Raw genomic sequence first — 274,120 nt, 5'->3', positions numbered from 1 at the left:
AAACTCCTCTGGTGGTGCGCCTTAGGTGTTGCTGAATGATGTTGCTTGGCTATGTGATGCCAGGATGATAGATTCATGTCGCTAATTCTGTTACGCCACTGTTATGCCACTGTTACTCTTTTCTGGGCTTCTGTTAAGTGTTTTAATGTTGCAGATACCTTTTGCCTGTGTATCTAATATTATAGCCATCTACCAAGACTCCCCCTGCCGCAGTGGACAATAACTAATTGAAACATTCTCTCACCTTGCCACCAAACCACAGTATCTTTCGCTGCAGTTCGCCTGAACTTTTGTGAACTCCCTATTTCCATTTGCATTTGCATTTGCATTTCCCTGGAAAACACCATGCCACATACGATGATGGTTCGTTCGTTTATGGCGGCTCATGTGCAACGTTTGCCGCTGCCGCTGCCCCCGCCCCTGCCTCTGCCTCTGTGGCTCCATTTGGTCGAAACGAATTTCCATCTGCATGGCCATAACTCAGTTCATTGTCAGCGGCATGCATGGAAGACCCACACACACACACACACACACACACACACACACTGACCCCCATGCAACTGGCAAGTTGCAACCACAGTGAGGCAGGAACCTCTTGGTTAGGCGTCGTCACAGGGTCACACGGCAAAGGTCAAGCGGCTGCTGTGGCAATTTGTCAATTTCATAACTCCGGCGAAAACTCCGAGTCCGTCGCTGTGGCACCTAGTCCGAGTCCCAGTCCCAGTCCCAGTCCGAGTCTGTGGCTCAAACCCCCATATATGGCCAGCAGAGTCAGCGATTTTATTGCCACTTTGTGCAGCAGCCACAGCGAGAGGCAGAGGTGCCTGTGTGTGCCACATTGTGCTGCATTAGAATAGGGCAACAAATCATCTCCATTAACCCGAAAACAAAACTGCGCACACAATCGCGGAACGTGCATCTGCAGCACGCTCGCGACTGACTCTGGGGCGGCCCTGATGGTGGTCTCCCCCCCAAAACAGCAACAGGGCCAACATGCAACATGCAACATAACAGACTAGCGGCAGAGGTGGCAAAAGGTGGTAAAATCGGTGTCACTTGTCACGTAGAACGTTAATTGTGAAACGGAAATGCCTGCCCTGCCACCTGCCATCTGCCGTGTGCCCCTCCCCCCCCCGGCCCGTCCCGCTCCACCTCCAGCTACGTGGCTGTTGCTGGTTGCTGGTTGCTGGTTGCTAGTTGCGCCTTGTCAACATGTTGCCGGGACGACAAGCCATATAATTTGCGTCTATCGCGGACCCCCTGGCCCTGGCCCTAGCCCTGGCCCTGGCCCTGCGCTGTCTCCATCGGCTGCTGGGTGCTCCTCTCCTTTGCCTCTGCTTCTCCTTTCAGTTTAGTTGTTGGAAAATTGAATAAAATGAAATCAAGATACACGCCCGAATATGTCACGAGTGCAATTCCTGCCCTCCGCTGGCGGATTTCTCAAGGCATTCCTTCGAGACACCATTTGGCATTTGCATTTTCTGATAATTGAATTGTTTTTCGGCTCTGGCTCTGGCTGAATGCAACATTTATGTGGCATGAGTAGCCGCAGAATCACAATTCCCGCCAATAAAAATAAAAAGGAGCGCAAAAGTGTCTCCCAGGGACAGAGGCAGGGGCAGGGGCAGGGGTAGGGGCATGTGGCAGGCCAGACAGTTAGCCAACATGCAAAACACATCCAAAACTATCCACAAATGGTGTATATCCCTGTGTACAGACTGACGGGATACCCTGGAATGCAGTGGGGAAGAGTGGCTGTTGGATCTTTGAGGCAAGGCTGTGGATACCCTGTGTACCTCTCTCTCTCTCTCTGTGGCACTGTCAACTTGCAACAGAAAACCAATCAAAACACAGAGGCAACAGCAGCGACAGCGGCAGCAACAGCCAGAAAATGTGCCACAGACGTAACTGCAGTTGGCGTTGCACAGTTGCGCGATTAGTCGCGTGGGCGCAGAGCGACTCAGATACGGGATGCAAATGCAGTTGCAGTTGCAAGGCGCAGGCGCAACATGACGGCCAACACACAAGAGACAGATGCCCGTTTGAGATGCAAAGACCAAGGCGGACAGGCAGACAGATCCGATCCGATCCGATCCGTAGCGATCCCCAGTCCCCCCCCCCCCCCCCACTTGCCACACAGCTTAAACGATCGCCGTCCTACGGCTTTCCCCCCCGCCCCCCCCCGCGCTGGCGGCTAACGTGCTACGTGTGTGCGCGGGCTTTTGTGATTGGATTTATGTTAATTTCTGACGAGATTTGTGCAATGCCTTAGTGCGGCTGCTGTTGCCGCAAGTTACTGCTGCCTTGCCACTGCTGTCACTGTGACGGCCGCTGCTGCTGCTGCCACAAGTTGCAGCAACTTTAAACTGTTTTCTGTGCGTAATTAAATGGTGACATTTTGCGATTGTTAAGTCCAATGATGCAACGATTCCCATGGTCTAAACGTGAATTATCGATGGATTAAGCCCAATATATGGGGGGGGGGCTACTCTGATTAAAGACAAAGGTTTGCCATGCCCCCAAAAGTAGTTTGCGTGGGTTTCCCTCTTCAGAGCCTCTTTGGGGATTCCCAAGCCTCAACTCACCTTTCCTTGGAGCCTGCTCCTCTTCTTGTACATTTCTCCCATGGAAAACCTTTTGCCTATGATCCCCCCTTCCCTGCCTCCCTGCCGGCTCTGGCCATAGAATTCGCTGCAGCATGTCAGTGTCATGCGGGCCCCCAGCAGCTGCCTCCACATGAAATGGAACTGCCCCAAATCTCAGACTACCGTAGATCCCTCCCCGCAAACAAAAACTACAGAAATTCCTTGGACATAATTGAACCGGAATGGAGCTGCGGCTATATATAGAAATACGTGGGGTACGAGAGGGTTATGTGCCCAGATACCGAGTGTTTTGTGCTCCGAATTAATTATCGTCTCAGCTGCAGAACAACAACAGCAAAAACAACAAAAAAAACATTAAGTGACTGCCGAAAGCCCAACAGCCTCGGAGCGAGAAAAAAAAAAGAGTCTCAGAAAAGTATTTTCCGTGCACCTGGCAAAAGTCGCGACAGGTCAGGCTGTGGCTGTGCCCCGAAACCCGCTTCTCTCGTTTGTTGCACAAATCTGGCAGTCACTTGTGAAAAATTAACTACAAGCAGCGATCATTGTTGCTGTTTTTTGTTTGTCTTGCCACACAGCTGCTGCTGCATGCTGCAAGTGTTTGGCAGGCGAACAGGCTCCTTCTCCAGGCTGGAAAATTATATGAAAATTTATGATACATTTGCCTGCACTTTTGGTTGTCAACATTTCGTTTCATTTCATTTCGTTTCGTTTCGTTTCGTTTTGGCGGCCTGTGGCCCCCGTGGGCTGAAGATTGTTTCTGTTTTTTTTCCAAAGCCAACGACTCGCCTAATGATCGCACTGGGGCCTGGGGGCCTGGGGGCCTGGTGGCCCGGTGGCCTGCGGGTTTGTGCCACTTTGACCCAGTTGGCTGCCCCCAAAGCGGGCTAATAGGGAAAGGTGTAGAGCAAACAAGCGACTGGCAGTGCCACCGATGCGGCTGCTGTTGCTACTTATTGTGGATGCCTCCGGCAGCCAGTGGCAGCAGTCCCCCTCCCCCCCCCCAGGCAGGCACGGCCTTTTGTGTTTGTGTGGCACCAATTGAAAGTGAATTTTCAGCTAAAAGTTGATCTATTCCGCAGCAAAAGACACACCAATATTTATATTAAAAATTCGCTTTTTATATAAAAACTTACTAAAATAGAAACCACTAAATTTTATTTAAAAAAAATAACAAATTCTTGGCAAATCGATAAATATATAAAAAAGAAATAAAATTAAAAAAAAAAATAAAAAATAGATAAATAAAATAAAAAAATACATAAATAATTTTAAGAATAAATAAATAAAACACAAAAAATAAGTAAATAAGTAAATAAGTAAATAAAACAAAAATTAATAAATTTAAACTAGATAAAAAAATAAAAATACATAAAAAAAATAAAATTAAAAAAAATAAATAAAACAAAAATTAATAAATAAAATACAACAAAAAATAAGTAAATAAAAAAGGTATACAAAAATAAAAAATAAGTTGAAATTACAATTTTAAAATAATAGCTAACACTTTTCTAAAAATGTTAATTGATATTTTTTAGATTTAAGTAAATAAAATTCTACACAAATTTTAATATTAATTGGACTAACGCTAGGAAAGAGCTTTAAATTAATTAAATTTAAATTTAAAACAAATACTGGAATTAAGGGGAGCTTTACTTTAGATTTAAATATAAATTTCTTCAAAATTTGTAGAAAATATATTTAATCTAAAAAAAAGGTTACATTAGGTCAGATTAGATCGGCAGCTGGAGAGAGGGGTTTAGTTCGGGACCCCAAATACATTTTTATTTATTATATTAAAAAATTTAAAATTCATTATAGGGAGATCGAAAACTCAGGAGCAATCGATTTACGGGCATAGAAAAAAATCTTAGTAAATAAATATTCGCTATAAGGAAATTTGTTATAAGAAAAACAAAACGTAGTGAAAATTGAACGAAATTGCAGGTGTTCTGGAAAACATAGAAATATATACAGAAATTATAGATATTATATAGAAATTATTACCATATCCCAGGCATGAAATAAATAAATAATATTTAATTTAAACCTTTTCTTTGTGCAATTTCCATTCTCGGAACAAATCTATTGATATCTTAGAGCAAATATTGAATTCTCAGTGGATTTTAGTTTCGAATTTCCTGGAAATCAGAAGAAACAAACTGCAGATTGGAGTTTAATCGGAATGACAGGCCCCGCAAGTGCATCGCAAATTGCTCAACGAGTGGGGGATGGGGGGGATTTCCTGTGTTTCCTCACTCTGTTCGGATCGACAGGAAATGCACATTAATTGAAATTCGAATTTGAATTTGAGTTCGAAGTTTCGAGCGGAAATTATGAATGATGTGCCATATATTATTGTTAACACACACACACACACACACACAGGCATCGGTATGTGTGTGTGTTGCAATCCAATGGCAAGCTTTTGTGCCAATCTACAGACAGAGAGAGAGGGAGAGAACCAAAGCCAAAAGCTTCAACTTGCAGCGGCTTTCAAGGTTGCCTTTCCAATAAGAACGACGGTCAATGATTGATTTATATTGTCGGTCCATAGCGAGGGGGAGTGGGAGGGGGGGGTAGCGGTGGCGGGGAGAGTGAGCGAGCATAAATGTGCAATTTGCTAATTGTAACACGAACACACACTCACACACACACACACACACACACACACACACACACACACACACACACACACACACACACACACAGATAGCCCCGTACCATAGAAGTTCGTTCTCTAACTGTTCATGTGTGTCTATCCATCCCTTTCCTGCACACAGCTCTCCCTTCTCTATTCCATCCATCTATCCCTTTCCCGCTCTGCACCATTCCATTAATCGTTTTCGTTTTGTGTGTTTTTTTTTTGTCATTGTGTTTCTTTTGTTGGTGTCGTTTGGCCTTCAGCAACATGTTGCTGGATGCATGTTCTTGTTGTTGCTCGTTCTTTCGCTCGTTTTTCACATTGGATGTTTCAAGGTCTCTCGTCTCCCAATTAAAAGTGACATTTTGCAACATAATGCGGCCTGCACTTAACATGTTTTCATGTTCTCTCTAACACAATCTCCCAGTTGCTCTAACAATCTATCTATCGATTCAATGCTGTTTGCTAATTCACGCTTAAATTATATAATTGAAGTGGATCTTAGCCTTTGAGCCGCACAAAATGTTGCCTCATTAAGTTGGCAATTTCCAAGAAACCAAGAAACGTTTGACCCTGGCAAAATGGGCAACGCGAATACCCTACAACCTGTACGCCAAAGGGGTATATTTTGTTCGAATTTAATTTGTATCCCCAACATCGCTATGATTGTGGCTATGGCTATGGCTATCATGATCATATAATATCTGCCTTGAGGCATGGAATTGTCGTTGGCCATTTGTCGAATGCCCATCTCTGGCAGCAATAAACTGCTGCAGCAGCCGCTGACAACCCACCATTTGGCCGTGGTCTGTGGGCCTGGTCGTCGGGTGTTGAATTCCAAATTGCACCAGCGAGGTGCTCTCTCTCTCTCTGCCTCTCTCTATAATCTTGTTGCATATATCATTGGCTGCACTGTGTACCGCTTCGAGTGTCCGAGTGTTGATTAAAAACGAATTAAAAATGCAAGCGCAAATGCACCCGGAGGGCTTTTTCAACGGCTCCACACGATTCCATGCCACCCATAAACTATAGAATTACTTCGGGGCGCTTTAAATGGAAATCGAAACTGGACTACCAGTCCGTCCCCCCCCCCCCCCCACAGTCCCCTCTGTAGTCCCCTTTTTTTCGACACATTAAATACGCATTTGTTAAATATGTTGCAAGTCCGTAAGAGATATCTTAAGCCCAGAGCTAAAACAGAGTCCAATTGGGTAATTTTTCAAAAGATTTTGCTGCTAGAATTTCCTTATGCCTCTTGGGGGTAAATTGTGCCGAAAATTGTTCAATTGTAATTGCTGTTGTTATTGCAAAATGGGTTCAAGTCTTGGCCAAGTCTAGTTCAGCTACCGTTGTGGCCCAAACAGAGACTATCTCGTCTGTGGAGTGACGCACACGACAGACAGACCCAACCCAACCCCCCCACCCACCCATCATGTGTCCTCGGACTAAAGTTTTTCATTCATTCTACTATTTGGGCGCACGTGCCACACGAACCAAATTGATTTTGCCAGTAGGTGGAAAATAAAATAAAATTAACTTTGCGGTTAGATTTAGTTTTGTTTTTTTTTTTGCTGTATTTTTCGTGTATTTGTTGCTCCATTTGAAGCCCCGACTTTGGACAGAGTTAAATGAGTTTTGGGGTTCGGGTTTCGGGGCTTTGGAAATTAGCTAGATTTTGAATTTGTATTTGATTTGCCAAGACCTGGCGTGGGTCTGCCTGTCTATCCGTCTGTTGGTCAAGATCTCGGTTCGTACGGCTGTCAGTCACAGTCACAGTTACAGTTACAGTCACTGGGGGGGACTGCAACTGCGGGGGGGGGGGGGGGGAGGGGTAGGGGAGACTCGCTTACAAGGCGCCTGCGGTCATTTCTATGGCTTTGATTTATGGCAAGAGATTGGCCAAAGCCAGCAACCAAACTTCATTGCATTCGGAATTGTAGAAACATTTTTCAAATGCATTTCAAATGCTAGATATATTTTTGAGCCACTCTATCAATATATTTTCATAAATCTATTTGGGGATTTGTTTTTTTTCTCCTTCTATTTTTTTTTTTTGTGTTTGGGTTTATGGTCAATGCTTTCGGCTAATTCAATTTGCATTTGTAATTGGTTTTTTTTGCCTCTCAAACGAAAAAGAACCAAAAACTTAGGCAACGAACTTGCAGCCCAGAGAGAGAGAGAGAGAGAGAGAGGGAGAGGAGATGAGGAGCAGTCTTCCGTGTGGTGTCCGTGTCCTCTGCACCGCACCCCGTAATTGGGGGATCGTTTCGTGTCTCTGCACAATTATCAATTACTCCAATCACTTTTATGTCACATGCAAATGCCACAGCAGCACCAACAGCACCACCAGCAGCACCACCAGCACCAGCAGCAGCAATAATAGTAATAATAACAGTCTATAATAAGTGGCATGCCGTAAAAGCCGGCTGTTGCGCCCACATTTGGTGTCTCAGCCGCCTGTTCTCTCTCTCTCTCTCTCTGTCTCCCCCCTCTGTTTGCCTTTGGGCCAATTGGCATTAATTAGCCAGCAATTTTGCTGTTGGCAGCTTCTAATTTGACCAAAACCGAACTCCGGCAAAGCCGCCCGATAGCCACCCCCGACGGACAGACGGACAAGCAGGGGAGGTGTTGAAAACAGAAACAAACACAAAACGAATGCCACGCCACACAGATTTATTTCCCATACATATGTGCCCCATTGGTGCACCGGATTCTAGGGGAAGGGAAGGGGCATGCCGCACACTCTCTGGCACACTCTCTTTGGCAGGTATTATTTGTAGAATCCATTGAAATTTTACAATTCTTGGAGGAGCCCCCCCCCCCCCCCCCCACATCTACAACCGACAGAAAAAGCTTGAAAAAATTTTCAAATCATTGGCCGAAGGTGGCAGGGAAATGCCTGCCTGCCTCCCCTCTGCCCCTCTCTAATGGTTCTAATAATTTTTGATTTTTGCCGTTTGTAGGGCCCCCTTTTTGTTTGTGTTTTGTGTGTTTTGTGGGTCTCTCGCGCTGACAGTACATAAATTTGTCTTTGAAGTGGCACCGACTGTTGTTGTTGCACTGCAACGTGCCAATTGTTGCAATTGTGTATTGTTGCTGGCAACATTGTTGTTTTGTCGCCATTGTCTATGTGTCTGTGTGTGTGTGTTTTTATGTATTTTTGATGCCTTGTGTCACCGCTTGATTAGTTTTTAATTGTATGATTTATGGCATTGCACAAATCGCGTTTCGCGTTTTGCTTTTCGCGATTTCGCGTTATGTTAATGTTAATTGAGAAATTAACATTTTAAATTTTTACCTTTTTTTTTTTATATGTGTACAATTTAGTGATCCCCCTCCCCCCTACCCCATTACTCGTGCCGTCCGTCTGCTGCAGCGGAATCGACGAGACAACTTGTCAAATGGTTAATGCTCATCAATCTATCGGCCATTGGATAATTCCACTGATTTATTAGCCAACTTTGAGGCCGACACGGCACGAAGCGACATTTTGCTTTTAGCCAATATTTGCATAAGCCGGAATATTTCATACATCTTATCTCTCCCAGTTGGAGCGCCCCCTCGGGGTACCCAACCGATGCTGTTGCAGCTGCCGCTGCCCCCACAGACAGACCGACAGACAGACAGACAGAGCATTTTCTTGGCATTTTCGGGCAAAGATTTTTCTCACAACGCCCACAGAGCGGCCACAATCTGTATAAACCCCCATTCGTGGCGGCTCAATCCATATCCACCGAAAGGCCACAAAAATGCTCGGGCGGCCTCTGACTTTCGGTAATTTGAAAATTAATAAAGTCGTTTGTTATGCAAAGTGGCAGGGGGGGTGCTGGGCGGATGTGGGCGGGTTCTGTTTGAGGTGCGGGGTGCGGGCTTGGCCCGGAATTCGCATGGCAACTGTTTTTTTTGTTTTTTACTATTTGATTGTTTTTTTTTTGTTTTATTTCTGTTTGTGGTGTGAATTGACCTAGGAAAATGGGGGCCATGGCATCTACAAAACTGTGGCACGCACCCGCATAGCTAGATTTTAACATTCGCCAGACCCGAGAATATTTGAGAATAACTAAAAAAAAAAAAACCACGGCGAACCCCCGCAGATCGAAAGAAAAAATAAAAGCCCACCTTTTCATCCAAAAAATCTCCGTTTCATTCTGCATTTTTTTTTCGCGCGCGAATTTTCGCCTTGTTCTCGATTTTTACCGCCGCGCACACATACACATTAAACGATTCGGAGAGAGGATTTCCAATAAGAGCATAAATGAGGAGTGCATTGAAATAAGGTGAGGCGAGGTCCCTCGTGAGAGGGACACCTCCCACTTAGCTTGCCTATTTTGTGCACATACTAAAAAAAAAAGAGAGCGACGTGTTCCAATATTTGGAAAGCCTCACCTTTTGCCATATCGGCACTTGCATGGAGAGCGCTCGTTCCTCATTTCTGCTTCCTATTTGTCTTCATTGCGCCTATTACTGCTGCAGTGAGAAAGAGAAAAAACTTCGCGCCTTTTTGCAGACCGAAAAAAAAGACGAATTTATACCGACGGGTGCTCCGCAGATTTTGCACGTAAGAAAAATTGAATAAACCCATAAAATAATATGCTTATATACACAAATATCACTTGTTGCCTTCACTTAACAATATTTCCCTAGTTTTTTTTTCTGCATTCTGCCTTTTGTATGCCATTTTGCTGCATGGCTCACGCCCGCATTTGATTTCTCACATTATTTTACACTTAAACAAAAATTGTTGGACATATCTAATTTGTATTGACTTTTACACTTATCCGATCTGCTGCGCGACCATTTTCCGGTTGGATTTTTCGCCATTTTCGGCTTTTAACGGCCTGAGACGCGGAGCTGACTTTGAAACGCACGCCAAGAGCGGGTGAAAAAACGAAAGTGTGAGAGAGTGACAGATGCGTACGTGACCAATGCTTTCCTGCTCTTCTTTTAGTCTTATTCCCAAATGCTGGCCGTTCTATGCTCTCCGGCTGCTATTCATCTTAATCGCTCTCCTAATGCAGAAGTCGATCGAGGGGGGAGTGAAAGGGTTAAAGTGCGTGGGCAGAGCCGGCATAGGTGCTCTCTCTCTACTCTGCTCTATTTCGAACAAGTGCATGTGCAAATACTAAAAAAAAGAAGAGGGCGCCAACTTCCAATATTTGGAAATCCTCATGGAGAGCGCTCGTTGTTCATTTCTGCTTCCTATTTGTCTTCCTTGCGCCTATTACTGCTGCAGTGAGAAAGAGAAAAAACTTCGCGCCTTTTTGCAGACCGAAAAAAAAGACGAATTTATACCGACGGGTGCTCCGCAGATTTTGCACGTAAGAAAAATTGAATAAACCCATAAAATAATATGCTTATATACACAAATATCACTTGTTGCCTTCACTTAACAATATTTCCCTAGTTCTTTTTCTGCATTCTGCCTTTTCTATGCCATTTTGCTGCATGGCTCACGCCCGCATTTGATTTCTCACATTATTTTACACTTAAACAAAAATTGTTGGATATATTTAATTTGTATTGACTTTTACACTTATCCGATCTGCTGCGCGACCATTTTCCGGTTGGATTTTTCGCCATTTTCGGCTTTTCACGGCCTGAGACGCGGAGCTGACTTTGAAACAGAGAGAGTGACAGATGCGTACGTGACCAATGCTTTCCTGCTCTCCTTTTAGTCTTATTCCCAAATGCTGGCCGTTCTATGCTCTCGTAATGCCGAAGGTGATCGTGGGAGGAGTGAAAGGGTTAAAGTGCATAGGCAGAGCCGGCATACATACATAGGTGCTCTCTCTCTTTTTGGCGTTGCTCTTCTTCCGCCTATTCCACTGCAAAAGTAGAGTAAAGACGAGACTTGCGGGATTTGCGTCCGCTGATGTTTCTCTCTCCCTCCCTCTTGTAATGCGAAACGATGTCGAATGTTTGCGGTTATGGCCACCTGTTGGTGGGAGTGAGAGGGTATTTGTGGATATTTCCGACTGGTCTTTTACTTAAAGCTACCCTCTCCACCCTCTGCACCCCTCTAGCCAACGGCCAACCACACAACAATCACTGCCGAAATACCTGAGAAACAGCCAACTATTTAGTGTGATTTGCAATATGTATTTTAATTATGGGCCACAAGTGTGCGGCATGGAACCACAGAGCACAGAGCACAGGGCAGCAGCAGCAGCAGCTGGCCGGAGGAGAATGGTCTGTGGTGTGTCCGCAGCTGGACGGACTTGAGGTGGTTGAGTGGTGCTGCTGGTGGTTCTGGCTTCTCTCTTGTCATAAAAAATGCGCGAAATGCAACAATTTAAAAATGCTAAATATGCGCGTATGTAAGGAATGATTACTGCCTGGCTCTGAGACCTGGAGCTGGAGTCGAAGTTGGAGCTGGAACTGTAGCCGGCACAGAGCCCGAGATCTGAGAACATTGCTGGGTATGGACTGTGGGCTGCTGCTCGCTGAATGACTGCGTTTGGTAATTATGCGCGCAACACGTTCAAGGCGGCGGCAAAAGCAACGGCAACCACAGCAGCAACAAAAACAACAACAGCAGCGGTAGCGGCAGCGGCAGCGGTAGGTAGGTTGCAACATGTTGCCATTGTTGTTGCTGCTCTGGTGCACTGTGGCGGTGCATTGCGTAAGCTCTTTTGGAAAATTGCATTAGAAAATCCACTTGGCTGCAGCCAGAGCCACAGACGGGGCAACAACAATTAAAGCCGCAACTCTCGCATGTTTCGCTCCAAGTCGCCTGGGAACCACAAAAGCCAAAAGACTTGTGGCCAAGACTGTGCCGCTGCACTCTTGCCACCATTTGGCTGCCACATAAAGGCATCCCATCAACTGGAAGTATGCCCAGTTTATTGGTCTCGTCTCGCTTTTGGGGGTTTTCTAGGCAGCCAGCGAAGAGGGAAAATGAAGAGCCGGCGGAAAGTGGAAGCTTTGAGAGAGTGACAGATGCGTGCGTGACTTAGGGCTCTCTCTCTCTCTCTCATTAAGCATGGCGTCAAAGCGCTCTCCGCAGTGCGGAGCGTGAGAAAAGAACCGAAAGAGAGCGGACCACCTACCGTTCCAATGCTGCCTTTCATGCTCTCTTTTGCTCAATACTTCCTGGCTGCTCGCACATTCCGTGCTCTCCTTCGGCCGCTCTCCTAATGCAAAATCAGATCGAAAGACCGCCTGTTGGTGGGAGTGTGTATTCTTTTATTCTCATTTGAAGTGCATAGAAGTACAGTGGCTTCTAAATTTTCACTAAAGTAAAAGTATGCCACGCATTAGTGATGCCACTCGGTGCTCAACCTTTAAACTTGCAGGACAAGACCCCTGGAACGGCCCTAGCACCGCTCCCGTCCCATAAGATGTACGAATTTATTAGCATTACGAATCTTTGGGGCGATGTAAATCGCGTACAAGTCGCGCACAAGTCCCGACCAAGTCGCTCTGGCCATTAAGAGTGCGATTTATACATGGTCGAAGAGGGGGCGCGCGGGCAGGAGGCGGCGGCGGCGGCGAAAGGTGGCGGCAGAGACATGGCCATGAAGGTGAGTCCGGTTTTGGCTACTTGGCAAACAGCCAACCCTTTGGGGCATCGGCGTTGAAAATTTTAGCTATTTTTCACCAATTAAAAACGGATTCTCTGCGATTCTCCATGGCACGGTGAGACCCCTCTGGCCATAAGGCCGCCCCTGGTTCATGTGCAACATGTTGTTGCACTTGTAGCTAAGTGAAAAATTCCATGCTGCCACTGGCCGCTCCTCTAACAGAGATTTTTGCGTAGGTCTTTATTTGTGTGTTGCAAGTGGCACCAAAAAAAAAAAAAAAAGACAAAAAAAAGAACCGCTTGGATATTTATCACATTTAAAATGCAATAAAAAGTATTTGCCCCATGGGCGAGGGGAGGGTGACTGAAGGAGCGAGGGAGGGGCAGTGCATAAATTACGTTTATGCGATTTTAGTTATGCATTTGCACAGGCCCTAAGTGTCAAAATAATTCATTATAATTGCCCACAGATCATTTTTGTCAACGTTTGTTTTGATACCCCTTGCCACGCGGCGGAGCCGAAAGGGTATGATGTATCGAACGAAAATTAAAGGACAAACCTCCCTAAAACCAAAAAAAAATTAAAAAATATACTATGGTATTTTTTAGACGCATAAAAAATAGAATTAACTAAATTAAATTAATTTTTTGTTTTTTGTTTTGAGGGGGATATTATTTGGTTCAATTATCTGTCCAGGTTTCTAGGGCAGAGGTCCTCTTAGATCATCCTGTTGGGCAGGTCGACTGGGTGTATTTTGGCCAGCCCACGGCGGTATCTCGCCAGCATATTAGGGTGTCTTCTGGAAATAAATTCGTTATATAGAAAACTTTATAGTAATATAGAAATTTGACTTTTTTTTCCAGATTCCTAGCAATCGGATGAATATTACACACAAAATAATGAAGACAAATGAGTACCAGGTGAGTCCGTGCAGCTCTGCTTTCTTTTCATCCACATAGCCCTACGCCTAAGCTCTCATTTCGGGTACAGGGTATCCCCATTGTCGACTCACAGCAGTTTTGTTTGTTTTTTCTTGGCTGTCACTGTAAACATTGCGTGCGTTTCCCTAGCGTTTCTTTTTATTTTTTGTTTTTGGTTTTTTTGTTTTGTTTTGTGGCCTGTCGCCGCTTTTTTTGGGCTCTGGGAGCGGTACGGTGCGCCACGGTACTGACTGACTGACTGAGTGAGTGAGTGAGTGAGTGAATAATTGCAGGCATGCCATGTTGTTTATACTAAATTTAATTAACGATGACTTTTATTTATGAATGCGTGGCCAGGCGTCAGCCGTTCGGTCACATAAATCGCTGGGCCCTACCCACAGGAGAGGGTCGGATCTCAGGGCTGAAAAGTCCCGAGTCCAGGCCTGGAATTGATTGGCTTTGCATGGGATCTAAATTCTAGTTGGAGCAGGTTGAAGATTATCCCTTAGAGTCCCCGAAAACAGCTGTTATATTGGTCCTTCGATGAAAAGAGGATAGAGGTATCTTTTATTGTCTTGGGGGGGGTTCCGTTTTCTTTCTCTTTTGTAAATATAAGAAAAATAATAAGGCTTAAATGATTCTCTAGAAATCTTCTTTAAAATGAAAACGACCTTAAAGATTCTACATCACACCTCAGGTGTTCCCATTCGGCATTGGCGGTGCCTCATGGATCTCTTGTTGCAACCTACACAAAACGAAAAACGAAAGAGAAAAAAAAAGAAACAACAACCATATAATATTTATTTAATTTTCCAGTAATTTGGCCATAATTGTTTACGACGTTCAGCGATTTTAATTAGTTTTGTTGAGGCCTGTATGAGCGTATCTGTATCTGTGACTTGGCTCTTGGCCCCTGGAGCGTTCCACTTAGCCGAAAGGCAGCCGCGCGCCAGCAGCAGCAACGGCAACGGCAACGGCAACGGCAATTGCCTGTGCCCCCATATATGGGGGCAAAGAGAAGCTTAAACCGCAAAAATATTATTGCGCTGAACAAATTTTTAAGTTTATTTTGTTGTGGGCCATAAAAATGTTAACATCATTATAAAGCCTTAACACCTGCAACAGCCACAGTTGGCCAACGACAAAGGCAGCAGCATTTTTCGCATCTCGCATTTATCGCTAATCGAATCGCGTATGGGATATGGGTGGGGGGCAGGGGGTAGGGGGTAGGGGCTATGGGGCTCTGGGGCAAAGCGCAGCGACAAAATGCAACTTCTAGCATCTATAAAATGTTGTTGCAGTCGCAGTCGCAGTCGCAGTCGGAGTCGCAGCCTCAGAGCCGAGCCGTTGCTGCTTCCAACTCACTTTGCATTCATGCGGCAGGTTCTCACGCTCCTTATTGGATGTGGAACGCAAGTGCACGCGAACTGCTGTTGCTGCTGTGGCTGCCCCATCCAGATGGGGACGACAACTACAACGGCAAAAGCTTTTGCGTGCTCCACCGCAGGGCGAATGTGCATTGGACTCTGCCACCGACGCAGATGCCGCATTCAGTTGCAATCAATTCAAAGTGAGCGGCGGCGACACAGCATGGCTGTGCAACAATATTGTTGCCCCACAGCTGATGATGCCCATGCCGCCAAGCCCCCCCCTTCTACAAATTTATGATTTATGCTCTGGCTGGGGACTGGCGCTCCCAGCAGTCGATCAAGGGATTATTTCTTCCTAAACGAAAGAAGATAAACCCTAAATAATACAGAACGCGGTCCAAAGACATTTTCATACTCGAAAAATATGGTTTCCTTTGCATTTTACATGTACATATATTTATATATATTTAATACATATTTATATAGCATTATATTATTTATTTTTATGGTTTTCATAACAAAAATATTTTTTTTTTCTTATTAAACATTTTTATTGAAATATAAATGGGAGAAAAACACAAAAACCTCTGCCTGGCACCAACTTATGAGCCTACTCTCTTTCACTAGCCCTTGCCACAAAAAGTCATCATAAATGCGGAGACTTGGCCCCACTAAGCTCTCCAACGCCCACTAAATGGTCAAAACAATCCGCCATAGACATGCGACCCACCCTCGCCCCACAACATAGACCTCATATCGCTAACACAAGTACCAAAAGAGTTCTCAAATTCCTAAAAATATCCTCTTAAATATCCCTCTTACCCCAACGAGCTTAAGGCCTCAGTGGCCATAGCTCCATCTCATGCAAATATGTGGCTTTAAATAATAATCATTTCAGTTGGGATTACAAGGGAGCGGGCAACGTTGTGGCAAGGGCCGCGGCTTGACGGCTCCCAGCTAAATGATAGAGAAAAGAATGTTATAACTTCTAAGCCATCCAACCTACCACTAAATATCAAATGTATTATGATAGACATATATTTAAACTTAATCGAAACCAACCTCATATATTTTTAAACATTTTCCCAACACACATTTCTAACAATTAAAACCATAAAGGCAGGCAAAGAGCAGTCCTTCTTCCCGCAGTTTATTGTTTATTGTTTATATTTTACTTTTAAACTCAAAATTAATATTTGGTAGGCCCTCCTTATTGTTTATATGTGAGCTTATACAATGCTCTGTCTCTCTCTCACTCATCTGTCAAGGAAAAACAGAGAGAGAAAGAGATGAACCACGACCGCTAGCTAGCCCTCTTTCCATCTGCTGAAATATTGAAATAATAGAATTTGAAAATATTTCATCTGTTCCATTTCTCCGCTACTATTCTGTATGCAGTTACATCTATCTCTCTCTCTCTCACGCTGGTCACCACGTTCCCTTCCCCTCCTCCAGAGCGCGCACACTGCACGAGGAAGAGTGTATGAGAGAGAGAGAGACTGAGTAAGCGCGTGGCTGGGAACAGCTTAGCCACTGAAAATTATACAAGTTGGTCCGACCACTCTCTTTCGGGCCTTAGTTTACGCTCCGCACTACACACTGAGAGCTCTTTGAGATAGAGAGAGAGAAAATAATAGTCGAAAAGAGAGCGCGTTGCGGGAGCGAACACATCTTGCATAATTTCATCAAGTTCCGGCTATAATAACGATCCGATCTGATCCATAGCTATAGATTTTCGTTCTTTGTGGGGGCAGAAGAGGGCTTGGCGAAGCAAACTTGATATCAGAGGAGTCTGGATACAACATTGGGTTGCTCCTAACTCTTATAGTCTGAGATATAGGTTCTACCTTCTACAGCAAAAAAAAAAAGAAGAATTTAAAGAATTCATAAATATTACAAAACATTGTTTTTGTATTGCAAAATTTTATTGAAAAATAATTAATAATTGGGTGAAAAAGAAAATGACTTCAAGATATTTGTTCATGGCTCTTCAAATTTAGTATTTTTTTTTCTGGTGAATCGTGAAAATATATATATAACCCTTTCCATGGTTCTTTAAATGGTTTAAGTAAATTTAAGGTTATAATTAGTCTCTAATTAATGTTGATTCAATCGGGTTTTCCTGTACAATCGGTTCCGCCTGTACAATCGGTTTCGCATTTAGTTCATAACAAAAACTTAACTTTCTCATTGTCTTTCACTTCGATACTCATTCGTGTATCACTAGGACGTATGCAAGTATAATTCTATTGATATACGATATATTATATGTAATCACATAGCCTTTAAACGGTTGTACTTGTCTATAACTATGGGTTCTAGTATTCCAATACCAGTTTAATATATATATATTTTTGTTAAGGTTTTTATGGAGTATATTATGTGTATATCGGTTAATTCTTGTTATACATTGCAAAAAATTTAAATTTCATTTCATTACCGTTTCAAAAAGTGTTCAAGTGTGGGTAACATTTCGAAAAATGTATATAAAGAGGGAGAGAAAGACTGATGCAGCCTCTGGGAACTTGTCCGTTTTCAGTTTGTTTCTATTTAGCGAGAGATTGTTTAATATTAATGACTGACTCTCCGTCCGACCAGTCTTCGGAAGGAGAATGGTTGGTTGTGCTTGTTTAGTCCTCTTCGTCCTGGAACTGGGCCATGTGATTGGCCACGTGGTTGGCAATTATCAGATACTGCCTGTTGAAGGTCTCCTCCCAGAGTTTTTTGGCCCGGTTCATTTGGGCAACATCCGGTTGTACTGACTCTCGATCCTCGGGGGCACTGCTTTCATCAGTCTCTGCGGCAATGCTTTCATCAGTCTCTTCGGCAATGCTTTCATCAGTCTTTGGGGCACTGCAGGCATCGTTGGCATTGGTTCGATCTGGAGAAATGTGGCCTCTACCAGCATTGCTTTCGTTGCTAGAACTGCTGGCAGTTCTGTCACTTGCTGCCCGTTTAGTAGGTCGATGGCGTACGTTTCTCATCACAAAGCTATTGTCAGTGCTCTCAGTATTGCTAAATGCATTATTCTCCTCCTCCTCGTCCTCGACCTCTTCATCGTCATAGTCTTCCTCATTGTCATAGTCTTCCTCATCATCATCATCATCATTGTCCTGGGCATTTGAGGAACCAGAAGGATCGTAGACAGACGTCTCAATGCCCGAAGAGGCACTCTCCTCTGTATTCTCCCCAAAGCCGCTCGATGGGGAACTCATTTCTTCAAAAACCTCCTCGTCCCCTGATGTCAAGGCTGATTCGGATGTGTCCGCCTCATCGTCGGCTTCGTTTTCGGCTTCAACGACAACAGCTGCCGGCGGAGCAGCCGCGGCTGGAATGTCCATCTGATGGGCAACATGAACGCTCAGCTTTCCCAGAACTGGCGGCAGCTGCTGCCGCCTCTGCCTCTCCGATTTGTCCTGCTCTGCGGCAGGGCCATAATTCGTATAGTAAACTTCCATTGCCGTCCTGTAGAGTGCGTCCAGCCAGTCCGACTCATTCTTGACCTTGAATATCGTTTTGTAGGCATTCAAGCGTTTGATTATGCTCTCCCTGTTCTCAAACTTCGTCAGCAACTGATGGTGGGCCAGAACTGGCAGAAGAGAATCGATGCCGGGTTTCTGAAACGAATGACGTATAGTTTTGCTTAGCTTCTCGATCTTTGAGTGTGATCCAGGCCACACTTACCCTTCCACTCCTGAATGCTGGCTTCACTCGTACAAATCTTGAGAATTTTTCATTCCAGCGATGAGCCTTGCGGTTTCGACGGCGCCTCTTGAGCAGTCGCTGACGGGCCCTGAAGCGCTGCCAAATAATCTGGCCATCGTTCTCCGTGTAGTGGCTGACATAGGAGGCATCACTGGCATAGCCGCACTCCAGGCTATCCGAGACAATGCTGCTGGCATCGTCCACCGTGTTCGACAGGACATGCGGCTGCAGTGTGGTCGAGCTGTTCTCCGTGGCAGGCACCACCAGGCAGTAGGTCTTCGTATTGATCGAATTCACTGGCGGTCCCGGGTGTGTTTCAACCGAACAGCCTGTGGACTGAGTGGGTTCCTGTGACGCCTCCGTTGGTGTCTGTGATGTCTGCGGTGAGTCCTCTTCCAAGCCCATCTGCTGGGACTCTGGAGGCTTTGCTGTGCCATCCGATATGGTTTTTGATGTTTGAGGAGAGCCATCCACTGCCATCACTGTCTGGTTGGACCCTGGCCGGCTTTCTGTGGCGGTTTCTACTCCATTCAATGGTCGATTCTCCTTGTTGTCTGCGAAGCATGGTTGCGGCTCTTCGGGGCAAGGGCTTTTGGGGGCTTTCGCAGCCTTTTGCGTTTCGGATGTGCGCCTTTGTTTCTCTTTCTTTTTGGCTGCAGAGCTGGTGCTGGGCTTTTCCTCATTCAGAGCGGGAATCTCTCCAACGGGTTCCGGCAACGAGAGCACCTCAAATGCTCGGTTGGTGTCTTCCGGAGGATTGTTGTTGGCCTCGTCCATGGGGGGATATGTGAGAATCTCAAATTGTAGATTGGTCGGCCTTTCCTCCGCCACTTGAGCGGGAGAGAGAACTTCTGGTTTGACGAACTCCTCTTTAGCCTGAGGAGAAGTCTCTTCTATTTTGGGCTCATCGATTTGCTCCATAGGATCCTGTGTCTTTTCCTCAACAGGAGTCCCATCCGTGGCGTGTTCAGCATTTTCTTCGGCTATTTTGATGGCCAGCATGGTGGACTTCGGTTTTTTGATTCGATTCAGCTCGTTATTGTCCTGCTCACAGGCTTCGGTCTTAAAATAGTATGGAAATTGATAGGCATCAAACTCAAAGTAGTTAAAGTCCTTTGCCGGCGGCCCTTCTGTGGGGAACTGCAGGACGGACATGCCGGTGCCGGCCTTGGCCAGAATGTTCTTAAAGTTCTCGCTTTGTTTCGCCGACGAGATGAATGTGATGGCTATGGCCTTGGAGCCGAAGCGTCCGGCACGCCCGGTGCGATGCAGATAGGTTATGTGATCAGTGGGCGGGTCCAGATTGATCACTAAGTTGGCGTGATGCGAGTCCACGCCTCGAGCGATCAGATCCGTGGCCACTATGGTGCGCACCGAAAAGTTGCGATAGCCCTCGAAGACTTCGGAGCGATTCTGCTGAGCGAGGTCGCCCGAGAGTAGCGTGCACGGTATTTTGCCGGCGTTCAGGTAGCTGCAGTACGAGTCCGCGCGCATTTTCGAGTTGGAAAATAGCACTGCCTGCTCGTAGTTCAGCTGGGCGAAGATCTTCTTCAGGGCCTCCAGCTTCAGACGCATCTCGAGCAGGTTGTTGACCTGTTCGGGCAACTCGTAGACGAACTGTCGGATGCCCAGGAGCACGGTGGCGCGCTCGCTATTCGATATCAGGATGGGCTTTTCCATAATTTTGGCTATCTTCTCGTCCAGATTCTGATCGAAGGTGGCACTGCAGGCAATGATCTGGCGCTGCAGCGGCAGCACCGCAATCAGGGCGTTCACCGTCTTCTGAAGGCTCGCCGTCACGTAGAGCTGATCGGCCTCGTCGAGCACCAGCAACTTCACCATGGACAGATTAAGAACGCCCTTTTCGTGCAGTTGCAGCAGGCGACCCGGTGTACCAATGGCCACATGGCAGTTGCGTAGTTTCTCTCGATCCTTGGTCACATCGGTGCCGCCGATAAAGGAACTGACCTTGAAGGGCCGCAGTTTCTCACCCAAAAAACGGAATGTGTCGTGCACCTGAAGTGCCAGCTCCCGTGTTGGCAAAATCACCAAAACCTCTGGATGCTTTGTCGAAAGTCTGCACATCTGCAGCGCGGTCACCACATAGATCAGCGTCTTGCCTGTGCCGCTCTTGGACTGCACTAACAAATCTACTCTCACACACGAAACCAAATGTTAATGGGGTTTTATTTCTTATTAGCTATGAGCCAAATACTTACCCATTCCAGTCAGAGCCATGGGTATGGCTGCAGCCTGAATTTTCGTTGGCGTCCTAAAGTTTTCGGCAGCCAAACCGCTCAGAACCTGGCGGCGCAGATGCAGGGCCGAGAAGTGTTTCATCTGGCCGGCCTCCACGTCGCTGGTGCGATTTTGGCCATTCGCTAAGTTATGCGCAATTGCGCCCTCCATTTCAGTGCAATTCTTATCTTTTAAGCAAATAAAAACAAACGGTGCATTGAAAAAGTCACAATCTAGCCGGAAAAGAGATGGAAGCGGTGTGACCATCGGATTTATCGATAACATATACCGTCCTCAGAAATATACCAAAACGTTATACAAATATCTTAAACGGTAGCCCTGGATGGAAGATCAACAATAAGCAGCAGAGCGAAATCAAAATAAAAAAGACGAAGAAAATACATGGTAACTACACATTTGCTACATAATGGAAAGAAAAAGAAGGTGTGGACAACAGGCAGAACGGGCCAGAAAATGCAACGCAAGCAAGGTAAAATCCACCCCATTTTCTCAATACACCTTGACCTAACATACGAGGTGAGGCTTGTACGAATCTTTCCCATTCAAAATTACGACTAATTTTTTCGTCGCACTTATCGATAAGATATACGGTCTGACCATCAGAAATACCGCGAAAATACCGATGAAAAACGAGCTTAACCCACGTAAGCCCCATTTATTTAAACAGAAAAACAACTCGAGTTAAACCACGGGAAATAATACTGTATGTAAATTCTTCTTGTAAATTCACCCTGTCCTACATCGTTATTTTAAAAAAGGCCACGATATCCTTCACCTGAAGTGCGCCAACATTCTTCTAGTTTCATTATTTTCGTGGGAATATTTAAGTACCCCCGTGCTCGACAATGGGTTAATCGCTCTCTGTCGATGATTAGAAATCATATTCATAATCGTCTGAGAAATCAAAAATTCGAAAAACATGCATATTAACGTTTCCTTACCCTATTTTCATTAATATATGTAAATATTACATACCGTAAGTATTTTATTTAATATATTTGTTGGTTGAACATTAACATTGGTTTTCAAAGCAGTTCCCTCGTCAGCGATTAGCTATCGAAACTATTCAGTTAGTATTTTTAAAATATTTCTACACATATCACCTTTTGCTATCGGATGTAAAACTGTGAGTGACTCTCCAACTGTTTTTTTTTTGTTGTTGGCGGGCATATAAATATTTGAATTGTGTTGGGGCCGCATTAGTTTTGATTTTCCGAGCAATGCTGTCAGTACTTAAAGTTAATTCATGTACAACACGATACTAAGCCTTACAAATTTATTTTTGTATTTCTTCTTGTTTGGATTCACGCTAAAGTTCGAAATTCGCCATGTTCAAGTTCAGAGACATTATATATTTTGTTCTTCTCATGGGACTGCACGTCTGCGCGGTGATCCAGCCCACGGTGGAGGCCCATGCCAAAATTAATTGGAACAGTTTGAATGTGGACCGTAGCCTGTGCCTGAACGTGAGCTATCAGTACAGGACGTTGATGCTGGCCAGGGCCTTGTTATACTCGTTGCTGGCGATGATTGGTCTGTGGTATGGGCGCCATCGGGATTCAGTGGAGCGGGCCGAGAATCGTCGGGCACTGCTCGACGAACGGGTGCGAAGCACGAGCATGAGGATGAAATCCTCCAGCCAGCTGGTAACGGCGCATGAGGTGATTGCCGATTGGGTGCGCCGTCGAACGGCGACCAAAGAGGAGCTTGAGATGGACGAGGCGACGCTCGACGCTGAGCTGGAGCAGACGGAGGGCTCCTATTTTCCTTGGAGGACATTCTTCTACTTTGCCCTGCCCTGGACGCTCACATTTGTCGTCTCCGGAGTGCTCAATTACGGCCGGCTCTATTTCGTCATCCAGCACTTTTGCCTCACCTACTGGCAGACGGTATCGCTGTATGTAAACATCCAGATGCTCTTCCTACGCCACATGACAGCGGCCCTTGTGGATGCCTGCTGGCGGCAGTTCTTCGGATCTGTGGATGATCCCAGCTTCAAAAACATCAACCACATCACTTTCGAGACGCATCTGCTGGCCACGGAATGAGCTCCGTCCCCCCACACCTCCTGTTAGCAATCAAAGAACGATTCCATATTTTTTGCTAGGTCTCTCCTAGCCGTCCCGCCCACCACAAAGAGCAAAAGAAAAAACCACCTCTTGGCCATAAATAAAAGGCGTTTCGTATCAACAAACGAGTCAACTTTTCCCATGAACTCTGGCCCCACAACCGAAGGCAGTTGACGGCTGGGACAAACTTTTCTCTGACCACGTGGGAAATATGCAGAATTCATTTTTATTTTGTTAAAGTTTCGTCTTTTCTCTTCATTTTTTTCCTTTTGCCAACTTTTTATGTGTTGACTGTTGGCAAAAGCCAAACGGCCACAGAATAGTAGTTTGCGGCTCTACCAGGGGAAATCGGTGGTCAGGTCGTCCTAGCCAGATCTCCTACTGGTTTCCGATTGGTACAAATAGATCATTAAGAGTACGGGAGATAGATAAATGTTAAGATTGATGTGGATTATACGAATTATAAGAATTGAAGAGTTTATACCTCAATTTTGTATATTCTTTCAATGTCTTCCCCCCCCAAGGATGGTTTGAGACCATTTTTTACTTGGGCTAAAGCTGAAATTTACGAGTACAGGGCATAACTATCGGACATGGTTATTTTTTAATGGATTTCCATGGATTTCATACCCACTGGGGGGTACCCCCCAAAAGTAGACATATTCCACACATCTGGATGGTCTATTATTAGTTTATAATAAGTGTCTCAAGCCTCGAATCTTGTATCCGTTTATAAGACTCATAATTCTACTTCAGTATGGACATATCCTGCAGATATGCCCTCTTACCTTGCATATTTCCTGTCTCTTTTGACCCCCCCTATTGATTTCAGACCGAATATTAAACACAGTTTCAAGCAAGTGGACTTTGCTGGCCCGGCCCTGCGATTAGGGCCAGGGGTCGGGGTCAAGCCGAGATTGGTTGGATGCACTTTTCAGTCACCGCCAGACAGGCACAAATCAATGACCCCATTATCCTACCCTCTCCTCCCTCTTTTGACCTTCCCTGCAATGGAGCTTTCGGCATACCCATGAAGGAGAAGGAGCAGGGGCGAGAGAGAGAGGAGACTATGGTTAAAGGGTGATGGGGTTATCCACACAGAGTTTGTGGCAAAGTTTTTAGCACGTTATTGATGCCCCCAGCGCCGCTTGGCCTGAACGTGCTCTTGACTTTTTGGCCAATTGAAATGTTGTGCATTCAATTTCGGGCTAATTCAATTGTCAAGCCCAACAAAAAGCAAAAACTCTTTCAATTTACAGCCACACAGTATGCAGCACTTTTGCAACAATCCATCCATAAAGTTGGCCTCGGCTGCTGGCGACAGCCAATCATTTGTCACTATTCGATACACAGAGAGAGAGAGAGAGAGAGAGAGAGGGAGAGAGGCTTTTGTTAATTGAGTTAGTTCCAGAGAGAGAGAGGGAGAGTATGAGAACTATATTCAAAGAGAAACTTTAATTAATGTTCTTTAAGAGGCTTGTTGTACTTAATATATATGGAAAATTATGTGTACCCGTTCCGCCCATTCCACTGGCTGGCCCTGTCAACTTTTCGTAATGATAAAGTGTTTCATTATATTATGCAAAACTGCTACCATCAGCGGAACAGAAGCACCTCTGCCCCTGCCCCTGCCCCTGTCCCTGCCCCTGTCCATGCCACCTGTTCTCTGCTCACCGTATGAGAAGTGTAAAAACTTTTATGGCTTAATTTTTTCGACTGTCATCAAGTTCTGGTGGCCTGCCAGAAGCGTCAGCGGTTTTTTTTTTTGTAGGCTTAAAACTATTAAAGTGTCACTGTTTTGGCCTGCCAGGGCATTTTTGGTTAAAGCCTTGCCACCACGCCTTTTTTTTTTTTTGTCATTTAATTAGCCAAAGGTCAAACTGGCAACGAGCTGTCCTTGGCTGTCATTTGTCTGTCACTTTGATACGATCTGTTGGGCCATCTCCATTTCGTACCTAGCCCGATGCTCTCCCTCTCTGTTGTTATTTATGACGGGAAACGGATATGCGGATACTGTCCCGCCCCGCCCCGCCCATTCCGGACAGCTGCCGATGGTGTCCTGCCATTTCGCAGGACAATAGGGGCGAAGGCAATGGCCCTGCCAGTTGGTCGTCCGACAAATCGTTTTGACCATGACTACACAGCCCACCCAAAAGAAACCCCCCCCACACACACACACACACACAAACACACACACACAGATTTGTGATGGATGCAGTTTTCCTGCTGTGACAGGCGACTGTCAGGAAGGGTCAGGAGGCGAGGCAGGATAGCAAATTGCAATGCTGTCGATATGGGTCCAAAAAGGTGCAAGTGATACAAAAGGCTGCTATAATATAAGGCCATATGTAAATGTTCCTTAAAGAGTGGCCGGAGAGTGGTTTTTTGAGGCACGAATATCTATTGTAAGCCACACACAAAAGAACGAAATGAATGGCAATTACTTGCAGCAGTTGCGGCCACAGTCAGTGGCAAAAGTACACATCCATAACGAGTCCATTTAAAGAGCATATTAAGCAGTGTTTTGTGTGTGGCCTGCCCTCTCTGTAGGTGTGTCTGTGTGGGTTCGTGTTGCATGCAGCATGCGTAATGCCCATAAATGTTGTGGTCAGGGTCCTCTCGAACAGCCAGCCATTCCGCCCACTAATACAGCCACAAAATGGCCGAGCGGCGAGTGGGAGTCGCTTTTAATTAATGCCACAGCACATTCATGCCGCATAAAATTTGTGCCTAGTCCTCGTAGTCTATGGAAAATTAGATTTTTTTCCGTTAATTTTGTTGTTTTTGTCAAAGGCAAATATAGCAGACCAGATCCGATATGAATGGAGCTCGAACAGAAGGAAGTATAACAAGCTTAAGCCTAAGATGATGTAAATCAGGTTGGGGCAGGGGCAGGGACAGCGGAGAAGGAAGCATATTGCAATTCATGGCATACTTTACAGCGCGCACACACAGATACTCGTGCTCGTACACACCAAAACACACTCAGATAGCTGTCACAGCAAATCCACTTAAAATGACTGCCAGCTGTCAAAGTGTCACCTGTTTTTGGGCCTCGCGGCACACACACAGACACACCCATCCATACAGGAAAGGAGCCCGATGTAGGACCAGGGACCAGGGACCAGGAACCAAGCACCGACAAAAAATGAGCAACAATCCACAAAATGGCTGCTGCCCTAGAACACAATTGTCACTTCTCCTTCACTGCCTCCACCTTGCCTCCACCTCGCCTCCACCTCGCCTTCACCTCGCCTCCACCTCGCCCCCAGCTCGCCTTCACCTCCTCTTTTTGCAGTCCACAATATTCCTTGATTTTTTTTTGTGTGTGCGGCTTTTATGCAGCCTTTTTTGTGCGCACAATTGAAAATTTATAAAAAGCGGATGTTGTGTTTTCCGGCGGAAAAAAAAACTTGGCTGCTGCCTGCTCGAGCTCTTGGCAACCAGAACGAAGCACGAAAAAAAAAAAATAGAAGAAGAGGGCTTCAACGCTCACCGGAAACGAGCCAAACTTGATTCAATTCAAAAAGACGTAAATGAAAAACAGAACGACGGCGACGGCGACTGCGACGGTGTCCAAAATGGCCAAAAGTCAAGACGGGCCACAGGCCCCACTGCAAAAGGGCGGTAATCAGACTGCAATACGAAGGCCAAATCATCTATAGACAGATTAGGCGGGTCCACAGCTGTACAGAGAAACTTTAAGCTAAATTTAAGCAAAAAATAAGTACAGAAGTACTTCTGTACTTCCAAATAGGTCTCGCTTCCCGCTGTATATCTGCATATATCAGATATATATGGTGTCGAGCACTAACATCTTTTAAACTGAATCAAATACCACTTAAAAGTGTGGTAGAATATAATACCTATCAGCCAATAAGGCATCCCTAGCTTAGCATAATAATCCATAAATGTACGGCCACTCTAGGAAAATACCGAAGATACGGCCACATGAAAAGTAGGTAGATCAATGCTCGATCATCAGGAGAACAAAGTCGTGTTCAGAGAAGTAAAACATCCAAAAAGTATTTCCATTTCACTCTCACAAAAGAGATCGGCTTTGTTAAGGGTTTTTATTATTCTGAATACGTTTGGGCATAATCTTGACTAAATTTTGTGTGTGCTCTTGAGGTATCACGAGAAGCCAGGCGGTGCCAAAACCCTCGATTTTTAATGGAATTTAGATCTGGGTTATTCTGATTATTGAGACTAATTTTTCACGATTTTGTGTGTGCTTCGGGTCCCCGTCTCCGTCTCCCCGTCCCCGTCGTTGGTAAGCCCATTTCTCTTCCAAAAGATAAAGATAATCTTCCTTCTTCAATAAACCATAGATTTTAGCCAATGAGCCAACATTCCATAAGTGGAAAACCGAAAGAGCTCTGCCCAGGATTGGCATGACAGCGGCAGGACCAGGATACCATGATAAATCCATGATCCATGATAAATCGCGGTCCATACAGGGTATTTTTGTTGTTGCTTAAGCAAGTAGGATTGGCAGGGGCCTGCTGATCACACCTCAAGTTTTACTTCACCCAAATAAATCGAAGAAACAATCGAAACACCTAAAATATCGATATAAATGGTTACAGACCGATGTTGTCTGATTCATGAATATTTCGTTTTCTTTTCATTTAATATTTCAAACAAATATTTAATTATAATATTTCAATTTCCCAATGAAGGAAAAATATCCCCAAACAAAATATATCGCTAGCAAAAAGTAGCGAAAACCGAAGCATGGCTGTGTGTGATATAATTCTGATATATGATCCTAATGATCTACCTACACACCTACCAAAAACAAGGCCAAACAACAGCCCATCAGGCAGCTGAATGTATCTCATTTATGCAGCTATTTGCCGCTAAATTTTGTATCTGCTGAAATTAGAAACAGCCACAACAGCAGATATCCATAATGAATAGTGAAATATTCAGTTGGAATGTTGTTGTCTGGTTTTGCTGAAATTAAATTTCCAATTATGCCCCATGGCTGCTGTAATTTCACACAATTCCACTTTCCAATTCCACTTTGGATACTCGTATTTGAATAGTGCCAGCCCACAAAATGTCATTTGTTTTTATAGATAAAGTGCGGCCAGCATTTTTGAATGCAAATTGATATTTTGACAGAGAGGCGAAATCTGGACCGGGACATAATTGATTTTGATTGCGACTGAAACGCATTCGGCCCCGCAATAAGCAAATAAAAGTAAATATTCACGCCTGGAATGGTGTGTGCCAAACAAAGCCAACACAAACACGTTGATAAGCTCGCTTTCTTATCCGCCGGAAAACCCAAATCAGAAGCATTGTAAAAGCAACGACAACTTGATCCAATTCTGAAACAGGAAAATGCCAGGATAAATATCCCCCCCCCCCGTGGAGTGGAGGAAAAAAAGCCAAGCCCTAAGCACGCACACATGGGCTATCAAAATATCCTTAGCTGCAAAGTCCTTTCGCAATCCAATTGAATTATGTTGCCAGGCCATTGTGAGCCGGGCCCAAAAGCTGTCAGCCAGCCAGTTGAGCCAGGTAGGCAGCCCCAATGTGTTCGTTGACCCAATCTCCATCTGGTCGGAACTTCCGTTTCGAAAAATAATAGCCAGGCCCTTCTGCTCCATTTGCAATTACCATTAAAAATTCAATATTTTCTTTGCCGAAACTTTATCAATAAATCTGTCTAATTAGTCGGGACATTGGAGGCTGGACCGGGCTGTACCGGGCCTAATGAATTTCCAATCACAAATTTCCATGCAGAGTTGAATTTTCAACAGTTTTCCGACAACTCTTCCTCCCTCTCTCTCTCTCTCTTTGGGAAAGAGAGAAACTGTTATACGCCTTGGCCACATTTTGGGGGGGCCATGTATCCACAGCATCTCCCCTTTGGGGCGGAGTGTTACTTGCGTTAAATTTTATTGCTATTTTTGTGCCTTTATGGGCCCCGTAGGCGGCTGCTTCGGAAGTGACTTTGCCAAAAGTATATTTTCGTATTTTTTTTTTTCTCCCCCAAAAGAAGAATTAAAATTGATTTTATACACTTGAATGGTTTTTGGTAGTTGGAATTTTTTCACTTTGCCAAAAGTGTGATTTTTCTTTTTCTCTGGGAAACTATCTTTGACTGGACTAGAGTTTTCCGCCCTGGGGATCCAGTCAGTCGGAATACTTAACTCTCCGAATTTCAATCAAGAGATCCGCAGAACTGAAAAGGTTATACTCCATAATTTGTCCAACAAAATTGTATTTATTTTGGCACTTTTTGAGTCTAAGAAATTTCAAATTTTTGATAGATCAAACACTCTTAAGGACCTTGGGTGCTCATGCATTTTTAAGGCACAGATCTCTCTATTTTTAAAGCTTAAGAAATATTAATTATGGTTTTTCTTTCGACGGATTTGAACATCTATCCAAGCCCCTTAAGTTCTTGCTTTTTCTTAAATTTTCTTAAAGAAAAATTGTTTAATTTCTAGGGCCTCGAAAGACTCTTCAAAGCCTAGCTTTTTCTTAAATTTTTTTAAGCAAAATTCTCTCATTTCTAGGGCCTTAAAAGCCTTGCTTTTTCTTAAATTAAAGCAAAATTCTCTCATTTCTAGGGCCTTAAAAGACTCTTGAAAGCCTTGCTTTTTCTTAAATTTTTTAAAGCAAAATTCTCCCATTTCTAGGGTCTTAAAATACTCTTAAAAACCTTGCTTTTTCTTAAATTTTTTTAATCAAAATTCTCTCATTTCTAGGGCCTTAAAAGCCTTGCTTTTTCTTAAATTTTTTAAAGCAATATTCTCTAATTTCTAGGGTCTTAAAAGACTCTTAAAACCCTTGCTTTTTCTAAAAATTTTTAAAGCAAAATTCTCTCATTTCTAGGGCCTTAAAAGACTCTTGAAAGCCTTGCTTTTTCTTTAATTTTTTTAAGCAAAATTCTGTCATTTCTAGGGCCTTAAAAGCCTTGCTTTTTCTTAAATTTTTTAAAGCAAAATTCTCTCCCCAAAAGCCTTGCATTTTCTTAAACTTCTTAAAGCAAAATTGTCTGCTCTTTAAGGCACAATATATTTAACCATAAATTGCTTATCATTTGTGGGTTTTCGCCCGCAACGCACAAGTTTTCCCACTCGAATCAGTTGTGCGGCTACGGAATTTCGGCCATCAACTTTAAGCAGAGTGACGGACGGACGCAAGAGTCCCAAAAGATAAGCAAAAATCTGCAGTGCATACATTTGCCAAAAAACCAAACAAAAAATAAAATAAGAAAGATATATGTATGTATGTATGTATTATGTAGAAGAGAGGATGGAAAATTGAGATGGCTGAATAATAAAGGAAGAATGAAAGGAACTTTTTGGCAGGAGTTGCCACGCCGCAGACGCAGACACACACACACACACACACACACACACACGCACACAAGTCATGGAGCAGAAATTTCTATTTAATAACGGCCAAAAGAGAAATTACACTGCAGCATTTCAGTTTCAGTGCCGCCGAAAAACATGTGAGTGAGTGCGAGTGCGAGTATCTATGTGTGTGTGTGTGTGGGGATGCAGGCTTTCGAGTGAGTGTGTGTCTGTGTATCCTTAGCCTTCTCCCTGTGTGTACGTGTATTGTATTACGACTGCATTAATTTATGTACGAAATGCCATGGCAATGGCAATGGCATCACACAACGATGCACAGCACGTACCGAATAGAAGGCAGCGATCTCTCTCTCTCTCTACCCCACTGGATCCTGCGGCCAAAAGTCAGACAGGCATAAAGCAGAGAGGAACAACGGAAAAAGATGCAAATCCAGTTGGGGCAGCTGGAGCATGCAGCTGACGATTGCAAGCCAAGGACATGGCAATTGTGGCCGAATGCTGATTGCGGGCTCATTATCCGCTGCATCCCGCCCTGCACCACAGATAGGGCATATCCCAAAAGAGCATATCAGAGGGGTATCGGCATCGGCATCTGCCGAATGGCTATCCGTCCTTAAAGTTTTCGTGCCAAAAGCATTTCCTTTGCCCCGTAATGTATGCAAAAGTTGTTTTGCCTGTTCTCTGTTGTAGGCCAAGCCCTGTGCTAATATGGGTTAAAGTGTCCTGGCCACGTCCTAAGCAAATAGACCAAGTCCTCTGCGCTCTCTCGCTATCCATGTATCCATCTTTGTTTGCTTGTTGCTTATTTCCTTTTATTTCCTGCTTTGCCAGCTCCGAGTTCGCGTTTTCCAACTTTGTAATTTACATCTAAATGGTATGGATGGGCGTTGAAGCGGCTGCTCTTTAAACACACATGACCATCATGACCATGGGCTAAGAGCAGCACTGGAGCACCACTGGAGCATCACTGGAGCATCACTGGAGCAGAGTGGAGAAGAATGCACAATGGCTGGATGCCTTTCCTAATGTTCTGTTTCCTTTCTGTCTGTTCTCCTTCTCTCTCTCTCTCTGTCTCTCAAAATTTATGCGAAAGGGAAAAGAAACTATTTCAAGATATATATCCATGAAGGATTTAAGACAGTTTTCTCTGCATTTAGTTACACTGCGTTTCAGTGCCATGAATCTGTCTAAGCTTTGAAATGCAACTTTCCTTTTATATACAACAAATATTACACTTTTGTGGAATGGAAGATGAACGAATTTATTCTAGGATACAAAATGAAAAGGAGGACCAAACCATACAAAGAAAAAGTAGTCTGAAGTTAAAGAAAACTTCAACTTTGGTCCGCCATATCTTCAGGTATATTCCACTCTATCAACACGACTAAAAATCCTGTTAAAGGTCCAAAAATAAAGTCAGAGAATCAACGTTTTGTTATGTTTAAAAAATATGTCGGGTGTATATAGAAAATTTACCAAATTTACCTTCTAAATCTTCTATTTTGAAGCACATTTAAGGCAAAAACTTGGGCTAAAAAAACATATTTCAAAGAGTCCTCAATTGGTGTTTTGGTTAATTTTTGGCCCATGAAATTATATTCAATCTAAACCAGATTCAAACCCGATTTTAGTCGGGTTAATTTAGGCACTTGCAAATCCCTAAGTTCATTTGTTGGACGACTGATTTATTATTGACCGAATTATTGTTAATTATGGCCAAGAGGAGTAAAGTACAGTTTCCGGCTTGGTCTTCATCTAATCTCGTACTTGCACCTGCAACCTGCAACCTGACATTTCCATTTGTCCTTTGGTGGCAATACGAGTGTGTGTGTGTGTGTGTGTGTGTGTGTGCAGCAGGAATTTGCATTTGAATGACTTGGCAGCAACCCCGGCAACCCCCCCATCGCCACAGGAGTCAGCAGCCAAGTTATGCAACTAAATTTGCATGAGGTGTGGGGAGGGGGGGGGGAGGGTTGGTTGCATGCCACGTACAGTGGCTTACAGTTAACTGTTTATAATGCACTGGCACCCAAGTGCTGTTGCCGGCTAATTACCAATGCGAATGCAACAAACTGACGAGAATACATAATTGAAATATAAAATATGCTAATGGAAAGTGCAGTTTGTTTACTCAAAACAACAACAAAGAAAATTTAAACGACACCCACCACCAAAAATAAAGGCTATACATACATATATACGAGAATTTATTAAGTGATTCATGCAACTTTTTCAATTGTTTGTTGGAATTTATCTTATTTTGTGACACGAAATTGGATAACTTTTCCATAACAATTCGTTTATTTCCCACAGATACACACCCACACACCCATATAGAGAAACAGATTGGTGCTATCTTGCTCCAAAAAGCGTACAAATATCCCACACACTCTCTCTCTCTCTCTGAACAATGGAAAACAATTAAGTTTTGTCACATAATTTTAATGAAATTAAAATAAAATCAGTGCGAATAAATACACGCATGATAAATGGTTACCCCGGGGGGGGGTGACAAAAAAAGAGGCACACCGCAGAACAGAACAAAACAGAACTGGCTTTTGTCTCAAGGTTCATGAAGGCTATTTGAAAATTCAGAGCATGCCTGACGGCGTCTGACTGACTGACTGACTGACTGACTGAGTGACTGACAGACTGACAGACGGAGTACATGAAGAAGGTGCTGGCTGCCTGTTTGCTTGCGGCTGCTGTGCAACATGAATCCTTAAGTGACTACAACAGACCACACGAACAAAAAAAAAAAAATACACACAAATACAAACGATGGATGGTATTCCGACTATGGGGATACCGACTATTCGGGCAGCGATAAAGAAGGATCGTTGCGATCGAAGAGTGATCAAAACCCCTTCGGTTGGCTGTTTGAACACCTGGCTTTCGAACGAATGGGCAGAAAAGTGGTTTATTCTGGGAATTGAATGGCCCTAGAGATGCTCTTCTCTTCTCTCTTCGAAAGCCTTACTATTCGATGGCCTTCTGTTAGCTGTTCAAAACCCTTCTATCCTACCATATTTTCCTACATTTACAGGGTGAACAATAGTATAAGAAATAAGGGTAAAAGAAACGGAAACAGAACAATACTAGACAAAACGCTTAGACGACTATTCAGCAGAGGAGCAGGGCAGGGCAGGGCAGGGCAGAGATAGTCTAGATTGTGGGCCAAAAAAGCACGCCCCTTTCTTGTTTGCATTTTCCACTGACCCGTGTGTGAGATGTGTGTGAAGGTCGTGGGCGTGGCGCCAACGTCGCGACGTGGGTCTAAAAATATTGCCAGCTAAGTGTTGAGCATAATAATGAGACCCACTCACAGATGCATGCATATACGAGTATGGATGTAAATAAAAACACACACTTATATAGATAGATAGGACACCCCACTGGGGAGTTGCTGCGTGTGACTTTTGTTGGCTTCATCCTTGTCCAACTTTTACTTTTCTTTTGCCTTTCTGTTTGTTTTAAATAAATTATGCTACGGCCACGAGCTATGCTGCCACACTATGGGTTTTCCACCGACACTTTTGAGCCATTTCTCTGGTTCAATCTTGACAGTGAAATACCACCCTTCTCCCCTCATATGACACACATTGAGAGTGCGTTGGCCAAAATGCAAATTCAAGTCCCCAAGCAATTAGTTGGCCACTTGCCTGGCAATTGCCTGAATTACTAGAGACTCGATTTAATGTTAACGAGTGTATCTATGTCTGTGTGTGTGTGGCACGTGCCTGTGGCAACCGAGTCTCGTTTACAGGAAGTCAATCTCATTGTAATTTTTTTTCCTGGTTTTTTTTTTGTGGTCGTCTGCCGGTTGCATGGGAGTCAAGTGAATTAGCATAAATTATTGGAGTTTGCAACGAGGGAATTGGCAACGCTGCGTGGCAGCCACGGCTGGCCTAAATGGATCTTTAATCTTTAAGCGCTGCAGATTTGTGAGCCTTTTCAAAAGGACATTCTGACTTGAATAAATTAGGAATAAATCCTATTTGACCTTAATTTTTGAACAGAGTAATCCATTTGGTTTGGGAATGAAGATAATCTCTGCGAATAATTATGGAAATAAATAATAAAGAATAATTATAGAAAAAAAAGAGTAAATAAGATACTAAATATTATAAAATTAATATATATTTATTAAGAAATTAAGTGATTAAAAACCATTTTCCCACACATTTTTCCTGTGGATAGTGCCAATCAAGTTTCACTTTCCGTAGTGCCAGTGGCTTTGGTCATAAAATTTTGGCAAATTTATTGTCTTCCCCTCGGCTCTGTGATTATCTCCGATCTGCGATAATTTTCCCGGCAATAATCGCAGCAATTAAATTTACGACCTTCTTAGCAGAAGCTCAACAAAACGCTTCGAGTGAGCTTCAACATTTTTATGACCCTCGGCGAGGCAATAAAAACTGGGCGTGGCACAAGCATAAATCAAATCTTAGACATAAACTATATACTTGGAGCGGGGGGAAGCGGGGTACAGCACAGCACAGCCGCACAGCTGCTATTAAATATTACACATACGCAATGTTAACACTTTATAAACGCATTAGGGCTTCCAGCCCCAAAAGGGGCAAATCCCATATCAAAATACAATTTGCAAGCCAGAAACAAATATGCGAAAATACACATATATATATATATATATATATGTAAAAAAAAAAACAAATTTTGTGTAGATAAAATATTTATGAGCAAAGAGGAAAATGTGTTCCCTGACCGATGTCGGACATAAATCATGCGATTATTGGGGGGGAAAAAAAGCACGTGGCCATATACAGGCAAAGTACAGTGCGTTACGCAAGTATAAAACAATTGTGTATCCCCAAACTCTCCAAATTATACATTTTGTATATGCCTATAGTTTTAGAACGCACTGTAGGCAAACACCAGTCCATAAAAGAAACAAATGAAGCTCCACAAAATGGCTGGGGACACGCCCAGAAGGCACAGGACATTAAACTCAATGAGTTGAAATTATTTCCAGCTGAAGGTCAACTAAATGCGGACGGGCAGGATGTTGGCCGGGCCCCCGTTCTGGGCGTGGACCAAAAAAAGTTGTCGAGGAAAAACTGTTGCAGTTTTGAGAGAATTCGAATGGGGAGTACCCCGCTAAGCAGAAATTTAGGTATTTATATGAAAAATTATTCAATTTTGAGCACTCTTTATTGAATAAGAAATTCAGTTAAAAGCTGAAGAAATGTGAAAGCAGTAAAAGAGGAAACTGGAAATGGATCCTTAGGGTTTCTGGTAGATCAAAGTCTTCGGCAGTCTTCAAAAATCGATCAATCTAAGCGTGCTGTACATTCGCGGCTTCCGGCTCGGATCTGGCTTTAGTTTTTCCCCTGAGTTTTGGGGTCTGGGTGGAGTTTTGGCTGGCTAAAACGTGTACGGCTGCGTTAATTTGTATGGGATATTTATGAGCCCAACTGCAACCGCTGGCTGCCATAGGGCCAGAAAGGCTTGCTGGTCCAAGCCGGATGAGCTGAAAGTCCCCCCCCCCCGCCCAGTCTCTGAGGCGTCACAAGTGCAAACAGAAATTTATGGCCACAGAATTCTTAGATTGTTGCTCGTTTGTGTGGCTCGTAGAGCTTCTCATACATTTTATTTCTTTTGGGGCGAAACGAATCAATTTCCAGGAAAAAACAGCAGCCATAGAACCGGTCAACCTGATATCAGTTCTGTACCAACTCTGGGCCAAAGATGTGGCTGGTTCTGCTGCTGCTGGGCTTCAGCCAGGGCCAGAGACGGTTCTCCGAATGCGCGAGCAACCTGCATATGGAGGATGCCAATGTGACGGAGATCGTCGAGTGCCTGGCGCGCTCCACCAATCTGACGGCCTACTGGGAGGCCACCCTTTGGCGAATGGATCTGCTCGAACGTGTGCTGGATGGGCTGCCTGCCACCAGGCCCACAGGAATATACAATCATACGCCCTACGAGAACATCGACGATGCGATGGCCATCGCGGACAAGATGTCCGACCAGGACTGCCAGCGGCAGCGTCATGTAGTGCAGGCCGTGCGCCGCAAGCTCTTCTGGCACAGCCTGCGGAGCGGCACGAGCAACACCCTCTTTGCCTGGCCCTGGCCAGCCGATTCTTTCAAGACCGATGAGTATGACACTGGACCGCCGCTGGTCTTCAATCCGGAGGCAGTGGCTCACCTGCGCTGCGCTCTCTTGGATGCCATTCAAAAGCCCCGACCATACGCATAGAGTGTGTGTGTGTGGGGCGGTGGAGTACCCGCAATTGTTTAAGCATTTAACCTTTTGTTGGCTCAATTGATTGCCCCAATTAAAACGACACAAAGGCGGCGACAGGTGGGGCTGGGCTGTCTGTGGCCTGCCGCTTCTGCCTCGGCTTCTGCATTTAAATTGTAAATAAATATGTGAGAGCATCTCTGGACAATGGCCCGCAATCAGGAGGCCAAGGCGACAACTCCATCAACGCCGTCACAGAGGCGGGGTCTGCCATCCAGCCATTCAGCCATCCAGCCAGTTTGGGGGATGGATGTCCTGCTGGCACAGAAAAGTTGTGGCACGGTCGGGGATGGTGCTCCTTTCATGTTTTTAAATTGAAATCTCGGCAGCAAACGTGAGGCATTCCCCATAGGACCCACAAAGAGAAGGTCCATGCTTGCTGCATGCAAATGTGTGCCACTTGTATCTCTTTGCTCTCTCTCTCTCGCTCCTCTCACCCTCTCTGTCTGTCTCTACGAGCGCTTTAAATAATTGCTTAGCACCCGAGGCACACACTAATAACAATAATAACAGTCCAGGCTCCCAGGTCCAGCCAGGATAATAATAGCAGATAGAAGCTGCCCCAAAGATGCGTCCCTCCCGCACTCTCTCTGTGTGTGTGTGTGTGTGTGTGTGTGTGTGGCCTTTGACCCTCACTGCAAATGCATTTTCACGTGAATATACACGTACATATCTGTGTGTGTGTGTGTGTGTGCTTTTAATGTGCCATATAAAATAATTTAATGACCAGCCAGGGAAAGTGGTTCTGTGGCTCAGCACTGAGTAGGGGGATGGATGGGGGTGGAGGGCATCTCTTGGTAATGAGCAAAACGTTTGGGGGGGCCGTAAAGCGGGGTGACCGTAAATGATAATAGTTGCACATATTACAGGGCGGGGGCGGGGGGGGCAGATAGCCCATGACAAAGTGTTGGCCAGGTCCTGCTTTAATTGGCCGTGGTGGGGGCAAGGTATCAGAGCGATAGAGCAATTAGATATATGATAGATAAAATTACATAATGATAGACAACAAGAGGGTGTTTAGAAGGCACACAAACGTTAAGGCCGTATCATATTGATGGATTGGGACAGCCCATTGCAATCGGAAGCGATTAGTGGATCCGTGGAGCAGCAGCAGGAAGAGGGGTGCGGCTCCGTCGCGTCGTCTACTGGAAAGCTCGAAGACCCCAGCAGGAGCTGGTAGCGATCAAGAAAGAGGCCAACAGCAGCGATGGCGCAACGACTCGGATGGCTGTGAGGAGCTGCTGCCAAGCTGTGTCCACAGGACCAGCAGCCAGAGCACGGCAAGGCCTCAGGAGGCCTAAGCCTGTGTAGATGGACGCTTGAGCATCGACAGAAGAGAGTGGTGTCCGAAGAAAAAAGATCTTGCACTCTCACACTGGCCTTCAAAGACTTTTAATGCTAGAGAAACCCAACGAGCAATAAAGATGCATTAATTTCGAGTAGAATTAACCAAATTGCCCTTAGAACGAACCTGATTAAGCGGAGATCATTGCGGGGCCCCGTCAAGCCATTCGCCATTCGCCATTTTTATAGAGCCATTCGTGGCACCATCCACACCCAAAAGACCTGCCACGCCACAAGCCAGCCCATTTGGAAAACCTCTTAAGAAAAAGAAACCAAATTAAAATCCAGTATTCTCATTTCCCTGGGATTTTCTCAAGTTTTTGGTTTCTCCCTCTCTTGCCTCTCTCCTCCCTGCCGTTTACTGGCCCCATTCTAGTGTCCCCTCTCTGTCTGTCTGTCCTGGCCATTTCTGCAAAATAGTTGCGCTTTATTTTCAGGCAACTCTGTCATTCAGCTCCCACTCGTTGCCCCAAGAAATGTCAATAAAAATTCAATTACGCTTTCCGCCAAAAGAAAAAGTTGTGCTGGAAATTATTTTTTTCCTTGTGGCCCATCTCTCATCGCCATTTGAAATGGCCCAGGGATTCTGGTTGTCAAGAGTGAAATTTGTTTATCATCTTCTTTGATTTGTTGCTGCGAATGAATGGAAATCCGAGGCCGAAGGATGGCACTTCACTTGTATATTTAATGGCCTAATTATGGCCCCCCACACACACACTCGCAGGACATGCTGGGTAAATAATCATAATCATAATCATCATCGTTTCGAGGGGGCCAAGGTGCTGGTGGGCATCCATAAAGTTCTCTGCTCAATAAAACGAAATTGGCGGAACTGATTTGGGGTTTTTCTGTTCTGGCCATAACACATATGTTTTCGGTAGTACCAGTAGTTGTTGGCCAAGTTTATGCTGATGCTGGGTAGGAGAATCAAGGTCGCGCCACCATCATTTAACGCAATTTTACTTCGCCTTTCGGCAGGTAATCTCGTGCCCCATGCCCCACACACGGGGGGAGGGGGCACTCTGCCCGAAGGAAAACCCTCTCTGTCTCTGCGAAACTGTTATACCCAGCCCAAAAGTGTTATACGGCCGTGCTGGTGCATACTTGCTGGCGCTCGGCGAAACAATTCAGTCTCCCGTTGCCAGTGCTGCCGTCTAGACGGAAACACTCTCCTGCCCATCGCATCGCCTAGCATCGCATCGCATCGCATATCCGCTTTGCCTCTCGTTGCTCCGTGCTGGCCAAGTCGCGTAAGGTTCCCAGACCCACAGAGAAATCTCGACTATATATATTTCGAGCCCTTTCCATATAAATCAACTGAACTGAGGCCCGGGTGGGCCTTCGTAGCTGTGTCTGTATTTGTTTGGTGTGTGTGTTTAGGTTTGTGTCGTTGTGCCGGCTTCATTAGCACCTTCCGCTTCCGGTCTTACACTCTCTATCTGTGCCTCTCTCTCTCCCTCTATCTTTATCTCTCTCTCTCGCTATCTATCCCTTTCTGTAGATTAATGAGGCAAAAGTGTTTTATCGTGTCGTGCGTTAAATATTTAATACAATATCAAATAAATGTTGCATAAGCCGGCTGTCATTTAGCATCTTGCGTGAGTGTTTGAGACGTTTTTTTTCTGTGTTTACTCTGGAATATTATTCAAGATTCTGTGGACAAAGCCTAGACAAAGATTCTCTATATATACCCCTATATGTACACGCCGCTCTACATAAGAACTGATCGAGTAAGTGACAAATATTTGCCCAATATTTTATGCATCATTAAACATCATTTTATTTGCTCATTTCAAGCCATTTGTATTTGTAAATTTTTCTCTTTTACTTCCTTTTGAAATAACGGATATCTTGTCACATTTCAAACATTTTTATGGGCCATTTCCAAAAAAGGGGAGCCGGGGACCCAAAGGTAAGGGTACATAAAATTTTGATTTGATTTGAATATTTTGGACATTTTTTAATGGCCTACTTTCGCTGTTATTGGATAAATTCTTGTGTTTATGGGAATTTCCATGTAATTTTATCTGTAATTTTTCCTCTGAGCTGTGTACCGGGGAGGGGGAGGGAGGGAAATAAAACGACGGCACGTTGGACTCCTTCATTTCGAATTGCAGCCATTAAGGGGCCCGGTGCACGGTATCCCGAATGAAATAGAAGGCCATTAGCCACATTACCACATTTTCATCAGTGCCAGAGCCAGAGTCTCCCCTACCGTGTCCAATCCTCCCTTCATTCATTCGTAGCCATCCACAGAGTACACAATTAATTGGAAGCAAACGTTTTGCTGCCTGCCACAAAACTTACTTTCAAGCTAGTTCATTTGCCACGCCCCTATCCCTAGCCCTATCCATACACACACACATACACTCACACTGGCACAGACACGTGCACACGTAGATGGTGGGGCATGTGGCAGCATCCCAACGTAAGTAAATAATGCGTAAAACAAGTCAAGCGTTTTACGAACACTCCCATTTCTCATCAGCATCCCCTAAGCTCTCCCTCACCTTTGGTGGGTCGCCTCTCTTCCCCCCCCACCCCACCCCCGGCCCCTTTTTGGGGCAGAAAACAGTCAATTGTAAAATTGTAGCAGCCAACAAAGCGTGGCAGAGGAAGCTAAGCGGACGATGAGCCGCTTCTAATGATGACGGCAAAATGGAGCTGGAACTGGAGCTCCAGGATTGCCAGGAGCCAGGAGCCTGGAGCCAGGCACTAGGTCCCCCTCCTATCATTACGATGCTTGCTAACTAAGGGATGGGGGGGGGGAGCACATACAAAAATATTTACACACATGTGGCTAAAGTTTCCAACGCTTTCAGGCTCCGGTTTCTACCTCACTTTGCTGTTATTCTTGTTAACGCAAAAATTGTCTGTCACTTTGAGACTTCCGTCATCATCCTCCTCCGCATTCAGATGGGATACATGATGAGATGTGGGGGGGTTCCAGCAGTAGCAGTAGTTGCAAGAAGATGCGAGGGGAATAAGTGCAGGGGGGTGGCGACTAAGTGAGAGCGTAGCAAGTGGGGCAAAAGGAAAAAAGCGTCTGCTCTGGCCTGGGTCTGGTCCCCCACTTGAGGCACTTTAGTCATGGCAACATTTGTGTGTGTTTGCCAACTCCTTCTCATCAGCAACAAAAATATATCTTTTAGAAATTATAGCACTTAAGCCTGATCTACCCACTCCCTGCCTGTTGCCTTTTGCCTTTGCCTGCAGGGCCCTGCTTTGAGCACTTTTAATCAGCGAATCAAAGGCTGGCTTATTTGTTCATAAGTATTTGCAAACAGTTGCTCAAAAGAAGCCACCGAAAGGGGTTTCGATGGAGAATGGAGCATGATAATAAATATAATGATAATCCTCATTTAATTCGACACAAAGACTCACATATATCCTCCTCTGTACTTGATCTGACAGCATCAATGGGGCTTTAATTCCTCCTTTGTCTTCAATGGCCAAACACCTGCTCTAATCTAATATAATAATAATATGCTGGTGGTCCTTCTATGGTCTGTCACAATTAAAAACCCAACGAATGCATTCATTCACCTGCGTTATTCATGGTGTCAAAGTGAATGAAGAAAAATTGGAAAATTTAAGTTAAAAAGCAAGGAAAAACCATGGAATACACCCTGAAATCCCCCACTAGCACTCCCATACCATACCCAAATGAGCAACAACAATGGGACAATGAACAAATGGCATTCCAAAGGAAAAAGTTTTTTTTCTCGTTCTATTTTGACCCTGCGAAAAGTTTTGTGGTGGTGGTGTTTTTTTTTTTTGTCCACTTTTTGACAACGAGCTTTTGAAAAATTGTATGCCATAAATCAAGGCGGGGGCGTGTGTACGTGATGCACACAATCGCGCACACAAAAGTACCACACATAATCGCATGTATAGAGGTCCAACAAAATGGAAAACTTGCACAAATAATTTGGCATAAACAGCAATTACTTAGAAAAATTCACAAACCGAATCCCCAACAAAAGAACCTACAACTTTATGCTCAACTATTTTTCAACAGCTCCATTTGCATTTATTTACACACACACACACACACACACACACGTATTTCTGATGGTTTTTTTTGGGTTAAGCAGATGCTTCTGGGGGGGAGAGGGGGGGACATGACTTGTAAAGTACATATATTTCGGACAATATACCATAAAACATGATGCTGTGCTGTGAACAATTTTCCATAAAATAGAAAAATGAATGTTTTATGTGTACAAAAAAGCAAGAAATGTTGCTGAGATTTTTGTATACTATTCTGTGCTATTTCGAATTTACATAGGATATAAAAGACTTGTACTGTCTTTGAGTATTTCCATGTTTTTTCAACAGAAATCATTTGAAACCATTTTCATAATTAATTCGAAAACATTTAAAAGGGACCCTTCAATATATAATTCCTCCCAAAAATGTTTATTAATTGCGACCCACAAACTGATTCATTAAAATTCATTAAAAATTCCTAGAAATTCCATTTCGAACCCTTTTCATAACATTTTGTGCTTCTATATGACCCTACCTCTGGGCATTTTCATGCATCATCCATCTTAATCTCATTGACTTCTTTGGCTGCTGATTTGCTTCCCATTTTCCTTCACTTCTAATAAGCCTAATGGCATTCCCGGATCCCCAAGAATACATATATATATAATTTATTTCACGTAAAGTTGATTAAATGTTTCTTTCTCTCTTTTGCATGGAAGGGAAAAGCATTTCTGCTTAAGTTTCTTGTGCCATGAACGAACGAGAAAAAAAAACACACACACACACACAAAATCCCTCGGCACACGCAGACCACATGGAAAAACAAAAACTCCTTTTGTTTCGGCTGCTGCTGGCGGAAATCCGCTTAACTGTGCGTGTGTGTGTGTGTTTTTTTTTGGTTGTATTTCTTGTGGGGGTATATTTTCGTCCTGACAACGAGGTGCTCCAACGAATGCTGGCGGCGGCTCTGGCCGACAGACAACAATCCATCAAACACTTCGGCCCAAACCCAATTCAATCAGACGGATCATCAATCATGTTCAGCATATTTCCATCGATGCCAAAACACATCGTAAATGTCGCATAAATGGCTGGCCACACATGAACACATATGGAAAAGTGCTGAAACTTTGAATCGATTGTACGCAAATGATTTGTGCACGAGTGGAAATATTATTTGAATGTGCTCAAAATGAAAGCAGTTTTCCTCAAGATGGCACATATCGATTCAGATTCAGTTCAGAATCTTCCTTGTTAGGGCCTGAATATTATGCTCTTTGCAAGGATATTTCTGGATTATTTCTATCCCCATATTTTGCCAGGATCAGGGTTAACAAACTCATTAGGTGTGCTACCAGCCCACCTCCTGCCAAACCCACACACACACACACACACACACACTCTACAAGCCATCCATGCACGTGAACATTAAGTATACGCCGCATGGGCCCAACTTCCGCGTATCAATGCCTTCAATGACGTGGTGGCCGTGCCTCGCTTGGCTGCTGCCGCTGCTGCTGCGGCTTCTGCTGCTCCATTTAGCGTAAAAGCATTTAAGCCAAACAAAAGCTGGGGCCAAAACACACACACACACACACACACACACACACACGGGCAGCTGCTCTCGGGATAAAATAGAAAAAGAGTACTGCTGCGGTAATGGTGAAGGTCAGGCTGCTGTTACGTTTTTTTGGCCTAAACTTTTGGTCTTTGTGCCTGTGCCTCTGCCAGTGCCTGTGCTGCTGCTGTTGTTGCCGCCTCAGGCTGCCAGTGCATCCGCCCTGCCCTGCCCTGCTCTGTCTCTATCTCTCTCTCTCCCCCACCTCTGGCTCTCTCTCTTTCAGTTTGGTCATGCGCTCTCCGGCCCCAAATGGTAGCACAGTTTTAGTGATGCTGTCTTGGATTTGTTGCCCTTATAACAGTTTAACAAATGCAGACTTGTGGGCGCTGCTGCTACTGCCACACGGGCTCTGTATCTGTGTGCGTGTATGCGATATTTTCATAACTTTTGTGGCCACAAACAGTAGCAGGCACAGCCAACAGAAAATAAACCATTGTTGTACCTTCATTTACCCTTTCTTTCCACAAAAGATTGCCACGAAGAGGCACAAATAATGCCCTACTGTTTGTTTTTTTTTCTCAGCGATCTACCAAAAAGAAGCCAAACCTTCTGTAAGGGCATCTCCGCTTTCGGTTTTTTTAGCCCTGGGTTTTTGTTGTTTATTTTAGTTATGTGCACGTCAAATTGCCACTGCCGCCAAATGGTTAAACAACACAAAAACATAAAAGAAATGTACATATGAGTTATGTTTGGTGGTTCAGCATGCACCTGCATGGGATTAGGTGCCACCGACCGCTGAGCCCTAGGGACTAAAAAACAACAACAACAATCTCAATAAGTCTCTGCAAAAATACATGGAATAAACGGACACGAAAGCGTTAAAAAAACCAAATAAATGTCGTAAAAATAAAAGCATGTTTTCCATAAAAAAATAAATTTATGAGGAATGGAACTCCATTTCGAGGGGATACGCAACTCAACTGATTTTGGGATAGCAAAAAACGTCCTTTATGCCCTTTCTAGAGTATCAAATCGTTGATCAACGAAAGTTAGAGTTGTTTCACAATGAATTTCTGTTTGCGGTTTAACTGGAAGAAATATAAACCAAATAATTGGCGAGTTTGTTTTAAAAACTTTGAAATGAGTGCATTTTTTCGCTTGGTTTGAGGGGAACTGTTTCCGTTTTATTGGGTAATTGGTATACTAGTATTTTCCGTTAAGCTACCCGCCACTTGCCATCCAATTATAAGCATTCTTGTGTTACACTGAAGTCCTTAGTCGTTAACCAGAAAATAGCTTCAAGTTTCATTCGCTTGCATATTTTCGACCTTCTTTAGCTCAGTGTAGAGCGAAAATACGGGAAAATACGGGAAAATGATTGCCATTTGCTGGCACTTCATCGAGAGAGAGAGATAGGGAGGAAGGGAGGAAGGGAGGGAGGGAGGGAGTGGTGTCCCGAACTAAATCCTCGGTTAGATAGATGGGCATAAGCTTTAATAACTGACTGACAGGCGCTGAAGATGGTCTCGTCTCTCTCTCTCTTTACCCCTCTTTACCCGAGATCCTGTGCCACTTAAATGTCATTTTCATAATATGCCCAGGCACCTTAACATTTTTATTATCTCCTGGGTGGCGGCGAGGGGCTCTCAAGTAAAGCCTCTCTAACCCCGAGGACTCCTTGGCAAAAAACTTTTATGGAGCCGCTCTTCAGGAACAAAGGCCGTGGATGGGGGGTGCCATGGCTGAAGCGGAAGCCAAAGTGGTTGTGGATCTGGATGGTAAAGTGAAAGCTGACAGAGCAAATGCGTATTTAATTCCACTTCTATAGCTCTTTGCCACGCCCCCATCGCCATGGTTGGGGGCGATTGTTGTTGATGCGTTAACATTAATAAATGTCAGAGTATACCATTGCACTGCCGACAGGAAGGAGATGGCTGTTGTATTGTTGCCCTCTCGCTCTCACTAAGTTTTACATATTGCATACATTTCAGCATTCACAAAGAGACTGGGAGAGTGGGAGAGAGAGGGAGAGAGAGAGAGAGCGAGCAGAGGGAGAGACAAACAGACGCTGATTGTCAGAGCTTTTTAAATTAATTAGTCTCATTTTTTGTCTCTCTTCAATCTCTGGTTTCTGTGCTCTGTCGCTGTTCCACACACTCCCCCTCTCTCTCTCTCTCTCTCTCTCTGTCTGTCTCTGGGCACGCTTGATAAGTTGCTGACAAGCTGATTTTCGACATGAGCCATTTCTCTTCAGGCCATTCCACAATTTTTGGAGCCAAACCAAAAGACTTTAGGCCATGCTTAGGCCTGTACTTCGGTCTGTTCCATAATCGGCTTATGCCCAGGACAGTGCTAATTGATACATTTCCTACAGGGGAATATTACACCGACAGAAAGAAGAGAGAACTCGTTGGGCATATTGTGCGATGTGAATACCAGAAGGGACTGTACGGATCAGAGCCCTATATCATATATTCCATTACATTTCTTGTAAGGAATCTAAGGCAACATGGAATGCCTACCCACCTACGTTTCCATCAATCAATCAGCTAAATGATGATTTTCAATTAAGTTTGATGCCCAATTAGAAAACCTGGATGGAATGCAGGGGCTGCAGGGCTGACTTTCTGATTGCTCTTTCTAGAGCAGGAAAACATCATTCGAACGTAAAAGGAAATCAAACACATGCCAATGCATCGACATCCACATCCACTCTCCACCGGCAGCTAAGCTGCAGCTTACTTTGGCCAACACACACACACATGTATGTGTTAGCCTGGTTTTTGCCTTGGCTTCTGCCAGCCAATTTCCTTCTCTTTCCTATTCTATTTTTTTTCTCATTTTTGTATGGACCTTTTGCAAATTTGTTCAAGGGAGCTAAACTTTTCAATTTGTACTCGTTCTCGTATCTGGAGCAAAATCAGATTCGTCCACATATTTGCCTTCAATTTAAATGATGAGAACATCATTTCCCCTCTCCCAGATAACTCAATTATTTATATATTTACATGAAACTCGTCCGAGGAAAACTGCAACTAAGCGTAAAAACTAATGGGGGAAGACCTTGGCTAACTTTTTGGGCTAAACAGCTCAGTGCCAGGCTTGCTTGTTTATTTTATTTGGCAATTAGTTGGAACTGTTAGAGGAGACTCTGCTGGAATTAAAAACTGTTTCGAGTACAGTCAAGAGAATCTACGACGGCGATCTAACGCAGGGACTGTGCATAGGAGAGTGTTCTGTATTTTCTAGTATCTAGTATTTTCATAGAAGTACCACCGTTTACAGAGGCATGTTAATTCAGCAGCGAGCTAACAGCAAAAGATCAAATTCTTTTGAGGCGTTACAGAGAAGAGCCATGTTAATTCAGCAGCGAGCTAACAGCGAAATAAAACGAGAGCGAGATCCACATTAACTTCGAGATCTATGTATGCTCTTGCTCGGCTTTCGCTTTCGTTCTTTGCTGTGCGAAAGGGAGAGGAAGACGAGAAGGAACGAAGGCCGATCTGCAAGCCGAGCTTTTGACTAGCCAAGGCGGCGCTGCTGCTCCGCTCTCACCACCACCGATGAGAACAACACATACGCACTGCGATCTTGGTTAGACTCCCGTATTTCGCCCTCGCTCTTCGAGGAAGCTTTGAGTCAACCACGCTGCAGTTTCCGCCGTCCCTCATTCAAGGCGTGACACTCACGGTACAAATGCCATGTGATTTTTCAATCTTAGCAGCAGCTAATGAATCCTTGAGACCTCATAGAAGCTTTGCGAAATGGTTGATTTATTAATACGACTTTAAAACGGTAAATATTTTCCCATTTTCATTAATGTACACTTTCTGGTTGCACTGAAATTTATTTAAAATGTCATAATATTTACATACGAGTATTTCCAATGAATGACAAAAGTTTAATTAATTTGCACTTTATTTAAAAAAAGTTGAAAAGTTGGGAAAAGAAAAATACTGCAGCAATGTCAATTGCAGTTCATGAAATTGTCAAAATTCGATCAATTATGAAATGCACAAAAATATTGCAACCAAATTTCAGGGCAACTGTCGTATTCATCTGCCAAAAAGTGCACCAAATTGGGTGATTTCTCATTCACCAAATAACAAAATATATATCAAAAGCCAAATAAAATTGGGGTCAACCAAAACGAAACGAAACGAAACTGGACTGGACCGGACCGACAGACACACCACCCACCAGCCAGCCACCCACCGAAATGAAAATGCCTTTACATCCAATAGAACACAAAATCAATGCAAAGTTTTCAATATGTACATATGTACATACAAATACCCGATGTTCACTATTCAAATGCCACTCGAAGAGTAGTGTAGTCCTTCAATGACTTTTGGTCCCCTATCAGATTCACTCTCATTGATATACGAATGCGTTCGCAAAGAAAAGTTGGAATTAAAAACACTCCAACTGTGTGTTATCCAGTCGGGCACTAGAGAATGGAGATTGCAGATGGAAATACGTGTACGAGTGCTCGAAAGGGGATAAGCCCTGGCCATGCACAAAAAAACAAAAAAAAGGAAAGGAATGAAACCAAGTTGAGGAAATCAATATTATGCAGACAGGCAGACAACGAGCCATCATATCATCATGCCTCTCATTGTGACGAGTGGACTGACTGCCAGCTCAACTGTTGCACGGATCCATGGCCTCTTCGACTGGCTAAAATTGCCACTTGACAAATTTTCACAGCTCTCTCCATTTCTCTTTGGCCAAAAGTTTTGTGTGTGTGAAAACATCCATATGGGTGGCTGGGTTGGAAAAGTTTTTCCTTCGAAAGTCCAACAACTTGACCGAACCATTTCAAATGGCTAATCGTCAAATGCTCTGGCAATGGCTTACCAGGGATATGCGATCTCGATATCTCGACATGTCTCTCTCATTAAAAAGTAAAATAAACAAGAAGGGCTCAAAAACTTTGCCCCGAAAAGGAAAAGCAACAGCCAAAAAGTGCCAGCCAGTACTGTAAAACCCACTTGAGAACGCAGCAAAAGTTTTCCATTTATAACGAGCTCAGGTTCTCTCGAGTGGGGTGCAAAGGGAGAAGGGGAAGGGGAAGGGGAAGAAGAAGGGCTATGACTGCTGTACAAATAGAAATAGCATCCAATGCCGTTGGTTGTGTGGTGTATACGAGTATGTATGCATGTACATATCTTTGCTGTCTCATTTTCAATGTGTGTGTGTGTGCGTTGGTTGGGTGGACCAAAACTTTAAAAGCGCCGTAATGAAATTGTTGGCAGTATCCATCCTCACACAGGGGCACAGGGGGCACAGGGGGCACAGGGAGCGACATGGGGACACACTCAGACAGTCAGCATCAACACCATTTTATGGCAGGGTTCCGGCAAAGAGCTGCTTCCCGCAGCTTTTGGCATAAGCCAAAAAGTTGCCTGCCCCCTAAAATGTTTCGCAGGGGTTACCCGGGCACCCGGATAGTCTCAGGGATAGCAACAGCCGCCACTATAACTGAAAAGTGTGCTAAGTTTTTGGTTGTTTTCAACAGACAGAGAGAGCGTCGTGTTCGGGTTTATGGCCATTTGAAGAGCTTAAGATCTGAATGAATTATATTCGATTAAATGAAAAGTTTTTACCCTTAGCCGGTTAATGTATGTTTTCCGAAGTACTTTGAAGATGCACGGATTTAAAGCAAAACATTTAAGCATCCTGTACAATAATTTAGTTGCTTGTTAGGGCAATAGTCATTTCTATTTATTTGATTCGATTGTACGGAAAGTTTTCAAGCACTGTCCGAGCTGTTTCGTTTGTGTTGTCTTCCGAGAACTTTTCAAATTAAAGAAACCGATTTAAGCACACATTCAAAAAGAAAAACTCATTTGTTGTTTGGGTCAGAATCATTTGGGAGGTCCTCGGAGGATTTTGTGGAGCCTTAAGTTGAAACATTAAAGATTACATAGAGACAGAGATACGTTTTTCTAAGCAAGCATCAAATGTGCTTTGAGAATTACATTTTTTCTTAAATTCGAAAGTACTCTCCAAAACTATTTAGACTTTCATCACTGCAAAGTCCTTTCATAATATGTAACTCTGAGCTGGGGAGTTCCCTCATCAAATATTTACATTTCGGGCACACGCCGCACTTTATTGTTTAACCCAATAAACTTTTCGATTGAATAATTCAACAAAAATCAACTACATGCAACAAAAAAATATTCTGTACAATACCGTACCGTACCGTTTCGGGCAGCATTGTTTCCATCATTATTTGTGCATGTTAATTGGCCATTTTCATCGGTTATTTGTTCGAACTAATTACGGAAATAGAGTGGAAAATGCCGCATTTCAACGATACTCGTGTACATGAATTAATCAAGTTGCCAGCTCCAATAATGATGGCCATCTGCTTCTGCTTGAATCTCAAAAAGGATCATTTAATCAACCAGATAATTACGACCCCACCGGCATTTGCATAAATTATCAAACTACAAAATAAATCGAATCGAATCAGTCTGAGATTCGGTGTCGATTCGGTGTTAGTTTTGGCTCGAATTATGCCATAATTGTGGCCATTATTCATGAAAGAGTTAATGGGCTTAATGGTCTTTGGTGCTACAAATATCTGTTGTTTAAATAAAGGCCAACTGTTTTTGTTACAATGTTCTAAAAAATGTACTTCTTTTGTGTAAAAACGAAGCAGTCGTTGAACATATGGGCTGTTATGCCCCGAAATCCACTAATGTTTTATTCAGTCTGTTCTGTTCGTTGCTCGGATCTTACGTGTTATTTTTTCAAAAATTTTGTGTAAAAAATTTCTTGTTTGTTTTCAAAATTTTTGTTGTTTCCTGTTGTGTTGTACTTTTTTTTTACTATTAGTAATTAGTATCGTGACGCTTTGGTTTATTACTCAGAAAATTCTTAGGCCGCATCTTAAAAATGAATCGCCTTCGTAGGACCTTCCTGAAGTCAATCATCCGGGCTCGTAGTCCGCTGGTCTCGAACATCCGCCACGCATGCGGAGAGGTGCCGAGCGTCAAGGGCCTCGTGGTGGGCATCTACCAGAAGGAGGGCGACAAAGGCCCGAAGCTGACGACCAGCGGCGAGAAGCTGAACGAACGCCTGCACGGCGGGCTCGAGGAGCTCATCTGCCAGACGAAAATCGATGGGCGGCTGGGACGGGGCAAAGTTTTCAACAACATCGATCCGGAATACACCGCCATTGCCGTGGTGGGGGCCGGACTGGAGGGCATCGGCTTCAACGAGCTGGAGATGCTCGACGAGGGCATGGAGAATGTCCGCACGGCAGCCGGCATTGGGGCGCGCTCCCTTCAGGAGGTTGGCTGCCAAGAGGTGTGGGTCGATAGCATGGAATACGCCGAGCAGGCGGCCGAGGGCGCTGGCCTGGCCACATGGCGCTTCACCCAGCAGCTGTCCAAGAAGAACACCCCGTTGATACCCAAACTGCAGCTGTACGATTCCCCCGAGCTGGACAACTGGACGAGGGGGATCTTCAAGGCGGATGCCCAGAATCTGGCGAGGCGGCTCAGCGATGCAGCCGCCAACTGCATGACCCCCACCACATTTGCCCAGAACGCCGTGGATGCCCTCTGTCCGTGCGGCATCACTGTGGAGGTGCGCACCATGGACTGGATAGAGACCCAGAGGCTGCACTCGTTTCTGATGATCGCCAAGGGCAGCTGCGAGCCCCCCGTCCTCATGGAGCTGAGCTACTGCGGCGCCGAGCCCGAGGATAAGCCCATCATGTTCGTGGGCAAGGGCATCACCTTCAACACTGGCGGCATCAATTTACGCAGATGCAAGGCCATGGACGAGTACCGCGCCTGCATGTCCGGGGCCGCCGCCTGCGTGGCGATGATGCGCTGCTGTGCGGCTCTCTCGCTGCCGATTAATATCGTGTGCATCCTGCCGCTGTGTGAGAACATGCCCTCGGGCATGTCCTGCAAGCCGGGCGACGTGGTCACCCTGCTCAACAACAAGACAATGGCCGTGCGGAATCTGGATAAGGCCGGTGTGGTGGTGATGGCCGATCCATTGCTCTATGGCCAGGCCACCTACAAGCCGCGCCTCGTCGTCGACGTGGCCACTCTGGGGAGGGGCACGCAGAAGGCCTTTGGCGGCGGCGCCACCGGCATCTTCTCCAACTCTCACTACATTTGGAAGCAGTTCCAAGGAGCTGGCGCCCTGACCGGCGATCGGGTCTGGCGGCTGCCCCTCTGGAATTACTACAAGAACCAGGTCACAGACGAGCTTGGCTACGATCTCAGCAACGATGGTCGTGGCCGGGCCTCCTCATGCCTGGCCGCCGCTGTTCTGAGCGAGATGGTCCCCTGCTCCGATTGGGCGCATCTCGATACCCGGGGCACTGCGATGCTCACCAAATACGGCATCATACCGTATCTGACGAAGGGCCGCATGACTGGGCGACCCACCAGGACATTGGTGCAGTTCATCTACCAATTGGCCTGTCCGAATCACAAGTAATTGTCCAAAAGATCACTCGGAACTAGTTCCATTCGTAGCAGTTAAATTTCAAAAAAAATCAAGACACTAATAAAAAATTTGGAGCAAAGGCAAAAACCTATGTGAAATTTTACCCCGGAACTAGTTCACTGTTAGATCGGAACTAGTTCACTTTGAGACCAGGACTAGTTCCAGGTTTTTTGGAATTCCATTGAGTAGCTGTTGCATTTGTGCTCATTTCTTATATTTCAAATGGGGATTACCTCAATGGACTAGTTCCGGCTTTAGTTGAAAGCCCTACCTATGTGGCGGAGCCCGAACCAGCTGCCGTTTCGTACACACACGCCCCTCTCCAATTAGGCAAACAAATTTCGGGCAATTTTCACACATTTGACACGTTTTAGCCATTTTCAGGCCCATCCGCAAGGACACCTCAATGGGCACGACGGCGGCTACTACCCCCGAAGACCTTGCCGGGTAAAAGGATATTTGCATTTACACATGAGCTGCCATACACAGGCTCCCCAACCAACCTCCCGCCTACTACACTCTGGGCTGGGCTGCCTTCCCGCCTTGAGTCGTGTCTTTGCTGATGAAATTGCTGTAGGATATTACTTTGAATTATCATAAATAACAGAGCAATGCGAGGATGTGTGCGCAAGTAACCTTCGGCGGGTTGCGAGGGGGGGGGAGGGGGGATATAGGATCAGGTGGCCTTAATGTTCTGCCCTAGTGATGAGGCTGTGTGCTGTGCGTGTTTGTGGCTTCCCAATATGTTTATCAGGCCATCCTGTTGCCACCGGTATCCTTTCATTTTCCGCAGCACAACTTTAATGGATTGTCATGTTATCAAGTAAAAATCCTTTAAGCCTTGTCGCTGCTCAATGGATTTCTGGCGTTCTGGTTAATGTTCGTAATGCCAAGTGAAGTGCAAATGGATTGCCACTTAAAGAACGTACAAATACTTAACAAGAACCAAAAGCGAGAGACGGTAGTTCCGGCCATGCCTTTTACTCCGATTTTCCACTGATTGGTATTTAAAATTTCATTAAAAGTCTTTTCCGCTTACACAAGAGCATTTTTGTACACAATAAATCGACAAGGACACTCTCCAGCAGGCAACGGACACGAAATGTTTCTTGGGTTTCCTCTCTTTTCGTTCGGATATTAACCATTTTCATCATTATCCTTGCTGCTGCTGCTGCTGTACAGCTCCTGCTGTTGCCCTTACACGTGCCTGATGCCATTTATCTATGGATATACGAGTGTATATATGTAGGGAAACAGTTTCACAGTTGGTCTTTGGTCCCTGACACGTACTTGGCCGTGCGGCATTTTCAATTTATTTTATTTTTCATGTGGACCACACCATTACATTACAGATATTGGACTGTACGTTTAACGAATTAAATTATCCCCCTTTGGCAGCCGCAAAAGTGCTCGAAAAACATTGAAGAAAATTAACATAATTCCCATCTTGAATGGGGCTAACCAGCAACGCCCCCCCCCCCCACCCCCTGGTTAAGTCAACAATAATTTGTTTGTTAACAAAGCCAAAATTCAATTACAGTTCAGCATGAGGCCACAAAAGGCACCACAGTCAAGGCAGTACAATAAGCTTTGGCCATACAAGATGTAGGATGTAGGATGTAGGATGTACACCCCCACCCCCAGTCCCAGTCCCAGTCCCAGCCTATAGAATACTGCAACAATAGAGGGTTATAATGGGGGCTAGACGTTCGAGTATGGGTGGGTGTATTCATAGAAGTTTTTCAATTTGATTTTCTTCTTCTTTACCACAGATTTTTCTACGAAGGCGGGAATCCTTTTTGTTTAATAAAACACAAATATGCAAATAGTTCTACAAATTGATATATTTCCCATTAATTGGAGCAAAAAAGATTCACTGAAGATCCGTCTATCCGTTTCCTCTGCCAGCATAAATTCATAGAACTATTACTTATTTGAAAACATCCAATTTTGTTAAAATCTGCGTTAGAGAGTTTCGGCCATCTGGGTGGGCTCCCCGCGTACCATCACAAGCTTCGTCGAGTTCCAGACCCGATTTTTTCACTATCGGCAGCATGAACAGCACAATGCGATACATTCTTAAAATTTTAGACTAGAATTGTGTGTTTGAAAACAGAATTGAAACTGTTTTTTTTTTGTTTTGTCTTTTTGGTTTGTGCTCCACAGCCCACTGCTCACTCGCCCGGTGGCACTATTCAAAATGGATGACTGTGTGTGTCCTTTCGGTGTGTCCATTCGGTTGACTGCTTTGGAAGCTGGCAGCCAAACTTAGTTTGCTGCCAATAAATCAAATTCGCAATCACATCCCAGCATCAGAACCAATTTTCAGTCCTCTTTCTCCACTTTGGCCATTAATCAATCACAAAAGTGTGAGAGTTTGGGGGGGAACGAAAACGAGGCCAAACGGAAGTTGTCAGAGTTGGGTCCATGCATATGACAAGAGTTTAAAGCTTTGGGTTAATATTTGACTCAATTAAAGTGAATCTTAATTAAGCTCCAGCGGGCATCGAGAGTCCGACCGACTAGAGGGGATGTGGCATTGCCAAAGCACACACAAAAGCTGTCAGACCTTGCCAGCATCGGAGTCAGAGACGACAGCAGCCACGACAAGGACAACGGCGAGGACGACGACGACGACGAGGACACATTGCCAAAGGCAATAATCGCAATTTAATATTCATGGCGTTCTCACAGTCAATGTATTTTCGAAAATGTTGCAGCTGTAGACACGAGCCAACTAGAGTCCCCTCAATACGAGTACGAACAGTTCCCCCCCCCCCCCCCCTTTCAGTTCCTGCTCTTCTTGTTTTCTGCTGTCAGGCGACCAAACTGTTTGGTGTTGAGATATTTCCCGTACCTTCAGGGCCTCTTTGGTTAGGGATTTGTCGCCTGTGCAGCTGTTTTCCTTTGGGTTCTCCGGGCATGGTATTTGCATCGTTGTCATACATTCAATAAGCGACGAACCTCAGGCAGGACCTCCCCAGACCCCTAGCTGGCGACACCCTTTTGCTCATCAGTTATTTATCGTATCGTGAACTCCTCCCTACCATGCTGCTACCATGCTGCCTTCTATTCTTCTCTATGCTTTTCTAGTTTCTTTAACTTCCCTTCTCGCCCTTTTTTGTATGTGTCTGTGTGCAGTCCGAGTTTTTTCCGAGGACTTCCGCTGGTTTTCTTGGCTAGTTCTTCCTCTGACTCGGCGGCCAACTAGTTTCTCCAAAGCTGATTTGCTTTCAGCGATAAGTGAGAGCCACTCTCCATGGCATGGGGTGGGTCTATTTGCCTCCTCCGTGTGTCTGTGTGCCTTTCCTTCTGGCCAAATTTATGACTACTGAATGGGCAGACGTCTACTCTCCTCCTATATATACAAATACATATATATATTTTGGTTTTCTCTTCCTCCCTGGGGCATTATCATCACATCAGCTGCTTATGCTGATTGGGGGGTATTAATAACAGGGTGCTGGCTGGGGCTCCGGTCTCCGGCCACCCAAAACTGATTTCATCGCCATATGCCCCCAAGGAGAAATGTTCTTCGATGGAAAATACTATAGTTTGGGCACGTGCTCTATGGCTATTGTTGCTGGATAAACGTGGCTTTTAATCAATTTGTTGGCCACAATTTATGTACCATTCAAGTGGAAAGAACGATTTTTCTTTTAACCAAAAATGTGTTCCGATTCCCATTGTTTTCATTCATGCAAATGATTAATGATTTTTGGCCACCTAAATATCTCATTGTCTCGAAAGTCCTCCGTCTCCATCTTGGCCTCCGGTGGTATTCTAAACTGTTTGGCTTATTGACATAATTGGACCTGCAAAAATATGCCATAAACTAGTCAGTCAGTGCCCCAAGACGGCCATAATGAGCAAACATCTGGCCTAGAATCAACATTTGCCTTGGCCATGAATAATTGCATAATTAATAATGAAAATTAAATGTAAATTTGCCCAAGAAAATGCCGATCCTGTCCTCTATCCCCAACCTAGTACCTACTGTCCCCCTCTCTCTCTCTCTCTGGCAAGTCTCTTTGCATAATTGAAAGACCCGGCCAGGATGTTCCGTTTTATGGATGTCGCATTCGCATCCGCCCAGGATGCAGAAATGCTTTTTGGCCAGGACACCAGACAGCAGACGATGGGATGGCCCGGGACGGAACGAAACGGAACGGAAAAGCCAAAGCAGAAAAAAACTTTCAAGTCATCTCTCGGCATGCTAAATTTGACAAGAAAAAGTTACGCTCTCCCGGCGACCAAATTGAAGTTGAAGTCCAGTCATTTGAATAGATGCTGGCGAGCACCAAAGGACGCGATATGCAGAAGGAGACTTTAATGTTTCCAAATTTAAGCAAACTTCAGCATAGAGCGAATTTGCATAGATACCAAGAATGGAATGCACTTCAAGCTCTTTAGTAAATGATTCCGATGATGTCTGTAGATACCATATCCCACATCGATCGATCTACTTTGCCTCCCCCTTTGCTTGCCTTCTCCACTGCGTTTTTCTTCTATCCATTTTCTCTTTTTTTTCTTTCTTTAGTTTTCTCTAGTTTCATAGAATATTTGAGCTCGACTCCCCCCTCTCGTTCAGTTTCTCCGCATTTTTCTTTAGCTTTCCATTGGCTTTCCTTGGTGCGAGGTGCGACGACTGGTGACGCACACAGAACAGAGCCTTTGTTCATCTTTTCCATAACATTTTACCCGCCGCATTGCTGTGGTATTTTGTGTTGTGGAAATTAGCCGCATCTCTCTCTCTCTCTCGCCCTTTCTGTGAAAAACAGAAAACGCGAATTGCCAGAGGGAGCGGAGCTTTTCCTTGTCGCAGTTTTTCCCGTTGCTCGTGGCTCGTTGCTTCTGTGCCATTTATGACACTTGAAAGTGCTTCGCCTCCCATGCCACCACGCAGTCATTGTTGGAAAAGTCGTTAGCCTGATGTTGTGCCTCATTATGTGGCTGGGAGATAAAAAGCACAGGAGACACCCTGTATACCGGCTCGTTGCCTTTTGTTGCCCGTTGATCCAATTAAAATTTCGGCGCTTGCGGGGCGCCATCAACATTGTCCAAAAATTCTGTTACTAAATATTGTGTCAACTCAACTCTTGCCCATATACGGGGTATATTGTGCTCGTCAGAGTACGTGTAACAGCCATTAGAACAGCCCTATTAATACCAAGATCTCGGATACCATAAGAGATACCCACCTGAACGAGCGGGCAGTCAGTATTTGCCTTAATATCTCGCTCCCCTCCGTCAGATGGCACACACTGCACGAGGAAAAGTGTGTGAGAGAGAGGGAGAAAGAGAGGGTTGTTCATTTGTTCTCTGTGGCTACAATAATGATTCGATCCAAGCCAGATTCGGTTATCTGGTAGATATGATCGTCCTCTAAGATTCTGCGCCTTTGTTTTTCTCGTAAACACTTAAATATACCATAATCTTCAAGAAAAATCACTAAATTGGGAAAACGAGTCTCCAGCTGTACTCTCTCTTATTATATCTCTCTCCATCTTCAATACTTAAGATATGTACACATAATTCTCTGTGTTGCAGGGCATCCTATTGCCGTGGCACTCCGATTGCTGTAAGGTCTCTCCGTTCTCTATCTGTGAAATGTCAGAAATATGAAACCAAATCTCTGCCACACAAAACAATAATTTGAATTTCCCTCTCCTGCTGGCTGGCTGGCTGGCTGTCTGGCTGTCTGGCTGCCTGGCGTCCTTATGCCTCCTTCCAAGGCATATTCAAATATTTGTTTAGAAACAAGAATGATATTGGAATAACGAAAAGTGGTTGCCTTTTGTACACATTTCTAGGCAATTTTATTATCAACAAGAATTTTGCAAATGATTCCTGGCCAAACAATCCTCGGACGAAGGAAGCAGGGAATCGTATGATTTTTTGTGGTGGTTTGGGGTGTCAATGGTAGAGCCAATTAAATGTTTATTGTCCAAATGGCAATTACTTAAGGTATTTCCAGCATTTAAATATCATTTGATAGCAGTTAGATGTTTGCATTTATGGTGCAATCATTTGCACATCGATTAGGAAGTGGCTGTCTTGATAGATGTGAAAACCTTTGGCATTTGGCCTTTGGTCTATGCCCCTTGTAGTCTGCCTTTCTTTGCAGGACCCATCCATCCAGATCCATCATTATGGCATTAATTAATTCAATTAAATCTGGAATGGCAAAGGAATTTTCTCTTCAACCCAACAAGAGCCGTGCTTCCGAGTCTCCTTTTAATTTCCGCTTGAGTTGGGTGACCAGAGGGCCGAAGAAAAGCAAAATATCTATGGCATATCCACTTAATCCAGCTAAAAAACGGTTTTCTCCCCCTCTTAGAGAGTCCTCCTTTCTCTCTCTCGCTCTCTCTCTCTTTCTGTATTTATCGTTCGGTCTCTGTCGCTCCAATGATTGAATATCACAGAAGCTGCAGACTGCAGCTCAATTAAAATGGAAATTCGAGTGGATTTTCCTATAATTACGCGTTGCGGTTTCGCATTTCCCTATCGATCGATTACCGTTTTAGAGGTTTTAGAGTTTGTTGACTTTGCAATTTTCCACGAAACGGAGGAAAATCTAAACAACAAAAGGAAAAACAGCAGCGCCAGCAGGACGAGGAACAAAACCAGGAGGGGGAGCAGGAGCAGCAAGGGGGGGGGGGGGGGTAAATGCAAATTTTAAATTCAAATACGTCCGGCAGCATCAGATATACATAAATACATACATACATATGTACATGGCTATGTATACGGGTGTACATATGTACATATATTCTAAAAGTTGCTTGTTATTCCCACTCATGTCTGGCAAATTGTCGTCACTTACTCCCGTATGTGCCCCCACCCCAACCCACCCCACCCCACCGCACTCCTCCCACGTCGTTGTTGCTGGTTTATGTAAATGGATATTTGCATATTTTTAAGGCCAACACTATTGTCCTTGTGTATGCAAAATGAAAGCCTTGTATGACATCCAGCCATGTTTTTCCCTGGGTTTTTCCCAAAAATTGTTGCCCAAAGTGCCGCTTGGACATTTTCAAGAAGTTTTTTACACACAAATTCTGACACGTGTTGGTCCTCCTGGAACAGGCTGCCTTGTTCTTTCTATGGGTTTTTTGTGCCATGTGGTGCAGCTTGCTTAGTGAAATATTAACATTTTTGCGGCTTATTTTGAAAGTTTCTTGAACGGCAAACGGTAAATAGAAATTTATGGAAAATATACGAAATAGCAGACTTTATTTTATCTAAAATCAACCCCTTAGCCTTTAATCAACGTAAACCGCCAACAGACTGGCGATGAAAGCATTCCCTAGCCTTATCCTCAAAGACGCACAAAAGTATGCAACGAAATCCTTTCAGACAGTCCACTGGCCCATTGTTCCATACAATATAAATCTCTATCCGAAGGGGGTGTCCAATGCAACAATCTCTGAAACAGAGACTAATTGCTTAAGCCCCAGCCGCGCCCCAGCTACCAATGCAGAATGGAACTGCAGTCCTCAATCTCCATCAAAGAGCAAGAGCTGCAGACAGCTGAATGGATTGTAAGGTGGGAGGTGAGAGAGAGGTGCCCCCCCGTTAATTGTTTCAATGTCAGGCAGCAGAGCAGAGCAATTAATTGAAGGTCAAGCAATTGCCACAGCAGCAGCAAAGGGGGACCAGAATCCAACGATTTATGCGCCAAGCGATAAACCTTTCAGAGCCAAAAACAACAACAACAGCAAAACACAAGAAGAAGTGCAACAAATGAAACTGAGAAAACAAGGAGACCCCCCCAAATCGTACAGCTAACAGGGTATATTGGGTTGATGGAGATGTATGTGACAGGCAAAGGCAGTCATAAGTCCTATATATAGAAGTTTCACTGTACTAAGGTGAGGTGCTGGTGTAGAACTCATAGATGGGTAGTAGAGGGTATCTTCCAGTCGCCAGAGCAGGGATTCTTGCCGTTTTATGTTTCAATCCTGCGCAGCAATTTGTAAATGTAAACAAAGCCAACGGCAGAGAGAGCCGAGCCGAGAGCCGAGCCGAGAGCCAAGCCGAGCGCCGAGCCGAAGAGAGGGCTCGCCGCCCACTGAGCGAAAGAGAGCTAGAGCGAAACTGCGGTAAACTGTTATACGCGCTAAGCTTTAGACGCAGGCCTGCTGTGGACTGGGGCTCAGAACGCCCGCAAACGTGCACGGTCCACGGTGCGAGTAGCAGGACCCAACTCTCAATTATACGAATAAAGACAAACCGAAACCGAAACCGAAACCCTTCGCCGCGGCCTGACAAAACGCGTTTAATTTGATGCGCAAACAAATGTTTTTTTCTGCTTTTAATGGAAGGATTCTCCACGCAGTCGGACGCCCCACGAGCTTGAGTAAATATTTGCCACAAAATTAGTATAAAGAATAAGTATTACCCGCCAAGTGTGAGCACTGCTCTTCCATTTTGCTTTAGTTTTGTTTTTAAATTGCATTCAAATATCCCTCAAGGATAATTTAAGTTCGTTTATTTGTGTGCAATCGTTTGCTGTTCGATTTCCGCCGCTTCGGTCGGTCCCCGATAAACAACAGAAAATCAGAAAAACAAACCTCGCACAGAACCAATCAGCCAGCGAATCCCATGGGTAATTCGCCCTAACCATTGCCCCGCCCCCCTCTAATCAAGTCGGAAAATCCCAAGCCAGGCACCGCAATGAGACAGACAGAGAGAGAGAGAGAGGCAATCCTGCAGCATCAGCTGCGTTGAAATAAAAGATTCATTTCGTTTATAGCCAAATTTGAGGATGTGCGAAAGCACAGGGAAAAAATGTCAACAGTTTTATAAGGAAACTTTCATGGCATTTTGCATTTTGATTGAAATAAGGAAAAGGCGAGAGGGGCGGGAAAATGTGAGTATTAAAAATAGCAAGGAGCAAGCCTGGGGAATATAGAAATTCCAAGCAAATCTTAGGCAGGTATTTAGACACAGGCAATCTACCATTCTTGGACATTTTCGGGATATACAGCCACAATAAAGTAAATTAATAATCCCATACAAAGAGGACGGTATAGAGGTATCGGAAAGTAGATCTCTTTTCGGATTAAAGACAGTCCTTTTTGGCGTCCATTCCTCCATCTTACTTTGCCCCAATTTAAATTTTATTTTCCCAGGGCAACTTTTTACTGTTTAAGCGGTCATAAAAGTACCCAGAATTTCGTCACACTTTTGGGCTACCATTTTCTTTGAAAATCTTCTCAATATTTGCTCTCAAATCACACATAAAAGCGTCTGTGGGGGAATACCCCACAAAGCTGTCGAAAGTTATCATTTTTCGCTTTTCGCTGTGAAGAGCTAAGCAAACTTTTTAAGCGATCGCAGCCGTAACAGTAACAGCAGCAACAAAAAGGACCCAACAATGTTCAACAATTTCCCCCTCCCCCCCAGCTTCAGTAGCCAAAAGGCAAAAATTGTCATAAAGTGTGGCGAAAATGCTGAATGGGGAAATGGAAGCCACACCGCCCCTCCCGCTTCGCGACTTCATGGGGTGTCACCGGTTAGCTGTCAATTGCACCCCCAGCCACCCCCCTCCAAGTAGTCTGGCACTCTCTCTATCTCTATCTCTATCTCTCTCGCTTTCGTTTCGTTTTAGACACTTTTGCTGCGTAATTTACGAGCACCACAGTTGCCATATTAAAAGACATAAAACAAACCAAACCGCAAGCAAACAAAAAATATATAAAATATTTTTAGAAAGATGAAAATAAATGACTAAAAGATATCCCTTCTCAAAAATTGGGCATTTCTTAAACAAACAAAAATACACAGAACTATGAGGAATATTACAAAAAATAATTGTAATAATAATTCATAATGAATCTGGAGTAATTGATCCCTCGTATTTTAGACCTTCGGCGCAAATTCTTTGGTACATCCTAGTCAATCCGTAGAAGGGTTCAGAAGTCTATGGTACATAGGCTAGAAGCTACGATCAACCCTTATATTGTTTCAAATCAATAATATAGCAAACAAAAACGACTCCCTTTTCCACCAATCCCTAAACTCCCGTTTCGCCTTAAAAGTCCAGGGTACAGCAACAAAACTTGTTGCCCAAAAAAATGCCTTTGTTGATAGATAAACATGCGAGTGCTGGTAGTATATTTTGCTTCCTTAAGTCACGTTGCATGCAACGAGTGGGAGGATGAAATTCGCTAAAAAAAAAATTTTGAAAATATTTTACGCGTGACAGTGGAACGTTTTGTTCCTGCGTTGATGCGTTGTCGTTGCCTTTGAGGATGGTGGCGGGGGGCGGGGGGTCTGCCCGGCACTTCGACCGGGAATTTCCTGGCAAAACAAACAGCACAGAACAGAGAGCAGAGCAGAGCAGAGCAGAGAAAATACAAACAACAAACAACAAGCAAACAGAGAACAGAAAACTTTTACGCTGCCAACAACCAGACCAGCGGCAGGCCCCCAGTCGAAAGTTCATCATAAAGGCACAAAAATTGTACTGTGCAACTCTGCCACCAAAGGCGAAATCCTTCAAAAAGTTTCCACATTTCATTTGCTGCCTTGCAATGCAATGCAATGCAATTCTGGGACATTTAAGGCCTCCACAGATATCCTTTAAGAAATGACTGTCAAATGGGTAAAAGAAGATGCTTGCCACCGCGAAAACTTTTGGGTTCGCTTCAGATTTCTATCCTAAATAATTATTTTAAAAAAACACTCAATCTTGGAAAGTTTTCCTATTAAATAATGGAATCTAAGATGGGAAACGATACCCAGAAATAAGAGAACGCATAGGCTGAGAAGTAGAAGTGTGCTCTGAGGCAAAACAATGGCCAAGTATTCCTAATGGTCCGCCAAGTACTACACCTGTGTACATTCCCTGGGTAACAATTTCACTTTGAAGTTTTTTGCCCAACAATCCTCTGCGAAGCCAAGCGATAAGCAAACCGTAACTGTAAAACACCATCCGCAACAACTTCAATTTGTTAAACCTATGCAAATCACATTCACTTTCTCCACACACACACACACACACACACACACCCATGTGGCGCCCTTGTTGAACAGGAAAATATATGTGGAGAGAGAGAGAGAGAGGGAGAGAGAGGGCTTGTAAGGCAACAGGAGCAGCCGCAGGAGTCAGTTGTGCATACACTCAGAAAAACAGAGGGCATACATTTATTTGTAGCACGTAAACAAACTGATTGCCAGTCACGCGTTCACGCAAACAAACTGATTGCCAGTCACGCGTCAACGTTGATTGATGAAAACTCTGGGCAAGAAAGAGGGGAGACAGTGTAGAGATTCTCCTTCATATATTTCTAACATTTAGCAACCATTTTTCGCCAAGTGTACAAGTATATGCGAAAGGCACAACATAACTTTGTCTGCCTCGAATGGCCATCAGAAGTGCATTTCTATTCAGCAGGGAATAAAGGAAGAAGGACCGATGCACTGAGAGTGAGAGCTGACCCACTGCCCACCCCTCCCTTAATGGCTATTGAAAGCGACTGATGGGAACTTTTACTGGCTTGCACCTTCGCTGGCACTTGCACTGCACATCCTGTGTTAACCAAATGCCATGCCCTCCGCACTCATTCATTTATGTATGAAGGCAATACAGTTAACTGTATTTTGCATTCGGCTAACAACATTCGTACCTCATTGGTTACTCCTCCCCTCCCAGCCTGCCACTCAGCCACTCTCCATGCCATTCCTTGCCTTGTGGAAAATGGCAAACGGAAATTGTCCATATTTCACTTAACATCAGCGCTGAAATGGCAGAATGGAAGGACCAAATCACAGGATAGGGCTCGGGGTGGGGGTGGGGGTGCCAGAGTTGACACAGGAAGCAAGATAGCAAACAGAAATTGGACTCAAACGAAGATCTAATACTCTACCATCTACGCTTTTATCTCTCATCATTCGCATTCGAATATATGTACATGAAGGGATTTACCGACTCTCCAATTGATATCTTCATACATTTTGGACAGCCCTTAAGCCTCATTGTAATCCTTTTTCAAATGTTACAACATCCTTGCCAGTTTCAGCATACCCCTCAGCCCCTCAGTAGGGAAGCGGTAGAAAGCTACCTGCAAATATTTGCAAAATCAAATGGCGGGGACTGGGTCGATGTTTGTGTGTGTGTGTGTGTGTGTGTGTGTGTGTGCCCTGGGCTTATAAAATGTTAACTGTAAATAAATTATTAGCAAACGGTCTTCCCAGGGAAATACACGTAGTAGGGGTGATGGTGGTGCCATTTTACTTCCGTTTGCCCTGGGTACAGTGGAGCCTGGCTACAGAGTGTGTGTGTGTGTGTGTGTGTGTGTTGGTGTGTGTGCTTTCAGCGGGTAACAAGACAATTACCACTGCGTTGGGGTTTCTGTTTTGCTCCCTGTGTCTGCCTCTGGGGTCCAAGTCTGGTGTGTGCCGCCGCTCCATGCAACTTTGAATGGCTTTACACACACACACACACACACGCGCGAATGGAGTGCTCGAATGTGTGCCAGCGCACACACACACACACACACACATGGCGGGGCAAAAACTATAGAAAAAATTTCAGGACTGCCTCTGCCTGTTCCTCCCTGGCTTATTCTTCTACTGTCGCTGTCGCTGCCGCTACCGCTGCCGCTGCCACAGAGAGGCATTGCTGCGAGTAGGGAGTAGTCGGATGCCACAAAGAGGCCCTGCTGCCAGTTGGGGCGTGGCTGCGTAGACAACGTGTTAAGCTTCAGTGGTTTGCCATTGCAAATGGGACACATTAGCAATGTAGCATGTTCCGAGGATGGCGCAGGGCAAAGGGTAGCATTCGTGCGGGTCTACGCCATCATTCACCCTCCCGGAGTACCCCCCGACAGCCTCCCGGCATGTGCCAAATGTGTCAGCAGCAGTTTGATGGCGCTTAGTTAGCCAAGGGGCGGGGGAGTGGGGTGGGGGGTGGCGAAGGTGGGTGCAAGGTGCTCTTAGTGATTGCGACGTCTAATTTGACATGATTTTAGACAGTTGCCAGCTTTGCCGCAGATCCCTTGCGATACAAAAAGTTTATTAGTATTTTCTAGTATTTTTGGTATTTTATTTTTGTATTTTTCTGTATCTATTTCCCGTAGATTTATGCTAGTTTTTCTACCATTTTTTAAGAAAATGGATCCAGAGAATGGTCAGGCATATCCCACTGAGCCCGAGGAGTGAGCCGCAGTCCGAATCAGCAGCAAACCATCCTCGTTCAGAGTATAGGGCCGATCTAGGCCCACTTAAGAGCGATCGCCGGTCTGCCGGCTCTTCCCAAATCTCAAGTGCAGTGACGGCGAAGACCTGATCCGCCCCGTATAAATTCAGACAGAAGGGAGGAATTCATTTATGAAAATGCCGAGATTCAGCTCAATAAATCGTCATCAAATGACAAACTTAGGCAGTGGTTCATAAAGAATAGGCCAGGCCAACGCGTGAATGTGCACTTGATTTAGTAGGTATTTGGAAAGGGGGAAAATATAGATGTTTGTCCGTTTTATAAATCAAAACGCCAGCACAGAACCAGGCCTGGCTTTGGCAGCTGGAACGACTTTTTCGGTATATATGTAGATATAATAGAAGAACTCAATATTGATATATGTAAATGTTGATGGACTTCGATTATTCGGTCAGTTCAAGGGCACAGCTATGGCAAATATTAATTAGAGCTAACAATTATCCAAAAGTTCCAGTATCTCCAGTAGGTATATTTTTAGGACAAAGTAAGCCCCGTAGCTGTGAAGAGTTTTTGGAAAACTTTGTCTAGAATTTAAAGCGTTAAGGAATGGCGTTAACTAAATATAGTTATTATAGCTCCGCACGCCAGAGGTAGACCGAATTTTGACTATAGTACTACCGCAGGAGCTTTAATTACTAATGAAGATTTTGCGCTTAGAAGATATCCTTGTCACAATATTTAAATTGTAAGTCAATATTAGAGGAAATGGATATTTCCATGGTGACACAGATTCCTAGAGCTAGGAGTGATGCGTAAGATTTTGTTAAGGTTTGTAGTAAAAATTTCAACAGAATCAAAGAAATGAATTTCAGATAAGCTAGGGTTCCTAAAAAAGTTCATTCCGTAAGCATAGATCTTTAGATGAATTGTGTATGTATAACCCTATGAATTGCTTTTACTACATGGATCGTTTACAATGGTTTGTGAATACAAAGAAAGAAAATGATCAGCTAATTTTAGATCTCTTTGTTCCAATTGTATTCGGTTAAAACAGATAAAAGCCGTAGTACAAATCGGAGATCCGATATCCGCTGCATGGTATGACTCATATGCATTTACAATCAAGAACAAATTTGATTTTTCCAGTTCTCTTTACGAAACGTATGGCTTATCTTGGTTATGACTAGCCAGGGTATGAATAAACATAGAAAATAAAGTGCGAAAAAACAACGAGCCGGAAAAAAGAGGAACCGATAGCCAGACAGCGACAGAGAGAGACGCCAATGCAAATAGTTTGTCTGCCAGCCTCATATGGAGATTGGTTTGATGAACTTGAGGTTCTCTGTTGCCCCTTAAAGTGGGCCATCCGAAACAGCAGGTGGGGGGTATCGGTGCGATATGGGAAATGAATGAAAGAGGTAGGGGTGTACCCAGGGGGAGGGCTAGTGCCAGTGACTTTATCGGAATGCAAGTAATACATAAATTTGATTTTATATACTTGCGTTTGAAAGAACTTTGTTCTTCTGTAAACGTTTCCCGGTTATTGTTCCCGGGACGCCGCGACTCCACAATTACTCAATTAGTATGGCTCGCCTCCGCCAGAGGGCGCATACTGCACCATTCAGAGTGTGTGAAAGAGAGGGAATGTGACTCGCTACATGGCCTGACTGATTTTTTGATAGGCTATATCGACTCGACTATTGATCAGGTGATGATGACTACTATGGGGTCGGAAACGTTTCCTTATGCCAGAGCGCGATACCGTCCACTCTTACAATCCTCTTCAACACACAATGTACACTGCAAACATTTAATTTCCCGTTATACTTTCCTAGTATATAATAAGACGGCACCATCTTTCCAGTGAAACAGTTGCAGAGATATTCTAAAAATAATTTCGCAATAATAATGCTATTTTCTTTCCTTCTGTCTACTGTGCTTTCAGCTAAAGGGAACACAATCAAGAAACAAGAAACTAAGCCGCATCAGAACCCCTTAATAAACTGTTAGAATCCACTCCTCAGTGCTATTCTCTGTTAGGATATAACGCGCGTACACGTACACTAGCCGGCATTTGTATTGGTGACACGTTCCACTGCCACCAAAGCAGCAAGCAGTAAGCAGCAAGCAGTGACAGCGACAGCTACACAAATAACTGTGCTTCCCGTGATCTGAAAATCTCGCGGATACAATTTGGGTGCTAAAAACTAAGGCGGAATATGGAATGGAATGACACATCACACATGTATAATATAAGAGTGTGCTGATTGTGTATAATTTTTTGTATATGTATATTTGGTGCGTAATAGAAAGAGCAAGAGCAAAAATATAAATACACTTAAGAGAAAACCCACAAGCAAAACGAAAAAAAAAACAATTACAACAAAATGTCTGCGCCGGCAGTTGAAGTAAATGGAAGTGTTCCGGCCGTGGAATTTCACCAAAGACAGGTAAGCAAATCAGTAATAATGCATTTTTATACATTTTAAGCATTCTAATACATATCTACCTTCTACCTCCAATACAAATCGATCCAGTAGTAACTAACTAGAAAATAAACCTTCTCAGTTTTTACACACACACACACGATGGCGGGATCCCGGTTAGCAACAGTATTTTTTGGCTTTTGGCTTACAGTTGGATTTTCCCTAATTTCAAATTTCAAAATCAAAACAAATCGACCGCGGCAACTGTATGTCCTGACCGCTTGACACCACACAAATAAAAGTCAAAGAGAAACAAAAGAAAAAGTGATTTCGTTCAAACAGTCGTGGTCGACCCATAACATACCCTTCCAGATGACAAGTACATATATATGTGTATATGACACTCCTATGATGATCCGATTCTAATGTTTCAGCAACGAAACTAAAACGCTCCAATTGCCTTTAGCCCAATAAATATCTGGAATATCATAAAAAAAACATTTGCTATAAAGTTCCCCTGTCGGTGTGGCAAGTAAATGGCAAAATAGGGCGACTCTCCGTCAGGGCTTGCTCATGCTCCAGGCTTCCCTTTTCACCGCGTTCGCTTGCTGGATTTTTCGCTATTGACACCCACACTTGCAGAGACTTCGGGTCGCAGAGCTCGCGTCTTTAGTCGGCGCAAACGGTTCTGTAGCTGCGCAAGCGACAGTCGTCAGTAATTTTTTGTCTTTGGTGGAATCAACATGTTTTTGTTCTTTTAATCTATCTATACCGTTTAGTATTCTGTTTTCATTGTGTTGTGCGTGTCTATTTATTGCTAAAACTGTTTTTTAAAATAACTGTGCAATGGAAAGTGACTGGCCAGAGGAATTTTTAGTGAAGACGCCGGGAATCGCGATTGTGGGAAATTGGAGTGGTTTCTACCGCCGTTGCGAGCTCAACACCGAGCTGAACGATGAGTGGATATCTCTGAACCAGGAAATTTGGGTGCGTGTTATAATTTCTTTATTATTTACTTGAATTTGCTTTTTATTTGCTCATTTCGTTTGCATTTACTGGTTTTTTGTTTTGTGCAATATCACCTGTTGCATTATTAGCAGAGCTTTTAAGCTGTTGCAACTTAACTTTCATCCCGTTGCTAGAAAGCGCCGGCAGATGGCGTTATTTGAGCCCGCCATCGTTGCTCCTTCCGACCGCCAGTTGGCGCCGATTAAAGGACCAAAGCTGTTGTCCTGCTTTTGCGGTGAAAAGCTTTCGTGTGGTGGAAATTAAAAGAAACGACTAATTCAGTTTGAATTATTTCAAATTCTTCACGAATTCACTACTTTTGAATGAGCGAGTCCTCCTCCTCTCCACTCCAAACACTAAGCCATTTAATCACTTCACTTCACGGACTAGGCCAACTTTTATTGACCCCGCCGCAGTGCCCCAACTGGATGCCAGGGGCAAAGTGCAAACCTTTGTCGACAACGTGGCCCCCGCATCTATCCAAAACAGTAGTGATGGGGTGGGGGGGTGGCATTACAGACAGCGAGGCACAACCAAAAACAAACATTGCACAGCAGCAGCCGCAGTTTTCGGTTGTTCCCAGCAACACACACACACACACACACACACACGAACATGCACGCCGAAATGGGAAAAAGTGAATTTTGTTGGCCATTAATGAGTGAAGTTTTGAGCTAATGCCGCCAACTGAAACTGCCAACAAAAACGCACGCACACACACACGAAAACTAGCAACAAAAAGCTCTTAAAAAGGGATAAAAAAAAACAACAAAAATTGTGTGGATAATTGGATAAGCAGGCAGACCATCGGACCAGGCGACTACCATGCCTCCTTTCTCCACCAAAAGCACAACAACGATGCAGGAGGGTTCTCCTCCCTCTTTTTTTGGTGGGGGGTAGGGGGGGGTCCGAAAATTCAATTAGCGTTGCCAGAATTTTCACACTTTTACCCTCTGTGTCGTGTGCGTGTGTGTGTGTGTGTGTGGGTGGGTGCATTGATTATGTATGTATATGGATTGTATGTGCTTTGCGAATAAAGTTTTGATCCTGGCTATGATTTAGACAGGTTTCTGTGGAGTAGAGAGCTTTACGCCAATTAGGGCACAAGGCTATAAAACTTTGTTAATAGACGTGGGAATAACGGAACTCTGAAAGAATCATCGAATATGAATACAAAAATTATGAAACAGAGCACAAAATCAGGCCCAACCCATCGAAGTAGCAGTGGCCAAACCTCATCAAACCAAAGTACTCTCCAAAAAAAAAAAGAAGGATTTTAAACTATTTTTGTATAGACCATCATGGTTATTGGCCCGGACCCACCCCTTATATAAGCCACCGTGTCCTGTATTTAGTAGACTCCAACTCGGTCTTTGGCCGTTGGCCAAAATGTCAATTCCATTTCGCTCATCAGCATCATCCACTCGTTTTTGAGTTGTTTTCTTTTTGCTTTTTGTATGTGTGTCTGATTCGAAATGGCAGTTGTTTCTATGGCAAAAAAAAGGCACAGCGAAACTGCGGAAATTATCATAGGAAAAAGAGTGCAATATATAGATGGAAGGATGGATATGTTTGGTGGGTCAAAAGGATTGAAGGAGCAAAAGACAGAGAGAGAGACAGACAGACAACCAATGGAAATCTCTTGGAAATGGTTGGGAAAACTTATAAATTTTCTTTGGCTTGCAGCAAAAGGCAATCAAGATTTTACTCTTACTCTGTGTACGGGCCATGGGTGTATGTGTGTGTGTGTGTGTGTGTGGGGAAGGAGAAACGATGCAGGACGATATACAGCCTCTGAAATGGAGGCAGACATGCATGGCGGCATTTCCGGTTGCTTGGCACCATTAGTGCAGCTTTCCACGCCCCCTACTGGTGGCGTCCTCCTCCTCCCCGTTCGCCTGCCACTTCTTGTGGTGGTTCTGGTCTGTTCTGTGCTCCCTTTTTCCATCTTTGGCTTTTTGTTGAGATAAGCAGTTTTGCCATTTGTCCGTGCAACTTTTTCCGAAAACCTCTAGAAGTAAAAACTTGTAACCCCCCAACCCTGCAGGGAAAGTGGATGGGGCGGGGGGGAGAGGCGCATTTGACATGTGTTTGCTGCAAGAAGCTGCTGCGTCTTCCCCTCCCTTCTACCCTTGGGGCTTTACTTGCCAAGTTTTTCGGCGTCTCTAAGCCCTGTCCGTGCCCGCACCCGCCCCCTCGCCCCCACCCCTGTCCGAGTGTCTTATTATTTTGTTTTCATTTTCTGCGGCAGAGCCGAGCAAAGTTTCCAATTGAATTTTATTGCATCTCTTTGGAATTAAGTCAAAAAATTGTATAGTTTTTTTCTATAAATAGATGTTTATGTGGCCACCGGCAAAACAAATCCATTTCGGGTAGAAATTCCTCTTAGTGGCTGTCCTTCAGTGAGTGCCGCATCTCCATTTGACGGAGTGCCAGGCACTCGAATGTAAACGTATAAACAATGATAATTGTTTCGAATACTATTGGGGCTTTGTTTTCGAATGGGGCTACCATGCAGACCTTAGAGGGTAACCGAGGCATTCCACGGGGCATGCAAAGCCCCGCTCCACCACATGCCCCACATTCATGTTGCCTCTTTGGTCTCTGATTCATGTTTCATCTCTGTTGCTCCTTTGGTCTTTGTGTGATTTACACAAATCAAGAAATATTACATTACTCAAATCCGGGGGGGAGAGAGGAGACCACACACACACACAAACACACACACACACAGTTGAGTGAAAAGAAGTTTGTGTCAAAGAGTGTATGATGAAAAAGCTCAAATCTGGTAAATCCTTTTAGCATATTTTTTTGTGGTCCTACCAGGTCTGCCCACCGATCTTTCCGTCTCTCTTTCCGTTCCTCCCTGTCCCTGTCCGCCGCACTCCTGCTCTCCTGCTGTTTCGCTCTCAAGGTCTACGCCACGTAACGTGCTCAGCCTTTCTCCCACTCCGTCCCCGTCTCCCTCCCACTAACACACATTTGTCTGGGCTGCTCTTTGCTAATGGCCCTGCCTGATGACGCATCATCGCCGGGGCGTCCGTCCCCTGGGCGGTCCTGTCTGAGCGCCGCTCACAAATTATAATTGAGTGCATGGCGAGCGCATTGAACTCCTCCTCCTACTACCGGCTCTCCCTCCCACTCCCTCCCAACTCCCTTCTACCTACAACAAAATGTGCATACCATACAGAGGTACCCTTTAAATTCTTAGAGAGAAAGAGAGGGAGAGAGTTAAGGCCCAGTGAAGGCGCCGGTTTTCACTTTCGCAAAACACATTCCGACCAAATTGATGCTCCCGTTTTCGCAAAACGTAAAACGGCGACATTTCCCTCGCCGAAATGAAGAGTAAACGGCTTTCTATCCAACAAGACATATTTTAATTACAAAGGCATTACAATTACAAATTTGAGACCATTACCAGGTCAATCAAGCTTTTACCTCCAATTTATCGATAAATATCGGATGTTACCCATAACAGAGGCTTTTGTGCGCGCAATATACCAAATTATGCGCCTAACAGCACCAAATTATGCGCCTAACAGCACTTAATTGGGCACCTAACAGGCCATGAGCACCTGTTAACTGCTTGCCTTCTTTCCTCTCCACACATCATGCCGTCTTCTTCACAGCAAAACGGGGTATGCAACATTTTACCTATGGGATCTGCCGTTCTTGTTCCTTCCTTTTTTTGTTTGGCGTGCGGCAAGGGGCATGGCCGGAGACGACTCCGTTTAAATATTTTGATGCTGGCAGCAAACTGAATGGCGGAGCCAGGCCTGGCCTGCTGTGGCCTTTGTTTATGTTGCCGCTGCCGCTGCCGCTGCCTCTGTCTCTGCCGCTGTTTCTGTTTCTGTTGCTTCTCTGTAGCTTGTTGCCACTTGAGACGACGCCATGGTGGCAGCCACAGCGCCTACCCGTTGCCTCCTTTTGGGGCCATAAAAATTGTACGCCACATTTTGCCATTTTAATGAATGGTTTTTTTAATGCAATGTTTTTGGCTCGTTAGGGAGGGAAAATCAGCAGCAAACGGTCGGAAATATTCCGGCCCCTTTGCACGCCTTTAATTTATTGAGTAATTTAATGGGAGGCTGCAACAGGGCGTGGATACCCTCTACCCTCTACCCCGTATCCTGTATCCTGTATCCTGTATCCTGTATCCGTACTTGTGCCCGGGTAATAGATACTTTTAGGCCCCTGCCTGCCGAATGGCCAAAAGCTGTGCCTTTTTCATTAGACGCTTTCTCACTTCTCTTTGCGGGGAAACCTGCTCTTGGTAGAGGAATTTAATTAATGCAAATTTGATGGGAGCCGCACTCAAGGTCAATGGATGGAGCTGTTCCATAAACCTCCGATTAATTTTGGGTGGGGGGGGGGGGGGAGATGGTTGTGCCCCGAGGGTTAACAATTTGTGCTACAAATGAATGAGCACATGTGTTGCACGTTCCCGGAAACCTTTATCCTTTCGCCCACGCCCACACCGCGCCCGCCCTCTGCCCAGGCCCCAAAGGTGGGGTCGCTCCCTGGGGAATCCCAAAAAAGTATGCTACACATTTTTTTCGTACACATTTTTGTTTGTTGCGTGCGAGATTTTATCTCCATTCCACGCCATTTGCTTCTGCCCACTAGCAACCGCCCCCCCCCTACCCCCCGCACCCGGGCTGCCACCTTTTGTCATCGTTTCGGCCGCCCCTTTTCAGGGGGGGTGGTGGCGGGGCCCTTGGGCGCGATAACAAGGATCATAAATCCTTTGCTTCTTGTAAATGGCACCCGAACAGAGATCCTTAGCACGCCCCCCCCACCCCCAGCCACGCCACCCACTCCGCCCACTCGTAGTGGCGGTTTCTGTTTTGCTTTTGGCCATCGTTTGTTATTGTTTGCGGTTAGTTGCACGCCACAGCCATCGCCATCGCCACCGCCACCGCCACTGCCACTGCCACTACCAGCTACTCCCCACACACACACACACACACACACACACATACATCAAGTCAGGGCCAGGTCAGCCCCTGAGGGACGGGGGTGGTCCCTTCGGTTTACTCAAGTCGCGTCTTGAAGGTTGGGAGCGAAAGTTGAGAGAGAGAAACAACCGCAAGAAGCCACTAAACGGACCGTTTTCGCTTCATTTGCAGCAACTCAAAACAAACAAAAGTCCCTGAAATGCCTGGAGCCCTGAATAGATACCTCTATATGCACATACATACCTATAGATATTGCCACAGTCGATGCGAAAATGTGTCCATTCGCTGATGGGAAATTCCCACAGAGAATCGACGGTAGAAAGGCTGGGAATTTTGTTGGCTTTTCAGGTACTTTTTTAAGTGATATTTTATCTGCTTCCCTCTCTCGCTGGGAAAATCATAAACTCTCTGATATCTCCCTCTCCATTTATAACACTTTTCCAAAACTAATCGGCTGCTGTTCAAACTCTTCAACCCCAATGCAGCCCCGCCATGCCCCGCCATGCCCCCGCCATGCCCCCGCCATGCCCCCGCCATGCCCCCGCCATGCCCCCGCCATAACTGTTTTACTGCGACCATTGGAAAATGGAAAAGCGGTGGCAAAAACTCGCCACTGCTCTGCCACATTGCTCATTTTTCGGTTTTCGGTTTTCGGCTTTGGGTTTTGGGTTTTCGGGTGTGTTGGTGTTGTCGTTGGCGGCGACAATTTGCTGGCCAAAAAGGGATTAAAAAGTTGCCAGTGCGCTGGGATTTGCATTTATGCTGAGGCGGGGATGGGGGTGGGGCGGGGGCTGGGGGTAAAACCCCAGAAACATGGTAGAGACGTGTTGCGAGGAGTAGATCGAGCGGAGTGGAGTGGGAGGGGGAGTACATATAATGCCTTGGGGGTGGCCTTGGGGTGGACAGTGTGAAAATTTCTCACTTTCTCTGGTGACTCTTTCCCGCTGGCACTACCTTTCTCCCTCTTCGTGTCTCTCTCTCTGCCGTTTCTCTTTCGCACTTGTGGTTAGGCCATTTGCATTTCAAATCTCGCTTTTGCCCCACCCACACACAGCTTTTCCCCCTCGTCGCTGGACGAGGACTGCTGCCGCCTCCGCCCCCCGCCCCCCGCCTGCTGCAGGCCGTCATGTTAATAAGCCCCCACCAAAAGCCACATTGGCCTTCTGCACAGCCCCGCCCCCCCACATCCACCTCCTGCTACTCCGCCAGGCTCCATTTCCGTGCCTGTGTCTGGGCCCGGCTCTGTGGTCCTCGGTCCTCGGTCTCGTCCTGGTCCTGGTCCTGGTCCCGGTCCTGGCAACATGCGGCTAATGCAATCTTGACAAGCGATGTCCTGCACAACCGAAAATGAGGCTTGACACTTTTGATTTGGTTTTACGGGCACTCACAGGGGACCCCTTGCACCCCTTGCACGCAAAACGAAAGAAAAAAAAACCCAAAAGGATCAGACTGGACGGGCGATGACGAATTTTGGATACCTCCTTCTGTTTGATGAGGCCTACAAGAGCGGAATGGGATGCGATGGATGGATGGTTGGTTGGCTGGACAAAAGAGAGCTGATAAAAGCTGGCGGAAAGGAGACAGACAAAGTCGTGATGGCCAAAATGTGGCAGAAATGTGGACAAACGGGTGAAGAGAGGGTGGGGAGGGGAGGGTAGAGGATGAACGATGGGCAATAAAGGCAGTGAGTGATAGGCCAACATGAAATGCAGTGCACAGATGGAGGGAAAGTCTCATTAAAGGGTCTCGTGCCATCAATAATAAGGCAAAAACTTCAACTGTTCGTCAAGCTTGCTGATTTACGTAGAAAATTTTGGCAAAGACAGTGCAGATGCTCGAAAAAATTAACCAAAGCATTTAATATTTCCAATTAAATAAACAAATTTCGATAGTTTTACCGCCAAAATAGTCTACAGGCTGATTTAACATATTGCGTCTAGCAGCACGCTGTTAAAGTTTCGTATCGATAGAAGTATCGCAATATCGCGTGAAATAGCTAAACACTCTCACTCACTCTTTGGTGCGAACCGCATAGCATGTTGAGTAAAAAGGTGAGCTGAACCTGGGCCGTTGTCCATACCTTTTTTTTTCCTGAGGGCCAGCAACATTTGAAAAGCGGTCTTTCCGCCCCCATGTAAATCGAAATTTGTTCTGCCACGAAAAACAAAAAAAAAGAAACTTTTAAAAACAATCGGTCTCACAGATGAGCGATGCCAATATGAAAACGCTGACAAATTTTGAATTTGGCGCCTAGCTTGCACGTAACAGAGGGCCTAACATAGGGCCCTAAAACTTAACATAAGTACGCAAAAATGAGCTCTTTCGCTCTCTAGTGAGTGGATTCCAACTGGATTTTGGTTGCGATGATTTAAGTGAGTTTTTTCACTTTTCACGAAATGCCACCAAAGTATCTCCAGCAACATGAGGCACGGCATGAGCAGCAACATTCTCAAGCAACATGATGCACAATGCTCAAAGTATCTCACAGAAGTATCTCGCAAAAATATCTCACAAATTTTTCGGACGCGGACAAGGAAACAACAGAGATATTTTTTTTGTCGCATTTTGCGCCGAGTTTTCCCACAAAAATATCGAATATTATTGCAATAATTCATATAAATTCAGCATCCACGGTCGGCTGTTTTTTTTTAATCGAGCGCGGTTCGTCAAGAAGTAAATAAATTAAATAAATGAAATAATTCTCTCGTGCTTTGCAACAAGTCGTAGGTGCCGGGTCAGCGGGGATATTTCGGGTTTTTGCGGGCCACGCTTGAAAGTGAAAACATACGCACACGCACACATGTAACGACGGTACTAAAACAGCATCAAAACATACGCAAGAAATTCAGACTTCCCCCTCTCCCCCACCCAGCCCGTCTTCTTACTTTTCTTTGCTGTGAGACTGTGAAAAAGTGCAGTGCGAAAATGGATTTAGAAACCGCCAAGAAAAAGAGATAAACGAAATGAAAAGTTATAAATAAATATATATGCCATGAGGCGGCGGCAACAGCAACAACAACGGCAAAAACAACAACAAGAACAAAAAAGAAGAAGAGCAGCGGCCGCAGCAGCAGCAGCATCGGCAGCGGGACGGCAGACAGTCGCAGGGGACGTGATTTCTCTTGTGTTCTGCCTGTTCTTCATTCCCCCCCCCTTCCACCACAGCAGCCACGCCACCCCTTGCTGTTTGTCTCCCTCCCGCTCTCACTCTCTTCGCAACAGCATCCCGCATTTCATTCAACGGCGCACATGTTTTTGTTGCCGCCTCTGTCTTTCACTGAATTGAATTTTGCGCCTGCTGCTGCTTCTCCGCTGCTTTATCCTGTAATCCTTTTTGCTCGCTGCCTTCGTACTCAGTTCATTCGATTTTTCTCACTCGCTCTCACGTTTACTTCTGCTGCGGCTGCTGCCGCTGCCGTCCCGCAGCATCCCAGCACCCAGCAGCCAGCATCCAGCAGAGCACCCAGCGCCAGCAGAATTCTCTCTCACCCACACACCGACAGAGCAGAGGCGTGCACTCAGCTGTGGCGGCTATCTGCGTGTCTGCTTTGCTCTGCTCCCTCTTGCTCTTCTTGCTGTTGTTTTTCGTCCTCTTCTTCCTCCTTGGAAATACAATAAAATCAAGGAGTATCAAATAAATGTGCGCGCCAGATGAGGAGCAGGAGGCTGTCTGTCGGCTGTGATTTATGAGAGAGCGACTGAGAGAGAGAGAAACAATACTCTCCTCTGTCGCCTCTGTCGTCCGCCAAATATTCGACTGCTTCGAATTCCAATACGAATCTAAAGAAAGAACTGATGAAAAGCGCAATGATAAAATACAATGAATAAAGAGCGATCCTAAACGGAATAGTTTCTGGCCCACTGTACCGCCGCTGCTGGCAGAGGCATCTCTTTTTTGTCTCGCGTTTGCGCCGTGTTTTCATTTTCGTTTTCCGTTCTCTTTTTTTTTTGCGCATTTCGCTTTGGCAATCAGCTTCTGTTTTCCTTTAAACATCCTGCTGGCTGCGGGCTGCGGGTGGGTGCGGAGGACAGGACGGCCAGAATAGTCCCCAGAGCAACCCCTAACAAAACAACAAAATTTTGAAACACAATTTTTGTATTCCTTTCGTGTGCCGTGTGTTGAGTGTGTGCCTGTGTTGTCCGTCCCGCTTGCACGCACGTGTGCGACATTCAAATTCAAATTCGAAAAAAAACTAGTGGCAAAGCGGAAATAAAACAGCAACACCAAAGTTGTGTAAAATTGTGTAAAAATAAGAATATTTTTTTTATACATTTTTTTCCCTTCCTCCTTTCCCCAAAAAAAGTAAATAGAAACTACAGAAATAAGGCTTGAAAAAGAGCTACAAATTGTGCCAAAAATACAAGGAAAAACCAATGAAATTGATGCAAATTTTAAAGGAAAAAAAAGCATAAGTGAACAACCAGTAAAGTAATCAAGGAAAAGAGAAAAGAAAAAAAACAAAGCACGGCATTTGTTGAGCAGTGTAAAAGCGCGTATAGAAACCGAAAATAGAAGGAGAGGCAACAACATAATTCGCGACGCCAGTGTTCACATAAAAAGCCGTCAAGCTGTGGGGCTCAGGGCCATTTTTTCTTCCTCCGCAAGGAATGTATTATCCGGTAAGACAAATAGAAACAAACAACAAGAAACATTTCCCAGTCGTAAATATCCCCCCAGACACAAAAACAGAGAGAAACATCAACAAAAAACAGAAGCAGAAGCAGAAGCAAAAGAGAGGAGCAACAATGGCATTAAAAAACTAAACGCGGCTCAATTTGCTATTTGCGGCTATTGTTTGTTGTGTCCACTGTGCACTGCTAATACCCTGTAATCGACCCTCAGAAGAAGGGGGAGGGTTGGTTTGCCGGCGACTGTAGAAAATCAAAGCAGATGCTTTATTCTGGAATAAACAATGTTTCTCCGTTATTTGAAGAGTCTCCTCTGTTTAGAGGGGGTATATGCTCGTCGGGAATCATTCACTCTTTCACTCTTTCACTGTTTACTTTTTCTTTCGTTTCGTTGGCCGCGGAGTGTGCCAGAGAAGAGAGAGAGAGAGTGAGTGTCTTTTGTGTTTGCTTTACTCTCAATGGAAGGCAAATCTTGGCTCGCGCTAAAATCCTTATTAGACGAACATCTCTCACTCTCTCTCACTGTCCATCTCCCTATGCACGATGTTTGCTCACCTATTTGCTCAGACAACAACAAATAATGTCAAATTGTGTATATTCACACGTGTGAGAGTAAAACAGAAAAAAAAACAAACACCAAATCCACTTCACTTCCAAGCTCTCGCCTCAGACAATTGTTGACTTTGTCGAATATATGTTCATATATATACGGGTTATAAGGTAAGAAAGAAGGGGAGAGACGACAGACAATCCCCAATTTCTGCTGCTGGTAATTTGATAGCAAAAAAAAACCGAAAAGAAAAAAAGTGCGGGTCGAATTTGCGGCTTTCTGGATTGGAATTGTTATACCATTGGTATGCCCTTGAAAGACCAGGGTACTGCAAATCTCTGTTAAATGTTGGTATTAATTTCAATAATTTGACATGCCTTTAGAGGGTGATAATCAAGTCCGCAAGCTGAAAAGAGTACACTCATTTCGACTCCACTTGACTCTGGGTCTGTCTCTGTTGCGGTTCAAAAAGGTATTATATTTTTCTCATTAAAATCGGATATATATAGAATTCCATTCCCCCACAACATTATATAATTATCGCTTGCCTTTGCCTTTTCTCGCTTTGGATAATGAGACCCAATTTATTGCCAGATCATTTGATACCCTCAATGTGTTAACACAAGACCTGATTTTCGGATTCTCTGATTCTCCGATTCTCTGATTCTTTCGTTCTTTGACTCTTTGGTTCTTTGAATTTAATTCCCACGTCTAGCCGTACTAATTGATGGCTTTCTTCTTTTCGTTGCAGGTACGTTTGTTCGATATGCTAATATCAATGGGTAACAAAGCTGCTCAAGTGTCGTATGATTGATCAAAAAGTTGGCCTAGGGCCTGGATTTTGATGAATGGCTAGCTGGCTGGCTGGTGGAAGCGACCATCAAATGTTCAGGCTTAGGCAAGAACAAGTCTCTTAACTGGTTCTAGAAACTGGGTCTGACTAACGAGCCGAAAGGGCTCAAGCAGGTCTTCAAATGCAAGCATAATCCATGGCTTATGCCGGTCAATTTCATCATAGATAATACCTCTACCTCTACCTCTACCTCTACCATAGTTCGAAGCATACTGTACTGTATTTATATGTTATGCTTAAATCGCAAGCCAAAAAACACTTTGCGGTTAACTGGGCACGCACAATAGACTTCCTCTGATCTCTCTCTGTGTGTCCCCCGCAGTGCTGCCATTTTAGCTTGTTTTAGGCCATATATTCGGCACTTATCGAGCTGGAATTTCTCATTAAATAGTCAAAATTCATGGCATATTTTTTGGATTTTGTTGTGGCATAAAAATAATCAAAACTAGGTTTTTGCCTCAGCTATCAATTTATTTAAAAAAAAAACCCTAATCATTTTTAGCTTATTTATTTTCGGTCTTTAGCCATTATTTGGATGTAATCTAGCTTTTATTGAGCCTTAAATTCGGGCAGCACTGGCATCTCAGGTCCCCTCCCCTCTCCAGCCGCATGTAGCAAGTAGCAATTTATGCCAGCAAATGTCGACGTATAACAGTTTTATGCAATTTATGTGCAATTTTTCAATTGAGCCACAGACCGACCGACGACCGACGACCGACCAGAGGAAGGTTTCACTTAATGCGAGAGACTCTCAGGTTGCGTTGCGTTTCAGTTTTTTGTTTTATTTAATGCGAAATTGAAATGTTTGAGAATTGAGTTGTTGTGCTTAGAGCTCTGATGACAGCACTCCAGTCCAGTCCAATCCAGTCCAGTCCAGGGAACTTTTAATTGCAATTTATTTGAGCGACATTTGCGAAAGGCAATGCCGACACTGAACGATAGGAAAACTAGTATAGTTCCAGGAAATGTTGTACGACTGAAACTTGTGGAATTCTGTAAAGAATTCAGAAGCTAGCAGATAGTACATCTCTCAACTCTCATCTCTTGCTGTCTCCCTCTTTATGGCTGCCCTTTGGGGGCTATTAATTATGTTTATTTTGACGATGAAACCCCAACAACGTTCGTTTGAAGGTTGCTTGGCATCTCCAAATGAATTTCATGAACGAAATTACTTTCACTCAATTAGGTCTTGTTTATGGGCTTACATTATCCGAATCCGGCGCATGTGTCCGTCCGACTTTTACTTTGGGTAGATTTTCCATTTTTTCCATTACCCAAAAGTGCCCATCAATCCCTGCCCCTGCCCCTGCCCCGACCCTGGGCCAGGGCCTGTCCGATGATTGGGCCAGGTTCTAGTCATATTTCAATTTTCAATTTTTTCTGCCTTGATTGATGATGCTTTTCGGAATTTAGGCGGCTGCTTCGGAAGCCTTAGAAAGTTCTGGTGGTATGGAGGATGATGCAAAGTGTGTGTGTGTGTGTAAGTCCGAGGCCCGCATCTAATTGAGTCCGAGTCCGTATTTCCAGGGCAAATGATATGACAATTTATTTCAATTAAAGTTGATTTAAAAAATTGCCATCCATTCCACACAGTCTCTCTCTCTCTTGCTCTCTCTCTCTCTCTCTCTCCCACTCTCTGTCTGCCCGAAAAGCCTTATTCAAATGTCCGCCACTCTCTCTCCTTAGTTATGTAAAATGATGAGGATTTCTCTTACTTTCAAAGTCGATAAAGATTTCATCGGCCGATATTCGTATTGAATAATTGAAAAAATCCACTTGTAAAAGGAGAAAAGTTACATATTGGAATGCAATCCAAACCCCAGTCTCCCCCCCCCCCCCCCCCCCAACCCATTAATTGGGGAATTTTTCACATATATTGTGAGGCGCTGCCGAAAGGCAATTAACCCAAAGCCCGTTAATCGTTAAGGTGATCTCCAAAGTGCATGTACCAGTGCCAGTGCCAGTGCCAGCGCGAGTCCAAGTACCAGTTTTGTACATTTCAAATCGCAAAGCAGTTCAAATAAAATTAGCAAACGACTAAATTTAAATGTATTTTTAAAAGGTAGACAGATTAAATATGCTTGAAACACGAAGGATACCCAGTAGGGTATCTAGAACTAAGGCACATGGAATATTGCCACAAACCACATACCACCTTACATTACATTACCACCCTTTTTATGGGACTTGTACACCCTTCTTCTAATGAGGCCTAGCCTTTGATCCACACTTTCTATGGGACTTATACGCCCTTCTTCTAGTGAGGCCTAGCCTTTGATCCACCCTTTCTATGGGACTTATACGCCCTAGTGAGGCTTACAGGGTATGGATAAGATGCTAAACGGCTGTAACCGACACAAGTTCACAGCTCCAGAGAAAGAGAGAGAGAGAGAGAGAGCAAAATATAAACAAAACAAACACCTACGGACAACCTACGGCCATGTCGGATGTGAATGACCGAAACTTTATTGAGCACCGCACCACCGCGTAACGACGCTTAGGCAGAGCCACCGGCCCCCGCCCCCCTCACATGCAAATTATTCGGTTCAACGACGACGGCGCGACGCTAATCGCAGGTGTCAGTCACACGAGTCCCGCCCTGCCTCTCTCTCTCTGTCTCTGTCTCTTGGCTTCGGCTTCTGGCAATTAGTAGGAGCGTCGCACGCCTGCGCCATGAGTCAGCGGCAGCCCCCCCGCAGTCGCAGCAGCCGCAGCAGCGCTAGAGGTTGGTCAAACTGTAACAGGTTTTTGTCGCCCGCCCGTCTGTCTGTCTGTCTGTCTGTCTGTCTGTCTGTCTGTCTGTCTGTCCCTCTTTGTCATCGTGTGGCTGCAGTGCGAAAGTAACGGTGGCAACCAGATCAATGCGACTGCTCTAGGCGGCTAGATCGGTTTGGCTACCCTCGGAGACCCAAAACTAGCTGATGGACATGCTCTAATTGAATCGAAACGCGTTTCAAGGGGTTCCACCTATTCGATACACCGCCGACGTCGACGCCTCGCTGGCCTCTCTCTCTCTCTCTCTCTAGTCGAGCGCGACAGCTCAAGTTCAACGAGAATTCTGCTCTACATAACGGTAACTGTAGCACCAATGCAAAAAAAAAAGAGAACTCAATTCTCAGGCCGTTCCATTCCATTGACCGTTAAGGGCACAGCTACAAAGAGCAGAAGCTTTTCTAAAGCCGCCGCTATCTACGGCTTGATCTTTCTCTCTCTCTCCCTCTCCCTCTCTCTCTTGTAAGTACTCCATTAACAGTTGCAGTTCATTCTTTACAGCAGCAGAGGCTCTTTGGTTCCACTTAACTGCCATTTCGTTTTCATTCAACCGCTCAGTCGTACACAGTAACGGGAACTGTAGCAGCAGCAGCAGCGGCATCTAAATTAGTTCCATTCCATTCTGTTTTTGCTCTCCCTCTCTCTCTCTCTCTCTCTTTGAGCAACGCCCCCACGTGCTCTCGCTGCGGATCGACGACACCCTCGACAAATTTTTATTGTCGCCTCGATCGCCCCTGTCTGCATTTGTTTTGCTTTTTTATTTATCGCACGCCGGCTTTTGTTTTTATTTATCCCAGTGTTGGGTCGCTCGGCGCTAGTTTAAACGAATTTTTTTGTTCTTTTCTTTCACCGCCACCGCCCCATGGATGATATTATTGTTGCGGTGCTGCTGCTGGTTTTTGACTACTAAAATTTACATTTTATTTGGCCCGTCATAAACGGGATTTTATTGGCGGCCTGTTGTATATGTACATTTTTGTTCTTTTGTCTTTGGTTGTTTTTTGTTTTTTATAGAAAAATCCAAATATTTTGCGATTGAGTAATCGAAAAGAAGGTTGAAAAATTTTAGATGAAAGAAATTTAATTTTTCCTATTTTTTGTTTGATTTCACACAATTTTTAGTGGAATTCCTACCATTTTGTTACGCACTGTATCTCTATATGCATTTGATTGGCTGCCGTTCTGTTTTTGGTTTTGATTCTTTGACCAAACAAAAAAGTGGCCTAAACAACTTTTGAATGGGTTTTTATTATTTTATTTGTAATACAAATAATTGCTGTAATACAAGTTTTTCGCTGGAGTTTCAAGTGAATAGATTTAAGCTTATTTATTGGGTTATTTTCTTTATTTTATCCACTGATTCATTAGCCCCTTTCCAGCCATATCTGAATCATTCCCACAACCGGAAATATTTAGAGACAGGCAGTCTATGTTTATTTATAGATTGCTGCATTCATTCGGATAATATCGCTGTAAATATCTTTCATAATTGAAAACTATGCATAATTTATGTAAATCCAATTAATCAACAATTAATGGGGTGGGGTGGGGTGTGGGCCCCCCCAGCTACTCCGGCAACAATGTGTCTCCTCATGCATATTTACACGATTTTTAGCCATAAATTCTCGGCTACTGCCAAAGGCGGACGACGCTTTTGTGACGTTGTTTTTGGGGAATGTAAAATTTTGCATTTTTTTTTTTCTGTATTTTGTATTTTTGTTCATTTCGTTTGCATTTCATTTAATGGCGCCGCCGGGGCTTCGCCTCTTCGTTGCATTTAATTTATTGGCCGGTTAAAAATGTGCAAAATGTTGGGGCTACTTGTTGTGGAAAAGTGTAGATTTTCCTCAGCCGCCTTTATTGTTGCCAATTAGCATAAAGCGACACTCAGTCACCAGCCACAAGCCGCAAGCCGCAAGCCGCCAGCCTCCAGGGCAACAACAAGGTGAACAAGTGGGGTTGCATTCGAAGATGCGCTAAACACGTAGATGGAATACATGGGTATGGTGGTGGTGGTGGTGGTGGAGGCGCCATTGTTTCGTTTCGTCTGACTTGACCATAAACGAGTCTCTCTCTGACATCATCATCATCATCATCAATGGAGCAACCCGACTGACCAACTTCTGACCTTTACAGCTGTCCGTTGGCGACCTTGATAGAGATGATTCTCCTCCTCCTCGTCCTCCCTTTATGGCCTTTTAATTATTCGCAATGGCCAATCGAAGCTGCATTTGTGGCCAAGCCAAAGCCTTGGATGAATCATATACGAAGAGGTTTTATTAAGAGATTCTTGCGGTTGCAGTAAAATAATTGCAATAGTCTTCAATAAATGAAGACGAATTGCAGTTGTGTTTCCTTGGGAATTTTCTCCATTTCCCTGCATTTCTGCTTCGGTCTCCATGCCATGCCATGGCATTGACGTACGAAATTCCTCGTGAATATTCTAGAAATGTTCTTACTCTCTAGGGCCATTCCCCCTCCACTGGCGATCGTCTCGTGCTCGTCTCTGACCTCCTGGAGTGCATCTGTGGCATTAACCCTTATATATGTACATGCTCGAACATATGCCAATCCGCCTTGCCGATCACCCCTTTAATTTTCATTAAAATGTTGATGTTAATTGCAATTTAATATGCACATGTGAGAATTTTTTTTTGCTTTTCTTCAATTGAAATTGATGTCAAAATCGTGCTGCAGTTGAAGGCCAGCCAGCAACAGGCCTCGCCAAAAGGCAAAACGAACAAAAAAAATTTTTAACTTTTAATAAACAAACAAATTAAAACTAAATAAATAAAGTGAACAAAAAGGCAGATGGCCATAAAAGTCAACAACAACAACAACACAAAGTGAGAAAAAAAAAATAAATACATTATGAAAACTTTAATGTAAATTATGGAAATCCATGAGACCACGATTGTTGCATATGACAGCGCTGCTTAATAATATTTAATGCAATTAAAAGTGCACAAAGAAAAAGAAGCCCTCAATAATGTAACTGAAGATTATTAACAAAAAAAATATTAAGAATAATTTAAAATTGTGATTATAGTTACTTAAAATTATACACGCATATAAAAATTGTGCCAGCAGTTTTTAATAATATTTTTGAAGGCTCTTTTGGTTTATTTATAAGTTATTTTCCTCGAAATGCCGAAATATATTTCCTCGAGGGCGCTCCAATTCCAATGAATAACGACTCCCATGCCCATTAATTCCCCAAGAGAGTGACGCAAAGAGGAGAGACTTGGTGCCTTTTTTTCCCATATCCTTCCCCTCCTTCCTCACGCCTTCAGCAACATCTTGTTCATTAAGTCATTTCGAACACTTGGCAATTGGAAAATCCAATTCCTGTTCTATTCCTTATCCTTTCCAGCCAACTTTTGTATCGTTTCCTGGCTACCACCTCGCCCCACCTCCCCCCGTCAACTAATTCCCTTTGAATGCGAATGGAGTGGGTGGAGGAACTGAAGTCCAATCGTAGTGTTTCCTGCCTGCCGAAATAGACAATTTCCTTTTCTTATTAAATGTTATTTGTATTTCACTCACAGGCCAAAATGAACGACGCGTCGTCGTTGAAAATGCCTGCCGCCGCTTGACTATTTATTTGTTTTTAGCTGTTTCGCTCCTCGCTCCTCGCTCTTCCCCTCAACCCTCTCCACCCTCCCTGGCAGTGCCAGTGCCAGAGTGGTCCCTTTTGGTCCCTTGAAGCGCCCACCCCACCTTCCACTGACGGGATCTGTGTCTGTCCTTTGAACATCATCCAATTACACAGCGAACCGCACCCGAGACACGTGTGCAGCATCTGTTACCAAGTTGTGTGCCGCCGTTCCGTGCCGCACTTGGAATCGATTGATGGCGTCCGTCGTCGTGGTGAGCGGCAGAGCAGCGGGCAGAGCGGCGGGCAGAGCAGCGGGCAGAGTGGCGGGCAGAGCTACGGGCAGAGCGGAGAGTGAAGTGGAGGACAGAGAACGGATGAACGGACGGCACACTAAATCGGTTTGGTCCATTCCCTCGTTCCGTGCCTGAACGCAGTGAAGTTTGGCAACGTTGCCACGAACTCTCCTTTTGATACCCTGCATCGACAGAGGGTACTTTGGGCTTTGAGCAGATGTTTGCAGTCCACAAAAAGGGTATTTTTTGTCAGGGCTATCGAATGTTCTACCCCTCTGAAACGTTTTCTCTTTTATGTTTAAAACAAATCAAATTGCGAGTCACTTGATGAAAGGGGAAGCCGGCAAAAAGGAACCAAAACGAACCAAAACGAAGCTGACGGGGCAGCCATGGGTTAACTGCGTAACTGGGGGTCAGGGTCGTTCTACCAAGTGCAAAATAATGGCCAAGGAGGAACGACAGCAGCAGCAGCAGCAACAGCAGTGAAAGAAAACTCATACATATTATATGTTGTACCTCTAGAAAAAATATGTATAAAAAGTGTTGGGGGCGAGGGGAGGGGTTGGAGGGTGGATGCCAAGTGGCAAGCAAGCCGAAAGCCAACCCCAGCATTCACCATTGTGACATTTAAGAGGCTCACACGAGTGGCAGCAACAGCAGCAAAGCTTGGCAGAGAAGCTAAAAACAAAACCCACGCACACACCCACACAGCCACAACACCACCCTGAAGCTCTTTGCCACACCATCCCCCCCCTGCCCCGCCCCTAGCCTGCTCCACCGCTATGGACCACCCATATTCGCAATTCCCAGAGCAACCCTCAGGGGCAGGCCGCCGCCGCACCACCACCGCTGAGGCCGTCGCCAGAAAGGTGTGAGGTGCAGGAGTCGCAAGAGCCCCCAGACGGAGCGTCCTGCTGCTGCTGCTCAGTGTGTGGCCCCTCAGGACCAATCTCTCTCTCTGTTTGTGATTCTCGCATCAATGTGTATGTATCCTTGTGCCTCCTCCTCTCTGGAGGAGCACTGCATACTTTGTGGCGTGTGCTGTACGGCAGGGGGGCGGCTTCCGCTGTTGCTGCTGCTTAAAATAATTAAAAATCAATATTTAAACTATGCAGTGGGAGAGGGAGATGGCGAGAGCAATGGGATAAGTAGAGGCCCTTCTGGGAGACCCCACAGATGGCCAGTCAATCGGAGGAACATTCCCATGAATGGACTGCTCCAATACATACATATATCCCCGTCTAGAGGCAGGAAAATGTTGGCCCCCAGAAGATGTCCAACTTTTGCGGCACTTTTATCGCACTTCAAAAAGTCTTCCCCCCCGTCCATCGTTCCGCGCCCCTAGCATATCGTTATAATTTTCTCTTTTGAGGACAATTTGAATAATTTTTAATGTACAAAAAGAAGAATTTAATTATACCTTCCTTGGCATTACATAAATTTCTTGTAATTTGCATACATTTTCGTCCTAGAAAGAGCGCCTATCGCTGGCCCCCCCTCCCCCCCACCTATTCCATAAATTCTCTTGGTTTTGAAATGATAAAAAAAATTTATTTACGAATCAAATTTCAATTAAACTGATTTTCAGGCAATTTGCCAAAATTGATTCGAAAAACCAGTCAAAGTCTTGGCCGCAAATCCGTTTCGAATAAAATATGAACAAAATAAAGCTTGAGTGCGGGTGGTGGCGGTGGCGGTCCGGAGTCTGGAGTGTATAAATCACAGAAAATATCACAAATTAAATACTTGTATAATTCACAGAAAGTGAAAGAAATATGCTGCCCGAATTATGCCCGATGACAGGTTCAATTGATTTATAAACTGAAGTGAAATTCCGAATTGAATTGCAATTTTATGGAAATTTCTCTCGGCAATGAAAAATGCCTTCTCATATATCATCCAGGGATCAATATGAGAGTTGAACGTTAAGCGCTGCAGAGAATACGATATATTACAGGGGAGCCCCGAAAACTGCCAAACCCACACAAAAAAACAAAACAAAGTTTTAACGCACAAAAGTGTTTCCATAAGCAATTTATCCTATCTCTTGCTCAAACTTTTCCCCCTGTGGCCACATTAATTAACGCCATTTTTCCCAACGAACCCCCAGCCAGTCAGCCAGTCAGCTCCCGCATTAACATTGTCATTCATTGGTCTGATAGCCGAAAAATGTCCCACATCAGGTGGAAGCCAGTGAGGTTCATTAAATGCTCGTCACAGTGTGTGCCACCAGTCTGTGCTGCCATTAGATATAAAGCCCAATAAGGCCGCATATAAAGAAAGATTAGCACTGAGCGAAAAGCACTTGAAAAAATACAAGATCTCATTCGATTAACCCTTAAGTAGAGAGAATACTGAATAAAGCCAGGAAAAGACTTCTTCCAAAGGCGAGAACAATCTTGAAAAATCGAGGAACAAAGTTCTCAAATCAAGAACAATTTTAGGACAGCAAGAATCACTGGACAAAATGTAGAATAATCTATAAACATCTGGGGTCAAAACTTATCAATTCCTATTTCTTTCTTCCTTTATCTATTTCCTATTTTATTTTTTAAGAAAATCCATAGTTTTTTTTATTTTAATATATCCCATAATATTAATATTAATCCCATTTAATATTCCATAATATTGGTATATTTTATTAATTATTAATTTAATTTTATTTTTCCCATTTAATATTCCATAATAATGGTATATTTTATGAATTATTAATTTAATTTTAAATAATTTATTTTAATAATTACTGAAATTATGTTCCATTTTTATGTTTTAAAGGAAATATCCACATTGTCTGTATTTTATTTTTGTCCATATTGAAATATTTGATTTATTTTATATTTTTATTAATTTTTTTTGTAAGAAAATACTTTTATTTCCTGATTATATTTAGTTTTTTTGGGCCATTAATTAATTAAAATTATTAAATTTTTTAATCTTTTTCCTAATTTTTAATCAATTTGCCATTAAATCCGTAACTCTCTTTGGCGATCCGTCTCGTTCGTGATTGGTGGCCACTCGCTTAGGGGAAATGTGCAAAGCGAATGCCTTCCAGTGCAACAGAGGCCACTATTTTGGCTTAGTGTATAACTTTATGTCAACTCTCAGATTGTTTCTGTTTCTGCTGGCGTTGTTGTTGCTGCTGCTGCCACATCGTTGTTGCCGTTTCGGGCCAATGACAATTAGGCTGGTGATAAGATAAGCCCAACAGAAAGCCGCCTGCCTGCCTAAACCAATTTCGGTTCGTTGGTTGCTTGTTTCGATGGTTTTCTGTTGTTGTTCTTGGGGTTGGGGTTGGGGCTGAGTAGAACCCCTTTTTATCTCAAAATTAAATGGCGGCAGCTGTCACAAAACACACACGCACACGCGCACACACACACACACACACAGAAAAAGTTCGAACTTTGACTTTGCGTTTGCCATTTATGTTGGCGAGGCTGCTGTCAGGGGGTGGAGGAGACTCCGCCTCAATCACAAAACTTTTGCCACACGCAAAATTAGTCTCTTTTTTGTGAAGCGGCGTCTGCTGTTGTTGTTTGTTGCATGTTACTGTCATAGCAGCACACTTCTATTCTTCTATCTTCTATCTATCTATCTATCTATCTATCTAAAGCATTCAGAAAAGATACAAAGATATGTGCATAAATGTATCTATTAGTTGGGCTGCCAATCAGCGTTCGACAGTGAAAGGAATGTGCGATAGAGAGGTGTGCCGCCGCCGTCAAATGGATACAAAAACCCATGACAAGGCACACAAAAAGTATCTTTCGGATACATGCAGCAACAGCAGCACAAGCCGCCGCCTGACAACTTAATTTTTTGGGGCTTTTGCAATTGTCGTCTCTGCTTCATTTTTTGGGGGGTGCCCCACCTAATACCTGCATCCCCGCACCCGCCCCCTCCCTAATGCCCTTTCCCACCCACTGAAAGATGATTTCAATTTCCAGTCTTGTCAGAGAATTTTCAACATAAATTTACATTATCCCCCGAGTGTCGGCTCAGAGATCCCATCAGCCTGTGTGTGCCGCATGCCGCACGCCGCATTCCTCTCTGGCTCATGCCTCTTCATGCGTTGATTGCTTTAGGGCGTTCCCCCATGCGTCATATGTGCTGCTGCTGCGCCCTCTACTATATCCCCCATATCTACCCGCCACCCCCTTTTTTTTTTTTGCCCTTTTCTCTTCCGAAAATTGCTGTCAATTACATCGCTGCATTGTGGCCGCACAGAGGCAGAGGCCAGGAAAAATGGGGCTTTTCCTACCATGAATAAAATATTAATTAAAGACTTTTTGCTTGGACATCCGCAAAAAACAGCAAACCATTAAAAAAACAACAAATTTCGGGACTGAGGGATGAGCCAGCCGCCTCCGCCCCAACTTTTCCCCATGAAAAGTGCCCGAAATGTCACGTGGAAAAGTGATAATTAAAAGGCCATATAAAAACCCTTTTGTTTTTTGTTTGGGGAAATTAATTTAAATTTTCCAGGCTACAAAAAAGTCCACATAGAGCCCCATAAAATATGACACACCCTGTATTTACGAGTATTTTTGCCTCAGAATTTGCTTCCTCCATTTTGGCTTTTGGCAAAATGTATATTGATTGGGGTCTATTCTGTGGCTAGAGAAATATCTCTGGATATGTTAAGATTCTGCCAGATTTTGGGAACAATCTGCAGTGAAATTTGACCTACATTTCGGCAGAGAAACAGCTGCTTCTGATGGACAGCTAGTTGTAGCCATGAGAAGGCTCATCCTCCAGATACAGATACAGATGCAGATGTTGCAGCTGCAACATCACCATGTGGAAACACTTGAAAGACAGAGAGGGCGAACGAGAGGCAGATAATTTATATAGTGTACGATGTACTGTTTGTCGAGTTCTGTGTCGTAATAAATTTTCAAATGTCTCTTCGCCCCTAAGGCTCGCCGCCAAGTAAACTTTTGTGCTGTTTGTGCATTTGGGAACCTTGGAAATTGTCTGTCATGTTGAATGCAAATCCAAAACGAACCCCCCCACCCCCACTTCCGTCCTTTCTGCTGCTCTCGAGAGGAGGTGTCGAGAAGCATTGTCTGAGCGGGAGATGCAGAGGGAGAGGGAGAAGGAGAGAGGGCATTTTACACACATATGTTTTGGGTTTCTCTCCAAATTAATTAACTTCACAGCTGTGGCAGCTATAGTTCTCTCATAATCATAATAAATCAACACCAGAATACGTGAAGCCATCGTTCTACCATCATATAAATATGTATATTTTCCAAAGACTTTTGCCCTTCCAAATGCTGCCCCTCTTGAGCCACAACTCCCCTCGTTCATTGGCTTAATTAAAAGTACAACGATTTCGACAAATTCTAACTCATTTCGCGGGTTTCCTGCTGTCATCGAAGCCCATCATTAGGCCGAAAGCCGATAGCCGAAAGCCAAACGCCAAAAGCAATTAAAGCCTATGGAAAAAAAACGTTTGTGAAATCTTTAAATTTTTAAACAATTCAATCAACAAAAAGCGAAACGCACAACAAATTATGAGTCGATACACACAGAGAAAAAATAAAATAGAGAAACAAAGATTTAAAAAAAAAAAAAAATGTATTATGAAAATATTTCATTTAAATTTACATATATAATTTTTCATTATAATATATTTATATTTAAAGTAAATATATTTAATTTTTAAACTTCAAGTTTTTAAATTTAAATAATTATATTTAAATAAATATATTTCATATTTAAACTACAAGTTTTTATATTTAAAATAAATATTTTTCCTACAAATTAAAGATAATATATTTATTTTAAAGTAATTTATAATTAAATTGAATATGGGCCCTACTACAAAGACTTTTTAATACATTCTTGCTTAAATCAAAGTAAATTCTATTTAATTTTAATTATTATTTTAAATATTTGTTGCTTTATTTTTACCTATGCCATTTTTTCTCTGAGTGTATTTTTGTGTATAGAATAATTAATCAAGAAACAAATTTAAAAGAGAACTGCGCGAAACGCAGAGAACGATTTCGTTTTCTCATTGAATTTCAGAGTCTTTGAGACTCTTTTTTTTTTTATTGTTTGTTATGTATTTATTTGTTGTTTTTTTTTTGCACGCTTCAAACTTCAAGCTTCAAATGCGATCTCCGTCTTTGTCCTTGAGTCGAGGCTGTCCAGTCATCCAGTCATCCACTCGGCTCAAAGCCCTGTCTCTTGGATGGGCTTTTGGCTTTTGCTGGTGCTGGTGATGGTGGTTGAATGTCTGGTCTGATTATGACACTGCCTCTGGGAAGCCTTGCCGCCCCTCCATGCCACCATTCCACCACCATCCACATCGTAGTGGCTGTAGTAGTCGTCACAGATCGTCGCGCATTAGAAGAACCGGAATAACCAGTGGAAAATTGCGCCAACATCCACCAGCAGCAGCCAGCAGCAGGCAGCAGGCGGCAGCAGGCAGAAAACGCGATTTTGCGAGTGCATTAAACTCCAGTTAGTGACAGTGAAAGTGGTTGGCCCGCAGTTGCTAACTGGGCCTGTCTGTCTGTCTCTCTGTCCCTCTGTCTCTGTGTCTCTCCACTGGGTCTAGTGCCGTTCGGGTGGGTCTGCATCCAGTTACATGACCAATTTTCATTTTATTTGAAAGGATTGCTTGGCTTTGCTTTGCTTTTGTTTGCTTTAGAGCTTTAGCCACCGCAGAAAAAAAAGGGCCAGCAAAATGTTGCAATTTCGATAAAAGTTTGTTGTTCCGGAGAAAAGAATGATGGATTGAAACAGAGTTTATGAGTTTAGAGAACAGAAAGAACCATTGAATACCCTATATTTTTGTACACAAATTCCCTTTATTGGATCTTTCGCTGGAAATATGTAAATAAAAACGAATCAAATATCTTTTGTGGGGAGTAGAGAAATTACACACACAAAAATCAGCTTCCCTTTCAAAATGTTTAAGAATTTCTAAAAATACATTTTCTGTGGAAATTTCTACTTCGAAAACTAACAAAAATTCATGACAAGAGCATACAAAAAAAAAAAAAAAAAAAGAAGAACCAAAATGCACTCAGAAAACATTCCCTGAAACTCTTAATGTTTTTTATTTTTGTTTTTCTTCAAATGGGAATAAATATTTCTGTATTTCTGTATTGCTGTATTGCTGTGGTGTTCGGTTAGTGCAGCATGCCACCTGAATGGTTGTTGCAACACAAATATGGCGACGATGCGCGCATAATTTGCCATTTCCGGTTACCCAAAAAAAAGAAAGAGACAGAGGCAGAGGCAGCGTGTGGCAGGGGGCAGGGGCAGCGGGGGCTGTGACGTGTTGAGGTGACAATAATTTTTCATATATTCATTTATATATTTTTTATTATTATTATTTTCTTTGAATATGCACGCGCGAGTGGCAATAATTTATTCAATCAACGCGCCACACACACACACAGCAAATGAGGCACTCTCAGGAAGGGTACCGGTACTCGCACGTTCTGTGGGGCACTCAGACACCACACACAGATACACTTTAGGCGCACAGAAACAGCTACAAACAGCGGCACTTGGCATGCAAAGAGAGAGCGAGTGAGAGCGGGAGAGCGGCAGAGGGAGAGAGAGAGAGAGGAGCCGCCGCCTAAATTGTCTAATGATGCCATCATTTGAGGCGGACACACAGCAGCAGGCACACAGCACCGTTTACGATGGTCTGGCGCGGTCCCCGGGCTTTGGGGCTAATAAAAATTTACGCATTGTTGCTTGGGCCATGAGGCAAGACGCGCGGGGAGTCTCTGTCTCTGGCTCTCTGTGGCACGTGGGGGGAGGCAGGAAATGCTGCTGCCAAACACAGGAAGCAACACTTGATGCGCAGTTATGAAATGGAAAAAGCTGCAAAACAAAAAGAGATACAATATGGAATGTGGAGTGGCCGGGGGGGGGAGCGCGGCCTCCTGAGGAGGATTGATGGCCGCAACAATAGGGGACGGGGGGGTATCTATGGCCATCTACGGGGCAAGCACTTTGGTGTGTGAGCAGCGTTTAGCATTTAGCTGGAGATAAACATTGAAGTATCTGTAAAATGGAATAGCTCTCATGGCTCTTTCTCCCTCTCCCTCTCTATTTGCGGAGAAAGATACAATCTCTTTCTTTGCAGCCATCAAGAGATCTCTGTTTCCTTTTGCTTTTTGCTTTCTGCTCAACGGCTAATTGCAAATTGTTGCGCCTCGCTTTTGGCACCTGATGGGCCATATTAAAACCGCCAGAAGGAAAAACTGACAGCCGTACAGTGTCCCCCGTACTCTATATATGTATGCCTGCATATATATAGATAGTATATCTGAAATTGAAACAAATTTGTAATGACAGATGGACAGACACAAAGAGCACAAGGCGGGCACCAGCCACGGCATCATGTGCCACATGGGGCAGGGCTTTTGCTTGCGTAAATCTTTTCAAGGAAGGTATAAATAGATCTTAAAGATCTTTATGTTTGGGGAAAGATCATAAAACATCCCGAAAAACAAATCCACAATACACCCTTTTGTGATTTGTGTATCTGTGGGTGTGTGTGTGTGTGTGTGTGCGCGTGGCCATAAGCTCTGGGAAACCCTGTAACAAATTCCCTCCACGCTGTCCCATACTTAAAGCTCTGCTAACGCCCTGGGAAATCCACACCATCTGTCCAGCTTCAATGAACTGACAAGCTCCCATCATTAGCCCCTTTCCCCCCACCGAAAGAAAGGGGGAGGCTCCTTCGCCTCGCCTTTGCTCGCCTCTTCGCTGTCAAAGAACTTATGTGCTCGCATTATTTTTTGTTGGGGGCTGGGGGGACGGCGGAGTAAAAGAACCGCATCGAAATCGATGAATCTCCTGCAATGTTTTTATGCTCGCCGCATCGCTAATTCGAAATCATCCATCAAGTTGGCAGAAAAGCGCACAAAAAAAAGGGCAAGCCGCAAGTCTCTCCAGCCGAGAGCCAAGAGCCAACGAGGAGTCATTCAGTCACTCAGCCAAAAAGGGAGTTCATTGTCATTCCACCCACAAAAACAACTAAAAGGGCAAACAATTAAGGCTACAGACGGCACAGATACCCTCTAAACAGATTCGTTTCGGTTTTAAGTTATGCCTAGAATATGGAAAGGATTTTAAAATAATTTATTTTAATTTTTAAATTTAATTTATTCGAAAAAATATTTTTTCGTATTTTTTGGCTCTTTGAACACCTGGTTCAAAGGTGCTTTCGCTTCCGCTCTTCTGCTGTTTTGGGCTTAATGCATCTGCAAACACCCTTAGTACATCCGAAGAGTACAGGGTATCTAGCAAAGGGAGAGGCGAAGACAAATGCAATCTCCTTCTGGTGTCTCCTGGGCGTGTCTCGCTCTCCCTGGTGGCAACCAGTCCCGAAACTTTTCAACTCTTTTGTCTCCTGATGACAAAAGTTTGTTGTAGGCTCTGCTGCCGGTGCTGCTGCTGCTGCTGCTGCTGCCACAGACTCTGCCACCGCTGCGCTGCGACTTTGACAATGAATTTCGCCTTAAGGCAAAGGCACAACAAAACGAGGCACAAAAAAAACTGGCGAAAAAATCCTGTTTTGTGTTAAGGAATGAGGGAGAACTGGTTTCTTGGATGGTGCGGGAGTGGATTGTGGATAGTGGAGTGGATAGTGGATAGTGGGTGTGGCAGAGACTGGGGCACAGTCTCAGTCGGCTACGTCATCAAGGCAACAACCGCCTTTTGTGGCATCGCGCAACAACAACAATGAGGGGCAGCCAACTTGACTGGGGCGCTGACAAAAGCGACAAAGCGACGAGATTGATGCTCCAACTAGGGCATGTCTTGGTCTTGTCTCCTCTACGAGGGGGGTGTGGGTTATGTACGAGCATATTGATGGGCGGCCCTTTAAGGGCGGAAAAGGTACAACAAATGAATGGAATCTGAAGGAAGAGTGGAATCCACAGGAATGCCTGGAAAATGTGCAATAATATTAATAAAAATAATAATAATAAATACATAATATTATGAATAAATAACACATAATATTATGAATAAATAACACATAATATTATAAATAAATAATAAAATTAAATAATAATAAAAATAAATAATAATAAAAATAAATAATAATAAAAAGAAATGATAATACAAATAAATAATAATAAAATTAAATAATAATAAAAATAAACAATAATACAAATAAATAATAATAGAAATAAATAATAATAGAAATAAATAATAATAGAAATAAATAATAATAAAAATAAATAATAATAGAAATAAATAATAATAAAAATAACTAATAATACAAATAAATAAAATGAATTAATAATCATTAAAAATAAATATAAATTGCAAATAAAATCGTGGAATAATATTCCCCCAATGAATCCCAGGGGTTCACAGGTTTTTCATCTTTTTTTTCGGATGCTTTTAGCCTCATCTCAAGTGCAAATCTGAACTTTTTTCAAAATGTATCTTTTCCCATAACCTGGCATAATGTTGCTCTTAGTTCTTGGTATACATACATTTAGTTTCTTTCATCTAATTTGTTGCTAATTACTTATTTTTCTCTCTGCTCTCTTGCTTTTTGGGCAACTTTTTCATTACAGGTAAGTTGAAGCTCAACGTTGAAGTTGAAGCTGAAGTTGAAGAACTCATAAAATTGCACAACGAACCCCCGAATACGAATCCACGGCGTAAGTTTAATTAGTGCCCCCCGAAAAAAAAAAAAAAACTTTACTTCACGCCTTTGGAGGAAACTTCAGAACCTGGAGATTTGGTCATAAATCTTAGCCGAAAACAGGTGCTCCAATGGCCGAAAATCCTCCACCCCCCCTCACTCCACCCCACAAAAGTAAATTGAATTAATGCCCAGAGCTAAGATGAAAGCCGAGGCCTAGAAAGAGATGGCGCGAGCAAGACAACTTTTTAATGGTTTTTTTTTTATATATATATTTTGGCAATTTTATGCTTAATATTTTCGTTACCTGACGGACGCCCCAAAAAGTTGGACCAGCAAAAGTCAAGATTCAGGGAACAGATGCCATGCCCTCGAAGAAGATTTTCCCCAAAAGATAAACAAACAAAAAAAGAAGAGAAACAGCCAGAGACAGAGGGACGGCAGGAGACGGAGGGACAGAGAGACAGAGGGACCGAAAGATGGACAGTTTCATGTTTAATAAGATCAAAATCTCTGCGGATTATTTCATACCCAAAAAAAAGAAGAAGAACTTTTTCTTGAGCTCCTCCCTCACTTCTTGGCCCTGTCTCACAATCCTTTGCCCCTTCCTTCTTTACTTGATTCTCCTTTCCTTTCCTCTGCTTCCTTCCTTCTTTGCCTGCCGCTTTCCTTCTTTTCCTTGCCCCCACCCCCCCGCCTTTTTGCGGTTGTTGGTCAAAAACGCACGATTTTTATATTTTTTCAATTTTATTTTTGCAGTTTTTTCTTTTCTTGTTTACTGTTTTCTTATCCTTATTTTCCTGTTTCCATTTTTTTATTTGTTTTTTTTTTTGTGCTTTCGCTCAAGTCAGAAGTTTGTTCTGTGTAAATTATTCGTAAAGCAAACAACTCCAAAAAGGAGGAAAGCGGAGGGGCAGCGGAGGAGGAAATCCTCTCCCAGACAGTGGAGAAATGTCCTCAGAAAGAGGAGAAAGCGGAGGAGAAGGGGAAAACTGTTATGCGACATGTTTTGGCAGCTTTTTTTATTTTGTTTTTTGTTTTTTAGCAGAGAGATTAGAACCCGTCGTACAAGTTGTAACTTTTTAAGCAGCACAAAACGAAAAACATTTGCCCCGTAACGGAAAAGTTTAGCATTTTGCACTTTAGCCACCGATTTCCACAAGAAGAATGAATATTTAATGGACCCCAAGGATGTGGGGGGGGGGGCCCTGCACTCGCACTCGCTCTCGCACTCGATGGAAATGTAATAAAAGTAATGCAAATGACAGGTTCTTATATGCATATCAGATTGAAAGAAAGAAAGATACTTCTCTCGTATGAGATGATGATAATGATGATCATAACATATCTGCATATCTATACGCCCTGCCCCTGCCCTGCCCCTGCCCTGCCCCTGCCCTGCCCCTCGCCCTCTCTGTTATGAAGTCTGTGGCAGGAACTACCGTCAGTGCGACGTAACCCCTGGAAACGTTTATCTTTTGGCTCTTTTGAAACCCCTCGAAGCGTGCCACACGGGTGGAAAGCAACCAAGGAAAAAAGACAAAAAAAACTGTCATTGTAACTGCATAAAAATGAAAATGCAATAAAAATACTAGCAGAAAACATTGGAAAAACAAAACCAGAAGGCAACCCGGCAACACATAAAAATAATTTCAAATGAGCAGCCAGCCAGAGACGGATAGAGCGAGAGGGGCAGAGAGAGAGAGATACAGAGAGGGAGGGAGACAAAGACAGTGATAGTCAGAGGATTTGGGGCAACGGGAAGGAAGTGTGTGTGTGTTTGTGTGTGTGTGTGTGCGAGCGATGGAAAATATAAATGAAAATTGTTCGCTTTTGCTCCGATTTTGTTGTTGTTTTTGTTTGGTTTTGCCACAGAAATGAAAACTATTGAATGTCAAACAAAACGTGCAATCGCTATTCATACAAACACAGAGAGAGAGAGGGAGACAGACAGACACACAGAGAGGCAGAGAGGGGGAGAAACAAGATTCCAACACACACACACACGGGGCGTATACTTAACCAAAATATTTACTCGCTCAAAAATTGTTGTACGTATTGTTATGCACCGGTGTAGGTACCTCGTATTCGTAACTGGATTCTTTTTAGGGGCATGTGCGACATACGGCCAAATATCCTGCAGGCTTATCCATAGCCAAAGGGATCCAAAGTGCGAATACTTCAGTGCATTTCTGTCTCAAGGAACGCAGTTCCATTCGTTCCAGGATTCGCGCGTGAATAGCGTTTTTCCTTTCAGGTGTTATGGGTATCAGATCAGATTTCCTCCAAAAAGCCGCACAGATACATTAATATTTATCTATTGTGTTATAATTTATTTAAAAAAAATTTATTTATTTTATATTTGTTTTGTTTATTCTTTATTTATTTTATATTTATTTATTTTTTCAACTATTTATTATATTTATTTAGTTATTATTTGTATTTATTGTATTTATTTATTTTATATTTATTTAGTTATTATTTATTTATTATTTATTAATTTTTTTTTTATATTTATTTAGCTATTATTTCATCTTATTTAGTTACTATTTATATTTATTTATGTATTTAATGTTTTTTCTTTTTTTTTTAATATTTTTTTCGTCTATTTATTTTATATTTATTTATTTTACATTTATTTATTTTATATTTATTTCTTTTATATTTAGCTCTTTTATATTTATTTATTTTTTATTTCGGGATGTTTTTTGCCTTTTGGATGGTTCTCTAATTTTCTGTTTTTTTTGTTTTTTGTCAATACAAATGGCCCCTTCGCTTAGGTGCAATTTTTTACCGAGAATTAACGTCATTCGAATGGAATATTGTGTTTATTTCAAATTCTTTAATTTCTCTCGGCACATCCTTGTCAAATTGAAATGAAACCCTTGCCACATTAACGACCGTCCCGTCCGTTATGCCTGATAGCTGGAGGGGGTATTCCCTAGTCGCAAGTCTGGCCATAAAGCCCCTTCCTTAATGTTTTTTGTGTGGCATCCACTCCAAACCGTACACCGTACACATACACATTGAAGATTAAATGGTTTTTTATGTTTATTGCACAAATACTTTTGTTGTTATTGAGGTTTTCCTCTGTGGCGAGCTGCGGGGTGGGGGGATGTGCGGTAGAGGGAAAAATGAGTTGAACAAATATCGCATATTCCCATTTATGGCAGATGAAATTTCGTTTTGTGCATTGAGCAAAGGATTTGGTGGCTGCCAATGGGAATCGGACAGGACGGCGAGGGGTGGGGAGGGAGCAGAATCAGAGAATCAGAGAGGCATGGGGCCATGGGGGCATGCGGGCATGTGGCAGTGGCAGAGTTTCATTTGTGGAATGGAATATTGAGATTGGGAGCTCAGTGAACAATTAATTTCAAAAAGGAATTGAGTTTTTCCGAAAGGTAATTGTGGATAGAATGCCATGGAATCGAATGGAATAACAACATTTGATTCGAAAATTAAAGAAACACAATTTTCTCTTTAAAGTTGAAGCCCTCTGGCCTTTAAGCCTTATTCTATTCTCTTACCAAAACTCATTTCGCGCACAATTAAATTCCAATTGCAATTTTGGGGGTTTCCCTGTAGATAAATCAGTTTGCGATTTATTTTTAAACCAAATGCGCCTTCAGATTGAGAAATTGCCAATCGATCAATGGGCAAAATGGCTTTCGAGGCAGCACCTCCCGCCCCCTCCCTCCTCGTGACCTTGGCGGTGATAGTTTTTGGTTTTTTTTGGCAGACCTTACAAGAGGGAGACTGCGTTTCAGTGGCAGACCAGAAATCTGCTCTACAGATTCCTCCCAGACACTCGACATTGAATATCCATCGATGTCTCGTCTGTCTGTCTTCTGGCAATGTCATTCTTTAATTAACAAAAGACAAAACTATATATATATATATATATACTAGAAATCTAGGTATGTCTGTTGGCAAAAAGAAGAAATTTTCCTACCAAGAGAGAAAGAGCGAAGAACGCTTCTGGCTTTTCTTCTACTTGTATTCCATCGTTCCCTAATTAATGACAGATATCCTACTGAAATTTTCCATTCCAGCAAAGAAGGAAGAAGTTTTCCACTTCGCTTCTGGCTTCTGGCTCCTGACTTGAAACGGAAGTGAAATTTCTCAGCCCTTGGCCACACCATGCTTCAAAATCCACTTTAGCATAATTTTGGCCCCGCAAAAAATTGCCTCTATTAAATGCTTATCGTTCGCTTAGCTTATCCTCAGGGGCCGAAGGGACCTCCCCGCCCCGTCACTCCTCGCCCCCCTCTACCCCATACAAAAAACGTATTGATTAAACGCGAAACCCTGCCAAGATGTTGGGTAGTTGGTGCTTCGAATGCGGACTGTGGGGCAGGGGCGGTGGCTGGGGCGGGGGCTGGGGCGGGGGCCCTTGGCTGAACGCGACACGCGAGCCAGCAATTTTCCAGTTTAGTTTTAACACCCAGCGCCAGAGCCAGCGCCAGAGCCAGCCCCCAAGGCAGCTGCTGTCTTGGCGCGCGAGGGGGGGAGGAGTAGGGGGGGGGGAATATGGCCACGCTAATAAGCCAGTAAGCCAATTGTTTTTATTGTTGTTGTTGCTACACAACAAATTTTGTGCTGGCTAATGGCCCAATACAAACAATTTACAAATTTAGCGCTGAATTTTTTTTCTTTCTTTTTTTTTTGCCTTTTGTTTTGTATTGTTTACGTCTCTATTACAATAGTGGGAAAGGAAAGGGAACAGAGAGAAGGGCAAAGGTGGAAAGGGCAGGGAGGGGGGGGTTAACAAATCTATGTTTTATGATAAATAAAGTAATTAGTTTTAATTCAAACGAAATTTGCTTCGGTAATGAAATGACATTGTAACAGAAATTATTTATTTAGATAACGAAAACGGCACGGATTTCCATGGAAATTGAATTTTAATTTCTTGAATGAATTTGAAGAGTGTTTGGTCAAAATAATTGCACAGGCAATTGTATATTTTTCTGAAAAACATAATCGTACTGTTGTGACGTAAAATTTCCATATGAACGCATTAATATGGAATATTTTAATTAATTTTTCGCACAGCCAAGCAAAGTATTACACATAAAAATAAATAAGGATAAACCAGGAGAAACTTCCTTTGACTGAAAAAAAATAAAATTAAATCTGTAAGCCGTCGCCGATGGGGGAGGGGGGGGGGGGGGGGGGGGGGGGGGGGGGGGGGGGGGGGGGGGCGAATGAGTTTTCGTGAATCCAACTGTGATTTATTTTCACGCTTTTTAAATATTATTTTCATTTGTGCTTGAAGCTGCATAATAAATACAACAACAATTGTTGTTGTTGTTGTTGTTGTTGTTGTTGGTGGCAAAACTAGTCGAACAAAAAACCAAATTATGATCTAATTATTGGTCTTAATTGGTGTGTCGTAAACAGAAATTGGAATTGAGTTTTGCATTAAATTTCATTTTCCACAAAATTTGCATAGGCCATCAAAAACACAAACGAACACAGAAAAAATTAGAATAAGAACAAGCAGAAATTAAATTTTGTTGTCAAATTGTAAATGATAATAACATGACATAACATTTATTGCACCATCATTTAATTATAAATTGTTTTTGGTTTTATTTTTTATTTATTTTTTATTGGTTTGTTTTGGGTGGGCTTGTTGTACATATATGTACTCCTGCTCTTACTTCTCCTGCAGCAAAAACTGTCTCCGAACTGTGTGTGTTTTGCACTTTATTTTGATCTTCGCTTTGTGCCACAAACATTTTCTTCTGTGGCACCTTTTCCCATCAAAGATTGATATACTTTCCTTTTAAGCTTGAATTTCCATGGCCTATTTTCGTTTTTAATAGGTTTTTTTCTCTCTTATGCTCAATCATTTTTTGGCATTTTCTGTTAACCCGTTGACAGTCACAAATTATGTTTTGAAGATATATTGACAAAGCAATTTCCACATCCTGCTGCCGGGGGTCTCAAATTTCTCCTTCGACAGGCCACACATAAAGGTGCACACTCATCCGCTATATACATATATCTTTGGATCTGTGTGTGTGTGTGTCTCTCTATCGATATGCGAGGCTGTCAATGATGTAGGCTGGCAGGCAGGCGAGCCATTCTGGCAGTCTGGATGATGAGTTCCATTTTCCATGGTCTTTTTTGTTTTTTTTTTTTTGTTTCCGGACATCGTCGGCGAAATGCTTAAACTCTTTGACAATTCCGACGATAAAAATGTGTCAGAAAATATTCCAATTTAGCCTCTCCGTGTGTCCATTTTCCACCGCACTTGTCTTTGCCGTCGAAGCTCTTACACTTTTCAATTTTCATAAATTCTTTCGTGTTCTTTTGGCCAAATGCCAGGCAACTGATTTACGGCGGAATTGCGAGGGGGTTGCATCAGCGTTGGATGGGGAGATGGAGAGATGGAGAGATGGGGAGATGGAGATGGGTGACTCAATGGAGGGGATGGCAGAGGGGGCTCCTGGTGCTGCTGCTGCTTTCCGATTGATGGATAGCTGATGGAACGCCAACGCCAATGCCAGCGACTGCTACGTAAGCGGAAGTTGGCAGTTTCCAATTATTTATTTAGCATTTTCTCCCTCTCCCCCCGTCTCCTGCTCTCTTTATCGTTTTCTATCTTTTTGCAGATATTATTTTTGGACACGAAATTAGTTTCGTAGCAAAGAACTTTCGTCTATTGTTATTCTTTTGTTCGATGGGAGGGCCAACAATTTCTCTTTCTGCCGGACAATTGCAATTGTTGCGCTGACTTCCCCTTTGACCCCATGTGCGATCCTTTTCGTTTTGGGTCTATTGTTTGCATGTCAATCCCATGCTTATGGGAAGAGAGCCCGGACTTGTATGTTGTGTCATTTAAGTGCCTCATAAAAGTGTCAACTTGTTGTAGCGCTGCCACCAGGCCCACATCCACATCCACATCCACCATGCTCCATGGGGCACAGGGCACGGGGCACGGGGCACCCTTGGTTGGTCTGCTCACCCTCTCACCTTTCGCACCCGCCTCTGCGCGCCTTCCCATTCAAGTTGTCCTTTGTCTGATTCGCTTACAGCTACATAAGCATACACACACGGTGTCCTATATGATGGTCAGTGTGTGTGAAAGGATTTCATTTCATTTCTTTCAGGATTGCCTGTGTGTTTTTTTCTTCTCTCTCTGCTGCTTGCTCCTGCTTGCTGCTTGCTGTTGTTGTTGGGGCGTTCTCGTATTTGTTCGCTTTTATACCTCTTGCTGGCCAAATGTCCTGGCCCGTCCCCCTCTCCCCGCCGTCTCTCCACCACTCTGCCTGTCTTCTCACGTCTCGCCCTGTCTGTTCTTCGCTTGTGTGTCTCTTCATGCACTTAATACATATTTTTGTCACCCTTATCTGGTCATGGACGTCATATGCTTCCTCGCTCCCCTTCCCGCCCCTACCCCACCCCACATATATCTGGCCCCGATAACATTGTCTCTGACTTTGGGGCTCAGTGTGAAGTGGGATTCCATGATGAGTGGACAGAGAGAGAGAGAGAGAGTGAGACTGCCACTGACAGCGGTAGAGGAGACCAGGAGTCCACTCTTCTTTTAGAGCGAGCAGCTCTGGCCTGGTGTCCTGGAGGCCTGTTATGATTGTGATTGTCCTGTGAATGAGTTGACAGAGTGTTAGTTGTTGCCTGTGGGGGCGGTGGGCAGGGTTGGCACCGTTCTGGCTCTTTAAAGAGGACGGGTTTGCTGAAGACGGATGTCGAAATTAATCCAGAAAAAGCAAAGAAGCGCCACAACAATAATACAAAGCAAACACGCAGCAAAGACGAAGTTTGCCGAAGAGAAACAATCGATACACGAAGCTAGAGAGGCTTCGAAGCAAAGCCGGCTAGCTTGTCGGCTTCGCTCGTGCCCGATCAACCGTTTTGCGCCGAATTCGAGTTCGCGTTGCATTTGTTGCGCCGATGTTGATGCTCGATGTTGAGCTCGGTTTATGAGCGCGATCAAACGTTGCAGCTCTCATACACGAAGCTAGAGACTTTGAAGCCAGCAAGCTTGTTGCCAGCTCATGCCCGATCGAACATGTTGCTGCTTGAGCGACGAATTGCATTTGTTGCGCCGTGTTTGAGCTCGATGCTGAGGTTCGGCTCTTACAAAGAAAAGGGTTTCTCCTTCACCTTTCAATGGGTCTCCTCAAGCGTATTGTATTTCCTTTAAAGTTCTTGTAATTTCGCATTGAATTGAACATCCTTTGCATCCCTAATGGCCTTTTCGCACTTGCAGGTTTTTTTTTTCATGGCGCGGCGTGGCATTGAGTTTCGGCAAACTTTTGCCTATTTCCGCTCAACCCTTCACCCTTCGCCCTCTCTCTCATTTCCAATTATAATTTACACATTCAGACCATTTGTCTTCTCGTCCTTTTCGGTTTGGGTGCGGGTTTGGGTTCTTACGCGACATTGCCATAATTTAGCCACTTGGCCATAATTTAAAGGGCGGGAAGAGAGAGAGAGAGAGAGAGAGCTATGTGACATTTCGTTTTTACGACTTTTTACCAAGTTAATAAAGTGTGCACCCTGCCACCCAAGCCGCCCACCCACACACACACATACACACATACACACATACAAGCATATGCATAAGTGGAGTCTCCCCCCGCCGCCCCCGCCCTCTGCAGACAGTACGTGACTTCCGGCCAAAACAAAACGGTTCTTTTCTGCCTGGTTTTCTTGTTTTTTGTTGGTCGCCCAGACGTTTTATGATAATTTATTTGATTATTTTCTTGTTAAAGTGCAAACTTTGTCATATTCTCTCTTTCTCTCTCCCGCCCCCGCTCTCCCCCACTCTCTCTTCGCGATTTTTCTTCGCGCTAGTACTCGTATTTTCTTTGTTTGGGGAAAAGTTTTATGCTGCATATGTGGGCGGGTGCGGCAGCGGGTGCGGGAGCGGGTGCCTGGTGTTTGGATATGAAAAATCGTCGCCGGAAACGGAAATGTTGCTCAACATATGTGCGCCAGGGCAGAGTTTGTGCCTGTGTTTGTGCTGTGTGTGTCCTCTGTCCTCTGTCTATCTGCACTCCTTTCGGCTGCAAATAAATTTTATTGCATATTTTTCGGCGCCACATGACGGGGCACCAAACGGACTGGCAAGTGCTGTGTTTATATGGTGTCGCCACGCCGCACCATCCTATGCCACACAGTGATTTTAAAAATCACTTTTTCCACACCATGCTTTGCATTTATTTTGTTCTACCCTACCGCCACGCCACGCCACGCCACCGCCTTTCCTGCTCCTGCCCCGGCTGCTGCTGCTGCTTCTACTCTGCCGCTTTTCAATCATCAGGCAACCAAACGGAGTGCAACGCAAATGAAATGAAAACTCCCAGGCAAAGTTATACACTTTTCGATACCCTTTTGATGGGGGGTGGGAGGGGGCCGGCCCACATTTAGCTTTGAAATCGAAGCCTCTGGAATCAAGCCTATAGACTTCTGTGGAACATATTTCTCCCTGTTTTCCCTTTGAAACAGGATGCAAATCAAGTGGTTAAAGTCCTCTGCCCACCAGGAGATACCTATTCATGTATCTCACGGCCTTTAACGGGGGGAACGCTGTGAGTTGCTGTGGCGACCGCAACTCTACATTTATACCCGATAAATAGTTAGCAATCTCATAGATAAGGTCATTCTCTATGATTGTGCATTTTGAGTTTTCTCGAATCTTCAATATTGTGTATGCCACAGATTGTCGTCCTTTGTGGGGGCGGAAGGGGGTGGGGCGAACTTTTGAAACTAGCTCGTCAAGGTCCGATATCACAGGAGTGTGGATACCAAATTTGGTTGCTCTAGCTCTTATAGACTCTGAGATCTAGGAACTCACTTTTTGCAATAGGCAAAACCGACCATGAAACCTGTGTGTTAGAGAGAGACAGAGCCAGAAAGAATGAAATTGAACAGAATTCCGGATATAAAATGTCGTTGCTTTAGCTCCTGCAGTCTTTGAGCACTAGGCGCTAATAGGGACGGACTACGGACGGACGGACAGACAGACATGGCTCAATCGACTCGGCTATTGATGCTGATCAAGAATATATATACTTTATGGGGTCGGAAACGATTCCTTCTGGACGTTACACACATCCATTTTCACCACAAATCTAATATACCCCAGTATCGGGTATAAAAAGTCCTGCAAATACAAATCCAAGTGATTTTGTAGGGTAATGCTCCAGCCATTGGATTTCTATTGTGTGTGTGTGTGTGTGTGTGTGTGTGTGTGTGTGTGTTTTTTTTTGTTGTTTTATTCGTAGTCAAAACTTTTATTTGGCATCGGCAATATCCTGGCGGCAGCCGGTCGCTGCCTCCGCCCCTGGCCCCTGGCCCCTGGCCCTACTCCAACCTTTTGCTTTTTTCTTTGTGCCCCATGTAGGTGAGTGTAGAGTGCCGGAATGCAGGTGCAGAGTGCGGAGTGCAGAGTGGGGATTGGTGTGGTGTGGATGTGGCGGGGCGCCACAATCAAAGTCAGCATTCTGTGCTGCACTCTTAATTAATTTCGCTTTGGCTTTGGCTTTGGCCTTTTGTTAAATTATTTCTCTGTGCGCCAGCAGAAAGTTGCTACTCTCCCGGGAGCCAGGAGCGCCTCCCTCCCCCTCTCCCCCCCTCCATCCTGCAGTGTTGACTTGCTTTATTGGGTATCCTCCTGCACCGCCCGGGTTTTTTCTGTTTTTTTGGAAAAGTTTTTTTCATAATTGAAATGCATAAATTTTATTTGCTTTTGCGCGTTTCATGGCATTTTTATTTACCATATTAAAATCATATTTTTTCTGGTTTGCTGTTTGTGTCCGCATTTGCATTTCCCCCACCCCCCCGGTCCCCCCTCGGATTTCAGTTGTTTTTTTTGCCCTGCCCCTGCCTTTCTTTCTTTCTCTCTCTCTCCCTTTCGCTGTTTCCTCTTTTTAAACTTTTATTTTTCTTTTGCTCGATTTGCGTCAACGAATTAAATGCGCATTTTGCAGCTAAACAATTATTATTATTATTATTATTTTTTTTTTATTTGGGAAGTTCTTTTTGGTAGACGGAAAAAGGTGGGGAAGGGGGTAGGGGGGCTGGGGCATCATTTGTTATAATTCTGGCAAAAAATACAGAGCTCCGCAGAGGGTTCTTCTGCTTGCCACCTTTTGCGGCATGCATAAAATACGCATTTGTGCTTGACAGCACTGCTTTGCCGCAGCTTTTCGCAAACTTCTGGCATTGTTTCCTGCCTCCTGCCTCCCAAAAACAACAACAAAATGAAGGCATAAAAAGGCAATGAAATATAAAGAAATAAAAAACAAATAAAAAAGGGGAGCCAGCGAGAAGAAGAGACAAAGAGGAGTTATCTCTCTCTCTTCTCTCCCTCTTCTCTCCCACTAATTACACGCGTTTGCATAATTGCCCATCTCTTTCGTTCAATTTGGTTTCCTCCCTCGATTCCCCCACCCCCCACCCCCACCCTCCCCTTTTCCATTTGCCACATTTCCATTTTCCTTTTTCCATTTGCCATTTGCCATTCGTGCGGTTCCTTGGCCCATCTTTTGCGGCCATTTCTGTAAATCTTTAAACTTTGTCTTCCACTGGGGATTCTGGTTTTTCTTTGGATCCCGGCGCCTGGGCCCCACCCCCCTCATGCATATGGAAATTATTTCTTATGCCACATACGGAGTGCACACGCAGAGGCGTATTTTGTTGCAGCAAAAAAACTTTTCCTCTGGCCATGGAAGGCGATTTGTTTTGCTTTGCTTTCGTTTTTGTTGCACAGGAGAAGCCCGGAGAGAGGAGTCTATTTAATTGAAATTTTGCGACACTTTTCGACCGCCTCCTGGTGACGGATGATGGAAAAGTTTGTGCCGAAACAATCAAAGGAAATGCCACAAACATAAAAAAAAAGGAAAAAGAAAAAAGAAAAAAAAAGTAAATGGAGTGAAATTTTGTATTCGACTCGAATTAATTTGGATTTCTTTTGTACCGTAATTAAGTCAGGAGGGAGCGACGACTGTGTGTGTGGGAGGGGGGGGGGGGGAGTGGCGTTAAATCTGCTTCGAAAATGTCATTTCCCTAAGCTCTTGCCACTTGCCACTCCCCGAAGCCCCCCCCTCGTTCAATGCCGCTGAAGCGTAAATCTCATTTTAATGCCAAGAGAGTTCTTAATTTAGTTTAATTACACCAAACACACAGAGAGACGGAGAGAGAAAGAGAAAGGGAGAGAGAGGGCAGACAGACAGACAGACAGACCGAAGGATATACAGGGAGCGGCGCACACGTTAACAAGTTTTTGTTGCTGCCTCAAAGGCAAAAGTCTGGCTCTGCGCTCTGCCCCTGTGCACTCTCTCGCTCGTTGCATGCTTCAATGTGATTTTAATTACAAGAAATATATGCAGCAGCAGCAGCAGCAGCAACTCCCGCGCGGAGTCGTCGCGTTCGTGCAACATGACGTATGCGTCATTTGGAAGGAGACACAAAGCCACTGGCTCCAGCCCCCGCCCCATCGCCAGACCCAGACAAGGATGTGCGGCATGGTATTGCCTGTTGGCAACACTTTGGTGCAGCGATGCTGCCACGCTGCCACGCTGCTTGTTGCCACGTAATTATGCGCACTGCACACGAAAATTTCCGCACAAATTTGTGCCACGTGGAAAATGGAAAAGACAGAGAGTGAGATGGCAACACAATGGATGAAGAGCCGCCGCCATTGCCGCCGCCGCCATTGCCACCGCCGCCATGTTGATGATGATGTGTCTCTTCTGCCCCCTGCCCCTGCCCCACCCCCCCCCCCCCCTGGCTCCTTTTTCGGTTGTGTTTTGCATTTGTAACTCACATGCCCCCCTCGCTGTGGCATGGTTGTTGTTGCACTTTTCAAAAATTTGAAGAAGGATTCCCTTTTCTCTTTCGCTTTTCTCCTTTTTGTTGTTGTTTTTTTTTCTTCCATTTTGCAATTAGCAAACGCCGAGAGCAAAGCTAAATTGTTTGTGAATTTAGCAAAGAGCAAAAGGGTGGCAGGGGGGCGAGGAGAGACATCCTCCAACCAGAGGGCAGAAGCGGCAGACACATCGAATGATGTGCCGCAGAGAGAGAGAGAGAAGTCGGAGGAGGCAAGTGTTTCTCCTCTCGAAAGTTTATATTCATTTGATAGGAAACAAGTGGCCTGGCAAGGATGGTTGAATAAGTGCATTACCCCTGGCTGACAGCGAGCGGGGGGCGGGGGGGCACCCATCCTCCCAGGAGGGGGTTGAAGGCGCGCTGAAACGTGACAATGCGGAGACAGGCTCTAGGGCAGGGGCAGGGCAAGGGGCAAGGGGCAGGGGACCACCGACACAGTGCTGCAACATTGCAGGCAGGCAGTCAGGCAGTCAAGGCAACACTTTATCATGTCAGTTAGCGGAGAGTGGAGAGTGGAGAGTGGAGGGTGTAGTGCAAATGGAATAAAACAGAGAGAAAGAAGCGCCCCCTCCCTAGCCACCGAAAAAAGTTAAATATTCTGTTTTAATTCCAATGTGACTTTGCCCCCCAAAGCCCCCCCAGCAAAGGTAAAACAAAGGTTCAAAGGGCTGTGCAAAATAACCCGTAAATAGGCTTTAATTATTTAAAGTATTTAAATAAATAAATAAATAAAATTAGGGGTAGCCCATGTGGCCGTTTGGTTATGGGTAATTTATACAGCAAATCAACGTCACTCGCATGGATTCACAAAGTGCTTTAAAAAGTGCATGTACTCCTCTTATATATATATTTTTTTATTTTTTTTTGGTCAGGCGCCACACAAAGGTGTGTCGTCGTGTCAGGGCCTGGGCAAAAGCTGGCAAGTACTCTCTCACACACACACACACACACAGTGAGAGCCAGAGAGATAGCGATAGGGAGAGGGAGAGAAGGGACAAAGGCAGGTCTCTCTGAATATGCAAATGAAACAGCAGCGGCAGCGGCAGCAGGACGAATGAGGTTAAGTTGAGCGGCGTCAATTGTAGCTCTGACGGAAATGAAAACAAGATGTGTGGGAGAGCAGGGGGAGGCGGGCGCATGGGGAGATGGGGGCAAGGGATGCTTTGGTGCCTCCTCTGGGGCATAAAATTTGAAATGAAAATGTCGCGCGAACTCGTGATCCACGCGGAAAATGCAACAATGCAAAGGGCCCACAGGCCAAAAAGGGGGAAAAGTCAAGACAATTCGCGAAAAAGAGAGCCACAAAGCGGACAAAGATAGATGGACACAACAGTAAGAGAGAGAGGGAGAGATATTCGGTATGCGTGTGCTGTGGGATTAAACCGAGGGTTAAACCTGAAGTTAAGTTTAATTTGAATTTTAAAGGTACACAAAAATAGAGATGGAAATTTTCACCTTGTTTTTTGTTTTTAAATTTAAAAAAGAAATTGAAACAGGTACGGATACAGGAAGGTCAGAAACAGAGAGGGGGATAGGTGGCTCTGAAATACACAGAGATTGAGTGAGTGAATGAATGGATGGCTGGATGGATGGAGGAAAGAAGTCAAATGGTCAAATGGCTAGAATTTCAAAGAGAAATCAATTTGAGAAGCCTTCGATTTCGTCGGAGATGAACCCTTCTTCTGCATCCTCTTTCTCAACGTATTGATTGCCATTTGAATGGAACGATATAAGCAAAGGGGAGCCCAGTAGGGGGGCTAAGGTATTCCTTACTTTCGACTGTAAAGATACCTTGGAAAACGCAGGTTTATTTATGGTTCATTAAGTGGAAAAATGCTCTCAAATGGCAGCAATTACCGCGAGCAACGAGAGGATAGGTTGGTAGATCGATCAGCTTTGTATTTGAATACCACAGGGGTATTTATTTCTTGAGATTCTTAAAAGGGAAAACCACTCGATTTTGTCACTCTGGAATTCCTTTCATCTTCGGACACTACCAGGTATTGTTGCCACAGAAAAGACAGACAATCTGAAACTCTGTTCACGTGTGCATGTGTCCTGTGTCCTGTGTCCCGTGTCCTGTGTCCTGTGTCGCCATAGGCTCAGTGGCCGAACGAGAATCGAGAAATGGAATGGTATTTCCTGTCTCCTGTCTGCTGCAACATTGTTTGTTTGTCTTTGGTGCGTGCCACAAATGAAAGATAGATAGAAAAACAATATGGGGGAAAAACCCATTTGGCCAACACACAAAATGAACACTGGAAAATGAAGAGTTTTTCGTTCTCGGACCTTGTGTGGCATCTGTGGGGCAATCGAATCCGTGACCTACAGATGACGAGCGGCAGAGACGACTCCTCTGCTCTTAACATCCCAGTCATTAGTTTTTTGTTTTGTTGTTAGTTTTTTTGTTTGTGTGTTTCCGCACTTGCTTTTCAAGAGAAGAAAAACATTATCCATTCGTAGAAGGTTTTTTTTTTTTGGTTTAATTATGACTATCTCTGGAGCTGGGGCTGTGGCTGTGCCTGTGGCTGGGGCGGAGGTTGAGGTCTGTCTTCGTTTTTTTGTTTTTTGGCCAGAGTCCGAGATTTAGGCAAGTTTTGTGCGTGGCCAAAGAGATCATAATGTGGCTGGGGGGCCCCCAGGTGGCGGTGGCTCATTAAAAAATGTGTATGTTTCGGAAGAGCCAACAAAGCGTTTTCGAGAGGCTGTTTTTCAGGCCTCCTAACGAGCTTCGAGCCGCGAATGATTCTATTGTTGAAAAGTGAGGGTTCAAAAACTGCCCGGTAATGCCAAAATATTATGAACACCAATTGATTAAGCATTATAGATACATAAATCCATAGATACACAGATGCACAGATACATGGGCACACAGATACGTTGTTGTGCAATATGTATGTTTTGATAGATGATTAAATCGAAGCATTTATCATAATTTGTCTTCGTTTTACATTTTGCAGGTACGTCTCCCTTCTATCTCCTTCTCTTCAGAAATTACTAAAAAATGATTGATTCAGTGATAAGTACAAGTTATTTATAATCGGCATAAATAATAGATATATGTACACCCGGCGAAAAAAAAGGGAAGCCCTGAGATTCGAATGTATTTTTGCAGCAAGTGTGGAAATTGTGTGGAAAAAGGCAGTATTTTCATTTGCATTTTCCCATTCATATGGAAATATATTTTATTTTTAAATTAAATATTTTTATACTTTAATTCAATATATTTCATGCAAATTTAATTTTTTATTTATTTGAAAGTGTTTTATACAATATTTGGGTTTAAACAAAAACTTAAATAAAACTCTGCTAAATATTTTCATTTTCCCATTAAAAAAAACCTTTGATCTACAAATATTTAATTTTTAAATTAAAATTTATTTTATTTTTAAAATTAAATGTTTTCATACTTAAATTTAATATATTTCATACAAATTTATTTACAAATCTACAAATATTTAATTTTTTTAAATTAAAATTTACTTCATTTTTAAAATGAAATGTTTTCATAGTTAAATTAAATATATTTCCTACTTTTAAATATATTATATTTTTTTATACAATATTTTGGGTTTCTAATTAATTTAACTCTATTTTTTTTATTTAAAAAATGAATTATTCTTATTTAATTTTATTTATTTTTCTCTGAGTGTAAGGGTGCGGTTGGGCAACCCCTTGGGGCGGGTGTCTAACCATTTCTCATTATCGGATCGTGTTGATTTTTGCTGGTTAGATTGATAATACCCATTTAGTTGATGGGCCCAAAGATGAGTCTCATATCTCGAAAACTTTTGATGCCACAGCCCGAAAATGCGTGTGCTTCGATTATGATAAATTGTGGCCTTGGAACATGACTGAAATTTACATGGGAATTTCCATTTGCTTTCATTTTCTTTGGTCTCGATTTTGTTGTTTTCTGTTTATCTTGGGGCATGTTTTCCCGAGTTAATCTTTGGGATCTATCTATCGATCGATCGGTTCGACGGCAGCATAAACAACGCAGTATTCTGTCCTGTCCGGTCCGGTGGTGTCCTGTCCGGTCCAGTCCTGTCTTGTCCTGGCGTTTGTTGACACATAACACCATTGCGTGCTTTAGCCACAATCTTGAGAGGCTCTGCTTCTGGCTCTGCCTCTGGCTCTGCTTCAGGCTCTGCCTCTAGCTCTGCCTCGGGCTCTGCTTCTGGCTCTGCCCCTGGCTCTGCTTCTGCTCCTGCTTCTAGCTCTGCCTCTGCCTCTGGCTCTGCTTCAGACTCTGCTCCTGCCTCTGGCTCTGGCTCTGCCTCTGCTCGTTCCTCTGCCCTGAGCGTTGAGAACTTTCTTCGTGGCGCGGCGCGGCGCTAAGTGAACTTTCCCGTCACTCTCTAAGTGAGCCTTCTCGTTCTGCCCTCTAAGCGGACTTTCACTCTAACCCGAAGGGCTTTGCCGCCAAGCCATCCTTTAGCCTGTATCCTTGCTGAAATCCTGCATTCGATATCGCGCCATTTCGCCTCAATCATTTCAATCAGCTTTGGCTCACTTATAGCTTCACTTACATTGACTTGCCTTTTGGCTCTGCCCTCCCCCCGTGCTCCCTTGCCTGCCCTCCTCCTCGCTCCTTTCAGATGTCGGGCTCCTTTTTCCTTGATAGCTTCCTGGTGGGGCAAAAAAGTATTTATATCTCTCTCTCTCTCCCTCCGTGGATGCTTGAGTGTGTGTGCGTGGGTGTGTGGGAGTGGGTGGGTGTATATTGTGACTTTAGATCGAACTTTAATCAAAGTAAACTTTTATGCGCTTCGGCTATACACATATTTTCAAGGCGAGCAGCGCTCTTTTCTTTCCATCCTTTCCTTCTTTTCTTTTTTGCGGCTTGATGGCTTGATGGCTCCCCCGGCAGCCTTCTGCCTTCTGCCTTTTGCCCTCTGCCTGGTGCCTTCCATCAACACATTGTGCGTTTCCATGAGAGTAACAAGTTGCCTTAGCATAAAAAGGGATACACATCGGGATGCTGATGAAAAGAGGAGTATATTCCACGTATTGAATGCAGACAGAGCCCAGCTGCAGCCCCCCCACCAAAGTCCCGGCAAGAAAGAAGCACACACCGAAAAAAAAGAAAGGAGGGAACGGGAAGGGAAGGGAAAGGGAAGTGGGGAAAAAAGTAAACGGGAAAATAAAGAGCGAAAAACTTTAAATTGAAAACTGTATTCAAGCGTTAAATTGGCTTTTTCTGCGTTACTCTCCCCCCCCATCCCCCCCTCTCTTGCATTTGAGTACCTCTACATGTGCCCCCCCTTTTTTGGCCGACTCTCAAACGCTCCTGTTCGGCAGCGTGCCGCTCTCTCTCTCTCTCTGTCCCTCTGCAGGCCCCCTTCTCTCGTCCAATGGTGAACCACACAACCCCCCATAAGCCTCCTCCTTCTCTCCAATCTTTTTGGGCACAATGCACTTTCGCCTTTCTTTTTTTGGGTTTTTTGTTTGGTGTGTGTGCAGGCCTGTGGGATACCCTGCCAAAAGCAGAGAAAGGAGACTCCATCCTCTAGGTTTCAATTGGATAGAACATTGTTCTGTTATCGGTTACTCATTTACTCATCAGCCCCGAAAAACAAGCCCAAAATGTGGACTCCAAGCAGAAGAGAGACCAGGCAAGTCTTTGGAGAAAAGAAGAAGAGAGAAAGAGGTCTATTCCCTGGCAAAAAGTGCCCCCCCTTCGAGGCTATCGATCGTTGTCCTTGGCCTTACAGAGCGGGGAGGGGGGAGAGTAGCGTGTGTGTGCTTCATCAACGTGCGAGTGTGGCTCTGAATTAGTATTCGGGTTTGTTCGCTTGTCTCCACTCTCTCGCACATTCCCATTACACCTGGGAGCACCTCCCTCCCTCCCTCCCTCTCCCCCTATATCTCTGTCTCTCTGACCATTCTCCTATTTACCGCCTTACACATAAATTCCAATAATCGGTGTATGTTTTGCATGTTAATTATGCCTTTTTCCTTCTGCCTTTGTCTCTCTACGAATTCTACGGATTCTCTTCGATTGTGATTCTGTTTTTGGGTCTGTGCTTCCTTCCATTCCTCCCTTTCCCCCCTTCCTGTCTGTTGTGTGATTTTCATGTTTTGCGTATTCAATAAACGCAAACGGCAAATGCCAAACACATGTGACTACCCCCCACCACCCACCACCCACTCCCCCCCATTCTCTTTATGGATTCTATGATTTTGACATTTGTTTTCAAGCCCCCGTCTGCATGCAAATGACAACCGAGAGCTTTTGGCACTATATAAACGATTTTCCCCATACGGTGGGGATACGGGGGGTTGGGGTGGCACCAACACCTTCCTTCCTTGTTATGTCATCAGCACCACATACAGAAGGATTTTCCACATTTATGAGGGAAATTTCCCAGGCGCTGATTTCAATCTCAGTTTCAGAGAGCTTCCAGAGAGAGAGAGAGATACAGTAGCGACCCTTCGCACACATCCTGCGGGGCAGACCAAACACTTATCAAATTATCTTTAGACGAGGCAAAAAAAAAAAAAAAATTAAGAAAAATTTGCAGAGTTTGTTGCCTTCGAGGTGGAGTGCTCTCGGCCCGGGGTCGAGAGTCGAGTAGAGGAGAGGAGTCAGAGGCAGAGGCTCGTTGCGTGCCAGATAACCATCAATATGCTTTGGCGATATTTATGAGGCGCGCCCGCAGGATACGGGCTTTAATGATAGCCCAAAACAGGGCACTTAATTTCCAGTCTCCGGGAGGAGAGCGCCCAACCACACCGCCGAAACCACCATCACAGCAGAAGCGGCAACCCCACCAGCAGCAGCTCCACTACACAACACTACACAACACAATCAATAACGATTTGACGAGGTGGCGGCTCCCCAGTATAGAAGGAGGGAGCACGGAGCAGGAGCAGGATTCTTGTATCCGATCCACCTAGGCCAGGGCCACTTAATTGCATACGTGTGTGTGCGTGTGTGTTTGTGTGTGAAACGAAAGCGAAATAATAATGAGGGTAATATTAAGCGAGTGAAAAGGAGATGGAGAAAGGCACTGGTCGAATGAGAGACAGAGAGAGCAAAACAAAATAAGAAATTGAAGTAGAAACAAAAAAAAAAACAACAAAAAATAATGGGAATGGGAATGCGATATTCGTATATCTTTGTTGCTTTGGGATGCCCTTTACGGAGGAGAGGGTAACCCAGACGAGTCGAAGAGCGGTTCTGCCTAAGGAAACCCAAGCGAGTAGATAGCTTGAAAGATGGTTTTAATACAGCTATCTGATGAAAGAAAGATGTGATTACCATAGTCTTTTAGTGGAAAATGTACTGAAGATCAGAGTTATCCCTTTTTGCAGGCAATCGAACACGCAACGAGTGTATTTTGATGCTCTCGTTGATGCACTCGTTTCCCAAAAGTGTGTCTGCGTATCTCTTTCTCCCATGCTCTTTTACTCGGCTCGCCGAACGACAGGGCCTTCGTCAGAGAGAGAGGAAGAGCTGCTTGTGTTTCTCTCGCCGATCAGCATGAAACGGGGAAGCGGTCTGCCTCATTTCTCTGTGTCCTTTCGTTGTCCAAAAAGAGCGTCGATCGAGCTCTGGGCCTCGTCAAAGACTGTGTTGGATTCTGGGACCGACTCAACTGCCCAGGACGAAGCCGAGTGGGCCGCAAACTGAGACGAAGAAAGTCCTTCCAAAGTGTATTCCTGGCTGCGACTTGCTTCGAAAAGTTCTTTCTGTTTGCTGGTTGCTGGCTTTTCTGTGCTTTGGTTCACTAAATAAAAACTAAAAGTGCCCAGGGTCTATGGATGGCTGTCCCTTTTGCTCCCTTTTGCTCCTGGCCAAGGAGCTGTGCGCCTACCTTTAATGCGGACCAAACACGCAAACCCCCGACGAATCCGATTCCGAATCCGATGGCCGGAGACCAATTTGTTGTTGCTGCTGTGTTTTTGCTGTTGTATTTACAACCATGGAACACATTAATTCTTCCTCCTTGCTTTGGGGCATATTGTTGCTGTTGTTGCTGTTGTTTTGTTGGTAGTAATTCCAACCCCTGTTTAGTGTGTGTGAAAAAACTAATAAAGGGCAATTTAAGCAATTCACAATTTGATCGGACGGAACGGAGTAGGGAGCATGGCGTGGGCTGGCTGTGTCGTGATGTGCGGGTCCTGGGATATGGAATTTTAAATGCAATTATGACGAATTTATTGAAATAACCCCAGTGTGTGGGCCTTCTGGAGAGCGGCATGCCCATCCAGGCCACCCCGGCCACCCAGCCCACTGCCCACTTATGTACATTTGTACTTACGCACACATGGGCACTTAATCAACGCCCACGCACACACCAACACCCCCACCCCCACCCACACATGCGTATGTGCATGTGTGCCATGTCGTCGTCGTAGATCTTTGTTAAGTTAACGCTTTCTGGAAATCAAAGTAATGCATAGCTCTGTGTGGCCACGCCCACCGCCCACCTCCCACAACGGAGGGGGCCTTGAGCCTGGGGCTAAGGCCAAAAATAAATTGGTGGCTGGGCTGTCCTGGTGATGGAAAGTAGTACCCTGTAGGGCACAACGATATGCTCGGGGGATCCATGGAAAAGCAATAAGAGAGCAGGAATACGAACTATAGATTTAGATAGATATAAAGATCCCTCTTCGAGTGTATTTTTGTAGTAAAGGGTATGCCACGGGTCTAGCTTTATGTTGGGACCATCTTTAATGGCTGCTTGTTGTTGTTGCAAAAGCCATTACATTTATTTATGTTTTTGTATTTAGGTTTTTCTTTCTTTTTTTTTTTTTTGGGATGACTCCTACTCCTCCGCCGCCGCCTCTGCCTATCTTCATAGGTTGCCACGTCGACAGTAGCTGCCACTTCTTACTCCCCCATACATATCTCTCTCTGTCTCTCTCTCTCTCTGCCCCCGCCTGTCATGCTGTCTCTCGCCTCGTTTGACACTGAGCGCTAAAATATTTTTGCTTAATTCCAATGCCAGTCACGCATATCCTGCACCAGCAGCAGCTCCTCCTCCTACACCTCCTCCACGGTTGCCGCGGGCGCCGCCCTGTCATTATTTTTGCTGGTATTTTTTAAGGTTATCTATAAACATTTTGCCTTGTATCTAATTTTTACATGCCCATCACTTGAGTGTTTGCTATCGCAACGCTTTGAGATACAATTCTCGTATTCCGGGTAAAGCAATAATTGCTTGGGATAGGTAGGCAAAGGCACAGACATTTTCCTTTACATTTTCCCTTGGTTACAAGTGCTGCGCGCAGATGGGGAAATTCGAGCATTCGAAGTGCCCCCCGTGCCCTTCACTGGCTAATGGAAAATGCCTGCAGTGGCTGCCCATTTAAGTATTTTTGTTCGAAATTTATGATTTTGAAATTCCATCGTCGTCGTCTTGTGTCGCCGTCTTGTGCCGCCGCCTTGTGCCTTGTTGTCATTGCAAAGAAGAGGCGGCGGCAACGCCCAGGCGGCAGCGAAGCAAAAACAAAAAGGAATTTCTATCTTAATGAATTTGACCCCCAGTGTCAATTTAAACTGATTAAACGGGCCCAGACACGGCGAGTGATGCTGAGAAGTAGAGCCCCCTCACACCCTCCCACTCTCCCCCTCTCCTCCTATTTGTGGTACTCGCGCAGGCGAGACGGAGAGGGGGAGAGCGAGAGAGAGCCAAAGAGCGAAAAGAGCTGGAGGAGTGCAGAGAGACAAAGAGATAGTGTACCCCTGCAAAGCGGAAATGTTATACTCATCTGCTTGTCGGTTTCATGCCTTCATACCCTTGCCCCACACCGAGGCTATGATGATTTTCAGCTCATTACGGCCGGAGAAAAGAGAGAGTGGAAATCATAAGGAAGCTTTTGGACTGGATTTCAGTATATTTCGAATTTAAAAGAAATATTTTTCATGTTTAAAAGGAATATTTATTATATTTAAAGGAAATATTTTTCATATTTAAAAGAAATATTTTTATATTTAAAGGAAATATTTTTCATATTTAAGAGAAATATTTATTATACTCAAAGGAAATATTTTTCATATTTAAGAGAAATATTTTTATATTTAAAGGAAATATTTTTCATATTTCAAATTCATTTTAATTTAATTTAATATATTAATTTAAAATATTAATATTTTAATATATGTAATTTAATATTTTATTATATGTAATTTAATATCGACATTACCTTTTTGTTTGTTTATTTCTCCTTTGAATGCATTTTGCGTTTAAATCAAAATTAATTCGATTTAATTTCACTGAACCGAATAAATTATTCAAATATCGGTGTGTTTTCTTGCCCCCTGGAGCCGCTTGATGTGAAAAGGGTATCAACGCGTCGGCCACCCGCATCTTGCTGGTTCCTTTATTGCGGTTTTTGTTTCATTTGCGTTGTAATTCCTCTATTTTTCTGTACGGCCCGCCTCTCGCTTCTTTGGTCTCTCAATTTGTTTACAAATTCAAACAAATATAAATATTTTTTTTATTTGCGTTCTATCGCCCAGACAATGCCTGGGAATCCGCTTTTGGCTATGAAATTCCAAACAATTTACGCACATTTTAATCGAAATTTATACACATACAAACAACACACACAATACACACACAATACACACACACACACACATACGAGTATTTATTTCGATTTTGTTTTTATGTACATATGTGCGAGTATGTACATACATATGTATGTACATATGTACATTCCATTCTATTCCATTTCGATTTTTATGCTTTGCATTTTTGTCACGCAGCGAATCAGCGCAAAAATGCAGATGTGCCGCTTAGCGGGGAAGGGGGGGGGGGGGGTTATTTCCATAGGTATATTTGTGAGTGTGTGTGTATGTGTGTGCTTGCTGTCGACTTTTTGAACTCAATTCATGTGAAAATAAGCGGATTTATGTGGGGACAATATTTTATTTTATTTTATTTCGTTTCGCTTTAAAGCTTAAAAACTGCTGAATTTTTTTCTATTGAAAATAAATACACATTTATTCAGCTAAATATTAATAAATAATATTTGGTTGGCAGCCAATCGACTTTTCTGATAATTATACGAACATCAAATATTCGAATTAGAAAACAACATCAAAAAAACTCCCGTACAAATATGGTATTTCGTATATTAAAAATTGAAATGATTATACAAATGGAAATTGTTCCAAATAAAATGCAGAAATATGCATTTGAAATGTTCAATTGATGGAAATACAAGAGAAATAATACTAAGCTAAGCTACGCTGTGAGAGAAAGAGAGGGAGAGAGCCACAAATTGGTGTGGTGTGCACCCTGTGCACTCTTTTGAGATTCCAATCGCCATAAATTACCATAAATTACAATTGCCATACAATTTCCAACATTTAATAATAATATTATTTCCCTCTTTCTTCCCTTTCTTTCAGGTATGTCCGCAACAACAAAGGAAATAACGAAATATCTACTCAAAATACAATTATTGGGGAAATCAAGTAAAATCTAGCTCAATTCATTTACTTTAATAACCGCAATCCCCCCACCATCCCCCCCAAATGCCATTTTAATGCGCCATACGGCGGAATCTTACGGTGGTAGGGGCCAGGGAAGGGCTGGAGGGGGAATCTTTTGCGTTGTTTAAGCGCTTTATAATGCCGTACCATACCTTATGTACTCTGCCCCTGCCACTTCCCCCCCTCAATTCATTTACTACGCCGTAATGCCACAAATTAAAATGCTGTGCCCCTCTTCTCTGGTGATGTTTGATGCCATTGCCATGGCCGCTTAATGAACGGAATGGTATGGAATGGAACGGGGACGGAAAGAGAGCTCCTACAAAATCGTCTGGAGTCTAATTTTAGCTGCCTTTGGCCTCAGAAATGGGAATGGGCATGGTTATGGGCATGGGACCCATACGCATATCGACAACACTCAGACAGTAGCCGTTTCAGGAAAAATACACAGCATGGGGTGCCTGCCAGCCACTTCAGTGGGAAAGCAGCAGGAAAAACAAACAGAGGGATACTACAGAGGCAGCAACAGAGAAAGAGACAAAGACAGAGACAGAGACAGAGACAGAGAAAGAAAAGTTTATTAAAGAGAAAGAAGAGCTCTGGTACGGGCACTGGGCACTGCCCTAAAGATGGAAGATGGACGTGCCACACTCCATACACAATTACGGCAAATCCACTGATGCTCTCCGTGTATTCCGTCCGGGTGATAATGCGAACGAACCCCAGACAGAGAGAGAGAGAGGCAGCACACAGAACACCGAACACAGAGGGGGCTTAAAATAGAGACAGGCAGCACAAGAAGAAGGATATTGTAGAGGCAAATGTAGCAGCATCAGTGGCAAAATGGAAGATGACAAAGAGAGAGAGAGAAAACAAACCGAAGCAAAAATCTCTACAGTTGCTGCCATGTGTTGCATTTCAAAGTGTGTGACTTATGGGGCAGGGCATCGAAAGGCAATGGAAAACCGCCAGAGGAGAAGAGGAAAAGGGCCAGATGAGACGACAAATTGAACGGGATGTGGCCGTAACTGTACTCTTCTGTATATGCAACGTGCTACGTGCATCTTGCAACGTGCCTAGTGCACCTGCACACAAATCAATCACAAATTAATCACAAATTCCATCCTTACACTAATTGAAGTCTTTGGCATATCCGATCGATAACTTGACCCATGAACCCATGCGGGAGCCGAGAGCAGAGCGCAGAGAGCAGAGAGCCCTTCTCTCGTATGCAAATGAATATTGTGTAATTAATATGAAGACTGAAAGAGGAGCAGGAGCTGCACTTGCTGCATGCTGCATGCTGCATGTAATGCAAATAATTCTCTCATAAATATCAAAAATATTTGCCATCGCATAATTTATGGGCGACGGCCAAAGGCCAAAGGGCACAAAAGTTAAAAAGCCTCAGATCCAAGAATGTTACCGCCCCTACCCTCCCCTCTCCGCCCCGCCCCGCTCAGCTCTCTATCTGTCTATATTTCTCTCTGGGAAAACTTAAATCAAAGGCCCAAATATGCATTAAATTTTTAATTGCTTTCAAGGCGAGGGGGGGAGGGGGGGCGGCGGATGATAGTTTGTTCTTTGGGCTCTGGAGTCTGGCATCTGGGGGGCTCCTGTAGATTGAGGAGCTCCAGCTACAGGACATATTGCATTCCAAACATATTGTGGCTTGGAAACCAGTTGAATTATTTTTTAATTAAGTTTGAGTATATATTCAATATATTTTGGGAGAGCTTTAAACAAAGGCAAGAAGATGGCAAATGATTGAAACTTTTCACTTTTGATTTGATTGAAAACAGCAGCCATGTTTCCATTGAAATTTTGTGTTAAATTTGAACATTTAATGCTCAAACTTCTAGAGTTCCATCCTCTTCTCTCCTCTCCAGCATCTCCATTGCCATGGTTGCCACCTGAAAACCATCTGCCCATCGGCAAATCAATTTTGATCCCAGGCCCAAGCCCAAACCCAAGCCCAAGCCTAAAGGCACTTTTCATTTAATATATTTGGACATGCTCAAAATCTGTGCGAAAATCCCCACCGAACGGCCAGGAGAACATTTATCAACCATGGAGCGGAGGACTGGCACTAGCTTATTATTATTCCCAGGACCACATTTTGAATGGAGTGGGGAGGGGGGGAAGGAAAATTTTAATTAAGGCTGCGCTCTAGGAGGGAGTGGGAGGGTGGGAGAAGCCGGGAGTTGGAAGCCGGGAGCCTCGCCACTAAATCTCAAATGTCAATGAGTTGTGGTCACAAAATGTTTGGCCATGGGAACCATTTGTTATGGCAACGAGTTGGTTGGATTTGCCACACTGGCACTGGCACTGCCGCTTGCCACTGCCGCTTGCCACTGCCAGAGGCAGGTGTCGTCCCAAAAGAAATCCAAAACCAGTGCAAAAGTTCTCGTCCCGTTTCCTGGTGTAAAAATGATAAATTATACGTAAAATTTTGCAAACTCCTGAAAATTACGCATTAAATCATGCAGAAAACGGGGGAAAACCCCTCCACCGCCCCGCCCTGCCCCGCAGGATGGGTGCCAGGGGCAGGGGTCACCAATGGGTTAAGCAAATGCAAAGTCATTGTATAGTTTATGACTGAGATTTGACCCCCCCCAAGGAAGGGGTTGGGTGGGGGCTGGGGGTCTGGTTTTATCGCTTCGCATGAGCTGCAATTTTTACAACAATTTTTATATATATTTTTTGCGGAATTTTGCTTTTTTCTTTTATTTTGGAAAAATGTAATGTTTTGTTGGTCGGTCACGTCTCACGTCTCCTCCTCCTCCTCCTCCTCCCCTGCTACCTTTTGTGGATCGTAAATTCAGGGGCACAAACAAACTGCAGGTTGCACAAGGCACAGATACAGAGATACAAAGATACATTTCGTTCCAGCGTACAGTTTCTGAATGGCCATCCACATTTTGTGTGGCTTTTCATTATTATTACTAGAGAGAGCAGCAGGAGGAGGAGGAGGAGGAAGCTCGAGAGGGTTTTGGCTTTGGCTATGATTTACTCCATTGTTCAGGGCTGTTGGCCAGCCAACAACAACAGCAACAACAACAGCAACAGCAACTGAGGCAGAACAAGTGGCCAGTTTTTGGCAACGCCTCCTCCACCTGCTGCCACATCGCCATCATCATGATCATCTTTTGAGTGTTTGTTTTGGGTCAAGCAGGCACCCTGCCACATCCCCGCCCTCGATAGTTGAGACATGAACCTAATTTACTGGCCGAGCGACTTTCATGGCTAGCAAAATTTCCAAATGTCTTTATTTTAGTTTTTAGGCGTTTGGCCTCTTGCTCCACTGCGCACCACAAGAGGCATGGCAGGGGTACATTTATGCCACGTTTGCTATCCCTCTCTCTCTCTCTCTGTCTGTCTGTCTCGCTCTCTCCAAGAAGGAGAGTTCTTCCTTGCTTCCTTCATTAATTGCTTTGAGGTCTCCAGTTACCATTTTGTTGGGTTTAATTGCCGCAAAAAATCCACAGTAATTAATCAATGATGGGGTGGCGGGGAGGGTTTGGGCGGCCCATTTTATCTGTTGCCATTGCCACTGCAGTTGCCACTTGATGCAACCAGAGAAGGATACTTGAGCATTGTACGGGCCAGCACTTGATATGCTGTTGTGCAACAGAGAGACAGGGCGCCACAGGGAGGCCCAGCTGCAGGTGGCTGGCAGGCTGGCAGGCCGGCAGGCAGTTAGACAGACAGATAGACAGACAGATAGACACGCTCTTAGTTTTTAATGAAGGCCCATCAACAACATAGACCAATCCACAAATTACTTTGTCATTGTGTCGGCCATTACGGCCAGGAGGAGGCGAGTCAGGACAGTCAGGACAGTCGGGACAGTCGGGATAGTCGGGGCGGCTAATTGCCAGGACATGGCCACTCGCACGGGTTTTTGTTCTCCTCCTCCTTGTTCTCGTTCTCCTCCGAAAGACTACCTCCAGTAGGTGGGGACCGAGCGACACTTGACAGTCTCCTGCTTGCCATCGTTCGACTGCTGGAAGCTCATCGAGTGCTTCTCCACCATCGGATCGTAGCAGATGTTGCGACGCCAGAAGGCCGACGTAAAGTCCATGTCCACCGAGTTAATGGGGGCCGTCATGCAGACCAGTATCACACGATCGCGGTCGCGTTTCGAGAGCTCCACCCCCCCGACGAGGGTGATGCGGCATTTGGTCTGTTCGTTGGGCGACAGCACGCCAAAACGGGGATGCATTTTGAACTTGCCCCAGACGGTGCTTTGGAGCTGCAAAGAAGGATGCATGGATTATCATCGAGGATCGTTCCTTAGCTTTTGCCTTTGCTTTTACCCTAAACAGCACTGGAACTTTGGATATATTATCCACAGATATGCTTATCGCATTGTTGTACTCTTTGAGGAAGGTCAAAGGTCCCAGCGGTGTGACTTTCAATAGTTTCGATGGCATCGCGATTAATTCATTACCCGCAAACAAATGGACTTAAAAATTGAGTTTAACAAACAAAATGGAAGAAATTAAGAAATTTTGTGATATTTTCAAAAAAAGATTCTCGGAACGGAATCTGAATACTTTCAATTTTGAAATTAGACTGTGAGATTTTTGTTTTTATTTCTGGGACATTTCCAGTGATTTTTGTACGGCATCCTGGGATGGGGATGGGCGACCCTAGACCCCTTAACCCAGCAAAGACAGACACTACAGAGGACCCTCTGTACTCTGAATGGCCACAATCCCCGGCAAAGCCCCCTGCCCGATTCCTTGATTCCGTTCAACGTTGACATCCTATACGTTGAGCTCCATTAAGTCAAATTACACTTTAGCCACCGCATTGCAGACGCTTCTTTACCAGAGATTGACCCCAAACTACTGTGTGTGAGTGTGAGTGTGAGTGTGAGTGCGAGTGCGAGTGTGTGTGTGAGTGTTTGTGGGGGCCAAGTGGTGTCAAAGGTACTGCCACAACTACTGCCACTACTGCTGCTACTGCTACGAGTATTAATTACACTCACCAGCATTTCCAACGGTCCGTCCAAGACAGCAACCGCTCAAGCAAATCGCAAAAGCCGGTTGGCCCAAACGGCCAACATTTACAGCCAACAATTTGCTTTCGAAACAACAAAAGTTCCCACACAAGCACACACACACACACCCAAGCACACGCACACAACATTGCCGAGGCTTCCCCAGGACTACAACAATCCTTGGGCAGCCGAGCAGTCGAGCATTTGGAGCTTAACTGGCGCTTAGGCTAAATGACCAGCCCAGCAGGTGCTGGATGGGGTCTAAATAGGGGAGGAACGGTGGGAACGGGAGGGGGATCGAGGGGTTTGAGTAGCCACAACAACAGGAAAGCTGTAAAATTAATTGATTTACAAGTGTGAAAATGCTCCGAAAGAGGTGGAAAGAGTGGTTGGTGGAGAGCCCATAACAATAACGGAATGAAAATTAGAAACAAAGAATAAAACAGTGCAAATTCCGACTAAGGGATATCCGCTATTTTATTTACTACCAAAGAAATAGTTTCCCCAGAAGAACACACATTCGATATTTTTTTAACGATTTTTGACTGGAAATATAAACCGATTGCGATTGAAATTTAAACAAAATCCAAAGATGGAATCACTCAAGGAGTGCCATTCGAGCGCTCTCTCTTTTTGAAGAAAAAGGCGGTCCGATAGTCGAATAAGTGCACTCTTTAGGATACGAAACAAAGTGCTCCAGCAAACCAGTATACCCCATCGACAAGTAGGAGGTGCCACAGCAGAGGGGTAGTTGCAGGAGGGGGTGGGGGTGGGGTTGGGGGAAATGTAACGTTGGAATGCGCGCATTTAGTTCTAGATTACGGAGTAGTGCTCCTCTGTGTGTGCCCCCATTGGAGAGTGTAAACTACAATCCGCTTAACGGTAATTGCTGGCAGGTTCCGCCCCGCACCACCCGCACCCCACCCCACACACCTGTCACAGTCCACCCCCCGTAGAGCCCCCCGTAGACCTGTTTTTGTCGCGTGCTCTTTAAAGCCGAACATTAATGGCCATTGCCACGCCCACTTCCCACACCTGCCACATCCATAAATTGCGTGTAATTTTGGATTTGGTTATTTTTTTTCTTTCTTTTCATTTATATTTCATAAAGCTCCTCGATGGAGGAACGACAGGAAGTGAGCTTTTGTTTTTCAGCCGTTAGTTCCTTCCGTTCCGCCATGGCTACCCCGCACGGCCTCCCCCTCCTCCTTCGCCGTCTTTGTGTTTATTTGTTCCGTTCTGTTGGGTGGGATTTTCTTTGTTTGTTTTGTGTAGGATTTGAGGAGGCAATTTAATAACCCGTCGTGGGGTTTAGGCCTTTGCGTGTTCAGGCCACGACATAACCGAACCCGTTGGTACCGAAAGGTGTGCTGGCGCGGTGGGGGTGGGGGTGGGGGGGCTGGAGCCTCCCCTGACTTGATTTATTGAGTGACTCTGGGTGGGCGTGGCCAGGACAAATATTGTTACTTTGATTGCATTTAATGTCCGGGGCACAAATCAATCAAAAGGGCAGTCGCCAGCCAGCAGGCAGCAGCCAGCAGTCTCCATTTCTCGCTGTTGTTGTTGTTGTTGGTGCTGCAATCAACCCGATCCGAGTCGTGGAGTCCTGGAGTCCTGGAGTCCCGCGTAACGTTTATTTGTTGTCTTTTCGAAGCGCTGCACAATTGATGTCTCGCCTTTTTGGATGCTGCTTTTTCTTTCAAGTGAACTCCTCCTCGTGGAACGATTACTTCTTGTTCTTTCTCTCTCTCTCTCTTTCTCTCTTTCTATGCCACTCAACCTTTTCTCTGTATTCCTCACTGGATTGACTGTAATGTGATATTTTTGGCTTGATTGCGTTCCGTGCACCGTGGCACTGTGGCACGGTGGCTCGGTGGCACGGTGGTAGTGGCAGTGCCAAAATCGTTTGGGGCAATTTGGTGATTTAAGGTTTTTGTACTTCATCATTCCGTAATCGATGTCTTTGATTGCACTGGGCGCCCCCCATAAAAATGGTACTGCAGCTGCTCGCTCGATAATCTCTTGTCCAATTAAAAGGAAAAACTTTGCAAAACTAGAAAAGTGCATGCCTTACATCGTACATCAAACAAGGAGCATGATGATTATTTTTAAACTCGAAAAAGGTGGAGATGGAGATGGATATGGCTATGGAGGTGGCGTTGGCGGTGAAGGTGGATCGCTAGTTTTTCTTTCACCCCCCCACCGGTCGCCTCTGTTCCGCATCATTTGAAATGAGATTCACTTTCGTTAGCCCTTTCAGGCCATCCAGCATATCTCTTGGACACGCTTTCGTGCTGCTTGTTAGCCCATGAACAGAAGCCACATTGAAACAAATACACAAAAAATATAAATAAAAGCAGAGCTTGTCCCCGTCGTTGTCCGTCTGAGCGTTTTTTGATGTTGCGCCAATTGACAGGGCCTTTAATTTCTTTGGTTTTTAACAGTCCCCCACCACCGTACCCCCCTCCCCACTCTTTTGATTTCATTTTATTTCTGGCATTTTTTCTTTGTATTTTCTTTGGTCTTGTCAACGCATCTTTTGGCTGCTGCCATAATTCAAGTCTTCGCCCGCTCCTCTCCGCCCCCCGGGCCTGGCCGCCTGCCTGTCCGCCGCTCGGGTGGCACGCCGTTTGCATAGCCAAACATTTGCTCTTAAATACAAATTTATTTCTTATTTGCACGAGTTTTTTATTTGTTTGTTGTTGTATTTTGCTTCTTTTTCTTTGAGTCACATTTTGCCTTGTTTTATTGACAGGAACGGAACGTGAAGATTTCTGTCACTTTTTGCACAGAGACGTGAGGTATTATGATTTTGAGAAGAACTTTGCCTCGGATCATATCACTTTTTTTTAGCACTCCGTGCCGATAAGAAAGCCGTACAATGGTTCTAGTGGGGTCTCAGTATCATCTGACTCGTGCCTGAAGCTGGGCGCCTGACAATGGGCATCAATCAGCACTTTCGGATGAGCGGAATATTCAATTTCATGTGTGTTCTGCAGCGGTTTTTTGGTATAATCAAATTTCTTACATTGTATTTGCATTCATTCATCCATATTTATCCACATACATATGTACATCTGTGTGTATGTCACCTTTTCTGTTTTCCCTGGATCTTGGAGAGCTTAGCTCCTCTCTTGAAACCGCTCTCTCAGCAACAACAACAACCATAAGTCCAGCCACACTCGGCTTTCAGTTCCGAGCTGCTGCGATTCTGACATTTACTGCTACATACACACATATGCATATTGCATCTTTATCTCTCTGGCAAACATGTCCGATCGGGTTCATTTCATCTGCGAGTAATTGCTTAAAATTGCGCAAAGCGCGCTCTGTCTTCGTTCTTATCTCTCGCGCCAAAGCTGGCCTCTCAGCAGTGCGAAGCGTCAAAGCGTTCTCAGCAGTGCTTTCGCAGGAGAGAGAGAGAGAGAGAGCACGAGCACGAGCACCTTGTGGGACCCTCTGCTAGCCCTTTGAAACCGGGACTCTCTACTTTGCTGCGTAGGTTTTTGTCTTTATTTTGATCTGCGCTTCTTAGGGCTTTACTTTTTGTACCAACGACTACAGATACCCTGTGTTTTATGTAATGTATGTATTTTTCATAGCAAATATATAGATATGTAGATGTTTGCAAGGGCATCCAGATATTTAGACCCTTCTACTCTGTAATTTTCTTTATTTATTCTTTTCTTTTTGTTTTCGCTCAACATTTGTGTGCTTTGGATATTTGTCTTCATTTATTTGTATTGATTTTTGTGCTGTTTCCACCGTTTCGACTGCCTCGACTTCGACTGTTGTTGGTGATTTAGTGGCTGGCCATAGCTCTCTATGGGAGATGCTGCTGGTGGTCAATGGCCAATTTCGGTTTCATTTGCTAAGCCAGTGAATAATCACAATGCATTTATCTATCGCCGCCTCACCCAGAACGACCTTTCCCGTACACCTTTCACGCGGGAGCATCGGCGGCAGTGGCAGCAGCCGCAGTGGATTTTCAATTATTTAATTTTCCGCTCACGTTTTGTTAGCTTTTCACGTAGTTTTTCATTGGCTCTCCAGCTAAATGCGACAAAAAGTAAAAAAAGGAAAAACCCAAAAGCAAAAGGCAGTGGGAAAAACGAAATGGTGTGCGATAAAAATCGGCAAAAAAGAAAAGGAAAACCCAAAGTGCATCTTCAATGACGATGAAATTCTCACGTTTCCATTGGCATTAAGGTACCACCGATGGCCTCCTCCTCAAAAAACACAAAAAAATAAAGGGGGAGAGGCAATTGGATAGGAACTATGTGTAGGTGCCCCTTCGGTTGTGGGGCATGCATCATTTGGCAGCGCCGCCAGGCAATTGATGACAGACACAGACCCCAGCCGAAAGCTCTGGAGCCTCGATGCTCTGTGGGTATGGCAGCATAAATTCCACTTAAATGGCAAACCAGTCGCCAGCAACAGTCCTCCTCTACTCCTCGATATCATCATCATCATCATCACCATCATCACCATCACCATCGCCATCATCGTCATCAAAGTGCATCTTCAGCTTAAGGTTCGGCTTGAGATTCAGCTTCACCGTCAGCTTCAGCCATTAACAACTATAGAAACTGCAATGTGGGCATCGCACAGACCCAGTGACACACTAAAGTGCTGGGATACATCATTTAAATACCCTTTCAAAGGGTACTAGCAAGTATATGCCTCAAACATAGGGTTAATCCGGGTTTTGGTGGACGTTTCCGAGGGGAGAGTACTGCTAGAGTATCTGCAGATCCAGTTAGCAAAAGTTTGGGCCTTCCGCTGTACCGTTTTTCATATAAAAAAGTTGTCTGCCTCGCACGAAGAGTAACTGAAACCGCATTTAAATGCTGGGCCTTCGACGTAGAAGTTTCGCTTTCGGTTCGCTGTTATTTTTTCTCTCTTTTTTTTGTTGTTGTGCAGATGCGCAGCCTGTGAACCCAGGCCCAAACCAAACCGAAACGAAACGAAACGAAGTGAAGCGTTTCCTGTCCGTCCCGCTACCAAACCAACAACCAGTTTATGGCTACAGAGCTACAGAGCCTAGGGCCAACTATTCTTCGCTCTCTATCCCTCTCTTTTTAGCCATTTCTCGTTGTAAAACGTTTTGCTGCTGCTGTTGTTGTGGATATTGCTGCTGTAGGCACCTGCATTTGACGTTTTTGGGTTTACCGTTTTGCAGTGGCAGTTTTCCACTGCTGTTTCCACGGCTTTCACACTGTTGTTGTTGGCCTGGTCAGTGCCTCGCAGCTATTGCCCGCCCGCCTGGCCACCCGGCCGCCCCCCTTGCACTGTAATTTCATTCATAAAACGGTGGAATAGTTTTACCGGCGTTGAATAACCTTTAAAGGTGCAGGAATATTGGTTGAACTTTTGTGGTGGGTTTTCGGGTCAGATAATCCTTGAAATTGTGACCTTTTTTCTCTCTCTTTGGTTCGAGAAAAAGGAGTGGAGCATTTAGAGACTATCTGAAGGGGAATGAGTGGGTATTAAGGTTATTTAAGCCAGGAACTGCAACTCCATTGCAAGTGTTTTATTTATGTTTAATAAATAAACATAAAATGTACATAAATGTGTCTGCAAAATGTAATCAGTGATTAACACAAAAGTCTATCTATTGTAATTGTCTGTGATTTTCCCCAATGGAGTCCCAATCTGAAGCGACAGGCAAGATGGAAATGGAAATTTGAAACTGTTGCTTCTTGGCTGGGGAAAACGGTAGTAAATCCGCTCTAATTAAGGCCTGAGCAGACGGGCTTATGGCATGGACTTATTACGTATACGACGTATGCGATGCGCTATTCATTAGCTCTCTTTTCCCTGCGGGAAAACATCAAATGGCGTATTTGTATTTGTATTCGTCTTATTAGAAGGATGTGCCAGTGTCGGTGTCGGTGTCGGTGCAGGGGAGCGTTAGAAGAGCAAACATTGCATTTAGGTGTGCGTGTATTTTGAAATAAATTTCCGTTCTGTTGATTTGCAAAAAGGAACACAGATAGAGACGCACACAGCTATAGAGATATACAGCTACACAGGATACACAGATGAAAGTCGAAATAGATGGTGTGCACACAGGTATTTGTATCTTGTAGCTTGTATCTGACACCCGCATGCTGCAATTTCAGCATCAACATCCGCATCACCATCATCAGTGCCAGAGCAGAGTGCCACAGCCATAGTCAGAGCCATAGCCATAGCCATGGCCAGAGCCAAAGCAATTTTCTGTAGTCATATTACATGTCAGTTTCCTCCTCCTCCTCCTCGTGGCCCTCTTTCTGCCACACACACCTGCATTTCTATTTGGGGGAACATCCTTTTACACTTCAACACGCTTTCGCTATAATTTCCTGTTGGCAAAAACAGAAAGCTGACAGGCGGCAGCGCACACACACAGACTCCCCCTCTCTCCCTCTTTCGGTCCTAATTTGGCCAAGGACTGACCCCCGACCCACGTCCTGGATGCACTATATGCCATATGTTTGATATCCTTGGCTGGGCTTTCTCTGTCGCATTCAATTGCCATGTAAATTGATTTGACACGTTCTGCATTTTCCTGTGTGCTTTTTTCTCTCTCTGCCAATTATGGCCAGAGAGGTAACTGGAATTGGGCCTGAACCCCCTGAACCCCTGACCTTCCCTCAACCAAAAACCAAAAACCAGAGCCAAAGCCAAAGCCAAAACCAAATATGCATTGACATATTGGAATCGGTATCGGTATCGGTATCGGTATCCGAATCGGTATTGAAATGACACTATCTGTTGATATAATACTCTACCGGAATGCTGCTGCCGTGCTGCTGCTGCTGCTGTAATCTGTATGGAAGACGTGACCTGCATCGACCTACATTTCCAACCGACAACCTGTCCACCCATTGAGCACTCATTGAGCAATCGCAAAAATCGCAGATACTTTAATTCAAACAATTCAAAGCCGTTGCGAGGGTGGTGTACTCTCGGCGCTGGTGGTGTTTTTTCTGTTTTTTTTTTGTTTTTTTTTTTTTTTGAGGCGCGTGTTAAGCAAATTTTCCAATTCAGCTTTCAATTGGCATTCGCCGCGTGGCCCGACTTGGCCTGGCTTTTAACGAGCGTCGTCGGCGGCGTCGCCCCAAATTTTGCCATTGCATTGACCAAAATTGGGCGCTTCGTGGCGATTGGATTGCGTCAGCGGCAGCGGCAGCGGCAGCGTCAGCTATTGAGCAATTGGCCAAAATGCCTTCGGACTATGTCAGGTTCAAAACTGGGGGATCGGACGTCTAGCGGCGACGTTTAGGAATTGGTAATCGAAACGGACAACAAACGCAGCTGACGCACACGAGGTCTTCGCGGGGTCTTTCGAGGGGCATTCGATGGGCCTTTCGAGCGGTCTTCGAGCGGTCTTTGAAAGTACCAAAAAAGTTTCACCCGCTGCTCACGTCATTGTTTATTAATATTCTGTTGATGTAATGTCCACTGTACCGCTATATCTCGTATATACACATACCAATACATAGTATTTGTAGACACTGTTTATGCTATAATTCAGTTTGACTTTTGACAGCTTTTTTCGGGGCGTTTTGTTGTCTAAATAAATGGCCAAAAATTGTCGAGATTTTTCTTGCATTTTCACACGATATTCTCGATTTCTCTCACATTTTTTCCAGTTGCATTTCAAAGTAAAATTCTTTCAGACTCCCCCCATCAATCACTCGAGAGAGAGAGAGAGAGAGAGAGAGGGAGAGAGTTGAAATGCTGCCGTGTGACACACTTAAAAATATACTATAATTTACAATAATATAACTTATGGCGCAGCGTGTGACGCGCTGCCAAAAACGTAATAGATTTAATGAACATGGAAAATGGGAAATTCTCTATGGGGGCACTCTCTAAAATTCTCATTAAATTTTTGAATGATTCCATTCCGCGTGCCGAAATATTTGTTGCGCGTCAAAAGACACTTTGGAAAAGACAAAAAGGCTTGAAAATGCCACTTGAAAGTGCAGGCGGGCAGGCAGGCAGGCAGCCAGAGATTGTTGCAGCAATTGCAAAATGAAAATGGAAAAGTGTTTTGTTGAAAATGTTCCAAAAACAACACCGAAACGAACGGAACGGGGGCGTTGGGATCCCACGGATGCTACCAGCACAAAATATAAACAAAAGGCAAAAAGCAACAGCAACGACATCGTCATCGTCATCGTTGGGCCCCCCAGTCAATAAAACAACGCCAGTTGCCGGGCAATTGTTGTTGTTTCTTTAGCGGGAATACCCTGTAATTTGCCAGCAAAAGAGTAGATGGGTGCTACGACCAGGGCCTGTCTTTTCCGACTCCAAAATGGAGATATTGAAATTATCTGCCAAAATATCAAAGATCTACCAATCCCTTGGGGAATCCAAGAAATACTCGTATATTCTTTCAAAACATTTATTCGCTCGAAAAATGACAGTATTCCAAAGAAATTACCAGTCGGTAATATCGAACCGCAGAACAGATACTTTTGTTCCTTTTTTGAGGAGCAACAGCAAATGCAAATTGCCAGGGCGGAGGCACCAGCTCCAGTTCCAGTTCCAGCTCTGCACTTCTGTCGTTGGCGCTACTGCAATGCCCAACGAAATATTTGCCATGTAAATATGCCCCAAAAAAAACTGAACAGAAAAAACAGAAAAAGGAAGGAGGATATTTGAACTGTTCCCAGTTTTGGGGTTGGTTCGGGTCCGGGTCCTAGTGCTGCCCTCTGACCCTCTGTGCTCAAGTGCAATTAAATGAAAAATATTTGTGAATGCAGCAAAAGTACGATATTTTCTGAAGTGCCAAAGACTGCAGCGGCGACTGGGACCAGGGACCAGGGACCAGAGACCAGAGACCCCTCCATTCCCATGGAGGTTGACAGAAAAATATATGAAAGAGTTGCTCGAAAATTAAGAGGGAAAAATGTTCCAGACACAGAGACATACGGCAGGCAGACTCATTAAGAGAGCGAGTGGGAGAGGGAGGGAGGGAGAGACAGACTCTCAAAGGAGTCGGGAAGCGGGAATAATCAAGTGCGGGAAAACCATTTTCATTGGCACATCATAAAATGTTACACGCATAGAAGCCATCGAAATTTGTATGTAAATCTGACAATTTTCGCTTGCTGTTTGCTGCTTCGATATATACACGAGGAGAATATATACATAGGTGCGGGTATATATAGATACATATATTTATGTATATATGTATATACCTTCGCATATGAGACGACACGGGCATGTTGGGTGATGCCTGGCCAACGCGGCGTATGAGCAACATGAGCGCCAATTTGCACAGCGGATTATGTCACCAGATGATGACGAGAGAGGGAGAGAGGGCAAGAGAGGAGGCAGGGAAGGAGGAAGTCTACGTCTACGTCTACATATAGATACTTGTGCATCGGAACGAACGCAGTGAAGGCGAAAGCATCCCCCGACATGTCATATGTTGCTTGAATTTAATTAACAAGCTAATTTTTCAAAGCCCAAATCGTTGAGAAGAAATATAAGAGGAATCTCTATAGAGCGTGCAGGGCGTAGAGAGAGAGAGGGGGAGGGAGAGGGCGGGGCAGAGGCCATGATGAGTGCAATTTTGGTGATGGGCTGATGCCAAAATAAACAGAAAATCGGCGACACGTTTGCACGTTGTATGCCGTACTATTTGTGGCGCTGTTGAAATGCTGGTTCTGGCTTTTGGTTCTGGTTTATGCCCTGCCTGCCAAGATAGATGAACTGTATCCACCAGATACACGGCCGCCACTCGTTGTCTTGGCATTTATGTATCTATAAACGGTTTTCGGTTATTCTTAAGAGCCCCACCAATTATAAAATATATTTACATTTAAGAAATTATTTTTTCTCCTCCCTTGCGTCGCGTCGTGTAATGTGCATTCAGGATCCTTCACTTACCCGCATTTTGTGGTGACATTTTTGCATTAAGCCATAAAATTAATAACCATTTCGTGTAGGAAGAAAGTGCTCTTCGCCAGAGATGCCATAAAAAGGTAGAAGCAAGTGCGTGTACAGATCCGGGCCACTGGGGAAATTTGTGGCCACCTTTTGCCGTACGAAATGCGCCTTTCGGCGAAGTCCCTTTCTTAAAATGCTCATCTCTAGTGCTTACTCGTGCAAGGTAACAATTTTCCATGGCTAAAAACCATATTAAAATGCCACTCACATGTTAATCCCGTTCGTGCCACCAACCCGCCCTCTACCCAACCCACAAAAATCCTCCGAAAAAGTTGCGCTTTGCTTCTGGCTGGGAGTTTGCATGTGTGTGTGTGTATCTGTATTTAGCCACAGCCAACAATAAGCTGCAAATTTAGCATATTTCATAGATGCTGACAGTGGCAGTGGCAGTGGCAGAGGTAGTGGTTAGGGGGGTGGTTGGTGGGGTAAACCCATGGCGAGACAAGCCAAATAAGGGCCACATTTTATACAAATAAAACTGACAATTTAAAGCGCATTTTGTACGCATACTCCACTCCCATCCACTCCACTGATATCCTTAGCCATATTCTGGCGCCTCTCTCTCGCTCCTCTCTCCTCTCTCTCTCTATGTCCTTTGTTTAAACCAGAGCTTAAAACCCCAAAGCTCTGGGCACCCAATGGGGGAATGCGAGGTTGCCACCTGTAAAATAAACTACCTGGATTTCATTTTGCACTTTTATGGGGGCACACATGGGGCGGGGGTGGTGTTAGTGTTATGTGGCAGCGGAAGTGGAGCCATAAGAGCCGTATGAAATGTGTCACCGCGTAACGAAGAAAAGGCCAGTGCATGCATATCCGAGAATGAACCAATCTTGGGCGGAAGGAGGATCTCTGCCAAGACAGAGGGATATCCGTTTGGCTTTTAAAATAAGATATACTCTATACACTGCATCTTGCCCCAATCGTGATACCCTTTCCTGTGACAGGGGTCATAAAACCCCATAATACCCATAATGTTTTCATTTTGAGTTGTTTTTTGTGGGTGGTTGGGACTTACCGCCATTTTTATGCGACCAATACTAATCCATAAACCCATCTTTCTCTCTCTCTCTCCCTCTCTCTCTTTTCCTCTCCCCAACCCGTTCTCTCTCCCTCTCTCTTTATCTCTCCATACAGCACATGGTGCAGGCTGGCGTGGCGCCATTTCCGGGCGCTCCGGCCGGCTATGCCGCCGCTCCAGGGCAGGCAGCAGCGGCCGCGGCTGCAGCAGCCGCTGCCCAGCAGGCCGGAGCTGCTGCGGCCGCTGCCCAACAGGCGGGCGCTGCCGCCATAGCCGCCGATAGTCTGTCCCTCGCTGTGGCGGCTGCGGCAGCCAAACAGCAGGCCGAGCCAGTGACCCAGTTAAAGGCGGCCGGCGAGGCAGGAGGAGCTGGAGCTGCCACCGGGAACACAGTAGCAGCAGCAGCAGCAGCAGCAGCTGCAGCGGCAGCGCCAGGAGCTGTCGGAGGAGTTGCAACAGAATATGCCACGGCCAATGGTGGTGCATCGGCTTCAGTGGTGGCCACGAGTGTGTCCGAATGCGCACCGTTGTACATGCAACAGACAAAGGTGAGTGCAACCTCCCCCTACCTATAACTCTACCCCTCTATATCCACCACCCCCACCCCCCTCACCTAACTGTGCCACTGTTTGTGTGTGTGTGTGTGTGTGCTTTTGGTATGCATTTGTAGATTCGTGTATGTGTTTATGGTTTTGGTTCCACCTTTAGTTTGGTTTTGGCTCTCTTTGGTTTTTGCTGATGCTTTGATTTGGTTTTCCCCACACACACACAGACACACACACACTCACACACACAAATTGATGCACACATACATACGGTCAGTAGGCCGTGTTTGTTCTCATTGCAACAACTGTTCTTTGTTGTTGATCTGCTTTGGTTTTTTTTTTTTTTTTTTTTTGTTTTCTTGTTGATGTTGCGGCCGCTCTGCTGCTTTTACATTTTTAATTGCATGCGTGTCCGAGCAGCAGCAAAAGAGTTAAGCCCCCGCGGCAGTAAACACCCCCACAAATGCACACACACACACACAAGGCTGCAGAGAGCACTAGAGTATCACCTTCCTGCCATAGCCAACAGTGATGGCCCGGCAAGTGGAAACATCGCAAATGTACAGAGATTTCCATAAAGCAATGCCAGCACGAGCCCGAACCCACTCTGAAATTAGAAGCATATTATTTTAGAAGCTTTTAGCAGTATTTGAAAGCCCTTGTAGTACTGATAATAGTAGATTGTTATGTTTATCAAAAATTATACATAAATATTTCCATCATTATACCGTGTAAAAAAAGAGTCTTAAACCGATGTTAAAGTTCTTTCAATCGTTTCCCCTGTGGCCAGCAGGCTGCCATAATATTCGAGCCACTACTGTCGTTAGTTTTCTAGTGATTTTTTGTAGCATACTTTTAGGTGCCGCTGCGATTGCTGTCATTTCTCATGTGGCCCCGAGGAGTGCTCTGTAGTTTATTGTTTCTCTCGCTGTTCCAATTAACAATTGATCATCCCAGACGTGCCACATGCAACATTTGCCACCAATACATGCCCCACTATGTATCCACACCAAAATCAGTTGCATTCTATATAGAATAACCGTATTTTTGCATCTAAAATATGTTTGTTTTGTTTATTTTGAAATATATTGTCGGGCAAACATTTGTTTGCAGGTGTTCTCAAAGAGAGTGGGGGCGGGGGGGTCTAAACCGTACAATAAATACTCGTACAAAACGCTTGTTTGATTTTGTTGAACCCGAGGGATATTTGTTTATGGAAATTGATTCGTGCATTTGAATAATTTAACAGACGAGAGAGCATTAGGTTTGCTTTCATTTTTTAACAATGCATACACACACACACACACACACACACAAACAGCACACAAATACATGGGTATGTTTTGTTTGCATTTAGTTTTCAGTGAATTTGCTGTGCCCGTGCCCGTGCCTGTGCCTGTGCCTGTGCCCTGGCTGGTGTAATAAATTAAGCAAATATTTAATTAATTGCAATTAATACTCATGTTTGCTAGCCCATTGTTGTGTTTTTTGTTGTTGTTTCGACATGTACGATATGTAGTGTGCATTTAATATAATATTTTATATACATACATATATATATTGTATTTCTATACCTGAACAATACGCGCCACTTGGAGGCTGAAATTTTTAATGATTTCATTGTTTGTTTGTTTGCTTGCCTGCCCTTTCGGGGGCATTTACCGAACATTCCAATTAATACGATATTGTTGTTGTTTTTAAACAACAAGAATGGGAAATTTATTCAAGGTCTAAACACATATGCATTCTTGAATATTAAATGGGAATTATTCTCTTTTGAATAAATTCAAAATCAAAGAAATGGGTAAACTTTTCCGTAGGTGGGATACTTGATACCCTTGCAGACATTGATGGCCATATAGATATAGAATTAGATTGTGCATAAAATAAACTTTATTTATTTGTACATTTATTGGGCAGTGAATGGGTGCTCGGGAATGTTTTCTCTTGATAACTGAATGTATTTTTTTTGTTTCCTCCAAATTTTTTCCTAAAATACCATATACCTTGAAATGTCTGGAAAAACGTTTATAAATAGTATAAAAAAATTGTTGAAAATTTAGTATAAGACTCACCACTGCCCCTGCGCCTGCCCCTGCCCTCCGACCTGGTTGTATATTCATTTTGCATTTTGTCATGATTCCATTATAGTTTCATAGATATATAACCATTAAAAAATATACAATACGATATGTAATATGCTAAATGTAAACGTAAAAGTATTTTGGGCATGTTCCAAGCAATTGAGCAACTTGTAAATGCAGTTTGGAATGTTTGGGGGTGGCGGGAAGGGGTGGGGGGATGTAGACAAAAATTAAGCTAAACATTTAAGCAAATTAAGCAATTGGTGTTGGTCGCCTGTCTGCCTGTCTGGGTGTATTCCTGTTTTTTTTTTTTTTTTTATAGCCTTATACCACACTGCATCTATCTTAATCCAAACACACACACACACACACACATTCGTACACTCTGTAGCCCTATGTAGCGAGGGGGAGAAGAACGCCACTCGCAACTAAAACGCAAATCCTTGTTGTTATCTGAAAATTTATCACAGACAAATCTGTCAACACAAACACAGACACTGTACAATGGAACAGCCAGCAGTGTCGCATCCTCAACAGTCACAGTCCCTGGTCCGGGTCCGGGTCCGGGACCGGGACCGGGACAGGCTCCTGGCCAAATCCCAGTTTCAGTGGTCACGCAGCCATCCCTGACAAATGGACATGCCATGGACCAACTGCAGCAGCAGCAGCAGCAGCACCATCACCACCAGCTACAACTGCAGCAACAGCAGCAGCAGCAGCACCACCAACAACAACAACAACAACAACAACAGCAGCAACAACAACACCATCACCATCAGCAATCATCGCAGCCCCCACAAAATGTGCTCAGCATAGTGAGTGTTTTTTTTTTTTTTTTTTTTTGGCAGAGGCAAAGCAGCCACCAACAAAAAAAAAAAATTATAATAAAATCAACAACGGCAGAAAAAAAATAAAAAAAAATAAAACACTAAAAAATAGAGAGGGAGAAACGAGACGAGACGAGAGGAGACGCGCAGAGCACACAATTGAAATTTACGTGCCAGTTTCTTGGGGGTTTTTTGTCCATGTTTTCTTTTGCTCGTTTTTCCTGCTGGTTTTCCGTCCTTACATTTTTATTTATTTTTTTTTGTTTTTTGTTTTTTTTTGTTTATTGTGCTCATCTTCATTAGGCGACCAACAGACTGGCCGGGAAAATCTCCTTTTCTTTTCCGCCTCAACTTGAACTCTTTTGTAACTGCATTTTGTATGCATTGTCATCATCTGAAGAGAGAGCGAGCGGGGGAGAGGGAGAGGGAGAGGGGGGGTCCAGATGCAGCAGCAGATGTTTAAAGGATATGCCAGGGTTTTTTATTTTTTTGTGTGATTTTCAGTGCGGATTCTTTTGCTTGAAAAGTTTTTTTTTATTTTTATAATTAATTGTGAGTGGAATTACAGTTTTCAAAGCTTAGCTGTTCTCAAGCTTATGAGATTATAAGATTGGGATAAATATATAATACAATTTGTTGAATAATTTCCGGCAAATGAAAGTAAGGAGGGGCCTAGAGAAACAGAAAATATGAATGCCTTCTAGCACTGTCTCGGAGGTGAATGGGAGTGTTGCCCACAAGAAAAAGCCCCCAGAGATTAAAAATTGTAAACACAAATTGTTTTCTCTTACGTTTTACCTTTTAATATGATCCAAATATATTTCGTATTTAAAAGAAATGTTTTTATAGGTATATTAAATATATTTCCTAATATATTCCTCTACAATAATTGTATAAAAAATATGGAATATTCAAATAATTGATGAAAACCCGAAATATTAAGATATGCACACATGAAACCATCAATTTCGAACCAATTAAATCAGTTAAAAGTAATTTTTTTCCCCCGCAAAAAAAGGAAGAAAAGTTTACCCATAAAAACAACCGAAAAAAGTCAAAGTTCTAACCGACAAACCCCTCAGTAAATATCAAATAGGAAACAATTTAGAGCAAATTTCTTTGAGAAAGTTTGTAGCCCCAAAATATATGCAGAAATGCAGAAAGCAAATCAAAAGGCGGACGGCGGACGGCGGGCGGCGGGCGGAGGGCGACCGGCGACCTTTTTGCAGGCAGCATTTGTCGCGTGCCGCACAAAAGCATTTCGATAAACTAAAAAGCGTTAAATGTCATTTACGTGTAACCCGATACCCGAAACAATAACAGCCTTCGCCCCCTCAGCCCCGTCGCCCCCAACCTCTTAGCCGTTAGCCATTTATATGGCCAAAGTTTTTCACGCCATTTCACTTTGGGGCCGAAATGTTCGGTAAACATGCAAACCCGAACCGAACAGAACCCCGAACTGAAAAAAAATGCAGAGTGTACGTACTATATATATATACGTATATTTGATAGGGGAATTTTTGTTTAGATTTATGTGTCAACAATGCGCAGCAAATTAAGTTAAGCGTTATTTCTATTGCCTACATTATGGGGCATGCCCCATTGTGGCATTCGTTCTTGTTCCTGCCGCTTTTGCTGTTCAGTTTTTATTGCATTGTCATCGAATTTGTTCGGCCGGCTTTGCTTGGGGCTTATGCTCCTTTTGAGGATACCCTGGCCGGAGGGGAGAGAGCTTGATGGAAGGCTTCCAAGGCTGATGCTGGATCGATTGTCTGTGCTGTCCGAGAGAAACCCATGGCTCCGTCCAGGGTATCTGAAGCTTCGGATGCCCCCTTTCTGTTTTTATATTCCTGCGTAAATAGAGAATTCTTTCGTATTATTCAAAGCGGGAATGGAACTCTACTGCTGTGTGTGTGTGTGTGTGTTGTAGGGGCTTGTTGGTGCAACAACAACAAAAACAACATCAATAGCCTGTCATGGCAATGCATTTTCAGTTTTAATAATGCAAAAATACAAAATGCAAACATTTCCGCAGGGTCGATTGGGATTGCATTTTCTCCTGGGGCTGTGGGGCATGCGGCATGTGTGGTGGATTGGGGGTATATTGCAACAGTTTGCGCGACAGTTTTATTGCATAAGTCAACACAAGTTTGTGCCACAAAATATGTACTCGCTCTCCTGCGAGTGTGTGTGTGTGTGTGTGTGGGAGTGTTTTTGTATGGGTTTTCCTGCTCCTGTTCGTGCATTCCTATCTGTGTTCCTGTGTGTGCCCCTTCGGTTTACCCCCAGTAACTTTTTTATTGGGTCACACACACACACACACAGATGCGTGTGGGCATCGCATCCCTTTTCGCTCGGATGTAAACCACTTGAAAATTGTATTTTCATTTCAATTGTTTATTTATTGCGGCACTTGTTCGCATTCGATTTGCCAGGAAAGTGCTGAAAAATACGACCCCAAAAACCCAACCAAAAATGCCAGCAACAGAAGTTTCCTCCAAAAATCGCTTTCAATAATATTCCCGCCGCTATTAAAAGCAGAAAACTGCAGTTATTTGCCGTACACAAAGTTTTTATTTAAACAAAACTAGAATATTCCAGACTCTAGCGTTAAGAGCATCAAAATATTGAATCCTTTGACTAAACTGCTTCTATTTCCGCTTCTTTTCCTTTCACACAGTCCACAGTATTGATTGCCAATGAGGCTGCAGATTCGCAACAGAGCTCAGCCCTCTCGAATGCCGGCGGCACAGCAGGCGGTGGTACAGGCGGCGGCGGTGGCGGTGGACCGCCCGGCTCTCCGCTCTGCAGCTCCCCGTCCAGCGTCACAGCATCGCAGCAGGCCACAGTCGCCGCAGTAGCAGCCGCCACATTTAATGGAAGTGCCACAGATAGCAGCATGTCGGGCAACACATCACCGATAGCCAGCGGCGAGCCGCTGCTCCAGACGCCGCCCGCCATGCAACAGCAGCAGCAGCAGCAGCAGCAACAACAGCAGCAGCAGCAACAGCAGCAACAACAACAGCAGCAGCAGCAACAACAGCAGCAAATGCCGCTCCTTTGCAGCAGTCCCACATCGATGGCAGCGGCCACTTCCGTTACGGCCAGCTCGATAGCCGCCGGAGCCCTGGCCGCCACCAGCAGCAGCGGTGTGGGTGTGGGTCTCCTGCCCACCGCCGGTCTGGACAGCATGGCCAGCATGGCCAATGGGGGGGCGTTGGTGGTGCCGGCGAGTACCTCGCAAGTGATTGCCCACCTGAATGCGGCAGCAGTCAGCGGCATCATGACCGCCTCCGTGCAGTCGCCGAATGTGGTCACAAGCCTGACCAGTGCTCTAGTCCCCGCGCAGGCGCTGCCGACGGTGGCCCAGGCCGTTGCCGCCTCCATGGATGCCAAAAGTCAGCCCAAGCGGCTGCATGTCTCCAACATACCGTTCCGTTTCCGGGATCCCGATCTGCGTGCCATGTTTGGGGTGAGTGCCGGCGTGATACCTCGGGGAGGGCATGAAATTAATTTGAATTCGTTTTTTTTCTTTCTGTTTTCGCAGCAATTTGGAACCATTCTGGATGTGGAAATCATATTCAATGAGCGCGGCAGCAAGGTAAGTCCTGTGTGGCACGTTCAAGGCTCCACCTCTGTCTTCCTTTGTGGCTGTGCTCTCGCTCTCCCTCCCGCTGCCTGCCGCCTGCCGTCAATTGTGTGGGACATTTTGCATCTAATTGTCGCACAATTCATTTAAATTATGCACTCCAGATATTCCCAGGAGATGCTCTTTGTCCGTCGTTGCCTTGGCAACACCAGAGCCGTGTTTCTGGCTCTCGTAGCTGTCCTTTTCCTATTTTCGCTTCTTTTTTTTATACATTATTATGGAGCCTGGCAAAAATAATTGCACAGTTACCATGGCACCCGGAATGGTGCATAATTTAAGGCGTCCCAACACCTTGGGATACATATATTCCATTGAAGAGGAAAGAGGAGAGCAGAGCAGAGCACAGGCTGAAGCTGACGCTGACGCTGAGGGAAGATCCATGAGCCATGGAGCAGAGCGAAGACAGAGCTGCAAAGTATAGGGCACGTGCATGTCGCAGTCGCAGTCGCACTCGCAGTCCCATCCCCGGGAGACCCTCCTCCAACCATCCTTCAGAATATATAAGAGAGGAGCAATTTGCCAATGGCCCCTGTCCGAAGCATGTCCTTGGCCCATGCCCCCATGCCCCCATGCCCCGCCCTGCCTTGTTGATGTATTTTTTGTAGCAATAGCTTTTTGAAAACGACTACAGCAACAAACAATAAAAGACAACCCCAGAGAACCTTGTTGTTTGGATTATTTATAAGAAAATGTTATATATATATATTTTTTTTTCTTTTTCGTATTTTTTTTCGTATTTTTTGGAAATCGTAATCTATATACTCTATATGTTTCTTTAATTGCATGTTTGATTGCGAATGGCAGGGATTCGGTTTTGTAACATTCGCTAACAGCAACGAAGCAGAACGAGCACGCGAACGTCTACACGGCACCGTGGTTGAGGGACGCAAAATCGAGGTGGGTGCATGCCATATACCATATACCATATCCATATACTCACACACACACACACACACACACACACACACACACACACACATACACACACCTAAACACATCCCCCTAGAAAACAACAAGAATCCACCACTAATTTCACAAAAAAGAAAAGGAAAAAAAAAACAAAGAAATTGCCTTTCAACTTGTAATCCTGGCGTGTGTCCTTCCAATGAGATAAGGCGCTGCCACCTTCCATAATTGTTTTTCATTTAATCCAAGGAAAGGGATCGCCTCACGCATTGTCAGCATGATGTTGGCCGGAGTCTGTGCCCGGCCCGGCCCGACCCGCCCCGACCGTGATTGATTTTTAAATTACGTTCAGGATTGGGGATTCTTATTTGCCTTTCATTAAAAATTAATTACAATTTTCGCCCGCCCTTTGTTGTTCCCTCTCTCTCTCTCTCTCGATCTCTCTCTTTTTTATTCTGATTAATGTTAAATGTTAAATGGGGAGCCGCAAATAATTGGCATTTAAAATATGCTGAAAATGCACAAAGTGTCCGCGCGCACACAGAGAAACGGATGGACCATGTATTGGTCAGTCTCTATGTCCGTCCGTCCATCTGTCCGTCTGTCCATCTGTCCGTCGGACGATGGTTGGTTAAACAAATTAACTGAGCCGCACAAAAGGCTGAGCTGAGCTGTGCTGTGCTATTTTCCGCTAGCCAAATGCCTGCGGGAATCGCACGAGTCTAATTAAGTCTCTGAGTCCACAAAAGGTCTGCCACATGCCCAGCCGGAAACGGATGTCGCATGTCCGTCCGTTCGCTAAAAGGCCACAAAAAATTAATTTCAAAAAGTATATACATTAATCGAGCGTAAATGAATTCGAAATAATAATCAAAATTGCATTGAAAGCCATGCCATATATACGACTGGGGAAACCATACCAATGGATGATCTTTAGCCCCGGAAAAAGGCAGACAGAACAACATAAATAGGATGAAATTCTAGGACATAGTGTCCGTAAAATTGTAATGGAAGGCAAATAAAAATTCATTTAATACTGTAACAAAAAAAAATAACAAAAAATCAATACAATTATTTAAATAAAGTTATTTCGAAATTTTTACAAAAATATTCAGTACTTGAAACATTTAGCAATTTTCAATATAGTTTTCATATCAAAATTTTAATTTAAATGATAGAAATATTGGATTTTATAGAACCCTAGAATCACACACACACACACAAATTTCCCAACACCCCAACAACAACAACACTTAAACACACAATTTGCAAAGATTTTGTTGTAATTGTTAACTAACACATAATTTATTTCTACATTCTCTATATACATGCGATCGCTCTCTCTCTCGATATATATATATGTATATATATTATATATATACTGTACCTTTGCGTGTGTATATGATATATAAAATTTAAAAAAAATATATATATATATAAAAACTCATCACCAAAACCAACAACTACAACAACCAACAACAACCACCACCGCTCGCTGATCGCTCGTTAAAACCAAAAACAAAACAAACAAAAAATAAAAAAAAATAACCAATTGTGAAGGTGAATAACGCCACTGCACGTGTACAAACCAAAAAAGTGACAGCAGTACCCAACGGTAAGTGATCCTAACACATGCACACACTCACACACTCATAGATAGATCCACACAAACACATACATACACACACACACACACACACACATCAATAGAAACATGGAAGCCACGTAACGTAACGTAAAACGTAAAACAAGTTTAAATGTTCAGCAACGAAATGCAATTACGATGAAATGCAACAGCCACAGAACAAGAACAAGAACAAGAGCCAGAGAGCTGCAGCAGAAATGAAAGCATAGCATTTTAAGTACTGTCTAAACGTACTGGTGGGCCTTCGTCTGCGAAACATCCGTCATACTTTCACTACTTGGCATGAACATCAATGTTTCAGTTGCAGTTGCAGTACTTGTACAATCAGCTGTTCATTTTGTTCGTTGATGCTCGATCGAATGCACACTGAAACCCTGATGCTGCCCCGTTTAGCCAGTACTTAAATGTCCATTGTTGCTCCTGCTGCTGCTCCTACCATACGTACTGCTGCTTTCTTAACATTCCCTTAGTTTTTTTTTTTTTTGTTTTTTTCATATACTTTGTTGTTTGTTTGCCTTGGAACTTTTCACATCAACTTCTTTGGTGGCCAAAAACTGAAACTAAAACTAAAACTAAAACTAACTGCAACTGAGAAATTGAGTTGCCAGCGAGAATGTGTGTGTTCCTAATGAAAATGTTACGTTTCCCTAGCCCCATACCCCCTACCCCCTACCCCCGTTCCTGTTTTTTTTTTGTTGTGGGGCAGCACACGCTAGAAAATGCTCAACCGTTTGTTTGTTAATCGAGTGTGCCAGGAGGGGCTGGAGGCCAAAGCAACAAAACTTGTTAACGCGAAGCTGCACCATTAACCAGTATCTGTATCTGTATCTGTACCTGTATCTGTACCTGTATCCGTACCTGTTGGAAACCTTTCAATATATTGACTTTGACTGCTTATTCTTGTGTAATTTGGCTTATTTTCTTGCGGGGTTGCGGCTGCCTAACCCTAACCCAAACCCGAATAAAAGCACACACACACACACACACACGCACACACACCACTACAAATAATTATAGTTCATAATTAATTAATTTAGTGTGTATTTGTGGTTTCGATTAAGTTATGTTTAATGCGTCTGCTTTGACTACTTTGATAATGATGATGATTGATGATTGATGATGATGATGATTGATGATAATGATGATTGACAAGAATTACTTATATTTTATCATTTTCGTTCTCTCTCTCTCTCTGAAACACTGTTTCCCCACACAGTCGTACTGACCAAAGATGGTGCCATACCGGCCCCAGCTCTAGGTGAGCCCAAAACCCACCCAAAAAAAAAAAAAAAATCAAAACACACATTAAAAGCAAAAAAAAAAAATATCTAAACTAAACTAAGATGAAAATGCCTGTACCGTTGCCTGCCCCCCCCCCCCCCCCCAAAAAAAAAAAAAAATACAACCCCACACAGCCATTTTTCAAAAGACACTCAAGAACGATGGCATGTTGCACGTTAACTGTCGCTACTCCTTCCCAGCCCCTCCTCCACCGCCCAATCGATTGGCTGAATGAAATCAAAATTTAAACTCTGTTCCCCGCCCACCACAAAAATGATATAATCCACAATATACAAACGAGTACAAACGATAAATGCTTAAGCTTGATAAACACATACATGTATGTCCCAGCATGTGTCCTGTGTCCTGTAAATTAAGTGGAGAAAGTGGGTGGGAAAGCAACGTTTACACGTGACTGGTAGCAGCTCTTTCTTGGCCAAACTCTCGGCCGCGGGGGCGCTTCCCGTTTCCACTCTCCTTTTGTTGGCATTTTTGAAGTTCTTAGAATATTTGTAAAAATTATCCACAATATTGTATACATATATTTTGCATTGAATTCTGTTCTACTTGAATGAACCCCTTCAGTAAATCCCTTTGATTGTTTGGCCATTTCCCCTGCTTGTTGTCGCTTCTTCCTGGCGAATGTCCTTTACAAGTGTATTACCAATTTCCCCTCTTAAAGTTAATTCAGCCAGAAGCTCTTAGATATGTATGTACGAGTATATATTTCCATGTACCATTTTGCAGTTTAGCACTGAATTTCTGTGGAACTTGTGGCTGCACAAAACTTTCTTCTCTCATTTCTTTACAAATAACTATAAAAAGCGAAGGGGGAAGACTGAAGAGTGAAGAGGGGCAGGGGCAGGGTGAGGAAGTAGCAGATGAAACCGGGAAAAGTTTTTCCATGCAATGTATAATAAATAATACTGCTGATTAAATCGTCTCCACTCTGTTTGCCATTAAAAAGTATTCAAAGAGCACAATCTATACTTTCGTTCGGGTTCGCTCAATACGATAAGCCGCTTACAAACCAAACCCAAACCCAAGCAAAGCCCAAAGCAAAAACCAAACGGAACTGAACTGAAGCCCAGGTACTGGCTGGGATATGGAAAGGGGGCTGTCGGATCTCCTCCTTCTGGTAAAGCGGCTCAAAGCGTTGCCAGGAGCAACAGCGGCGGCGACGTGGCTCCCCAGTGGTCGGTTATCCTTCTGCTGATGCAAAATGCTTTTGTATTGGCAACAAAACTCCGACTTGGACGCAAAAAGGCCAATATGATTGAGGCTCGGAGACAGAAGCAGCAATGGCCACTGCCTGGCTGCCTGGCTGCCTGGCTGCCGCTGCCGCTGCTCTTTTCAATGGCCATCCCCATCCTCCGAACAAGACCCTTTTTTCTTGCTGCTTTGGATCTGTGCTCGTCCACGTCCACGTCCCGCCCTGCCCTGCCCACGTGCACATGCACCTAATGCGCTTCATTTGCGTTGCACTAAATGCTGGAGCTGGGTGGAGCTGCAGGGGTTGGGGGGGGGAAAGTATTCTATTTAGAGAAAAGCTCGGTAAAGGCCCTGCCCTGGCAGGATATTAGAGAAACGGAGCTCCATTTTCCCCTGGCCTGCCCTGGCCTGCTCTGGCCTGGCCTGTGGCAGTCACTTTATCACGTTTCGAACTTCTTTCGGCTTCTTTTGCATGGCAAATCGCTTGCAACATTATTACCCAGAGCCGGAGCCGAAGGAGGAGCAGCAGGAAGACTCACGTCGTTGTCCGTCCTGCTCGTTAGGTGGCAGTCAGGCAGGCAGGAGAGGGATCAAACTGGCAGTCAGGCAGGAGCAGGCAGGATCCATCTGACAGTCAGTCAGTCAGTCAAGCGGTAGCCGGGGATAATTACAAATAAACCACAAAGTTGCAAAACATGTTGCACACTCACACACACACACACACCACCACCAACACCACCACCACCACCACATTTACTGCAAAAAAACTACTCCCAGTTGCCAGAGGCGGGAGCGGCAGAAGCAGAAGCACCCTGGGGGCATGCCGCAGAAACGTTCGTTTCATTTTGCTCGTTGTGTTGTGTTATGTCTTATGCAAATGTGAGCAGCGCTGCCTTTCGGAAGAAACTTTTGCCCGGTCTATGCTGATTTGCCCCCCCCACCCAGACCCAGACCCAGACCCTACTATGCCCCCCACTGACTCTTTCTTGTCTTTGCAACTTTCTTGCTGTGCTGCGTATATATATGTGTTATTTTTTACGTTGATCCTTTGACATGTTAAACTTAATGCGCCTTTATGTCGCCCAATACTTCTTCTTACCCGCACCCCCCCCATCCCCCATCCAGCCAGTGTCTGTCTGTCTGACTGTCTGACATGTCTTTTACTGCATTTTTGGGTATTTATTTTACCATTTTCACAGCACAGACTCCTGTGAGTCCTGTGCAAGGAGACAGGAGCTCATTGTGTGCCCAGCGAGGCATTCGATTGCCACAAGGAAGGGAAACCCAAGGAAGGGCACCCGTTTGCCGTTTGCTGATTTACCATTTTGTTGAATGTTGTCGTTTCCTAAGCTCTTTTTTAAGAGATGCTGCATGCACTGCCCGCCCCGCCCCCGCCCCCGCCCCCGAAAATACAATAATACCATGGAAATCATGAACCAACGAACGAACCACAGCAACCACAGCAACCACAAATCAATTAGAACTCCAAAATGTATCTGTATCTGTGTATTGTGTTTCCATAATCAAAAGCTGTACCATAGAGCTGCCTGTTTTGTATTTTGTGTGTGCCATAACGAAATGTATCCAATTATGTGTATATTGTATAATCATAATAATAATAATAAAAATAATTACTTAAAACAGAAACAAAACATCAAATAAAAACCGAAAAAGCGAATGCAATAAAATCTCCATTTAAATACGAAAAAAACTAATGAAATTATTTTCTCTTTTCCATGCTTTTTCCGCACGAATAAAAACATGTTTATTCCAAATCAAATCAAAAAAAAAAAAAAAAAAAATTAAAAAAAAATATAAACATTTGCTGGATGTGCTGCATTGCTGCAGTCTGCGTACAATGGCCAGAAGGTAAGAGATTTGTCAACGTTTTTCCATACCACACAATCGATGTTTTATTACTATTACCATTACTACTACTACTACTGCTATTACGTATTTATTGCCTGCCGTACGTTTTGTTGTAAATTCTCAAATAATGAACAGACACTCACACACACAGTCAGAGTTAAACACTGTGACAATAAGTTATCATACGAGAGATTATATGTACCATAAAATACTCGTAATTCATCAGTTTTGTGTTTCAACAATATATATATACATATATAAAATACAATATATTTAAGAGACATTTACCGAGACATTTTCTAGCCTGTAAGCCAAAAGAACAATTATTTAGGCAGGACAAAAACAAATGATATTGATTAAACATAATACATATGTGGTAGGGTCCATCCACCGAGGTCGGTAGGAAGGAGAAGGAGGAGGAGGAGGATGATCGAGGTTCAAAGTTCACCAAAATGACATTCGTTTTACGTTTACCCCCCCCCCACAACCCATGATGTTCATTGAGCGGCATATCTGTTCCATTTGTTCCTATAGAGACATGTACCTATTTTTTTTCGTTTGTTATTTGCGGTAGGTCCCGACGGAAATGGAATTGCGTTAATCTATAAATTTATAAACTATAAAATATAAACCATAAACGAATGCATACAACAATCCATCCATATATACCTAAATATAATGCTGCAACGTATTTGATAATTGTTTTTTTTTTCCCCCCCCCGTCAAGTTTGGTTTCCTTTCCTTATCATTGTTTTGATTATGTTTTTGTCTGCGTATAAGATGAACAGCCCACATTAACACCCCCAATCCCCACCACCACCCGCTCGACAAGAACAACAAATCCCGTTATATGAAAAGCAGTCGCCTCGGCAATTTTCTTACTAGTCTTGATATAATGATAATGATAATTGATTGATGATTGAATTGAATTGAATTGAATTGAATTGATTGATGACTGCGATGATCCTGCGATCATCGGAATCAATGATGGTTATGAGTTTAGCATACTACTCGTATTTGCGGCTGTGTTGTCCTAAGCATACTACTATACTACTACACACTACCTTACATTGCCAATCCTATATGTATATCTACTATATACCGAAGCTACCAACTATTTTTGCCTATAAATATACCTATTATATTCCTATATTCTTACATTTGTTTTGGTTTCGACACACACTCTCTCTCGCTCTCACCCCACACTCCTTTCTTAACAATCAGTTCTGTTGTATGTTATGTCCTTTATACTTTATACCTTATTCTGTATACCGTATTCTTTGTTGTCCTGAGTTCGTTAATGGTATTAATTAATTACTTTGGTCTGACACAAGTCTGAAAATGCTCCCTAGCCACGTAACTACTCGTATTTATACTCGTACTCGTACTCGTACTCGTAACTGTAAACATCATATGGTAACCAGCTCTGGTGACTGTCGTCCTCGTCGCGAGCCAAAGATCCAATCAGACTATACCACTAGAACTGAGCCCAAGAGCAACAAAAAGCAGAAAAAGCAACAACAGTAACAACAACAAATGCAATATCATCTACAGAACCACCTCGCCTCCCACTGCATCCAATTGAATATGTATATATATATATATATATAAAAATACCTATATATATATCTTAAAACACATCCACACACACACAGAGAGAACACACAATATACTCATCCACACACGCACACACACACACCCTCCCATTGAAATGGTGACAAAAATTGATCCAAAAATAAATATATGTGTACATATGAAAAACCAGGATATCGACTACCGGTGGCCGCCGCCTGGCCCTTCCTGGGTCCACCCGTCGGCGCCGGAGCGCCCACGTTGACGCCCATGCCAATGCCCGTGTCGATGGCCATGCCCGTGGCCCAAGCGGCAACGGCGGGTCCCGTGGCCACGCAGGCCTCGGCAGCGGCCGCTGCGGCTGCTGCTGCTGCGGCTGCCGCCGCTGGTGGCACGCCCATTATGCTAACGACACGCCCACCGCACAGCGCCATGTCCAACGCAACGGCGACAGCAACAGCGCCTCGGCGGAGGTACTACGAGCACAAGTATATGATCGAATCTGACAAAAGTTCTGGGTCTTTGGTGATGGCGTGTGAAGCAGGCCTCTAAAGCAGAATTCAAAAAACAAAAACAAAACCAAAACACTACTGCAACAACAATCTGAAACCGTAAACGTAAACGTAAACGTAACCGTAACTGAACCCAAAAACAAGATCACCGACAATTCTTTAGCTATGAGATTCTCTGTACCATACGATACGATGATATGTACCTACATACTATATAAATGTTTGTTGTCTTGTTTAATTTGGTTTACGCATTTGGGTTTGACTACTATTTGAACTTTGAACTATCTGATACTAGTACATACATATATCTACTATATAAATATTGCATACCTTTTGGCGCCCTTGAGATTGCTTGAGATTGTTCCGAACGTCTAGGCACACACACACACTTAAACACACACAAACTCCTAGTACACACTCACACACACACACACTCGCAGATACATCGAGTAATCGATAGCCACGCGCGTTAATCGATAACCCATCCAACTAGTGGCAACCACATCCACTCCAGCCCGAAAGCAACTGTACTCTCGTAACCGTAACCGTAAACGTAACCGTAACCGTAACCGTAACCGTAACTCTTAGACGTTAAGTATGTGGAAAGGTCTTAGCTTTAACCATAGTCTACATATACATACATATATAATGTACCGTAAATCCGTAAATTGCATATTCGATAGCGAATATATTTTTTGCCGCAGCAAGCAAGCATTTTCCGTAAGGCCTTTACTCTTAGAGCATCACCTTCTAGCAACCATACTCTACTTTACTCTACTCTACTCTACTCTACTCTACTCTACTCTCTCTCTCTCTTTGTACTTTTTCTATCTATCTTTCATTCATCTACTTCTTCTGTGTCTGTTATTCGTTTTCTGTTACTATTATATTTGCAGTTTGCATGATTTTCGATTTGTTTTTGTGTTTTTAATCTTTGCTTTGGCCGAACAAATGCAAGGAAAACCGAATTCGAATCAATTTGCCCGATGAAAGCCCCTGAAATTTCAAATTTCAATTCTCTGCATGCTACAAAAACACCGCCCCCATTGCCCATCTACCACTAGCTCTTAGCAGTTTATATTTCTTTAATTATTTCGTTTCCAATGCATTGGGCTTGCCACAGAAAATCAACACAGAACATCTATGGAATGTTGGCAATATTTTTCAAAAATTTGATAAACATTTTTGGTTCCGAAATACAAATTCTATGGCACACGCCACATATTTTCGATTTTAGCTAATAATTTGCATACAAATGTGGCAAATCGAATTTTTAATTGCGCCCTGTCCAAACAAGTTTTCAATTTGCGGCAAAATGTGGCACATACCTGCCCAGAACTCTTCCTCAGCCCACGCCAGTTTTTCCTATAAATCTCAATTATGATTTGGGCAGTGATTTGCAATCAAAACAGCAACGCGGGGCTCCGCCCCACACCTGTTTCTGACGAATGACAAGCAGGCAGCGCTTCTGGTTAGCGGCTTGCTCGTGTGGGGCTGTCGCTGTCAATTCGGAAATATTTAATTACCAGGCATAAATGCAATTATTACAAATTGAGTGGGAAAACCGCGTGGAATTATTTAATGTTTAATATTAAAAAATGTGGCTTTTGTGGCCTGATTCCCAATTGAATGAAGAACGTTCCACGGAGTTTTCCCAGAAAAGATACTACTGTCGAGCATAAGGCAATCCTTGCCTGCTCTCACTCTCTTTCTCTTTCTCTCTCTATCTCTATCTCTATTTTCCTTTATCAGCTTTAAACTGCTATAAAATCGAACCATCATCTCATCGTCATTTAGTTAATGTTTTTGCTAGTTTGAAACATATTTGAAAGGTGCAAGGGTTAAACTTAAAGTTGTTAATTTGAAATTTGATATATTCGATATGCTTTGTACGCTCGAGACCGTTTCTAACCCACCCCCACCCACCCACACTGCAATCAAAAAAGAGGTCTTGCTGCATATGGATGTACATTGTGCATACGCCACGTATGCCACGTATGCCGGCTACTGTACTAAAGATCGGTCCAATGTTTTTTCGTACTGTTGATGATAATATCTCTATCTCTCTCTCTCTCTCAATTATTGCATACTTATACATATATACATATTATTTATATCTGAATATGCAATTTAAGATGCAACTGCGTAGCATTTATTGGTAAATGAGTGTTCTAATGTTAAGTATTTTTCGAATAAAACCCATTTACATTTACATCTACATATTTGTATGTATGAGAGCTACACGTATGTATTCGTCCTATGTATTGTTATATGTATATACCAATATCATCTCAGTGCTATATATACATCAACTATATATATATTTACTTATAAATAAAATCCGTTAATACATAATGCCTAGATCTTGCCAAATATATACTACATATATTCTACTATATATATACATATTTACTTATAAAAAAAAAAAAAAAACAATGAGAAAACTAACCGCATGCGTTTTATGTTCTTTTCTTTTCCTTTTTTCTACTTTTTGCACACGAACACAAAAACACACACACACACATACATACAAACCACACATACACACAAACACACGCCTACACTGGTCAAAAATGTTGTGTGAAATCGTTGCAAAAAAAAACTATCGCAAAAAAAAACCAAACAAAAATACCCCCATCCCCGTTACGCCTCACAGCCGCCGTAGCAGCTGCCATGCGTGGAGTGGCCATTCAACGTGGACATGTGGGCGTGGTCGGTGCCACACCCTACCATCATCCCCATCATACGCACCACCATCAAGCGCTGCTGGCGGCCTCGGCCGCCGCCGCCCAACAGCACCAGCAGCAACGCCAGGTGGCCGCCGCCGCCGTGGCCGCAGCAGCCGCCCAACAGCAGCAGCAGGTCCACCAGCACCAGCAACAGCAGCAGCAACAACAGCAGCAGGTGCACCACCAGCAGCAGCAGCAGGCGGCGCACCAGCACCAGCAGCAACAGCAGCAGCAGCAACAACAACAGCAGCAGCAACAGCATGCCGCCGCCGTAGCCGCCTCGCATCCGCATGCCCATGCCCATGCCCACGCCCACGCGCTCGCCGGACTGCAGCCGACACTCCAGGCGGTGGCCGTGCCCACGGCCGCTGGAGCCAATGCCGCTGCCGTCGCCCAACAGCACTCGGCCCTGCAACAGTCGCTGGCCGCTGCTGCGGCTGCCCAGAACCAGGGAGGAGTCGCCACCAATGCGAGTGCTGCTGCCGCGGCCGCCTATGCCGCCCGCCTCTCGGCGGCCACTGCTCAACAGACGCCGGCCGCTGCTGCTGCGGCTGCTGCTTCCATGGCAGCGTCGGCCAATGCGGCCAACAATGCTGCCGCTTTGCATGGATTTGCGCCGTAAGTAGAGTCCTCCGTGGTGGCGCCTCCGTCGGTGCAGCGACCACACACCGACCAAAAAGTAGTTACTTTTGTGCTGTAGCCGTAACTTTGTATTTTCTTTGATTTCGATACCTTTTTGCCAATCTTTGAATGTAGTCCTAGCGCACTTGATCTACTATACATAAACAATGTAATGGTTTTTCCTTTCGTTCTTATTGTTTAACCCACTGGTTGTTCATGCCACGGAAGTACCATACGTACCATGCCATCCATTTGTTATTTTTACTATTATTATTTACATTCAGTGCATTCGAGCTTCAATTGTTTATAGCTTCAAGATTGTCTTTGTGTCCGAGTCACACGCTCTCTATCTCTCTAAATATATATATATATCTCTCTCTCTCTCTCTCTCTAATGTTAATAATCTATCTTGTTGGTGACAAGTGTTTTTTTTTTTTAGCTATCTTGTGTGTGTGTAAAGTTTTAATCTCGCATATAACGAAATCTACTACATATAGAGTTTGATTACAATTTGATTACAATTCTCAGCAAGAACATACTAGATACCGAACCCAAACAGAATACAAAATTGCAAAAGCAGCAATCCCATCCAACCCATTCCGTTCCAATCCAATCTATAATCCAATCAATTAACGCACGCTACCCACCAAAACAAAAGCAAAGAAGAAAAAACAAAAACATAAACAAAAAACTATTCCCATAACCCCTATAACCCCTATAAACTAAATCTATACTCGTACCATATATATATATACATATATAATGTATCCACATACTCGTATATGCTCATATCTTGACTGACGGCAGTGTGTTTTTGGCATCGTTTTATCTTTAATTTTTTGTATTTAATTTTTGGTTAAGGGACCTACTTGATTGTGTATATTGTGTACCGTACCACTAGGCGTATGATGAATTTCCATTTGAATTTGACTTGAAAGTGTGGCGCTCTGCCAGAGCCTTGCGTGCATGTTTCTTGCCCACCGAAGAACCCCCCGCTCTCCCCCACACATATAACACACCTATACTATATATATATACATACATATATATATATATAGACCATTTACCTATTCTTTTGTGGCTGCGCTTTACACCTCCCTCACACAGAGACACCTCCACCATAAACCTAAACCATACACGATAGCGTATGAATGAATGCCGACCCATTAAACACACACACTTACACTTACACTTACAGAGATCTATCTACTATAATCCCCTACGCCCCAACAAACAAAACAAAAAACAAAACATATGCGATCTAGCAAAACTAATTAGATACATAGGTGCATGACATGTCTGTTCTGTCTTAAACTCAAAAGCAACAACATTAAAAGCAAGCAAGAACATTTTAAGTATGTAGTTTTGGGAAATGGAATGACCTATGTATGTGGTTGGTTGGTTGGTTGGTTGGTTATCTTTTGCTAGTACTCTCTCTATATATATAAACCACTCTATACATACCCACATACACATGTACTTTATAATTTTCCTTTCGTTCTCTTTAATCTATCAAAATGAAAATACATTTCCTCCAATCAGTTCAAGTGTCATCCAAGCGGGGACTCGCAGCATAGACATTGAATCAGATCAGATGAGATCTTAGGTGTCAGGCAGTCAGTCAGTCAGGTCTAGGCAGTAGTCAGTAGTCAGTTTTTTTAGGTTTGCTTTGGGCTAGGCTTGAGGGGGATTGATTTACTTTTTTTTTTTTTGAGTTTTTATTGAGTTACGCCTTAAGTTTCAGCCATTTACCCACAGCATCCGGTACCAAAAACAACAACAACAACAATTAATCAAAACAAAACAAAACCGAAAAGACAAACCGAACAGAATTGCGGATAAAGTTTTCATTGAATTTTCAAAATTGAAAACTTTATCCCATCTGTTTTCTCATAGCGTCCAAAACATAAACCTAAACCACACAAGTGCGTTAAAAAAAAATAGAACATGAAAACAAACAATTGAAAAAAAAAAAAAAAACCAAATGCTGAAGAAAATTTTTGAATTTTGCTTTAAGTGCCTCCAAAAAGAAGGAACGAGAGACGAGCCCTCTCGTTTGAACCCTCACCAAATAAACCCACACCCACACCCGCCCACCCAATGAACTTGTGGCTGTCGTCATAATCGTGTATTAATCTATGACTTTTCTCACCTTCTCTTATCCCCCGAATCGCAGTGTATACTATGATCCCTTCCTAGCAGCCGCTGCATCCGCTGATCCGAATCTACGCTTCCAGGTGAGTCTCGATCCCACTGCTAACTGATAACTGATAGCTGATAAGCAAAACAGAAACAGAAACCGAAACAGAAACAGAAACCTAAACACCAATAGCAATTACAATTTAGGATATGTGCTAAGCTATTATTATTCTCTAGTCTAGGCTGAACTAAACCGCTAACTTGTTCTCAATATATACATATGAAATATGAAACAAAAATATCTATATATAAATTTTCCAGGCAGCCAAACCGGTCACTGAAGTTCCAGCCGCTCAGCCAGCCGCCATATTAAATGTAATAAAACTTTTTCAAACTAATATGCTAACCACAATCAAAGAAAACCAAAAGAGAAAAACAACAAAAAATGAAAGAACAATCTGTATTATTTATATTTTGATGGTACTTAGCTTGTGAAAAAAAAAAAAAACAAAAAAAAAACACCGATTGAGTTTTGAAACATTTGACTTGGTTTTTGGAACAAAAGTTTATACATTTATACATACTATATCGTATACTATATTGTTTTACTGCGCTTTTACTACTTTTATGTTTCCTTTGCATTTTCCATTTTCCATTTCCGATCCGAACTAACGCCAAGACGCGTCCTGATTTGATTTGACTTGGTTTGATTTCTTGCTGTGTTACACTCGTATGTTTTCGTTGAGAACTGGTCGTAAAGTACTTTGATTTGATTTTGATCCTGAGTGAAGCTAGCTTCCAGGCTTACCTAACAATACCTACGATTGAATTGAACATTGAACACTTGTGTATAAGATCTGCTAAATACTAAATACTAAATACTCAATACTCGTACTCGTACTCGTACTCCTATAATTGCATCCTTTGTTTGGTTCGTTTTCCTTTTAACCTATTTCAAAACTTCATTCTCGAAGGCGTCGATTGTCGTTTGTCGATTGTCGTAGTGACTGACCACAAGATCGCTTTAAGAGGCATACGCTATACGCTCTATGCTCTATGCTCTACGCTGCTCTCGCTCTCGCTCTCTCTTTCTTTATCTATTCATTATCGCTATTTTTCTTCACATTGAAAATTTTCTTTGCTTTTGCTGAATTTACGAATAATAACTAAATACATATTTGACTAATTTACTTATACTATACTATTTTTCAATGCTGTAACTACATTTTTGTAACTACTACGAATTCTTTTTGGTTATTCTTTCACGACCGTTACCACTATCGAACAAATATCGACAAAAATATCGAATACTCAACACAAATCGAAAACAAATCAATTATTGAAACCAAAAACCCATAAATTACAGCGCCGCACTGTGACTACGCTAAACAGTAACCCACATACGATCAACCGCATTCCGGTACCACAGAATGTTTTGGTAAAAATAATCATATCTAGCTTTAGATAATTGCACCTTAAATACTACATCTCTATCCCGAACCTCCCCCCGAAAGTCTACCCACAATGCGATTTCTGTTTGTTTGTCGTTTATTGTTGCTCCCGTTTTGGTTAATGCGCCTTTTCTGTGTATGTTCTATACCCCTGCACCATACTACATACATACATACATACATACGTACATATGTATCTGTATCTGTATTTGTATTTGTACATATTATATACATAAGTCTTAAGTTAACCCTAGTTGTATAATCTTATGTATGCTAAGTTCTTTACTGGTTCGTGTCCCGTTTTTTGGGTTTCGTAGTCTGGCATCTTGGGTTCTCTCGGTAGTTCTCGGTTTCAATGGTTCGTTCTCCCACACTATGTACTCGTACTACCGCTATATCAATGTGTACATAGATATTACTACAATATGTTGTATATCCTTGGCAAGCACAAAACACCCACCACACATCACACGATATCACACCACCACAACGCAACACCATCACACCATCACACCGCCACACCGACTCCATTTGCCTGCACTCGTTTTGGTTTTGGTTAATATTACAATCTATATACTCGTACATACAATATACAACCTTTATTTTGGCCTTTCCTTTCCGGTTTAGGTTCCTAATTTTGTTCACAATATTTGCTCACTGTCTCTCCTCCGCTAGTCTTGCCGTTTGCCGTTGTCGTCCCCAAAATTTGTAACTGCGTCTGTTCCTTTAGCTTTGCCTTATTTCCTTTGTTGTCTAACGCCCGATCTGCTTGACATTATTCCAGGCCGCTGCTCCGCTGTTAAAGACACCCCTGTCTCAGGCCCAGCAGCAGGCGTATGCCACGGCTGCCACCACCTACACGGCGGTTGCTGCCCGAGCGGCCTATGGGGCCGCTGCCGCAGCAGCCGCCCAACCGGCCCTTGCCGGATATGCCACCGTAGCGGGGTAAGTTCTCCCTCCATCCATCCAGGAATCCGAGCAAGTCTCCTCTTATTAACCAACCTGTCGCTCATCCATTAACCGCAATAACCAATAACCGCTACTAATACATGCACTGAAAGATTTTGGCTTAGATTTTGATGTATTTGTTGGTACCATATAGACTGCTGGACATCTCAAAGGAGTTTTCTATACGTATTGTTTTATCGGAATCGTTATTCTCTTCAAAGTTGTTATGTACTTATCATATGTTTATGTGTTTTAAAGTATCATCATTTATTTTAAGTTTATTATAATTTGATTTCTTTCAGCTGTCATTTAACATTTTACTAATCTTTTAACTATTTATTTTCATTATTTTTGTACCTCAACCCAATCTTGATTAACAACTGTGTTAGTAATTGCTTAACAAGTAGCAGCAGTCTAAAGAGCAACAAGGAAGGCCTCAGACAAACCTTTGAGCTCTTTTGCACAGCCATTTCCAAACTAAACAACTTTCAATAAGCACTTAAGAGCATCAATCGAGAAATGAGCAGAATCAAAATTAACAACTAACCAAATCTAACTGGGATCCATCTGGATGCCATCATATCATCTATCATCTACCATCGAGCCACCATCTTTACTAATGAGATGCAAATCCCCAACAAAAATATTTCTAGCTATGCGCGCGAGTATGCAGATCCTTATCTAGGACATGGCATTGGACCCGTGCCCGGCTATGGGGTAAGTGATCTTCGACTACTCTTTCGACTACATACTCGTACATATCTCTAAGCCGTGTAAATTCCCACCGACTATCAACCGATGATGGCGACCTATTATTATGAAATAATAATCCAAAATTCTGCTTTTTCATCCGCTTTTGTAGGCAACCATGTACCGCGGCGGCTTCAATCGATTCACGCCATATTAGGAACCATTAAGAACGCCAGTCAGCCAAATAATGCACTTGAACTACTCTCGATGAAAATGCTCAATATATGAACAAAGAAAATGCAAATAAGCAAGTAACTTAGAAGTAAATACTCCTCTACTCCTCTACGTGCAGTAAGTAGAAGTTACAACCAAACCGATAGATACAAGATACTCAACACACAACAGCCGCCGCTCAAAGATCTTGGAGAGTTGAAAATCAAAGCTAAATGCAACAAATGCAAATTCAACTGCAAATGCAGTAAAAAAACAAAAAAACAAAACAAAAGAAAAGAACAAATCAATGTCGTCCAGTAAAAGCCACAAAACAAACAAAACCAAACATAAAAAAAACAAAAGAAGCGCTAAACACAGTTCTATGGAGTTTCTATAAGTAAAAACAAAAAAAAACAAAAGGAAATGGAAGAAACGAAAGGAAAGGAAAATTACATAAATTAAAAGAAAAGAAGAAGAGAAAAACTCATATTGCAAAAACAGTTTTGCAAAAAGTGAAAGAAAAGAAAGAAGGAAACACATGTGCTTCATGCGTAGATTTTTACCAGAACAAAAGCTGAAACTTTGTGCGGCAAAGCAGAATTTATATATACATACACATACATCTATATATATGTATACATATATATATATACCAACAAGATATATAGTTATGATATAGGCATTGTATTTGTATATCAGAAACCAACCAGACAAAAAGAGCAATGTTTTTTTAGATACTTTTCATGCGGAAACATCATCAGATAATAATACTATATACGAGCATACCTTTTGGTTGTTGATTTTGGAACATATTTGAACTAAGTTTAGATCCCTCCCTCCCTGCGTTTTGAATGATTTACAAATTTAACATTTAACATCCGTAGCAGTGTGTAGTGTGTAGTAAGAAGCAAGCAAGCAGCATAGGCATCAAGCAAAGGAACAAATCAACCAATCGAATTGTATATTATTTGAACAAACTTCAAAGAGGGGGACAATGCACAAAGCATTAGGCATTAGGAGTATTAGGAGTAGCATACGTTTATTTGCATATATTTTAGATACATAATTTCTTATTTGAAAATACCCAAAGAATACTCATTTCTGTACTGTATTGTATTGTATTGTATTGTCGACGAATTTATTTTTAATGCATTGCTTTGGTTGTTCCTAGTATTTCTATATATTTTGGCAGCTAACCCCAAACAGAACTCGAACTCGAACGCGACTCAATTTGAATTGCTCAAAAAAAAAATCGTAGTGCATAGGTACATACATACATAAATGCAAAAGATCAACACGTAGACATATCCTTGGAATATACAATAATATTTACTTTAAATGCCGCCATAGCAGCAAAGCAAACAAAAACAAATAAAAAAAAAACTACAAAACAAACAAAAAAAAATCAAAAAAAAAAGAAATTAGTTTTTAAAAGTCAAGCTTCCAGTGACAAAAAAAGCCATTGATGAATGATGTGGAAATCGAATAATAAGAATTAAAAATTAAACAACTTTTAGCTCCTACTCCGTAGCACTTTCCTTGTGTGTTGTGTAAAGACAGAAAACCAAAACTATTAAGAAAAGCAAAGAGCAACCAGCAAAGAGCAAAGGCAAAGAAAAATGAATCTTTGACGTTGTTCACTTCGTTGTTCGGATTAGACCGAGGCGAAAACACCCTTTCCTAAGAAAACTAAGAATTTATTTTCTACACACACTCGAATCTAATGCATACACAAAACAAATGCTAAATGCAAAATGCAAAATGCAAAAATACCAAATGAAAACTTTTAACGTTGTGTATTTTTCAAATGTTAACGAACAAATGCTCAATGGAAACAACAACCAAATTGACGTTCTCTATTTTGATTCTTAGGCAGCTACTGTCGTCAAGTTTATACTAGTTGTTTATGAACCATACTATGCTAAAGGAAACAAAGCTACTAAATATTGTGTGTGTGTGTGTGTAATCGTGCAATTCTTAAGTGTTCTTCAAATTTCCTTGAAACAAAACAAAACAAAAATAAAATACTAAAGAAAACACTATGCGAAATTATATGGAAGGCAGGCAGGAAAATTTCATCGACTCCAAAGAGCTTCAACTTTGACGGGTTTTTTGTTTTCAATCTAATCACTTGGAATGTCTCAGAATGTACATATTTACGAAGATACATATATAATATTTTACAATATTCCTCTCCCAGACACACACACCAATACACACGCACACAAAGAGAAGCAGAAAGAGAGCATAGCAACAGGCTATGCCCCAGGGTTGCCCACAAAAACTCGAAGCAATTATGTCATACCATACTCAGATTTATACGCACATAAATGTGTTAACTTTTTTTTTTGATTCTCTCTCATAATTATTATATTGATATACTATACATTACGTTGACATTTTCAAAGCCAAAGTTTATATTTTAAAACGATTTTTAGTTAGATATTAGTTAGTACGCCGATGACAGAGACAGAGACAGACAAGGTGGGCGAAAAGGAAAACAAATACAAAAACAAAAATTTTAAAAATGATAAGAACAAATCGAACCCAACAATTGCCAAATTAAATGTAGCTTTCAAGTGAATTATCTATAATAAAGACGTAATTAAATATAATACGTTTTTCAAATAGCGCAAAAATAGTTTGGGTCCACCCCAAAAATCACCCTAAAACAGAAACACACACAATCGCAGACGCAGACACAGATTTGGGTTTTATGAACAGACAGAAGATACAAAAAAAAAAAAAAAAAAAACAAAAACAAAAACCATCTAGTTATAAAGCAAAACTTAAACATAATACGGTACGATATATACATTTAAATTATAAACTCAACTTCCACCGCAATTTTTAAAAACAAAAAACAAAACAAAACTAAGGGAAAACACAATTTTTGTCTTAAGCAATGCGTTGAGGGAAAAGTCAGACCTCGGATAAATTATGCAATAAGTGCAAACGCAACTCAATCAAACACTGCAGCTATATGGTAGCCTACGATATATATTATGTGTATGATAATGTTCTCATTTTGACCCGACCTATTTTGTGACCCCTTGAAACAACCTCCCACAATCCCGCACTCCCAGAGACGAATCTGTGTAGTCTATCCATAAGCCAGCGCCACTTTTGTTTAACTTCACATAGATCAGACGCGTAGGCGTCATATAAAGTATAAATATAAAGTATATAAATATATATATATATATATATTATATGAGAACTCTAATCTTTAATGATGTGCCAAATTGTAAGTTGTACCATTTGTTTTTTATGAGCAAATGCAAAACACAAATTGAAATAAAAATATGAATTAAAACATAAAACATTGAAAATAGCATTACACTTTCCACTCCCTCCCAAAACTAAGAAGGAGCCCCAAATAAGCCCCATTTGATCTTTAAACATTTAGATGGTAAAGGTAAAGAATTTTTTTTGTTAAATTTAGCATCGTGTATAGGAAACGAGAGGTGTCGGGGAACGGGAAGCCTGTCCATTCCAGGCCCATTCCCAGGCGCCACCTTACAAAACCCAAAAACCAAAACCGAAATCGAAACCGAAACCAAAACCAAATTGATAATAGATTGCAGATATAACGATGAGAAAGTATTATATTTAAAGCAGTCGCAGATCTGAGCCCAACCAAAATTCAAACAAAAGCAAAACAAAAACTAAAACAAAAACTAAAGCTAAAGCTAAAGGTAAATCCAGCTCAAAACTTCTTCTATTCCGGATAGTACGAGTAGTATTGAAGGGCAATTCCAATAGCACTCTCACACAAAACACAAAACTTTATTGGTTTAATCAATTTTCAATTTGTAAGGTTGTGACAAATTGTAAACAAACATAGAAAAAACGAGAAACAAAAGAAACCATGGCAAATCACTTGAAAAACAAGCAGAAACAAGCAAAATGGAAAAATGTAATATTGTATGGTAATGGCATATAAAATAGCAAACAAATGAAATCATTTGAGATTCATACAAAACACATTTGGAAAAGCGAGGAAAAGAGGGCGAGAAATGCAATAAAAATAACTTTAAAAAAATGCAAATTAAAACGAAAACTTTGTTTTCATTGAAGGGTCAAAGGATTCTTTTCACAGATTTATGAGTGGGGCCAATGGAAGATTGAACCACTGGCAATCAATCATAGGGCTAACAAAAACGTACGGCTGTTTATAACACATACAGCGGCAGGAAGGGAAACCCTTTGATGGCTCACACCTCCGCCAGCCAGCTCTTACCGGCACGTACAAAAATTTCATCAATCATCAACTTACCATCCGGTGGAGGTTGGCAGTTTTTCTTCATTACTCGCAGCTCGGAGGCCCTTGTAATTAAACCTGATGGGCGGCCATTTGCATGCAAGTTTATTACAATGCAACCGCAAACATTTAACACCTCTAAACCCCCACACCAACACACACCACGCGAGTAAGTATTTTAGGGAGGAGAGTGTGTGTGCGAGAGGTCCCTCGCGACATGCAAACGCTATTAACCTGATTAAATCAAACGGCTCCACCGCTGGAAGCCGGCCGTCGTCCAGCCTGTAATTATACAAATTTTCACATTTGATTGAAGAGCCCCGACACTCGACATGACATTTCTGAGGTAGCGCAGAGCGGGGCAGATTGGGGGCTTTGGGTCCTGACCGTTTTTAAATGGCGCCCTGACAAACCGTCAACCGCAGGAAGTAAACGCCTATGCGGAAAGGCAGTTCCTCTCTCTCTCTGGTGTGGTTTTGTCTGGCAATTTTGTGTTTGTGGCCAGTGCGGCTGCTGTGTGACATAATAAATTATGCTGCATTCCAATGATTAATTTTAGATGTATGCGACATGACAGCCAAGAATGGATAGGGAAACTGGCGAGCTGGGAGCCTGGGACCGGGACCGGGACCGGGACCCCCAACGCACCCAATCGAATGCATACAAAATTAACAGTCGGAATTAGCCATTGGCTATGGACCATCCTCCTCCCAGTACCAGTGCCTACCAGTTCGTCCTCTGGCAGGCAAAGAGAGAAATGAAATCTGTGGCAGGCTGCCCATGGGCTATTTGCTTTCTTCTCTCCATCTATCTCCATTTGAATGGCCCACTGGGCCCAATGAATTATTACGTGCAATTATTTTCTAATTAATTATTTGACAGGACAGCGAATAGCGGATGGCATGCCATGGTGCGATAATTTTTCGGGCACAATTGGGCGGCCATTGGATATGGGCGCATAATGGGCGCCATTAAATTGTCCGGCGTCCGGACTGCTCTCTGATTCTCGCAATGGAATGCGGCCAAAAAGTATTTTTCTCTGGCAACTTGATATAGCAGATACTTAACTATGTAGGCCGCAAGTGGAGTGGTGGGTCCTTGGGTCCACGACGTAAATGGAATGAAGCGGAATGATGGGAAAGTTGAGAGCTTTACGGAGAATTAACCGAAGTCCGGCAGGAGCAGATGTTGGATTATGAGTTATCGTACGCATACAGCTTTAATTAGTTTGGTTTGTTTGTATTTGGAATGTGAGATAATGTTCACAAAGCATTCCCCATACCATTCTCTTGGCTAATCCGTCGCCCACTGTTTGACGTACATACATACATTCCTATATATGAACGTATCTGATAATTGCTTATAGTGCTTTCTGACAAACTTACTCGTACCAATAACTTTAAATAGATCTCTTATCTCGCCCAGATTCCAATCTCAATACACCGGACCGGAGCTCACCTTTTTGGGAAGCCTCTTGTTCACAAAACAAACTGTTAACGATGCCCCAAAACATCAAACAGGCAAACTTATCTGAGCCTCGCCATGGACCCCGTGATCCCCGCATTGACCGCATCGGCCATCCCCATCCCCACTCCGCCAAATTGCATCCTGCCCTCGACCGCGGCGCAAAAACTAATTACATTATTTCAACTTGATGCAATCAGAGAGTGCGTTTGCGTATGCGTGTGCGTGTGGGTGCAGGACGGCGCGGGGCGCGGGGCGCGACGAGTCAGGGCGGAGCGGACAGCCCAGAACGGTTTACCCCAGTGACCATACATGTTTCGGTTCAATTGAATGCCATGCTGTGTCGAAAAAGAACAGAAAAACTACTTGTAAAAGTGAATGTTGGGAATCTCCAGGCTATGAGATACCCGTTAGTACTGGTCTGTCTCGTTGTGGAATGTATCCACTCAAATACAGGATAGCCCGGGAACTGTACGATTGCCCCGGAATGGCAGCGAAACAACGGGAAAAGCCCCGCAGCAGCCAAAATGGTCGAAATCCTCGCAGGACATGCCGATGCACGCAAATCACTGCAGAAATTCACATTGGCCTGGGCTGAAACTGGAATGGAGCTTCCGGATCGCGGTATTGCTGGAGTGCTTTACGAGGCGCATCGGTTAGGCGCTGGAGTATTGGTGTCCGTGTCCTGGTAGTGACCGTGTTGGATTAATGCCGGCAGCTGCGCTTACGCAAAAACCGTGGAGAACAACCGCCAATAATTCAGGGGCAAGAGTTGGGCATAAAAATCGCAACATCTGCAAACCCGGCTGCCTGCTGCCTACAGCCTTTTATTTGTTGTTATATTTGTCTGTTAATTGCCGATGCATCGCAATAAAAATGCACACTCGCACACACCAGTACACACACGGGCGGAGATTTATAATTAACAGTGTCGTTGTCGGCTCGTACGAGTACTCGTATAAGTACGTGACTCGCTAGCGGTTTCAATTAAAAGTTTTTAAAGGCCCTGTGGCCTTGATTTGTACATCCGTGATTATGCAAAATGGATTTCAGCTTTAGCTCTGCTCATTTCGGGTAGACAAAGAGGAGCCAAATGTCCAATTAATCGAATCGAATCATTTAGGAACCTTTAACCCTTTGACCTCATTTGCGCGTTTAATTAAAAATCCACTGGCTTTTAGCTTTCGGCTTTGGCCTTTGATTTGGCACTACCTCTTCGTTTCGCACCAGCACACAAAACCAGGGAGGGGCAACCGAATTGCACACGAAATTCCCTTCACTGCAACATTTTCTAGCACCTCAAAGGAAGCAGCAATGTCCCGGCTACGACCATACACATGTGGTGGTATGCGCTTGTCTTGTCTATGGAATGCCATGTTGTTCTACTCGAATCGATTGGCAGGCAAGCAACTAAGCCACAAAATAAATAGCTTGACTGGCCGCAAATCTTGTTTGATTGTCTAAATATTTAGATGGAAAAGGTGAGGACACAGCAGATTTTCAATTGTTCTCCCCTGGCATACTCGAAATTCCTCTTAAATGGCAGCCAAGTCGCAAAAATATTTGAAGTTTAATTTCGAATAGAAATGCAAAGGAATTTCGGTTCATTGGACTGGTCAAAAAATGTTTTCGTTGAACTAGACTCATTTAAAAATATTTTAAAGCGTTTCAACACACAGAGTAGCGTACAGAAAAAACAAATATTCGAATGATTTGCACATCCACATCTTCGGAAGGCTATATCTCAGATATATGGCGCCAGATCGGTTCAGGACCTACTTTACCAGGACCGTGGGGATCCAGCCTGTCGAACGGCATCGAAATCTCGGCTACGAAAATGAGGCCGATTTTTTGAAAATTTAATGATGTAACCATCATGATTTTTTGCGAATATCGTGATGAAAAGGATGTCCTTTTTTCTGGTGCCAATCGGTCGGCAGGACTCTCGTGATCACGAAGAGACATGCCACGCCCCGATCGGATGCCGTATAGCTGAGATATAGCGTGCAGAAGAAACAAATTTTCGAATTATTTGCACATCCACATCTTCGGAAGGCTATATCTCAGGCAAATAGGGCCAGATCGGTTCAGGACCTACTTTACCAGGACCGTGGGGATCCAGCCTGTCGAACGGCATCGAAATCTCGGCTACGAAAATGAGGCCGATTTTTTGCAAATTTAATGATGTAACCATCATGATTTTTTGCGAAAATCGTGATGAAAAGGATGTCCTTTTTTCTGGTGCCAATCGGACGGCAGGACTCTCGTGATCACGAAGAAACATGCCACGCCCCGATCGGCTGCCGTATAGCTGAGATATAGCGTGCAGAAGAAACAAATATTCGAATTATTTGCACATCCACATCTTCGGAAGGCTATATCTCAGGCAAATAGGGCCAGATCGGTTCAGGACCTACTTTACCAGGACCGTGGGGATCCAGCCTGTCGAACGGCATCGAAATCTCGGCTACGAAAATGAGGCCGATTTTTTGCAAATTTAATGATGTAACCATCATGATTTTTTGCGAATATCGTGATGAAAAGGATGTCCTTTTTTCTGGTGCCAATCGGACGGCAGGACTCTCGTGATCACGAAGAGACATGCCACGCCCCGATCGGCTGCCGTATTGCTGAGATATAGCGTGCAGAAGAAACAAATATTCGAATTATTTGCACATCCACATCTTCGGAAGGCTATATCTCAGGCAAATAGGGCCAGATCGGTTCAGGACCTACTTTACCAGGACCGTGGGGATCCAGCCTGTCGAACGGCATCGAAATCTCGGCTACGAAAATGAGGCCGATTTTTTGCAAATTTAATGATGTAACCATCATGATTTTTTGCGAATATCGTGATGAAAAGGATGTCCTTTTTTCTGGTGCCAATCGGACGGCAGGACTCTCGTGATCACGAAGAGACATGCCACGCCCCGATCGGCTGCCGTATAGCTGAGATATAGCGTGCAGAAGAAACAAATATTCGAATTATTTGCACATCCACATCTTCGGAAGGCTATATCTCAGGCAAATAGGGCCAGATCGGTTCAGGACCTACTTTACCAGGACCGTGGGGATCCAGCCTGTCGAACGGCATCGAAATCTCGGCTACGAAAATGAGGCCGATTTTTTGCAAATTTAATGATGTAACCATCATGATTTTTTGCGAATATCGTGATGAAAAGGATGTCCTTTTTTCTGGTGCCAATCGGACGGCAGGACTCTCGTGATCACGAAGAGACATGCCACGCCCCGATCGGCTGCCGTATAGCTGAGATATAGCGTGCAGAAGAATGAAATATTCGAATTATTTGCACATCCACATCTTCGGAAGGCTATATCTCAGGCAAATAGGGCCAGATCGGTTCAGGACCTACTTTACCAGGACCGTGGGGATCCAGCCTGTCGAACGGCATCGAAATCTCGGCTACGAAAATGAGGCCGATTTTTTGCAAATTTAATGATGTAACCATCATGATTTTTTGCGAATATCGTGATGAAAAGGATGTCCTTTTTTCTGGTGCCAATCGGACGGCAGGACTCTCGTGATCACGAAGAGACATGCCACGCCCCGATCGGCTGCCGTTTTGCTGAGATATAGCGTGCAGAAGAAACAAATATTCGAATTATTTGCACATCCACATCTTCGGAAGGCTATATCTCAGGAAAATAGGGCCAGATCGGTTCAGGACCTACTTTACCAGGACCGTGGGGATCCAGCCTGTCGAACGGCATCGAAATCTTGGCTACGAAAATGAGGCCGATTTTTTGCAAATTTAATGATGTAACCATCATGATTTTTTGCGAATATCGTGATGAAAAGGATGTCCTTTTTTCTGGTGCCAATCGGACGGCAGGACTCTCGTGATCACGAAGAGACATGCCACGCCCCGATCGGCTGCCGTATAGCTGAGATATAGCGTGCAGAAGAAACAAATATTCGAATTATTTGCACATCCACATCTTCGGAAGGCTATATCTCAGGCAAATAGGGCCAGATCGGTTCAGGACCTACTTTACCAGGACCGTGGGGATCCAGCCTGTCGAACGGCATCGAAATCTCGGCTACGAAAATGAGGCCGATTTTTTGCAATTTTAATGATGTAACCATCATGATTTTTTGCGAATATCGTGATGAAAAGGATGTCCTTTTTTCTGGTGCCAATCGGACGGCAGGACTCTCGTGATCACGAAGAGACATGCCACGCCCCGATCGGCTGCCGTATAGCTGAGATATAGCGTGCAGAAGAAACAAATATTCGAATTATTTGCACATCCACATCTTCGGAAGGCTATATCTCAGGCAAATAGGGCCAGATCGGTTCAGGACCTACTTTACCAGGACCGTGGGGATCCAGCCTGTCGAACGGAATCGAAATCTCGGCTACGAAAATGAGGCCGATTTTTTGCAAATTTAATGATGTAACCATCATGATTTTTTGCGAATATCGTGATGAAAAGGATGTCCTTTTTTCTGGTGCCAATCGGACGGCAGGACTCTCGTGATCACGAAGAGACATGCCACGCCCCGATCGGCTGCCGTATAGCTGAGATATAGCGTGCAGAAGAAACAAATATTCGAATTATTTGCACATCCACATCTTCGGAAGGCTATATCTCAGGCAAATAGGGCCAGATCGGTTCAGGACCTACTTTACCAGGACCGTGGGGATCCAGCCTGTCGAACGGCATCGAAATCTCGGCTACGAAAATGAGGCCGATTTTTTGCAAATTTAATGATGTAACCATCATGATTTTTTGCGAATATCGTGATGAAAAGGATGTCCTTTTTTCTGGTGCCAATCGGACGGCAGGACTCTCGTGATCACGAAGAGACATGCCACGCCCCGATCGGCTGCCGTATAGCTGAGATATAGCGTGCAGAAGAATTAAATATTCGAATTATTTGCACATCCACATCTTCAGAAGGCTATATCTCAGGCAAATAGGGCCAGATCGGTTCAGGACCTACTTTACCAGGACCGTGGGGATCCAGACTGTCGTTCGGCTCCAAAATAATAATAACAATAATAACAATAGTTATTCAATAAAAATCAAGAATAACAATTATAATAATAGTTATACAATAAAAATCAAGAATAACAATTATAATAACAGTTATACGATAAAAATCAAGAATAACAATTATAATAACAATTATTCAATAAAAATCAAGAATAACAATTATAATAACAGTTATACGATAAAAATCAAGAATAACAATTATAATAACAATTATTCAATAAAAATCAAGAATAACAATTATAATAACAATTATTCAATAAAAATCAAGAATAACAATTATAATAATAGTTATTCAATAAAAATCAAGCATAACAATTATAATAATAGTTATTCAATAAAAATCAAGAATAAAAATTATAATAATAGTTATTCAATAAAAATCAAGAATAACAATTATAATAACAGTTATACGATAAAAATCAAGAATAACAATTATAATAATAGTTATTCAATAAAAATCAAGAATAACAATTATAATAATAGTTATTCAATAAAAATCAAGAATAACAATTATAATAATAGTTATTCAATAAAAATCAAGAATAACAATTATAATAATTGTTATTGAATAAAAATCAAGAATAACAATTATAATAATAGTTATTCAATAAAAATCAAGAATAACAATTATAATAACAGTTATACGATAAAAATCAATAATAACAATTATAATAATAGTTATTCAATAAAAATCAAGAATAACAATTATAATAATAGTTATTCAATAAAAATCAAGAATAACAATTATAATAATAGTTATTCAATAAAAATCAAGAATAACAATTATAATAACAGTTATACTATAAAAATCAAGAATAACAATTATAATACTAGTTATTCAATAAAAATCAAGAATAACAATTATAATAATAGTTATTCAATAAAAATCAAGAATAACAATTATAATAACAGTTATACGATAAAAATCAAGAATAACAATTATATTAATAGTTATTCAATAAAAATCAAGAATAACAATTATAATAATAGTTATTCAATAAAAATCAAGAATAACAATTATAATTATTCAATAAAAATCAAGAATAACAATTATAATAATAGTTATTCAATAAAAATCAAGAATAACAATTATAATAACAGTTATACGATAAAAATCAAGAATAACAATTATAATAATAGTTATTCAATAAAAATCAAGAATAACAATTATAATAATAGTTATTCAATAAAAATCAAGAATAACAATTATAATAATTGTTATTGAATAAAAATCAAGATTAACAATTATAATAATAGTTATTCAATAAAAATCAAGAATAACAATTATAATAATAGTTATTGAATAAAAATCAAGAATAACAATTATAATAACAGTTATACAATAAAAATCAAGAATAACAATTATAATAATAGTTATTCAATAAAAATCAAGAATAACAATTATAATAATTGTTATTCAATAAAAATCAAGAATAACAATTATAATAATAGTTATTCAATAAATATCAAGAATAGCAATTATAATAATAGTTATTCAATAAAAATCAAGAATAACAATTATAATAATAGTTATTCAATAAAAATCAAGAATAACAATTACAATAATAGTTATTCAATAAAAATCAAGAATAACAATTATAATAATAGTTATTCAATAAAAATCAAGAATAACAATTATTATAATAGTTATTCAATAAAAATCAAGAATAATAATTATAATAATAGTTATTCAATAAAAATCAAGAATAACAATTATAATAATAGTTATTCAATAAAAATCAAGAATAACAATTATAATAATAGTTATACAATAAAAATCAAAAATAACAATTATAAAAACAATTATTCAATAAAAATCAAGAATAACAATTATCATAATAGTTATTCAATAAAGCCTGGTATCCCAGCCATTTGACGCTCGTTTTTTTTTATACGGTGGCGCCTCTATCGATCATTTCTTGAACTACATTTTCAAAAATAACAAATTAAAAGCCAGATTTGTTTTCTCCGTTATTTGTGGGCCGATTTGGGCGTGCGACAGCCTCCTGTGCTAGGAAAAATGCCCCTGATTTTATGAAGTCCTTTTCAAGGACCAAGGATATCAAGGATCAAACATGCTCAATTTCTCCGCTATTTATAGCCCGATCTGGGCGTGCGAGGGCTTCCTGTGTACGGAAAGATGTTCCTGATTTGATGGAGTCCATATCAAGGACCCAGGATCAAAGATATTTTCACCAGACATATATATCTTGGTTTCTTCCTTATTTGTGGCCCGATTGGGACAAGCGATGGCTCCCTATGTTCGGAATAGCATCCTTGCAGTTCTTATCAAGGACCAAGGATATTTTGTCCAGACACATATGTATATCTTGTTTTCTCCTTTATTTGTGGACCGATCGGGGCGTGCCATGGGCCGCCGTGATCAGAAAAATTTCCTTGATCCTTCGGTAAGGACTCCAACGATCACAAGCGTACATATTTACCTTTCTCGGCTATTTGGGGCCCGAACAGGACGTGCGTCGGCTTTCTGTAATCGAAAAAATGTCCCTGATTTAATGGAGGCCTTATCAAGGACCAAGGATCAAGGATATTTTCTCCAGTCTTATATATCTTGTTTCCTGTGATCGAAAAGCTGTCCCTGATCTGACGGAGTCCCTATCAAGGATCAAGGACATTTTCCCCAATCAAAATTATTTAGTTTTCTCCGCTATTTGTGAACCGATCTGGGTGTGCATCGCCTTGTTGTAATCGGGATGGTTTCCCGGAAAAAGGATACAGCAAGGATGATTTTTTAATAGTTTTATCCATCAAAACTTAGCTTATTATAAAAAAACAAACAAGTGGAAAATATTTGTATCTACTATCGAATTATATGTACGCCTATATCCTTAAACCTAACAACGAGATCTATCTAGAGGTAGTAGCCCGCGTAGCTCCTCCCTTGATTGCCATAGTCAATGTCCTTGTCGTCGGTGGCCAGGTCGAAGGATGACGATAGCTTGTTGGGTTCGGATCTTGCAAGGGGTGCGCTTCTGTCCTGCTTGGATTGTACTCGGCTTATCTCGAATACGCCTCGGTAATTGGATAGGACGACTTTTGGCGGTGGGATGTCGGAAACGACTCGGTTTATGGCAAAGCGAAGGGTACATATGTAAGTCCTCTGTGAAGGAAGATATATTTTAAAATATGACCACAATTATATATTGATTCGCTTACGCGTTTTGAAGCTGTAGCCCATCGTTTGATTCGGCGGCGTATGAATGGGTGTCATGGCTGGCTCATGATGACGCGGCGGTAGCCGAACTCATTATATGACTAAGTTAAAGTTATATTGTCAGTAAAAGGATATTACTAATTTGTATTTATATTTACAGGTATGGCTTGCGAAGACTTTGGAAATGATGCTTTGACTGCGAAGTGCCTAATAATTATCTAAGCAACTAATCCCGCAGAGCTAGTTGAGTTAATGGAAATACTGTAAAAAACAAATTAAATATCACTTTAATACAAAATTGTTAAAGCCATTAAGTACGCTTAATTTTGTTGTATACTTAACTTCTTATGATCTTATGTGATCGGAAAAATATTCACAGCCCTGTTGAAATTTTGGTAATGTCAGTTTGGCAGATATATAGAGGGCAGATACACCACAAATCCGCCATAATCTAGCCGATTAAAAATTTTCTAAGATCGCCACTAACGCAATAGACGGCCGAACAGTCGGACGGAGAGACGTACTTGGCTATATTGCCAACTCACGCTGAATAACATCATTGAGAATCATCTGACATTTTCTTAACTTTAATAACTTAGTTTTAATTAATAATACAGAGATGCATTTAGTAATAGATAGTAGAAAAAGAAAAAGACAAATTTTGATCGCTAACAACGAGTATTTTCCTATCCCAAGGCACATCCTTGCAGCCCAATGCCATATGCAATCATTTTCCTATTTACAATCAATTCCCACACCCTTGCCAGCATCTCAACTTTGATTTTCCCCACTCAGCACTCACTCGCTCAAACCTGCCCACACTTTCCTGGCCAACTGCAAGCACTCGTCGTTATTGCCGTCTCAATGCATTCGATGGCATGGAACAGGAAAATCCTCAAGCACCTTGACTGTCATTTGCCATGCATGGGAACTGTCCAACCTCACGGTACCAGCCATCATGCGCAGCTGCTGCTTCTGCCGCTGCTTCTGCTTCTGTTGGCTGTGACCTTAGACGAGTGTCATAACTCAAAATGCTTTGGTCTGTGGGTCCTGTCTGGTTTCGGCATTATGCAATGGCTGCCTGTGCAGCCATTTAAAAAAAAAATTCAATTGTATATACAATTCAATTTTTGTGATCAACAACGCCCACATTGACAGCCCGCGGGGAAATGGAGCGAGTGGGGCGTCACAAAGCACTTTGATGTGACACGAAATTGAGGGATGTGCGTCACAGCCATAGCAAGGAAGAGAACAAATGAAGTCCAGCCAACCCAGCTGTATCCATGTTTCGGCTGAAACCACAGTCATTGTGCTGTCGCTGTGGCTGTAGATGTAGCTTACCCAACAAATGGCAGCAATGATCGCGTTAATTAAGCATGAGTTTAATAACACACTCAAATGAATATGAAGACTGACAGCAGAGCATCCCCTGGCTTAGACCTCGGGGCCATCAATCAAAGAGATGACAACGGAAATTTTGTTTGGCAAATAAATCATAAAAAAATATGATAACAAACGAGGCAAGCGTTGGCCTCGTCCCCGCCCTGGCATTGTCCTGGCTGCGGTAGAGGCTGCGCCTAGTTTTGTGTCGGGTCTGTGTGGGCCTCTGGTTGTGGTGTGCGACTATGTGTTGGTGGTTTTTGTGGTTTTCTGTTAGCCTCGAGAGCCTTACCTGAACCAACACACTGCCACACACACCCACCCACACACACACACAAAAAACACCGGAAGTAGGTGTGGCAGTTTTACGGGAAGTGTGGTTCACTGCTTGGTCCATGGCTCTTTCACTCGCTCTCTCTCTCTATTCACCTGTCTCTATCCCTATCCCTGTCCCTGTCCTTGGTATGTGTATACGTGTGTGCGCAGGTGTAAGTGGTTCTGTGCAGTTGTAGTGGTGTTTCATTATAAGCTCAACGGCACTTAGCACACATTTAAGCCGCTTTTCCCCGATTTTCCCCTGTTGTTCACGCCTTCTCCAACTGCTCTTCAGACCTTTTTCCGAGACCTTTTTCTGTTGTTTGCCGCCCTTCATATCTGCGACACCACCCTACTGGGCCCCACCCCACACATGCGTTTGGTGTCGCCCCTTAACTGAATTATGCACACAAGTTTCGGGGGCATGCCTCATCCGTTTTGGCCTTTTGCCCAGCTCCAGTTTTAGTTCCAATTCCGGGCGACTGCTCGACTGCTCGGCTGGAGGCCTCTCTCTCAGTGTTGGCACACGCTTTCATTATGCAATTATTGCATTTTTAATTTTTGTGTCGAGTCATTTAAAATAATTGTGCGAACACTTTGTGACAACAGTGCGACAGGGCTGGGCGAGAGGGACTCCTTTTTTGGCTTACACAACCTTTGGCATGGAACAGGGACAGTCAACAAGTTGCTTTTCCTGCTTGTCGCCAGTATATGTTGTTGGAAAAGGGGGAATTTAGTAATTTATGCTATTAATTTAGAGGAAAACATAAGCGAGCCATTTATTTACCGGGAATTCGCATACATATAGCCATTTAAGGACAATTAAAACATCGTAAAAGTGCCTTAATTATAAAATTGTGAGGTGGGATAGAGAGGAACTTTCCAGTTAAAGATTAAGCTCCAACTGAGCCCATACCAAGCCATTGACAGGTGAGACAGAGACAGCCTCCAACCCATTAACCTTTCGGATTAATGGATTGATAGAATCCATTTGTCTGGTGATTCGTTGCATTTGATATGGCTGGACGCGTTATCTGCCTAATTGTATTAGTTGGCTGCCTCCGATTATGCCGACATCCCGATTTCCCCTATTCGATCACTCGGACACGAAATAAGCGCATTATAACGCTTCACATAACGCCGACCCGTCAACCGCAAATTATGCATTGCAATTACACGAACGCGAATGCAATGAGGCGATATCAATTCGAGTCAGACATCTTACATACACACACAAGGACAGGCCCCACTTTAACGTACAGACCCTGCTAAAGGAACCGCCGAAACAAAATGGCTTAATTGTTGGGCACACGCCTTCCTCGCGCACTCCCCCCGCCCCACACCGCAAATACAGCAAATACAGCAAATGTACGCCTCAACAAGTTTGCAGAGGTAACAAAAAATCAATAGGCCTCAAAAAGAAAAGGGACGAGAAGAGCAGAGAAGAAAGAAAGCAAAAGTGGAATGGAAGGAGGGCACACCATATTAATTGGCCGTTTCAGCGTTACGCCAAAAATGCTGAAAATACTTTCACGCTCGTTTCAAGGCAAGGAAGCAAAAAAGGTAGGGCAAGGAGTATATGTGAGTACGAGTATATTCGATGCCACGTGCCCGGGTATCGTGGTTCCCTTTCACGTTGTCCTCGTCTAATGGGAGCCGTGCACGCAAGCCCCAGAAGCTCCACCCGGAGTCGGAATCGGAGTTGGAGTTGGAGTTGGAGTTGAGGCCTGGGCCTGAGCCTGAGTTGCTGCCAAAAGACAAGCATCTTGAGGTCCTTACTCGTCGGATTAGCCAAACACAAGTGTACACACAAACAAGGATATATACACCTTGTGTATATTTAACTTTTCAACTTGGAATTGTCCTGGGAATGGGAATGGGCATGGGCATGGGCCTGTGCCGAGACCGGGGCCAGCTGCCGACTTTGTAGCTGAATTTATGCTTGTTACAGATTTCTTGGCTGTCGGTCAAGGCTGCCACAATAACGCACCTGGGGCCGCAGTTCTGGCTACTGTTTCCAGGGTCCTCCGGCTCCGGTAGCTGCTTGTAAATTTATGCCCATAAAAATGCACAAAAAGGAAGCGGAAAATGTGTTGTGTAAAAAGGACGACGCTGGAAATAAAATCAACAATAAATTTTGCATGCAGCCACATTACGAAACAATGGCCAACAGGAATCCCCCTTTATACGGGCGTTCGCGTAAGCGTGGGAGTGGGAGTGGGCATGGAAGTGGGCGTTAGCGTGGGTGGGTGCTGCAATTGGTATTTTTATTGCGTGTTCAACACGGCGTATGCGTAATATACGCGAATGCCTGGCTTGGTTGGTCGCAGCCTTTCATAGCTCTTTTGACTTATGCCTCCATAAAATGCCATAAAATGAAATTAAATACGCGAAATGCAATGCAAGAGATATTTTTTATACACACACAAATTCCGCTCTGCACCTACATTGATTGGCATTTCTATCAAATTTTTTGACATTTATGCCGAGTGCGCCTCTTGTTAGGCCTATACCCGAACCCGCACAGACAGCCAGCCAGCCAGCCAGCCAGTCGATTGACAGCCGGACTCTACTCCAAGCCAAACCAGTCCAATCCGATCCCCAAATGATTCATACGCTGCTCGCCAGGATTTATGGCCAACCCTTTTTGGGTAATCGATTCAGAAACAATGACCATTTCCCTTTCTGTTAGCTGGTACAATTTTTATTAGCAAAGCATTTGATGCCTGCCGGCGGAGACATTTTCATTCGGTTTCAGAAGATGGCGGAGATGGCGGGGTGCTCCCACCCCCGCGAATTTAAAGCCTCTTTCAGGGGAATTTTTATGTTTATGGGTTGCTGGGCTGGCACTGGGACTGGGACTGGGACTGGTGCTGGGGCTGAGGCTGGAGTCTGCTATGTGAGGCACATCAAAGTAACCGGGCGGACCGCCCACTTTTTATGCTCGAAACAACGTCAAACGTTGATGAGGTGAGGGTGAGAGTGGAGCTGTTGCTGGAGATGGAGCTGGATAATGGCTGAGAATTGGGGTTGACATGGGACGCTGCCCGATGCTGCTCGGTCGCATCTGTTGATTAAGCTTTTGCCTAGGCCGAGCACGACCTGGAGTCCTGCACGGGTCCCACTTTTGTCATCATTAATCAACTGCCGACAAGGCGAATTGACAAAGCCAAAGGAATGTGAGCAAATTGTTGAGCAATGCCAAGGGGATTGGGAATGAGAATGAAAATGAAAACGGAAATGGGAATGGGAATGAGCGCTGTTCATCATTCTCTCTTTCTGTCTCCCTGAATGTGTCTCCATACGGGACATAGAGGATACTCGGGCTTGTCTCCTGAATTACAAATAACAAAGAGTCAACACATTGACACTTGATTTTGCACTGCACTGCACAGCTGAGCCTGATTAGAATCCACACTCGCTTCACAGCTCTGAACTTGAAACGGAGAAGACAGACAGATGGCAGCCTGGGGACAAGTTATCTAACGATAACGCCTTTGTAAGCTGCCAGAAGCCATTTCAAATCAAATGCCCTGAATGCAGCAACAATTACATAAACTTAATAACTTGATAGCCAAAAAGATAAACCGAGAAGGAGCTAAAGGAGCTGAAGGAGCTGCAGTAGCTGGAACTGGCCCTGAGCCAGAGCCAAGGCCAGAGCCTGGATCTGGACCTGAGTAAGGGCGAAAAGAGCTAACAAAATGCCCACTGGCTGAGGGGGGGGGCGATGCCCATGTCTGTTTGGACTCATTCCCAATTACAATTTCAGCCTGGGGGCCCTTTTCGGACCTTCGGTTGCACACAATTTTATGGCCGCAAACAATTTGCCAACATTTCGTAAACTTTCAATGCAAAAGCCGGGCAGGTCGAAGCAGGAACCAGGAGAATAACGAACGGCAGCAGAAGCTTTTAAGGATGTCGGTTGGTCGGCTGGCCGCTGGGCGGCTGGGTGACTGGTTTGTTGCTGGGTAAATACACTCCACTTATTACAACACTTACAACTGTAAACGAGCGAATGGCCCAAGGCTCGATTTGACTTTGGGCTGACTCTGACTCTGGGATGGTTCTTTTTGCCCAGGCCAGGCCACAGAGCTCGGCCATGAATATTGTAAAAAGGCGAGTAACTTAATGGAAATTCAAAGGCTGAAAGACCAAAAAGAGAGGAGTAGCCCTCGGAGGGAATTAACCCAAAGCAGCTATGAAATGACAAGACTCTGCTCCACTTCACCTGAGGATTGAGGAGCGAGTGGAGATGGAGATGGAGGTGGGGGTGGAGCCTGATCAATCATAGATAATATATATGTACATATACATTTCAGTCGGTACCGTGCCGCTGCGACAGCAGAGCGGAAATAACTCATACGAGTACATAGTTGTACGCACATACTCGTATACTCTTGCATATCCGCATAAAAAATGTATGTTTTTAAAATGTGTAAACTGACAGGAGGAAGTGAAGGAGTGAAGCTACATGCACTGTGTGGGTGTGAGTGTGTGAGTGTGTACGCGTGTGACGGAGTATCTATGCAAATGAGCTGCAAAGTATGCAATGAAAGCCTGATTAGCATATTGCGTATACGTCATGTGGTGTAGCGTGAAAAATGTGCAAATTGTAAATGCTTAAAGCGGAAAGCCAAGCGGTGGGGCACACTCGCTGATAAACAGTTATACGAGCAGATAGAAGTGGAATATTACGATAGTAGATCCACAGCCCATTTTCCTATACTTCAAGCTCTCATTTTTGTACACAGACACACAAGAAGAAAAGGGAAAAGACATATTACGCATACGCCACATGTTACTCGGAAAAATTCCAACAATCCCATACTCACCAAACGAACGTCAAAAACATTTGCAAACTAATTTAGAAACTATTTGGAAACGTTCCTTCTCCATTGCCAAGCCACAAAATGTGGCACTTCAACGCAATGAGTCGGCAGGAGACCCAGGATAATCATTTACAGCAATCACAACAATGCCACCAGACAAAGCCAGGGCCAACAACACCACATATGTGAGCCATTTCCCAGGGCAGACACAGACACAGACACAGACACAGACAGAAGGGAACCACACACACAAGTGGTACACAGCCACATAGCACAGAGAACGCAAAAAACACAAAAAAAATAAGTAAAGTAGAAAGGAGAAAAATCCCAAACAAAAAGTTGTGTTGCGTGTGTGTATGCCCTTTGTGGCCATAATTTATAGACTATCTGCCAAAATATTCCAGCTGAACCATAAAGATTCAATTTCACAAGCAATTTATATGGCTGAAACCCCTTAGCACCCCGGCACCCCAACCACCTTCTCATCCTAGGGCTAGCTGGGGAGTGTGTCCGTCCGTACGAATCTCCCTCCCTTCCCGGTCCGGCTGCACAAATGAGCAACATGCTCAGACCACAGAGTGTTATTTATGCCCTGGAAATCACGTGGCCGAACCCAAAATCTTCCATGTCCAAATTAGTTTTGAATGGAAAATTCCTGGCAGTGAGGAGCCCTGGCCCGGTCCATGCTGTCTATGGGATCCCTTGCTCGCTCTATTAATGTGTACCAAGCTGGTGTAAATTGAATTAAAATGATTATATTTCGAGGCAAACACAAACAGGAGTAGCAGCAGCATCCCAGGCACATTCACATGCACTTGCATATGCACATGCGAACGGCCACGTGCAAAAGTTTAATTAAATAGTATTTTATTCCTTTCGCTGTGTCCCGCTTATGCGCATAACTCGTGCATAAGTTGCACCCGTTCTAGCCGTCACTGAACTCCACTCCACCCAACCCGAAGCCAGCTCATTTTCCTCGGCTGGGAGCAGAAAAGTTTTAATTTGTTGACTTAACCGCAGTTACAGTTACTGGCCCCAGTACAGCGGCCCAGTAGAGCGGCCCAGACCCAGACCCGGACGCAGACCGAGCATAACTTTGCCTCACGCAACTTAACATGCATATCTCGTTGGATTGCGGAGCGGATCCCATGGGGGCACGAACAGGAGCATCAGCAGAAACAGGAACAGGGATAGAAGCTACAGCTGAAGCTGGCGGCAACGGCAGCGGCAACAGCGGCAACAGCAGTAACAGCTCCACTTTCAACTTCCATTTGCAGCTGCCTCTCTGCTTCTCTGGCTCCTTTTCGCTTATCGGCTGCTGCACACGCAGCTGCAACGTTTTTGCATGTTTCTGACTTTTTGCTCCAGCAACAGCACCCGTACCCGGGCCCGCACTCGCACCCGGGACTGGCTACAGCTCCATTCCAGCTTTGGCTATAGCTCCAGCTCCTGCTTAGCCATAAATATGCAGCTTAAAATGGCTTTCGACTAGCGGCTTTCGGCTTGCGGTTTACGTGGCGTATGATTGATGCCTCTTTGGCGATTCTCTCCCGCTGTTCGGGCTGCTCGGGTTGCTGTTCTGGCTGTCTGCCCGCCTGCCTGCCTGCCTGCCTGCCCGCCTGCCCGCCTGCTGCTGGTATTGCTGTAGTTATCCTCGTGGTTGTCAGGCTGTTGGGCCATTAGGCAGCATTAAGTGGAAAGCGAGTAAGAATGCTAGAGTGAAGCATACTCCTCGACTCCTTAATGACATGCTGACTATTTCAGGGGACCCCACCCCAGAGTCTCTGCCACTCTTTCAATTATATCAGCAATAATGCAGGTTTATTGCGCATACGCCGTGTCAGCTACATAACTGTCATAGAACTTCGCTGCAGCGCATACAAATTGTTCCATATAATCACCAAATAAAATCAAAGTGAAAGAAGTGAAAGAGATACTCGTCGTACCAACTGTCGCCTGCATAAAGTAAAATTATTAAATATTTATTCTTTTCCCATAGAGTGTAATTATTTTGCTTGTTCGCCAGTGAGTCTATCAATTATGCATTGCACTCTGCGAATTAAATTTTAATTAATTATTAACCATTGACAGTCATCAATTGCTGGATCGGCGGCTGCAGAAATGCGAAATGCGGATGATAATGGACATGGGAAATGGGAAATGAGAGCGACATAAAAACCGAAACTCCGCGCAATGCCAACAATTTTCACGCTCTAATCAATCTTCGCGCTGTGGCCCTAAAGGATTTGCCAAAAGTCACTCACTCGTCACTTATGCTAAATTAACAAAAAGCGAAATCCAGCAGGAAGGTTCTCGATGGCTGTCGCAGAACCAAAACCAACATAACTTGAGGGATAGTTTTCCCTTTGCACATTTGTTTGAGCTTTCCGCCTCAGCTTTTTGCAGCTTCTTTCTTTTCTGTGCTACTTAGCCATGTCTGAAATTTGAATTGGATTGGTTGGAATGGAAATGGAAATGGCAACGGAATGGAACTATATGCGATGGTATGGTATATAGAAGGGTAGAGCAATCTAGCTGGCTGCCCTCAGGTCCATGTTAGATATTCATTTTTGTATTTAATTCCCAAAAGAGCTCCGCCTCCCGCCTAGTCTTCTGATGTGCCTCCATTGCAAGTGCTTCTTTTGTTTGAGCTGGAAACGACGATCAAATGTCAATTTAATTGAAAGAAATTGTCATTGCAAATGCCATTTGATGGAGTCAATGCTGGGTCTAAGGCTTTGATGGCCTTCTGTCCGGGGGGGGACAGAATCACCCTCTATTTTTGGGCGATTCAGGGTACCCCAAAAGCGATAAAAAGTCAGTCTGAGTTTCGTTTGCTGTCGAAATGTCTGCCACATTCATTAGACGGCATCATTGTTGGTTGCCTCACAACAATGTTGCAGCAAATGAATGAGTGAATGAATGAATGAATGAGTGAGTGAGAGCAGTGAGAGAGGTGGCTGGTTGCAAGGGAATGAATGCAAAAGCACTGCGCATTGGGCGACGACAATGTTTTCAATTCGTTACAAAACGTGCACTTACCAGACACCGAGTTACAGCATCAGCAGCATCATCATCAGCAGCAGCAGCACGATTCCCTCAAGCATTCCCTTCTGCACTATTTGTATACCCTTTCGAGGGGTATTATGATATTTGACAGCTGGGAAACCAGCCTGAAAAGTCTAGCAGATACTCGTACTCGTATATATATCTGGCCGAACACCTATATATTCCCGTACCTATTATTATGGATGGTCAAGAAACGATCTCCTAAAAACAAAGGGTAGCGAAAGCTTCGGTTCAGAGCTATCCATTCTTGCCACTCTTTCCGCTCCCTCGTATATGTATCTCCCTCACTCTTTCTGACAGTCACGTGCCCCATTTGGAGCAACGCCATTTCAAACCGGCTAATCAGTCAAATTCCTCCAGGCAGCTAGCTCTCCATTTGCCTGTCTTTTTCCCTCCCACTCGATGCTGAAACAGAAATACATAGAAACAAAAGCATCGCTCGAGTTTCAGCTAAAGCGAAGTTTTGCATTCATTTAATTGTTGGCCATGTAAATCCCCGCCAGCAAATTTATAGCGGCAGGTGTGATTACAATCGTGTACAACGAGCTTTTGAACAGTCGGGTCTTTCGCTTTCCCATGCCATCCCATTCCACCTCCAATCCCAATCCCAATCCCACTCCCACTCCCACTCTGACTACTCACGTCCCCCAGAGGATGCGACTCCGACTCCGCCTCCAGCCTTAAGCTGGCTGGCTGGCTGGCAAGCAACATCATTTAATGAGTTTAGTTTCGAACTGAAATTCAGTTAATATGCGTCTCATTTATGCATGCTCTGGAGGAGCAACAACAGCAACAGACACAGCCACAGCAAGAAGCGTGATAGAGCGTATAGAGGTAGCAAGATCTCGATACAAATTGTTCTTGCCACTTTACCCAAATGAGTTGAGTTGAGTTGAGTTGCGTTGCGTTTCGTTTCGTTTCGCTTCTTATCTACCGTACGACAATGGACTCATCTCTGGCTCCTCTCCATTATCTCTGTACATATATCTCTGTCTCTGCAAGCAGGCACACATGAGGGGCTTATCTTTTATTACCATGTTTTCATTAGGCTTCTCTTTGCTCCTCGCTGCTCGCTCCTTGCTATTCGCTCTTGTTGCCTTGAGTTAAGCTCCACAGGCTGTGTCTGTGCGTGTTCCGGAGCGTGGAAAGCGACATCCACTAAAATAATGCAGAACAGACCCGAACCGGCTGCACCACTAATGAAATAGAGTTATAGCAGACACACACACACGCACACACACACACGACTGAGCCCCCACGAACCCAGCTAACTTGGCTCTAATTATGCCAATCAGCAAGGCCCGCCCCGCCTTGGCTCAATGCCCCAATAAAAGACGCCATCAATGTGCAAATTAGTCGTCTGATGGCTAATCAAGCACGGAGGGATTTGACCAGGCCCTCAACTCCAGCTCCTGCTTCAACCATGGCCAGTGCCTGACTTCCTTACAGTCGCGTGTGTGTGTGTGCCACACATAATCTGATTAATAAAGCGATTTGTGCTCAGTAGTGATTAGCAATATTTTCCATAATTAGAAGCCATTAAGTCGAACTTCGAGCCACGTCGAAGCCGGAAAGTTAATCAAAAAAATCAGCAGCCAGAGTAATCCAATAGTATCCCCGACTGACAGTGAATCAATGCTCCAGGCAGGTCGATAAAGTTTTGATTAAACTTTACCAAAGAGATATCCAGGGAATTTTCTCACTAACTATCTTCTATGTTCCATGTTCTATGTTCTTTTTGGGGTAAATATTCGCTGGCTATCCATCCAAACAGCATAAACCGAAATACCTTTCTTAGAGTGGGCTAAGACATATTCAAAGTTGTGTCGGTTTCCACGGCTGCTCAGGAGTAACCGCAGCTTAGAAGCGAAGACGAGCGACCGAGACCATTGGCAGCTCCGCGGAGAGTTGGTTGTTCGCCTGTTTAATTTAAACTTGCAACGCAACTAACGACAGTTTTTTAATTAAAATACCAAAGACAAAACGTAAAGCACAAAAATGGAAACAATGGAGCTGGGGCTGGAGCTGGCTGTGAGACAGCGAAAAAGTTGGCAAGAAGTTTCAAAAACTTAAGCACCTGAGAGGTGTGGGCAGGAAGCTGGAGTCGGGAAAGGGAAGGGAAACGGGAACGGGAACGGGAAAAGGCCGGACAGCGTCGGAGACAAGCGTGTTAAAATATTATGAAGCACTTAGGTGAGCTACAAAACGGTACAGTTGTGCTGCCTCCGACTCAGGCTATTGGCCCTGTTCCGGTTTATACAAGCTCCCGTATTTTTCGGGAACCTTTGCCTTTACAAATTCTGCTAAATGAAAGGCAGGTTTCCACGGGGTGCTTTTACAGTGAAAGCGATTATAGGAACAGGTCCGCATATCCTAGACTCTTTCTCTATCAGCCCCGCAGTTGCAGACAGGATTGTAACTTTAGTTTATTCATGCCAGAACTAAGCGAGGACCTGGGTGTGGGTATGGGTAGGGCCAGGACCAGGAACAGTGCAAATGAAATTGAGCTGTTTGCCCAGGGAAAACACAGCACACAGCACAAAGTACAATGGAAAACAAAGCAAACGAAAATCAATGGGAGAACTTAAACCCGTTCAATTGGCAAGGTCACGTAGACAAGGCAGAAGTACCCGCCCATTCTGGCCATGGCCAATTTGTTCGCCCCAAACTTGTTTGCATTGCCATTGCCGGCAAGTGGAACGAAAAGGCGGCCCCTGCCCGGCCCGGCCCGGCCCCACTCGATGAATATTTAAACAGGAGAAGGACCAGTCATAGGAAGCTGGATGATGCTGCCCTGCAATGATAATGAAAGCAATTATTTTTTCAAAAAGTGTCCCCAAGTGCAATCTGCCATCGACCACTTGAAGCTGCATTGGCTCTCGAATATCTTGGGCGGAAGTGACTTTTAATTGAACGCCAAATTGCGCAGAGTACGGAGAATCATCTGCGAGTAGATGAGAAATTTCAGTGCTTAATTACCTTCCTCTTCGCGAACTTCCCAGGCTTCCAGCTGCCTGTGGCGCAGCCAGACAATGTTGATTGTTTTAGGGCCAAAGTTGGTCCCGAAGAATGGCGAATGAGGAAGATTAAGTGCAAGAGTTTTCACAAAATTTCCACAGAATCATAGTGCTAATGGAACAACTTGGCCAGGACAATCAGCGGGGATCCATCTTCCATCTATGTCAGGTGAAACATTTGTAGCATTTTGTGTTGCGTCTCCCGAAGCAAACCAAATCAATTGATTATTGAAAACGATGACAAGACTGGTACGGAATGAAAAATTAGCCTTGCTCTGTCTGGGCTAAGCCTTGAGAAAAGCTGTTGAAGTGCATCATCTGTTGGATGCTTGTCCTTGTGGCCCCTGTCCGCATCCACATGTGCAGTGTTCACACTCTCGCCTGCAGCTGCAGCTCCTCAGCTTACGTTGCCTCTGCACTCCTTTCCTGCAGTCCCGCAAAAGGGAAAAGGACATGCCATTCGTCTCCATGTGTATTTGCCCAAATGACAAATTGCACAAACGTTGTCGCAGTCGTTGTCGTCGTCGCCGTCGTCGTCGTCGTCTCAGTCTGGCTGAGAAGGAAGCCAAAAGCCATTCCATTTCATTCCATTCCCTTCCATTCCGGCAACCAAGCCAAGTCAGCAGCGGAAGTCGACTTGAATGCGCTTCAAAATGCTGTTAAATTATTTTAAAATGTCCTCCCACTCCGTTACACCATCACAATAGGCACTACTTGAGTGTCTGCAATTATTTGAGAGTGCAGCAAAAACCTAACAATGCAATGGAAATTACTTTTCGGGAAAGTGCGAGAGTGCTGGCTAGCAACAGGAAGAACGATAAAATAAAAATAAATTAAAAATGGTTAGGGTCGTTCGGGGCCAATAAATACAAGAAAAAATACATTTCGCCGCACGATTGGCATGTCATGTTATGTCAATCTTTCCGCCAGTCCTCCGCCCGGCCCGACAGCTACGCGTTGGGCATCCTAAATAAAGCATGATTTCCATGTGACCCCTCACCACGGATGGGTGGGTTGGTTAGAGAGCTATTTTATATGGTCCTCTGTGCATTGTTGTAGCTCTTTTTTATTGGCAAATCCATATGCGCAACAGCAGCAGCCGCATCAGCATCAAACCGTCTGTGGTTCACTTAAATCCATCAAACCCGAACAGCCACCTCCCATCATAATCCCCATGCCCATGCCCATGCCCGTGCCCTTTGGGTCAGGGCAGAAATGTGAAAAATTTATACGAGTATATGGATGTATGTGGGGTTACATTGTATGTACTTTTTATATATATGCTATTAAATGCTGACCTGCAGTTTATTGGTTTTTTGCGCAGAGAAGGGGTCAGAAACCACATGGCGTATACGTAATTAGTCATATTTAACATGCGGCCTAATCAAAGCCGATTTACAATTTATATGTCTAACGACATACCATATGTACATACTCGCTTGTACATACAAACACAAAAAAGTGTTCTGAAAAGCCCTTCTTAATACGCATTCCATTGAATAAATGTACCAGAACTAATTGATAGCACTGCAGAGAACTCTTTTTCATTATTATCAGAATCAACTGTAAAAGAAAATGAACATTTCATGCATGGCTTTTTCTGAGAAATGGATTTCTGGAACACATACACACACACACACAGACACGTGCAGATGCAGATACAGATAGCGTGCACAGAAATAGAAACAATATCTAATTTAAATTATGGCTGCAATCGACTGAAATATACACATGTACCACATATAAACACATATGTATGTATGTATGTATCTATGTTCCACTTGAGTGGGAGTCTCTGTATGCAAATTATGTTGGAATTTGCATAAAAAGAACAGTCGAGACCAGCTCCAAGTTTAGCTGGGATAATTTAAGGCCTGAATTGTAATTGCTACATCGCAATGATTAAACGATAAACCACACCACCACAAACTCACGCACACTCGCATATCGGAGGAATAAATACGCATGTGATATGCAAATGAAATGCTATTAACAGGTCGTCTAAGGGTATTTTTTACATCTCATATTTTTCTATATTTTGTTATTATGCGGATACATACATATGTTACGGCGATTAACACGTGAATTGGTACCAAACTTTTTTGTTTGTGGCTGAAATTCAATTGGTTTTTATATTTCATACGCAAAATGATTTGGTTGTGGTCGGCAAAAAAGTTAGACACAGTTAATAAATAAATTAAACTTTTTTCAAACACAATATCATCAACCAAAATACATTAATTAAATGTCTTTGTTCAATATATAGTTTAAATGTTTAACAATTGAGTTATGATTGGAGGCGTTTTAATTTCAGTTTTTATTGCATTTACTTAAGTAGCAAGCTTTTTACATACCTACTGCAGGTATTTAATTATGTATGTATATTTTGTAATATGTATGTATTTTTGCGGGTTCTTTATGATACTATTGTATAACAACCATTATTCAACCATTTTACGGAACACATGCAAATTGAAATATTTTTTATTCAATTGACAATGGTTTCATCTACTAAAAAATGTATTAAAAACTTATAAAAAGGCATTAATATCCACAGCAGCATTCTGCATGCACGTGTATGTAAGTATGTATGTACATTTGTGCTAGGTATTAGGGGATAATTAAAGGTCTAGACACACTGGGGAATAAGAGTGGCCCGGGGCTAATGTCCAGCGCTTTACGGACGAGTGGCTGAAGCGCTTAAACCGATTGTCACGGCAAAGGGGACAGGACCGGACAGGACCGGAAAGGACCGAGCAGGACCGAATAGGACAGGACACCCTCAACCATGCAAGAACACACACACTCGGATAACTCCGCACTCGCATATGTATGTATGTATGTGGAAGCTCGAAGAGGCGCGCCGTAACGTATGCAGCAGATTTTAGCAGGATGTCGCTGCAGCTGCAGCTGTTGCGGATAATGCTCTCCTTGTTCTCGTTGCTGTTGCTGTTGCTGTTTTTGTTTTTGTTGTTGTGTCGCTCCTTTTGATTAACTTCCTACGGCCAAAGCTGCCATTGGCAACAGTTCCAATGCATTGCCAAAGATTATTGCATAATTTCCACACAGACGAGGTGCGGGAAGAGACAGCAGAGAGGAGTACGGAGTACGGAGTACGGAGTACTGTCCCCGACATGGACACCGGCAGACAAAATGAACATCATTTGCAAGTGCGGATTGGACCGGAGGCTGGTTGGTTAGCGGATTGGCTGGCAGGCAGCTTGAGCTCCACTGGGCAGGCAGCTAATCTTTGCCAAACAACGATGATAAATCGCCCGGCCAGCCAGCCAGCCACCCAGCTAGCCAGCCAGCCATGTAAATACCCTGCTCCGCCCTGATCAGGGAAGTGACCTGGCCAGGCTAGGCCAGGCCAGAGTCCAGTCCAGGACCTCGCCTGTCCTCTGCTGTCCGGCCCTAACGCTCTCTCATTAAATTTAATTTGTAGTCGCTTTTTAATTAAAAGCGAACAAAGCATCATTAAAAAATAGTTTGCGCCTGCTAATTTTTAGCATGTGATTTACATAATTCAATTAAAATTAAGTTATGAAACGGACGCACATTTCGCCCAAAATTGTTGGCGAGTGTGGGTGTGGGGTCCAGTACCCAGGAGAATGGAAAATGCGGAATACTGCGGGAATGGGAGTGCGGCAATCCGCTTTGACGTCTCCGGACCTGGACTCTGCTTAGTTATGCAAATTATGAATGAATTGTGTGGGGCGTGGAGTCGCGGAGTCGTGGCGCAGTGGGGTTTTGTTTGTTTGTTGAAGCGGCAAAAATAAATAGCGCAAAAGAAAAGGAAATGACAACTGAAACTGGTTACAGAGGAAGTTGGAGACGGGAAAGGGAAAGGGAAGAATTAAGAGGATGAAGAAAGCATACCCCTAGAATTTGAGAAATGAAAGAAAAGTCGCAGGCAAACACATGCAAAATTAAATTTAATCTATAGATTGGTCAAATTTGTTTGGGGATTACCGAAACCCATCCAATATCTACAGAAAAATTACAGTATCTAAGCACTCGAATGTGTATTTTGTTTGAACATTACACTATACATACGAGTATATACCTGCAAAAACATTAATTCCATTTCCCACTCGAGTCCCTTAGGATAATGAGAACTTTATTGCCTTACTTTCTGTTCAAACAAATAGCCAGCGTAATCGCAATCTCCATTGTCCAGTCGGCAATTTGACAAGTCGGACATATCCAGAGCTCCAGAGCTCCAGAGCAGTGCCAGCCAGCAACAATACAAACAAGGGGACACGGTAATGGCTTGGGCCTATCTACGGGCCAATCTGCAAACGCCTCATCGCACTCAACTTTCCCTCCCCTGTGGAGTGCCGCCCAGCACTCGCACGGACACACTCAGACACACACATACTCGAAGTACACTTTGGTGACACAATTTACACTACATTGACAGGCGCAAACAAAATGGAGGAAAGACGTGGTGGGCTGGAGAAAATGTAACGCACTCAATTACTTTTTTATTGTCTTACACACGACCTCGCCAAATTTTGGGCAACATTACCCAGGGGTGGGGGCTGGGAGAGATGGAGAGCTGGACAGCTTGAGAGCTGGAGCTACTTCTGATGCCAATCAATCTGTGAAATGCTTTCAGCCAAAAGTTTAGCGAGGCACAGAATACACTTTAATGGAATTCTCGCTTCTTATTTGGTCCTTACAATTCGGCAAATTTCATTACATCAACGGCAGAAAGCAACCAACAGCAACAGCAACGAAAAGGAAAAACTTTTCCACAAATGTACGCACACATACTGTCCTCTCCCCTACCCTCCCTTCCCCGCCGCTCCGCTCCCAAAAAAAGAAAAAGAAAAACAGCTAACTTTTCACCAACGCACATAATTCAAGTTAAAGTTGAAAACGAGGGACCACATGGCGAATGAGTATTATCCACGTTATTTGACTATTTGCTGCTAATGCATGTCATAGGAGAAGGACAGACAAGGACTGGGGACTAGGCTGGGGCTGATGCTGAATCTCAGGCTGGGGGATGGGGGATGGGGAATGGGGGGGCTGGGGCCTGGGGATAGGATATGGAAAAGGATATGTTGCCGCAGCTGCAGGTGAAGTGAAAGTTGACAACGCGGCGTCAGCAGAAAATTTCACTTTGCCCTCACGTAACCAACACGCGACGCCCACTATGGTGCTGCTGATGCTGCTGTTGTTGCCACTAAAAGTAAATGCCAGGCAAAAAGCACACCAGCGCAGTCAGGCAGACACACACACCAGCATAATAAATAAAATATTGAGCTACATAAATTTAAATTTTTCGCACTGCACTCTCCTCGATTTTCTTTCCATCCCCAGTGAAAAGTTAGTCAGCAGAATCACGACCAGACGCAACGTAAAGAGCAATGGTTGGTGGTTGGGCATTCCGTGGAATGCAGTTGGTCGGACGGGCAACAGCTGGTCACTTTGGCAGCTCTGACATGTTTCCTTAGACAATTTCCAGCTCGAAAGTTTTGCCGGCAAATAGTTGCGGAAAAATTATCGGACAATTGAGAGAAGCGCTCACACACACGCAAACCAGTTGGTGGGGGGGGGCGGGTTGTGGAAAATTAATTAGAGCTGCTGCCCCACGACTTCTGGCCAGCTGGTGGAGCAGGTGGTCGGGCCGCTAATTGCGAAATTAATGATCAGACTGCGTGAACTCAAACAATGGCAATGGCTACAGGGCCAAGCCAGAAGCAGAAGCAGCAGCAGCAATCGGTTCTCTGAATCAGGCAGGGACCAGCCAGAATTGGCAGCAACAATGGGAACAGTTGAAAAGTTTTAGTTGAGACCGGAAAAGTTGTAAATGGCAATTAGCCGGCGAGAAAGTTGATATGTCTTGGCATACTCGAGCTCGAGCACACGTACTGGCCAGGCCAAGTGGGAAACTGCTCTTTAATATTTATGGAAAGCGAGCGAGCGAGGACTCCGACTTGGGGGTCCACCTCCTCGCTAATCTTCGCCAAGGCCTGCCTGGCCTGGTCTGGCCTGGCCTTAATTAACGGAAATTCAATGGCTGGCAAATAAGAAATTTGTTAACATTAAAATTACAACAATGGCCAGATGTCAGAGCCAAGAAAGGCCAGGCCCCAGCTCCAGCTCCAGTCCAAGTCAAAGTAATTGTGAGTGCTCCTGTGTACCAGGTCCCACCACCAGCACCAGCACCAGGACTAAGACCAAGACCAAGACCAGGCTAAATCCTTAGAACAAAACGTTGCCAGTACACAAACAAACACATACATACATACACATACATTTGCACAGAAAGTGATTACAAATGAGGAGCGGCGCGGAATGGTGCCAGGGAATGGTATTGGTATGGAATGCAACAGCAGGAGAACAACAACGGGAGCTGCGACAGGACGGAGCGGGACGGAGCAGGACAGGACAGGACAGGAGCAGCGCGTAAAAGGAAGTGCGCCCTATGCCATGGGCACTAATTACGCCCGGCGAACAAATGGCAGCGGGAATGCGAATGGGAATGGCAACTGTGGCGACAACGGAAGCTGGAGCTGGCTCTGGCTCTGGCTCTAGCTCTGGCGCAGTCTTGACTTGGTTAACAAAGCGCACGCAACAATAATGGCAAAGAAATGGCAAAAGCTGCTGGAGCAACAGCTACAGCGACAGCCATAGCCACAGCCACCGAACCAGCTCCACGACCAGCAACCAGGAAAAAGATCTCGAATCAAGCTTTAAAAATAATACGAAATATATACAAAACATGATTTAAGAATTTACCATGCCTCGGCTTCTGGTGCTGTTGCTGCCGCTGGCCTCCACCGACGTTCTTTGCCAATTTCTGCGCTGCTCCATAAGCCGGAAACCATAAAAAAGCAATTCGTTATTAAAACTGTATAACAGAGAGGCGAAATATCCAATGCGAGCAAAAAGCGACGTCCCAGGCCCACGAATCACGAATCAGGAATGCACTTGTCGAGATCCCCTTTACATATACATAGTACATATGTATCTCTTGCTTGATCCGCTCTGCAATTTCAATTGCATGAGCTTAACCTCTCTCTGTGCCCTGCATTTACGACATTTTGCTCTCACTGAATTTAGCCTCTCACTGGACTTTTTCTATCTTCTTATCTCCCTCACGATCGAGAGAGAACCAAGATCACAGCTTTGCTCTGTTTTCTGTTCTTTGCTACATACTGCTTCTTTTGTTCTCTCCAATCGCTCCGGTTAAAGCTCCGTAAAAGCTTCTCTCTAATAAGCTTGGTCTGGTCAAAGTCAATCGGCGACTGGATGTTCTGATTTGAAGAAATTTTAAGTAAACTACAAATTCACATTCGAGTACGAGTATACGAGAAGCAGCAAACTTAGCAGGGGTTTCCATATTCTGCTATAGCCGACATCACAACCAATTTTTGCTACGCTATCCACTGCGGAGAAGAAGGAAAACGCTAGGAAAATATAAAGCGGCAAGAGGAGCTGTACAATGCATATTGATAATGCACATAACAGCCATAAGTAACTGGCATCCTGGCAGACAAACGTGACCCAAGCAGCAGCACAAGAAAATGAAGCAGCCAAACAACACATGCGAGTGGGAAAGAGACGGACGGACGCAGCGAGGGAGAGAAGGAGACACAGATAGAGTGGGACAGCAACACCGATGCCGAGCGAAGCAAATGACATGCAAATAAATGAGAACAAAGGGATAAACGAATGGCTGGGCCAGTCGAAGTTGGCATTGCATTTGCCATCGCCATCGCCATCGTCCGTCGCATTTCATGGCATGGAATGGCAAACGAGCCGCATAATTTTTGCCGACTGCACTTTGCGGCCAAGGCGCCGGATACAGCCGCCCTGCTGAGTGCGGGCCCGCGCCCTTGCCTTTCCCCTTCCCCGGGTGACGGTGCTGAAGCTGCAGCTGGAGCTGGAGCTGGAGCTGGTACTCTTGCTTTAATGAAGTATAACGCGACCAAATGAATGGCGTATTAAGAGAACGTCGCCATGCCTTGGCAGGGGATTGAAATGTGAGGATAAATCAAGGTGAGGCTGCTGCTGCGGTAATTTGTAAGTCGCGTGGGGACCACCACGATAAGTAGCAGACAATATTTCTCCATTCACGATACTGCCGATCCGCCGCGACCCGTGTAGACCCCAGACAATAAGCATAAATAACATAAACATGGAATATGAAAGATGGAATGTGGAATGACAGATGTAATAGACAGTGAGTGGACTGTATGACAGGAGGACTTCTGTCTCCCTGGACTCTCTCTCTCACGCTGCCAATCTCGCAGTTCCTCTTCTCTTCCTCTCCCCAGTTGCTCGTCCTCGTTCTCGGCCTCAGCTGATTAATGCTTGTTTGTTTGCATGGCCGTGTATCACTAATGGAATTCACATGTTGGGACATGACTGATTATGTACACATTAGTCGACTGATTTGCAATTCCAAGTGTGCCCGTATCCCGTATCCCGTGTCCATCTATGACTGTGTGTGTGCGGGTGTGTGTGTCAGTCATGATGTCCTGCCGGGGCGCAACTTTTCCACTATAGCCTAGAAAACTATGTTGCAAGTCGTATTATGTATCTGCGGGCCTCCATTGGCAAATGTCAGATGGTCTCTGTGTGTATTTGGCACGTGTCCTGTCGCCATTGTTCAGCAACTGTGCCTATGTGCCTACTGTAAAAGGTCCTGCCATGACTAAGCACATTATAGAGGCTGTTACCACCGAGTCGTCGCGCTAATTGGCAGCCGCTTTTGTGTTGCGCTGCCTGCCGTCTGCTAAAGCAATTTTGCGTGCTCGATAATTTGCTTAAGGCGATACAGATACTTGTACAAAAGCAGGTGGCACTTGGCAGTTGGCAGTTGGCTGCCTCACAGGAGCTGTGTGTGTGCATGCGGCACGGCCGTGGGCCTCGAAGAGTGCTCGTGGCAAATGCAGCAGCTCCTTTTTAAATTGCTTAATAAACATGCACAAAAGGAAAATGCACTAACTGCGGGGTTTGTTTAGCAAATTGACTGCTGCCTAAAAGAGCTCTCCTGCATGCCACTTCCGTGCGCACAAAACAATGAGAGTCGGTGCAGGCGACAAATGGCAGCCAACAGTCAGAATTGCAGAGTATTCAAAACCCATTAAAAGTTAAAACAAAAATACACCTCCTAAAAATACACGTAATATATTTGATTGAATTTGTATGGTCTTTAAATGGTATTTACCAAATCGTACAGAAATAGTTGCCTTGTGTTTTGATGTTGTTCATTGACTGTCGGGCTGTCTTCAAAAATTGACAGTGTATCTGTACTTACATTACCTAAATTTTTATTTCATTTCACCAGCATGATAGATCCTAAGACTCATGTACGGCTACCACGTAGATCAAAAAGGTCATCGAGTCGAGTCTACCCTGGCTCTGATGAGGAGTTGAAAGTCTCCCACCCAGAGGCATGTCGTTGCGAACACTGTCTGATCAAGAATCGTCCCAAATGGACCGACGAAGACAATTTGCGAGCCTCAGCGATGCATCGACAGGTGGACGCTGCCATCGAGAAAAATTTCGATGAAGCCTTAGCCGACCTAGAGGATTTTGTACGTCTGAAATCAGTCTCTGCGGATGTGGAGTGTATTACCGAAAGTCTGAAGGCCATGTGCATGTATCGGGACCGTCTGGAGAGGATGAGATTCACTATCTATGAGTACAGCATCAACATTCCCCGTGCTATTTGTGACACCTCACCTCATCCAAAAGTCATTTTCGCCCACTACTTTTCTTCACCCACGAAGAACACAGTTCTGGTCTACGCGTACCTAGACGTTGCTCCGGCGAAGTTTGAGGATGGCTGGCTCTCCGAGCCCTTTGAGTTTTACATGAACGACGACATGCTGTACGGGCGCGGAGTCTCCACCGGAAAGGGCATGGCAGTGTGCTGGCTACAGGCCATCGAGGCCTGGTTGGAACAGCACGGCGATCTTCCGATAAATATCAAATTCATTGTGGAGATCATGCACGCAGTGGGCAGTGTCGGGCTCCAGCACTATATAGAAGTGAAGAGAGAGTTCTTTCAGGACGTTGATTGTATTGTGTTCGGCAACAACTCCTGGATAAACGACGAGAGGCCAATGATGAGCTGCAGCCTGACCGGCTGGGCTCACTTCGGCCTGGAGATGCGTGGCGGAGCTAAGAGCATTGAAGCGGCATCGGGAGGGCTCGTATATGAGCCAATGACGGATGTCTGCACTCTGATGAACAGTCTTGTCGACAATCTGCATGTGATTCAGATACCCGCGATCCAAAACTTGGTGAGACCCACTGCTGTAACGGAGTGGACCCTTCTCGAGTCGGCGATTTTCAGTGAATATGCCTACAAAGACCAGTTCGGCATCAGGCGCCTCAGATATGAACTGACGAAGGCAGAGCTGCTGCATAATCGCTGGTGCCAGGGCACCATGACCATGCACGGAATCGAGGGCTGTTTCAGCCGGAAGGGTACATGTACGGCGCTGCCAATGTCTGTGATGGGCAAGTTTTCCATTAAACTTCTTCCCGATCAAATGGTAAACCTTGTTCAGACCCACGTCGAAGAGTTTCTGCATACGCAGTACGAAGATCTGAAGATTCGGACCACCCTTAAGATCCATCTGTTGGATGCGTGTGATCCTTATTCGTGGGGCATCGATGCCAGATACAGTAAGGCCCTCGTTCGATCCATCAGTCGTGTCTACCAAATGGAGCCAGATCTATCGATGAACATTGTGACCTGCCTTCCGATCGCCAGCACTTTCCATAAGATTACCGGCAAGCCCATCATCCTGATACCCTATGCCCAGCGCATGGACTACTCTCACGTGGTCAACGAGTCCATCCCCAAACAGTGTTTCCTTCGCAATATCAAAGTTTGCACGGGACTGATGCTTGAGCTGTCGCTGCTGCCAGCACGGTGCAAGTGCGATGTCATTTTCGAGTACTGCAATCGGAGAGGCATAGCGGAGATGCTAAAGCCGCCCGTGCAATCTACGCAGAAGCACAGTGTATTTTCCCATATGAGAAGGACCAAATCCATGAAACCTCTGAACAAGCATCCAGAGGAGCACGAAACAAGTAAACGGAAAAGGTTGAAGGATTGGCTGTGTGCCCCCTTTAGGCGCCATAGGAACAGTCTCCACATTTTCTCCCCAAAGTAATCGTATCCACGGAAATTCTTGTGAAAATTCATACATTCTACTTTTAAATAAGAGCATACATATGTGCATATTGAAACTATCTAAGCTACTTGTACCTATCGCTTTCGATTACTATCCCCGGTTTCCAAAGTAGCAAAGTATTTGGAGAGAAAACTGACATAAGAGATAAGAGATAAGAAATTACCGATTTGTATACCCGATACTCAAAATGAGTATTGGGGTATATTAGATTTGTGGTGAAAATGGATGTGTGTAACGTCCAGAAGGAATCGTTTCCGACCATATAAAGTATATACATATATCCTTGATCAGCATCAATAGCCGAGTCGATTGAGCCATGTCTGTCTGTCCGTCCCTATGAGCGCCTAGCGCTCAAAGACTATACGAGCTAGAGCAACGACATTTTATATCCAGACTTTTGTAATATGTCACTGTTACAAGTATATTTCAAAACTCCGCCCCGCCCCCTTCCGCTCCTACAAAGAACGAAAATCTGTGGCAACAACAATATTGAAGATACGAGAAAATTAAAAAGGCACAATCATAGAGAATGACCAAATTTATCAGATTGCCGAATCTGGATCATTCAAACTGATTTTGTGTCTCTCTCGCACGCAATCTTTGTCGTGTCGTTCAATGTCAGCGCCGTCTGCCGGAGGAGAGCCATACTGACTAAGTATCGGGTGTAAGTGTAGAGTTGCGGTCTCTGCAGCAACTCACAACGTTCGCCCTCGTTTGCGTATACACATTACACTGTACTATACAGTATACTCGTTAAGATTGAAGATTTTTGTTGTCGCCTGGCTCAGATCCAGATTTTGGTGCGACTAGAAATGCGACTGCATATGCAAAACTATACAAAGCGTGACTGAAGCTTCCTGTAGCGTCGCTTCCGGTTTAATTGAGCATGTAACGAGCTTTTGGCTTAAACCTGCACACACATACACACACTTGCATTGGTAGTGCCAAAGATGTGTACTCACATAACGGGAGAACAGGAGACAGAACACCGAAACTGTGGCAAGGTGACAAGGTGGCATCCCCACAATAATCTACATTTTCCGAAAACATCGCTCTGCGAGTCTGTGGTATGCGTATGTGTATGCATTTGGGGGGGGTGAGGAGTTATAGTGTATGTTTTGTCTATGTTTATGTTTGCTGCCACAAGTATCTCCATGCCCCTGAAGGCCAGGACACGCACGCAGTTTGTGTTTGGGCAGGGCCAACATTCGGTGGCTGTGGGAGGCGCTGCTGATGCAACTGCCTCCGGGCACAGTCAGCTAATTGCCATACAACCCACTCCCCCCTCTCAAAGTCTAATCCGACAAACCAAAAAAAAAAGAAAAGAGAGAACGGAATTTGTTTAGAAATGGCAACCGTGTTCTCCGTTCCGTTTTCTCCCCCGCAAAGCGGAAATCAATCAATTTCCTGCGTAGACTCTGCCTCTCTCTCCTTTGGTTCGATTTTTTGCTCTCATCGAGCACCTTTTGTCCACAACTGAAAAGGAATTGTATTGAATAGTTGAGCAGGTGAATGCGGACATTGATTATGCTGGGAGGAGTGCAATGGGTGGGTGGGTGGTCTGTTGAATATTGTTATAAAATTTAATTAAAATTGTTTAGCGCATTGCGAGGAATGTAGAATGCGGTAGCGGCTTTTAGAGGCATTCGTTTTTCAAATATTCATTTTAGAGAAGCCATAATATTTATGGCACAAAAGCCAGACAGTCTTTACTCACGTCCAACTGCAATATGCGCAATATGATTTATTTTCTGCTCTTTAGGAAAACTATGTACCCCAATCAAGCTCTGCCTCGTAAAATATGGGAATGATTTTCAAGCGAAAAAATAATTAGAAACCGGCAGGTGCTCGTTCTTAGTCATAATTATTAAAAACAACTGAAAATACACGTATTTATGTACGATTCGCTTGGATCGCCGTAGCTTTATTGCTGATCAATGCCCCGAGGGGCTCCTGGACTTCCGGGCAGTCCTGGGTATCCATTGCCACCCCCACCTCCACCTCCTCCTCCTCCTCCTCCGCCCTTTCCGCCATGTCCACCATTTTCACCGCCTCCATGACCTCCTTGTCCGCCATATTTGCTCCCTCCAAGGACACCACAGCAAGGACAACGGGATGGAACAGATGCACCTGGCCTTCCATTTCTTCCAGTTACAGTTATAGATCCAGGCTGCTTGTCAGATCTTTTTGATCCACTAAAGACGCTTATGGGTGGGCCTTCAACATCACGTCGTTGCGCTAGGCCTAAAGAACACACAGCTTGGGCTTGAAGTTGAAGAACAAAGCGGTCACCTACCTTACCTCCATCCAGCCAGACCAGAAAACAAACGAAAGCGAAGACGTACAGAGTCCCCATCTCGGCAGCACACTAATCCGTCCAGCGGCGTTGCAATCCGATTATATCGTGGAGAATGAACTTCACTGCGCTGCGCTTCGCTTGGAGTCTCTCTTGTCACAATTGAGCGGCCCCCACAGCCGAAACCCACCACAGCTGGGAAAACACTCACCTTATTCTGATAGAGCACCTCAACGGCCAGAAATCCGATCAGACCCAGTGTGAGTATAAGCAGCATGATGTAGAGTTTCGACTGGATGCACAGCAGGCTGGAGTAGATGAAACCGAGCACAAATCCGACCGACTCGAACAGGCGATAGTTGGAGAAGGCGGCCTCCTTGTGCCGTCGAAAGAGGAGTCCGTAGAAGGCCTGGATCTGGGTGACCCAAGCGGCGTCACTGATGCCCCAGACTCCGGCTAGAGCATAGAAGACAACGGGATGGTCCGGCACTGGCCGATAATGGAGCTTGAATCCCATTATGATGACGTTCAAGGATGCACCTATAAATATAATCATTGAACGGCCGATGTACTTCATCGCTATGCCAAAAAAGGCGCATGCTAAGGAGTCCATAACCCCCCAAGTGATCATCACATAGCCGATCATGTTGACGCCGAGGGCACAGGCCACAAATCCCTGCGTGTACTCCGCCGCTATCCAGGCCTGCTCCAGCCCGATGAAAACGGTCAGAGGGATGAGCATCTGCTGATTGGTCCGCTTCATCTGGCGAAATGTGGCTAACATATTTCTCAGGACAGTGCTATTCTTGGAATGAGAACCCTTGCGGCCCTCGCCATAGCGAGTGAGCGGATCCAAGAAGAAAACTACCAGGACGACTGCGATCACAAGACACGGTACATAGATCATGATCAGCATGAAGACGTCCTTCGCCAAGGGCTGTGGGATATCCTTGGCATGAAAGCTGCAGTAATTGTGACCGCAGCAGGTGTAGTCAGTGTTGGTATCGTTTCCCGGCTCATCCTCGGGCGCCTGCAGTGCTGTGGATTTCAGGACGGGTTTAAGTCGGTTAGGGTTTAGGTATCCAAGCCAGCCAAGACGCAGACAGATGACCAGATGACCCGATGACCAGGAAATTTCCGCCGACAGTCGTGAGAATATGTTGGTGTGTGTTCTACAGTGTAGACTGAGAAGAAATCTTACCTTCCTTTCCTTACCTTACCTTACCTCACCTTCACTTACCTGACTCACTTCGACTGTTGGTAACCGTAACCGTACACCGACGAAGGAGACTGAGAAGAGTCCTAGACAGAGTATCAACTGGATTGCCCTTCTACGAGGCATCTCCAATATTCGACTTTTCCCAGTTGAAGTATTGACAGCGCAGCAGCTATAAAATATTTGCTTATTTTTTGAACACAAATTTCATGGCACAGTTTTAATAAATACTAAAAAGCGAGCCATGATGAGCTGCCCAAGCACAAAAGCCATCCCATCATCCCAGAGCCGCCGTCCCCATAGCCAAGGCTCACTCCTACTCTGAAGCTGACACTGGGGCGGACTCTGAAGCTGAAGCTGACTCTGATGCTGACGCTGACGAGCTGCTGTGCCGTGCATTCCCAATGGATTTGCTCGTGCGTGTCGACAAGAATTTCAATTTGCAAACAATAAATTTGAGCAGCCAGTCGCTCCTTGGAGGAGGATGGCGAACAAAAAAAAAAAAAAAAAACAGGAGAACGAAAGAAAAAGCGACTCCAAGCTATGTTTAATAAAGAAGAAATATTTTGCTTTTCACTTTGGCTTCGTGTTGCAAGTGACAGCTCCCTCCCGCTGATGCTGTTGACAATTCCCGCAGTCTGTTCCAAGCTTGACAAATAGAATTAGATGCCGAATTAGGACTAAACATTTTCAATTTGATTTCAGATGTGGCAGGCTGGCTGGCATGCTGGCTGGCAGGCTGGCAGCTCCGAGCTTTAAGCGGCCATCGGCCTTCTGGTCCAGGCAGACGCAGACGCAAACGCAAACGGAAACGCAAAACAAAAGCGGAAATGAATCAATTTCCGTGTTGCAAGCCATTAAAAACTACAAAGCAGTCGAAAGAGCAAGATGAAATAAAGTAACACAACAAACGAAGATGGAACTGGTACTGGAGCTGGAGCTGGAGCTGGAAGTGGAGAGGAGGGGATCAGCAGAGCTACACAATGTTCTTTGTGTGTTGTTTGCCATGTCGCATGACTTATGGAAAGAAGAGTTTCTAAAATTGAATGAATTTTTTGTATATTTCAAAGAGAGTTTCGCAATTGGAAAAGACTATAGCTGATTTCTGGATGGAATAGTAATGTACAGGCCTTCTAATGGAGTCCTTCCCAGTGGAGCGATGGTATTTGTAAGTGCGCTAAGCAAATAACATACGTATCCACTGGCTGGGGTCCATGGCATTTTTCACGATCAAAAATAGACCAGAATCCTTGACATTCTCATTAGGTGCGCTCGACAAGTTCGTGTAGATGGTAAAAATCACAAATATGAACCCAAACTCAATAACTAGAAGGTGGAAAACAATTGGATAATAACTCAAACAAGTCTTCAATATCCACACAAATTACTCATGGTCAGCAGAGAGATAATAATGTTGGTCAGGGCCTCAATGGCGTCGCCCGCACACAGCTCGATGCACCACCAAAGCACAAAGAAAACATCCAGGAATATGCCACCGACGCACCAAATCAGCCAGCATATCATTAGCTCCGGCTTTTGCTGTGAATGGAGGGAGCGACACGGGGGATAGTTGAAGATATTCCAGAATGCACTCACCCATGTAATGCCTGCTATCATAAGGAATGTCACCACAATCCAAACATTCAATAGAAACAAATATGCCCAGAATATCCAAGTCTTTGTTGAATCCTTCAAGTATCTGGGGCCAAATAATCCTAGTGGGAGCAGGAAGAGCAGAAAGATGGCGCATGACTTACGGGCTTGGTTGCCATTTACTTACCTGTCAGGGGCTTCCTTTGTTGCTTAACAACGCCTTCATCTGGCGGCACCTCGGCATCGTTGGGGGCCTCTTGGGCCGCGCGACTACACATGAAGTAGAAGATCATCAGTTCGAAGACAAGGACTCCCAGAATGTCCATCCAGCCAATGGCCAGCCCAAAGGCATGCAAAGCATTCACCATAGTGCCAGTATCTCTATTTTCGTCTCCGTCTCCGTTTGTCTATCTATATATATCTCACACTCTATGTTTCTCCGGCTCCGGCCTGCCTGTTGACAAAAAACTGAAACTGGAAGTGAAATGTTTAAAAAGGTTTTTGTAGCACCCTGGGGCGCTCTGGGGGGGTGGGCTGCTCGTGTGGCCCCCACTTCCTTAAACCGAGTTGCAAATGAGCGCGAAAAAAGTAAATTATATTTGTCAACGGGGATTCTCTCACACTCAGAAAGAGTAATGGCTGTGTGTGCGTGTGTGTAGCCGCCGCACGTATTTCATCAGCATGGCATTATATATATATATATATATATATATATATTTACATACATACATATAATGTATATGTATAGGAGTATGTCTCATTTTTTCCTTGCATAAATAGATGCGACAACCTCGGCAGCCAAGTCAGCTCAGTTCCAGCCCCGAGCAAGACCGAGACTTGGCTGCTGTTTCCGTTTCCGTTTTGATACCCTTGCAGAGGGCAAAGGTATGCTCGGCCAGAGCAATCAAACCTACTTTCCATGGATTGTCAAAAAGTTCGAACTGCTCTCTCTGTTGCTGCTTTCTCCAACTATGCTCAGGCCTGAGAATTCCCTATTGATTTGGGCCTATATCATAGCCATGTTCGATCTCATCTGCGCCTCACTATTTGCCGGGCTCTGTCTCGACACGATCTTCGAGCATGTAAGCATGTCTCCGCATATACAAATATACATATACATATCCTAAGCCGAAACTCTTCTCACAGCTAAGTTGGCTTACCATATTCGCAGTAGTATTTGGCATCTTCTGGGTCTCAATGATTGTTGTGCTCCTCGTTGGCATCTATGCGGTACAGTACGACCACCGATCGGTGGGATCCCAATAATGATAATCGTATTCCGTATTTCCATCCTCGTTTAATTACAGCGCAATCCCAGATGCGTACGTGCCTGGATCCTCTTCTCCGAGGGCGGCATCTTGCTGGAAATGTGTCTGCTTCTGTACGCCTTTTTCAGCCAGAGCACATTCCAAGCGGGCCTGGTCAGGAATGGCCTGTTTCTCATGTCGGGATTGAGTGAGCATCGTGAATGGCTATTAGGCAGATATTTCTAATCATTTCTGTGTGTCTTCCCCTCTTTTCAGTTGTGGAGCTTATTTTCCTGTACACCATCTATCAGTTCTATAAGGCCCTGGCTCGTTGTAAAAGATGCAAACGACCGCTGGAGTCCAACAGCATGTCACGATGAGAGTAACCTTGATCTTCCTTTGTTTCAATTACAGTTGAGTTAACGCTTAAATGATTGTATATTTTATTTAGTGGAACATTTTCTTAGGGTGCTTAAAGCTTCGATTCTCTACAGCTGAATGCCTTTTTCTTGATTTTTCCTCCTTGGCTGCTGCGCAAATTATTTTAAAAGGATTTTGTGTTTAACATTGGCACACGCACGTCTCTGTAGGTGTACCTATCTGTATCCCAGTGTGAGTGAGTGGTCCGCATCCTTAATGTTATATAAACTTAAGGAGCTTTGATCTAGACAAAATAAAAAAAGGCTGGCTCTGCTATACAGCCATACAGTACTGGAAAGATGTTTTGGTGTTCTGCTACGCGGCTTGTTTCAAATATATGTACAGGTATAATAGATCAGCGTCAGATGACCTTAGGGCAATTAATGGCCCAAACTCCTTTCCTAATTGCTGAGGAAAGCTTTGCTTCGCAGGTTTTGCTCTTTAGAAAGCTTCTTCTGACGATAATACTCGTAGTCCTCATCTTTGGCTCTAAGCTGTGTCCCGTTTCTCTTTGCCGGTTTCTCGTGAGCCTCTGAGAATTTCGTCTCTGAGTACTTCTGAGATCCCCCTAGGGTCCTTAGCTGTGGCTGGGGCTGTGGATTGGGAAATTCAGTCATTTCCAGATACAAGAGATGTATGATATAGACAAAAGTCATTTCCACAGCTGCAAAGAGACATCAGGAATTGTCATAAGATGGAATCAGTTCGATTTGGACAACTCACCCAAGCCCACAAAAGGCAAGACTGTGATTTTGACGCCCTCCCAGTTCACGGAAACGGCTAGGGTCAGGCCATAAATCAGAATAAACCCATCTAGCAATATTCCAAGGCAGGTGAACACCAGCCAGCAACGAATCAAAGCCAAATGGCGCTTGTAGATCCCCACTGCCAGCACGATAATTATAATAATCCAAAATATAGTAAAGATCAATCCCACCAGAGAGGTCCAATGGTTCTGGAATTATAATTTTCACCGTAAATTCACCATCACCATCATCATCAGCATCATCATCATAGATGATGACTGTAACCCTCTTACATTCTTCACATAGAGCATCCCGGAGACAACGGCAAAGAGCACTGCGGATACCAAATCGAGCAGTGCAATGGAATAGGCGCACAGCACTAAATATCCATCAGACTTGGACGACTCCATCGTATCGCCCTACCAGAAAGTTCATCAGAGCACTGGCAGGCAATGTTGTTGTCTACTAAATCAAAGCTATAATGATGATAAGCACGTACTTCCCTCCCAAGCACACACACACACACACAACCACACAGTACAGAACCAGAACGAGAAACAGAAACAGAACCAGAGCCCTGGCTGTTAATCAATGCCGTTTGATTGCCAAAAGTCCTCGGCCTGTGGCACAGTGGTCTCCACACCGATAGACTTGTAGCCATGTGAACCAATTTTCATTCTTGTAATTATCTTTATGGTTCTCCATCCCATAAAGAATAATCTTGCTTCCCGTATGGTTACACAGCTGTAAATAGTAATGCATTCTGGAATCCCAAAACAATCAATACCAATGTGATTTGACTCCGCCCCCAGCCCCCAGCCCCCAGCCCCCAGCGCCCAGCCTCCAGCCTCCAGACCACCACTGACTATGTGACAAGTTTGTGTGAACATCTGTCTGTCCTTCATTTATGGCATTTGTTTTGTCAGCAAGCCTTGGAGATTGGATTCTTGTCCCCATGGGGGAGTGGCAACGGGGGTGGTTGGGGGCAACGTGACTACCAGGCTGAAGACGGCCGCCGAACAGGCCACAAAAAATATGTACTAACATATATAGAGAGCTACGTAAGTCAATTATTATTATTGTTTGTAGCTCGTCGGCTCGAAGACGAAGAAGAGAATTGATTTCCACATCCATCCCCCACTTGACCAGTAAATTGAGACCCCACCCCAACTGCATGAAATTTTTTTGTAGATTTTTAACGGGGAGGTCTGTTGTATACAAAATATATATATCGGTCCCTAATACTGCTTTCCTGCTTAGCGCTTCGTATCTGTAGCTGGATATGATGTCGTTTCGCTTTGCAGAGCCGGAGACTTCGGGACGTCGCGTTTACGACGTTTGGGTCTCGAAGCGGAGTCGTCGTTCTCTTGGCGATTCAATCTTTGATAGTAACTGTAAACCAAATACAGACCAGTGCACTCGAGTGCTGTAATTAATGCGGATAGATAATTACTCTTTAGTTGATATGCTTTGTATACCTATGCCACAGTAGAGGATGGTCCACCGGAGGAAATGGGCCAAGTCGAAAGTAAGGGACGCTGTCACATCCCAAACCATATACACCATATCCGTGACAGTACCGATTCCCGAGAAGAAAAACCAAAATATAAAAAGCATCGGTCTTTCCTTGAGTGGGTTGTAGTGTGTGAGAGAAGGAGATCAAATTGGAACAGTCTTGTGTAACATTTACCTTCCATAGACCCACAGAGAGTGCGACAACAGTCAGAACCCAAACGTTGGTTCCCAGGAAAGCCATTATGGTATATAGGTTCGTCTGGATAGGAAAGATGAAGAATAAAACGATACAATTGGACTATCTGACTGTCACTTACGTACGATATCAACAAATAGGCGGTATCCAGCAAAAAGTACAGTGAATGAAGCGCTTCAAATGCGGCAATCGCATAACAAACTATCTTAAGATAGTCTCTCTGCTCTTTTATGGGCTGGTCTTTCATATTTTGTCTTTCAGTTCGGAATTTTTGGAATGTATACAAAATATAAATATTGTATTTGGAATTGGAACACAAGGCCAACCAAGCAACTAGGAAATAATGACAAACAAAACGAAGAAGGCAACGAATCATTTCTTCTCTTTCTTCTTTGCGTCCGCTTTCTTCTTTGCGTCGGCTTTCTTCTTGTCCTGCGCCTTCTTCTTCTCCTTGGCTTTCTTCTCCTTTGCCTTCTTTTTGTCATCCGGTTTCTTCTTTTCACTTCCACTCTTCGTCTTCCTGTCGGTGCTTTTTTGACTGCCCCCGGATTTACAACCTATTCAAGTGGTCGATGAAACTTATTACAGAAAATGTTCATAAGCTCCGAATCTATGTACATCCTTACATCCCGTTTCGGCTCCCTTCGATCCCGCGCTACCCTCCATTAGCAAATAATATCGATATATGAAATATATGCAGGTAAATTCCAAAACTGAAATGGGGTACAATTATCTTAGGGATCGAAAGTCCTCGAATATCAACTTACGTATGCCAATAAATATGATCGTGAACTCCGTAAGGTGATCCCAGTCCACACTTATGGATCTTGTTATGCCCCACAACAGAAATAATATGTCCATAACGAAACCCACTCCAGAAAATAGTATCCACGCCCGGACAAACGCTGGACGACGCTGTAGAACGTAAAAATCGTAATCATCCATTCTCAGGGCATGGTATGGTATGTCTCAAAGAATTATACAAACCTTCCACAGGCCCACCAGCAGTACGATAACCACCAAAACCCAGAATATTGTGCCAGCCAAGGCGAGGCTTGAAACGATGTGAAACTACGAGTAGTAATGGCAGAATTTTTAGGAACGGATGCGATACACAGATACATTTGCCAAATACTCACGCGCACAACCAGCAGAATTGTGGCCTGCACTGCAAAATACAGGGCATGAATCAGATCGCTTATGGCTATGCAGTAGCATATTTTCAGCAGATTCCTTTCAATAGCAGCTATGAGTCGGTTGTTTGACAGTTTCTTTTTGTTTTTACGACTGCTATCTTGTTTCTTTTCGTCCTTTTTCGGAGGGGGTTTCTTTGGTTTCTTTTTGTCTTTGTCTTTTGCCATGATTTACGTAAAAAACAAAATTGTTGTACGTCGGACGATCATTTTAACAAAGCACCTGAGATTTCAAAGCTACATTTATTTATTGGCTTACAATTCACAACAGCCTTTTTAAATTCGAACTTTCAGCCGCCTTAAAACTGTAATCAGCTGGCAGGAGCTGCCATATGAAAAATAGAGATTTTCGATAAATCTGTATATCGATAATGGAAAAGCTAACGTTTTATATACTATACATAGCAAAATGTGTCGCTACGATGCACAAAAAATACATTTTTTCTTTACCTTTTTCTTTAAAAACTATTTTAGATTCAATAAAATAAAAGGAAGTACTTAAAATCAGCCAATATTGCAGAAAATTGATTCATTTATCGGCTGAATGTCCTAGCAAGCTATTAATATTAAATCGAATATAAAAATCGAGAAATATGAATAAATCGTCGTTATATTTACGGTATGTATATTTCGATATATATCTGAGGGTCAGATCGGGATTTTCTCTCTTTTTCGTGGTGAGATATCCTCTCTATGTGGAGGGATATCCTCTCTTCGTAGAGTGATTTTTCATCGCAACAATTTCCCTGCAACAATGAGTCTCGTTTCAACACATACGTTTTTTACCGTTGGCAACATCAAATCTTTATAGCCCGGACACATGTGCCAAGAATGAAGCAACATTCTGCATACCCTAGGGAAGAGGATATTATACAAATGAGGATATGTGTGTCATCTCAGGCTCCAATTAATGCAGAATCTAGTCTGTCTCTGTTTTAAAGCTATTTCAAAGACATTTTTCTGTTACTGGTATTCTTACAGAGACCATGAATAGGGATCGAGATATTTATGCGGGAAAATAATCATATGTATAAATAGGTTTAAAACATGTCATCCTGAGAAAAAGTCCTTGGTAATACTTCAAATCAGCTTTGAAATCAGTATTTTAAAATGAATTAAAGGAAACATGGGTATTAATATGTCCATACTCATACACACCTACGTTACATTCCATACCACTTACGTTTTATGCTTTGACCTTTTTTGTTCTACCATTATTTTATAAACGGTCCAATAAAAGCGAATATTTAAAATTAGCCAATATTGTAGAAAATTGATTAATTTATCGGATACAATTATAGGTCTAGGGCTGAAGCTCTTAGCTAGGTAGTAATATTAAACCGAATATCAAAATCGAGTAATATGATTTGCGATCATGGACAGAGTACAATTAACCCGTTGTGAACCGTGGGTACTCAAACATTCTCCACGAATATTCTAAAACTTTAAGAATTTAATCGCAGCTTAGGTAAAAGACATCGAGTCCTTTTTTTAAGTAAATATTAAAGATAGGACGGACCTACAAGAGTAATTTATCTTATTATTAGTATTATTTTACGCAATTTAGCTTAAGTTGTAATCCTTTTTAAATAAAGGCCTTCCTAAGTTCGTTTTTCATCGGTATATTTTCGGTATATTTCGAAAATGAGACGGTATTTCCCTGCTACAGACGGTATATTTTTCCGCTAAATCCGCGAAACTCAACCCTGGTTGCAGGCCGATTATTTACAAAAACTCGCAATTTATTTAGTTTTAAGCTAATTAGACACTCTAGCATCAACATGCCCATCTTGGTAAAAACGTGAGTATCTTAAAACTATATTATCCTTAGCTACTGTTAAGTTTGAGAAAATACGCGTGAAGAAAGAAGAACGATGAAGCGGCACACAATGCCCCAGAGTTGTCACCCTTCTGCGAGGCATTGTCAGCCGAGTTTTGGCAGTCGCAGTGTCGGGTTCTTGCGAAATTTTTTAATTTTTTTTAAATGGGGCCGCCAAAAAAGTCTAAAAAAGATCGTAGTGGTGGCGACAAGTCAAGTGAGTACGGGACACTACGAAGAAAGTACAATTTCGGTATATTTATGCGAAATTTACAGGCAAGAAGCGCCGCGCTGAGGATGAGGCTTTCACTCAGCTGGTAGAGGACAATGACAGCCTGGATGCCGCTGAGTCGGACGGTATACCGGGTGCAGCCTCCAAGAATGCTGAAACCAATGATGAACAGGTCAACACGGATGAGTACGGAGCCAAAGACTATCGGGGACAGATGCAGCTGCGTCCAGATCACGGCAATCGCCCGCTGTGGGTGGCTCCCAATGGCCATGTGTTTCTGGAATCCTTCTCGCCGGTCTACAAGCATGCCCATGACTTTCTCATTGCCATCTCGGAGCCCGTCTGCCGTCCCGAGCATATACACGAGTACAAGCTGACTGCATACAGTCTATACGCCGCTGTCTCTGTGGGCCTGCAAACGCATGACATTGTCGAGTATCTTAAACGCCTGAGCAAGACAAGTATTCCCGAGGGCATCCTAGAGTTTATACGTCTGTGTACGCTCTCCTACGGCAAGGTAAAGTTGGTTCTGAAGCACAACAAATATTTCATCGAGTCTCCGCATCCGGAGGTGCTTCAGAAGCTGCTCAAAGATCCAGTTATACAAAAATGTCGCCTCATACGCAGCGAAGGCGAGGGCTTTATTCAGGGCACAGTGGATAGCAAGGCTATTACTCAGTTTGGGACAAAACTACCACCTGGAGCAGACGATAAGGCAACAGAGGATCCGGCAGGTGCAGCTGCTGCCGCTGCTGGAGCCGCATCTGCTGATGGTGCAGCCGTTGTGCCAGACGATATTACCGACTTCTACGAGAAGATCGACAAGGAGGAGGAGGACGAGGATGAGGCAAATCTAAAAACTGTCTCGTTTGAGGTAGCCCAGGAGAAAATCGAAGTTATCCAGAAGCGCTGCATTGAGATCGAGCATCCTCTGCTGGCTGAATATGATTTCCGCAATGATACCAACAATCCGGATATCAACATTGACTTGAAGCCCGCTGCCGTCTTGCGCCCCTACCAGGAAAAGAGTCTGCGTAAGATGTTCGGCAACGGACGTGCCCGTTCGGGAGTTATCGTATTGCCCTGTGGTGCCGGAAAATCTCTGGTAGGTGTCACGGCCTGCTGCACAGTTCGCAAGCGAGCCCTTGTGCTGTGTAACAGTGGTGTTTCAGTGGAGCAATGGAAACAACAGTTTAAGATGTGGTCTACAGCGGATGATAGCATGATCTGCCGCTTCACCTCGGAGGCAAAGGATAAGCCCATGGGATGTGGCATTTTGGTAACCACATATTCCATGATCACACACACGCAGAAACGCTCCTGGGAGGCGGAGCAGACAATGCGCTGGCTGCAGGAACAGGAATGGGGTATTATGGTGCTGGACGAGGTGCACACCATTCCAGCCAAGATGTTCCGTCGTGTGCTAACCATTGTCCAATCCCATTGCAAACTGGGCTTGACGGCCACCCTGCTTCGCGAGGATGACAAGATTGCTGATCTAAACTTTCTCATTGGGCCCAAGTTGTATGAGGCCAACTGGTTGGAGTTACAGAAAAAGGGCTACATTGCTCGTGTGCAGTGCGCCGAGGTCTGGTGCCCCATGTCGCCACAGTTCTATCGCGAGTATCTGACCACAAAAACGTCCAAAAAGATGCTGCTGTATGTCATGAATCCTTCCAAGTTCCGCAGCTGTCAGTTCCTCATTAAATACCACGAGCAAAGAGGCGATAAAACCATTGTCTTCTCTGACAATGTATTTGCTCTCAAGCACTATGCCATCAAGATGAACAAGCCCTTCATCTATGGCCCGACCTCGCAGAATGAGCGTATCCAGATTCTGCAGAACTTTAAATTCAATTCCAAGGTCTGTTACATTAGTGAGATCCGAGTCAAATTGTTAAATCAAATAATGTCTTCCTGCGCAGGTCAACACAATCTTCGTGTCGAAAGTGGCCGACACCAGTTTTGATCTTCCCGAGGCCAATGTGCTCGTCCAAATCTCCTCGCATGGTGGTTCCCGACGTCAGGAGGCTCAGCGTTTGGGTCGTATTCTTCGCGCTAAAAAGGGCGCCATTGCTGAGGAGTACAACGCCTTCTTCTACACACTCGTCTCGCAGGACACCATGGAGATGAGCTACTCCCGGAAGCGTCAACGTTTCCTTGTCAATCAGGGCTATAGCTATAAGGTTATTACTCATCTCAAAGGCATGGACACGGACACGAACTTGATGTACGGCTTGCAGGAAGAGCAGGCGCAGCTTCTGCAGCTAGTCCTCTCTGCCTCCGATTTGGATTGCGAGGATGAGAAGCTGCCGGGCGAGCCTGGCTACCGTCCAGGCGGCACAACCAAACGGGCCGGTGGGCTCAGCTCCATGTCAGGCGGCGATGATGCCATTTACTATGAGCATCGTCGCAAGAACGTTGGAAGTGTTCATCCTTTGTTCAAGAAGTTTAGAGGATAGATTTAAGAATTTTGTGAACCGCTGTGAAGCTTAAATACAATTCTAAGTAACCAGATACGATGTTTTCTTTGAAGTCTTTCGGGTTATTATACCCGGTACTCGAAGAGTTGAGGGATATATTAGTTTTGTGGTGGATGTGTGTAACACCCAGAAGGAACTGTTCCGACCCCATAAAGTATAAATATTCTTGATCAACATCAATAGCCGAGTCGATATAGCCATGTCTGTCCGTCCAGTCTTGATTAGCTCCTAGATCTCAAAGAGTTAGAGCAACCAAATTTTGTATATCCCACTGCCACAAGTGTCTTTCAAAGGGACGAAAAGCTGTGTCATCCACAATTTTGAAGGAACGAAACAACCGAAGGGGCAGAACCATAGAAAATTACGATATCTACCATATTGACGAATCTGGTTAATATCGGATAATTGTTATAACTAGAATACCGCCTTCCACGCTCTTACTCATTCTCGCTCTCTCGGTCTTTCACACTCTTCCTCGTGCAGTCTGTGCCCCCACGAGGAGGTGAGCGAGATAGCAACACAGCTGGTGTTGGTGTGAGATGAAAGAGAGCGATACAGCAGAAAAATGGAAACAGATAAAATAAAGATAAAGAGGATAAAGTTAGTGCAACGCACAACCTTTCACAACATAATCGCAGCATCGCATTAACCATTCGAATATTGTTTCATTTTAGACAAAGTTCTGGGACTGGTGATTGGGCCATTATTGAGCTGCAAGGCGATCTGGAAGTAAGAAGTAATCAGGATATGCATGACCAGTTCATTGGCGATCTCTACTACAACAAATATGGTCAACCGGTGCGTGCCAGTCTCTTGGGCCATCCACATGATTTGCTAATTCTTAAACTCATTGACAGATTCTTATAATAGGCCACCACATACTGCAAGGACGCGAACAGAAGCTTGATAAGCCATTCGCGGTGCTGGAAAAATCAAAATCCAACGAAGGACAGCGCCTCTTGGACACCAGCATTGCCACGCAAGATGTCAGCCTTTTAAATGCCACTTCTGGGGCGGAACGAACAGTCCTGGATCACACCATTGCCCAGGAGCACAAGAGTCGCCAGCGTACAGAGTATACAGTGCGGGCCGTGTGCACCAAAAAGCTGATCTTCAAATCACGACCCAAACCCATTATTGCCAATGTGGCCAAGACTGTATGAGTGCTTAATAGATAGAACATTTATTTGTCCTTTATGATTATACGATTACGTAGTTATGGTTCGTCCCTCTATTAAACGATTTCCATTTCACGTTCGATGCCAACAAACTTCAATTGCTCTGTGGGTCCGTATCTGTAGTCAAAGAAGAGCTCCTCGCCGGGCTGAATTGCTCGCTTGGCAAAGATGCCAATGCGATGATCGCCGGTGACCATCATTACCTTGGCATAACAATTGGGATTTATGGAATGATTGGCGAAGCGTATTTTGTTGCCCTTGCGTGTGGCGTCCACAACAAAGTCGTTGTTCAAATTGAACAGAAAAGAGCACATATACTTGTCATAGACCTTGCCACGACGATCAGCCTCGTCTTGGGAGATGATCTCGCCGCAGTACTCGGAAATGAATTCATTCTTCTGTGCACCCTCTTTCAGAAAGATGCCCCAACCAGCAATGTCCGAGGGGGCCATCAGCAAGTGTTTGTCTAAAGGGAGGTGTACCATTTAGGCGATTGGAAGTCTTTCAAATAAACAAATAACACTTACGGAGGCCGCGCTGCACGCACACATTCTTGCACGTGATCTTCTGCAGCTTGAATTCGTTAGCGCCGCATGCATTACACAGATCTGGATCACACTCACGAACAGCAAGATAGCAGGGGCACTGCTTGGTGTTGCACTGAGCCTTGCAGCGGCATCCAGGGAAACGGTTCTGGCATTCGGTGGTACAGTTGCAGAACTTCTCACAAAAGTTCTGCGTCTGTATGCAGGAGCAGTTTACGTCGCAGGGACCGGCGTGGTCGCAGGGCGTATAATTGTAAACGTGATTCGATGACGAGTCCTTCTTCAGTTGAATCTTTCGACAATGAAGGGACCACAGCCGTTGCTTCTTCTTCTTCTTGCGGGGCGGAGTATAGTCGAGCAGCAAGTCGTCAATGCTGAACTCGGCGTCGTCCTTCTGGGCAAACTCGTACACCTGACGACAGGTCTTGGTGAGCATATTGTGGGCAATGGCGCAATAGTTCCTCAAATACACTTTATGCAGGACACGAAAGAGGGCTTGATCGGCCCCCGTCCAGACGCACTGCGTGCTGTCAATGTTCATCATACCAGCTGCGTGAGGAGATTGTTAATTGATTTCGGGGACACAAACACACTCATCCAACTGATTGCATACCCATAATGGAATTAACCTCTTCCTCGGCCACGCAGTTAACGGTGGGGCCATTATCCTTGGTGTTCTCATTGCTGAAGTCCTTGCTGCTGAACTGGCTGTTGCTGTCATTGCTGTCTTCAGAGCTGGCCTCATTGCACGAGTCAATGGGAGGCGTTTTGCTGTCAGCCGCCAGCTTCTCCTTCATGCCATCCTGCGAAATCACTCAATAAGCATTACTGTAAATACTACATGGAAACTTGTATCGAAAGAAACTTACGATTAGCATATAGCAGGAGTTGCTGCACGGATCGGCAAATGTCTTCATTTCTTCAAAGACGCGCTTCTGCAGATTGGGACCCGCATGGTTTTGCAGACCTGTTGAAAGAGATCATAGAGATTAGCACGACCTTCATCGAGTATCCACACTCATTACAACATGTCCATGAAACGCTTTTGGAGTTAGCATGAGGGTAATCGTTATTTTTGTTCGAAAAGAGAGAGAAATGTTCAAGGCAAAGCCACACAGGTATGAGGTGAGAAGACACCAAGAAATCAATTTTGATACAAGACATATTCGACCAAATTTTTCCACGGAAAATACATACGAGTATATGCAGATATACAGATATATATATAGACAGATAGATGATGATGTGGAGGCGTGGACGAGCTAACGGCATGAGTGTGTGTGCGTGTGGTTATCGAAACAACAACTACAACAACGACTCACCCTGGACATGGTGACCTAAATTGCAATTTGTTTTCAGTACAATTTTACAAAAATGTATTTTTTTTGTGGTTTGGGAATAGAATATTTGTTTTGTTTTGCAAAAAATATTGTTGTTTTTGCAAAAAGGAAAAGAAATAGCAAAAACAAAACGTAAAGTTATTAAGTAACCCAGTTGACAGCGGGTTTAACCCATGGTTCAACTTACGATGGAGGAAACAATCGTATTTGAAGCAGCGTCGGCAGAAGAGCGTGTGGAAGGAGTGCATGGTGCGCTCCCGGGAAACGCTCTCGGCCTTCATGCCATCAATGTTCGGTGTGCACTCCTGCGGACGCTCTGGATCCTGGTGCTCGGTGAGCTCAATGTACCTATTAAAGATTTGCTTGTAATCGTGTAATATTCAGAGCCCTTTCAGGTCGCACTCACTTCTCCTTCAGTTCCTGTGCTGTGCCCTTGTCAGGGAAATTGGCGCTGATAGCCTGAAATATAATTGGAGCCGGGAAGGGAAGCTTTTCCTTCACCTCCTCCACAGCGGGCTTTACGTCCACAGCAGCCTCAACTCCCGATGGCTCTTCCTTCTTCTCGTCAGTGGAGGCTTCTTTTTTCTCATCCACTTCTACATCCACTTTTATCTCCTCATCGTCCCCCTCTTTTGCCTCCTTGGGTTTCATCGCTGTCTCTGCTTTTGCCGAAGTGCTTGGAGCGGGCTCCTCCAACTCCTTGCTGTGGGAACGCATCAGCGCATGCACCAGCTCAACAAAGATTGCATCGTCCATGAAGGAAGGATCTTTGTCTCCATGCACTTTTCCGTCGTAGTTCTTTATCAGCTCCTCTATGAACTTGCCATCCTTGTCCAGCACCTCATCGCCCATATAGGGTATGTTGTGGAGCACTGTCTCGTCCTCGACCATGAAGTTCTGCTGAGTGGGTGCCCACGTATACATGGTGGGTATGGGAGTCACGGCATTGATCACACAAATGGGCACTCGCTGAGGCCCACTGGGGTTGCCGCTGTAGCTGGTTATTTCGGCCCGCTTCACGCATCCCACATGCGGGGGCTCGTACGGCTTGGCCTGCCACACCTTCGCCTCGCAGTACAGATCCTGAACATTGTGATTGTGCTCGTCCCTAATGGATTGAAAATCGTATTATTTCCAGACATCTCCGTGCCATAGAAGTTCCACATTCCCGCGCTTACCAGTTCTTTATCCACGCCTCTTTTATTTCATCTGCGCGCTTGTGCCGCTTTTGCTGCCGTATTTTAAAGTACTCCGACTTGACGCGGCGCTTCCACTCTGCCGGCACCTTGGCGTTGCTCATTATGTTCGCAAGTTTCAATAAATAGATTGAAGTCAAGCTAAATTAGCGAAAATTGTATGATTTATTTCGCGGCGGACCGCCTTTTTCTTTTCTGGCTTCGAGTGTGACCAGTTGTTAAGCGAAAAGTGTTGGAAGACGGGGGCAAGAGACAGTGCTGGCAAACGGGAAAGGTCATCAAAAACATAAAAAGAAAATACTATGTAAATCCTGTCAAAATCTATGCAACTACACACAATTACACAAAATTCTATAAGCTGGACAAATTTAAACTCATCAAATCGGCCACGAGCATTGAGGAAATTGCTGCAATGGAACCGTCCGCTTGCGAAGGCGAGTTGGAGCCCACCCCAAAGGAAGGCACGCCGCGCTGACTATGTTTACTAACTTTTGGTTGTCTTTTTATATGTCCTTTGCAGACCTGAAGGCTTTCGAGCGACGACTCACCGAAGTGGTTCTCTCGTACAGACCTCCGACGCTCCGATGGCGCAGTAAGTGAAGCTCTTTTGGGCGGAAAGACCGGTAATAACAGCAGAAACTTTTCCAGTCCTCCTGTCCGCCATGTCGATGTGCACGGCCATCGGAGCCTGGTACTGGCTGAGGGATCCTCGCACCACGGTTGTGCCTCTGACGGAATCCCTCTGGATACACCCAATCTTCACAGCGGCCACAGTAACCTTAAGTAAGAGCAGCCACTTGGCCGAGCATTATGCATATACCCACGCAGAGCACCCATTAACAACAGTGCGTATCGCCCTGGCTTCTCCAGTTGTACTCTTTATTTTAGGCATACAAAAGTTGGTGATAGCGCCGCAGATCATCACGTCGCGCACGCGTAATGTGCTGGGAGACTTCAACATGAGCTGCGATGACACGGGGAAGCTGATATTGAAGCCCCGCCAAAGCAACAACAACAGCACATGAGTCACCGACCGCTACGAAGACAATCAATTAGTTAATGCATCCAAAAACTATCTAAATAGCTTTCCTTCATGCCTATTTTGTTCCGGACACTCTTGTTTTATTCACGAAATTTTAGCCTATCTATCCCCCTGGCCCCACACTACTCCCATTTTCGTTTAGTTATATAAAATTCATTCTAAAAACAAAAAGATTACTGTTAAGCTTTATGTGTTTCGTTATGGCGTTACTTTACCCTTCGCTGCCAAATATCAAAAAAAAAGAAAAAATAAGTCAAGCTGCATTCAAAACCAATTACCATTATATTGAAGTATTGCCTCTGGGCAGCTTGCTGGTTGTGCAATGGCAAGTGTTTTTTGCAAATTAGAATTAAGAGCCGGACGGAGTATAAATAGTGGAGGCCAGATCACTCCAGGGCATCAGAAGCAATCTGTACACCAAGCCAACATGAAATTCGTTCTCTTGTGCACCCTCCTCCTGAGCATTGCCTTGATCATGGCTTCAGGCAAGGATCACAGCGGGTAATATTCGGGATCAGATCCAACTAAGCCGGTTCTTCCTCCCATACTTACAGCTCAACTGGACAATGAGGACATGGAGCTGTATCCGCAGCACAATGACCACCACAAGGATCGCTCGGTCCGCAGCCTGACACCTGAAGAACTACCCGGCCAAGGCGATACTGGCAAGACGGGGGATGTGGTCGGCTGCTGCGGCTAAGTCGATGGCAGATTAGGGCGTGCCAGAGTCTGTTGTAATGGACCATCGAGCCCCTTTAAATTGAAATAAAGAGCAATATTGAAAAATACACATGATCCGAGTTTTGAATGTTATACTGGGACTGAGAGAAAGGGGAGAAAGTGAAGAAAACAATCCTTCGTCGTCTGGTTGATCTTGCGTGATATTTATTTTGATTCAGCATTCTCTATAGTTCTTTTCACTTTCGTTCTGCCCTTATCGCATACATATATAAATCTTTTATCTTTATTTAGTTTATATTTTTTAGTTTTGTGTGATTTGCTCATTCTTTTTTGGTACAAATTGTATGCGTTAAGTTTTGCCATTTCATTCATTTCGTTTATGTCTATTTTGTAAATCTTAAAAAGTATTATTATTGCGCAGCTTTTGTCTCTATCATTGTATCATGAATTTGTAATTTGTAGATTTGTTTTTTTTTTTGTTTTTTGTTTTTTTTTTTTAAATAGTAAGTTTATCAAAGTTGACGGCGTGGAAATACTCGGTATATAAATGCATCTGCTTTCTGCTTGTGTGGTTCAGTTTTGGTAGGCATTCATTATGTTTAGAATAGTAATCAATTAATTTATGAATTATTTGTATCTTTACACTTGGTTCTACTCTCTCGCTTCGCACATCTACTCGTATCGTATCTAACCTTTTTATCTCTCGCTCGTACATCATGCACAAAAAAAATACTCTAGATTTGATTTAAAAGATTTCCTTCTTTCCCTTTTATATTTATATAATCTCTGCTTTCTTTTGTAGTGAAATTTAGGATTTATCTCATACCATACATCGGTTTAAACTTTGCGCTAATTTGTCGTTAGGTTAATAGGGTTCGCGGCTCTTCATTGCTTAACATTAGTGCTAGATTATTAACTAAATATTGTTGTTGTTGTTGTTGTTGTTTTTGTTGCTGCTGCTGATGCTGCTGCTGCTGATATTTACGTCCGAGTCCGTCGTCGTCACGTTGCGGGAGGCACGCTAAAGCATTACGAAACACAGATTACAATACGGAAAAAATACACGTGCTTGAAATGCATACATAATTAAAAAAAAAAATAATAATAATAATAAAACTAGAGGCTGCCTCCTGGTTGCACAACACTCGCATCGCACACACAATCTTTACAAATAATACAGAAGCCTAGTGTAATTACATAAATAAAACCATTTAAATCAATACAAATACAAATACAAATAAAAATACAAATTAACGTTAATGAACTCTTTCTCTCTGCATCTATCCTATCCCCCCCGCCGATATTATGCAGCCAGCATATTGCGTATGTTCTTCGGCGTGTTCTCCTCGTTCAGATGCTTCGTCGTGTAGCGCAGGGCATTGAGCAGTGGCTCCGCCTTGATGGCTGGCTGGGCCTGCAGCAGTCGCACACAGCCCTTCACATCCACGTGGGCGCCGCGCACGAATGCCCCAACTGGATGCACGTGATCGTAGAGTATGACCAGGCCAACCATCACACGCAGCACCAGCATTTTCGTATCTTCCCGCTCGATCTGTTGCAGCAGTTTCCTACAGCAAATACAAATGGCATTAGTTTCGAAATTGCAGCAAGCAGAAACCAATTCGTGATGTGATGTGATACTTACGGATTCTCCAGCATTCTGAGGCACACCTTGGCCATGGTGCCCAGCGTTTCCGTTGTGTTTTGCACATCGTCGGCATTGTCGTTAACAAACTTCGATGTCGCCTCGCTCAGCACCTTGAGCATGGGCGTGGCATGGGCATAGAAGAGGGACATGCGATTGGCCAGCTCCGTGCTGACCATCATGTTCTCCGTGGAGTCCACCCGCTGGCGGCTCACGATGCGTCTGTAGTAGCTGAAATCATTCTGTATGGCGGGTGTTTTCATCTGTAAATAGGATCACGGAAAGCAAAAAATTTCTTTAAACTCAGTACAGATGAGACGTAATCCGATTGGGGTGGTTTTATTAAATGTGTTTACAGGAAAATGGGTAAAATGGATAAGTAAATACAAAGTTCCCCAAGAAAAAACCAGATTCTAAATTTTAAATTTAAATAAATGTGTCATAGCAGTCGGCTTTCCGTCTTCGATGGGACTGCGGCCCCGAGTTTTGAAGCACTTGCCCAGTGTCTGCGTTGCGATGAAACGTTTTCCAGCACTTGTCCTTGTTTGCCTCTAATTACGGTTGAGACTTTAAAATCTAATTGCTGTACGTGACACCTCAATTTACCCGTTGTCCGGGCACTTGGCGACTCCGTAGTTTTCCCCGATTCCACAGCCAGGCCCAAAAACACTTAAGTTGTCAGGGCTGCATATTGCGAGCCGTGCGTGAGAAAATAACTTCAGAGAGCCGAGCCGCCGCCATGCCACGAATTTCTGAGTCAAGTCGCTGCCTGGGCTGGCTGTTGTGGCGTTGCTCATCCATCCAGTCACCTTGACAGAGGCGCTGCTCGAAACATGCATTAGTTTTGTATACTATATGGCGAAACTTTATATAAATACGTTATTAGCATAAATCGTTCTGAACAGTCACAAATGATGCGGCGACCAGGACAGATCCACAGCCACAGCAGCAGCAGCAGCAGCAGCAGCATCATCCGCTGGGTGAGTGCTTACAATATACACACATTCTTTTGTTACATTTTCCCCCGGGTTGAGAAAATAAAACAACAAATATTGTATACTAAACAGACGGAAAATTTAGGTGTTGTTTCGAACAAATCTGAACCGAGACTGAATATTTCCAATAGTATAGTCCGGCATAACAAAAATAGTCAGACTATATATATATATAGATGATTAATCGTTTAATGATTTTCACAGCACCTATCTGCATCGCTTCTACTGATGATAAATGCAATCTGTGTAACAAGTCAATATGCATCACCTTATGGCAGCAGCAGTCAGGCTTATGGCTACAATCTGCCACCACAACAACAACCACAACAACAGCAGGAAAATGCTTATGCAACTCCCCAGCAGCTGAACTACGCCCAACAATATCCCGCCGTCCCAGCAGCAGCAGTGCAATCTCTGTGGTCTGGAGCTCCCATTGTAGTCAATGACAATCTATATAGCGCGAACAGCAATCTGGGACAGGAACAACTGGAGCAGCAACGTTATGTCACCATCAACGGCTATTACGGAGAGGATTACCCCGGGCGACAGTACACACAATTTCCCAATTGGCGCTACAACAATCCCGAGAGGCAGAGGAAGGAACTAGAGGTACCGCCACCGCCGACACGTGCAGTCAATCACAACTACAACAATGTGCCTGGCTATGTCTACTACCAGCAACAGGAGCCTCCAATTCAGCCAAGGATCCAGCCTACAGTTCAGCCAAGGATCCAGCCTCCAGTTCAGCCAAGGATCCAGCCGGAGTATAAGCCCCAGTTTAGCCCCGAGTTGGACTCCAGCGAAGCCCGCCGCGAGGAGGAGCAAGTGGTCCACATTGGCGGCAGTCGCTCTTTGGCCGGAAACAACTATAACTACAACTACAAGCACAATGACAATCAGAACTACTTTGAGCCAGCACAGCCCTGGCGTCGACGTAATTTTGAGTCGACATATGCGGAGCACTTTTCCAATTACCTCCGCAAATATCCGCAGCGCCTGCAGCCGGTCTACAGCACGGGCGAAAACTTCGATGACAAATGAGTGCTGGGACTATCTAGTTATCTAGTTTTATGGCATATAATAAATCCCATCAAATTTTGTATTCCCTTTTCTGTCAAATACTCCGGAAATTGGTAGTCCTTTGGCCAAAAGGACTTGGCTGACTAACCGACTGCCGACCGATCGGCGATCTCTCCGACAGGCCACAGAAGTTCGCTCCAGGAAGCCCAAAGAGTGGCTTCAGTCCTGCTGTGTGCAACATTCCCTCGATGCTTCTGTCGTAGGCCAACGACTGCCCCTCTCCTGTTTGTTTGGTCGAATGACTCCAATAAAGCATGTCATTAAAATGAAGCCAGTTACAAGTGAAGTCAATAAATATTGCAGCATACTTTGCCGCTGCACGGGAGACAATGAAAACCGGAGAACAGAGCCCTAGAGCCGCAGAGTCGCCAGAGACAATGGGTTTCTATAGAGAAACGGAAGTAGCTGTTAGTTAGAAGGCACGTTTGAGCTATATACACACACTTTTGCAGTCGAGTATCTGTGTTCAAGTGCATCTGACACTTTGGCCACACAATGAACGTGCAGTTTGCAGCATTTAACATCATCAACAGCATCATCATCATCAGCAACATCATCGCTTCCCATCAAGAGCCAGAAAAGTGGTAGACATCAGAGGGAACAAGCCGACGACTACGACTCCGACAAGGAGAATGACTTTGCGGGTCCCTCTCTCCGTCCCCCTCCCCATCCACATCCACATCCAAATCGATTTGAGGAAAAGTTTTGCACAAGCGGAAACAAGCCATGGGAAATGCGGCGACTCACAGAGATTTTCCATTAAATGAATCGATTTTGTTTGGCACCACCGGAGAATAAAAGCCGCACAGAAAGTGTGGCCGGTCTGCAGCTTGTACATGGCTTGGATTTAACCCAGTCTCCAGCGATTAGTTTGCATATCGACATACTTATGGCCAGCACTGTGTGGTTTCCATCCGGCCATTGGCTGTTGGCCATTTCGTTGGCGTGCGTGTCAATGTTGCTGATGTTTCACTGTAGATTTTTACTCAATGAGCGGCAGCACGCGCTGCTCGTCGCTGAGACCAGGGGGTATTGCGACTAGGAGATACTCTACAGGCAGCTTTAATCTTTGGATTATACACAGCGATTGGGTGTTTGGGTTCTCCATACGAAGGGATATGCAGATGTGGCTCATTGAACCATTGGAGGACCCGGCATTCCGTTTACGTTTGTTACGAATCCCATATACCCTGTACACTCTTCGAGTGCCGGGTACACATATCAGTCAGTCAGTCAGTCAATTAAAAATGCAACCACGCGCGCCATCAGCTGGCGGAGACTTGGTTTGGCTTCGTTAGTCTTTGCCTGTCGACAGACAGCCCCCACAAAAGGTGGCCAAGCAGCAGACAGATACATAGATACAGACGGCAAACAAACACACACAACAAACAGACGCCAAAGAAGACAACATTCAATGCTGGTCTGACCCACGCGCCATGCCTCGAGTCCCGTGGGCGTGCTGGCTCTTCCAAATATGAACCGACATGTAAACACCCAAACCCTCGACCCACACTGCACCAGGCCGTGCCGTGCGGCACCTCACTCACCTTGTACTCATCGAATTTCAATACGAATTCTAAAATCTCGGCCAGCTGCTTGACCAGGGCCTGCTGTGTCTCCAAATGCTGCGTTGGATTCAACTTGCCGCCGACCAGTTGGCCCAGCAGCTTCGGCACAATCTTGTCCAGCTCCATGGAGTGCTCGTAGCAGCGTTTCAGTTTGGTGACCAGCGGCAGTACGGCGGACCAGGCTTTGCCCGTCACCTCGGGCGAGGGATCGGCTATGGCTTCGCGGATTTCCTTGCCGGCACCCTGTAAACAGAGAGGGAGAGGGAGAGAGAAACAGAAGAAAACTCCGTCAATAATGTGTGTTTGGCATGCGAGCAATTAATAGGGGTTTTGTAAAGGCATTTCTTGGTTCATTTTTCGCCAGAGCTGACCACATTTTATGCATTTATTTTATTACAAGAGAGGGGGGGGGCCTGTGCTTTTATTTCTATGCCACATGCAACAGTAACGATGTGGCCCGACCATTGACCGACGCAGCGCAAAGCAGCGATTTTTATCGATGCTTTATGATCTACTAAAATAAAGGAAAAGCACACCACAAAATCTAACGAACAACGGTCATTGCATGCCACTCTCGGACTCGGACTCTGACTGGGACTCGGATGGGGATGGGGATGGGGAGTGCAGTGGAGTGGAGTTCACTTTTCATGTGCGCCATGCAATCAGCAGAGCTGCGAAATGGCGTTGATTATTTCAATTGCTGCCTGTCTTCGCTTCGAACATATTGTACGTTTTTCAAATACATTTCAAGTGGCAATTATAACTGTAACGAATTCATCATTTGATCTGGAGATGGCTATCCCGTTTGCCGGCCTAGAGTGTCGTGCGAAAAGTAATCAAAAATTAAAGGCAGCTTTAAAGTTTCCTGCAAACTAGAACAGTGTTGGCAAACGACACTAATCTAAGCGTTGATTCGCCTGGCTTTGGCCCCTGCCAACTTCCATTTAATTCCATTCCATTTTTGGTGGAACCACATGCTGCTCCCCCCTCCCCCACCGCCCACTGGGCTGTTGTGGTTGCGTGTCTAACCGATTGACCCCATGTCTAACCCCATATTGGCATATGTATATTAAAGGGGGGGATTATATATAGAAATAACCTCAACTCTGTGATTACAAAAAAAAGAAAACATGCGAATTACGCACAGCTCAGTGGGCTGGCAAGTTCAAGCCCCAAGCCCCAAGCTCCAAGCTCCACGCTCTGCGGAAGAGATAGAGCCAGCACGAGAGCCATAGAAAGAGGTGTTTCGAGTGAATGAGCGGGTTGGGCGTGCGGTTATTTTCGGTTTGCACACACCTCTACTCGTTTCCACCTTTCTTTCCCCTCCTTCTTGGCACCTTCTCCACTTCTCCACTGCTGGTGCTAATGTAATGGGGCAGCACGTGTTGTGTGTTTATAATTAAATCGCTGCGCATATCAACAAGAGCAAACACACCTCAGACATCAGATACAGGGAGGGCCACACACACACACACACACACACACTCAGACACCCGTTTCCTTTGGCAGCTATTCCTTTACATAGTAATCATAATAAAAATGCAACCGTCTGTCCATTGCAATGCATTCGCAATGCCTTCTGTGTGCTGGCATCTCTTTTCACTCTACATAATTTACACCTGTCTGTAAGTCAAGTCATGTCCTTGGTCGGTCCTCCTCCGGCTGCTGCTGCTGCTTGCACTTGAGGCAGTCCAGAATGTTTAACGCCCACAAAAAAGTAAACAAACCGACAGAAGGCAACACAAGTCGATGGCTAGAGCGGCGCGAGGTGTGAGGTGGGGTGCTGCTGTCGTTGACTCGGCGTCGGCATTCGGTCCTCCCTCCCTCCCCCCCCTCGGCATTTACTGGCATTGTCTCGTTTACGCCAGCGACTCTGTAAGGACCCTTGAGAGGAGGAGGCGAGCAAGCAACGGAAGCTGCTCTGGGAGCTGGCATGTCCGTGTGGGCGCCCCGTTGTTTACCAGCATTCCATGCCACAGAGATTTCAGGCAGAGATTTCGCAAAGCGAGAGGGTAGGAGGCGGGAGGGCCTACATATGGCCAAGTGCTAGTCGTAGAAGGGTCCACGTTCAGAGCGAGTGCAACCCTTTAAAAGACAAGTCCATGTGGAAGAGTAGTCAAGGCTTCGGTTCCCTCTTAAAGCTTTCGTCTTTGTTTCTTTTCGCTCATTTTGTGCTGAAGAGCTAAAAAAACAAAGGGCGTAGGTGGTGCTGCGTTTTGTCACAGGAAACCCATCCTCCTCCTCCACCTCATCCTTATCCCCTCTTCCTCTCTCGCTCCAGCAATTGTTTGTTGATTCATCAACGCTGCGCATCCACTAACCATCCAAGCATCCGTCCCGCAAACAACTTGGCTGTGCTCCATTTGTCCGCGTACACGTGCTGTCTGTTTAAGCATTTACCATCCAAACAAGAGCTCTGAGCAGCGGATAAGAAACCACAACAAACTTGAACTTGCATGACTCTTTCATGGTTGCATGAGAAAGAAGAGCTGTAACTGTTTCGTTTTGTAACTGTTTCTAGTTTTGGTTTTAATTAACAGACACCCACCCCAGCTGCGGCTTGCCCCTGTTTGCAGCTCCAAAACTTCACTCCAGGTCTCCCCTCATTTCTCCACTGATTACTCATCATCATCATCATCATCATCATCATGATGATCAGTAGAGTAGCAACATTTCAGCATAAAAGCGCAATCAGTCAGCGTTTCATTTATTCAAGAGAAAAACGCAGAGCAAAAAAATGGGTTTCCATCCATGGAGGAGCCACAGCAGCAGCAGCAGCAGCTTACGACCGCTTACATCTAGTTGAATAGTTAATTAACTTCTGGCTGTGAGTGTTGCATCTGCCACAGAATGGAAGTGTTTTTAATTGAAAATGAAATTAGAGGCAGCAATGCGGAAGTGCGGAAATGCAGAAATCCAGAAATGGAGACAGGCGCAAAGAGAGAGAGAGAGAAAGAATCTGCACACAAAGCGATAGTTTGTTGGCTTTGAGACCCCAAAAGCGACAACGCACGAGTGCCCGATCGAGTGACGGGTGACAGCTCCCACAGACACCCGGACGCCTTGGATGACACAACAACAAGCGAAACGACAACGACAACGACAACGATGATGATGATGATGATGATGACTACAGCCGGGGTGCAGCTTACAATTTTCACATAGCGCCACCCCGGGCCCGAGTACATAATCATAAATATTTCATAATTCGCATACCCTATAGCCGTGGAGTGCGGGGGTTGTATGGGTTGTATATCGCTAGGCCACATGCAGTATATTTTGAAATATATATACAAATATAGCCAGATCTGTCACCTTCTTGTGTTGATGTTGCAAGGGGTATTTCCGAGTGCGGAATACCCCAAAATTGTATTGCCCCATTACTCAATTATGTATGCATGTAAACTTGTGCTTATGTTTTGATATCTTTCGTCTCCTTCCGCTGACGGGACTGACTTCTTAATTATTCAATGGACAAGAGAGTTCCCCCCCCCCCCCCTCTCCCACCGCCTGGACCCACTCAGAATGTTCTTTGTACTCCCGTTTCGTTTCAAAGTTTGCTATCAACGATAGCAACATGTGTATTGCAAAAGTCTCCACTGTGCTCTCTGTGGAAACCGCTGACTCCCAAGTCTGAAAGAGAAAGAAAGAGAGAGAGACTGAACAGCCATGGCTTTAGTGAGTCACAACACAGACCCCCCGACCACCGACCGCCGACCGCCGATCGTTGACTGCCGGCAGATACAGAAATAAGCTTTATAGCGTGATAGAGAGATAGGGAGTGAGGTGATTTTATGGCTAAACTATTGATGATGCTGTGGCATCATTGTACACCAATTAGAAGATCAATTACCACTTGATGCAATGCAATAAAAATAGACAGATGCATCCGTGCTTTCAGCTGAAAAAAAAAAAAACAATTGTTGCAACAGATTTGGTCATTCAATGAGGGCCCAGGGCCTACGCATCAGCTCTAGATGGAAGTGAATCATTACCATCCCATACCACAGCACAGTAAGTGCGAACAAAGGACTACCACAATCACTGGAGATTGTACCAACAAAAATCCATACATATGTATGGGGCATGTAAATCAACCGCAAATGGTGCGGTGCGTGAGTTGGAAATTCAATTAACATTTATTTCAACTCGAAAATAAGCCATAACAATGTGAGAGAATGGCTTAATTTTCTCAAGGGCCATGGCCACACGGTATGAGGCGGCTTTTCGGTGTCACGAGCGCCACAGTCCGTATGTAATTTATCAAGATAATCAGAGAACGGGAACAAAAGCAATTCGTTGACCGAAAAGCCAGATACCCTAACAAATGGATCGTTTCGAAGGCTCATAGTCTGATATTTATACGATTGGGATAGTATTGAAAGATAGAAAGATGTTAACACTAAGGCTAATAGTTACAGTAGAACAGATTTTCAATCTCTTGTGCAATATTTATAGTATCCCCATCACTGGAAGGGTATACAAGCCATAAAAACACCAGCGAACGCAATAAAGATTAGATAAACATGTGAAATTATCAATGTCGCCAGCAATCCTGACGGGGACAGAGAAGGGGAGAGTGATAGAAAGAGAGAGCAACGAAACATTCGATATGGCAAATGATTGCACTCCAATTATCGACAGCCGCTTATCGGAAGCGCTCACACAACACGAAGCATTGTGTGTGTGTGTGTGTGTGCGTGTGTGTGTGCCCTGGAGCCCGGGATTGACGCATTCCGCGTGGGGCCGCCGTCGCAGCCAAACAAATGTCAATGTCCGCCACTGCAGCCAAGAGAGAGAGAGAGAGACAGAGAGGGAGCAGGAGCAGGACAGCTGTCACATTCCCATATTACACATGTCACTCTCTCTCCTCTTGTCCCTCTTGTTTTCTCAATTAAGGCGGCTCATAAATCACATTTGCCATTCCGCAGATGGCGGTGGGGGGGAGGCGGAGGAGGAATTGGTATCGGATCTGCATATCGATTACACACTGCACCTAGGCAGTGTTGTAAAATGCAAAAACAGCTTTCGGGAATTGGGTTAACAGTGGGACATAAAACATTTGTGGACTGTTTATTTTGTGCAAATTACACACAAAAAATATTAAACAAAAAACCAAAACCAAAACACAGGTCCGTCCGTGCTCATAAACAGTTGGCTCGTAAAAGAATAACAAAAATAATTTTCTGCACACAGACGCCTGCCTGCCGTAAAAGCAGCTGCACTTTGCTATTTGCTGTTGTTGCACTTTCCACGCAGTTCCTAAGCTGCTTAGAGACCCAGACACCAGACAGACGACAAGAACAGACACCGGGGGCGAAGAACCAGCCCCCAGCCCCCAGTCCCAGTCTCAGCCCCAGTCCCAGCCACACAGATGTCGTAAATTATACATTTGACAATTTTAAAGATGCTTTTGGGAATGGAGAAATATTTAGAATGCTGCATTTGCTGCAGAGGCAGGTAAAAGACACTGGACAACGATGGACGATGTACTTAAACTTTTGCCCTTGCCAAGTTGTTGTTTTGCCGTTTAAATTGTTTAACCCTTGTGCATATGGCATATGAGAGTGCAACAAAGAAATGCTCAGCGATTTATTCAATTGAATTAAATTTGGTTAACAAATCAACACTCTGTTCTCAGTGTCATTTCAATAAATCACACAATCACAAAAATGTGTCACCGCCTACAGTGCGTTGCAATATTTTAAGGCTACTGAAGAACTAAGAAATAATGCACCAAAACTCCACATAGCAAATTTTGGTATAAAGTTCTAGCCCTCTTTTTCCCCTTTTCCCATTCGAAGTCTTGAACCCCACTTTAGTTGTCACATCTGCATATCCCCCACCCACGTTGGGGCACACAAATGTGCGAGTACTCAAAATGAGAGCAAAAGAAACTTAAATACACATTTGTGAAAGCAATGAAATGTTTGAAAAATTCCATTTATTTACTTGGAACTGTGTTTACGTTGTTTGGGTTTCTCTATTTTTGGCGTAATTAATTTCCAGTTGATGGCGTCGGAAATAGGTACGAAAATAGGTCCAAAATCCATAAACAATTAACAAATGGCCCCCCGCCCCCCCATCAAAACGGACGGATAGGAAAGTGAAACCTGCAGTAAATCTACTAAATATGATATAAAATGTGGTCTCTAGGGGGGAAGGGGAGTGGTTTACTTCCATTACAAAATGGAAGTTTTACATAACGGAAATTGATGAAGCGGTTAGATCTGTTGCACACTTTCATAGGATCGCCATATATGTATGTACCTATGAATACTCGGAGGGGGGCATTATGTTATAATATTCAAATGCTGATCGCTGGCACGCACATTATAATAATTATATTGACTGGCCAACCGAGTGACCACCACACGCCGGAAGTTCTCCCTCTCCCTCTGCCTGGGTCTCCGCTTTGTGTTTTAGTATTCGCGCACATCATTTAAGTGGTTCGTGGAAAGGGAATGAAAACTGGAAGAGAGGTACGAGAATATATATATGTATACATATATACATATGTGTCTAATGACTGCTCATTCGGTTTCAGTGATTATTGTGATTGCTGCTGCTGCAGTCTGCTTCTGCTTCTGCTGTCTGCTTCCATTGTAAAACTGACATTAAATACTTAAATGTATTTATGCATACTCGTATATGATGACGATAAATCGCTTTTTGTATGTGGAGCAGCGGAACGCAGTCTTTTAAATGGGTCGCTCGCACATCAATTTTGGGGCTAAGGGCTCCCCCTTTTTTGTGCGTGGAAGCAGGAATATAAACTGTGGGAATTTGTTTAATCGGAGGCTTAAAAGGGGGGATTTTACGGAGGGAATCATGATGCTTATAACAGATTTCGCAAGTGCTTTCCAAGTTTGATCGCAAACCTTAAAAGAAAGCACCAACTGGGCAGTTGAAAACAGTTTGTTATTTAATGACTCAATTTGTTAGTAATTCCATGACACATTACGCAAATCTACCCTTCAGATATATACTGATTACCCGAGACCACAAAAGTCTGTTCTGTGGTTCGTTCTGTTAAGCATTTCGCATTTTTTTGTGCTTTTGTTTTTCTGCTTTTCTGCTTTTCTGTGTAATGCAGTTCAAGGTTTCGTATTGGATTACTCGCATGTGTTCCACAGATATCGCCAGGCTGTCAATGGCATGAAAAACCACAATATTTATGGGTTAATTCATATAATTAAATAATATATACATGTGCCACACACTCGTACTCGTACTCGCGTAGCTCATCAAATTTCAATGGTGTTTGGCCCACATTTCCGATAAACTTTTATATCCATCTTTTTCTACCCACATGATGATAATACCTTTCATGTTTTTATTGTTGTTTTGTCATTGTTCAGGTGTGTGTGTGCTTTGCTTTTTGTTACTCGTATTTGGGACCCTTTGTTGACCCTGTTGTTGTTTGTTTAGTGCACACACAAGAGGCGCCTTTTATTCGATATCTGGTATCTGGTCTGGGCCAATATTTGACAATAGAGACACTAACAAGTGCCGGTAAATCACCTAGAAAAGCCAGCAGCTATGCCTATGGCTGTCGAAAGAAAGTGGTATGGGATTCTATTCTTTATTCTCTCTCATATTTTCTCTTGCTGTCGCATGGGAGACCATGCTTAAGCTTAGTACTCGCACTTTCCTCTAATAAAATAATCAAAATAACTCCGGAATGTGGTCAATATTTATAAAGTTATAGTACAACAGGGCCACACTGCTTTATAAAGAAATAAATGCCACTTTTGGCAAATTTTACGATAGTTTATTTAATTTTTTTGTTGGTTTTTGGTTGCCTTTTGGTTGAGGTGCAGCAAATGCAACAAAATAAACAACAACAAAAAAAAGTCGTCTGATTTTTTCTCGTCGCATTTTTCACTCTATTTATAGCAAGCAGATGGAGGCATGGAGGAAGCGGAGAGGCAGAAGCAGCAAAAAGGAGAACACCAAGTTTTTTCCATTTTTCCAGCTTTTGGCGCATTGCCAAAGTTCTGTGTTTTTTTTTCTCTTTCTGTTGTATGAGGGGGTAAGTAGGGGGTCACCTGCTCCATAACCAGTTTGTTTGCCTTGGCAACCAGTTCCACCCCATGCCAAAGCCACCCACCCACTCAGGAGGAGGATGGTTGGTGGCTAAAGAGGGGGATCAAAAAAGTTGCAATGAAACTAAAATTCAGGCCACAAATTAAGCGCATTTTAAGTAGTTGGTTTCGGTTGGGATCGACTCTGAAAAAGAGGAATAAAGGCAAAGGTGTGGTGCGATGCGATGCGGTGCGGTGCGGTGCAGCGCAAGGGTTAAATGGCCACAGAGGTCGTCTTTGTTGGTGCTTGAGTGGGTCACACGAGGGAAATGAACTCATTGGCACACATTTTCCAGTTCATTTGCGTTGATTAAAGCTTTTTGGGCCTGACATTTGTTTGCCGTTTCCCGTCTGTCGTCTGTCGCCCATCCCTCTCATACGACGCCCCTCTATCTGTGAACGTATCCCTGTCTCGTTCTGTCTGAAAGCCAATTAATAATTTCGCACACAAACAAGCGTCGAATTTTCGAACTCGAATCTAGGCGCTTAGGCAAAGGTCAACAGAAAAAACGCGTTGAGAGTGGAGCTGTGACTAATTCTCTCCCCGAAAAAAGAGTGAGAGACGAATGCAAGAGAGAAAGAGTGTGTGAAAAGCAACGGCAAAAGTTTGTCAGTGACGTCAGTGGAGCGATAATGAAAGAAGTTCTCACTGGCCGCACCACTGATCATGCGGGCACGTGTGTGAGTCAGAGCGAACTAACCAAAGAGGAGGGAAACCACAGAGAAAGACACCACGTTTACACGGAAGCATTTCGAATAGTACAAATATGTATGCATGTCAAATTATTGTACAGACCACTGCTGTACGTCCACATTGTTATCTGTTAAAGCGATAAGCATTTTTAATTTTCTCTTCAATAACCAGAAATTTGTTCCGTTTGAGTGCATCGTGTAACCGATCCACGATCGCAGAGGGAGAGAGGTCAAGAGAGAGAGAGCAATAGAAATATGGTAATACGGTAAAAATGAAGAGCCCATATCAAATGTTAAATACTCAGGCCAATTCCCGTTCTTCTTGTTCGTTTTCGCAAGACGAATGCATCGTGTAAACGATAATCGTAGTACCAGCAGCCAGCAGAAGAGAAGAGAGCGAGCAAGTGAAAGATAACATACATAACTGTTGAGTGTGTCGTGTCGAGTCGTGTCGTGTCGTCTCGTGTCTCTCTTGCTCTACCTATCTCTCTCTTTCACCCTGACAAAGGTTAAATGCTCAATTTGTTGCTCGTTTATTGTTGATTTTGTTTTCGCTCATTTGATTGTGTGCCATTTGTTGTTATTTTTAACAAGTTGTAATTATCAGCTCAGACGGGTCTCCTTAGGCGCTTAAGCCCAATATATAGTCGAAGAATTACATAGAAAATATTACTGTCACTAACCGGTTGGTGGTTTGGTCTAGAGGGGGGGGAAAAACCCCTGAGCTCAACTAGATGACGCAAACAGCCAGATATCAACACTCCACTCACCCGATAGATCTGTATTTCCTCCAGCACCACCTCCGATTCCTTGAGCACACGCTCCACCTCATCGTACACCTCGCGCTCTGTCTCTGTGGGCGCGGCGTTCTCAAAGTCCAGGAAGACATCGTAGGATTTGGCGGCGCAACAATTGGAGTCATCGCGTGACAGCAGGCTCAGCAGTTTGCCCATTTTTTGTGTGGATGTGTGAGTGTGTGTGTGTTGATTAAACTTATTAAGTTATGGATCTTGTGGTATTTGTTGTATTATTTTTGGGTTATTAATTAGCACTCGAGGCAACTGCAAATGGGGAGAAGGATAGGGAGAACACATTAGCAGCTGTTGCACCTGTTGTCGCAAAGGGCTTTCATCTCTGATCCCAGCAGCTGCAAAAGGGAGAACGGGGATCCAAGAACTTGTTTCATCTTGGTCGAGGACAAAGGAAACGGACAACAGGGGTGGGAAAGGCACGAAACACACACAAAAAAAACAAATGCCTGACAACCCCCGCCCCCTTCGGAATGGGACAATCAATTCTCTTTTGACTCCAGCACAGCAGCGGAAAATGCTCCGCGGGAGGTGCAGAGAGCAGAGCATCCAGGGTGTATTTTTTATATGGTGAGGGATATTCTTGTTTTCTCAAGATGACTATTTTCTTGTTTTCCACTCAATTTTTTGGCATTAACTGACAACAAAAAATGTTATGGAGCGCTCTCTGGCAACCTTATATAAATAATACACCTTGAGCATGGCCATGTGTTTGCCGTATCTCTCTTTCTCTCCCTCTCTCTCCCCAGCATGCTGTTTAAGTGTGTATGTGTGCGTGTGTGGGGTTCGCAGGAAACGCGTAAACAACAGCAACAAGAACAGCAACACTTTTCACACATCATGCTAAGTAGGAAAATACCATTTTCCTTCACATGCAGCTCGAGTAAACATTTTACACACACACATACGCGGACACTACCCCTCTTCACACTTTAATTGCGAAAATAAAACAACAACAAAAGAGCAAGTTTCTTGTTATTAAACTGTTCCTTTTTGTGTGTGTGTGTGTGCACTGCTTTTGTTTATCTGCAGGCCTTATCTGGCAAACGGGGGGCAGGGAAGGGGTGCGCTGGATGCCCGTCATTTCTCTTTTCATTTTCTGCTATTTTGCGCGCTTATCTGTACTCTTTTTATTATTTATATTTCCCAATGCCCAGAGGGTTTCTTCTGCATTGGAATTTTTTTAGCAGCTTATCACCTTTTTGCACCACCTTTTCGCGTAATCTGTGTTTGATAGACTTTAGCGCAGCGGCGCCAATGGCATGGTTGGATTTTCAATGTTTTCACAAAATGTATATTTAAAAAAAATATTTAAAAACACACACACGATACACAGCCCGGCGCCAACGACGCGACAATTTCAAAATCAATTGCTTAAATTGTTATTCTGTGCATGGACAAATTTTTTTGAGCACCCAACGTATATTTATTGAACCTATTTTATTTATTAATTCTTGGACGAACGCGCGCAGCAAACAATGTGGATATCAACGGACTTTTCTGAATTCAGAAAAAAAAAATTGTTGTCCCGGGCCAAAAAATTTGTGACCGTCAGTGTGCCCGCAGACCCATTGATAAAATATATCGTCTGACACTCAGAAATGTACCAAAATATACTGTATCATTTTAAATATATACCGTGAATATACTGACGAATTATCCAAGTTCCATCATACATATTCCTCGTTTTTGATATTCCGTCGAATATTATTAGCTAGATAGAACATTAAGCCATGCCCACATAATTGTATTCGATTAGTGAATCAATTTTCTACTTGACTGGCTTTTTCTAAATACTTGCTTTTATTGGATTTCTATATACCGTCGAAAATGAAATTGATTAGATTGATGAATATTGACAAAATATACCATTATATACCGATATACCGTAAATATACCATCGGATCAATACTGACTTCTAAAAATGCCGAAAAGTATTAAAAATACCGTAAATATTCTGACGAATTAAATTTCTATTTTACATATTCCTCGATTTTTATATTCCGTGGAATATTATTAGCTAGATGGAACATTAAGCCCTGCCCACATAATTTTATCCGATTAATGAATCAATTTTTTACTTGACTGGTTTGTTTTAAATACTTGACTTGTATTCCTGCTGCGGCGATTGCTTTGGATGTTTTTGCCAAAAAAAAACGTAATACAGTAATCGTTCCTACTGCTCAAATTTTCGTCTTTTTTTATTTTGAAAAAAAAAACTATGATACAAAATCATAAACGACATAAACATACAATCTAGTAACTATAAATTCTGTTCCATTGTTTTTTTTTGTATAACTTTTTCTCCTGTTTTTTACCTATTTAGAATAAATGGAATATACAAAATAGGACAAAAATCTCATCAATTCCCACCATTCGAAATATTTTATTCTTCATAAAATTATATTTTCAGAGATGAGAGTCTTAGCTAGCTAATAATACTGTTTAAAAATCACTGATTAAAAATCAATTACGGTGAACATATTATTTCGTTTACTGCCGTGAAAAATATTAAGTTTTCGAATGTTCGCGGCAGTTTGAGATGTTGATGCATCTATCACATATATCAATACTTTTAAATAGAAACAGTGCTGTAAGGCTCTGAACTATCGCACTTCTTACATCCCATCGCTATTTCTACTGCACGCTGGAAACCGTGAATTTTCCTTCAATTTTGTTCATTTTTCTGACTAAAATCCTTGCAAATAGGAAATAAACCCCACTCGATATGGCAGCGTACAGCAAGAGCTCCAACTGGACGATATACAACTGCTGCTGGAGCGCATAGCCAAGAATGACAAGAGTGGGTTCACGCAGCTGTTCAGCCAGCTGAAGGACGTTAACTTTGTGGACGACACGGGCATGTCGCTTCTGGCGTGTGCGAGCTTCAAAGGCAACAAAGAGGCTGTGCAAATACTGCTAGACATGGTGAGTTTGTCCACATCGCAGTAGCGGAATGATCTCCCAAACACCACCCTTTTCCCCCAACAGGGCGCCGATGTCCACTTGAATCAGCATGGGGCCGACTATACACCTTTGCACTTTGCGGCCCTGTCCGGCAGCACTGACGTGTGCCGCCAGCTGCTGGATGCCGGCATCAATCCGAGCAGCATCAACAGCGTCTCGCGCACCGCCTCACAGATGGCCGCCTTCGTGGGAAACCATGCCTGCGTGGAGACAATTAACAACTATATTACCCGATCTGGACTGGAGTACTACACACAGGCGCACGGCCAGCAAACGGAGCCGTTAATTCCGCCTGCGCTGCTATCAGCCTTTCACACCTTTGTCATCGAAATCAATCTGCATCCCGTGAGAATCGCACTGAACGCCCAGTCCTAGGACTTCTCAGGATACTGAGCAACCTGCGCAAACCCTGGCACTAATGTGCGAGGAGATGCAGAAGACACACGACATGAACGACTTCTCTTATTTATATCCAATCCAGAGTTTCTTCTGCATTGGAATTTTTAGCAGCTTATCACTTTTTGCACCACCTTTCGCGTAATCTGTGTTTGATAGACTTTAGCGCAGCGGCGCCAATGGCATGGTTGGATTTTCAATGTTTTCACAAAATGTATATTTAAAAAAAATATTTAAAAACACACACACGATACACAGCCCGGCGCCAACGACGCGACAATTTCAAAATCAATTGCTTAAATTGTTATTCTGTGCATGGACAAATTTTTTTGAGCACCCAACGTATATTTATTGAACCTATTTTATTTATTAATTCTTGGACGAACGCGCGCAGCAAACAATGTGGATATCAACGGACTTTTCTGAATTCAGAAAAAAAAAATTGTTGTCCCGGGCCAAAAAATTTGTGACCGTCAGTGTGCCCGCAGACCCATTGATAAAATATATCGTCTGACACTCAGAAATGTACCAAAATATACTGTATCATTTTAAATATATACCGTGAATATACTGACGAATTATCCAAGTTCCATCATACATATTCCTCGTTTTTGATATTCCGTCGAATATTATTAGCTAGATAGAACATTAAGCCATGCCCACATAATTGTATTCGATTAGTGAATCAATTTTCTACTTGACTGGCTTTTTCTAAATACTTGCTTTTATTGGATTTCTATATACCGTCGAAAATGAAATTGATTAGATTGATGAATATTGACAAAATATACCATTATATACCGATATACCGTAAATATACCATCGGATCAATACTGACTTCTAAAAATGCCGAAAAGTATTAAAAATACCGTAAATATTCTGACGAATTAAATTTCTATTTTACATATTCCTCGATTTTTATATTCCGTGGAATATTATTAGCTAGATGGAACATTAAGCCCTGCCCACATAATTTTATCCGATTAATGAATCAATTTTTTACTTGACTGGTTTGTTTTAAATACTTGACTTGTATTCCTGCTGCGGCGATTGCTTTGGATGTTTTTGCCAAAAAAAAACGTAATACAGTAATCGTTCCTACTGCTCAAATTTTCGTCTTTTTTTATTTTGAAAAAAAAAACTATGATACAAAATCATAAACGACATAAACATACAATCTAGTAACTATAAATTCTGTTCCATTGTTTTTTTTTGTATAACTTTTTCTCCTGTTTTTTACCTATTTAGAATAAATGGAATATACAAAATAGGACAAAAATCTCATCAATTCCCACCATTCGAAATATTTTATTCTTCATAAAATTATATTTTCAGAGATGAGAGTCTTAGCTAGCTAATAATACTGTTTAAAAATCACTGATTAAAAATCAATTACGGTGAACATATTATTTCGTTTACTGCCGTGAAAAATATTAAGTTTTCGAATGTTCGCGGCAGTTTGAGATGTTGATGCATCTATCACATATATCAATACTTTTAAATAGAAACAGTGCTGTAAGGCTCTGAACTATCGCACTTCTTACATCCCATCGCTATTTCTACTGCACGCTGGAAACCGTGAATTTTCCTTCAATTTTGTTCATTTTTCTGACTAAAATCCTTGCAAATAGGAAATAAACCCCACTCGATATGGCAGCGTACAGCAAGAGCTCCCAACTGGACGATATACAACTGCTGCTGGAGCGCATAGCCAAGAATGACAAGAGTGGGTTCACGCAGCTGTTCAGCCAGCTGAAGGACGTTAACTTTGTGGACGACACGGGCATGTCGCTTCTGGCGTGTGCGAGCTTCAAAGGCAACAAAGAGGCTGTGCAAATACTGCTAGACATGGTGAGTTTGTCCACATCGCAGTAGCGGAATGATCTCCCAAACACCACCCTTTTCCCCCAACAGGGCGCCGATGTCCACTTGAATCAGCATGGGGCCGACTATACACCTTTGCACTTTGCGGCCCTGTCCGGCAGCACTGACGTGTGCCGCCAGCTGCTGGATGCCGGCATCAATCCGAGCAGCATCAACAGCGTCTCGCGCACCGCCTCACAGATGGCCGCCTTCGTGGAAACCATGCCTGCGTGGAGACAATTAACAACTATATTACCCGATCTGGACTGGAGTACTACACACAGGCGCACGGCCAGCAAACGGAGCCGTTAATTCCGCCTGCGCTGCTATCAGCCTTTCACACCTTTGTCATCGAAATCAATCTGCATCCCGTGAGAATCGCACTGAACGCCCAGTCCCTAGGACTTCTCAGGATACTGAGCAACCTGCGCAAAACCCTGGCACTAATGTGCGAGAAGGAGATGCAGAAGACACACGACATGAACGAGCTTCTGGCCTTCAAGTTCCACTACCAGGGCTGGATCGTGGCAGAGCTGATCCGCTGTGAGGAGCAGTTCAAGGCGCAACACAAGGAGAAGACTGGCGGAGGCGAGCCGGAGGTAAACAAGAACGACTTTATCGAGCTGTTCGTGAAGCGGGTGCTTAAGGAAAACGAACAGGGCCAGCTGGACTACGTGGAGTACACGTTAAGGGAGTGTGCGCGGGAGTTTCCCGTGCGGGAGTGCACCATCTTCAGGCAGATAGCCACCCAATTTGGAGGCAAGGATGCCCCGCCGGCACTGGTTATCCTCCGCAATGCCATCAACGGAATGCGCGGCTTTGTGGTGGGTTTTATCTGTTGTTCTCATTGAAAAGCATTCCAATCGCTCAACATTTGGCATTTTGCAGGACGAAACCAGCTACTGCAGCACCTGTGGACAAGAGAAGCCTGACAAGAAGTGCTCCAAGTGCAAGGCGGTGCAGTATTGCGATCGGGAGTGCCAGCGTCTGCACTGGTTCATGCACAAGAAGAGCTGTGCCCGACTCTTGGCCGCCTCGCTGGCTGGAGCCACGACCCAGGTCCAGTCGAAGGGGCCCATTGATACCTCAGAGCTGCAGGAGCAGCTATCCAAGCTGTCGGCGTAATCGCTATGTCAAGTGTTTCTTTTTTAATGGAAATATATTTACTATAAAAACATGAAGCTCTTACACATCTGTTATTCATTCAAATTTACAGACCAATGTTACTCCTAACAGACCTGCTACCACGCAGAGTTTTACAGCACTGACGGATTTCTCTGCTTTAGAGCACTGCTCATGTTAAGAGGACAATCAAGAAATAAATATTTATTATTAAAAAATGGTGAAAGTATGGTTTATGGACGACGAGCAGGAGACCGATCAGCGACTGGAGCATCATCGCAGTCCGCCGGACTATCTGGAGCTTCCTGAACTGTACCAGAAGACGGGCGTGGAATATTTCAAGGCATGTGTGATTCCATTTACTTTGGACTGACCTTGAAGTAAGCTTATCTTAAACGATCGTTTCTTTCCGGCAGATCAACGCTGACGATTACCAAAACGACGCGATTCTAGGGGAGCTGCGGGCCAAACGTGGCTATACCTACGATGATGAGGCAAGATCTGAGTCCGTTTAGAGAGCACCTGTTAATCTCCTCTTCGTTGCAGATCACCTGCTCGGAGAAGTGCCTTCCGGACTACGCCAATAAGCTGAAGAACTTTTTTACGGAACATCTGCATACGGACGAGGAGATACGTTTGGTATTGGATGGATCGGGCTACTTCGATGTCCGCGAGTAGGTTATCTAGCGACTGTTTATTCGGAATTTGCTCAAAATGGTAATTTTTCGTCGTTTCAGCAACGAGGAGCAGTGGCTGAGAATACAAGTGGTTAAAGGAGATTTGATTATTATTCCGGCGGGTATCTACCATCGTTTCACGTTGGACTCTAATGTAAATTGCATTCCTTATGGCAAAATTATTGTTTTCTAATCGTTACTCTCGTATCCCCATAGAACTTTATCAAAGCCCGTCGGTATTTCGTTGGAGAACCCGTCTGGACCCCACATAATCGTCCCGCAGATGATTTGGATTGCCGCAAGTCCTACCTGAAGCATCAAGCTGAGAGTTTTGTGCAATTAAACCAGGTCTAATGTGCATTTTATACATATATACCAACTTATGTGTATTTTTAAATTTGTATAAATATTAAACCTTCAACTAAAATTCTACTGGTTTAAAAAAATTTTAATTGCCACAAGCGAGAATATAAGAAAGTCCCGGAATGAATCTCGGAGCCGATGACTGCCGCATACTCTCCATCCCTCTGTTTCGCTGTTTGCAAACGGGACGAATTAATTTGATGGATACTCTGGTGAGGGGGATCTCTTTAACATAAAACACATAGAGAGAAGGAGAGGAACCCCGATGGTTAGTTATTCCGCTACGTCTGTCTCTCTCTTTTTCACTTCTCACACCAACACCTGCTTTGCTGCTATCTCGCTTCCCTCCGCCAGGGGCGCAACATGCTCTACGAAGAGACAGAGAGAGTGAAAGAATGGGTAGGCGCGTTTAAGGGGAAAATTATTTGCAATTTCATATGTTCGTTCTGGCTTTATTAATGATCCGTTCGGCAATCTGATAGATATGGTTTTTCCCAATTTATTCCACTGGATTTCATTCATACCCTTGTCACTTATTCACATTCAAAAAATTCCACTTTGGCGCGCAGTGCTAGCGATTATCTAGTCGATAGTATTGATAGCAGCAGTGTCCCGAAACATAGCAACGGAATGAGCTTCATTCCGCTTACCCTAGGGAAAGATATTACAGAGTTAAGGGTTCAATGAATGCAGACACAAGTGAAAGCTTTTTCAACGCAATTTTGCAGCTTATGGTTTGTATGGTTGTATAAAAAAGCATACTCCGTAAATATGTTGTTGATATGTGGCAAGTGTGTAGTTACCGTGTAGTTGCCATGTAAAAAAAGGATTTTTTTGTTGAAACCTAATATTCTGAGCTATTTAATAAAGTGGATCGTTCAAATTAGCCAGTATTGTATAGAAATTGATTTATTACTCGGATAAAACTTTGTGTTCCGGGCTGAGGGGCCCAGATATCCAGTTACATTGGACAGAATGTCCAAATCGAGAAAAATGATTTCCGATCATGGATAGAGAACGATTAAACAGTGGGTATTACAATACACTCCACGAATATGATTAAATTTTTGGAAGTTCAGATGAAAGATATCGTGGAAATTTTGGTTGGTAAGTAAATGGAAGGATATAAGAATATACAATACAATAGTCCGCGGCTTACTTGCTTAAGTAGGGTGGTATATTTACGGTATATTAATAAATGAGAAGGTATATTCCATTATATTACTGAGAGTCAGACCGTATATCGTATCAAGGACGCTATATGGCCTCACCCTCTTGCCCCATGCACCAATGTAGATATGTCACATAGAGCCATGTCCCAGGCCACATCGAATTCTAATTCGGGAACAACATCGAGTTTCTGATCGTTTGCTGTGAAAATCTAAGCTTTTCAAAAATGTCGGAAAAAATACATGTCCAAAAGTGGATAACGGACGGTTTTCACACTGGCGCTTCCATTGGGCTTATATGAAAAAACGTCTAAACGTACGCGTTTCAGGTGTCACTTTTGAATATTACATAAAAATGTAGAACATGTGTAGTCAGCGTGTAATTACCATGTAAAAACATTAGTTTTGTGAGCATGGTTGTTGACCCTTTTTTGAACAATCCAATAAAGATGAGAACTTAAATTTAACCATTCTTGTAGGAAAGTGATTTATCAATCGGATAAAATTATGTGGGCATGGCTAAATGTTCTATATAGCTAGTAATATTCGTCGGAATATCGAAAACGAGGAATATGTAAAATAGAACTTGAATTCGTCAGTATATTTACGGTATATTTTGAAAAGGAGGCGGTATGTTTCGGTATATTTCTGAGGGTCGGACGGTATATTGTATCGATGTTGGATTGATACGTCGGATTGATTCTTCGATGCATCGATGTATGACCGATGTTTCAAACTGGCGTTCCCAGTTTCATATTTAAACAAATGTATACCATCTATAGTAAATTTGATTCATTTTAAGTCAAATATGTTTACTTACTTTGGTATTGCTGCGTTGCTGCTTACAGATTTTAAATTAATTGATCGATGTTTTGCAAAACATCGATGCATCGCTCAACATCGGTACAGGCAAAAACACCGGAAAACATCGGTAAATATCGGCAAAAAACATCGATGCTCGATGTGTTTTTACATCACTACCCACATATTATCAAATTCTCAAAATTTTTTGAACCGAGCGGTTGCTGCGCGTCGTTGTAAAGAAAATACAACTAAATAAGTATATAGAGAGCAGCCTTTAACCTTTTTTTTTTTGCTCCGGCCGCGGCCACAACAATATTTTCCGAAATTTTCCAAACGTGGAGTAACTATTTTTTTCCTCCCACTCTGGGCACGCCGCGAAAACAATAAATTAAATATAATAAAATTGTTATCTTCTGTTTTTTACCTATTTAGAATAAATGGAATATACAAAATAGGACAAAAATCTCATCAATTCCCACCATTCGAAATATTTTATTCTTCATAAAATTATATTTTCAGAGATGAGAGTCTTAGCTAGCTAATAATACTGTTTAAAAATCACTGATTAAAAATCAATTACGGTGAACATATTATTTCGTTTACTGCCGTGAAAAATATTAAGTTTTCGAATGTTCGCGGCAGTTTGAGATGTTGATGCATCTATCACATATATCAATACTTTTAAATAGAAACAGTGCTGTAAGGCTCTGAACTATCGCACTTCTTACATCCCATCGCTATTTCTACTGCACGCTGGAAACCGTGAATTTTCCTTCAATTTTGTTCATTTTTCTGACTAAAATCCTTGCAAATAGGAAATAAACCCCACTCGATATGGCCGCGTACAGCAAGAGCTCCCAACTGGACGATATACAACTGCTGCTGGAGCGCATAGCCAAGAATGACAAGAGTGGGTTCACGCAGCTGTTCAGCCAGCTGAAGGACGTTAACTTTGTGGACGACACGGGCATGTCGCTTCTGGCGTGTGCGAGCTTCAAAGGCAACAAAGAGGCTGTGCAAATACTGCTAGACATGGTGAGTTTGTCCACATCGCAGTAGCGGAATGATCTCCCAAACACCACCCTTTTCCCCCAACAGGGCGCCGATGTCCACTTGAATCAGCATGGGACCGACTATACACCTTTGCACTTTGCGGCCCTGTCCGGCAGCACTGACGTGTGCCGCCAGCTGCTGGATGCCGGCATCAATCCGAGCAGCATCAACAGCGTCTCGCGCACCGCCTCACAGATGGCCGCCTTCGTGGGAAACCATGCCTGCGTGGAGACAATTAACAACTATATTACCCGATCTGGACTGGAGTACTACACACAGGCGCACGGCCAGCAAACGGAGCCGTTAATTCCGCCTGCGCTGCTATCAGCCTTTCACACCTTTGTCATCGAAATCAATCTGCATCCCGTGAGAATCGCACTGAACGCCCAGTCCCTAGGACTTCTCAGGATACTGAGCAACCTGCGCAAAACCCTGGCACTAATGTGCGAGAAGGAGATGCAGAAGACACACGACATGAACGAGCTTCTGGCCTTCAAGTTCCACTACCAGGGCTGGATCGTGGCAGAGCTGATCCGCTGTGAGGAGCAGTTCAAGGCGCAACACAAGGAGAAGACTGGCGGAGGCGAGCCGGAGGTAAACAAGAACGACTTTATCGAGCTGTTCGTGAAGCGGGTGCTTAAGGAAAACGAACAGGGCCAGCTGGACTACGTGGAGTACACGTTAAGGGAGTGTGCGCGGGAGTTTCCCGTGCGGGAGTGCACCATCTTCAGGCAGATAGCCACCCAATTTGGAGGCAAGGATGCCCCGCCGGCACTGGTTATCCTCCGCAATGCCATCAACGGAATGCGCGGCTTTGTGGTGGGTTTTATCTGTTGTTCTCATTGAAAAGCATTCCAATCGCTCAACATTTGGCATTTTGCAGGACGAAACCAGCTACTGCAGCACCTGTGGACAAGAGAAGCCTGACAAGAAGTGCTCCAAGTGCAAGGCGGTGCAGTATTGCGATCGGGAGTGCCAGCGTCTGCACTGGTTCATGCACAAGAAGAGCTGTGCCCGACTCTTGGCCGCCTCGCTGGCTGGAGCCACGACCCAGGTCCAGTCGAAGGGGCCCATTGATACCTCAGAGCTGCAGGAGCAGCTATCCAAGCTGTCGGCGTAATCGCTATGTCAAGTGTTTCTTTTTTAATGGAAATATATTTACTATAAAAACATGAAGCTCTTACACATCTGTTATTCATTCAAATTTACAGACCAATGTTACTCCTAACAGACCTGCTACCACGCAGAGTTTTACAGCACTGACGGATTTCTCTGCTTTAGAGCACTGCTCATGTTAAGAGGACAATCAAGAAATAAATATTTATTATTAAAAAATGGTGAAAGTATGGTTTATGGACGACGAGCAGGCGACCGATCAGCGACTGGAGCATCATCGCAGTCCGCCGGACTATCTGGAGCTTCCTGAACTGTACCAGAAGACGGGCGTGGAATATTTCAAGGCATGTGTGATTCCATTTACTTTGGACTGACCTTGAAGTAAGCTTATCTTAAACGATCGTTTCTTTCCGGCAGATCAACGCTGACGATTACCAAAACGACGCGATTCTAGGGGAGCTGCGGGCCAAACGTGGCTATACCTACGATGATGAGGCAAGATCTGAGTCCGTTTAGAGAGCACCTGTTAATCTCCTCTTCGTTGCAGATCACCTGCTCGGAGAAGTGCCTTCCGGACTACGCCAATAAGCTGAAGAACTTTTTTACGGAACATCTGCATACGGACGAGGAGATACGTTTGGTATTGGATGGATCGGGCTACTTCGATGTCCGCGAGTAGGTTATCTAGCGACTGTTTATTCGGAATTTGCTCAAAATGGTAATTTTTCGTCGTTTCAGCAACGAGGAGCAGTGGCTGAGAATACAAGTGGTTAAAGGAGATTTGATTATTATTCCGGCGGGTATCTACCATCGTTTCACGTTGGACTCTAATGTAAATTGCATTCCTTATGGCAAAATTATTGTTTTCTAATCGTTACTCTCGTATCCCCATAGAACTTTATCAAAGCCCGTCGGTATTTCGTTGGAGAACCCGTCTGGACCCCACATAATCGTCCCGCAGATGATTTGGATTGCCGCAAGTCCTACCTGAAGCATCAAGCTGAGAGTTTTGTGCAATTAAACCAGGTCTAATGTGCATTTTATACATATATACCAACTTATGTGTATTTTTAAATTTGTATAAATATTAAACCTTCAACTAAAATTCTACTGGTTTAAAAAAATTTTAATTGCCACAAGCGAGAATATAAGTAAGTCCCGGAATGAATCTCGGAGCCGATGACTGCCGCATACTCTCCATCCCTCTGTTTCGCTGTTTGCAAACGGGACGAATTAATTTGATGGATACTCTGGTGAGGGGGATCTCTTTAACATAAAACACATAGAGAGAAGGAGAGGAACCCCGATGGTTAGTTATTCCGCTACGTCTGTCTCTCTCTTTTTCACTTCTCACACCAACACCTGCTTTGCTGCTATCTCGCTTCCCTCCGCCAGGGGCGCAACATGCTCTACGAAGAGACAGAGAGAGTGAAAGAATGGGTAGGCGCGTTTAAGGGGAAAATTATTTGCAATTTCATATGTTCGTTCTGGCTTTATTAATGATCCGTTCGGCAATCTGATAGATATGGTTTTTCCCAATTTATTCCACTGGATTTCATTCATACCCTTGTCACTTATTCACATTCAAAAAATTCCACTTTGGCGCGCAGTGCTAGCGATTATCTAGTCGATAGTATTGATAGCAGCAGTGTCCCGAAACATAGCAACGGAATGAGCTTCATTCCGCTTACCCTAGGTAAAGATATTACAGAGTTAAGGGTTCAATGAATGCAGACACAAGTGAAAGCTTTTTCAACGCAATTTTGCAGCTTATGGTTTGTATGGTTGTATAAAAAAGCATACTCCGTAAATATGTTGTTGATATGTGGCAAGTGTGTAGTTACCGTGTAGTTGCCATGTAAAAAAAGGATTTTTTTGTTGAAACCTAATATTCTGAGCTATTTAATAAAGTGGATCGTTCAAATTAGCCAGTATTGTATAGAAATTGATTTATTACTCGGATAAAACTTTGTGTTCCGGGCTGAGGGGCCCAGATATCCAGTTACATTGGACAGAATGTCCAAATCGAGAAAAATGATTTCCGATCATGGATAGAGAACGATTAAACAGTGGGTATTACAATACACTCCACGAATATGATTAAATTTTTGGAAGTTCAGATGAAAGATATCGTGGAAATTTTGGTTGGTAAGTAAATGGAAGGATATAAGAATATACAATACAATAGTCCGCGGCTTACTTGCTTAAGTAGGGTGGTATATTTACGGTATATTAATAAATGAGAAGGTATATTCCATTATATTACTGAGAGTCAGACCGTATATCGTATCAAGGACGCTATATGGCCTCACCCTCTTGCCCCATGCACCAATGTAGATATGTCACATAGAGCCATGTCCCAGGCCACATCGAATTCTAATTCGGGAACAACATCGAGTTTCTGATCGTTTGCTGTGAAAATCTAAGCTTTTCAAAAATGTCGGAAAAAATACATGTCCAAAAGTGGATAACGGACGGTTTTCACACTGGCGCTTCCATTGGGCTTATATGAAAAAACGTCTAAACGTACGCGTTTCAGGTGTCACTTTTGAATATTACATAAAAATGTAGAACATGTGTAGTCAGCGTGTAATTACCATGTAAAAACATTAGTTTTGTGAGCATGGTTGTTGACCCTTTTTTGAACAATCCAATAAAGATGAGAACTTAAATTTAACCATTCTTGTAGGAAAGTGATTTATCAATCGGATAAAATTATGTGGGCATGGCTAAATGTTCTATATAGCTAGTAATATTCGTCGGAATATCGAAAACGAGGAATATGTAAAATAGAACTTGAATTCGTCAGTATATTTACGGTATATTTTGAAAAGGAGGCGGTATGTTTCGGTATATTTCTGAGGGTCGGACGGTATATTGTATCGATGTTGGATTGATACGTCGGATTGATTCTTCGATGCATCGATGTATGACCGATGTTTCAAACTGGCGTTCCCAGTTTCATATTTAAACAAATGTATACCATCTATAGTAAATTTGATTCATTTTAAGTCAAATATGTTTACTTACTTTGGTATTGCTGCGTTGCTGCTTACAGATTTTAAATTAATTGATCGATGTTTTGCAAAACATCGATGCATCGCTCAACATCGGTACAGGCAAAAACACCGGAAAACATCGGTAAATATCGGCAAAAAACATCGATGCTCGATGTGTTTTTACATCACTACCCACATATTATCAAATTCTCAAAATTTTTTGAACCGAGCGGTTGCTGCGCGTCGTTGTAAAGAAAATACAACTAAATAAGTATATAGAGAGCAGCCTTTAACCTTTTTTTTTTTGCTCCGGCCGCGGCCACAACAATATTTTCCGAAATTTTCCAAACGTGGAGTAACTATTTTTTTCCTCCCACTCTGGGCACGCCGCGAAAACAATAAATTAAATATAATAAAATTGTTATCTTCTGTTTTTTACCTATTTAGAATAAATGGAATATACAAAATAGGACAAAAATCTCATCAATTCCCACCATTCGAAATATTTTATTCTTCATAAAATTATATTTTCAGAGATGAGAGTCTTAGCTAGCTAATAATACTGTTTAAAAATCACTGATTAAAAATCAATTACGGTGAACATATTATTTCGTTTACTGCCGTGAAAAATATTAAGTTTTCGAATGTTCGCGGCAGTTTGAGATGTTGATGCATCTATCACATATATCAATACTTTTAAATAGAAACAGTGCTGTAAGGCTCTGAACTATCGCACTTCTTACATCCCATCGCTATTTCTACTGCACGCTGGAAACCGTGAATTTTCCTTCAATTTTGTTCATTTTTCTGACTAAAATCCTTGCAAATAGGAAATAAACCCCACTCGATATGGCCGCGTACAGCAAGAGCTCCCAACTGGACGATATACAACTGCTGCTGGAGCGCATAGCCAAGAATGACAAGAGTGGGTTCACGCAGCTGTTCAGCCAGCTGAAGGACGTTAACTTTGTGGACGACACGGGCATGTCGCTTCTGGCGTGTGCGAGCTTCAAAGGCAACAAAGAGGCTGTGCAAATACTGCTAGACATGGTGAGTTTGTCCACATCGCAGTAGCGGAATGATCTCCCAAACACCACCCTTTTCCCCCAACAGGGCGCCGATGTCCACTTGAATCAGCATGGGACCGACTATACACCTTTGCACTTTGCGGCCCTGTCCGGCAGCACTGACGTGTGCCGCCAGCTGCTGGATGCCGGCATCAATCCGAGCAGCATCAACAGCGTCTCGCGCACCGCCTCACAGATGGCCGCCTTCGTGGGAAACCATGCCTGCGTGGAGACAATTAACAACTATATTACCCGATCTGGACTGGAGTACTACACACAGGCGCACGGCCAGCAAACGGAGCCGTTAATTCCGCCTGCGCTGCTATCAGCCTTTCACACCTTTGTCATCGAAATCAATCTGCATCCCGTGAGAATCGCACTGAACGCCCAGTCCCTAGGACTTCTCAGGATACTGAGCAACCTGCGCAAAACCCTGGCACTAATGTGCGAGAAGGAGATGCAGAAGACACACGACATGAACGAGCTTCTGGCCTTCAAGTTCCACTACCAGGGCTGGATCGTGGCAGAGCTGATCCGCTGTGAGGAGCAGTTCAAGGCGCAACACAAGGAGAAGACTGGCGGAGGCGAGCCGGAGGTAAACAAGAACGACTTTATCGAGCTGTTCGTGAAGCGGGTGCTTAAGGAAAACGAACAGGGCCAGCTGGACTACGTGGAGTACACGTTAAGGGAGTGTGCGCGGGAGTTTCCCGTGCGGGAGTGCACCATCTTCAGGCAGATAGCCACCCAATTTGGAGGCAAGGATGCCCCGCCGGCACTGGTTATCCTCCGCAATGCCATCAACGGAATGCGCGGCTTTGTGGTGGGTTTTATCTGTTGTTCTCATTGAAAAGCATTCCAATCGCTCAACATTTGGCATTTTGCAGGACGAAACCAGCTACTGCAGCACCTGTGGACAAGAGAAGCCTGACAAGAAGTGCTCCAAGTGCAAGGCGGTGCAGTATTGCGATCGGGAGTGCCAGCGTCTGCACTGGTTCATGCACAAGAAGAGCTGTGCCCGACTCTTGGCCGCCTCGCTGGCTGGAGCCACGACCCAGGTCCAGTCGAAGGGGCCCATTGATACCTCAGAGCTGCAGGAGCAGCTATCCAAGCTGTCGGCGTAATCGCTATGACAAGTGTTTCTTTTTTAATGGAAATATATTTACTATAAAAACATGAAGCTCTTACACATCTGTTATTCATTCAAATTTACAGACCAATGTTACTCCTAACAGACCTGCTACCACGCAGAGTTTTACAGCACTGACGGATTTCTCTGCTTTAGAGCACTGCTCATGTTAAGAGGACAATCAAGAAATAAATATTTATTATTAAAAAATGGTGAAAGTATGGTTTATGGACGACGAGCAGGAGACCGATCAGCGACTGGAGCATCATCGCAGTCCGCCGGACTATCTGGAGCTTCCTGAACTGTACCAGAAGACGGGCGTGGAATATTTCAAGGCATGTGTGATTCCATTTACTTTGGACTGACCTTGAAGTAAGCTTATCTTAAACGATCGTTTCTTTCCGGCAGATCAACGCTGACGATTACCAAAACGACGCGATTCTAGGGGAGCTGCGGGCCAAACGTGGCTATACCTACGATGATGAGGCAAGATCTGAGTCCGTTTAGAGAGCACCTGTTAATCTCCTCTTCGTTGCAGATCACCTGCTCGGAGAAGTGCCTTCCGGACTACGCCAATAAGCTGAAGAACTTTTTTACGGAACATCTGCATACGGACGAGGAGATACGTTTGGTATTGGATGGATCGGGCTACTTCGATGTCCGCGAGTAGGTTATCTAGCGACTGTTTATTCGGAATTTGCTCAAAATGGTAATTTTTCGTCGTTTCAGCAACGAGGAGCAGTGGCTGAGAATACAAGTGGTTAAAGGAGATTTGATTATTATTCCGGCGGGTATCTACCATCGTTTCACGTTGGACTCTAATGTAAATTGCATTCCTTATGGCAAAATTATTGTTTTCTAATCGTTACTCTCGTATCCCCATAGAACTTTATCAAAGCCCGTCGGTATTTCGTTGGAGAACCCGTCTGGACCCCACATAATCGTCCCGCAGATGATTTGGATTGCCGCAAGTCCTACCTGAAGCATCAAGCTGAGAGTTTTGTGCAATTAAACCAGGTCTAATGTGCATTTTATACATATATACCAACTTATGTGTATTTTTAAATTTGTATAAATATTAAACCTTCAACTAAAATTCTACTGGTTTAAAAAAATTTTAATTGCCACAAGCGAGAATATAAGTAAGTCCCGGAATGAATCTCGGAGCCGATGACTGCCGCATACTCTCCATCCCTCTGTTTCGCTGTTTGCAAACGGGACGAATTAATTTGATGGATACTCTGGTGAGGGGGATCTCTTTAACATAAAACACATAGAGAGAAGGAGAGGAACCCCGATGGTTAGTTATTCCGCTACGTCTGTCTCTCTCTTTTTCACTTCTCACACCAACACCTGCTTTGCTGCTATCTCGCTTCCCTCCGCCAGGGGCGCAACATGCTCTACGAAGAGACAGAGAGAGTGAAAGAATGGGTAGGCGCGTTTAAGGGGAAAATTATTTGCAATTTCATATGTTCGTTCTGGCTTTATTAATGATCCGTTCGGCAATCTGATAGATATGGTTTTTCCCAATTTATTCCACTGGATTTCATTCATACCCTTGTCACTTATTCACATTCAAAAAATTCCACTTTGGCGCGCAGTGCTAGCGATTATCTAGTCGATAGTATTGATAGCAGCAGTGTCCCGAAACATAGCAAGGGAATGAGCTTCATTCCGCTTACCCTAGGGAAAGATATTACAGAGTTAAGGGTTCAATGAATGCAGACACAAGTGAAAGCTTTTTCAACGCAATTTTGCAGCTTATGGTTTGTATGGTTGTATAAAAAAGCATACTCCGTAAATATGTTGTTGATATGTGGCAAGTGTGTAGTTACCGTGTAGTTGCCATGTAAAAAAAGGATTTTTTTGTTGAAACCTAATATTCTGAGCTATTTAATAAAGTGGATCGTTCAAATTAGCCAGTATTGTATAGAAATTGATTTATTACTCGGATAAAACTTTGTGTTCCGGGCTGAGGGGCCCAGATATCCAGTTACATTGGACAGAATGTCCAAATCGAGAAAAATGATTTCCGATCATGGATAGAGAACGATTAAACAGTGGGTATTACAATACACTCCACGAATATGATTAAATTTTTGGAAGTTCAGATGAAAGATATCGTGGAAATTTTGGTTGGTAAGTAAATGGAAGGATATAAGAATATACAATACAATAGTCCGCGGCTTACTTGCTTAAGTAGGGTGGTATATTTACGGTATATTAATAAATGAGAAGGTATATTCCATTATATTACTGAGAGTCAGACCGTATATCGTATCAAGGACGCTATATGGCCTCACCCTCTTGCCCCATGCACCAATGTAGATATGTCACATAGAGCCATGTCCCAGGCCACATCGAATTCTAATTCGGGAACAACATCGAGTTTCTGATCGTTTGCTGTGAAAATCTAAGCTTTTCAAAAATGTCGGAAAAAATACATGTCCAAAAGTGGATAACGGACGGTTTTCACACTGGCGCTTCCATTGGGCTTATATGAAAAAACGTCTAAACGTACGCGTTTCAGGTGTCACTTTTGAATATTACATAAAAATGTAGAACATGTGTAGTCAGCGTGTAACTACCATGTAAAAACATTAGTTTTGTGAGCATGGTTGTTGACCCTTTTTTGAACAATCCAATAAAGATGAGAACTTAAATTTAACCATTCTTGTAGGAAAGTGATTTATCAATCGGATAAAATTATGTGGGCATGGCTAAATGTTCTATATAGCTAGTAATATTCGTCGGAATATCGAAAACGAGGAATATGTAAAATAGAACTTGAATTCGTCAGTATATTTACGGTATATTTTGAAAAGGAGGCGGTATGTTTCGGTATATTTCTGAGGGTCGGACGGTATATTGTATCGATGTTGGATTGATACGTCGGATTGATTCTTCGATGCATCGATGTATGACCGATGTTTCAAACTGGCGTTCCCAGTTTCATATTTAAACAAATGTATACCATCTATAGTAAATTTGATTCATTTTAAGTCAAATATGTTTACTTACTTTGGTATTGCTGCGTTGCTGCTTACAGATTTTAAATTAATTGATCGATGTTTTGCAAAACATCGATGCATCGCTCAACATCGGTACAGGCAAAAACACCGGAAAACATCGGTAAATATCGGCAAAAAACATCGATGCTCGATGTGTTTTTACATCACTACCCACATATTATCAAATTCTCAAAATTTTTTGAACCGAGCGGTTGCTGCGCGTCGTTGTAAAGAAAATACAACTAAATAAGTATATAGAGAGCAGCCTTTAACCTTTTTTTTTTTGCTCCGGCCGCGGCCACAACAATATTTTCCGAAATTTTCCAAACGTGGAGTAACTATTTTTTTCCTCCCACTCTGGGCACGCCGCGAAAACAATAAATTAAATATAATAAAATTGTTATCTTCTGTTTTTTACCTATTTAGAATAAATGGAATATACAAAATAGGACAAAAATCTCATCAATTCCCACCATTCGAAATATTTTATTCTTCATAAAATTATATTTTCAGAGATGAGAGTCTTAGCTAGCTAATAATACTGTTTAAAAATCACTGATTAAAAATCAATTACGGTGAACATATTATTTCGTTTACTGCCGTGAAAAATATTAAGTTTTCGAATGTTCGCGGCAGTTTGAGATGTTGATGCATCTATCACATATATCAATACTTTTAAATAGAAACAGTGCTGTAAGGCTCTGAACTATCGCACTTCTTACATCCCATCGCTATTTCTACTGCACGCTGGAAACCGTGAATTTTCCTTCAATTTTGTTCATTTTTCTGACTAAAATCCTTGCAAATAGGAAATAAACCCCACTCGATATGGCCGCGTACAGCAAGAGCTCCCAACTGGACGATATACAACTGCTGCTGGAGCGCATAGCCAAGAATGACAAGAGTGGGTTCACGCAGCTGTTCTGCCAGCTGAAGGACGTTAACTTTGTGGACGTCACGGGCATGTCGCTTCTGGCGTGTGCGAGCTTCAAAGGCAACAAAGAGGCTGTGCAAATACTGCTAGCATGGTGAGTTTGTCCACATCGCAGTAGCGGAATGATCTCTCAAACACCACCCTTTTCCCCCAACAGGGCGCCGATGTCCACTTGAATCAGCATGGGACCGACTATACACCTTTGCACTTTGCGGCCCTGTCCGGCAGCACTGACGTGTGCCGCCAGCTGCTGGATGCCGGCATCAATCCGAGCAGCATCAACAGCGTCTCGCGCACCGCCTCACAGATGGCCGCCTTCGTGGGAAACCATGCCTGCGTGGAGACAATTAACAACTATATTACCCGATCTGGACTGGAGTACTACACACAGGCGCACGGCCAGCAAACGGAGCCGTTAATTCCGCCTGCGCTGCTATCAGCCTTTCACACCTTTGTCATCGAAATCAATCTGCATCCCGTGAGAATCGCACTGAACGCCCAGTCCCTAGGACTTCTCAGGATACTGAGCAACCTGCGCAAAACCCTGGCACTAATGTGCGAGAAGGAGATGCAGAAGACACACGACATGAACGAGCTTCTGGCCTTCAAGTTCCACTACCAGGGCTGGATCGTGGCAGAGCTGATCCGCTGTGAGGAGCAGTTCAAGGCGCAACACAAGGAGAAGACTGGCGGAGGCGAGCCGGAGGTAAACAAGAACGACTTTATCGAGCTGTTCGTGAAGCGGGTGCTTAAGGAAAACAAACAGGGCCAGCTGGACTACGTGGAGTACACGTTAAGGGAGTGTGCGCGGGAGTTTCCCGTGCGGGAGTGCACCATCTTCAGGCAGATAGCCACCCAATTTGGAGGCAAGGATGCCCCGCCGGCACTGGTTATCCTCCGCAATGCCATCAACGGAATGCGCGGCTTTGTGGTGGGTTTTATCTGTTGTTCTCATTGAAAAGCATTCCAATCGCTCAACATTTGGCATTTTGCAGGACGAAACCAGCTACTGCAGCACCTGTGGACAAGAGAAGCCTGACAAGAAGTGCTCCAAGTGCAAGGCGGTGCAGTATTGCGATCGGGAGTGCCAGCGTCTGCACTGGTTCATGCACAAGAAGAGCTGTGCCCGACTCTTGGCCGCCTCGCTGGCTGGAGCCACGACCCAGGTCCAGTCGAAGGGGCCCATTGATACCTCAGAGCTGCAGGAGCAGCTATCCAAGCTGTCGGCGTAATCGCTATGTCAAGTGTTTCTTTTTTAATGGAAATATATTTACTATAAAAACATGAAGCTCTTACACATCTGTTATTCATTCAAATTTACAGACCAATGTTACTCCTAACAGACCTGCTACCACGCAGAGTTTTACAGCACTGACGGATTTCTCTGCTTTAGAGCACTGCTCATGTTAAGAGGACAATCAAGAAATAAATATTTATTATTAAAAAATGGTGAAAGTATGGTTTATGGACGACGAGCAGGAGACCGATCAGCGACTGGAGCATCATCGCAGTCCGCCGGACTATCTGGAGCTTCCTGAACTGTACCAGAAGACGGGCGTGGAATATTTCAAGGCATGTGTGATTCCATTTACTTTGGACTGACCTTGAAGTAAGCTTATCTTAAACGATCGTTTCTTTCCGGCAGATCAACGCTGACGATTACCAAAACGACGCGATTCTAGGGGAGCTGCGGGCCAAACGTGGCTATACCTACGATGATGAGGCAAGATCTGAGTCCGTTTAGAGAGCACCTGTTAATCTCCTCTTCGTTGCAGATCACCTGCTCGGAGAAGTGCCTTCCGGACTACGCCAATAAGCTGAAGAACTTTTTTACGGAACATCTGCATACGGACGAGGAGATACGTTTGGTATTGGATGGATCGGGCTACTTCGATGTCCGCGAGTAGGTTATCTAGCGACTGTTTATTCGGAATTTGCTCAAAATGGTAATTTTTCGTCGTTTCAGCAACGAGGAGCAGTGGCTGAGAATACAAGTGGTTAAAGGAGATTTGATTATTATTCCGGCGGGTATCTACCATCGTTTCACGTTGGACTCTAATGTAAATTGCATTCCTTATGGCAAAATTATTGTTTTCTAATCGTTACTCTCGTATCCCCATAGAACTTTATCAAAGCCCGTCGGTATTTCGTTGGAGAACCCGTCTGGACCCCACATAATCGTCCCGCAGATGATTTGGATTGCCGCAAGTCCTACCTGAAGCATCAAGCTGAGAGTTTTGTGCAATTAAACCAGGTCTAATGTGCATTTTATACATATATACCAACTTATGTGTATTTTTAAATTTGTATAAATATTAAACCTTCAACTAAAATTCTACTGGTTTAAAAAAATTTTAATTGCCACAAGCGAGAATATAAGTAAGTCCCGGAATGAATCTCGGAGCCGATGACTGCCGCATACTCTCCATCCCTCTGTTTCGCTGTTTGCAAACGGGACGAATTAATTTGATGGATACTCTGGTGAGGGGGATCTCTTTAACATAAAACACATAGAGAGAAGGAGAGGAACCCCGATGGTTAGTTATTCCGCTACGTCTGTCTCTCTCTTTTTCACTTCTCACACCAACACCTGCTTTGCTGCTATCTCGCTTCCCTCCGCCAGGGGCGCAACATGCTCTACGAAGAGACAGAGAGAGTGAAAGAATGGGTAGGCGCGTTTAAGGGGAAAATTATTTGCAATTTCATATGTTCGTTCTGGCTTTATTAATGATCCGTTCGGCAATCTGATAGATATGGTTTTTCCCAATTTATTCCACTGGATTTCATTCATACCCTTGTCACTTATTCACATTCAAAAAATTCCACTTTGGCGCGCAGTGCTAGCGATTATCTAGTCGATAGTATTGATAGCAGCAGTGTCCCGAAACATAGCAAGGGAATGAGCTTCATTCCGCTTACCCTAGGGAAAGATATTACAGAGTTAAGGGTTCAATGAATGCAGACACAAGTGAAAGCTTTTTCAACGCAATTTTGCAGCTTATGGTTTGTATGGTTGTATAAAAAAGCATACTCCGTAAATATGTTGTTGATATGTGGCAAGTGTGTAGTTACCGTGTAGTTGCCATGTAAAAAAAGGATTTTTTTGTTGAAACCTAATATTCTGAGCTATTTAATAAAGTGGATCGTTCAAATTAGCCAGTATTGTATAGAAATTGATTTATTACTCGGATAAAACTTTGTGTTCCGGGCTGAGGGGCCCAGATATCCAGTTACATTGGACAGAATGTCCAAATCGAGAAAAATGATTTCCGATCATGGATAGAGAACGATTAAACAGTGGGTATTACAATACACTCCACGAATATGATTAAATTTTTGGAAGTTCAGATGAAAGATATCGTGGAAATTTTGGTTGGTAAGTAAATGGAAGGATATAAGAATATACAATACAATAGTCCGCGGCTTACTTGCTTAAGTAGGGTGGTATATTTACGGTATATTAATAAATGAGAAGGTATATTCCATTATATTACTGAGAGTCAGACCGTATATCGTATCAAGGACGCTATATGGCCTCACCCTCTTGCCCCATGCACCAATGTAGATATGTCACATAGAGCCATGTCCCAGGCCACATCGAATTCTAATTCGGGAACAACATCGAGTTTCTGATCGTTTGCTGTGAAAATCTAAGCTTTTCAAAAATGTCGGAAAAAATACATGTCCAAAAGTGGATAACGGACGGTTTTCACACTGGCGCTTCCATTGGGCTTATATGAAAAAACGTCTAAACGTACGCGTTTCAGGTGTCACTTTTGAATATTACATAAAAATGTAGAACATGTGTAGTCAGCGTGTAACTACCATGTAAAAACATTAGTTTTGTGAGCATGGTTGTTGACCCTTTTTTGAACAATCCAATAAAGATGAGAACTTAAATTTAACCATTCTTGTAGGAAAGTGATTTATCAATCGGATAAAATTATGTGGGCATGGCTAAATGTTCTATATAGCTAGTAATATTCGTCGGAATATCGAAAACGAGGAATATGTAAAATAGAACTTGAATTCGTCAGTATATTTACGGTATATTTTGAAAAGGAGGCGGTATGTTTCGGTATATTTCTGAGGGTCGGACGGTATATTGTATCGATGTTGGATTGATACGTCGGATTGATTCTTCGATGCATCGATGTATGACCGATGTTTCAAACTGGCGTTCCCAGTTTCATATTTAAACAAATGTATACCATCTATAGTAAATTTGATTCATTTTAAGTCAAATATGTTTACTTACTTTGGTATTGCTGCGTTGCTGCTTACAGATTTTAAATTAATTGATCGATGTTTTGCAAAACATCGATGCATCGCTCAACATCGGTACAGGCAAAAACACCGGAAAACATCGGTAAATATCGGCAAAAAACATCGATGCTCGATGTGTTTTTACATCACTACCCACATATTATCAAATTCTCAAAATTTTTTGAACCGAGCGGTTGCTGCGCGTCGTTGTAAAGAAAATACAACTAAATAAGTATATAGAGAGCAGCCTTTAACCTTTTTTTTTTTGCTCCGGCCGCGGCCACAACAATATTTTCCGAAATTTTCCAAACGTGGAGTAACTATTTTTTTCCTCCCACTCTGGGCACGCCGCGAAAACAATAAATTAAATATAATAAAATTGTTATCTTCTGTTTTTTACCTATTTAGAATAAATGGAATATACAAAATAGGACAAAAATCTCATCAATTCCCACCATTCGAAATATTTTATTCTTCATAAAATTATATTTTCAGAGATGAGAGTCTTAGCTAGCTAATAATACTGTTTAAAAATCACTGATTAAAAATCAATTACGGTGAACATATTATTTCGTTTACTGCCGTGAAAAATATTAAGTTTTCGAATGTTCGCGGCAGTTTGAGATGTTGATGCATCTATCACATATATCAATACTTTTAAATAGAAACAGTGCTGTAAGGCTCTGAACTATCGCACTTCTTACATCCCATCGCTATTTCTACTGCACGCTGGAAACCGTGAATTTTCCTTCAATTTTGTTCATTTTTCTGACTAAAATCCTTGCAAATAGGAAATAAACCCCACTCGATATGGCCGCGTACAGCAAGAGCTCCCAACTGGACGATATACAACTGCTGCTGGAGCGCATAGCCAAGAATGACAAGAGTGGGTTCACGCAGCTGTTCTGCCAGCTGAAGGACGTTAACTTTGTGGACGTCACGGGCATGTCGCTTCTGGCGTGTGCGAGCTTCAAAGGCAACAAAGAGGCTGTGCAAATACTGCTAGGCATGGTGAGTTTGTCCACATCGCAGTAGCGGAATGATCTCTCAAACACCACCCTTTTCCCCCAACAGGGCGCCGATGTCCACTTGAATCAGCATGGGACCGACTATACACCTTTGCACTTTGCGGCCCTGTCCGGCAGCACTGACGTGTGCCGCCAGCTGCTGGATGCCGGCATCAATCCGAGCAGCATCAACAGCGTCTCGCGCACCGCCTCACAGATGGCCGCCTTCGTGGGAAACCATGCCTGCGTGGAGACAATTAACAACTATATTACCCGATCTGGACTGGAGTACTACACACAGGCGCACGGCCAGCAAACGGAGCCGTTAATTCCGCCTGCGCTGCTATCAGCCTTTCACACCTTTGTCATCGAAATCAATCTGCATCCCGTGAGAATCGCACTGAACGCCCAGTCCCTAGGACTTCTCAGGATACTGAGCAACCTGCGCAAAACCCTGGCACTAATGTGCGAGAAGGAGATGCAGAAGACACACGACATGAACGAGCTTCTGGCCTTCAAGTTCCACTACCAGGGCTGGATCGTGGCAGAGCTGATCCGCTGTGAGGAGCAGTTCAAGGCGCAACACAAGGAGAAGACTGGCGGAGGCGAGCCGGAGGTAAACAAGAACGACTTTATCGAGCTGTTCGTGAAGCGGGTGCTTAAGGAAAACAAACAGGGCCAGCTGGACTACGTGGAGTACACGTTAAGGGAGTGTGCGCGGGAGTTTCCCGTGCGGGAGTGCACCATCTTCAGGCAGATAGCCACCCAATTTGGAGGCAAGGATGCCCCGCCGGCACTGGTTATCCTCCGCAATGCCATCAACGGAATGCGCGGCTTTGTGGTGGGTTTTATCTGTTGTTCTCATTGAAAAGCATTCCAATCGCTCAACATTTGGCATTTTGCAGGACGAAACCAGCTACTGCAGCACCTGTGGACAAGAGAAGCCTGACAAGAAGTGCTCCAAGTGCAAGGCGGTGCAGTATTGCGATCGGGAGTGCCAGCGTCTGCACTGGTTCATGCACAAGAAGAGCTGTGCCCGACTCTTGGCCGCCTCGCTGGCTGGAGCCACGACCCAGGTCCAGTCGAAGGGGCCCATTGATACCTCAGAGCTGCAGGAGCAGCTATCCAAGCTGTCGGCGTAATCGCTATGTCAAGTGTTTCTTTTTTAATGGAAATATATTTACTATAAAAACATGAAGCTCTTACACATCTGTTATTCATTCAAATTTACAGACCAATGTTACTCCTAACAGACCTGCTACCACGCAGAGTTTTACAGCACTGACGGATTTCTCTGCTTTAGAGCACTGCTCATGTTAAGAGGACAATCAAGAAATAAATATTTATTATTAAAAAATGGTGAAAGTATGGTTTATGGACGACGAGCAGGAGACCGATCAGCGACTGGAGCATCATCGCAGTCCGCCGGACTATCTGGAGCTTCCTGAACTGTACCAGAAGACGGGCGTGGAATATTTCAAGGCATGTGTGATTCCATTTACTTTGGACTGACCTTGAAGTAAGCTTATCTTAAACGATCGTTTCTTTCCGGCAGATCAACGCTGACGATTACCAAAACGACGCGATTCTAGGGGAGCTGCGGGCCAAACGTGGCTATACCTACGATGATGAGGCAAGATCTGAGTCCGTTTAGAGAGCACCTGTTAATCTCCTCTTCGTTGCAGATCACCTGCTCGGAGAAGTGCCTTCCGGACTACGCCAATAAGCTGAAGAACTTTTTTACGGAACATCTGCATACGGACGAGGAGATACGTTTGGTATTGGATGGATCGGGCTACTTCGATGTCCGCGAGTAGGTTATCTAGCGACTGTTTATTCGGAATTTGCTCAAAATGGTAATTTTTCGTCGTTTCAGCAACGAGGAGCAGTGGCTGAGAATACAAGTGGTTAAAGGAGATTTGATTATTATTCCGGCGGGTATCTACCATCGTTTCACGTTGGACTCTAATGTAAATTGCATTCCTTATGGCAAAATTATTGTTTTCTAATCGTTACTCTCGTATCCCCATAGAACTTTATCAAAGCCCGTCGGTATTTCGTTGGAGAACCCGTCTGGACCCCACATAATCGTCCCGCAGATGATTTGGATTGCCGCAAGTCCTACCTGAAGCATCAAGCTGAGAGTTTTGTGCAATTAAACCAGGTCTAATGTGCATTTTATACATATATACCAACTTATGTGTATTTTTAAATTTGTATAAATATTAAACCTTCAACTAAAATTCTACTGGTTTAAAAAAATTTTAATTGCCACAAGCGAGAATATAAGTAAGTCCCGGAATGAATCTCGGAGCCGATGACTGCCGCATACTCTCCATCCCTCTGTTTCGCTGTTTGCAAACGGGACGAATTAATTTGATGGATACTCTGGTGAGGGGGATCTCTTTAACATAAAACACATAGAGAGAAGGAGAGGAACCCCGATGGTTAGTTATTCCGCTACGTCTGTCTCTCTCTTTTTCACTTCTCACACCAACACCTGCTTTGCTGCTATCTCGCTTCCCTCCGCCAGGGGCGCAACATGCTCTACGAAGAGACAGAGAGAGTGAAAGAATGGGTAGGCGCGTTTAAGGGGAAAATTATTTGCAATTTCATATGTTCGTTCTGGCTTTATTAATGATCCGTTCGGCAATCTGATAGATATGGTTTTTCCCAATTTATTCCACTGGATTTCATTCATACCCTTGTCACTTATTCACATTCAAAAAATTCCACTTTGGCGCGCAGTGCTAGCGATTATCTAGTCGATAGTATTGATAGCAGCAGTGTCCCGAAACATAGCAAGGGAATGAGCTTCATTCCGCTTACCCTAGGGAAAGATATTACAGAGTTAAGGGTTCAATGAATGCAGACACAAGTGAAAGCTTTTTCAACGCAATTTTGCAGCTTATGGTTTGTATGGTTGTATAAAAAAGCATACTCCGTAAATATGTTGTTGATATGTGGCAAGTGTGTAGTTACCGTGTAGTTGCCATGTAAAAAAAGGATTTTTTTGTTGAAACCTAATATTCTGAGCTATTTAATAAAGTGGATCGTTCAAATTAGCCAGTATTGTATAGAAATTGATTTATTACTCGGATAAAACTTTGTGTTCCGGGCTGAGGGGCCCAGATATCCAGTTACATTGGACAGAATGTCCAAATCGAGAAAAATGATTTCCGATCATGGATAGAGAACGATTAAACAGTGGGTATTACAATACACTCCACGAATATGATTAAATTTTTGGAAGTTCAGATGAAAGATATCGTGGAAATTTTGGTTGGTAAGTAAATGGAAGGATATAAGAATATACAATACAATAGTCCGCGGCTTACTTGCTTAAGTAGGGTGGTATATTTACGGTATATTAATAAATGAGAAGGTATATTCCATTATATTACTGAGAGTCAGACCGTATATCGTATCAAGGACGCTATATGGCCTCACCCTCTTGCCCCATGCACCAATGTAGATATGTCACATAGAGCCATGTCCCAGGCCACATCGAATTCTAATTCGGGAACAACATCGAGTTTCTGATCGTTTGCTGTGAAAATCTAAGCTTTTCAAAAATGTCGGAAAAAATACATGTCCAAAAGTGGATAACGGACGGTTTTCACACTGGCGCTTCCATTGGGCTTATATGAAAAAACGTCTAAACGTACGCGTTTCAGGTGTCACTTTTGAATATTACATAAAAATGTAGAACATGTGTAGTCAGCGTGTAATTACCATGTAAAAACATTAGTTTTGTGAGCATGGTTGTTGACCCTTTTTTGAACAATCCAATAAAGATGAGAACTTAAATTTAACCATTCTTGTAGGAAAGTGATTTATCAATCGGATAAAATTATGTGGGCATGGCTAAATGTTCTATATAGCTAGTAATATTCGTCGGAATATCGAAAACGAGGAATATGTAAAATAGAACTTGAATTCGTCAGTATATTTACGGTATATTTTGAAAAGGAGGCGGTATGTTTCGGTATATTTCTGAGGGTCGGACGGTATATTGTATCGATGTTGGATTGATACGTCGGATTGATTCTTCGATGCATCGATGTATGACCGATGTTTCAAACTGGCGTTCCCAGTTTCATATTTAAACAAATGTATACCATCTATAGTAAATTTGATTCATTTTAAGTCAAATATGTTTACTTACTTTGGTATTGCTGCGTTGCTGCTTACAGATTTTAAATTAATTGATCGATGTTTTGCAAAACATCGATGCATCGCTCAACATCGGTACAGGCAAAAACACCGGAAAACATCGGTAAATATCGGCAAAAAACATCGATGCTCGATGTGTTTTTACATCACTACCCACATATTATCAAATTCTCAAAATTTTTTGAACCGAGCCGTTGCTGCGCGTCGTTGTAAAGAAAATACAACTAAATAAGTATATAGAGAGCAGCCTTTAACCTTTTTTTTTTTGCTCCGGCCGCGGCCACAACAATATTTTCCGAAATTTTCCAAACGTGGAGTAACTATTTTTTTCCTCCCACTCTGGGCACGCCGCGAAAACAATAAACAATAAATTAAATATAATAAAATTGTTATCTATTGCCAACAAAATGAGCTCTACAAGTGCATGTTTGTTGGTCTCTCTCACTCTCTGAAATCGTAAACAAATTGTGAAAAAAGTCAATATATGACATAGATATTTAAATAAATCGTGTTCGTTGCCGATAAAATATTTGTATTTGGAGGAAGTCGCAACAACAGCAGCGACGTCAGCAGTGCGTGGTGCAAGTGTATTGGTGTTTAACACGGCCGTCCGAAATACATATATTCCAGAATAAGCGCGCCGCCACTCTTAGCTGTATGAGTGCATCTGACGTATATACGTATGTACATACACACCCGCAAGTAAATAAGAAGAAATTAGCGCAACACAAAAAAGTGAAATTTTCTTCCATAAAAGTCGAGGAAAATATCAGTACCAGTTCTTTGCATAAGTGATTGTTTATTTTTGTGCAAGTGGAAAATTAATATCAACTCCCAGGCTGGACGCAGAGGTAGCAGCAGCAGCGGCAGCAGTAGCACCCACAGCAATAACGGATTTTTGCTCTCCACGCGGGTAAGTTTCACCCCCTCCCCATCGTCTTTTGCTAAAATTTTCATTACGCCGAAAGGAAAAAAAATTCAATATGTATGCGAGAGCAAGCAGCGCCCCACACTCCATTCCATCTCCACTCTCTTGCTTGCTCTCTCTCTCCTTTGCTTCAACTATCCAATTTAACCTCAACCGGTCTGCTGCTGCTGCGGCCGGCGTCGGCGTCTCCCCGTATGCATGCATGTGTGTATGTGTGTGTGCTCGTTAAAAATGCTCTGCCGCAGTCGGCGTTCTTCTTTAACTCTCGCGCATTATTTCGCCAAAGCTCCAACTTTTCCCTCCTCCACCTCCTCCTAAATATTGACAATTTTTACAGCTTTTGGCGTTTGTCTGTCTGCCGCTGTCGGTGCCAGCGTCGTCGCCGTGACGCCATGGCTTAGGCGATTGTGTTTTTTTTTTTTTTTCTATTGTATCTGCCGCTGCGCTGCTTGACTGGTCGCGAGGGGGTAGTCTTGTCGTTCCGTTATCTACACACATTTGCGGTGCCCTGAAATGTATCTGCAGCTGCCATGAATGAGCGGGCCTCTGCTCTTGCATATTAAGTGTGTTAATGAACTTTTCTTGGGTACGTACGATTGCAAACTTGGCTAATTACCCGCACGCACTTTTGGGCGCTTTGCAACACTTGAACGTTTTCGAGAATGACCCCACGCACACACGTACACCAGCCTGCACTTGTTCGCCAACATGGCTCTCTCTCAATGCCTGCCTGCCTGCCTGCCTGCCTTCGTCTCTCTTTCTCTCTTGCTCCCTCTTTCGGGTTTCCCCTGCTCTCACTGGCTCCCTTCCCTCCACTAGCACAGTCGTGGCTATGTTTCGGGAATGCGTGCCGCCGTGCCGTAGCCGGGTAACGAACGCATTTTGGCAAACAGCACGAAAAGTTGCATGCTCCAAAATACACACACACACAAACACACACACACAGGCACATGTAGACATAACCACCTTGCTCTCGCTCTCTCTTCCACTATCTTTCTCTCTGTCAGCAGCACTTGTTATGCTGCTCCCACTCACACGCTGCACGTCGTTAGTTTTAAACTTATTTTGGCATTCTTTATGTGCTACTGCATTCTCTACGTCCCTCCCTCCGTTCGTCTCGTCTCGCATCGTCTCGTCTCGTACCGTCCCGTGCCGTCTCGATGGCGACCCAGACCCGCATTTCCAGCTAGCGACAGCAGCACCGTTGTTGTAGGAGTCTGAGAACTATTCAAGTCGGGGGAACTAGTTCGCAGTGTCGTTGGCATTAGCTAAATAAATCACATAATCTTCGTCGCATGACTAAGAGTTCCTGGCTGAAGACGGGAAACATTTTATGGGCTTGAACTTGAGGAAAATGTTTAATAGGTTAACAATTGCTATGCCCCAAGGAAACTGAACTGAGCGATCCAGAAACATACTATTGAAAGACACCAAGGCAACAGACAAATAATTCAATAATAAAGCATCCCTGGAGGAAGAATTTCTGAAAATAATTTGGTTATTCTTTTTTCACTATTAGTTTTAATCGGCTTGCAGCTATGAAAAAGCTCTCCAAAAGTGCATGGTTAATTGGGAATAGTAGTAGTAGTAGTAGTTTTACCTAAACCTTAATACTTAATACTTTATTTAATAAAGTTCTTGGTGGTCTTCTAGAGCTGCCTCGGCGGTGTAAACAAATACTGAAGTCTATCAAAATATTCTGTAGTGTAATCAGAGCATTCTGTATCGGCTCTGCATTGGGTATACACACTTCCATAAAACATCCATACATGCATACACATACATATGTACCTGTGCTTGTACCTGCGCATGCATAGGTGTGAGAGAACACCGATATCCGAAATTCTCGTCTTGTTCAGCATGTTGTTGGTGTTGTTGGTGCAAGTGGAGCAGAACTCGACTTTGACGCAACGACTGCATGCGTAAGCAGCGCCAGTGCGCTCCCCCTCCACCCTACCGGCTGCAGAGACCAAGATTTCTTTCAATTTAGGTTAGGGTTTCTTTTACAGTTTCAAGCTAATGGCAGTCGGCCAGGGTCAATCCAAGTGCATGAAAGATTGTATATGGAGTGTTATTGAGGGTGTGGGGGGGGGGGGGGGGGTGGGGCGGGGTCTGCAAAGGAGGTAGTGTTGCATACTGGATTCATTCCATTCCATCATCACATATTGCAGTTGTTTTCTGTTTCGTTTGCTGAAACAGAAATGCGAATTGTTGGAACACCACACACAGTAACACATTGGCATGTGGCCCCCGCCTCCGCTTCCACCTCCACCTCACTCCTGTATCAGCCGTTCGCTCACCCACCCCCCCTCCTCCTGCTCTGGTACACACGACACTCTCTCGTGCCATGCTCCTCTATGTACTGAGCTTACAACAACAAAACAGCAAGCCGAAATGCAGTTTAAAGCGCAACTAAAACTAAACAGAGCTCTCCAAGTGGGTGTCCATAGAAGAGGAGGTGGGGGTTTGGGGGGTGATTTCTCTATATGTATCCCCCCGTACGGTAAGTTTGTGTGTGTTGTGTGTGTGTGTGTGTGTGTGTGTGTTTGGATGTTTGGATTTCTATGTATGGAATGGAGAGTGGATTTTATATCAAAAGTACAGTCGCCTATCGCTGTTGTTGCTTTATTTCATAGTTTGGTGTACATATATATGTATGTATGTATGTCTGTAGGTATGCATGTATGTATGTGTGTGTTTGTACATAAATTGCATGTTCATGCTTCAATAGTTGCATGCAGCAGCGTCCATGCCAGCACCATTGTTGAAAGATAGAGTGTGTGAAAGAGAGAGAGAGGGAGAGGGAGAGAGAGAGAAGTGATTGAGAGATGGGCGGGCAAGGGGGTCAGGGCTATACCTAAGCCTAAGCTTTTGCATTGGATGCGGATGCGGATGCACCGAAACTCTGGTCTCTGTTGACAACGAAAACCAGGGCCAAAGCCGGAATCCAGCGTTAACAAGGAATCAAAATATGCAAGCGCCTTGGCCTGGCCGTACGATTGCGATTGCGATTACGCAGATCATTACAGATCGAATTATTAGTGTTGTAAAGGGATGAAATGGGGCAAAAGACTCTGTAATTCGGGCCCCCCCCCAAATCCTGTTCTACATAACTTTGGCTTCTCCTCCCCTCCGCCCGTCCTCTGTCCACTGTCCTCGTTTGACTTCTCTTCTATCCACCCCACTCTTTACCACTGGCTTCTTCTCCTACCTTCTTCCTTGGGATCTTTTTTTTGTTGTTTTTTTTTTTTGCTGTAGCTGTTGTTGCTTTTGTTTTATACATATATATTTTTTATGATTCCCTTTTGTGCTTTGCTGTGCTTGGGAGTGTGCGAAAGGGAGAGGGACACTTTCGTACTTATGGATGAAGGGGGGACGGCGGTAGGTTGGGGAAGAGCTTTAGCTTTGCGTGTGCTGAAAAAATCGATTAAGGGGCATGCGGTGGGGGAGGGGGGGGGCAGGAACAGAATGCTGGGGCAACTTAAATTTAAAGCAGATGACAGCCCGGAACCCCATCGTTGCGTTTTGTTTCGTTTATTGATTAAATATGTCCAAAAAGAGTGGGGAAAGACTGTCGTGGAATTAAGGGGAAAATATAATGAAAAATGAAAATTGACTTATTGATTTTGTAATGAGCTTACACTTTCTTCCCCTCCCTGTCTCTCTCTCTCTCTCTTTCCCTCTCTCTTCTTCTCTAGGTCTGCGGCCAGCCCTGGTTTTGCTGTTAAGGGGGTGTGGGGTGGGGGATGGCGGGGAGGTGTGGAGTGGTATGGAGTGGTAGGGCTTCCGCTTATGTATAAAACTTTTTCGGAAGCAAGAAAGCAACAACAATATGAGATGGCGGCTGCTGCAATTGGAGTGGGTTTTGGTGTGGGAGTGGGTGGGGGAGGAGGAGAGGGAGTGCTAGGGAGGCTGCTGATGCCTGGCGAGAGAGCGTAGGAGAGAGAAAGGGCTGCTTGCTTTGGGTGCTTGTATTGTTTGTGTATTGGGTGCCGTTAGTTGAAATGCAGACGTTTTGCATTGTTGTTTGTGGGTGGAGGGGGGAAAGAGGGAGGAGTACAGCAGAAAGGTTGGGTGGCAGGGTGGTAGGGTGTGCTGTGGCAGCGGCGGCTCTGTGGCTGTAAAATGCCCCGAAACCCGGTACAGCTGTGTATGCATGTGTACATAAACACACACACACACACACACAGAGAAAGAGAGAGAGAGAGAGTGAGAGAGAGAAGTAGAGTGGAGTGGAGTGGAGTGGAGTGAAGAGCCGAGCCGAGCATGCAAAAACAGATACATATACAAAACAGGCAATAAGTGGAGGGAGGGGAGGAGACAGAGACCCCCCCAACCTCCAGTATGGTCTCGGTCAGGTCCGGGTCGGGTCGGGTCGGGTCTGGTCTGGTCTGGTCGGAAGGAAGCTCAGCTCAGAGCACCATCGCCACTGCCACCACTACAGCCCGCATAGCTCAAGGATGCATATAATATCCGGGCCGCTCCTCGCATTCCCCAGCCCCAGCCCCAAACCCAACACTCGCAGCAAACAAGGCCTATACGAGTGGGGTTAAGGTCCATTCAGTGTGGATTTTCTACCGATTTCGGATTGTCCTATCCCTCTCCCTCTCTCTCTGTATCTCTCTGTGTGGGTGGGTGGATAGTTAGTTGCGTAATCTATGCGTTGATTTGGTTCTGAACCCATTGTATATCACTGAACCCGACGACTTCCTGCTGGTCAAAACGAATGTGGTTTGGGGTGGCGTGGCGTGGCGTGGTGTGGTGTGGTGTGGTTCAACACTCCCACCCGAAATGCAAATTTTCCCAAATTGTAAATCCGAATATTCGAATTTGTCGATGGCACATGCCAGGACTCATGCAGTACGTCTGGGGAGCATTTGATGATGTTGATAATGATATATGTTGTTGCAGGTGGGTAATCTTTAGTAGGAAATTAGTTTTAGCCGCAACACCAGCAGCACCACTCACCATGCCTATCCAACACCGCCTCCTGCTTCTGCTTCTGCTTCCGCTTCTGCCTGCCCGGCAGCTCAATCAACCATTAATATTACGCAATTTTAATGATATTGGCAATTAGCGTGAAGAAAGAGGGACACGGTGGTGCGGTGGAGTGGTGGGGGTTAAAAGCCACTTGCTAATTCCAATATACGGCCCATGTCCCATGGCTATTATTTATGAAAGAGCATAGTCTCAGACTCAGGTTCTCTGTGCATGTCCAAACTATAAATTGCAGGCGCAACTGTACCTGAAATGCAAAATGGTGAGTAATCCTAAGCTGAGCGCCATGTTTGGTTGAATGGTGGCAGTGGGCTGGTTCTGGGTGGTGGCTGCGGGGTGCTGGGTGCGGGTAGCGGGCTGCTGGTGGTTTGGGATGCTATAGTAGTGTGGTGGGGTGATGTGGACTGATGTTGGGGTCGGGGAGGTCGCCAACTTCGATTTTGCGCGTTTGGCAATTATGTGGACATGTGTCTTGATGCCTCCCGGACACACATATATATGTACATGCATACATATACGCATATGTAGCCTCTATATGTTTTTAGATGTGTGTAGAGGTAGAATCTCCCCCCACCCCAGACCCCACCCACCCAACCTTTTGAGGCCATAGTTTAGTTTGGGAAGCACGCAGAACACGCCCTAAGCCCCCCCACCGCCCAAACAGTGGGAAAACAGGAGCAACAACAGCCGCAGTAGTAGCAGCTGGGACTCCACCCCCACCCCCTCTTCCTCTAAAAAGCAACCTCCACCCTCCGCCCCTTCCACAATTCTACTACAACCCCAACCCCACCCCACATCCCGCTGAAGAGTTGCCTGCATAAAATATTTCTAGATACACATTTTTGTTAGGGCAAAAGCAGAAGAAGAAGAAGAAAAAGAGGAAAGGAGGGGGGGGAAAAACAGTTACCCAACACACAGACAGGGAAGGGACGCATGAGGGGGTGGGGCCGGAGAGTTGGGGTTGGGTTCTGGCTTGGGTTTGGCTGTGTTGCTATGTCGGCAGCCCTGTGGGCCCTGGGGGTGGTGAGGGTGAATGAGACCAGACGAAAAGACTGCGGTATCCACAACCGCTATTTTCTCTCCGCCCTTTCCCGCAGTCATTCCTTTGGGAGGAGCCACCCCACTCCCACCCACTTTAAAGGGCAGCTTTAAAGCTTCGACTAAAGTTTCCGCCCACCCACTGGCGCCGCCACCATCTTGAAGCCTCCCCCCTCCCCCCGCACTAAGTGAAGTAACTTGTCGAATCCCTGTCATATTGTTGTTCTTGTTGTGTCTCGCCTTGTTTTTCGGTGGTGGAAAAGTTTTGGCCAAAAGTGCGTGGGCCGTCCAGGTGAGGTGGTGGGGGGGGTGTTGAAGAAGTGAGGGCGGAATACCATCATCATTGCCGTCTGCTTATGGCAGGCCCGCAAATTGCTGAAAACAGATTTACTTCCGATCCGAAGTGGAATTTTCCTAATGGCAGACCAACCTTTCGATTTTAGGAACCTTTTGCCCCAATTTTTTTTTGGGTGGGGGTGTTCATTAAAAAAAACTTACCATAGTAAATACAAGAATAATCTAAATAATCTATTGCATAATCAATGCTAAACTTTCAGTTTATACTTTTGCTTACTTTGTTTGTTTGAAAACATTTTGCTTGTTGTTTTGTTTGCCAAAACTGTTTCTATTTAATGGCAGGCGGGCAGGGCCCACTCTTTGCTTTTTCGGTTCTTTTTCATTCGGTCAGAGATCATTATTCTTTTAAACACTGAACTGAAGCTTTGCACAGATTTGTATATTTGATGCTGCCATGGGGATAATCTGTATAATCCGACAAATCTGAATTAAATCGGATAACTACCTGCAAGGGTATCAAATGCTTTGACTTTCTGTTTTGTTCTTTTTTGCTTTCTTTTTATTGCTTCGCTTTTTGCTATTTTGTGGTTCTTTAATTGCCTGATTAGCTGCCCGAAGACCGCACAAACACACACACTCGAATGCCAGTATACACATGCAAAAGTAGAAGCCACACACTGGCAGGCAGCCATGCCCCTCTAAATAGAGAGCTGCCTGGTGTGCATGTGCTGCTCGCTCTCTTTCGGTCTCTCCCTCTCTGTGTCTGTCTGTTTCTCCTCCATTCCGCCTTCTCCTTAGCTTCTTTTCTTCTCTGGGGCTGCTGCGCTTGGCTAATTTATGCACATTGAAGGTGCTTCAACGTTTCTGTTTTTTATAGCCAACTCTTTAAAACACAATTCAATAATTTATATGTACATGCTGTACATACATCCATATGTACATATGGTATGTAGGTATGCACGCACATGTGTATTTATGGTTATGGCAACATTTCTTTTTAGGTGAGAAATGAAATATGAAAAACATTTGCTTAATTTTTTCG

General features: G+C 43.8%; 27 protein-coding genes and 5 long non-coding RNA genes across 68 annotated transcripts; 18 read left to right on the top strand and 14 right to left on the bottom strand.

Moving 5' to 3' along the window:
* Positions 1-17,035: 17,035 nt before the first annotated feature.
* Positions 17,036-21,265, bottom strand: LOC108151192 (probable ATP-dependent RNA helicase DDX20). The gene is made up of 3 exons (XM_017279639.2): positions 20,985-21,265; positions 18,745-20,915; positions 17,036-18,677 (listed from the first exon to the last, which is right to left on the bottom strand). The coding sequence occupies exons 1-3, from the start codon at positions 21,172-21,174 to the stop codon at positions 17,691-17,693; spliced, it is 3,348 nt and encodes a 1,115-aa protein (XP_017135128.1). The 5' UTR covers positions 21,175-21,265; the 3' UTR covers positions 17,036-17,690.
* Positions 21,266-22,226: 961 nt separating this feature from the next.
* LOC108151197 lies at positions 22,227-23,221 on the top strand. The gene has a single exon (XM_017279667.2). It carries the CDS (start codon positions 22,353-22,355, stop codon positions 23,070-23,072), a length of 720 nt encoding a protein of 239 aa, XP_017135156.1. The 5' UTR covers positions 22,227-22,352; the 3' UTR covers positions 23,073-23,221.
* Positions 23,222-39,207: 15,986 nt separating this feature from the next.
* LOC108151193 (ecdysone-induced protein 74EF) lies at positions 39,208-164,971 on the top strand. Of its 32 annotated transcripts, none has more exons than XM_017279640.2 (17): positions 39,208-39,300; positions 67,566-67,706; positions 137,401-137,832; positions 140,384-140,728; positions 143,421-144,212; positions 144,288-144,341; positions 145,194-145,286; positions 146,856-146,910; positions 148,157-148,198; positions 151,282-151,302; positions 156,043-156,733; positions 158,913-158,973; positions 159,197-159,250; positions 160,242-160,313; positions 161,111-161,271; positions 161,928-161,991; positions 162,137-164,971. In XM_017279640.2, the coding sequence occupies exons 2-17, from the start codon at positions 67,644-67,646 to the stop codon at positions 162,179-162,181; spliced, it is 3,045 nt and encodes a 1,014-aa protein (XP_017135129.1). In that variant the 5' UTR covers positions 39,208-39,300; positions 67,566-67,643; the 3' UTR covers positions 162,182-164,971. The 32 variants fall into 32 exon arrangements, with proteins under 32 accessions (XP_017135129.1, XP_033243184.1, XP_017135142.1 ...); XM_033387293.1 differs by lacking the exons at positions 39,208-39,300; positions 156,043-156,733 and adding exons at positions 39,592-39,780; positions 153,068-153,347 and having other exon boundaries at positions 67,202-67,706; XM_017279653.2 differs by lacking the exons at positions 39,208-39,300; positions 156,043-156,733 and adding exons at positions 39,592-39,780; positions 153,068-153,362 and having other exon boundaries at positions 67,202-67,706.
* LOC108151196 (cytosol aminopeptidase) lies at positions 50,313-52,175 on the top strand. Its single transcript, XM_017279666.2, has one exon. The coding sequence runs from the start codon at positions 50,514-50,516 to the stop codon at positions 52,077-52,079; it is 1,566 nt and encodes a 521-aa protein (XP_017135155.1). The 5' UTR covers positions 50,313-50,513; the 3' UTR covers positions 52,080-52,175.
* Positions 125,029-125,890, bottom strand: LOC108151198. The gene is made up of 2 exons (XM_017279669.2): positions 125,624-125,890; positions 125,029-125,559 (listed from the first exon to the last, which is right to left on the bottom strand). The coding sequence occupies exons 1-2, from the start codon at positions 125,738-125,740 to the stop codon at positions 125,248-125,250; spliced, it is 429 nt and encodes a 142-aa protein (XP_017135158.1). The 5' UTR covers positions 125,741-125,890; the 3' UTR covers positions 125,029-125,247.
* A 33,052-nt stretch (positions 164,972-198,023) lies between the features above and the next one.
* On the top strand, positions 198,024-199,865 carry LOC108165321 (cytosolic non-specific dipeptidase-like). Its single transcript, XM_017301355.1, has one exon. The coding sequence runs from the start codon at positions 198,024-198,026 to the stop codon at positions 199,863-199,865; it is 1,842 nt and encodes a 613-aa protein (XP_017156844.1).
* Positions 199,866-201,770: 1,905 nt separating this feature from the next.
* Positions 201,771-203,512, bottom strand: LOC108153776 (UNC93-like protein). Its single transcript, XM_033387750.1, has 3 exons — positions 203,423-203,512; positions 202,188-203,220; positions 201,771-202,130 (listed from the first exon to the last, which is right to left on the bottom strand). The coding sequence occupies exons 2-3, from the start codon at positions 203,096-203,098 to the stop codon at positions 202,112-202,114; spliced, it is 930 nt and encodes a 309-aa protein (XP_033243641.1). The 5' UTR covers positions 203,099-203,220; positions 203,423-203,512; the 3' UTR covers positions 201,771-202,111.
* A 918-nt stretch (positions 203,513-204,430) lies between these two features.
* On the bottom strand, positions 204,431-205,458 carry LOC108150809. 2 transcript variants are annotated; one of them, XM_017279114.2, is made up of 4 exons: positions 205,179-205,456; positions 204,995-205,113; positions 204,787-204,937; positions 204,433-204,724 (listed from the first exon to the last, which is right to left on the bottom strand). In XM_017279114.2, the coding sequence occupies exons 1-4, from the start codon at positions 205,357-205,359 to the stop codon at positions 204,576-204,578; spliced, it is 600 nt and encodes a 199-aa protein (XP_017134603.1). In that variant the 5' UTR covers positions 205,360-205,456; the 3' UTR covers positions 204,433-204,575. The 2 variants fall into 2 exon arrangements, with proteins under 2 accessions (XP_017134602.1, XP_017134603.1); XM_017279113.2 differs by having other exon boundaries at positions 204,431-204,724; positions 204,787-205,113; positions 205,179-205,458.
* Positions 205,459-205,894: 436 nt separating this feature from the next.
* LOC108150894 lies at positions 205,895-206,819 on the top strand. Its single transcript, XM_017279204.2, has 5 exons — positions 205,895-206,073; positions 206,138-206,221; positions 206,299-206,446; positions 206,515-206,651; positions 206,733-206,819. The coding sequence occupies exons 1-4, from the start codon at positions 205,963-205,965 to the stop codon at positions 206,616-206,618; spliced, it is 447 nt and encodes a 148-aa protein (XP_017134693.1). The 5' UTR covers positions 205,895-205,962; the 3' UTR covers positions 206,619-206,651; positions 206,733-206,819.
* A 108-nt stretch (positions 206,820-206,927) lies between these two features.
* Positions 206,928-207,887, bottom strand: LOC108150836. The gene is made up of 3 exons (XM_017279143.2): positions 207,698-207,887; positions 207,382-207,613; positions 206,928-207,322 (listed from the first exon to the last, which is right to left on the bottom strand). The coding sequence occupies exons 1-3, from the start codon at positions 207,812-207,814 to the stop codon at positions 207,060-207,062; spliced, it is 612 nt and encodes a 203-aa protein (XP_017134632.1). The 5' UTR covers positions 207,815-207,887; the 3' UTR covers positions 206,928-207,059.
* A 676-nt stretch (positions 207,888-208,563) lies between these two features.
* Positions 208,564-209,387, bottom strand: LOC108165603. 3 transcript variants are annotated; one of them, XM_017301678.2, is made up of 4 exons: positions 209,237-209,387; positions 209,095-209,178; positions 208,858-209,030; positions 208,564-208,796 (listed from the first exon to the last, which is right to left on the bottom strand). In XM_017301678.2, the coding sequence occupies exons 1-4, from the start codon at positions 209,360-209,362 to the stop codon at positions 208,661-208,663; spliced, it is 519 nt and encodes a 172-aa protein (XP_017157167.2). In that variant the 5' UTR covers positions 209,363-209,387; the 3' UTR covers positions 208,564-208,660. The 3 variants fall into 3 exon arrangements, with proteins under 3 accessions (XP_017157167.2, XP_017157168.1, XP_017157166.2); XM_017301679.2 differs by having other exon boundaries at positions 208,569-208,830; positions 208,883-209,030; positions 209,241-209,333; XM_017301677.2 differs by having other exon boundaries at positions 208,570-208,830; positions 208,883-209,030.
* A 74-nt stretch (positions 209,388-209,461) lies between these two features.
* Positions 209,462-210,603, bottom strand: LOC108165322. The gene is made up of 5 exons (XM_017301356.2): positions 210,255-210,603; positions 210,103-210,186; positions 209,883-210,030; positions 209,742-209,828; positions 209,462-209,672 (listed from the first exon to the last, which is right to left on the bottom strand). The coding sequence occupies exons 1-5, from the start codon at positions 210,474-210,476 to the stop codon at positions 209,488-209,490; spliced, it is 726 nt and encodes a 241-aa protein (XP_017156845.2). The 5' UTR covers positions 210,477-210,603; the 3' UTR covers positions 209,462-209,487.
* A 1,384-nt stretch (positions 210,604-211,987) lies between these two features.
* On the top strand, positions 211,988-216,095 carry LOC108151426 (chromosome transmission fidelity protein 8 homolog). The gene is made up of 3 exons (XM_017280017.2): positions 211,988-212,109; positions 215,517-215,640; positions 215,700-216,095. The coding sequence occupies exons 1-3, from the start codon at positions 212,090-212,092 to the stop codon at positions 216,003-216,005; spliced, it is 450 nt and encodes a 149-aa protein (XP_017135506.1). The 5' UTR covers positions 211,988-212,089; the 3' UTR covers positions 216,006-216,095.
* Positions 212,227-214,876, top strand: LOC108151422 (general transcription and DNA repair factor IIH helicase subunit XPB). The gene is made up of 3 exons (XM_017280013.2): positions 212,227-212,344; positions 212,404-214,223; positions 214,285-214,876. Exons 1-3 carry the CDS (start codon positions 212,293-212,295, stop codon positions 214,819-214,821), a joined length of 2,409 nt encoding a protein of 802 aa, XP_017135502.1. The 5' UTR covers positions 212,227-212,292; the 3' UTR covers positions 214,822-214,876.
* Positions 216,007-219,325, bottom strand: LOC108151423 (histone-lysine N-methyltransferase E(z)). 2 transcript variants are annotated; one of them, XM_033387985.1, is made up of 8 exons: positions 219,084-219,325; positions 218,312-219,013; positions 218,093-218,253; positions 217,888-217,902; positions 217,435-217,532; positions 217,179-217,368; positions 216,548-217,114; positions 216,007-216,486 (listed from the first exon to the last, which is right to left on the bottom strand). In XM_033387985.1, exons 1-8 carry the CDS (start codon positions 219,203-219,205, stop codon positions 216,077-216,079), a joined length of 2,265 nt encoding a protein of 754 aa, XP_033243876.1. In that variant the 5' UTR covers positions 219,206-219,325; the 3' UTR covers positions 216,007-216,076. The 2 variants fall into 2 exon arrangements, with proteins under 2 accessions (XP_033243876.1, XP_017135503.1); XM_017280014.2 differs by lacking the exon at positions 217,888-217,902.
* Positions 219,326-219,352: 27 nt separating this feature from the next.
* On the top strand, positions 219,353-220,418 carry LOC108151427 (nuclear envelope phosphatase-regulatory subunit 1 homolog). Its single transcript, XM_017280019.2, has 4 exons — positions 219,353-219,535; positions 219,622-219,693; positions 219,750-219,884; positions 219,972-220,418. Exons 1-4 carry the CDS (start codon positions 219,514-219,516, stop codon positions 220,124-220,126), a joined length of 384 nt encoding a protein of 127 aa, XP_017135508.1. The 5' UTR covers positions 219,353-219,513; the 3' UTR covers positions 220,127-220,418.
* A 588-nt stretch (positions 220,419-221,006) lies between these two features.
* On the bottom strand, positions 221,007-237,275 carry LOC108151425 (protein FAM49B). Of its 2 annotated transcripts, none has more exons than XM_017280015.2 (5): positions 236,900-237,275; positions 235,663-235,953; positions 226,092-226,355; positions 222,470-222,732; positions 221,007-222,392 (listed from the first exon to the last, which is right to left on the bottom strand). In XM_017280015.2, exons 2-5 carry the CDS (start codon positions 235,843-235,845, stop codon positions 222,128-222,130), a joined length of 975 nt encoding a protein of 324 aa, XP_017135504.1. In that variant the 5' UTR covers positions 235,846-235,953; positions 236,900-237,275; the 3' UTR covers positions 221,007-222,127. The 2 variants fall into 2 exon arrangements, with proteins under 2 accessions (XP_017135504.1, XP_017135505.1); XM_017280016.2 differs by lacking the exons at positions 226,092-226,355; positions 235,663-235,953; positions 236,900-237,275 and adding exons at positions 222,969-223,020; positions 223,076-223,291; positions 223,348-223,580.
* A 350-nt stretch (positions 237,276-237,625) lies between these two features.
* Positions 237,626-242,108, top strand: LOC117186667 (ankyrin repeat and MYND domain-containing protein 2-like). The gene is made up of 6 exons (XM_033387707.1): positions 237,626-237,649; positions 238,411-238,629; positions 238,693-239,041; positions 240,722-240,915; positions 241,056-241,751; positions 241,816-242,108. The coding sequence occupies exons 1-6, from the start codon at positions 237,626-237,628 to the stop codon at positions 242,050-242,052; spliced, it is 1,719 nt and encodes a 572-aa protein (XP_033243598.1). The 3' UTR covers positions 242,053-242,108.
* Positions 242,109-242,205: 97 nt separating this feature from the next.
* LOC117186326 (1,2-dihydroxy-3-keto-5-methylthiopentene dioxygenase) lies at positions 242,206-243,158 on the top strand. The gene is made up of 5 exons (XM_033386958.1): positions 242,206-242,392; positions 242,466-242,543; positions 242,596-242,723; positions 242,787-242,880; positions 242,943-243,158. Exons 1-5 carry the CDS (start codon positions 242,267-242,269, stop codon positions 243,078-243,080), a joined length of 564 nt encoding a protein of 187 aa, XP_033242849.1. The 5' UTR covers positions 242,206-242,266; the 3' UTR covers positions 243,081-243,158.
* Positions 242,837-244,636, bottom strand: LOC117186327. Its single transcript, XR_004471432.1, has 2 exons — positions 243,614-244,636; positions 242,837-243,457 (listed from the first exon to the last, which is right to left on the bottom strand). It is a non-coding gene; the product is annotated as an uncharacterized LOC117186327 (long non-coding RNA).
* A 1,141-nt stretch (positions 244,637-245,777) lies between these two features.
* Positions 245,778-247,291, top strand: LOC117186361 (ankyrin repeat and MYND domain-containing protein 2-like). Its single transcript, XM_033387075.1, has 3 exons — positions 245,778-246,097; positions 246,161-246,934; positions 246,999-247,291. The coding sequence occupies exons 1-3, from the start codon at positions 245,897-245,899 to the stop codon at positions 247,233-247,235; spliced, it is 1,212 nt and encodes a 403-aa protein (XP_033242966.1). The 5' UTR covers positions 245,778-245,896; the 3' UTR covers positions 247,236-247,291.
* A 110-nt stretch (positions 247,292-247,401) lies between these two features.
* LOC117186362 (1,2-dihydroxy-3-keto-5-methylthiopentene dioxygenase-like) lies at positions 247,402-248,341 on the top strand. Its single transcript, XM_033387076.1, has 5 exons — positions 247,402-247,575; positions 247,649-247,726; positions 247,779-247,906; positions 247,970-248,063; positions 248,126-248,341. The coding sequence occupies exons 1-5, from the start codon at positions 247,450-247,452 to the stop codon at positions 248,261-248,263; spliced, it is 564 nt and encodes a 187-aa protein (XP_033242967.1). The 5' UTR covers positions 247,402-247,449; the 3' UTR covers positions 248,264-248,341.
* LOC117186363 lies at positions 248,020-249,819 on the bottom strand. The gene is made up of 2 exons (XR_004471463.1): positions 248,797-249,819; positions 248,020-248,640 (listed from the first exon to the last, which is right to left on the bottom strand). It is a non-coding gene; the product is annotated as an uncharacterized LOC117186363 (long non-coding RNA).
* A 1,141-nt stretch (positions 249,820-250,960) lies between these two features.
* On the top strand, positions 250,961-252,474 carry LOC117186364 (ankyrin repeat and MYND domain-containing protein 2-like). The gene is made up of 3 exons (XM_033387078.1): positions 250,961-251,280; positions 251,344-252,117; positions 252,182-252,474. The coding sequence occupies exons 1-3, from the start codon at positions 251,080-251,082 to the stop codon at positions 252,416-252,418; spliced, it is 1,212 nt and encodes a 403-aa protein (XP_033242969.1). The 5' UTR covers positions 250,961-251,079; the 3' UTR covers positions 252,419-252,474.
* A 97-nt stretch (positions 252,475-252,571) lies between these two features.
* On the top strand, positions 252,572-253,524 carry LOC117186365 (1,2-dihydroxy-3-keto-5-methylthiopentene dioxygenase). Its single transcript, XM_033387079.1, has 5 exons — positions 252,572-252,758; positions 252,832-252,909; positions 252,962-253,089; positions 253,153-253,246; positions 253,309-253,524. The coding sequence occupies exons 1-5, from the start codon at positions 252,633-252,635 to the stop codon at positions 253,444-253,446; spliced, it is 564 nt and encodes a 187-aa protein (XP_033242970.1). The 5' UTR covers positions 252,572-252,632; the 3' UTR covers positions 253,447-253,524.
* LOC117186366 lies at positions 253,203-254,990 on the bottom strand. Its single transcript, XR_004471464.1, has 2 exons — positions 253,980-254,990; positions 253,203-253,823 (listed from the first exon to the last, which is right to left on the bottom strand). It is a non-coding gene; the product is annotated as an uncharacterized LOC117186366 (long non-coding RNA).
* Positions 254,991-256,132: 1,142 nt separating this feature from the next.
* On the top strand, positions 256,133-257,656 carry LOC117186666 (ankyrin repeat and MYND domain-containing protein 2-like). The gene is made up of 3 exons (XM_033387706.1): positions 256,133-256,462; positions 256,495-257,299; positions 257,364-257,656. Exons 1-3 carry the CDS (start codon positions 256,263-256,265, stop codon positions 257,598-257,600), a joined length of 1,242 nt encoding a protein of 413 aa, XP_033243597.1. The 5' UTR covers positions 256,133-256,262; the 3' UTR covers positions 257,601-257,656.
* Positions 257,657-257,753: 97 nt separating this feature from the next.
* LOC117186372 (1,2-dihydroxy-3-keto-5-methylthiopentene dioxygenase) lies at positions 257,754-258,706 on the top strand. Its single transcript, XM_033387084.1, has 5 exons — positions 257,754-257,940; positions 258,014-258,091; positions 258,144-258,271; positions 258,335-258,428; positions 258,491-258,706. Exons 1-5 carry the CDS (start codon positions 257,815-257,817, stop codon positions 258,626-258,628), a joined length of 564 nt encoding a protein of 187 aa, XP_033242975.1. The 5' UTR covers positions 257,754-257,814; the 3' UTR covers positions 258,629-258,706.
* LOC117186373 lies at positions 258,385-260,172 on the bottom strand. The gene is made up of 2 exons (XR_004471471.1): positions 259,162-260,172; positions 258,385-259,005 (listed from the first exon to the last, which is right to left on the bottom strand). It is a non-coding gene; the product is annotated as an uncharacterized LOC117186373 (long non-coding RNA).
* Positions 260,173-261,322: 1,150 nt separating this feature from the next.
* LOC108152157 (ankyrin repeat and MYND domain-containing protein 2) lies at positions 261,323-262,839 on the top strand. The gene is made up of 3 exons (XM_017281277.2): positions 261,323-261,645; positions 261,709-262,482; positions 262,547-262,839. The coding sequence occupies exons 1-3, from the start codon at positions 261,445-261,447 to the stop codon at positions 262,781-262,783; spliced, it is 1,212 nt and encodes a 403-aa protein (XP_017136766.2). The 5' UTR covers positions 261,323-261,444; the 3' UTR covers positions 262,784-262,839.
* Positions 262,840-262,936: 97 nt separating this feature from the next.
* Positions 262,937-263,889, top strand: LOC108152158 (1,2-dihydroxy-3-keto-5-methylthiopentene dioxygenase). The gene is made up of 5 exons (XM_017281278.2): positions 262,937-263,123; positions 263,197-263,274; positions 263,327-263,454; positions 263,518-263,611; positions 263,674-263,889. The coding sequence occupies exons 1-5, from the start codon at positions 262,998-263,000 to the stop codon at positions 263,809-263,811; spliced, it is 564 nt and encodes a 187-aa protein (XP_017136767.1). The 5' UTR covers positions 262,937-262,997; the 3' UTR covers positions 263,812-263,889.
* LOC117186360 lies at positions 263,568-265,367 on the bottom strand. Its single transcript, XR_004471462.1, has 2 exons — positions 264,345-265,367; positions 263,568-264,188 (listed from the first exon to the last, which is right to left on the bottom strand). It is a non-coding gene; the product is annotated as an uncharacterized LOC117186360 (long non-coding RNA).
* Positions 265,368-274,120: the final 8,753 nt, after the last annotated feature.

The sequence above is a fragment of the Drosophila miranda genome, chromosome XR (genome assembly GCF_003369915.1).
Source record: "Drosophila miranda strain MSH22 chromosome XR, D.miranda_PacBio2.1, whole genome shotgun sequence".
Classification (NCBI taxonomy): Eukaryota; Metazoa; Arthropoda; class Insecta; order Diptera; family Drosophilidae; genus Drosophila; species Drosophila miranda.
Note: the sequence above shows the minus strand (reverse complement) of the source record. Positions and strands in the feature narration are given on the sequence as shown.

Excerpts from the sequence above, each read along its gene's own strand:
- LOC108151197 (XM_017279667.2), top strand. The coding sequence starts at position 22,353 with ATGTTCAAGTTCAGAGACATTATATATTTTGTTCTTCTCATGGGACTG.
- LOC108151198 (XM_017279669.2), bottom strand. The coding sequence starts at position 125,740 with ATGCCATCGAAACTATTGAAAGTCACACCGCTGGGACCTTTGACCTTC. Across the intron at positions 125,560-125,623 it reads AAGTTCCAGTGCTGTTTAGG|CTCCAAAGCACCGTCTGGGG; the intron begins GTAAAAGCAAAG and ends CCTTCTTTGCAG.
- LOC108151196 (XM_017279666.2), top strand. The coding sequence starts at position 50,514 with ATGAATCGCCTTCGTAGGACCTTCCTGAAGTCAATCATCCGGGCTCGT.
- LOC108150809 (XM_017279113.2), bottom strand. The coding sequence starts at position 205,359 with ATGGTGAATGCTTTGCATGCCTTTGGGCTGGCCATTGGCTGGATGGAC. Across the intron at positions 205,114-205,178 it reads ACAAAGGAAGCCCCTGACAG|GATTATTTGGCCCCAGATAC; the intron begins GTAAGTAAATGG and ends TGCTCCCACTAG. Across the intron at positions 204,725-204,786 it reads TATCTCTCTGCTGACCATGA|TTATTGAGTTTGGGTTCATA; the intron begins GTAATTTGTGTG and ends TCCACCTTCTAG.
- LOC108153776 (XM_033387750.1), bottom strand. The coding sequence starts at position 203,098 with ATGCTGATCATGATCTATGTACCGTGTCTTGTGATCGCAGTCGTCCTG.
- LOC108150836 (XM_017279143.2), bottom strand. The coding sequence starts at position 207,814 with ATGGAGTCGTCCAAGTCTGATGGATATTTAGTGCTGTGCGCCTATTCC. Across the intron at positions 207,614-207,697 it reads GGATGCTCTATGTGAAGAAT|AACCATTGGACCTCTCTGGT; the intron begins GTAAGAGGGTTA and ends TTATAATTCCAG. Across the intron at positions 207,323-207,381 it reads CTTGCCTTTTGTGGGCTTGG|CTGTGGAAATGACTTTTGTC; the intron begins GTGAGTTGTCCA and ends GTCTCTTTGCAG.
- LOC108151422 (XM_017280013.2), top strand. The coding sequence starts at position 212,293 with ATGGGGCCGCCAAAAAAGTCTAAAAAAGATCGTAGTGGTGGCGACAAG. Across the intron at positions 212,345-212,403 it reads TAGTGGTGGCGACAAGTCAA|GCAAGAAGCGCCGCGCTGAG; the intron begins GTGAGTACGGGA and ends CGAAATTTACAG. Across the intron at positions 214,224-214,284 it reads ACTTTAAATTCAATTCCAAG|GTCAACACAATCTTCGTGTC; the intron begins GTCTGTTACATT and ends CTTCCTGCGCAG.
- LOC108151192 (XM_017279639.2), bottom strand. The coding sequence starts at position 21,174 with ATGGAGGGCGCAATTGCGCATAACTTAGCGAATGGCCAAAATCGCACC. Across the intron at positions 20,916-20,984 it reads CATGGCTCTGACTGGAATGG|ATTTGTTAGTGCAGTCCAAG; the intron begins GTAAGTATTTGG and ends GTGTGAGAGTAG. Across the intron at positions 18,678-18,744 it reads CAGCATTCAGGAGTGGAAGG|AAACCCGGCATCGATTCTCT; the intron begins GTAAGTGTGGCC and ends CATTCGTTTCAG.
- LOC108151423 (XM_033387985.1), bottom strand. The coding sequence starts at position 219,205 with ATGAGCAACGCCAAGGTGCCGGCAGAGTGGAAGCGCCGCGTCAAGTCG. Across the intron at positions 218,254-218,311 it reads GCACAGGAACTGAAGGAGAA|GTACATTGAGCTCACCGAGC; the intron begins GTGAGTGCGACC and ends AATCTTTAATAG. Across the intron at positions 217,369-217,434 it reads ACTCCTGCTATATGCTAATC|GATGGCATGAAGGAGAAGCT; the intron begins GTAAGTTTCTTT and ends GTGATTTCGCAG.
- LOC108151427 (XM_017280019.2), top strand. The coding sequence starts at position 219,514 with ATGGAACCGTCCGCTTGCGAAG. Across the intron at positions 219,536-219,621 it reads GGAACCGTCCGCTTGCGAAG|ACCTGAAGGCTTTCGAGCGA; the intron begins GCGAGTTGGAGC and ends TGTCCTTTGCAG. Across the intron at positions 219,885-219,971 it reads AGCGGCCACAGTAACCTTAA|TTGTACTCTTTATTTTAGGC; the intron begins GTAAGAGCAGCC and ends TGGCTTCTCCAG.
- LOC108165321 (XM_017301355.1), top strand. The coding sequence starts at position 198,024 with ATGATAGATCCTAAGACTCATGTACGGCTACCACGTAGATCAAAAAGG.
- LOC117186666 (XM_033387706.1), top strand. The coding sequence starts at position 256,263 with ATGGCCGCGTACAGCAAGAGCTCCCAACTGGACGATATACAACTGCTG. Across the intron at positions 256,463-256,494 it reads GTGCAAATACTGCTAGCATG|TCTCTCAAACACCACCCTTT; the intron begins GTGAGTTTGTCC and ends GTAGCGGAATGA. Across the intron at positions 257,300-257,363 it reads ACGGAATGCGCGGCTTTGTG|GACGAAACCAGCTACTGCAG; the intron begins GTGGGTTTTATC and ends GGCATTTTGCAG.
- LOC108151426 (XM_017280017.2), top strand. The coding sequence starts at position 212,090 with ATGCCCATCTTGGTAAAAAC. Across the intron at positions 212,110-215,516 it reads ATGCCCATCTTGGTAAAAAC|ACAAAGTTCTGGGACTGGTG; the intron begins GTGAGTATCTTA and ends GTTTCATTTTAG. Across the intron at positions 215,641-215,699 it reads ACAACAAATATGGTCAACCG|ATTCTTATAATAGGCCACCA; the intron begins GTGCGTGCCAGT and ends ACTCATTGACAG.
- LOC117186364 (XM_033387078.1), top strand. The coding sequence starts at position 251,080 with ATGGCCGCGTACAGCAAGAGCTCCCAACTGGACGATATACAACTGCTG. Across the intron at positions 251,281-251,343 it reads TGCAAATACTGCTAGACATG|GGCGCCGATGTCCACTTGAA; the intron begins GTGAGTTTGTCC and ends TTCCCCCAACAG. Across the intron at positions 252,118-252,181 it reads ACGGAATGCGCGGCTTTGTG|GACGAAACCAGCTACTGCAG; the intron begins GTGGGTTTTATC and ends GGCATTTTGCAG.
- LOC117186362 (XM_033387076.1), top strand. The coding sequence starts at position 247,450 with ATGGTGAAAGTATGGTTTATGGACGACGAGCAGGCGACCGATCAGCGA. Across the intron at positions 247,907-247,969 it reads GGCTACTTCGATGTCCGCGA|CAACGAGGAGCAGTGGCTGA; the intron begins GTAGGTTATCTA and ends TCGTCGTTTCAG. Across the intron at positions 248,064-248,125 it reads GTTTCACGTTGGACTCTAAT|AACTTTATCAAAGCCCGTCG; the intron begins GTAAATTGCATT and ends GTATCCCCATAG.
- LOC117186365 (XM_033387079.1), top strand. The coding sequence starts at position 252,633 with ATGGTGAAAGTATGGTTTATGGACGACGAGCAGGAGACCGATCAGCGA. Across the intron at positions 252,759-252,831 it reads CGGGCGTGGAATATTTCAAG|ATCAACGCTGACGATTACCA; the intron begins GCATGTGTGATT and ends TCTTTCCGGCAG. Across the intron at positions 252,910-252,961 it reads GCTATACCTACGATGATGAG|ATCACCTGCTCGGAGAAGTG; the intron begins GCAAGATCTGAG and ends TCTTCGTTGCAG.
- LOC117186361 (XM_033387075.1), top strand. The coding sequence starts at position 245,897 with ATGGCCGCGTACAGCAAGAGCTCCCAACTGGACGATATACAACTGCTG. Across the intron at positions 246,098-246,160 it reads TGCAAATACTGCTAGACATG|GGCGCCGATGTCCACTTGAA; the intron begins GTGAGTTTGTCC and ends TTCCCCCAACAG. Across the intron at positions 246,935-246,998 it reads ACGGAATGCGCGGCTTTGTG|GACGAAACCAGCTACTGCAG; the intron begins GTGGGTTTTATC and ends GGCATTTTGCAG.
- LOC108151425 (XM_017280015.2), bottom strand. The coding sequence starts at position 235,845 with ATGGGCAAACTGCTGAGCCTGCTGTCACGCGATGACTCCAATTGTTGC. Across the intron at positions 222,733-226,091 it reads TGAAATTCGATGAGTACAAG|ATGAAAACACCCGCCATACA; the intron begins GTGAGTGAGGTG and ends TCCTATTTACAG. Across the intron at positions 222,393-222,469 it reads CTCAGAATGCTGGAGAATCC|GAAACTGCTGCAACAGATCG; the intron begins GTAAGTATCACA and ends TATTTGCTGTAG.
- LOC108165603 (XM_017301677.2), bottom strand. The coding sequence starts at position 209,362 with ATGAAAGACCAGCCCATAAAAGAGCAGAGAGACTATCTTAAGATAGTT. Across the intron at positions 209,179-209,236 it reads CCTATTTGTTGATATCGTAC|ACGAACCTATATACCATAAT; the intron begins GTAAGTGACAGT and ends TTTCCTATCCAG. Across the intron at positions 208,831-208,882 it reads CATCCTCTACTGTGGCATAG|CACTCGAGTGCACTGGTCTG; the intron begins GTATACAAAGCA and ends CATTAATTACAG.
- LOC108151193 (XM_017279640.2), top strand. The coding sequence starts at position 67,644 with ATGTCTGCGCCGGCAGTTGAAGTAAATGGAAGTGTTCCGGCCGTGGAA. Across the intron at positions 156,734-158,912 it reads GCTTTGCATGGATTTGCGCC|TGTATACTATGATCCCTTCC; the intron begins GTAAGTAGAGTC and ends CCCGAATCGCAG. Across the intron at positions 161,992-162,136 it reads GACCCGTGCCCGGCTATGGG|GCAACCATGTACCGCGGCGG; the intron begins GTAAGTGATCTT and ends CCGCTTTTGTAG.
- LOC108165322 (XM_017301356.2), bottom strand. The coding sequence starts at position 210,476 with ATGGCAAAAGACAAAGACAAAAAGAAACCAAAGAAACCCCCTCCGAAA. Across the intron at positions 210,187-210,254 it reads CAATTCTGCTGGTTGTGCGC|TTTCACATCGTTTCAAGCCT; the intron begins GTGAGTATTTGG and ends TACTACTCGTAG. Across the intron at positions 210,031-210,102 it reads TGCTGGTGGGCCTGTGGAAG|CGTCGTCCAGCGTTTGTCCG; the intron begins GTTTGTATAATT and ends TACGTTCTACAG.
- LOC117186667 (XM_033387707.1), top strand. The coding sequence starts at position 237,626 with ATGCCGAAAAGTATTAAAAATACC. Across the intron at positions 238,630-238,692 it reads TGCAAATACTGCTAGACATG|GGCGCCGATGTCCACTTGAA; the intron begins GTGAGTTTGTCC and ends TTCCCCCAACAG. Across the intron at positions 239,042-240,721 it reads CGCACTGAACGCCCAGTCCT|CGTACAGCAAGAGCTCCCAA; the intron begins AGGACTTCTCAG and ends TCGATATGGCAG.
- LOC108150894 (XM_017279204.2), top strand. The coding sequence starts at position 205,963 with ATGCTCAGGCCTGAGAATTCCCTATTGATTTGGGCCTATATCATAGCC. Across the intron at positions 206,074-206,137 it reads TCGACACGATCTTCGAGCAT|CTAAGTTGGCTTACCATATT; the intron begins GTAAGCATGTCT and ends CTCTTCTCACAG. Across the intron at positions 206,447-206,514 it reads GTTTCTCATGTCGGGATTGA|TTGTGGAGCTTATTTTCCTG; the intron begins GTGAGCATCGTG and ends CCCTCTTTTCAG.
- LOC108152158 (XM_017281278.2), top strand. The coding sequence starts at position 262,998 with ATGGTGAAAGTATGGTTTATGGACGACGAGCAGGAGACCGATCAGCGA. Across the intron at positions 263,275-263,326 it reads GCTATACCTACGATGATGAG|ATCACCTGCTCGGAGAAGTG; the intron begins GCAAGATCTGAG and ends TCTTCGTTGCAG. Across the intron at positions 263,612-263,673 it reads GTTTCACGTTGGACTCTAAT|AACTTTATCAAAGCCCGTCG; the intron begins GTAAATTGCATT and ends GTATCCCCATAG.
- LOC117186372 (XM_033387084.1), top strand. The coding sequence starts at position 257,815 with ATGGTGAAAGTATGGTTTATGGACGACGAGCAGGAGACCGATCAGCGA. Across the intron at positions 257,941-258,013 it reads CGGGCGTGGAATATTTCAAG|ATCAACGCTGACGATTACCA; the intron begins GCATGTGTGATT and ends TCTTTCCGGCAG. Across the intron at positions 258,272-258,334 it reads GGCTACTTCGATGTCCGCGA|CAACGAGGAGCAGTGGCTGA; the intron begins GTAGGTTATCTA and ends TCGTCGTTTCAG.
- LOC108152157 (XM_017281277.2), top strand. The coding sequence starts at position 261,445 with ATGGCCGCGTACAGCAAGAGCTCCCAACTGGACGATATACAACTGCTG. Across the intron at positions 261,646-261,708 it reads TGCAAATACTGCTAGGCATG|GGCGCCGATGTCCACTTGAA; the intron begins GTGAGTTTGTCC and ends TTCCCCCAACAG. Across the intron at positions 262,483-262,546 it reads ACGGAATGCGCGGCTTTGTG|GACGAAACCAGCTACTGCAG; the intron begins GTGGGTTTTATC and ends GGCATTTTGCAG.
- LOC117186326 (XM_033386958.1), top strand. The coding sequence starts at position 242,267 with ATGGTGAAAGTATGGTTTATGGACGACGAGCAGGAGACCGATCAGCGA. Across the intron at positions 242,393-242,465 it reads CGGGCGTGGAATATTTCAAG|ATCAACGCTGACGATTACCA; the intron begins GCATGTGTGATT and ends TCTTTCCGGCAG. Across the intron at positions 242,724-242,786 it reads GGCTACTTCGATGTCCGCGA|CAACGAGGAGCAGTGGCTGA; the intron begins GTAGGTTATCTA and ends TCGTCGTTTCAG.